Source organism: Equus przewalskii, chromosome 5 (genome assembly GCF_037783145.1).
Source record: "Equus przewalskii isolate Varuska chromosome 5, EquPr2, whole genome shotgun sequence".
Lineage (NCBI taxonomy): Eukaryota > Metazoa > Chordata > Mammalia > Perissodactyla > Equidae > Equus > Equus przewalskii.
In genome coordinates this window covers 41,586,175-41,874,532 of record NC_091835.1, presented here as the reverse complement: position 1 = coordinate 41,874,532, position 288,358 = coordinate 41,586,175, and the positions used below count along the sequence as shown (strand labels likewise).

The 288,358-nt window shown below is 43.3% G+C and overlaps 7 protein-coding genes and 3 long non-coding RNA genes across 24 annotated transcripts; 4 read left to right on the top strand and 6 right to left on the bottom strand.

The window, feature by feature from the left end:
* The first annotated feature begins 23,932 nt into the window (after positions 1-23,932).
* HEBP1 (heme binding protein 1) lies at positions 23,933-48,692 on the top strand. Its single transcript, XM_008522938.2, has 4 exons — positions 23,933-24,168; positions 33,069-33,207; positions 34,533-34,713; positions 48,102-48,692. The coding sequence occupies exons 1-4, from the start codon at positions 23,947-23,949 to the stop codon at positions 48,271-48,273; spliced, it is 714 nt and encodes a 237-aa protein (XP_008521160.2). The 5' UTR covers positions 23,933-23,946; the 3' UTR covers positions 48,274-48,692.
* LOC103552739 (uncharacterized) lies at positions 44,609-45,700 on the bottom strand. The gene is made up of 2 exons (XR_545307.2): positions 45,583-45,700; positions 44,609-45,010 (listed from the first exon to the last, which is right to left on the bottom strand). It is a non-coding gene; the product is annotated as an uncharacterized lncRNA (long non-coding RNA).
* A 16,183-nt stretch (positions 48,693-64,875) lies between the features above and the next one.
* Positions 64,876-73,326, top strand: GPRC5D (G protein-coupled receptor class C group 5 member D). Of its 2 annotated transcripts, XM_008522936.2 has the most exons (4): positions 64,876-65,307; positions 66,054-66,990; positions 71,849-71,916; positions 73,050-73,326. In XM_008522936.2, the coding sequence occupies exons 2-4, from the start codon at positions 66,096-66,098 to the stop codon at positions 73,119-73,121; spliced, it is 1,035 nt and encodes a 344-aa protein (XP_008521158.1). In that variant the 5' UTR covers positions 64,876-65,307; positions 66,054-66,095; the 3' UTR covers positions 73,122-73,326. The 2 variants fall into 2 exon arrangements, with proteins under 2 accessions (XP_008521158.1, XP_008521159.1); XM_008522937.2 differs by lacking the exon at positions 71,849-71,916 and having other exon boundaries at positions 65,170-65,307.
* Positions 73,327-91,773: 18,447 nt separating this feature from the next.
* GPRC5A (G protein-coupled receptor class C group 5 member A) lies at positions 91,774-130,027 on the bottom strand. Of its 7 annotated transcripts, XM_070619135.1 has the most exons (5): positions 109,990-110,223; positions 109,286-109,526; positions 95,414-96,342; positions 93,088-93,146; positions 91,774-92,784 (listed from the first exon to the last, which is right to left on the bottom strand). In XM_070619135.1, the coding sequence occupies exons 3-5, from the start codon at positions 96,333-96,335 to the stop codon at positions 92,701-92,703; spliced, it is 1,065 nt and encodes a 354-aa protein (XP_070475236.1). In that variant the 5' UTR covers positions 96,336-96,342; positions 109,286-109,526; positions 109,990-110,223; the 3' UTR covers positions 91,774-92,700. The 7 variants fall into 7 exon arrangements, with proteins under 7 accessions (XP_070475236.1, XP_008521156.2, XP_008521155.2 ...); XM_008522934.2 differs by lacking the exons at positions 109,286-109,526; positions 109,990-110,223 and adding an exon at positions 129,924-130,027; XM_008522933.2 differs by lacking the exon at positions 109,990-110,223 and having other exon boundaries at positions 109,286-109,770.
* A 24,957-nt stretch (positions 130,028-154,984) lies between these two features.
* On the bottom strand, positions 154,985-232,473 carry DDX47 (DEAD-box helicase 47). Of its 2 annotated transcripts, none has more exons than XM_070619141.1 (13): positions 232,297-232,473; positions 170,079-172,442; positions 169,340-169,433; positions 163,137-163,325; positions 162,815-162,886; positions 162,470-162,588; positions 160,922-160,993; positions 160,677-160,793; positions 159,985-160,131; positions 159,291-159,428; positions 157,631-157,701; positions 156,942-157,071; positions 154,985-155,548 (listed from the first exon to the last, which is right to left on the bottom strand). In XM_070619141.1, the coding sequence occupies exons 2-13, from the start codon at positions 170,163-170,165 to the stop codon at positions 155,417-155,419; spliced, it is 1,368 nt and encodes a 455-aa protein (XP_070475242.1). In that variant the 5' UTR covers positions 170,166-172,442; positions 232,297-232,473; the 3' UTR covers positions 154,985-155,416. The 2 variants fall into 2 exon arrangements, with proteins under 2 accessions (XP_070475242.1, XP_070475243.1); XM_070619142.1 differs by lacking the exon at positions 232,297-232,473 and adding an exon at positions 173,294-173,349.
* APOLD1 (apolipoprotein L domain containing 1) lies at positions 188,044-193,257 on the bottom strand. 2 transcript variants are annotated; one of them, XM_008522930.2, is made up of 3 exons: positions 192,996-193,059; positions 192,509-192,692; positions 188,044-191,673 (listed from the first exon to the last, which is right to left on the bottom strand). In XM_008522930.2, the coding sequence occupies exon 3, from the start codon at positions 191,668-191,670 to the stop codon at positions 190,957-190,959; it is 714 nt and encodes a 237-aa protein (XP_008521152.2). In that variant the 5' UTR covers positions 191,671-191,673; positions 192,509-192,692; positions 192,996-193,059; the 3' UTR covers positions 188,044-190,956. The 2 variants fall into 2 exon arrangements, with proteins under 2 accessions (XP_008521152.2, XP_008521149.2); XM_008522927.2 differs by lacking the exon at positions 192,509-192,692 and having other exon boundaries at positions 192,996-193,257.
* Positions 232,474-236,095: 3,622 nt separating the features above from the next.
* On the bottom strand, positions 236,096-243,134 carry CDKN1B (cyclin dependent kinase inhibitor 1B). Its single transcript, XM_008522926.2, has 3 exons — positions 240,227-243,134; positions 239,572-239,701; positions 236,096-237,431 (listed from the first exon to the last, which is right to left on the bottom strand). The coding sequence occupies exons 1-2, from the start codon at positions 240,699-240,701 to the stop codon at positions 239,580-239,582; spliced, it is 597 nt and encodes a 198-aa protein (XP_008521148.1). The 5' UTR covers positions 240,702-243,134; the 3' UTR covers positions 236,096-237,431; positions 239,572-239,579.
* LOC103552731 (uncharacterized) lies at positions 242,716-244,418 on the top strand. Its single transcript, XR_011539989.1, has 3 exons — positions 242,716-242,840; positions 243,701-243,857; positions 244,014-244,418. It is a non-coding gene; the product is annotated as an uncharacterized lncRNA (long non-coding RNA).
* LOC139083348 (uncharacterized) lies at positions 243,453-257,261 on the bottom strand. Its single transcript, XR_011539988.1, has 2 exons — positions 256,987-257,261; positions 243,453-244,078 (listed from the first exon to the last, which is right to left on the bottom strand). It is a non-coding gene; the product is annotated as an uncharacterized lncRNA (long non-coding RNA).
* On the top strand, positions 257,157-287,559 carry GPR19 (G protein-coupled receptor 19). Of its 6 annotated transcripts, none has more exons than XM_008522925.2 (4): positions 257,157-257,346; positions 258,467-258,518; positions 267,391-267,547; positions 286,228-287,559. In XM_008522925.2, exon 4 carries the CDS (start codon positions 286,244-286,246, stop codon positions 287,495-287,497), a length of 1,254 nt encoding a protein of 417 aa, XP_008521147.1. In that variant the 5' UTR covers positions 257,157-257,346; positions 258,467-258,518; positions 267,391-267,547; positions 286,228-286,243; the 3' UTR covers positions 287,498-287,559. The 6 variants fall into 6 exon arrangements, with proteins under 6 accessions (XP_008521147.1, XP_008521146.1, XP_070475234.1 ...); XM_008522924.2 differs by lacking the exon at positions 257,157-257,346 and adding an exon at positions 257,710-257,860; XM_070619133.1 differs by lacking the exon at positions 257,157-257,346 and adding an exon at positions 257,889-257,984.
* Positions 287,560-288,358: the final 799 nt, after the last annotated feature.

Here is a 288,358-nt window from a genome sequence, read left to right as displayed (position 1 = left end):
AATAGTGACTGCAATAGAGAAAGACATATAAAATATGTTAAAATCCATAAATTTATAATGATACTTTAAAAAAAAGCATTACTGATCACCTTTAGAGGATACAAAAGAACCAAATAATTTTTCCGAAAACCGGAAATGCAAGAGTTAATACCCCAAGGGGCAATCCTTGTACAAGAACAGAAGTCAGTGATAAATATTTCCTTCTTCCCTTTCAAGCAGACAATTTTTATGCACACTCTACATGACTTCCCAGAGAGTCCCTAGCAGGATTAACCTCTAGGTCCCCACAGTGGGATCAACTCAGTGAGGTGCTCTTAGGTTATTTTTCCTTCCTTTCCTCCTTCATTCTTTTCTATTCTGTTCCTTGGAGGATCATTTTCCAAAATAATGACCATCATGCAAGTTCTTGTCTCAGGCTCTGCACTTTTCTTTTCTTTCTTTCTTTCTTTTTTTTTCTTTTTTTTTCTTTTTTTTTTTTTTGCTGAGGAAGATTGTCACTGAGCTAACATCTGTCCCAATCTTCCTCTATTTTATATGTGAGATGCTGCCACAGCATGGCTTAGATAAGAAGTGTGCAAGTCCACACCCAGGACCCAAACCTGTGAACCTGGGCTGCCAAAGCAGAGCATGCAAACTTAACCGCTACACCACAGGGCCAGCCCCTCAGGCTCTGCATTTTTGAAGAACCTAGGCTAAAATAGTTGGTAGTAGAAGTAGTTCTATAAAGAAGACCCTCAGAATGAGATTCTGGAACTGAGTCACTTACCAGTCAGACATTGGTAAGGACTCCATTACTGATGATAAGTAAGAAAGATATAATCACATGCTGCATAATGACATTTCAGTCAATTATAGACTGCATATGCAACAGTGGTCCCATAAGATTTAGTGCCTTATAGCTTAGGTGTGTAGTAGGCTATACTATCTGGGTTTCTGTGAATATACTCTATGATGTTGGCACTAAAGTGAAATCACCTAATAACTCATTTCTCAGAACATATCCTTGCCATTAAGAAATGCATAACTGTAATTATAAAGACTATGGAGTTGGCTGGCTTTTGTTTATGACCTTAGAAGCCTTGAAGAAAAAAATAAAAATAAAAAGATGAACTCGGGTTAACCAGACAACTCAAGACATCCTGTGAAATTGAGAAAGCCTCCATGGCAGTGTTTAAAGAGGTCCTTATTCTTTGTAGTCACAGAGGGAAGACTCTACTGAAAATCAAGTGCAGGATTTAATTATTAGACTAGCAGAGCTCAAAGAATACTGAACGACAGCCTACACAGGTCTCATGTCAAGGTCAAGGACCTGATAGGATGAAAGTAAAAATCAGAGACCTAAGATGGGGATATCTGGGTGCATGGGCCTAACAACCTTGAACCTCAATTTCCTCTTAATCCTCCAGTTTGACAAAAGCAGCTCCCTTCCCCCTTGCTGTAGGAGAACAGCCCCCATTCAATTGGAGACTCCCAAAAGAACTCACCTGAGCCAGGTACTTCACAAAATGGTGCTTGTCTTCCTCAAGATCTGGCTCCACCTTCCCTAATTGTCTTCAAACCAATGACTAGGTACAAGTCACAGCACAACCCAAGTGGCAAATTCTGGAAGCATACTGTATATACACCCACTGAATTTGAATGTCTGGCCAACACGTATTAGCAGGAACTAGGGCATGTATGAGAGTGGAGCTTAAGGATGTTAGACAGGGAGGGAAGAATATAACCCAGGATAAAGGAGCAATTATTGACATGGGAGCACTCTTTCATGACCTGGGGCTTACTGTCCTGACAAAGACACCTAAAGTCCATTCTCAAATACTGTTGGGATGACTCCTTGAAGCTTGGACACAACGTTGGCCTGCCATGAGACAGAAATGCTGGAACTGCCCTGACAGAGCATTGAGGAAGGTATTAGCAGGCTCAGGAAAGCATAAATGTTAGAATGATTGTTTTATGAATCAGAGAAACTGCTGCCTAACTAGGTTCCCCAGGAAGGCCCAGAGGGAACTCCCATCACAACAGCAATAAGGTATAACACTGGTGATAGGGCACCAGCACCTTTGACAAGTTCAGCAGTAACTGTCCTCTGTATATCACAGTCAGTTGCAGGAGATTCTGCCATGGAATTGGGCACTCTATCATCAACCAGGGTGATAGGATTCCAGAATAGCAGAGGCCAGATGGTAGCACCTAATCTTAAGAGTCAAGGTGAACATAATTATTGTGATACAGACCAAGGCTGAAGTGATAGTCAAGGTCCCTTGATCTATCAGGATCTGTGGCAATGGCTAATAGGCCATGGGGTTACCAGGAGCAATATAGAGGCAACAGATTAGAATATTACTTGGTTTATATAACCACACAAAAATTGAAAGCTAGTGAGCAAAAGGCTGATATCAGTCACTACCATGGGTACTTGTAATCCCATTTTCCAGATCTAGGGCAGTTCTCAGACCCAGAGCCTACAGATTGAAGAGGAAGCCTAATCCCCTTGATAAAGGACCCTGCATGCCACTGAAAGTACATACAACAAGCACCTCCCCATTTGTTACTCAAAGGGACCTGCAGCCATTTCCCAGATACATAGGGAAAGGGGAACACTCAAACCTTTTGAGGGCCATTGGATACACAGTCTGGGCTAATACTGATGCCAGGGGACCTGAAATGCCATCATAGTCCCCAAGTAAGAGTGGAAACTTATAAAAGCCAGGAGATAAATGGAGTGCTAACCTAACCTCTCAGTGGGTGCAATGGGTACATGAACCTTCCAGGCATTGTCAGGCCACTTAGTGCATCCTTGGGATAGTTATACTTACAAACTGGAAAAATGCTCAGACCTCCTCCTTGACCTGTTGAATAAAAGACACTCTGGTAGAAACGGCCAAGTAAAAGGCTCTGAAATCACCTGCCTCCCCTTCCAGTTGTGATAGTATATCAGAAGGAATGCCACTTACTGGAAAGAATTACAGAAATTAGCACCACTTTCAAAGAATTAAAGGAGGCAGGGATGATGGTCCCCATCATATCTTTCTTTAATTCACCTCTCTGACTCTAAAAAAAGAAACAAGATTGACTCTGACAGCTCCCGGTTGACTACTATGAACTTGCATAAGCTTAACCAAGTGGTGGTCTGAATCACAGTTGCCATAGCAGATGTGACACCTTCACTGAAACAGAACAAGACAGCCTCCGTCATTGGTATATGGTACTGACCTAGCAAGTGCATTCTGTTCAATCCCTCGCAGTAAAAGGGACCAAAGCTTTTTTTTTTAATGGGGGATGGGCAGCAGTCCTCATTCACTGTTTTGTCCCAGGGATGTACTAACTCTCCCGGTCTCTGGAATCTTTCATCATGGAGCTGCCCTTTCACCTGGCTGAGGACTCAAAGAAGCCAAAGGAAAAGGTCCATCGGGAGCTGAAGAAGCTACAGGCTTCTGCCACGTGCCAACAAGGCAAACCAGCAAATCAGCCCTAACATGTCTGAGTTACAATAGCAACTGATGCTCTACACTTTAGAGCACTAGAAATGACTGCTTCTTCCCTTCCACCTTTCAAATATTGCCCAAATTTCTTTGTGACAAATCCCAACCCAGAACCACACAGGAGGAAAATTCTGAGAAATGTAGCTCTAGCTTAGCCAGCTTCAAACAGCACAAAGCCACCGCATCGACTTTCTTGAATGCAGTGGAAATTATCCTAGACAGCAGTTCTCAAATTTTATTGTGCAAAAGTATCATCAGGCATTCTGATTGCCTATTGCTGCATAATAAACCTCCTCCAAATTAGTTGCATAAGACATCAGTCATTTTGTTATGCTTAGGGCTTCTGTGGGTAAAGAATCTAGACAGAATATAGGGAGGATAACTTGACTCTGCTTCGCAACGTCTAGGTGACGCAGTTGAAAAGATTTCAGCAGTTGGGGATGTCCCAAATGACTGGAGGCTGGAATAAAGCAGAGTCTTCTTCACCAGCGTCTGGTACTTGGGCTGGGATGACTCAAAGGCTGAGCTCAACTGGAATTATCAACGCAGTTTTTTCATTTAGCCTTTCTATGTGGTTTGGGCTTCCTCACAGCATGGCAGCCTCAAGCAGTCAGCTTTCTTACATGATGGCTCAGGGCTCCAAGAGCAAGTGTTCCAGCAAACAAGGCAGAAGCTGCATGGCCTCTCTGACTTACCTCAGGAGTCACGCAATGTTGTTTCCATCACATTCTGTTACAAGTGAGTTTCTCTCAGTGAGAGACTAAAGCCAGTCCAGATTCAAAGGGAAAGGAAATTAGACTTCACCTCTCAGTGGGAAGAATGTCAAAGAATTTGTGGTCATCTTTAAAACTATAACACTGGAGGAGATTGCAAAATGCAGATTCCAACTTTTGAATTAAATACAGAGGTGTAAAAGCAGAATTATGCATTCTCTCTCAGAAAATTACCCAAAAACTGCAAGGAGGAGAAACACAAACACAAGCATAATATTCAATAAAATATTCATAATATTCAATAAGAAATAGTTGAAACCCTAAACCTCAAAGTTGGCAAAGAATGCCAAAAGCAAAGAGAATTAGTCAAGGATTCAGGAAAATTCAGAGAGGGAGAGATCACCCAGGACTGTAGATCTCAGAAAGAATTGGCAGAGGCATTTCACCAAGGCTGAGGACATATGCTGAAGTACAAAATCAAAATAATTTTGTAATTATTTTGTAACTGTGGGGAATGGGATGCACAGGTTGATTCCAAAAAATATAGGAAGTAAGTTTAAAGAAGAATCCCTTAGACTAGGCTACTCCCACCTCCACCACCTCCTCCTCCTCCTCCTCCTCCTCCTCATCATCATCATCATCACCTGTCCATAAGGAGGTAGGAAAAGAGACAATTTACATTGTGAATGATTTTATCTGGTTGGAGATGAGGGAGAAGAGACTAAATGAATTCCCACATATATCCCAGAATTGTTTTTAAAAATTTCCCTAACTTGAAACATGGTCTTGCCCCTTTCCCGCATTGACCTTCCATGAACAGCTGATCCAGTAAAAACTCAATTCATTCGAAAGTGAGTAATCAGAATGGAACCAGCATAGGAGCTACACAGAGACAACGAGGAAAAAAATGGATGAAAAGAACAGAAAAAAGGGAAATCATAAAACACTCTCCAGAAAAATATTTCTATACATCAGATGAAAATTTAGACCAAATATTTTCTCATGAATTACACAAATCTAATGATGCAATTATCACTATAGGAAAAAAATTAAAAGCAGACATACAAAAGCTCAAGACAGCTCAGAAAGAGGTGGAAATAAAGACAAAATTATCACAGAAATGAAGAAGTGGAGGGAAGAGTAGACACTGCTGAAAGAATAGCGAAGGAAATAGGGGACAGGAATTTCCCCCCGACAAAAGATGTTGAAATCCTATTGCCTACTAACTATGAATGTGGCCTTATTTGGAAAACAGGGTCTTTGCAGATAATCAAGTTCAAATGAAGTAATTAGGTGGGCCCTAACCAATATGACTGCATCTTTATAAAAAGGGGCAATTTGGACTCAGAGACAGACACATACGGAGGGAAGATGATGTGAAGACACAGGGAGAGCACCGTCTACCTGCCAAGGAATGTCTGAGGCTACCAGAAGCTGGAAGAGAGGCCGGGGATAGCTCTTTCCCTCCCAACCCTCAGAAGGAACCAACCCTGCCAACACCTTGATCTTGAATGTCTGGCCTCCAGAACTATGAGACAAGAAATTTCTGTTGTTTAAGCCCCCCCAGTTTGTGGTACTTTGAACAACAGCTCTAGCACACAATTCAAGGAGGGAGGTGGAAGAACCACTATGCTAAATTTGTTATTGGTTATTGTAGTGAATTAAATGGCATTATCTCAAGAAATACAGGTGAAATAGAGTGTTATAAATGACATAGTGATAAAAGAAATCACTTTACAAAAATACAAATACTTTACTGTTAACACAAGAAACACATACAACCACAATACATTAAAAGAATCATATACTATGATCAAGCAGGATTTATTCCAGGGACACAGGGATGGTTCAATATCTGCAAATCAATCAATGTGATACACTACATTAACAAAATGAATAATATAAATCCCATGATCGTATCAATAGATGCAGAGAAAGCATTTGACAAGATTAAACATCTATTTATGATAAAAATTCTCAATAAAATGGGTATAAAAGGAAGGTTACCTCAACATAATAAAGTCCATGTATGACAAACCCACAGCCAATATCATATTCAATGGTGAAAAACTGAAAGCTGTTCCTCTAAGAACAGGAGCAAGACAAGGATACCCACTCTCACCACTCTTATTCAACATAGTATTGGAAGTCCTAGCCAGAGCAATTAGACAAGAAAAAAGAAAGAAAACATATCTAAATTGGAAAGGAAGAAGGAAAACTGTCACTATTTGTGGATGACATTATTCTATATATAGAAAACCCTAAAGAATCCACCAAAAAACTATTAAAGAATACAATAAAGTTGCAGGGCACAAAATCGACATACAAAAATCAGTTGTGTTCCTATACAATAACAATGAACAAGCAGAAAGAGAAATCAAGAATACAATTCCATTCACAATCATAACAAAAAGAATACAATACTTAGGAATAAATTTCGCCATGGAGGTAAAAGACCTGTACACTGAAAACTATAAGACATTGTTGAAAGAAATTGAAGAAGACATAGAGAAATGGTAAGATATTCCGTGTTCATGGATTGCAAGAATTAACATAGTTAAAATGTCTATATTATCTAAAGCAATCTACAGATTCAATGCAATCCCAATCAGCATCCTAATGACGTTCTTCATGGAAATAGAATAAAGAATCCTAAAATTTACGTGTAACACCAAAAGACTCTGAATAGCCAAAGCAATCCTGAGAAAAAAGAATGAAGTATCACACTCCCCGATTTCAAAATATACTACAAAGCTATAGTAATCAAAACAGCATGGTACTGGCACAAAAACAGACACACAGATCAATGGAACAGAATTGAACACCCAGGGAAAGAACCACACATCTATGGACAGCTAATCTTCAACAAAGGAGTCAAGAACATACAACGGAGAAAAGAAAGTCTCTTCAAAAAATGGTGTTGGGGAAACTGGACAGCCACATGCAAAATAATGAAAGTAGACCATTATCTTATACTTTACACAAAAATTAACTCAAAGTGAATTAAAGACTTGAAGCTAAGATTTGAAACCATAAAACTCCTAGGAGAAAACATGGCCAGTACATTCTTAGTATCTTTTTGAATATCATGTCTCCTCAGGAAAAGGAAACAAAATAAAAAATATACAGATAGGACTTCATCAGACTAAAAAGCTTCTGCAAGGCAAAAGAAACCATCATAAAACGAAAAGACAATCCACCAACTGGGAGAAGATATTTTCAAATCATATATCTGAGAAGAGGTTAATATCCAAAATATATAAAGAACTCATACAACTCAACAACAAAAAACCCAATCAAAAAATGGGCAGAGGATATGAACAGACATTTTTCCAAAGAAGTTATACAGATGGCCAACAGGCACACGAAAAGATGTTCAACATCACTAATTACTAGGGAAATGCAAATCAAAAACTACAATGAGATATCACCTCACACCCATCAGAATGGCTATTATTAGAAAGGCAAGAAATAACAAGTGTTGGAGAGGATGTGGAGGGAACCCTCATACACTGCTGGTGGGAATGCAAACTGGTCCAGCCACTATGGAAAACAGTATGGAGATTTCTCAAAAAATTAAAAATAGAAATATGATATGATCCAGCTTTTCCACTTCTGGGTGTTTATCCAAATAACATGAAAACACTCATTCAAAACGATGTATGCACTCCTATGTTCAGTGCAGCATTATTCACAATACATAAGACTTTGAAGCAACCTAAGTGCCCATCGACAGAAGAATGGATAAAGAAGATGTTGTGTGCATACACAACGGAGTACTACTGAGCCATAAAAAAAAGAGAATCATGCCATTTGCGACAACATGGATGGACCTTGAGGGTATTATGCTAAGCAAAATAAGTCAGATGGAGAAAGACAAACACCATACAACTTCACTTAGATGTGGAAGATAAACAAAGGAACAAACACATAGATATGTAGAACAGATTGGTGTTTACCAGAGGGGAAGTGGCTGCGGGGAGAGCGAAAGGGGAAAAGGGGCACATGTGTATGCTGATGGATGGCACCTGGACTTCTGGTGGTAAACACGATGCAGTCTACACAGAAGTCAAAATATAATGATGTACACCTGAAATATACATAACGTTATAAACCAATGTGACCTCAATAAAAAAATAAATAAAATATGGAGCTGGCCCCATGGCCTAGCGGTTAAATTTTTGCACTCCACTTTGGCAGCTGGGGTTCCCCGGTTTGGATCCTGGGCACAGACCTACACACCACTCATCAGGCCATGCTATGTTGGCATCCAACATGGAAGAGCTAGAATGACCTACAACTAAGATATGCAACTATGTACTGGGGCTTTGGGGAGGGAAAAAAAAAGAGGAAGACTGGCAACAGATGTTAGCTCAGAGCCAATCTTCCTCACCAAAAAAAAAAAAAATATATATATATATATATATGATATCTCTTTGGCTTACAAAATAAAATGAAATAATCACACACAAAAAACAAAGATCCTATGAATTGTGAAAACAGAAAATATAACTTAAAATTTTATGACAAAGACAAAACCAAACATTATCTTGTAATTAATGTGAAATGACTAAAATCACCCCTTAAAAGAGAAAGTTTTCAGATTGGATCACTCTGCTCTGCATAAGGGCACACCTAAAACAGATTTTCTACTGTCTATTGCTTTGCCCATTTGGAAATGAATCTTGAGTTGCTAGGTAGGAGCTGGGTCAAGAAGAGTATGATACCCGTATGTTACTTTTGAACATGCAACCTCAGCTGTCATAAATAAATTTGGAAGTTTCTCTGGGACTGATCTAACATTTATGAATGCATCTCTGCACGTGAAGAGTATGATTTCAGATACAGAGTGCATTAAAGAATATATAGCCAGAGGTAGGATTCTCTGTCCATAGTTCAAATATGTGTGCCCAAAATTCAGAAAAGTGAAAACTAAAAAGATGGCAAAGGCATATCAGAAAAATCCAACTGAAAAGAAAGCTTGGGCTATGATCTTTATATCAAAGTTGAGTTCAGAGAAAAATAACATTCACAAGACTTTTAAAAGCACTTTATAATGATAAAGGATGTAACTCACAATGAATATATAACAATTATGAGTGTGTATGCACCAAATCACATTGCACGAATAGTCATAAAACAAACCTGTAGGTGCTATAGGAAGAAATAGGCAGAAACACAACAGCAGTGGGATTCTTTAACCTTTTTCCACCCATGAAAAAGAAAGTGGTCATTTTTTCTTCCACCCCTTTACCTGTAAAACTCCCCCAGGGTTGCTGAATTATTACAATTTAAGGAGAGTACCTGCACTACAGTGAAACAGTATACTGTTACTTGAAAGTAGATTAGTCAAAAACGTATTTGTAAATTCTAGGGCAACCACTAAAAAAATTTTTTTAAGACATATAATTGATGGACTAAGAGAGGACATAAAATGAAATAATATAAAATGCTCAATTAAGGCATGCCAAGGAAGGCAGAAAAAGAAGCCTCTGGCAACAAACGGAAAACAGTTAAAAACATAGTTGATGTTTATCCAAATATATCAATAAATATACCAATTGAAAAACAGAGACTGTCAGAGTGGATAGAAAAACAAGACCCAATTATATATTGCCTACAGGACAAGAAATTCAGTTTAATTATAAAGACACAGAGAGATTAAAAGTAAAAGGATAGAGAAAGATATATATATAGATATATACAGAGGGAGAGAGAGAGAGAATGCTAACATTAATCAAAAGAATGCTGGAGGAGCTATATTAACTTCAGGCGGACAGACTTCAGAACAAGGAAAATTTGAGGGACACAATGACAAAGGGTCAATTCTCCCAGAAGACACACCAGTGCTAGAAGTGCCCAAGTCCAAGCAGAATGGAGAAACAGACAAACACACTATTATAGTTAGAGACTAACACCTTCGTAATAGTAATTGATAGAACAAGCAGGCAGAAAATCAATAAAGATATAGTTGACCTGAACAGCACTATCAATCATTTGGTCTCATTAACATTTATACACTACTCCATCCAACAACAGCAGAATACCCATTCTTCTCAAGCCCACACACAACACTCACCAAGAAAGACCACATTCTGGGCTATAAGGCACACTAAAGCAAATTTCAAAGAACAGAAATCATACAAAGGAATTTTCCAGACCATAATTGAATTAAACTAGAAACCAACAACAGCCTGATAGCCGGAAAATCCCCTAAATAGTTGAAAATTGAACAACATACTTCTAAGTTACACATGGGTCAAAGAAGAATTCTCAAGAGAAATTTAAAATATTTTGAACTAAATGAAAATAAAAATACAACTTATCAAAATTTGTGAGCTGCAACACAGTGCTTATAGGGAAATTCAACGCCTACGTTGAAAAAGCAAAAAGATCTAAAATCAATAACCTAAGCTTCCACCTTAGAAAACTAGAGAAAGCAGAGCAATTTAATCCTAAGGCAAAAAGAACAAAAGAAACAAGAAAGATTAGAACAGAGCCGTCCACAAAATAGAAAGACAACCTATAGAATGGGGGAAAATATTTGCAAATCATATATCTGATAAGGGGTTGATATCCAAAATATACAAAGAATTCATACAATTCAATAGCAAAAAAAAAAAAAATCCAATTTAAGAAATGGGCAGAGGATCCAAATTGACATTTTTCTGGAGAAGACATACAAATAGCCAACAGGTACACAGGAAGGTGCTCCACGTCACTACTCACCAGGGAAATGCACATGCAACCACAAGGTGACGTCACCTCGCATCCGCTAGAACGGCTGTTATCAGAAAGACAAGAACAAGTGTTGATGAGGACGTAGAGAAAAGGGAAGGAACTTCGATGCGCTACTTTTGGGAATGCAAATTGGTACAGCCACTCTGGAAAACAGTATGGAGGTTCCTCAAAAAGTTAAAAATAGAACTACCATGTGATCCAGCTATACCACTTCCGAGTATGTATGTGAAGGAAACCAAACACTAACTCAAAAAGATATATGCACCCCAGTGTTCAATGCAGCATTATTTACAATAGCCAACACATAGAAGCAACAGAAGTGTCCACCAATGGATGAATGGATAAAGAAAATGTGGCGTGCACATATATATACAAGGAAATATTATTCAGCCATAAAAAAAAGGAAATCTTGCCAGTTGTGACAACATGGATGGACCGTGAGGGAGTTACACTAAGTGAAATAAATCAGACAGAGAAAGACAAATATTGTATGATCTCACTTACATGTGGAATCTTAAATATACATCTATGCAGAAGACAGATTGGTGGTTGTTAGAAGTGGGAGGTGAGGGGGAGGGAGAAATAAGTGAAAGTGATCAAAAGGTACAAACTTGCAGTTATAAAAATAAGTAATGGGAATATAATGTACAGCATGGTGACTGTAGTTAATAATACAATATTGCACATTTGAAAGTGGCTAAGAGGGGGCCAGCCCTGTGGCCAAGTGGTTAAGGACATGCTTGGGCAGCCCAGGGTTTACTGGTTCGGATCCTGGGTGCAGGCCTACGCACCACTCAGCACGCCACTCTGTGGTGGCATCCCACACAGAAGGACTAGAATGACTTACAACTGGGATACACAAGTACATACTGAGCCTTTGGGGAGAAAAAAAAAGAGGAAGATTGGCAACAGATGTTAGCTCAGGGCCAATCTTCCTCACCAAAAAGCATACCTTTAAAAAAGAAAGAAAGAAAGATAGAAAGTGGCTGAGCGAGTAGATAGATCTTAAAAGTTCTCATCAAAAGAAAAAAATTATAATTATGTGTGGGGACAGATGTTAACTAGACTTGTTGTAGCGATCATTGTGCAATATACATGAATATTGAATCATTATGTTGTAAACATGAAACTAATGTTATATGTCAATTACATCTCAATTTAAAAAAAGGAAATAAAATATCATTTCATGGCCAAAATTGTTCTTTGTCTACTCCCATCTACTTCCCACTCCCACCTCCAGAATGATTTGAAGTAAATTCCAGACATCTTATGATTTCATCAATAAATATTTCAGTATGTATTTCTAAAAGGATTCTTTTAACCCAATGTCATTATCATATCTAAAAAAGTTAACAGTAATTCTTTAATATTATCAAACGTCAGTTCCGATTTCCTTGATCATCTCAGAAACCAGTGCTGCTCGAATGTTATGTGCATGGGAATCATGAGCGGATCTTCTTAAAAGGCAGATTCTGATTCAGCAGATCTCGGGTGGAGCCTGGGTTTCTCTGCTTCCACCAAGCTCCCAGGTGATGCCAATGCTGCTCGTCATCAGATCACACTTTGATTAGCAAAGCCCTATGTTTTTTAAGTTTATGTCTAAACCTTTAACATATTAGCAATTTCAATTTAGAGACTAATGTACCTAAAGACATCAGAGAAATGCACAATACTGTTTTTGATCAATCATTGTCTCCAAAACAAGTTCTGGTGTATACCTGGCACTGTGCTGGGCAGTAGGAATCGGGGAGGTGGGTGGTGTGTAGGACTTCATCTCTGCAGCCAGCGAACAGTTTTCCTAAAGTGTAGAAAAGAAAGGTATATGTCCATATTGAATTTCCGCCCATGTAACTCTTTCTTATCCATACATATTCAGAATACGGTGTATATACTTTTTCCCTTTTATGAGAGGTCAATGTATTAGTTTCCTGTGGCTGCTTTAACAAACTACTACAAACTTGATGGCTTAAAACAACAAGAATTTCTTCTCTCACAGTTTTGGAGCCCAAAAGCCCAAAATCAGTTTCACTAAAAAAAAAAATTAGAACATAAATCAATGAAGTTGAACACAGACAAACAATAGAGGAAATCAACAAAACCGAAGACTGGTTCTTTGGAAAGATAAATAAAATTGATAGCCCTCAGGCCCAGCTCCATAGCCGAGTGGTTAAAGTTCTGTGCACTCTGCTTCAGTGGCCTGGGTTTGCAGGTTCGGATCCTGGGCGCAGACCTACTCCACTCACTAGCCACGCTGTGGAGGTGTCCCACAAACAAACAAAAAAAAGAGAGGAAGATTGGCACAGATGTTAGCTCAGGGCTAATCTTCCTCAAGGCAAAAAAGAGGAGGATTGGCAATGGATGTTAGCTCAAGGACAATCTTCCTCAGCAAAAAGCTAAATAAATAAAAAATTAAAAATAAACTTGATAATCCTCTAGCCAAGCTAAGAAAAAAAGACAATACAAATTCCCAGTATCAGAAATGAAAGAGAGGTCATCACTGCTGATCTCATAGACATTAAAAGGATAAAAAAGGAATACTATGAACAATTCTACACCCACAAATTTGATAATTTAGATGAAATGGACCAATTCCTCGAAAGATACAGATTACCAAAACTCACACAAGGGGAAAGAAATAACCGAATCGCCCTATTTCTATTAAAGAAATTGAATCAATAATTAATAGCCTTCCAAAAAAGAAATCTCAAAACCCAGACGTTTTCACTGGTGAATTTACCAAACTCTGTGGAAGATAATTTAGCAACATTTATCCAAACTTAAAATGTATATATCCTTTGGCTCATGGGAAATGATATATGTAGACGGTTATTCATTGCAGCATTGTTCTCACTACCAAAAGATTGAAAACAATGTAAATGTCCACTGGTTGGCTACTTGTTATGTAAATTACAGCACGTCCATGCATGGGAATCTATACAGCTGCAGAAAAAATGAGGACGTTTGTCATATATCAATATGGAATTATTTCTAAGATATATATACACATAAGAAAAAATGTACAGAAGTCATGAGTACCATATGCTGCCATTTGTGTAATAAGGCAGTGGAGAGAAGAATATATGCATGTATTTGCTTGTCTATGCACAAAAAAAATCTCTGGAAAAATATACCTGAAACTAATATAACAATACATGTCTCTGAGAAAAATAAGTGGGTGGCTGGGAAACTGGCTAGAAAGAAACACCTTACTACATATCTTTCAGTGCATTTTGAATTTTTTTGAAGAAGAAGAAGATTAGCCCTGAGGTAACATCTTCTGCCAATCCTCCTCTTTTTGCTGAGGAAGATGGGCCCTGAGTTAACATCCACGCTCATCTTCCTCTATTTTAGATGTGGGATGCCTGCCACAGCATGGCTTGATAAGCGGTGCATAGGTCCATGCCTGGGATCCGAACCAGCGAATCCTGAGCCCCGAAGCGGGGCGCACAAACTTAACCGCTAAGCCACCAAGCCAGCCCCTGCATTTTGAATTTTTTAAATATATATTTTACTAAAAAAAACTATGAAATTTAACTGTTTCCCTGTTGCCTCCTCCCAGAGATTCTGATTTAGGACCAAGGAACTTTTAACAGGCTCTCCAAGTGATACAGGAGATGCAAGGAGCATACTGTGAGCAACACGGATCCACATCACAGGTCCACACATATTATTAGAATAGAAGTAGTACAAAGAACTGAGGATGAAGAGAGCCAGAGATGACATCCAGGAGTTGACCCCAACCGAATGGGGAAATTATAACATTGTTCCAAATAAGATAAGATGGAAGGAGAATTTTCCAAAATAAAGGACAATACACCCATGTACATGTAACTGGGAACTAGATCCTTTTACCATTCTAACTGCAATTTTAATATAGACTATATCATCAAAAAGAAACAGCTGACATTACAATCAAGTTATGGACATGTCAATAAAGTTCCTCTCTTTGAATTCCTCTTTCTCCAAAACTGCTGATTATGATCAACCTCTGGGTTTCAAATAAGCATTTTACAAAATTTTTCCCTTCTCCCTTCTAAGAAAAATGTATCTGGTGTAGAATGGAATGCTATACACTAACACACACACACACTCACAGAGTCTCTCCAATAACCATGTCCATGTTGCCAACTTTCCTCCTAGAGTCCTGCCCCTCCCACCCTATCCCACCTTCATTCAGTCAACAAATATATATTAAGAGCTTATGTTTCTGGCACTATTCTAGGTATTGGGGACAGAGTCCTGAACAAGGTTCTTCCTGTTACAATGTGTACATTCTAGTGGAAAGAGGTAGGCAAAAAAAGAAAAAGCAGAGAAATAAATTAACTAAATATTTTCAGATAAGGATAAGTGCTCTGGGAGAGGGGGACACTTTGATTGGGTAGTCAAGGAAAGTCTCTCTGAAGAGCTGATCTGAGACCTGAATGATGAGATGGAGCCAAATAAGTGAAAATCTGGAGGAAGAATATTCCAAACAGAGGAACAGCGAGTGCAAAGGCCCTAATTTAGAACGTGACTGCATTTTCAGGAAGGCAAAGAAGACCAGTATGTCTGAGCATAGTAACCAGGAGGAGGACTCTAAAATATTAGGTGAAAGAAGCAGGCTATGTGTGTGTAGACATACATACCACAATTTATCTCTATCCCGTTTGATAGTAGGTTGCATATATTGTGCCCCTCACCCACTTGATATTTCAGTGTGTATTTCCTAAGAACAAGGATATTCTCTTACAAAACCACAATACAGTTCTCAATCTTGGGAACTTTAACATTTGATACAATACACTCATCTAATCTACAGTCCTTATTTATCTAATCTACAGTCCTTATTTTGCTTAAAAAAATTATTCCACTAATGCTCTTTACAGCACTTTTTTCCTAGTACAGCATCAGTCCATAATCACAGACAGCATTCAGTTGTAATGTCTTTTCAGTCTCCTCTAATCTGGATCAATTCCTTGGCCTTTTCTTGTCTTTTAAGATATTGGCATTTTAAAAGAATACAGGCCACTGGTTTTATAGAATTTTCTTCTATTGGGGTTTTTCTGATGTCTGTATGGTTAGATTCAGGTTATAAATGTTTGGCTGGAACGCCACATAGGCGATTTCCTGTTCTCCCAGCATCGATGCAGAGGCACGCCATCCCTTGTTGGTGATGTTGATTGTGGTTCTTTTGATTATCTAGGGGCGATATGTCCAGTTTCTCCACTGTATTGTTACTCTTTGTGAAGAGATACATTGAGAGCATGTAAATATCTTGATCCTCATCAAAGGAACACTTTAAACATAAACACATTAATTTATACTCAAAAACATTGACAGTAATTCCTGAGTCCAATTTTCCAGGTTATTTAGAAATTTTTTTTAGTCTTTAGTTTGTTTAAATCAGGGTCCAAAGAGGATCCATGCAATGTATTTGGTTGGTATGTCTCTTAAGTCTCTTTCAATCTATGACAAGGGATCATAAATTCTTAATAATTCTTACAAACCTGAAATTCCATGATTGAGGTGAAGCACCCAGGCCACATCCTGCAAGGCTGTTATTCTATTTCCAGCACCTGGCACATAGACCTCGTGGATTTTGGTCCAACTGTTGGGTCGTCACTTTCCTCACTCCTAACACATCATCGCATTCGGCTGCAGGTCGTAGCTGGGCTGTGGTCTCACCAGACTCTCCCATCTCAACGCTGGGCAAGGAGAAAAGATGAGCAGGGCTCCCAAACATGAGCACAGCCCAAGTGCCAGCAAAGCCTGGGCCAAGACTGCTCCTGGCATGGAAATATCCCAGCAGCCAAGTGCTCCTTGTTATGACTATTGGGGTGGAGAGGAGGAGCTTAAATCCTGGCTGAAATTTGACTGTAATGTTTCAATACCATTATTGGGAAGGGTAGAAGCTGAAAAAACTCACTTCAAACACTGCCAACGTGCGTGTGTGAGTGTGTGTGTGTGTGTGTGTATTGTAATAGACGCTTGGATGCCCTTTTGGAGCAGGCTATTAGGTTTGGGAAAACTGCTCAAGTGGGCCACTTAGTTTTGTAAATGTGAAGCAGAAACCATAGCGGGAAACAGCAACGTTTGGGAAGCTGTGGTTCCCCAAAACCAAGTGCTCTGAGCATCGGCAAAATGGGTTGTCAGTGTGTGAGCCAAGGTCATCTCCGCAGATCGCCTCCTTTGGAAAAAAATGTCCATTTTCTAAGTATGAATTTAGACCGTGCTGTAGCTAAAAACTATGGTTATTTGGGAAGATGTATTTGTCCTTATTTGAGCAGTTACAACCAAGAGGTGAGTACCTGAGGCAAAGAAGAGTGCAGGAGAGACAAAGTCATCACCTGCACGTCACTCCTGAGGAAGGGCCATAACGATAACCAACTGCTGCTGTCCTACGTGTTGTATTTTCAAGATTCTTCCCTCTTCCAGTTGCTCAGGCCAAACACCTTGGTTTCCTCCTCAACGCCTCACACCCCATTTCACCAGCAAAATCCTATTAGCTGTACTTGAAGTTCATCCAAAACCCAACCACATGTCACCATTTCTAGAGCCCCCACCCTTGTCTGAGCCATCAACCTGTCTCACCTGGATTACCTCTCGGGCCTGTTAACTGGTGTCCCTGCTCTGCCCTTGCCCCACCGTCCATGATCAACAACATAGCAGCAAGAGAAGTCCTTTCAAACCCTCCAGCGGTCCCCACCTTGCTCAGAATAAACCCAAAGTCCTTATGATGAATGACTTACAGGGTCCTACATGATCTGCCTCGCGCCCTATGTGTAAGTCAGGGTTCTCCAAAGAAACAGAACCAATATGAGACAGATTAGAAAGATAGATAGATAGATTTTATATATATATATATTATCTATATAATATATGTAATCTATATCTAAACTATATCATATCTATCATATCTATATCTTATATATTAGATGTAATATCTTTATATTAAATACAATTATATATCTAATTATGTATATATGATTATATACATATATATCATATATATAAAGAGATTTATCATAAGGAATTGGCTCATGTGATTATGAAGGCTGAGAAGTCCCACAATCTGCTGAATGCAGGCTGGAGACCCAGAAGAGCTGGTGGCCTAAGTTCCAGTCTGAGTGGAGAAGACCAATGTTCCAGCTCAAAACTAGACAGAGATCTCGAACTCTCTCTTACCCTGCCTTTTGTTCTATTGAAGTTTCCATCAGATAGGATGAGGCCCGCCCACATGGGAGACGGCAATCCGGTTTCCCAGTCTACTGATTCAAGCATTAATTTTATCCAGAAACACCCTCACAGACACACCCAGGATAATGTTTAACCAAATATCTGCATACCCTGTGGCCCAGTCAAGTTGACACATGAAATTAACCACCATACCATCTCAAGTCACTTTTCTTTTTTAGCTTAAGATTCTCTTGCAGAGCACTTACTGTGTGCCAGGCACTGTTCTAAGGGCTTTACGATTACTCATCCTCATAACAAGCCTATGTGGTAGGTGTTACCATTATCCTCATTTCACAGATGAGAATCTGGAGGCACAGAGAGGACAAATAACTCATCCAAGGTCACCTAACTTGTAGGCAATGGAACTGGGGCTTGAACCCACGCAGCCTGGCTCTAGAGCCCAGGCCTATAGCAACTCTGGCCGCTATCTTCTCCCTTCCTCAGTCACGTCCAGCCACACCGGCCTCCTTGCTGCCTCAATATATCAGCTACTCTCCCATCTCAGGACCTTTGCACATGCTCTTCTCACTAACTTGAAAACCACTCTGCTAGCTATCTCCTCAACTATGCCCTCATTTCCTCAAGTCTCTGTTCAAATGTCACCACCCTATGGCACACATTGACACACCACTTGATCTCTTACATATTTATTTGTGTATGTATTGACTGCTTGTCTCCACACTGAAATGTCAACTCCAAGAAAGCAAGGATTTTTGCCCACTTTGTCTGTTTGCCAAATGAAGTTAAGACTAAACAAACCAGACCTTAAGAAGTGTTGAAAATTAGAGGAGAAGACTTTTCATTGTGTAATTTAGAAGCAAAAATGAAAGGAAGCAATTCCCTGGTGAATAAATATGTGTGGTACTGATCCTACGCTCTGTTCTAAGAGCAGACAGAGGAAAAATCATCACTACTGTGGGCAGGTAGGGGGCCTTCCCTGAAGGTTGGAACTTGTCAATAGTCAAATAATAGTAGGAGCCCTCTCCTGGGTGAGAAATGCTGACTGGGAAGACAGGCTGTGAGCAGATGGGGGGTGAAAGGTAACGAGGAGGGAACTCCCTCCTCTCTGGGTCTCGTTCTCTTGGTCCAGCACTCAGAGACCAGTTATACCAGAAGACATCTCTGCTAACGTGAGGCAGGAACCCCAACTGTTTAGCCAACCTATGTAAAAACCTTAGTGGGATAGATGCCCATTACCTTGACAACAAATTCTAGCCTTCTTAGTATTGTATATAACTGTGTTCTGATGCCTCATTTCCAATGATTATTTGATTTTCCTATGCCTTGCCTATAGGGAAAGAATGGTACCTGTTCTGTCCTGCTACGTGTTCCATCATTCTCATAACCTGTTTCACAGAGAAAATAAAAACCTTCTGGCATGACTCCCACAACTTCCCACCTCCAACCTACAAAAGTATATGCACCTATACCCACGTTTTCCTCGTTCTTTCTATTTATAATGAAGGATATGTCCAACCTCCCATGTTCTGATTCCCATCTGTTTTTAACTTCTCAGAAATATCGCGTGGTCAACCATCTCACTCCTGAGTCTTTAACATCTCCCTTCTTCCTAACTCCTTCCTTTCAAAACTAAAACTTGCTTCAGTCTTTCTCATGTTGAAAAAAAATGTATATCTTGAACTTACCTCTTCATTCAGGTGCTGCATATTTCCCTCCTCCTTTTAACAACCAAACTGTGTTGTCTCCACTTCTTTACTATCTATTCACTCCCCGAGCCACACAGTCCGGCTTTCTGCAGCCCCTAAACTAGAAGGTAACCATTCTTGCCAAGGTCAGTGGCATTCTTGTTGCTACATCCCACAGACACTTCCCAGTCCCTTTCTCATTTGAAATCTCGGCAGTATTTGACATTGTCCATCACTCCTTCTTAGAACATACTCTTCTCTTGGCTTCCTGGCTCAGTGGCCCCATCGATTTCCCTCTCTTTATGTCACCACTTTTCTTCATTCTCCTTAGTGCACTTGTCCCCTGCTGCCTGACCCCTTGAATATTGGCCTTCCTCAGAGTCCTGTCCGAGGCTCTCTTTTCTTGTTCTACATATGTTACCTGGGCAATTTCATCACTTCTAAGGTGCCCATGACTAGCCAAAGATGCTGATAACTTTCATTTCTATTTCTCCAACCTCCATCTCTCCCCTAAGACACCATAGTCCTGAGCCTAATGCTCAGCCTAAGCATTTAAGGCTCAGAAACTCAGTTCACCAGCATTTCCAGAGTGACTTTTTCTCTCAGGGGGGACTAAGTTATAATTGTCACATAGTAAAGACATCGAAGATGTTAGGAGCTGTTTTCATTGCATTGATATTATTGGAGGTATTGTTAGCATATTCACCACGAATATTTAAGAAAAATGCCAATTTTTTAATGTGTGAGTGATTTTGAAAACAGTAAATTAAAGCCTGTTCTGAAATGGGGGAAACCAAAAGCGAAATGGCTCATCGTGCCTGATTACAATGATGTACAACAATGAAGCAAGGCTCCATTACTCAGTCCTATTCGGGGGGAAAGGCTGTGTAACACGGCACACCTTCAGCGCATACTATATTTTTGAGCTTCAACTCAAGGTTCAAATGAAAGTAAAAATCAAAGACAACCAAATGTAAGCCCAAAGTAATTGAACCTTCTTTTCTCATCTTCTCTCCTCTTCAGGCCGGTCTCAACTCTGACTTCTCATGTAACTCGAGAATGTGTGATGGTGGGATGAACATTTCCTGCAGAGACGGAGGAGGCAACTACCTTCCAGATCAGAAAGGAACACTTCCCGTTGACGTCTCCTTCCTCAGACTCTTCCTCTCTCCTCAGCAGCAGAATTCCCTCTCTCTCCTTCAGCACTCTCCTCACCAGCCTCTCTTCCCATAGCTCCTGGTCGTGCTTTCTTCTCTTTGTAAATTTTGAGTAGACAGTTTAACATACACACAACTTTGTCAACAGAGTTCTGCTTTGTCCTGCTTTACACAGAAATGTTACTGCCTCCGTTGCTTCACCCTCAGGCCAGGTAAACTCTGCTTCTGAATGTCCCTCCCATCAAGCTCCATATTTTGAGTGGGCTCTTCTGCTGTAGCATCAACCCCCCTCCCGCCCCCAATCTCTTGAAATAATCTCTCTTCCCGGGTATCGTTTCCAGGGAAACAACCACAAGCAGCGGCAGCAATTGCTCTGATTAACTATGCAGTCCCTAGTGTCCTCTTTCTCACCGTCTTCAGCAATGGTGATTTGGGAATTTGGGGTCCCACTTCCTGCCCTAGGTGTTTAGAGAAGCATGAAGCGCAGCACGGCTCCAGCCCTGCAGAATCTGCCTTTGAACCGAGGTTGATTTCCTAGGCTCTCTATGCCCCAGTTTTCTAATCTGCGACATTGGGGAAATAACAGTACCTTTCTCCCAAGGGTACCATCAAGGTTAAACGAGATAAACAATAGAGCACTTAGGATGCTTACTGGCTCGTCTCCAGCCCTCAATGAGTATAAGTTATTATTACCTCCCTCCTTCCAAATTCTGCTTCATCGTAACATTTTATTCCTAAAACCATTGCATAAACAATACATATGATATCTTTTGTCTACAGTACACACACACACACACTCAACATTATTCAATCATAATACCTAATAAATTGCAAAGGAAAGTGTCTCACAACAAATCAAAGTCTTTAGATAAAGGAAAACCCTCAATAATCTGTGCTTTAAAATGAGGCATCCACGCAGGGCTCTTGAAGCAGCTGGGTTCAGTTCTTGGTAGTAGAACCAACTTGACCTTAGGGGTGCAGCCCAGCCCAACAGTGGATGCAGCGTTTTCAAGTACCTGAGCTCCTTTCACCCTCCCAACAGCACTGGAATGTGATATTATTACCCCAACACTGAAGATGTAGGAACTGTCGCCTGCAGAGGTTAGGAAATTTGCAGAAGAGACACTAGTCACATCATGGGACAGAGCTGGACTAGAATCCAGACCTTCTGACCCAATGTCTTCCAATTCCCAAGTGCTTTTTCTCCTTGACCATGCTGAGTAATAGGTCCATTTCCCAGCTTAGGAATAGGCCACTACCTAGGTTAGTAACTAAAATAGATGATTACAACTGATATCAGGAACAGGTTTGTTAATCATTCGACAGTTATTGAGCAACCTCTGGATGTGGCAAATGAGGGAAAAGCTAAAGAAAAATAGATCTTTGCCTCTTAATAAATTAGTTTGTAATAAAGGAGACGTGGCTGTGAGCAGGAAAAATACTCAGGGACTCTTAAAAAGCAACACACAAGCTCTTCTGAATTGTCAGCTGCACGCTATTTCACATTTTAATGTCTCTGTATGCTTTCAAATCGATTGAATGTCATAGCTTATTGGGTAGCATTTGTTTTCTTTCTTGGTAGCACATAAAATAACACTACCTCATAATCAATGGCATCTTAGAGTCAAGAAAATGTAAAATAATTAAATGGCCATTTATTCTATAGCAATCAACAAATACTGTCAAAAAGTAAATCTTTTTTATACATAGTTAATAAAGTTAATATCTGTTGTAAAACTAGAGGTCATCAGTATCACCATTATTGATTCCTACGGCGTGGCTCAGGTTCAAGGTCCTCTCTCTCAAGATGCAGACACAGCAGGAGGCCCCTCAGCATCGGTTCAGAGCAGCCCGCACAAATCAGACTAACAATTTCACACGACAGTGTAACCAGTGGGTTAAACCTTCATAAAGAATCATACAGGCAGAACTTCTGAATAAGTAAAATGGCACCCGAGTTCAAACAGAAGGACCACACAGTGTTCCTGGAGATACAATGAAAGTTATACGTTAGGAGAAGTTAAATTTCGAGGAGTGAGTTAGAAGGGGAAGATGTCCTGACGGAGGCAACAGTAGCACATGAGCAGAAACATACAGAGGGCACACGTAGATCTGGAAAAGGGGTGACAGGGTACAATAAAGGCATTATGGACATTCACACCACAGCCACGGATTCTAATCCTGGCCAACCTGCACACTGGTTTTTGACCTTGGGAAAGTCAATTAGTTTGAACTTCAGGTTCCTCTTTTGTAAAATGACTATATAAAATATTTATGTTTAGCGGTGCGAGAAGTAGAGATAATATTTGTAAAACACTTGGCAAGAAAAGCAGGCATTCAATAAATGGTAACAAAATTGGTTAGGTTTTCAACAGAAAAAGTGAATGAGCAAAGCCGCGCTTTGGAAAATTAACGTGGCATCTGTGACTGAAACGAAGTGGTAAGTGGAAGACTGGCTAAGACGCGTTTTCAATCGTCCAGATGAGAGGTAGGGGTCGGGGCCGGGGAGCAAACTAGGGTCTCCGTGGGTGGAGAGGCGGCAGTCAGGTGTCTCTACGGGCGGCGGGGGGCTACAAAGACTGTGACCCTGGGCCAGAGCCTTAGGGTGCAGCCCAGACAAGCACTCGAGGAATCTGGAGGCAGCGAAATTCGGCGCCCAGGTCCTGAGATTGGACTCGGCGGCGGACAGAACAGAGCAGGGGCTGGGCGGGCAGGAAATTCACCACCGCTGCCTAAGTCCTATTCGGGGAGAATCTGTTTCCAGGCTCCCCACGAGCAAGTTACACTCAGTAAAGTAGGGGCCGGCGGAGGACGGCCGGAGACCTGTGGGCCCGCAGACCCGCTCCTTCCGCAGAGCCCTGCAGGGCAGCCCGGCGGAGGCGGGGGCGGGGGCGGGGGCGGGGGCGGGGGCGGGGGCGGGGGCGGGGGCGGGGGCGGGGGCGGGGGCGGGGGCGGAGCGCGGCCCTTCCCGCCAGTCCCGCGGCCGCGCGGCATGCCCCGCCCCCGAGAGCTGTTCCGCGGGGCGGAGCCGGAGCCGCCCGCCCGCGTCCCTGGCCCCCGCGTCCCTGCGACCCTGCCACCCCGCGTCCCTGCCACCCCGAGTCCGCCGGTGTGTCCGGAGCGCTGCGCCGGCATCATGTTGGGCGTGATCAAGAACTCGCTGTTCGGGAGCGTAGAGACGTGGCCGTGGCAGGTCCTGAGCAAAGGGGACAAGGTAGGCCCGCCGGGGTTGCGGCGGGTTCTGGGCGGCAGGCGGGCCGGGCCTGGCCTCTGTCGTATGTCCATGCCCAGCGCTGGGCTCGGGAGGGCGGGAAGGGGGCGGGCTGGTGCGGCCGGGCCCAGGGCTGTGCTGGGAGCAGTGGGGACGGAGAGGAGAGGTGGATGGGAAGGGAGAAGCCCAGCTCGGGGCGGCATGGACAGCGCCTGGGGAGCGCATTCCTCCACTTAAACATTCCAAACATTCTGAACGTGTGTCTGCTGAGAGACCCTCGGTTGCAGAAAAGACCGGAAAAGTACTATCCTTAAGAAACTCGCAACTAGTGGAGAGCTGAGTATAAAGGAACAAGATCTGTGCTGCATAGAGGTGAAAGTGCAGGGCAGGGAGCACAGGGGAAGGAGCAGGCCATGCTGCCAGGGGATAAGGATGGGGCCTTCGCAAAGTGCTTTCAGCGTGTCCTCAGGGATGTGTAGGAGTACTCGGAAAAGAGGAGAGCAGGTGCAAAGGCCCAGAGCTGTAAAATGCTTTGTTGGCCAATGGAACTCCGAGAGTTGGGTGCCTAGAATACAGGATGAGTGAGGAGGGCACAGTCGCTCCATTCCCCCAGATTTACAGCAGTGCTAACGCAGGCAAATTGGACTGTGCCCTGAAAACAAGGAGTCTGCCACTAATTATAATCTCCTCGCGGGCAGGTACTTTGTGCACTTTGAGGCTGTATTCTTAGCTCCCAATTCAGTGCCTCATCTCTTAAAGGGCTGTGTTGTCTGGGGGCCAAGTTCCCGGACCTCGTACAGTGTTGCACACACAAAAGCCCTCAGCTAGACTCTAGACCGGACTCTTCAAGCCGGATCTATCTCTTCATCTGTCCGTATCTCGCTTTCCTCAGCTGTGGGGACCGAGGAGTTTAGCCCTGATCGAAGGTGACATGTTCAGCTGCCTCCAAGCAGCCAGGCGGGGACTGGAAATGAGTGAAGCTGGCTGTTTCAGACAGTAAGGCAAGGTGGGGACTGAGGCAAATGGCAGGGAGAGCTCAGGTCCCCGTCTACAAAGGGCAACTCTAGGCAGTTGTCAGGAAGTGATGTAAACCAGGGTTGCCACATTTTTAAGGAAAACCAACAATCCAGAATCTTCATGTGAAATCTCTCAATTTAAAATTAACTCGTTCAACAAATAACTATTTGTTGAGTGCCAACTGTGTGCCAGGCACTCTTACAGGCAATGGGGATGAACAGTGGCCAAAACTGACAGCTATCCCTGTGCTCCTGGAGCTTATGTTTTAGTGGCCAGTGAACAGAGTAAGTCAAACGTATCAGGTGTCAGAGGGTGAGCAGTGCTGGGAAGGGGAGGAAGGAAGAGGGATGTTAGGGATGAGGCTGGGATTCTGAGTGGGGCAACAATGTCAATTTGAACTGTTGGCAACAGACTACAAATGTTTGTAAACACTGCAGGCCAAACAAAGGATCCATCTGTGGCCACATCGTGTCTGTGCGCATGCCAGTCTGTGCACTCGGCCTGGTGACCTCGAGGGTCCCTGTTGGCCCTGACACTTAAGAATCTGCATGTTATTGACTGCTCCAGAGAGCTTTCCTTTCCGCGGTGGAATCAGCTCACTTAGTCTTTTGCGCTTAAGGACCATTTGGGATGCAGGCTGAGAGTCTTAACGACAACTGCGAATGCAGGCTGAGGGTCTGGGCTGGTCTGCTGCCTGGTTGCCCTCAGATCCCTTCCTCGCCCATGCTCTGCTCTCTGTGTCTCAGGGTGGAGTGGGGCCCCCCTGTCACCTGTTCCCCAGGCTCCACTGGTAGCTGGCTCCCAGCGAGGTTTGCCGGTGGGAGGCACTAGTAGGAGATAGGAGGATGGGAGGAAGGGAGCAGCAGGGTGTGTCTCCCTCACCTCTGCCCTGTCAGGTCTCTGGCACCAAGAGCTTCTCTGTGCTCCAGCTCTCGCCACATAGGCCACCATGGTTCTAGCTCCCACCAGGTGACCCAGGGATCTGAGCTGGAGGAACCGATGCGCCTCCCTCCATCTCTCTGAGGGCACTTCCTGACCTCTAGGTTGCCTCACTGTCCCGTTTGGCATCTCAGCCCTTTTATTATCTATGAAATCACTTTCTTGAACCAGTGTGCCTTTGTGCAAAATACTCTGGTAGTTTCTGTTTCCCATTAGACCCTTACTGATACAGTGCCACCTGCCACTGACTTTGCCTCCAGGGCTAAATGCATCTTCCCTCAACATTTGATGGGAATATGGGGCCACATGGGATATTGTTACCAGGCTGAAACAAATCATTTAACCTGAAAGAACCTCAGTTTCTGCAGCTGTAGAATATATAAAAATATCCTTCATATCTACTCCCAGAGTTACTATAAATATTAAATTTTTTAAAAACCTGAAAATGCTTTATCAACGAATGCACCCTAGAAATGTAGTAATATTATGTCAGAACTTAGCTCAGCTCCACTCTTACTAGCTGTGCATCATGGGCGACTTACTTAACCTCTCTGAAGCTAATCATGAGAGAAAATAACAATTCATGTCTTAGAAGATTGTTCTGAAGTTTAAGTGAGATAACCAATTAGGAGTTCAGTAAAATACCCAACACTTGGGTGAGCATGGTAACTATGCCACAGGTAGTTTGGGGTAAGCTACTTAACCTCCCAACTGCTCGGAACCCTGAAATCCCTCAACTGTAAGATGAGAATGACAGTGCCTATGTGACAATTAATTAGATATTTAAAGATACTTATGAACCTTTTTTTTAATATACACATTCAGGGTGTTTTTATCTTGAAGAGCCTCTCCCTGAAGTTCTCTCTGTCCCCTGGAAAGAGTGTGAGTCAGAAGCCGCTGTCCACTTTCCTGGCCAGAGGGCTGGCACTCAGCATGGCCCATGTAGCTCGGGTCAGGGTCACCAGATGTTCAGAACTGATTCCAGGCACCTGGTGGGGAGGCCCAGGCTGCGGTGAGCCTTATCAGGTGCCTTCTGCGTTGTTTGGGGAGGGAGGGGAACACGCAGCTCTCCGTCTCGGATTGGCTGGGTCTTGTGGCTGTTAACAGCAGGACCGATGTTAATAACTGACATCTTTATGGGATTTGTTTCCAGCCTGTGCACGTTGGTTAGGACCCACCGCCTGGGTTTGGATCCCGGCTCCACCACCTGCTCACTGTAATTTGGGCACATTATTCACCTCTTGTGCTCCAGTCTCATCGGAAGTTGAAGATAAAAACACCAGCTTCTTCATGGGGTGGTTGGAGGGATTGAAGAAATGAATCCACCTAAAAATGTTTAAAATAATGCCTCACACGTAGAAAGTGCTCAGGTTGATTGTTATTATTAATATTTTCTTACAATGAGAATGTCGGCTTCCAAAATCAACATGTACACCCACCACGTAAGGTGGCAAGGAAACAAACAGACCTTTTAGAGGACCTTGCAAATCCTGTAGCAAGAGGCATTCTTGCAAGATCTCTGCATGGGACTTGAACTTGAACTTGACCAGGGTTCCCACTGAAAATTGGTGTTTGTGGCCACACGCCCAAATCCTCATCTAGTAACTGGCTGGGAGCAGGAGGCAGAGGACACAGGGCAGGGAGTGCTGTTATTATGGTCTATGTAACAAGGAGACATACTAAAGACATTAAATTAGAAGAATCAAATGTGTTAACAGTATTAACTTAGGTGCTTTATTTTCTGCAGAAATAGAGAGAATTCTATTTAAATTCAGCTCCCTGGAGAATTAGGATAGTTTTATATTATCCGTCTCTCAAACCTAAATTTTCACAGTGATCCAGTGGTTCAAATGAGAGGTTATGGACATGGATGCTGTGAAAAGAGGTGGTACCTGCCGTAGAACCGCCTTAAGACATTGTGACCCAGCTCTTCTCCAGGATAGATATAATTGGACGACCTTCTCATCCCCCAACCCAGCTAGGGCTATTGTCTTCGTCATTAGAGTAAAGCCAGGTTTTACTCTGCAGCCTCCTTTCCCGCAAATACTCATACAGTGCCTGCTACATGCAAGGTAGCTACTAGATGCTAAGAGGTACAGTCGTCAGCGATACAGACAGTCCCTGACCCCATGGGGCTTATGCTTGCAGATGGAGGTTAATCATATTGTTATTCAATTATAATGACAGTAACTGTTGTGTTGCGAAAGTACAAGGGCCTGTAAGAAATATCACGGGGAATCTGTTTTCAAGTAGCATTCTCTCTGAGGAAGCGACTTTTAGGTTGGGACCTGTTGGGTAAGTAGGAGTTCATCAGGCAGAGACGGGAAAGGAATGAATACTCCAGGCAGCGGAAGAGGCAGGTGCAGAGGCCCTGAGGCAGGACCAAGGCATTGAGGGAAATAGCAGGCCAGTGAGGAGGTGCTCTGGGTGTGGCTGGCAAGGTAGGTAGAAGCTAGGTGATCCCTGGACCATCTGGGATAGGTTGAGACTTGGTGAATGAAGGCTTTTAGGCAGGAGATTTATTAACATGATTAGATTTATACAGAATTCCCCGTATATGTTCCCTGGGCGGTGTCAGCTTCATTCACAGCTTTAGTTACCCGTTGCAGTAACTCCCCAATTTACATCCCTGTGCCAGGCTCCTACTGAGCTCAGACCATGTGTCCAACTGCACCGTGGACAGTTTGCTCATCTGCAACAGGAGGCAGATGAACCAATGGATATGTAAGGGCCCTTCCAGCTCTAGAGTTGCCTGCCTTTGGAGTTCATATTTAGAAAGGACCACTCAGGAGGAGGAGGGAGAGTTGAGTTAAGCCTTAGAGGATGCTGGGGCCTTTGGCTCTCTGAGTCAAGCTGGACTCCCTTCTTGGCAGCCTTTCCTTCTTTGCTCTGGACTTTCTACCTGGGGAACAGGCTGAGAGTACAAATCTCCTACACCATTCCCCAGAACTCTCTTCTGCTCTGGGACTCCTCAGATTTAAGACTCGAACATCCTTGTGGAATCTTGTATTTAGATCACAAAAGTCAGTTGAACTCATTTGGGGTAGATGAAACTGACTTGCTGTCAGATCACCATCACGGGACTAATGCTTACAAAATCCAGCTCCCTGTGACAGCCTACGAGTTCTTCAGGGGTCTGGTCCCTGCCAGAATCTCTGGCCTCATCTCTTGCACATCCTGCTTGACAGTCTTTTCTCCAGGTGTAATGAACCATGTGTACTCTTTGCCATCATCATACTGTTCTTCAACTCTTCTCTTTACCCCTGTGGTGCCCGCAACCTGGAATTGCCTTCCCTACACTATCAGAGCATTTGCTACATCTTATAATAACTAGGTAGTTCTTCTTACCACCCAACTAGACTGCCCATATCATATTAATCTCCAAATCTGAAGCACCGGACAGAGGTTTTCAGTTTATTCAGTGAATCAATGCATCCATGACTGAATGTCCAGTCAGATCATCTATAAGCACCTCAAAGTCAGCTTGACCTAACTAAACACGTAAACTCACGCACCCGTGCCCCGCAACTCACCTAAGTAGTCCTTTTCTGTGTTCCCACACTGCCTGGCACTCTCATCCCCTTAAACAAATCAGCAGATTGTGTCCTGTTTCCCTGGCTACTTCTGTGAGACCACACCTCTCGGGATGTCAGAGACCATGCCTTCCGTCTCTGCATCATAGCATCTGGCACAGTGCTCAGCACATGATAGATGCGCCATGGTTGTTGGTTGAATGAATTAAAGAAGGAAAGAAAGAACAAAGAGCGGGCCAGCTGTTTCTCCAGTGAGAGCTTGTCATTGGTTTCTCCACGTGTAAGAGAAGGAGGGTTAAATGACTTCTGATGCTGCTGTTCTGAGTTTGACACGGGCATACAGATATCTGTTAGAAAGAACTAACTCAACAGCTAAAGAGTGAGCTTCAAAACTGCTCACTTCCCTCCCCCCCCCCCCCCCACCCCGTGGCAGCACAGAGTCTTGTGAGAAGCATGAGACTACTAGAGTTGGGATTTGAATTCTGGTCCCAGTCTCACCATTTAGTAGCTGTGTGGTCTTAGGCAACTTGACGTCTCTGGTGCTTCATTTCCTCTTTGGTAAAATTCGTTTCGTTGGGTGAACGTTTACACCACTTTCAGGCTAAAATTCTGTGATTCACAGAGTGGCATTTCTGGAATGTGAAAGATTATAAGTGGCAAGACTCAGTGGGACCTCAAATGAAGGGGGAGTCTAGTCCCTGTGGTGACAGACAGGGCCAGAAAGAGGAAAACATCCCGAGTTTACATAACACAGTTTGCCACTGAAGGCTCTTTGGAAGCGTCAGGCTCACCATGGGGAGGGCCTCACTGCTGTCCTCAGAATGAGTAGGCACAGCGCCCCAAGGTCAAGGCCGATGTGCAAACTCTTGATTCTCAGTCTGGAGCAGTTCCCCCTCCCCCATGTGAAGGGAAGTTTGTGAAGCTGGCACCCAGGCTCTGCTTTCAGATTTCCCTGGCTCCTTTCTCATGACTTTCTTTAATTTGGTGTTATAAAAACAATAGGTATTTTTGCATTATAAATATAAAATTATAATATTAAGTGTACTTTTTTAGCCTATACAGGCCACTCACAGTCCCGCAGGCCTGCCCGCCTCCAGAGATTCATTATGTCCCCTTGGGAGATGAGACTCTTCAGTCTAGGATGTCATAGGAAAGCCTGTTTGACCAGCCGGGGGCAGCCAGGTCCTCCATCATGTGTCTGTTTTTCATAATTATTAGTAGGAGAGGCAGCTCCTTAATCAGTCAGTAAATATCTGTTGAGCACCTGACATATAAAGCTCTGTGGTATAATTCCTGTCCACAAAGACTTTATAGAAGATTTTTCAACCTGCACTAACATTCCATTACCAGATAGTAAAAGCAATATAGAACAAGTTTCTCTGCTTTTAGTGGAATAGAATAAAATTCACTGGAGTAGAGGGCCAGCCCCTGTGGCCTAGTGGTTAAGTTCCACACGTTCCACTTTGGCAGTCCAGGTTCAGTTCCCAGGTGCAGACCTACTCTGCTCATCTACTAGTGGCCATGCTGTGGCAGCAGCTCACATACAAAAAAGAAGATTGGCAGTGGATGTTAGTTCCGGGTGAATCTTCTTCAGCAAAAAAAAAAAATCACTGGAGGAGAATAGAAGTAAACAGGATAGAAAGAAAGCAAGTATCCAAATATGCCACATCCAGAAAGGTAAAGTGTTGTTTTGTGAAACTTTGTTTCGATCGTGTGTATGTTCATGATAGGACATGTTGTAAAAATGTACTTCTTGTTATGGATTGCAATTTTCAGAGTTTGGAAAATGCTGCCTTGCAAAATGTTCAGGAATACAAAATCATGTCATGTGAGGCCTCAAATGGCAACCAGGAGGAGGGTGTGAAGGAGGGTGTGGGAAAGGGTTCTGGCCTTAGGACAGAGACTCAGTGCAGAGCGTCGTGGTGGCAGAGGACCACTGCCAGGGAGGAAGGATGTGTGGGAAGTGACAGTGGAGCTGGGCATCCAGGGGAGTTTTGTTGGTCGTCAGTGCTGTCAAGTAGACTAGATTCTGACTCCTAGCAACCCTGTAGAGCAGCACCTCACCCGGTCTTTTTGTACCACCCTCTCACCTTCCTGTGCTGTGTCAGACAATGCTCCACTGTTATTCATGGGGTTTTCAGTGCCAGTTTTTCCAGAAGTGGGTGGCCAGGTCCTTCTTCCTAGTCTGTCTAGTCTGGAAGCTCCACTGAACCCTGTCCACCATGGGTGACCCTGCTGGTATTTGAAATACCAGTGGCAGAGCTTTCAGCATCACAGCAACATGCAGCCGCCACAGTGGGACAAGCGACAGACGGGTGGTGTGGTTTCCTGACTGGGAGGTGAACCCCGGCTGCGGCGGTGAGAGCACCAAATCTTAACCACTAGACCACCGGGCTTTCAGGGAGTCAGGGGTGTGGTTTAGTGATGTGAGTTGAGAAGAAGAATCGCATCTGGGAGTACAGTGTGAACAGAACCACTCTGATCCTTCTTGACCTGCAGCCCTGCTCCTGGAATGAGGCTAACCTTGGAGCCTTAAAGTTTTGTGGGATTGTTGTTCTATTTCTTTGTTTGCTTCTTTCCAATTTTTTCTTCTTCTCTTTTTCTGGATCTCCTGTTATTCAGATGTTGGCTCTCCTGGCTTGATCCTCTGATTTTCTTTTCCGTTTTCTACTTCTTTGCCTTTTTACTTGACTTTCTGGAAGATTTCCTTCAACTTTACCTTCCAACCTTTCTACCAAATTTTTCATTTCTATAATATTTTTAATTTCCAAGAGCTCTTTGATCTCTGACCATTCTATTTTTATAGCATTCTGCAGATGTTCTGAGTGGTTTGGGACGCAATATCTCCTCCTGTACTCTGAGAATATTGATTATATGAAGTTTTTTCTGGTGTCTCTACAGCTGTAAAAAATATCCCAGAATCTATCTTTTCTTTTTTTTTTAAGACTGGGCATTTTTTTAATTTATTTTTAATAAATAAAATAATAGAGGAAGATTGGCCCTGAGCTAACATCTGTTACCAATCTTCCTCTTTTTTTTTTCCTCCCCAAACCCCCATACATAGTTATATATCCTTGTTGTAGGTCCTTCTAGTTCTTCTATGTGGGAGGCCACGTCAGCATGGCTTGATGGGCAGTATGTAGGTCTGCACCCAGGCTCTGAACCGGTGAACCCTGGGCTGCCAAAGTGGAGCATGGGAACTTAACCACTAGGTGACCGGGCCGGCCCGCCAGAATCTATTTCTCATAGCCCTTTCTGCTGAAGCCTGTCTCTTCCACGCTGTCTGCATACCCAGGCTCATTATGGAAAATTCCTTAACAGTTTGTGTCTCTTGTAACTGGACTATTACTGCTTCTAGAGTCGTCGTGTGTTGCTGCTTTATATCTCTGAAGCGCTCTGTATCCCTGTCTCTAGGAAGAAGTCTCCTACGAGGAAAGGGCCTGTGAAGGCGGGAAATTTGCCACAGTGGAAGTGACAGATAAGCCTGTGGATGAGGCTCTACGAGAAGCAATGCCCAAAGTCGTGAAGTATGTGGGAGGCACCAATGACAAGGGTGAGTCCCCCTGAAGGATGTGGCTCTGGTCTCAGAGGCGAGGCTTGTGTGCTCTCACTTCATCAGAAGAAAACACAGGGGAGGGGTCACAGGACACCTGTCCCTACCTGGTTCAGTGGCTCATGAACTTGCTATGCTGCATGAGCAAGGAAGCTCTGGGGAGACTGCGCTGGCGCCATCCCAGCCTGCCCCTCACTTCATGGTATCCCTGCTCCATGTCACTGAGTTCATGCTTCTCGCTCAGTTGTAGAGACATATGCTCTGGGTTTTTTAACTCTACAGCGCTTAGGGCGTCTTTGGATGGGTTGACTGGGTGAAGTGTGCCCACAGCCAGCCAAGCCGCAGGGTGAGGCCAGCCTCTGACTTGAGACCTCCACACCCAGTTTGGCAATCTCAAGAGCCCCCTGGTAGCTCAGAGTCTGCAGTGTACTGAGGCTCAGTGAGCACCGAGCGTGGCAGGTCCCCGCTCTGTTCTGGCAAACAAGGGGTCTGAGAATTCTTAGGCGGTCCCACTCTTAAAGATGTGGCAGTCTGTGATGGCTGCCTCCCTATTTTTAAAATAATAGGCCTGAAGTTTCAGCATACCGGTTAGCGTGTAAACCATATTTAAATATGAATTTAACTCATAAGCTCTCTAATTTGGCCTGTACTTTGGAATCACTGCAAACCCAAAATGGGTCAGAAAGTAAGGTGAAAAAGAGATGTCATGCTTAATTTTTAGGATATTTCTCAAGCTGATAATTTAGAAAGTTAGCAACTGATATTAACCTTAGTAACATTTACTAGGACCAGAATAATCAGGCTTTGGACAATAAGTCGACCAGTAGGAGGTCAAGAAGAAATCTTTTCCTTCTTAACACTGTCGTAACATTTTTTTAGAAGAAAATATGTATAAAAATTATAAAACTGATTAAAGAAAATCTTGAAAATAACAAAACAGCACCCCAATCCGTCTTTTTTGTTACAGTCATTGTTGTGTTTCGAATGTATTTCTTTAGGACTTTTTAATAGACTTTTTAAATGTAGTCATAGTGTTTGTGCAATTATATATCCTGCTTCTGTTACTTATTTCATAATTATTTCCCACTGTTGGTAAATGGTCTTCTTAGCATAATTATTAATAGTTGCATTATATTGCATCATATGCCTGTAATTTACTTGGACATATTCCTATTTTGGACATTAAATGGCACCCAGTTTTTCACAATTATAAATTCTGCTGCAGTGAATATCCTATTACCTATAGCCTTTTCCGTGTTTCGGATTATTTTCTTAAAATCCTGTCTCTAATACCCATCTCGCTCTGTGGGTTCTTATGTTTTCAGGAATTGGGATGGGGATGACAGTTCCCATTTCCTTTGCCGTGTTCCCCAGTGAAGATGGCTCTCTACAGAAGAAATTGAAAGTCTGGTTCCGGATTCCAAACCAGTTTCAGAGCAGCCCGCCAGTTCCCAGTGACGACAGCGTGAAAATCGAAGAGAGAGAAGGCATCACTGTCTATTCCACGTAAGGAGACGATTCTTCAAGCATCCGGGGGTAGTACTTGATTTGCACACTGCTCCTTGATACCTGCAGGGAGCATTTGCATTATATTGATATTCTTCCAGTTTTATCGAGATATAATTGACATATAACATTGTATTTAAGGTGTAAAACATAATGTTTTGATGTATATGTATATTATGAAATGATGACCACAATAAGTTTAGTTAACATCCATCACCTGACATAGTACAAATTTTTTTTATTTGAGATGAGAACGTTTAAGATCTATTCTTTTAGTAACTTTCAAATCTACACTACAGTACCGTTAATTATAATCACCTTGCTGTACGTTACATCCCCAGAACTAATTTATCTTGTAGCTGGAATTTTGTACCTGTTGACCACCTCCACCCATTTCTCCTCCCTCCCACTCCTCCCACCCTGCTGCCTCTGGCAACCACCAGTCTGTTCTCTGTATCTATGAGTTCAGTGTTTTTTTAATTCCACATATAAGTGGGAAAATACGGTATTTATCTTTCTCTGTCTGACTTATTTCACTTAGCATAATGCCCTCAAGGTCCATCCATGTTGTTGCAAGTGGCAAATTTTCCTTCTTTTTTATGGCCGAGTAATATTCCATTGTGTGTATATATATATATATACCACGTCTTCTTTATCATTCACCTGTCGATAGACACTTAGGCTGTTTCCACATCTTGGCTATGGTAAATAATGTTGCCATGAACATGGGGTGCAGAAATCTCTTCAAGATAGTGATTTCTTTTCTTTGGATATATTCCCAGAAGTGGAATTGCTGGATCATATAATAGTTCTAGTTTCAATTTTTTTTTTTTCCAAAGATTGGCACCTGGGCTAACAACTGTCGCCAATCTTTTTTTTTTTTTTCTGCTTTATCTCCCCAAACCCCCCCGTACACAGTTGTATATCTTAGTTGCATGTCCTTCTAGTTGTGGGATGTGGGATGCCACCTCAACGTGGCCTGATGAGCAGTGCAATGTGCGCACCCAGGATCCAAACCCTGGGCCACCGCAGTGGAGCGTGTGAACTTAACCACTCAGCCATAGAGCTGGCCCGTCTAGTTTCAGTTTTTTGAGGACTTTCCATATTGTTTTCCACAATGGCTGCACCAATTTACATTCCCACCAACAGTGCACAAGAGTTCCCTTTTCCCCACATCCTTACCAACACTCGTTATTTCTTGTCTTTTTGATAATAACCTTTGTAACAGGTATGACATGATATCTCATTGTGGTTTTGATTTGCATTTCCCTGATGATTAGTGATGTTGAGCACTTTTCATGTACCTGTTGGCCAGTTGTACATGCTCTTTGGAAAAGTGTGTATTCAGATCCTCTGCCCAGTTTTTTGTTTTTTGTGTTTTTTTGGTGAGGAAGATTGGCCCTGAGCTAACATCTGTGCCAGTCTTCCTCTGTTTTGTAGGTGGGATGCCACCATAGCATGGCTTGATGAGCAGCGTGTAGGTCCACGCCTGGGATCTAAACCCACGAACCCCAGGCTGCCGAAGCAGAGCTCATAAACTTAACCACTATGCTGCCGGGTTGGCCCTCTGCCCATTTTTTCATTGGATTGTTTGGCTTTTTTGCTGTTGAGTTGTGTGAGTTCTTTGTATATTTTTGGGTATTAACCTCTTCTCAGATGTATGATTTGCAAATATTTTCTCCCATTCAGTACGTTTCCTTTCCATTTTGTTGATAGTTTCCTTTCCTATGCAAAGCTTTTTACTTTGGCATAGTCCCACTTGTTTATTTTTGCTTTTTTTTTTTGAGGAAGATTAGCCCTGAGCTAACATCTGCTACCAGTCCTCCTCTTTTTGCTGAGGAAGACTGGCCCTGAGCTAACATCTGTGCACATCTTCCTCTACTTTATATGTGGGACTCATACCACAGCATGGACAAGCAGTGCATAGGTCCACACTCGGGATCTGAACCCGTGAACCCTAGGCCGCCAAAGCGGAACCTGAGAACTTAACCACTGTGCCGCCGGGCCTGCCCCCTATTTTTGCTTTTGTTGCCTTTGTTTTTGGTGTCAAATCCAAAAAATCATTGCCAAGACCTGTGTCAAGGAGCTTATGCCCTATGTTTTCTTCTAGGGATTTTGTGGTTTCACTTATGTTCAAATCTTTAATCCAGTTTGAGTTGATTTTTGTACATGGTGTAAGATAGTGGTCCAATTTCAATCTTTCGCATGTGGCTGTCCAGTTTTCCCAATACCATTATTGAAGAGACTGTCCTTTCCCCATTGTGTATTCTGGGCTCCTTTGTCGTGAATTAATTGACCCTATATGTTTGGGTTTATCTCTGGACTCTCTACTCTGTTCCACTGATCTGTGTGTCTGTTTTATGCCCATACCATACTGTTTTGATTACGATGGCTTTGTAATACAGTTTGAAATCAGGAAGCATGATGCCTCCAGCTTTGTTCTTCTTCTCAAGACTGCTTTGGCTATTTGGGCTATTTGGTTCCACACAAATTTTAGGGTTGTTTTCTGTTTCTGTGAACAACTTCACTGAAATTTTGGTAAGGATTGCATCGAATCTGTAGATTGCTTGGGTAGTATGGACATTTTCACAATATTGATTCTTCCCATCCATGAGTATGGAATATCCTCCCATTTATTTGTGTCTTCTTCAATGTCTTTCATCATCGTCTTCTGGTTTCCAGTACAAGTCTTTAACTTCCTTGGTTAAATTTATCCCTAGATATTTTATTCTTTTTGATGCAGTTTTAAATAGGATTGTTTCCTTAATTTCTCTTTCTAAATTTGTATCGTTGATGAAGTAAGAAATACTGAGAGCTGACAGTTTCTCACTTTGACGTCTTCAGCCTACAGCACGCAGATATTTGCATTGTATCTGAGTAAATGCCTTTGCCAGTGGCCAGATTGACCTGGACACAGAGAGTTTAACCTCAGCTTGAGCTGAGCACCTGTATTAGCCGCCACAGGGTTCTTGGAGCCTCAGAGAATGTCTAAATCAGGCTGTAGTTTGGGGCCATGAATACGTGGGGAGCATAAAGGCCTAGGGTTACCTCCTTCTTACCCCACGTTCCCCTTGAATGCCAGAAGGGCAGGGAGTGTTTGCTGGAGCTGGATGGCCACCCCCTTAGTTATTCATGGTCTGTGGTCCTTTGAGCAGAGCCCACGTGCATCTTATTATCATTCTAGTCCTGTTTCCAAGGCCTCCTTTGGGGTCCTGTTCGCTTGACTGCAGAGAATAACAGGTGCACAGGGTTGCACGTTTTTATTCTTTGGGCCCCAACCTCCCCTCAGAAACCGGGTCTCTTCTAGATCATCAGTGACTCCCCATTTGTTAAAATCCTACCGGGTGACAGGCACTGAACCATGTGCAGACAGAGACCAGGAGCTTCACTGGTAGTAACCATGGTGGGAGGTCAGTTCTGTTCTAGAACAACCTCATGAAAAAGAAATATACAAATATTGCACAGAGAGCTTCTGTCCACTTCCAGAGGCTTCCAGACTTAGTCATGTGGCTGCCCTGCTCCATCTCTGCACCTGAGGGTGCAGCTTCCTCTGGAGCTAACACTAATGCTGAGAATGTGAGCCTGGCTGACCTGGGCCGGGCAGTCCTGGGCCAGGTGACACAGGGCGCCCCAGAGGACAGAGAGTGTACTGCAGCCAGGCAGCTAGCCTGAATAAGGACTCTGGTCCTTATTCAGATTTTCCAGGCTTCACTGCAGAGGCTGCAGAGAAAGCAAAGTAAAGAGTATCTTTTCCCAGGGCAGGGACTAGGGTGGGGAAGCAAGGCACCTATGGTGCAAAATTTAGGGAGGCACTCACTCTCACAGTTGTCCAAGCGCAGGATGGGCACCGAGTGAGAGCCTCCTCAGATCTTGCACCTGTGTCTCTGCTGTCTCACCCTAGTTCCTGCTCCATCTTTTCCATCCTCTTTCCTGTGTCTTGGGAGGCAGCCTGGCATAATATAAGGAACCAGTCTATTTTGGTTTGCATCCCAGGATGATGCTTGGGAAGTTACTCAGCCTCTTTAAGACTTAGTTTCCCCATCTGTTAAGTGCTGGTAATAACACCTGCATCATAGGGATTATTGATAAAGAGTATCTTTCAGTATTTACTAAGATACTGTTTACAAATTACTTAATGTTTATGACTTGTAGTAGGGTTCAGAAATTACTCTTTCCCTCTGCCCCTTCTTACTTCGTAAGGAGTGAGGTTGACATGATAAATCAGGTCACATAAGGCTTCAAGCAGATGAGATTAGCTTCTGACCATTTGTTTTACCAGACCCAGCAGTTGGTACAATTTCTTTCTTTTGTCTTTAACTTTTTAGTATGGAAATTTCAAACTTAGGAAAACATAGAGATAATATAAGATATTGAAGCCCTATGTGTGCATCACGCACCTTCAAAGATGATTAACTCAAGGCCAGCTTTGTGTCATGTGTACCCTACCCTGGGTTATTTTTAGACGAATTCAAGACATTGTGTTATTTCATTCATAGATATTTCAGTGTGACTACTGAAGACTTTTTAAAAATGCAATCATAATATCTTATTACTCCCAAAATTTTAGCAGCAATTTGTTCATGTTATAATAACATAAAATATCCAGGGTTCTGATTTCTCCTGTTATCTCATAATTTGTTTTTACAGTTTGTTTGAATCTGAATCCAAATAAGATCCATCCATTGCAATTGGTTGGTGCATCTTTCAAGCCTTTATTGACCTGTAGCTTTTCTCACCGCCGCGCCTTCTCATTTTTCCTTGCCATTTATGGGTCATTTGTCCTATTGTTTTCTGAATTTTGCTGATTGCCTTTATGTGCATTTTATCAGGTGCCTCTGCCCCTGTATTGCCTGTAAATTAGTAGTTGGAAGAAGGGAGATGATCGGATTCAAGTTTGAGTTTTGAGCAAGGATATTTCATAGATGGTGTTGCGTACCTCAAGTAGGGGCTCATAACATTTGCTTGCGTCTGTTTTTGTGATGCTGGTGACTGTAGATGCCAGGACCCAGATGCCTTGTTTCATTAGAGGTTGTAAAATAATGTTCTCTATTTTTCCTTCTTCGTTTATTAGCTAGAATACTTCCATAAAGAGAAACTTCCCCTCGTCTACTATTTGGCTTCCCTGAGATAGAGTCAGAGAGAAAAGGCAAGATACCTTCTCTTTATTTATCAGTTTTCAGAATAATGGTCTCATTGCTTAACATCGTCCAAAGGGGAGGTAGTGTTGATCTCTGTTTTTTGAGTATCAATATAAACATAGGAATTTAAACAGAATTGATGTGTTTCAGTTCTTTGCAGTTATTATTCGTATTGATGCTCAAATTGTCCCATCTTTGGCTGATGGGAGACTCCTCAAGTTGGTTTCTTAGTCTTTTGACATGACCCTGGTGGTCTGCGGCTTCCTTGCTTTCTGGTGTGACAAGATGTTTCAAGCACATCTTGCCATTTCTTGCTCTAGAGCTGGAATTAACCTTTTCTCCAAGGAACCCTGGTTCCTTATGGTGAGAAAGGGTATTTCTTTAAACAGTACTATGAAAGCTAGGTCTGTGGAAGTTTCCTTTTAATTCTCTGAAACCTAAACAGATGAAAGTGACAAATATGGTAGCTAGCCTGGCTCAGTGAATTTTTTTTTAACCTAACGTATGGTCCTAAGGTAGCATGTGGTCATTCCTCAACTACCCACTTGGTGTCACTGCACAGTCAGATGTCATTTAAAAGTACCTTACTGTGGAAGGCCGAGTTAATGAGGTGGTAGAAGGCAAAAGTACTATTTCAGATACACAGTGAGTGCCTTAGATACAAAATTAATTCTAAAAGGAAAGCCTTGGGTCCTTAATTCAGACTTCCTTTTTTATGACCTTCTGAAGGGATGTCCACAAAAGGATTATACATTTATTAGCAGTGTATAAGTACTTTTTAAATGAATGGAAGGCTATGAAAAATAACACTGTCAGAATCGTTTTAGTATTCACACGGGGAAATAGAATTTTGCTCGCACTTAAATGAGTGGCCACATCGCACACCACTGTCCTCCCTCTGTGTTCTATAAAGGCCATAGGTCAGAGCTGGGCCTCCTCAGCGCAGGTCAATGCTAGGTTCAGCAGAGACCAGCAGTGGGAGAGGCTGGAAGGTTTTAATGGAACTTTCATGGTTTTAATGAAATGTCTGAGTATAAAGGAAAGAGTTGGAAACGAGGAGTTCATTGTCAGGGTGACCTGTGCTCCCATCCCAGCTCTACCACCTAATAGCCCTAGGACCTGTGGCATGTTACGGAGCCTCTCCATGCCTCAGTTTCCTCATCTGTAAGATGGGGGTGAGAGTACCTAACTCAAAGGATTGTTGTGAGGATGAAATATGCCATCTGTAAATGCCTGCACTATGCTAGACATTAGCTAGACACTCAGTAAATGTTAGCCGACTCTTCTCTTCTTGACTTCACCTCCCTTGGAGAATTAGATAAAATTTTACTAGAATTAACAGCAAAAAAAAATCAAGCTACTGCAGATACACTTGACTTCAAACCTCAACTCTAAGGATGATGAGTTTTATAACTTTGGGCTTTGTGAGCTTCAGTTTTCTCATCTATAAAATAATGCTTATGGGGCCGGTCCGGTGGCACAGTGGTTAAGTTCGCACGTTCTGCTTCAGCGGCCCAGAGTTCGCCACTTCGGATCCCGGGTGTGGACATGGCACTGCTTGGCAAGCCATGCTGTGGCAGGTGTCCCACATATAAAGTAGAGGAAGATGGGCACAGATGTTAGCTCGGGGCCAGTCTTCCTCAGCAAAAAGAAGAGGCTTGGCAGCAGATGTTAGCTCAGGGCTAATCTTCCTCAAAAAAAAACAAAAATAGCACTTATGATGCGTTGTTGTCAGGGGTCAGTGAAGTTATGCGTATGACAGAACTTTGTGAGCTGTGAGGCACCTAGGGTTGCTGATTTTGTTTCTCTCTCTAAATGACCAGGCCCTGACTGAGGCCGCTAGCAGCTTGGGAAGTTCCGCCTAGAGGAAGAGAAGTTTGGAAGAAAGGGTCCAGCTGCTAAGCCACTAGGGTGTTCCCGTATTACCGCTTAGGGAGAGCTACAGACCAGCGTTGGCCCAGTTCCTACATAATTCCAACACCCATCTGTAACCCCAGGAGGTTTGGCCTGCTCAACACCCAGGCTTTCTCGCTTCAATTCCAAGGGGCCTCACCTGACCATTCTATGGAAAACAGCATCACTCCGTCTCTCCTCCTTTGCCCTGCTTTGTTTTCCTTCACATCTCTTATCATCACCTGCCTTATGTACCTCTCTTTTCATTCATTTATTGTCTTCTCCCTCACTGGAGTGTTCTTCACGGCAGGGCCTCTGGCTCTTCTCTAATACGTGCTCAATTAAAAGTTAGTGAATAGGGGCCAGCCTGGTGGCGTAGTGGTCAAGTTCACGTGCTCTGCTTCGGCGGCCTGAGGTTTGCAGGTTCAGATCCCGGTCATGGACCTGGCACTGCTCATCAAGCCACATTGTGGCGGCATCCCACATAAAATGGAGGAAGATTGGCATGGATGTTAGCTCAGCGGCAATCTTCCTCAAGCAAAAAGAGGAAGATTGGCAACAATCATCCTCACAAACAGAAAGAAGAAAGTTGCTGACTCAATAAACGAATGAAAATCTTGGCCATGCCTTCCCTGCACTTCTGTTTTTTTTGCTTTTCTCCCTAAAGACCTTGGTCCCCTCCCATAGCTTCAACTGTCACCCTTTCATTGGTCATTCTCCAACCTGACCTCTGTCCAACTCCCTTGAATGTCTTTTCACTCATCAGACTCTATGTGGATACTAAGGTGAGGCCATTTACACGTTCACTCATTCACTCAAAAACTCACTATTCAGAATTCACTTATTCCTGATATTTCAGGGTTGTGTCGTTCCAGATATAAGAAGTGATATCTGTGGATTGAAATTACAGGGAAGCATATTTCTACTCAAAAATAAAAATGTTCTGGCAGAAAGTATCTACAGTAGAAGGGACAGATGATGAGGTACTGAAGTCCTTGCCCTGGAGGAATTCAAGCACCATCTGGACAGACATGTGACGATTATACAATGTAACGTTTGTACTAAGTGGGAAGTTCGTTTCCATTTGACAGATGTTTATGGAGCACCTCTGATGTTTAAGCCACTTCACCTCTGAGAGCCCTGCCCTGCCAGTGATAAGATTCTGTTTCTAAAACCTAGTTCATCACCATTCCTTTCCCCCAACAACCAGTCTTTTACAAACTGGTACTTGAAGGGGCTTCAGTCACCGCTTCTGGGGGGTGAGCCCACTTCAACATGGCTGATGCTGCCTTCTCTCTCAGGCTCCAGCCTTAGATTTCCAGCTCCCCACAAACCTCCTCAGGTGCCTCCCAAATCAGTGGGTCCGAAGTAGAACTCAGATTTCTGCCCCAAACCTGATCCCCTGTGTTCTGTCTTCCTACAGGTCCCTTCTATCCTCCTACCCATCCTGTTCCAATGTCATCCTGACTCCTTCACCTTCCACATCAGTTATTGGCCAAGCCCTAGTCACCTCCTCGCTGTGCCTTCCCTTCCATCCGCACTGCCACAGTCCTCATCACTTCCTGCCTGAACTATTCCTGTGGGCTCCTGCTTGTTTCTGGTTCTTCCACCTCTGCCCCTTCTAAGTCGTCCTTTGATCACCGCCAGCCCTAAAGCACAGGACCAGTCGATCGCACTGCTGCCCCTTCTGCTCGGCTCTGGTTGTAGGCCTCGGGCTCACACTGGGGTCGGGACCAATGCCCAAGCCAGTCGTAAATGAGAAGGGGTCCTCAAATGTTTAACCAGGCAGTGGAACCAAATAAAAATGCCTTGTCGTGGCATTTACAACATGGCCCTTCACAAAGCAGCCCCATTCCGAGTGTCCGCCTGATCTCAGGGCGTCCCACCCGCACCTCCCAGCGCCCCCCTCACGCACACTCACACGCACATGAACATCCACTTCCGCACCTTCACTCGCACCCACCCAGCTCCTCTCAGACCCCCTCCCCAGTCTCTGCTCGCTGGCAACTGTAAGGACAGGAATTTGTGTTATGTTGTTCGTTGCCAGAAGAGACGCTCAATAAATAATTGCTTAATATCACATCCTCTGTTACGCCTTCCCTTTCCGTTCTAAGCCAGAACCACTCATTCTCTGTTCCCCATCCCCAGAGCGTTCTGTTCACACCTTCTGCTTCCATTCCAGTGCTTCCTTGGCCCTGTACAATCTTTACGTGTTTCCATCCTGACCACTACCGTTAGACCTCGAGAGGGGAGAAAGCCATCTTTATCCTCTGCAGCTCTGCGGTGCCCAGCTGGTGTTTTGTGTTCAGTGATGCTCCCCTCAGTAAGCGTGGTTTCGACTGACTGAATGAAATACCTTACGACGTTAAGCTTCTTTCCTGTTGACGTTAAATTATCAGCTCCTAGTCTTAGACTTCCTTGGCCTAGCACAGAGATTCATGCAGATCCCCCCCAAATTTGGGTTGACTTGTTGATTGTTAAAGTTTTAGGCCCAGCTGGCTGGTCAGGCTCAGAGTCATTCCATTTCTCTTTCTGGCTCGCTGGGTGCCTGCACCAGCTACCCCCTGAAAATAACTCATTATGATTTTTTTGCCTCCTTGGACCAAAGCCTCCATCTGCTCGCCCACCTCAGTGATGCCTGCGGTATCTCCTCCCACCTCCCCTAACTCATCCAGACCCTTTTAATCAGTTCCTTTTGTGTTTCGGGAGTCCTAGGTATGTGCGTCCTTCCATGATTCCTACGGTCACCCAATTCTTTATTCGGAATACTGAGCTCTGACGTTGGGTGAGATGAAATACAGTGCCCTGCAGGAGGGCTCCTTTGAAGATGGACACTTAGAGACTTGTTGACAGGCTTACAAAAATAATGTATAGATTTCATGTTTATTTCCTTTGAGGGGCTCAAAGCACTTTATAGCATTCCTTAACTGGCGCATCTGGAGGGCTGTGGGCACTGTGTGGTTATGCTCCTTGCACAGCTTGGAGGATCAGCAGGGGGAATGAGGCGGCCGGTCCATGAACACAAGCTGAGGTGCCAGGTCTGGGCTTCCTTCATGTGTCAGGGCTGTGTGCCCAGGAGCCTTTCGTTTCCTGGCTTATTTCTGCAGTTCTCGGCTCGGGGTTAGGGTGAGCTGGTTCCATCTGTAGTGAGGAGAACACACGTGTCTGTTGCATAGCACACCCGGCTTTGCTTGTTTTCTAGTAGAATGTTTCCATGATGAAGCAATAGGGAAATCTGTGTCCTCATTTCCAGTATCTCGGTCAGCCTGGGAATAATATACAAAGTTGGGTTTTTCTTTCCGGTAATGAATTCAAGAATCCCCAAATGATGACATTCTCCCTGTCACTCTCCTTCTCCGTGGCCCCTGCCAAGTCCTCTCCCTCTGCCACCACTTGGGGACTAGGATTCCCAAGAGCAACCTACTGACCCTCTGTGTACTCGCCGTCTAGGCCTCGTCTCCCTCCTGCCATGATTATAGCCAGTACCGACTCACTGGTGGCTCCCACATATCTGTCACTAGACCCATCTCTTTCCCAAATCAAGATCTCTGAGTCCAGTTCTTTCCCAAGTCTAAGGAGCTTGTCACAGTGCCCAACACACACGTAGGTACACAATAATTGTTGCACCTTCGCAGAAGCACCTTCCTATCAATGTACCCACAAACCAAATTATTAACCCTCCACACCCCTCCTTGCCAAAGGAACTCTTCAGCCTGGGATCCCTATTCTGTTAGTGGCATCGGTTTCCCTCCAGAGACTTAACTGGAAGCCTTGGAGAACCGTTGATGCCGCCCCCACCCCGACTTCCCCTCCACATCCAGTCCCCTTTCAAATTTACCTTTATTCAGGCCTTTGTCATCTCACACTTGGCTGTTCCTGGGCTCCAGTGACTCCATTTCCCCCGTCCCTCCACTGCCACCAGAGGACTCTCTCCAAAATGCAATGTGATCATGTTGGTCCCTTACCTTAAAACCCCTTTGTAAGTCCACCTTCACATCTAGGATCAGGTTCAGAGTCCTTAGTATGGCATTCAAGGCCCTTCCCAATGTGGCGCCAGTCAACTCCCTTTCCCCGTTTGAATTCCCACCACTGTCCACTTGGTATGTGTCTCAGATCTCGTTGTATGAATGAGTGACTATGGAGGCAGGCCTACCACCCTGAAGACAGTAAATTTAATCGTTTATGCCAGAATTGTTCACTCAGCCAAGGGTCTAATGAGTGTCAGGCACTGTGTTCGGTGCTCAGGATACACAGTGGACAAAAAATGACAAAGATACCTGTCCTCATGGAGCCTGTATTCTACCAGGGGACTCAGACCATACACAGTGAGCACAATCAATAAATATATACTATGTTAGAAGGTGCTGAGTACTGATAAGAATAGAAAGAAAGAGAGAGAAAGAGAGAAAGAAAGAAAGAAAAGAAAAGAAAGAAAGAAAAAGTAGGACAAAGGAAGAAGCAGAGGGCTGGGGTGTGGGGTTACAAGGTTAAATCAGGTTTTGAGAGTAGAACTGAGAAGACGAGCTTGGTCATTGAGCCGGTTCTTTATTGTTGGGCTCTCTTCCTGGGCTCATGGTAATCCCTTAGATTACCACCACATCCCTCACCTCCGGAGCTGGGGAATTGAGTGGCTGTTCTGAGCAAATTGCACAGTAACAATAAACGCTCCTGTTTGTTGTGAGCTCACTGCGTGACAGACACTGGGCTGCGCAGTTTGCACAGTCTTTTCCTCTTCAATCTTCACAACAGCCTTCTGAGATGGATCTCCTCCTCCCAGTTTAACAGATGAAGGACCTGAAGGCTAGAGAAATTAAAGCATTTTCCCAAGACCATGAGCTCGAAAGTGGCAGAGGTAGGATCTCAGCATATAACATTTTGCCTCCAACTGATGAATGAAGATGTGAGGACCACTCCTTTGGACGTCTCCAAAATCCGGTAGCTTACAGAGCCAGCCTCATGCATTTTCACAGAGAATAGTGTAGTGTCACAGCACGAGAAGAGGCTGCAGAAAGCCCTCAGCACCTGCTCCCACGTCCAGCGTCAGATTTGTTTCAGGCGGGGTTCTCAGTCTATAGCCACTCTTCGAAAATAATTCCAGTGTCATGCAGGCTTTTATTGCCAGCACAATTCTTCCTTAATGTTCATTCTCTGTCTCCTTATCCAGTTTCCTCTCATTTGAGCCTCAGTGAAGCTAGAGCTCAATTTTCTTCATCTGCCTTATAATCTTTCTTTGATAAACTTGAAGCACCAAGCCGCCTCTATTCCAAATTGGTCTCAGCTCTGTCGTGTTCTGTAGCTATTTTCTAGACAGCAGAGTAATCAATGCCTGAGAGATGGGCGTTTTCACATCAGTAACCCTGTAATCAATGTGCTGAACGCTTGCTGAGCATGACTCACCACTTTAAAGGAGCAAAGCGTGAGTCAAGAGGACCCACCGAAGATCCTGGATTTGGCCTAATCGTGGCCTGGTGCAGATTCAGACTTTTGAGTCATAGCGCTCATTAGAAATGGGGATGTATTTGACTCTAATAAAGATTTGAATACACCCCCACGTTTGGAGTGGTGTATTTAGGGTAAGCCACAGGAGGAATTTTGGAGCATAGGCAGATGACGTAAGGAGCAAATACTAATCTTGAAAAGACAAGCTGTATTGCTTCTCTGTCCCCACCTCTGTCACCAAGAGAAAAGCCTGATTTAGGAAAAGCCTCTTTACTTACTAGAAAAAGAAGGCTTTCATGATTTGAGCAGAAGAAAGGATTTATCAGAAGTGATTTCTTTATTTGCGGCATGCGTAAAGCTTGCCCAAGGGCCCTCCCAAGACTTCCTCGGGTCCCTGCCTTTGGTGGCTCTGATTTTTAACAAAGCTGCTACTTGTCTGTGCTCTGATGGGCTCACTCCTTAGAACTGCTCTGCTGTGGGAGGAACAGTAGCTGCAGCTCCACCCTGACTGCCCTTTTCCTCCTCCTTCCCCAGCTGGAGACAGAGAGGCAGAGAAGAGGAGCGGCCCGGCCGGCCAGCAGAGGGAGCTAGAGAAAAAGGCGAAGGCATCTCTGGGAAATTTCAGAGAGGGAAGCTCACATTTAGGACGGGACTACTGTTTCAGGCTCTGCGTTAGCGTTTTTCACATCCATTATTGTATTTAATGCTCACAACAACCATGAAGGGAAAAAAGAACATATCCCAATTTTACAAATGAAGATCTGAGAGTGAGAGAGGTCAAATGTGCCCATCTAGGAAGTGGCCGATCCGCAGTCTTGCCACTATAGCATGCTTGTCATAATAAGAGGAGGGAGGGACTTCCCCCTCTCTCAGAGACCGTGTCCTTTCCTAACCATCCCCTTGCTCTTGTATCCTCAGGCAGTTCGGTGGTTACGCCAAGGAAGCCGACTACATAGCCCACGCTGCCCAGCTGCGCACGGCCCTGGAGGGCACAGCCACTTACCGGAGTGACATCTACTTCTGCACTGGGTATGACCCTCCCATGAAGCCCTACGGACGTCGCAATGAGGTCTGGCTGGTGAAGACATGAGTGGGTCAATGAGCCGGCACTTCCTGGATGTGCTTCCGTGTCCACTGCCTCGGGGGCAGCAGGGGGCGCTGCTCCACTATGCGCCCGCCCAACCAGCTTTCCTTCAAAGCCACTTACTGCCAATGTTCTGAAATCAGCTTGCTCCGTGTCCTCAAGCTCTTCTTCTCATGGTGGGAAATAATTCAGCCAAGATAGGCAGCATTTCTCTGATTGCTTTAGAAAATTCTATAGTAGACCAGAAACACCCCGGGAGCATTTTCCCAGCTATCTGGTCACTAATAACTGATTTTTTTAAATTTACTGAATCTGTATTTTTGCTATTGAGGGGAAAATGTGATTTGTGTGTGATCTTTCCTCTGTGATTCTCATAAGAACTTTGTCTAAAAAGAAAACGAAAATAAAGATCTTCGAGTTAAACAGCTGAGACAAATCCTCAGTATAATTATTTCAAGATTCTACAGTCTTATAGATAACGTAGTTCTGAGTACCACTGATGGTGTTTACTGTGGCAAGAATCCTGTATTTAGAGTCCCAGGGTCCTTCAGAATATAAACCCAAAGGTCCCGGGAGGAGGACATGCACCACGTGCTTGAATGTCTCTGAATCAGAGACATTGACCTGACTGTGTTGTAAAGATTCCACGGTCATGCGTGAAGGATCATATTTGCAGCTGTGGTCCACGAAGGGTTCCGGGAGTCACAGAAATAAACTGAGGAGAAAAGTCATCGTACTCTGGGAGGCTGGAAACCTGCCTGGACGATTTATTCAGGGTGATGCGATCAGATTAGAAAACGCTGGGGTCCACTTTCGTCAGCTGAAGAGGATAGAAATGAAAGAAGCAGCGTGCAGTTTGCCTGCAGAAGGAGAGGGGGCCTGAGCTGCGAGGGGGAGGTGGGAAAAGTAGGTGAGCTGGAACAGAGTATGTGGGTGAGCGAGTGAGGATGGAACGGCCTGGTGGGTCACAGGGCATGTGGATCCTCCCAGGGGGCGCCAGAGCCGGGACCTGTCAACACCCTCCCTGGGGCAGCTGGAAAGGTTTTCCAGAGAAACGCACCTCAGCACCATCTGCAGATTACTACACGAGTGGGGAGACCTCCATGGGCGCTCATGAGAGAAGAAACAGAAAAATGAGCTGTAATCCTCCCCATGAAGCACTGTCATTGGACATAAAGTGGGGTTTGATAGAGAGGAACGAGAGCTCTGTCCTCACCTTCCTGGCAGCCGTTCAGAACAGCGGTCTCTTCTGAGGCACAGGCTGTGCCTGTTTCTGAAGATCAGTGGGAAACCACCTCGGCTCCCGAGCCTGGACCACCTGTCAGACACCATCCTGGGTGCCATACGTGCCCCCGGGTGCTCCACATACACGCTCTGTGAGGGAGGTGCTGTCGTGATCCCCACGCACAGATGAGGGGGCTCAGGGTCCTGCAGGCTCACGCACTGAACTCACAAAAGTGCAGCCACAGGGGCCTTAGCTCATGGCCCAGAGTTGGAATTTTATCCTCAGAAAAATGACAAGGAAGTGAATGGCTTTGAGCAGGAACTGATACCATCATGTTTTAGAAGGAAAATTCTGTCCTCAGTGTGGAAAATGGATTGGAAGGGGATGTAACTGGAGGCAGGGAGACCAGTACCAAGACCATAAGTAAAAGATGATCGAGGCCTAAATTAGTATTACGGCGGGGGGATGGGGAGAAGTGGAGAATTTGGAGAGAGAAATAGGATCCACAGGACGAGGTGATCCAGAAGTGACTGAGATAAGGGAGAAGGGGTCAAGTACCGCGCCTGGGGTTTTGGCTTGGGCAGGGGGGTCGGTGGGGCTGCCGCAATCTGAGGTGGGGAGCACAGGGGAGAAGCAGGTTGACTGGGGAACAGGGTCCACAAGAGAATATTTAGGCCTGTGGAGCTTCCAAGTGAGACTGTCCCGTGGACAGTCGGAAGTATAAGCCGGATGCTAAGAGGAGAAACCTAAGCTGGAGACGTACGTGCGGATGTCAGCAATATCTAGATGGGGTGGAGGAATTATGGGCTCTCCCAGGGAACAGCTTTGGAGGAAAGAGAGAAGAGAACCTAGGTAAGAATCCAGAGGAGCCCCACTATTTGGAGAAGAGCAGAGGAAATGAGCCTGACAAAGACCCAAAAGAAATGACCAGTGATATAGGAGGAAAATCAAAAAATCAAAGAAGCGGCGATGCCCAGCGCATGTTAAGTCCTAAATGATCTTGAGTCCGTCCCTGCTGGTATCATCCTAGAACGTGTCGCCACCTTTCTTCCCTGGACTCCTTCAGTGGCCTCCTAACTAGTCTCCACATTTCTGCTCTCACCTCCCTTTCATCCATTTCCATACAACGTCCAGAGCTATCTTTGCTTACAAACTCTCCCTTTGACCTTGGACTAAAATGTAAACTCCATTGCATGACCTGCCAGGCCTTGTGTGGTTGGGCCCCTGACCACTTCTCCGGTTCCTTTCTTTCTAATTTCTCGCTTACTATGTTCCAGCCTTGGTGAAATTTTACTTCCTTGAACACACTAAGCTCTTTTTTGCCCCAGGACCCTTGCACAAGCTGTTATGGCTGCCTGAAACTCTTCAACCTCCTTTTCAAATGGCTGGGTCTTCTCATCCTTACAGGTCCTTAACTTAACCCCCTCCTCCTCAAAAGGGTCTTCAGTGACCCCTCTATGTAAAATAGCCCCCCACCCCATAGTTCTCTGTCATAGCATTGTATTTTTGTTTTCCTTCATAGTGCAATATGCCGTTTGTGGTATTTGGGCTTGCTCATTTCCTTTTGTTCTGTCTCTCACACTTGATTATACATTCAATAAGAGGAAGGCCCATACCTGCTTTCTTCTCCATTATATCCCCACCACCTGGTTCAGGGTCTTACATCATTTAGCAATGAATCAATCTGTAAGTAACAGACAACTGAACCAACAGTAGCTTAAACTAAAAAGTTTTTATTTCTCACATAGCAAGAAATCTAGAGATAAGTTCAATGGCTCACTGTTTACATCTCTGCCCTTGCCTTGCTCTTTCCCTCGTGGCTGCAAGATGGCTGGTGTAGCTCCTGCCATCTCATCCTTTTTCAAGGCAGGAAAAAGAAGAGAGGAGGAAAGTTGTATCAGTTGCATCTGGCCCATTTTGTGAGGAAACAAAAGCATTCCCAGAAGTTCCCACAGCAGATTTCCACTTTTCCATCTAATGGGCCAGAACTGACACATCAAGTCACCCATCCCCGCAACAGAGATCAGGAAAGGGTGTGAGTTTGGCTTTGAAGCCTCTATAGAGGGGAGCAGCACAGGAGAATGATATTCAGAATGGCCCTGGGGTAGCTAAACTACAGGATTTTCTGCATGGGGACCATGAGTAGGTGTGTTTACCTGGAGTCAAGAGTTTGGGAAGGTGAGAAGTGGGAGACACTGGAGGGATGGGTTGAGGCCAGATTGCAGAGGACCCTAAAGGTTTTAATTCTTCATTCTCACCTCTACGCCAATGCAAATGGCTCCAGAGCACTTTGCTGCCTCCCCTCCCGGTGTCTCCTGCTCCCCCCATCTTTCCTCTCCCCCCCTTCGAAAACCCAAAACAGTGGAGCATCGTCAATGCAAAGAAGAGAGGAGGTTTCAGTCCACCCCCCCACAGTGAGGACGTAGGGTTGGCTGGATGATGGTGATACAGTGAATTAAGAAATAAGAGGGACAGGAGCTGAGGGAATGAAATGTTTATCCTCGTTCTAGACTCAATAATGAAAAACAGAACCACAGAGAACAGGGTTTCTAATTGCCAAGCTGTGGACTAGTAAAGCAATCCTTTTTCCTGACTCTCACGAACTCTTGTCTCTATCTTTCCCAAAATAGAAGTTGATGAAAAGATCCTCTGTCCCCAACTCACTCCTCCTCTCCCTCGGGTCTGGAGTAGAGCATGTGGCCAATGTTTTAGAATGTTGTCTAATTAAGTTGGAAAGCAGTAAACAGTAGAATACAGATAGTAACAAACTGTGCTCCAGGTTTAATGCTCGGGATCACAGCCTTGAGGCGGCAGCCCCTCTGGAATTAAGTATGTGAGGATGCTCTGCCCTCCGCCAGAAGCCGTCTTTCTGTGGCATTAATATCCTTGTACGTTTTGTGAGCACCTCCCCAGAGACTTTGTCCTGCATGTACCACAGCACAATACTTATTGTATTGCGTGAGTGCTCAAGGGCTGTTGGGTAATTGTGGCTATAAATAGAGTGGATCACTTGGCTGGGCTCAGGGAGTTGGTCATCCCTTGTTTAATGAAGACCTCCTCCATTTACATTTGGCTTCTCTACTCCTGAGTAATGTTACTTTGATCTTGAGCACAGTAATTACAGCTTCATAGCATACCACATCGATGGGTATTTATTTGGTTGAACGCCGTGGATTTTGCCTTTGAATTCATATTCTTGACTAGCTCTAAGGTTTTTCCTTAGAAATATCTTTGTTTCTATAGCAACCATCATTCCATAGAAATCTGGAGACAGACCCAAGCAATAGCCACAAATAAAGAATCAAGAATCAATCAGTGTCAGGTGGAAATGACTGGAGGTGTGGCAAGAATGGGTGTGGGCTCTGTAGAGCTATCTCAGACTCAAACTTTAGGTAAAACTTGAATGAAGTTTTCCTTGGCAATGAATTAATCAGACCCTTATCAAAAGTCACTTTATGAGCTGGTTCAATAAATGAGCTGGCCTCTTCTCATATCATGCCTCTTCCTTTCTCCTAAGTTCCTTATCCTCCAGTAGCATGAGAATAAATGCTGGGTGCCCTAAGGTGCTCCCCCCTCCATGCCTCACTCACACTGCTCCCACCCCTATAACCCCTATGCCTCCCTATCCGTCCTCTATCCACCCCTCCAGTCCCCGCCAGAGTCTTTGAATTCCTCGCTGACGCCTCCAGTTACAGCTCTCCTTTGTGATTTATTGTCCCATGTCATCCACATAGCATAAGGATATGTGCGCAGTAGATGCTCGGTCTTATTAAGGTAGATTAGTTTGAATTTTAAAAAATGAGCTACTGACAGCTAACACTTGTTGAGAATTCCCCCAGTCCCAGGCACTCTGCAAACTTATTATAGGAATGACTTTATTTATTGGACACAATCACCCTCTGAGGTAGTCACAGGCACTGTCATCTTGACCCCATTTACAGACGGACTGGGGCAGCTCGGGGAGGTTCATTAACACACTCCAGGCTGAACAGATGGCACATGACAGAGCCAGAACTTGAACTCAGGCAGTTTAGCTCCAGAACCAAGTTCTACGAAACACTCAGTTCAATGTCTGGTTTCCTTGCCCGGCAAGAAAGGAAATGAGACAGAAGGTGACTCTACAAGTGGAATACTGGGTGGATGCTCCCTCCTCCCTGTATAATTTATTCCATAGCTCAGCCAAAGTGGCAGTGATATAATCCCTGTGTCCCTAGGGTATATGCCACTGCCTGGAATTTAGATGAATAAACCCGTGCACTTCAAACTCCAAAAACAGCACGGATACCCAGCAGCAAGCTATCTGCGGCCTGTCCTGTCTGCCTTCTCTCCTCTCCCTCTATAGATTAAAGTTCTGCTAAAAGAAGTTCTTATGCCACCAATACAAACATGAGACTCTTACCCCTCCTTCAGTAACATCTGTGACATACTTCTGAATATATAACGCATGTTCGTAACCATGTTGTCTCCACGCTCATTTTCGAGTCCTTCCTTACGGGTGACCAGTTGTGGATTCCCGCAGGGGGTTTGCTGTGTGAGCAGAGTGTGTTTTATGAAAGGGAGGGGAGCTGGGGGAGTTGTGAGAGTCTGTTTAATTCTTAGGGGAAGAGGCTTGGTGGTCACTGGAGAACACTGTCCTTGACTCCTTCCCTCTCTCGGAAGATGAGGCGTCCCACCTTCCATCCCAGGTTAATCCTGTCACCTGTGCTGAGGGCCAGGTCTCTCATCCATTAGGATTTCCAGTCTGTTTTACTCTGTCCTTGAGATTTCAATGTCTCCCTCTTCCCTGGCTCCTTCCTCTCAACATGGAATCCTGCTCGTGCTCTCCAATTAAAACAAAAACCCTCCCTCAATCCTATCTTGCTTTCCAGGTACTGTCTCAGTCCTCTCATTTCCTCCACAAATTGCCTTACAAATTACACACAAAGTGTTCATTTCCTTTCCTCTCATTCACTCCACTCATAGGCATTTGCTTTCTCTGAGTCGATCGTCGTTCACAAAGTCCAGCAGGCATATTTTGGTCTTTATCAGGTTAGCGGGCTCCTCTGCACCATTTGACACCGAGACCTCTCCTTCTCGCTCACCTTCCTCCTTTGGCACCTGTGACCTGTCATTCTCCAGAGGCACCTACCTCAGACTACGCCACTGCTTCCTCCATATGCTTCTCTGTCTCCGCCCAGCTCTTCAATGTTGGTGTTCTCCAGGGGGATATACGCTATCCTTTTATTGCCACATGACATCAATCTGCATACACTGCCAAGATGAGCCCATCCATGACGATGCAGATCGTGCCCGTGGGTTCTGTGACCATCCACGTCCTGGTGACTCTCAAGTGTTCATTTCCATCCCATCTCTCTTCCTGACCTAATTTTTTGTGTATCCCATCTCCTTTCAAAAAGTGACCCTCAGACATGTGGAAGTAAGAAATGGGTCCATCGCTGAGACATACTCTGAACAGTCCCTCTCTTAGTAACACAAAGACATAACAAAAACTTGAAATAATAGTTTGTGAGAACTCAAGAAATTGATCAGATCCACCCTCTTTGGGGGATCTCCTTCTGGTAGGAAGGGAGGTGGAAATATTAATTTATTATTGAAGTTACACATACTGCAGAGTGCATAAATCCCAAGTATTTGTCAGCATATCTCAGCAGTTAGATGTGATCTTCTTGGGTGCTGATATTTAGTATTATTCATTTTTGTACTCTCGGCTCCCAGCAGAATCCCAGCACAATAGTGAAAGCTCAGTGTGTGATTCCGGGATGAATAAATGAATGAAGGTGTTTCCCAGTTCATGCAACTGCTGAAAGAAAGCTAGGAAATGAGGATGGAGATGGGTAGCCGGTCTGCCTGTAGGCCATCCAGTTTGGTACATGTCTATAATGCCAACAGGAACTTGCCACATGAGAAAAAGTACAAAAAGGCAGAAATAAATCTATAAGGTGAAGATGTGTACATCCAACGACCTACTTGATATATTCATGCATGTAATTCACAGAGATCTCAGACTTGACATGTCCAAAACTGAACTCTTGGTTCAGGCTCTTCCATCCCCCAAAACCTTTTCCTCCCTCAATCTTCCTCGTCTCTTGAAACAGCGCCACCATTCACCTACTTGGTCAAGTCAAAACTCTGGAAACCATCCTGAGAAGAGACAAATCTTCCTTATTTGCTGGATGATACTCAGGCCCCCTAAACAGGCAGCTATCATCTGAGATCTAAATGTTCCTCTGGCCAGCAAGGCCAGTCACCCTTGGAAAGCCCCCATTTTGACTTGGTCAGTTGGCCAGGTGTTTCTTTCTCCTCCCAACTTCTCTTACAGAAAATGGAGGGGTCGGTAGGGAAGGGTGGGAACCCTCTCCTGGAGCACAAACCCACAGTGCCTCAGCCATGCCTGGCCCAGAGTGAGAGTTTGGGGGACCGCATGCATTTTGCTGACCCTCTCCCCTAAGTCTTCCCTGTTAACCATGCCTTAGCCTCTGCTGTTTGTGGTATTTGGCTCCACTCCCTGGCTTAACGCTTTCTTGATTCCTTCTCATCATTCATTCATTTCACAAATATCGACCCAGCCCCTACTATGCCAAGTGTGTTCTGGGCAATTAGGTTTATCAGTGAACAAAACAAAGACCTTGCCGTTGTAGAGTAGGAGATACAGATAAGAAACAAAAGGCATCATAAATCATCTATTACACTGTATTTTAGAAGGTAATAAATGCTATGGCAAAATTACAAAGTGGAGCGGGATAAGGAAATGAGCAGTGTTAGGGAGGATGGGGTGGAGGGGGTGGTGTGAAGTTGGCACCAGTGTGGTAGGGGAAGGCCTCCTAGAGGACACAGCCCTGAAGGAGTGAGCGAGTTAGCTGTGTAGACATCTGGGGAAGGACATTCTAGGCAGAGGAAACAGCCAATGCACAGTCCCTAAGACAAGGCGAGCCTGTGTGATTGAGGAGCAAGTCAGAGAGGCAGAAACGGCGTGAGCAAAGGATGAGGCCAGAGAGGGAATGAGAGGGGCCAGACCGTTTAAGTCCTCCTTGGCCACTTTCAAGTCTTCAGCTTTTCTTCTGTATAAAATGGAGAAGCCCATTGAAGGATTTTAAGCAGAAGAGTGACATAATCAAACTCAACTTTTAAAAGGATCCCCCCGGCTGCTGTTCTGATTATATACTCTGAGAGGCACAGGGTTGGGGCTGGGGTTGGGGGACAAGAGTGGAAGCAGGCGGCCAGTTAGGCGTCTGCTGCAGCAATGCAAACAAGAGAAGACAGATGGTGACATTGAAGGGTCAAGTGAGAAGTGATCAGAGTCTGTATGTATTTTCAAGGTAGAACCAGGAGGATTTCCTGTTCGACTGAATATGGAGTGTGAAAGAAAGAGCAAAGTCGAGATGATGCCAAGATTGTTGGTTTGAGCCACTAGAAGGATGGATTAACTATAAACTGAGACGTGGAAGGCTGCTGGGGGAGCAGGCTTGGGGGTATCAGGCGCCCAGTTTGCCTTCACTCTCTGTCTCCCAACTACCACAGGACAGAGATTCCACTTCCAAAGTGTTTCTTGAATCTTACTGGCTCTCTCCATCGCCCCCACCCAACCCTGGGAAACTAATAGCAGCCATCACATCTCACCTGGACTCTTGAGATGGCCTCCTGCTTCCTATCCTGATCCTCTCTAATCCATTCTCAAGTGCTCATGTTCCTTAGTAGGTTAGACAGTCTGCAGCCAGATTGATCTTTTCATAATACAATTGATCTTCCCTGCTTAATGCCCTTTAGTGGTTTCCTATTGCAAGAGACTCCACTCCCTGGATCTCAAGTGCCTGTACCATCTGATGCCTACTTCCTACTGCTCTCTCATCCTTTGCTACTCCTGTCCTTGCTGTAGACACAATGGCCTTCGTTCAGTATCTCACACACACCACACTTGCTGCCGCTGTCGGGCTCCTGCTCATTTTGACCTCTCTGCCTGGAACGCTCTTCCTCCCGCTCTGCATGGATGTGGCTGGCTCTTTCCCATCCTCCAGGTCTCTGCTTAAATGTTGTCTTCTCAGAGAGGCGCTCCTAAGCCACTCTAAAAGAGGCACACCCACTCCTTTATTCTTTATCACGGCATCTTTTATAGTACTTTCCACAATCAGTAAAAATATATATATTTTATTTGCTGTTTTAATGGCTGCTCTCCCACCAAACTGTAAGTTCATGGAGGGCAAGAAACACGTCTGTTCTGTTCATCACCATATCCATAGCATTTGGCACAAGAAATAGTTATAGATGCTCCATAACGATGGATAAGTAAATAAAGGAATTAAATTAAATGTGATGTAATATAAAGCTTAAATGCAATAAGTAAAGTTACTCTCAGAATAACATCCGTCCTCCTTAAAACACAGACCCGGGGACCCTTGTCCTCCTCTCACACCCATTCACCCTCCCACCACATCCAGCTACTTGCCGTTCCTCGCCTTGGCCATTGTGTGGGCTCTCTCTTCTGTCTGGACCACTCTTGCCCCTCATTTCACAAAGCTTAACTCAGCTTAGACACCTCTTCCTCTGAAGGGTCTTCTCTGACCCCCTCTAGTGTACCCACAGATCGCTTACTGAATACCTATTGGTGTTTTCATTACCTGCTTACCTCCACCTACTCCAGTCTGTAAGCAACTTGAATACAGGTAATGGGTCCCAAGTCTTTTTAGCTGTGATATCTCAAGCACAAGTACACTAGTGGCACAAAATAGATGCTCAAAAAAAAGTCGTTAGAAGAATGAACGAGCAAATGAATGAATTAATGCTAATAATGTATTTCTAGAGAGAAATTCTAGAAGTAAACAAATGGACTACTTTGATATGTAGACCTAACATTTGATTTTAACATAATAGATTGCATGTTGATAATTGAGGTACAAAAGTTCTTTAAAATTAGTGGTATTCTTAGGTTAAACAGTCTTATTTGATCTTTGGCATGGTTTATACCATCACTTTGCTTTCAAAACTCTTTAATTCAGCCCAGACCAAATTATCACAAAAATCCTTGATGTTTTTCCTTTATGTAAATATACCCACAGGCAAGAGGAAACATTTATTTAAGTTCAGAGAGATCAAGAAACTTGCCCAAGATCTGAGAGCTGGATCAGAGCTGCTACCCAAACCCGAGTCCGCGTTCAGGCCAGCGCTTACTTGAGGAGACTAGTACTTTTTGAACATTTTTTTACCCCACCCCATGGTCAGAAGTACATTTTACGTTTCAACCTGGCACAAGCACAGGCACACAGGCACACAGACACACACACACACACGAAACAAATGTTTTACGAAATATTACCCATTACTTCCAGTGATAAAGTAAAAGCAAAGCAGAATTAACGTTGCATGTTATTTTATTGATATTTGTATAGAATATAAAAATCCAAAATAAAAAAAAATACAGAAACAAAAATTTAGACATGATTCCTATTTAATGAACAGATCTGCTTACCTGTGTGTGAGTTCATTCAAATGGGCATGAAATGAGGACAAAGCAACATGTGCCTCTGGTACACTGCTGAACGTGGATCTTTCCCTTTGTAAATCCAGTCAAAGTTGAAAACCCTAAAAATTCACCCAAATAGGTCATTGCAGTTGGTAATACAGTAAAACTCTCTCCTTAGCACTGGAAATGTTTCTTTAATCTTGACCCAAAGAACAAACATCATGTCTTGTAATCATTCTTTAGTGTAAGAATTAAATGGAATCATTTATTCTCTTCTTTGTTCACCAAGTTTAACTCAATTATTGGTTCAGAGTTTTGAAAAGCAAATAGATCTTTTATTCAAATGTTTTTCTTTCAAGCTTCAGATTTTCCTCTAAAAAGTAATGATTTTGACCTTGAGAGAAAAGTGAGATGTAACAATAGCTCTAATTTTATTTGGCTCAAACTGATTTTATAATGTTCTCTTCTTTGTTGCAATAATGTCAGGAACATACAACAGCTGGAGTTATTACATTTATAAGGAAAATGTAAAGACTTTGGAATGAAGATCCTTTCAAGGGAATGCCAGTGCCTCTGGAGTTAGCTGATCCTGTAGGGATGTGCACATTTGGCTTTGACTAGGCTATTTTAGAACTCTGTGGAAACAAAGGTTAACTTGTAGAAAACTCATAGCAATGCAAATAATTCTTGCATATGGACATGTACACAAATTCTGTTCAGTGAAAATTCAATTGAACAACTGGAATGGAAGCTCCATTTCCCATATGGCTTTTCCATTCCCACGTCAGGTGCGTTGGCAAGGTTGGCTGGAAGGCTGCACTGAGCTGGTGCTGTCGACCAGAGAACCTAATGTGGCCTCTTGTATATCTTGGGATTCTCAGAGCGCGGCAGCTGTGTCTCAGGAGAAAGCATCTGGAGACCAACTATTCCAAGGGACCAAAGCAGAAGCAGCAAGGCTCATTTTGACTTAGACTTGGAATTCACATATCATCGTTTACACCGTGTTTCATTGGTTACAACAGAGTCACTAAGGCTAGCCAAGATTCAAGTGGAGTGTTTGACATGTTAAAATATACAGGGGCCAGCCCAGTGGTGTGGTGATTAAGTTCCCACGCTCCACTTTGGTGGCCCAGGGTTCTCGGGTTAAGATCCCAGGCACGGACATACACACTGCTTGTCAACTCATGCTGTGGCTGCATCCCACATATAAAATAGAGGAGCATTGGCACAAACGTTAGCTCAGCAACAATATACACCACCCATCAAGCCATGCTGTGGCAGGAGCCTACATATAAAATAGAAGATGGGCACAGATGTTAGCTCAGCAACAATCTACCTCATGCAAAAAGAGGAAGGTGGGCAACAGATGTTAGTTGAGGGCCAATCTTCTTCACCAAAAAAAAAAAACATATATATCTATATGTATATATCATAATTTTCTCCCAAAATTATAGTTAGGAATGCCGAAAAATCAGTGAAATAGGTACTTTTACTATCCAAATATCATGTCCAAAAATATTTGCTAAATGAGATTGTTTTTCAATTCAAGAAATCTAAATCTTATTTCTGAATTTATGTATCGTGCTTAGCTTAGTATTTTACCTTATGGTAACCAGAAATGCCATCATGTTTAGTAAGTGGATATGGTCAACTTCAACCTTGGAACAAAATATTTCTAAATGTTTTGCTCAATGGCACCTCATTTGGTTTCAATAAATCCATGAGGTTCAAGAAAAATTTCTTTAGCTGCCAAAGCGTCATGATAAATAAACCATGGTTTTTAATCATTTTTAACAATTGTCAATAACTCTGCCATATTTTCTGGTCATATTTGTCATTCAAGCTTGTAATTCCTTTACAATTTTTCCAGTTGAAATAATATTGAATCAATAATCAACAACTCAGAGTTGGAGACAACAGTCTCCGACAAAGTTCAGCTCTGTTGAATCTCCAACTCAGAGATTACATTTAATCCAGTCATAAGTGAAATTAAATTTAAACAACACAAAAAATCCTCTATAAACATTGTCTTGTCACTCATATCTGATCTAACTAAAAGTGTTGGCAACTTACAGTATCAGTGCTTTTATCAAGCTGAATCACAAAACCTATCCCAGACTATAATTGTGTGAAAACATTGCTTCTCTATGTTCCGGGACAGTACAGATTTGATGAGCTATTACGGTAGACTAAGAGGCATAATTTTAAATTTGTTAGCTGATTTATCATTTTAAATAATATGTATCATCAAAAAACAATCTGTACCATTCCATACATCCTGAAAAAATAATTTTTAGTGGCTACGTGACCCATTTTCTTTTTTGCCACCTAATATATGACTAAATAGGTACTTGTAAGGCTCTTTCATTAATAGTAGTAGTTGACAACTTAGAAATTATTGATAAATTTATCTATTTTTCCTCAGAAACATCTGAGAGATTCAGTGACAGGATATCATGTTGTTTTCCCAGGTGGGTTTTTAATTTTGAAGATTTTAAGTTTTCACTTGTAAAAATTTTATTATAAATTATACATTGAGTCTGTCATTTTTGTTAAGCTTTGCATATTTTATTACATCACATTTAAATAATTTCATTATAAAGTCCTGCATCTACTTTTTCCTTCCTCTAATGCAGCTCAAATAAAATCAAAATTTCCATTAGTCAACATTTTTCTCAATGTTATTGTATTTACACTTCCACATCCAGCAGCTGACCTAGAACATACCTCTATATTTTTCACATCATCTGCTCTCTTCTAATAATAATAAAGCAACCCAACATAAGAGCAATATATACTAGTTCAATTAAAATGGTCACAAACTGGAAAAAAATGTCAGATAACTTACTTTCCAAAAAATACCCTGAACGTTCATAAATAACACTCAGTTGAGGGTCTTGACAACTTGCCAACCCAGAAAAACACTGCGGTTCTTCACGACTAACTGTACATTATATTACTACACAGTTAAATTGTACGATGTTAGCATTCTGATAGAATGTTGATCAAATTAACCATCACGACCAGCAAATTGAATGAGATGCCCAGGGCCAGCTACACAGTTGGCAGGACCCAGTGCAAAGGAAAATGTGGTACCTGCCTGGACATGGGTAAGTCAATCTCCACTTTCCAAAGGCCTACTGCCCCAATGCATGGTGGACAGGTGACCCCAGGTGGAGTGTGGCAGCAGTCACGTGGCAAGAGGAAAAATGGGGAAGCCAGATGACCCAGGGCACCAAGGAGTGGCATGAAATGGGTGGCCAAGAACCTGTCTCAGGGAGACAGGAAGGCAGTGAGGGGTGGGATGGCACCTGAGCCGAGGCTCCAAGCCCCCACTGCGTACTCCTTTGTCCCATCTGACTTCACTTACAAGACACACATTCAAAGATAAAGTTATTAAGAATTTTGAGATGGTGACCACAAAGCATTAAACTCCAAGCACAGGACCCTTCTGAGTGGGGGACCCTGAACAACTGCACTGGTTGCACCCCATGAAACCAGAGCTGGAGATGCCAGGGAGCAAAAAGAGCAGATGGTCCATTCGTGGCCAGTGCACCCCCTCTTACACGGCCGGGCCTCACACGGCCGGGCAGGACAGCTGCAGGATTGGTTGCAGCTTGAAGAATATCTAATGCACTCTCGTAATCTATCCTTTTTCTTTCCGTCTGGTTATGACCCACGTGTCATGTTTTCGGGCTTGTCTCTTTTAGGCCTGTCCTCCCGAGGTGGGAGGTGTCAGGCAAGGCAGCCTGTATGGATGGCAGCAAGAATGGCCAGGAGTCAGATGGCCTGGCAGTCTCCTCTAACATTCCATCCCCTGGGTACACCCTCTCACCTCTCTGGGCCTCCGCTTCTTTGTTATTAATTCCTCGTGTGATAATGCTGGCTTCCTTATTATTAATTACTAATGAAAGGGTTAGACCAGGTCTCCCCTAACATTCCCTCCAGCTCTGTTTCTGCGAGCAGGAAACAATGCAGAGAAGCGCTTGGCAAAAGGCGTTGGGCCTCTTCTCTGTTTTATCTCCATGTTTATTGGCCTCATTGTAATCAATGCACTTTGATTCATCAAAGCCGTATCTGAGCTGTTTGGTGCGATGTTGCCACATAAAAGCCGAAAGAAATGAGGTGTGAGTAATGTGGATGTGTGTAGGCAAAGAGGGCCCTCGGTCCCTTACGGCCTAGCAGGAGATGGGTTAATTCTATAACCCTAGATTTTAAAATAACAATAATTAGTAGCTGAGACAAGTTCTTTTATCTAAGGTGCTCAAAGGGCTTTGTGGCCATTAACCCATTAATTCACCTGCCCCAAGCCACCAGGAGGTCAGGAGGAATCTCCTCAGAAGATTAGCATTCCAGAAACCAACATTTCACAACAGTGAGGAAGGACCGTGACTAACCAGCTGGAAGGGGGTGGGAGGAGGGAAGGGGTCACCAAAACAGTCCTCTGGGAAGAATTAAGTGGGAAATCCCTTGTTGTTCTCCTGAAGCAATTTCACCACTCGCTAGGCTCTTTGAGCGAATTCTCACGCATGTCACATTTCATCATCTGGAAAGTCCCTCTCCCCTTAGCTTCAACAGCTTCAGACCACAATTATGCCTAAGGCAAGTAGAGAGGAGGACTCCCTTCCGTACAATATCCTTCTCTCAAGGAAAAAAATAGCATTTTAAAGTCGAGGCATCTCTAAAGATAAAATACCACTTTAGAATGAAATTTGTCTGGGGTTTGTTAAGGTCCTGACTTATTGGCAGGTGGTTTCCATTAAAGAGCATCTGTTGGAAAACGATACTGCTAAAAAATACCTCCACAAGGCCTGGGATGCTGTTATTAGAATCCTTCAATTACACAATCCATCCATCACCTAGGAGGTGCTCCCCTCAGGGCCAGGTGCTCTAGGGGCATAAAACGTGGAACCTGACCCATAAGCAGCTATAAATCTAATCAAGGGGATAAGACTAATACAAATAAAATAAGGTAATGTTTACTATTTATTATTATATTTGTTAATAAATTAATGCAAATAAAATAGGCAGAAAATATGGTGTCCACAATTTTGAACAGCACAGACCTTGCGTGTTATAGGGTTCATGGTGGGAGGTGGTCCATGAGGTCCATGAGGGCTAGAGAGATCAGGGAAGGCAGGAAAGCTCATAGAGGAGATGAGATGAGCTAGATCTTGGAGGGAAAGTATTTCGGTAGGAAACAGAATCAATGGAAATAAAGCTAAAGGCAATTCAGGTCAGGGACGCCACCCAAGAGAAGGTGAGCAGATGGGAGCTCGGTTTTTTGTAGGGCAGTGGGAAAACCAACCTGGCTAAACCACAGGGCCAGGGGACCTGAAAGAAATGTGGTTGGATGAGAAAGGTAAGATCACAGAGTAACTCAAAACAGGCTAACGGGTCCTGATTTGGGGTCTTCAGAAGTCCTCTGTCAAAATGTAAATATCCAGGAAAAGAGCCAAGGACTAAATTGGGGGCAAGGGGTGGGGAGGGTGTCATCAGTATAGGCAGCACACTGTACTGTGTGTTTAATTATATGTCACCACAGGAGAAAAGGAATATGTTATACCAACATCAGCTGGTCATTTTTAATTGTGAGTTCTTCTGTCTTGGGCCCTGGGAATGCCCCAGTGGAATAAGACTCAGAACAAGAGCATTCTGATGGGGTGAGGAGAAGAAAGAGAGAAGGAAATTATACCAAAGCCTTCACCATACCAGCAAGAGCTGGTCCAAGTAGAGACAGCCAAGGCCTGAGGACTTCCAAAGGAGAGGAAAAGAGAGTGGTAGAGTAGAGAAAACAAATTTCCCTTAATTCACAATTTTGTCAACCACTGGCCTTTTTAATGCACGTAACCCTTCTTTACGGCCCAGTAAAACTCCTACTCCTTTGTTGAATGGATGCTCTTTTCGATCTTATGATCAAAATCAAGATGTAAGGAAGACTCTGGAGATGGCTTTTTAAGGAGTAGATCAGAAGAGTGAAGCGTCCTCATGTAAGGCCAACAAAGACCTCTCGCAGCTTTCTGAGCCCGTTAGAGTATGGAGAGGAAGCAGTGTTTCCTAAACTCACACCCCCATCAGGATCTCCCCAAAGCCAAGGGGCTCCTGGTTAGCAGTAGAACGAAAAATAATTATTCTCACCAAAGAAATCTCTGTAGAAACGTTGCTGTGAAACTGGAATAGGTGTGTCTTTCTGACCTTCCGGTTCTTTTTATGGGCGCTGCAGGAATCTGAGTAAGGGCCTCCAGTCCTTCCGCCCATTTGGGGAGTGATTAAAGAAGCTGAGGTCGACTCCTTCTTACTCACTGGCAGTTACAACCTCGCAGCCACTCCAGCCTCAGCCTGCAGCGTGGACACAGTGAAGGTAAGTCGGAATGAAGCGCCATTCTCTCAGCTATAAACTGGACCACTCGGCAGCCTGGCTTGGGACTAAGTGAAGGGGAGTGGAGTTAGGGGTATTCAATTACAGGGTACTTTTCTCCAAATGAATATGTAGAATTTTTTCCCAGACAATCTCAGTTAAGACATAGGTTTTGATGCTAAACTGTCTGAAAAGTTATTTGAAGGCAGGGACCATTTTGTATAGTTCTTTGATGAACAAATAGTAAGTACTTGAAACAATAACATGTTGCCTTGGATTGACTTGAATTCAAAGAAGGAACAGTCATTAGGAGTTACTAGGAAAAATCATCTGCCTGTCTCCTTCAAGAAGCGCATCAGTGCCTTGAATGATCAGATGATCCATTAACGTTGACAACCCTTGTTCTGGAGCCTGATATAACTGGAATCCCATCAATCATGCAAACATTGTCGCCCACCCCATTTTATGAGAAAGATTCTGCCTTCGGCTTCAAAAAGCCTTGGTGGAAATCATGATGTGGAAATGGATGAATTGTCTGGAGTTCCCAAGTGAAGACTGTTCTGCTTTTCCCAGCAGGATGGAGCTAAGATAGTTTCGAGGGTTTGATAGTTTTGAGCGATTTCATTCAGTATGTCCTGATGTCTTTATCTGGGAATGAGAGACATTGTAGTGACTGCATAGCACTACCCAACAAGGGGTTCTCATGGGTAGAGGTAAAGTCATAAGTTTGTCTCATCTTTTTTCTGCAGGAGAACAGAAGACCATTCTCACGAGGTCTACTTACAGTTACCATGTATGAGGACTGCATTGAGTCCACTGGGGACTATTATCTCCTCTGTGACACTGAGGGGGCATGGGGCATTGTTCTAGAGTCCCTGGCAGCAATTGGCATAGTGGTTACAATTATGTTACTCTTGGCATTTCTCTTCCTCATGCGAAGGGTTCAAGACTGCAGCCAGTGGAACGTCCTCCCCACGCAGTTCCTCTTCCTGCTGGGTGTGCTGGGGCTCTTTAGCCTTGCTTTTGCCTTCATCATCCAGCTCAACCAGCAAACTGCCCCTGTACGCTACTTTCTCTTTGGGGTTCTCTTTGCTCTCTGTTTCTCATGCCTCTTGGCTCATGCCTCCAACCTGGTGAAGCTGGTCCGGGGTAGAGTCTCCTTCTCTTGGACGACAATTCTGTGCATTGCTATTGGTGTCAGCCTGTTGCAGACGATCATTGCCATTGAGTACGTGACTCTCATGATGACCAGAGGTACGAAGTTTGTGCATTTGACACCCTATCAGCTCAATGTGGACTTTGTTGTACTCCTGGTCTACGTCCTCTTCCTGATGGCCCTCACGTTCTTTGTCTCCAAAGCCACTTTCTGTGGCCCATGTGAGAATTGGAAGCAGCATGGAAGGTTCATCTTCGTCACCGTGCTCATCTCCATCATTATCTGGGTGGTGTGGATCTCCATGCTCATGAGAGGCAACCCACAGCTCCAGCGGCAGCCCCAGTGGGATGACGCTGTCATCTGCATTGCCCTGGTCACCAATGCTTGGGTTTTCCTGCTGCTGTACATCGTACCCGAGCTCTGCATTCTCTACAGATCGTGTAAGCAGGATTGCCCCGTACAAGGCGATGCCTGTCCAGTCCCAGCCTACCAACGCAGCTTCAGAGCCGAGACCCAGGAACTCTCAAGAGGTACTTCCCCGGGCGAATCAGGGAACGGGGAGGCTCTCCCGCGGGAGAAACAGGAGAGAAATGGGGCAACAGGATGAACCAAGAGGACAAAAAGGGAATGGTCAGAATTTAGGTGGGTGACATAATAGTTCAAGCATGGAGATAAAGAGACCCGGAGTCAAGGTTAAAATCAGTTCTTCTGAAATGCAGAGATTTATGGGGAGAGGCCAAGACAGAAATAAATCAAAGGCCCTAAATAAAGAGAGTGTGGCTCTGACTGCTCCTGCTGGGTAAAGAAAGGCCCTCACTATAAAATGAGTTAACCAGCCCCCAATTAGGCGTGGAGAATGCAGTGGCATGACATATGATGCTAAGTCCAGATGTTTCAGTTGTCAAGTGCAAAAGTCGATCCTGGCAACAGTGATTGACATTTTTTAAATTTGTCTCAAGGCTAACTTGTCCAAACATCATCATAAACTGATTCGTAGGACTCATCACCTCACTGAAGTCACAAAGCACAATAACTTCTGGATTCCTACTTTTCAAATCATTCACTGCTTGGAAGCCTTCAAGGTTTACAAAAAGTGACAGGAAGAGCCATTAAATCAGAATTCTGCATAAAGGCTCAGATGTATAGTCATTAGTAGGAGTAAAGAAACTTGCCTATGTGACAGTTTCATAATAATTTCTAGGTCAGATTTTTATCCTTATGTAAGACCAAGCCACCTGATTATACATTGTTAAAGAATAAAATATATTCTTTTATATTATCCATGGCAACAAGGAGGCTTGGACCCCAACAACATGGAGGAAATAGTGGCTAATTTCAGTTATCTGGAAATATGTCACAACCCATTAATTCCTCTCAGAAACATCTGGCCTATTATTCCTAGTTTTACATAAACTTTTCTGTGTTAATAGGCATCTAATTCCTCACAATTTATTTCTAATGTGCAAAGATGATATTATTTTGTATATTGTGTAGTACATAATGTTCACCAGGCTCAGAAAAATTAATAGAAGCATTCCTTTTAAGTGCACACACTTTTTTGAGCTGTAATCTATAGCTAATTACACAGTCAAATTAAATCCTGTTCGGATAGATGCACCCATTAATTCTTTTCGGTTTAGTTGACCGAGAGTCAGAAATTGACACTATACATTCTCCTTATAACAATTTTTCATTGCTTATTCATGATGCGTCATCAGATCACTAAGGTTTGTGGCAGAATTGCAGAGCCAATCTTTCTTGAAACTACTTCTCATAGTTCTCACCAGAAGATAGGACAAAACTTCTTGTGTTTCTTTCATTACAGTTGTATGTTTTCAGGAAACGAAAGTCAGAAGAAGAGAGAAGTTCTTAGAGTTTCATAATAATCCAAAACACACTGTGACTCGTAATGATCGATAGTCTTTGCCCCATAAATATTAGGCAAGTGTTTAAAGCGTTCTAAGGAGTGTCTTAGTGGAAGAGCAAGGGCTTGCAAAGTACAATGCTTCCTGGTACTATCCTTACTTCTGGAGTATGGTTAGAAAATCCATTTCTGAGCAGGAAATAGTCTGCCAGTGATAATCCGTGTCAATGTAGGCTGATATTCTGAAAAACATTGATAGTGTAGTAAAGAACATATAGATTGCTCTCCAAAATTGGGCAGAAGAAGAAGAAACTTAAGCTTAGAGAGCAGAATCAGAATTTAGGTCCCTTGGGATAAGTACAAATATTAAAAATTAGAAGAATAATTAAAACTCAATAAAAACTACAGGATTACACCTAGCTAGAAAAAACATACAAATAGACACAAAATAGATAAAAGCCTGACAAGTACAGTATAATAAAAACTTGAAAAATCCTAAGTGTTATTGTAGGTCATGAGCTGACAGTGGGAAAGCAGTTCCCCACTGTCTTTGTTCTGTCTGCTGGAGAAACAACCCCAGTGCTCTATAAACAGACCTGTGGTCAGCAAAAACAATCAGGCTGTTGTCCTTAGCATCAATCAGGCTCTCACAAGAATACCCATTCCAGTTCTGGAATCCACTCATGAGAAGTGTGGGGAACTTGGAGAGCTCAGTGGAAAACCACAAAGTTGATTAAAGGGCTATAATGCCTGACCTTTGAGGAAAGGTTAAGGCAATGAAACCAAAATGGCAGTTTTTAATGTGCCTTTCTCATGGACTGTTCAAGTTGTCTCTAAATTCTGTACTAAAACATCACATTTTGTTTGAGTCCATGAGGCATGCATTTTTTCATGTGACTCTTCTGATTGATACTGTTTGTAGCTGTGACTCCAGCCACATAATTATTTGATTTACTACTGGGTTGTAGGACCAGAATTATTCAGTTGAAAGAAGAGTAAGACAAGAGGGGATTAGCAGGGAATTTCACAAGTATGAAGACCTCTCCAAGAGGCTGTCGTCCTGTGGCTTTCTGTCTCCAACTAAAGACAATGGGTAGAAATGAACTCAAACCAAAGCATGAAGGATTTAGGTTAAATATGAAAATAAGAGTTGGTAAACACTGAAATAGATCAGCAAAGAAGATTAAGGACTCTATTTCCCTGGAAGTCTTTCTAAAGAAGATTAGACTTTATCTCTCTGAAGTGGCTTATGGACTTAATTCCAAGATATAAAAACATCTGGATGGAGAATGAAAATGCATGCAAGCATGTGACTACAGGACACCAAACAAATAGGTATAAACATTCTTTGCCCTAGGTTATAAATGTGTTCCTAAAAAACTGTGTATTGATTGAACTTTTGAAATCAGTTGCTCTTTTAACTGAGAATTTTAAATGTGACAAAATTTGCAGAGATCTTAAACACAGAATACCAGCCATGAATCTTTGTTTATGAAGGGAAAGCTCCTGTTCTAATTATTTCCTACTTTATCTGTCTTAGATTAATTAGAACATTGTTATCTCAAGTTTGCTAAAAGCAAGACCCATGTATGTTTGAAAGTATTACATTACTGTGGGCATTTTCCCGTCCAGTGTTTGAATGTGTACAGACAAACCTACTATGACTCTTTTTGAAGGTATTAAGACACAAATAATGAGTCTGTGCAATGTGAAAATGGGTCAATGACTATAAAATGATGTGAACCTAGAGAAAAAGGTTCTGCAAACATGCACCCTTCAGGTTGTTCTCCTTATAGCAAATACCAGCTTTTGCTGAACATAGCCCTTTTGGACAATTCTCTACATTTTTTTCTTCAAGGCGCCCACCTTACAAGGAGAAGCCCAATTTACACATCCCAGGTGGTGAAACTTTTGTTTGTTATTTCACAGGAACAAACCGCTCTTTTTTACCCTCAAGAGCTACAGGTCACAGAGAGAGACCTGGCACGAAGTAAGGAGCAGGACAGTGAGTCTGGGCAGGATTCATTTGGTCTGAGGACAGATGAGGCAAGGACAATGACATTCAGAAAGATTCAGGGAGCACGAGCTAATTGGGCAGCTTCGGGCAGCAGGAAGAGGGCAGACTGTGGCCTCACGTGCCCTGGCTTTGAGGCTCAGCTCTGCTTCTAACCAACCTGGAGACCAAACAAGCTCCCCAAGTTCTAGGAGCTCAGGCTCCTTGTCTTTAAGCGATGATTGTAATGTCCTTGCCTCCTCCACACGTAAGCGTAAGGACTTACATACTTAACTCAGACTTCATACCATGAGGTGGTTGTGGGATTTTTAGAGAGACAGAAACATCAGCCTTTTGGTAAATTCGTGAACAATAACTAGAGCTGGAGAATTAGGCTTCTCTAATTTATGATCTGGTTTGATGAGAATGTTGGATGAACCTTGGTTACCAAAGGGCTGAGTATGAAGTCTTGTCATGCCACAAGGAGCAAAGTTAAACCAAGAATTCCATTCATTCTGATGTGAAGAAAAGAAGAGTATTTCATATCTCACAGGATCCAACCCCTCAAAAAAATGCGAGTAAAGGAGGCTGTCAGAGCATCAATTATAACGTCACCATCAGCGCCACCACCAGTAGTAATACATGAAGGATAGCACTAGTGTTTTCTATATATCATGCCTTATTCCAAGAGCCTTCTGTACTGTATATGAATTGATTTAATCTTCAAAACGACCCTATGAAATACATTTACTATTATGATCATCATGATCCCTCTTTTATTCCCATCAGGAAACAAAGACAACGGCAAGTTAAGGAACTTGGCCCTAGGTCACACAGCTAACAAGTGAGAGAGCTGAGCCATCCTGCTCCAGCGTCCACGTACCCAACACTATAAGTGTGAACACTAGTGACGTGGCTGTGTCCCTGACCATCAAACAAGGGCCTGGCCTTAGGGACAAACACAGCTCCTGTCTTCACAGAGCTTACAGTCTTGTAGAGGAAAGAGACGTTAAACAAGTAACCTTGTGTGTGATTATTCAACGACAGTATAAAATTGGGGATCTTTTTTATTATGACCAGTATTTTTTTAATTGAATCAAAGCTTGCACGGTATCAAGCCTAAAGAGACTCTACAGATGATCTAGTTAAGGCTGTTTATTTATTTGTTGAAGACAGTGAGATGCCCAAGGTCACGCATGCCATATGGAGAGAACAAAGACACTGACCCAGCGCTGGCAGTCTTTCTCTAGAAAGTGGTGGTGAATCTTCAGTCTCTTCAGTTACTTAACACAGATGTGCTTCTCCTGAACACACAAGTACTATCCATATACAACCTTCTTCATAAGCTTTAAAAACACTCTTTTTTAAATCATATTTTTTTAGAAAAAAAAAAAAACAGCCTCAATGGAGAATTCCTTTCTAAAGCATCAGGGTCCTCTTTGCAAGCCATTGAGTCTTCTCATAATCCTCATGTGCTGTTTCCAGGTGAATCTCTGACACTAACCCAGCCCTTCCCTCCTTTGGCTTTCAGCCCGAGACAGTGATGGAGCTGAGGAGGATGTAGCATTAACTTCATATGGTACCCCCATTCAGCTGCAGGTAAATGTGCTCGTCTACATTCACCAAGGAGGGACAAAGCAGCACTCCTTCTTAGGACAACTGTCAGGCTTCGTTTCCAGTGCCTCTACTGACCTCAGAGAGGAGAGGCAGGGCAGGGTCATCCCTACAGGCCTGTGGAGCTTAAGCATCCAGATTTAAGCCATACCAGGGCAGCAGAATAGAGGCGAGTCGTGCCTTTTGCCTCTGCTCGAGCCCCTCCCAATCCCTACTGCCGCTGCCATCAGTGATATATTCTGACGCAGGTGAATGTCCCTGGAGAGAAAAGGCAGTTTGAAGGGTTTGTGTGAGGGTAAAGAGGAGGAAGGTCACCACTTCTGCCTTGGGGACAACGGGGGATTGTAAATATGCATGAGTGTTGGATCTGTTTTTAGTATCAGTTGTCTAAATCTATCCCCTGAGCCACACGGGCTGCCTCTCTGAGTCACCATCCAGCTCCAGCAGTCCAAGCTGCCCCGAGAACTGGGCTAGGACTGTCATCATCATCTGGATGCCCAGATGGGTGTACCAATTTTAATCCGTTCAGGCAAACACAGAGGGAGCACTGCTGAATAGAATTGGAGGTAACTTGCATTTGTGCCGTGATGGCTTGAAGACACACCAATCCGGACAGCCAAAAATACCGCATTAGGACACAATTCTCGTATTAGGGGGATCACAAGTAACCAGAATCCGTGAGTGAAAGTCATGCTCAGACTGTTTGTTCAATGAACTGTACCCAGCAACTCTAACCAGGCTAATCCCTCTGGTCTGTTATCTGAGACCTTGCTTTTTCCCGGAATGACACACCGACCAGGACATAGCTGTATCATTTGCTGTAATTAACCCTCTGGAAGGCGTTTACACAATGAGAAAATCTTTATTATCCCCTCCAAGAATTTCTTGGATTACTTTCAATTTCCACGATAAGCTATTCAAGAATCTTGAAAAAAAGATTCTTGTTAATGGCTAAGAGGGAAGAGGGTAAAGAAGTTGTGAGATGAGTAGGCTCAATATTTGTTTTTATTAACAAAGGATTAAATGATGGTGAAAGGATAATATTTCAAACGTAGTTCTTGAGAGTATATCCCCTATGTTGACTCGGAAAGCTAATGATAGTATTTCTTCCTTTCCAGACTGTTAATACCTCACAAGAGTATTTCATCCCACGGGCTAAGCTAAGCCCCCAGCAAGATGCAGGATTATAAAATCCACAGGAAGTATGAGCAGTGAAAACCCAGAAGACCATCCTAAAGTAGCCCCGATGGGCCACTGGGGAGCCCACAGAGGCACACTGCCAGCCAAGCATCGGCTCATCCTTCCTACTCTGCCTCCTACTCCATTCCATCCATCTGGACCCTTTATCAGAAGACTTCCCTTTCAAGCGTAATTACAGTCTTGCTGGCCACCCTACCTTGACTGGTGTCTCTTTCTTCATTCATGTAACTGAATGCTTCCCTTCCCTAGCAATGCTAGAACAATTTGGTGCCTCTTATTAATGTTGCCAAAAGACCTTGGTCTGAAGAAATTAGGGTCGTGCTAAGGTGAAAAACTTTAGAGATTGATGGCAACTTACTACTGAATTAATCCTCTTGTCATTTTTTATAAAGGGCTCCTATATATGATTGACCCAGAATTTGCAATAAAATTTATAACAGAATCATCAGGATCCCCACAGTTGGGCAATTTAAGTAATACGGACATTTCCTGGACTTGCAAGCTGGCAGGCTTTCTCCCAGGGTGTTAGCACCCCCTGACAGTGGGTATGGTGGCAGATGTGGCTAAGCTCAGTGACCTGCTTTGATGAACTAATAATAGCAAAGGAGGACCATCCCAGTTGATGCTCATAAAGGATTTTTAGATGGGGCACATAAAAAGCAGAGTCTGCCTGTCTTGATGTTTCTAATGAACTGATGCCTCTGCATTAATGACCTTGCCTTCATTCTTCATGCAGCCCCACATCCTTCCCAATGGATTCATCTGTCCTTAACACCCATTTGTTATATGTAATAGGTATGATAGGACCAGAGTCAGAGGTGTGCAACCAAAAGCATTCTTAGGATCTAATTCAATCTGCTTATCTCACAGATGAGAAAACAGGACCTTGGGGAAATGGAATGACTTGACCCAAGCCACATGGCAGTTAATGGTGGGCCAGGTCTTCCGACTTGTCGGCCACTCCTCTTTCCGCTCTATGAGGCTTCTCTATGCCTGTATCTCTATATTAACAAGTAAGGTGTGCACCCCCTGAGAACAAAATGTGATATTTCAGACCAGTGAGTGTTGAGCTCCTGCTACATGAAAGCACTTTGAAAAATAGCTAAGGCTCTCTGCATGGAAGGGAGCCTTTTTAAGGATCAATGTACAGCATGGCTTGTTCAATAGCAATGAATATTTCCTGAGCATCGGCAAGCAACCAAGAACTGTTCTCAGACGCAGCCCTGGTCAGACAAGGCAGACACCGTGGCTTTGGTGGAGCTTAGGTTTTTGTGGGTGAGATAACCCAATGGAGAGAATTTGAGGAACACAGCTCCCTTTTACAGATGAGGAAAGGGACTTGCCAAGGATAATATGGCTTGTTAGTGGCACAACCAACTAGAATCTAGGTCCCCAAGCACTCATCTTTTACACCATGTTCCAATGTTTTCAGATATTTTTCTGCTACACTCAAATGATCTGCTCCTTTTTGAAATCTGTGCCCTAAGCAATGTTCTTAGCACAAACCAGTGCCTACGTAAATGACCAAAGAGTTTCACCTTCTGCCCTCATTGGTAATTAAAAATTGAGAGAAAATGTTTAAATATTATGACTCTGACCTATCAATTAGGCGGCATACTTTTTAACAAACCACATAAAGAACCTAATTTGAGAGTGATGAAAATAAGAAGTTTTCATATATTGGGGTATATGGGGAAGCCATTCTGGTTTAAATCTGATTTGGCCTAAAACTTGTTTTTCCCAGAGCAGCCTGACTTATGGTCCACCAAACACGCAGTGTCCATCTGCTTCGAACACTCTCTCAAGGTAAAGAATGCACTCTTTAAAGACAGCGAGGATGTCTCCTTCTCTCTGACATTGATACTAGTACTTCTTTAAAAATAAGCTTTCCTTCTCAGAGAACTAAGGTCAAGTTGACCTGCTGTGTATGTGCAAAACATCTCCTTGTAATTTGGGGAGAAAAAATTGTATTCCTATCATGCTTGATGTATGTTTTCCGTTCCGAAATGGCACATAATCATGCTGTAAGCAGCACTTTCCCAGAGTGCTTTCTGCTCCAGGGAAGAAAGCGCTTCCAGGCTCGCCCTTACAATTAGGCTCAACAAACATCACTCTCTCTTCCTATCTGTAGATTGGTTATTGATTTTTTTGCATCCACAAGAGGGAGCATCAAACCATGCACCCTTACATCTGCCCTGGAAGAAAACCAGCATCACTAATGCTCCTAGTTTTTATTCCAAAAATGACGATGACAACGTAATTTTGTTTTGTTTTGCAGGCAGGAGATATTTCTGTTGAGTCAGCTGACAGATTTTAATAAACCCATTGAAGCAATATACGATGGCTAATATTGTTTCCCAAAATGTTTTTCCTAAAATCAGTAAAGGTAAAGAACCTCTTTGCACCAAATTGTCTCTGAAGTTTATAACACAGTTTCTCCAAATTTTGGACTGTGTATCAGTTAGATCTGGGGGATTGCAAGTGTCTCATTCAGGCTGTTTCAGGAATGGAGTTGTAAGGTTACATATGGCAGCAGGGAGACAAAATTCTCTCCAGGAACCCAGTACGGCCACTCAGTCAGCTTCCTTGAGATGGAATACTGTCAGGCATTGGAAGGAGCTTCTTGTCCCCTGCCCTGGCCCCACAGTCCCCCTCAGCCACTTTGACACTTTCCTCACTGACTCCCTTTTGTGGTATGTTCACATATCCACCTACTACCAGCTGACTGTTTCTCTCCCCATATGTCATAATTCAGATTCCTGAGAGGGCGTCTGGTTGGTCCAGTTGATCATCATTTTTCTCTGATTGGGAGCTCTTTTGCAATGACTTTCCTCTTAGTTTACAATCAGCCCGTGGATCGGCTGTTCTTGGGTCTGGTACCCACCATTGGTCCATTCAGCTGTGCCTGGCTTTGTCAAGTGGTACAATTTGGTCACATATGTCTGCTCCCTCAGTGAGAATCTGTGGGCGGGGAATTATCCTCTGGACAGCAGGGGAAGGCACAGTATGCACCATGCATGACCAACTCAAGAGAGATTAATCCAGAAAAATACAATTTATGAAATTATAGACTATTTTCATGAAAATACAATTTCATTTCTTTCAAGTTTATGCAGTAATTCCCATAAAGCTAAAAATCCCAATAGTTTCCTAAGTAGAGATCCATAAGGAACAGCTTAAAGGAATAGGTAAAAGTATTTATGATTAACACATTGTACTCAATTACTCAATTCAACACATGTTATTTGAAGATCTAAACTACTTATATGTAAACAGTCACGTAATTTGAAAGGTGCTCCTTCTCTTAAGCATTTTAGATAGTCCTCTTCCAATTTTATTTATTTATCCAAAAGAAAGGATGTCAATGAAAACCTTCATTATAAAATACCTTCCTGGTATAACATGGCTGGTTAGCCCCTTTGGAGCATGATGCTAATAATATGCCTGCCCGGATAGAGTTGATGTATCCTTCATCTTGATGATATTGTTCCTGATTCGAAGAGCACCAAAGATTTATTTCCCTCCACGTTAAATTTCTCACGTTAAAGTCACCTCCCCATAAGCGTAAAGGGTCTTCTACTTATCATGTCTTATTTCAACCTGTGACTTGCTCAGGCGAAAGTTTCCTCATTCCTTCTTCTTTTTTCTTTTAAACAAATATTCCCTTTTCCTGGGATTATACCTACTTCATATTCACCAGATTCGTACCTTCTTATCCTTCTTTTCCTCCTTCCACAATTAGTTCCAAATCTACCTTTTCTTAGAAACTTTCTCTGATGACGTGGGGGGACACGGTTGTCACACACCAAGCCCAACGTATGGCAAAATGAGATTCTTTTTCTCTTCAGACTCAGATAGTAAACAAGATAATTCTGTAGCATCTTCCTCAGAATAAGCCTCATCATCTATTTTAAAAGCACACAATTAATGAAAAATAAACTGGGAAATCTAGTTTTGCTTCCTTGATACAAAAGCCTCTGTATTTTGCATTTGCGAGAGGTGCTTCTCAATTGACATTAAATGGGAGAGAGCATGAAGACCTTGACTTCTGAGAAGACGTGCTTGACATCTGAGTGAAAAACGACTTTTTCTCGGAGTTGTTGACAATGGCTCAATGGCTCAGGCCAGTTTTAAGCCGCTGGTCTCCCGTGAGAGATCATGTTGGCTGCTCCTCAAAGATAGATTAGTGAGAATTAGGTTTGCATGTTAATATATATCAGAACTTGTTTATTCAAAAGATGTCAAAGTGGTTACCTTAGGAGGCACAAAGATGTGCCATTGCTTGAAATGTCACTAGAATGCCTTTCCCGGAAATGCCTTAAAGAATGTCTCAAGAAAATCACTGAGATTGGATCTCTATGAAGCTCAAACTGTGCAGACAGAGAGTTGAGTTCAATGACGAATTTCTAATATTGATCTCATCCGGCCCTCAAAGAACTATCAAGTGCACTTTGGAATTGCCATTGGATATCTTTCTGGACTTTTCTAAAGATAGTGGATCCATTAGCCTTTGAACCATATTTACGTCACCAACTAGTTACCTCAAGGAACTCAAGGGTGGGTTTAGATACTTTAAATGTTTTTCCAACTTGTTTTTTCCTTTTGTTATGTTGAGGAGATGCAATCGCCAACCGCCCTGAACCAGACCAAGCCTCACCGCAACAGCTACACGTATGACCTTTGCCTTATTTTTAATGTTACGATCGCTCCTCCTGGAGGAGCTTAGGCTGCATTACTATAACCTGCAGTGTATGTGGAAGCACGTTTTCCAACTGAGCCTGCACAAGCCAGTACCCACCTCTCCCTTTTGAATGTTCATTCCCCATCTGAAATAAATGTCCCTGCTTCCCTTTTTTCGGGGACACTGTGACTCCAGAAATGATTCCTCGTGGTCTCCTATTTGGCGTAAATATACTTTATTTTGTGAGACAACCACCTCTGGTGGAAAGTCTGGTTTAACTGGCCAGGAGGGAATCCACTTCGGTTTTGGTAACATTTAGTTTGTGGTTAAATCAAGTCTGGGTTTGGAAAAGATGCACGGGACCGCCAGTGGGTTGAATCCTCCAGGAAGACTCTTTTTAATGTGAAAATTAAGAGGGTTTTATTGACTTTTATATGTTCTTGGAGAAAACCATTCACGTGTAAAAGTTTGACATTTTATTTGAGATTTATTCACACTTTATTTTATACATAAACTCTTTAATTTGGGAGTCAGATATAATTTTTCATTTCAGTAGGACTTTCACGTGATTACAATCACCAGTTCTTGAGATAACCGTGTCATCATAGGAATCAAGATAAACTAAACTGGTAAGAATTCAGTTGCATCTGTTATTGTCCACTAACTATAGGATGATGGAATGTTTCCTGTAAAGCAGATACAGAGGAAGCTATCCACTAAAAAGTTGTAAAACACAGATAAAGAAAACGTATAAATTACAGCATTGCATGTATATTTCAATTTATGGAACTAACATATTTTTTAACTCACCAGCATGTTCTTTATATGATATAAATGCATTAACGGAGCACACTGTGCTTTTAAAATTCTTTTTAAATGTGAAATTCATTTCTTAATTATTCTGTTTTTAAGAGTTTAAGGATTTGCACATGTTCCTAAAACAGGACCCATTTGCATATACTGAGGGGGCTGAGCTTTTTAAAATATATGCTACAAAGGAAACATTTTGTTGTAGTTCCCACCTGGACTTTATTTGTACGTAGAAGAAACTTGTGTAGACTTCATCTGCAGGTCACTTTTAAATTCCTTAATGTCTAATTCAGTGACATTATTCCCAGGGCAATTTATTTCTGGAAAAACTGAGCCTTTCGATTTTTGTTTTGAATATATAGCTGATTCAGATTAAAAGAATTTTCTGTATCTCTGTTATTTTTAGGGGTTTGTTTTCACAGCAAATGAAAATCTACAGAAAAGAAATGAGGAGATATGTATAGCACAATGAGATCTTAGGATGTAAGGATCTTTGAGATAACTGGTCCTTTAGCTTAATAATAATTCGTTTTTAAACAGCACTTTACATTTTAGCACTTAGAATTTACAAATAGTTTTCACATCCGTCATCTTATTTGATCTATTGTATGGATTAGGCAATTTATTTCAATTGTGGAATATGTCAAATAAAAATGGCAAGTAATAGGATATATTGGAATATATGAGGAAGCCATTTTGGTGTAAACCTAATTCGGCCTGACCTTGTCTTTCCAAAAGGCCCTGACCGAGGCCGTTGAGCATGCACTGTATATCTGCTTTAGAGACTCCCTATGGCAAGAGCAAAAGGCCCTTGAGATAAAGGTGCAACTTCCCTCCCCCTCCCAACATTGGCATCTCCTTAAGGATTAAGCATCTTTCCTCAGGCTAGAAGCTGATTGCTGCGCTCACTTGTGACCGCCCAGCTGGAGACAATAGACTTGCCTCCTGCTACACCCACCAAGATAGCAGACCCACTACCTGCTATGTCCATCAAGTGCTGTGCAGACAGGGCAATCTTGTGACTATTGTGGGAGGGACATTTCAATCATATGTGAAACACCCTGTTTGAGGGTGTATAACCACCCTTATACCCCCACTTCTTTGGAGTGCTCTGTTCCTTTGTGGAAAGACTCTCCCAGGTTATAATCCTCAGATTTAAGCTCAGAATAAACTCACCCAAATGTTCATTTATAGATTGGTTATGGACTATTTTCGTCGACAAATATATGTATATAATCAAGGATACTATGAATCTTTCCTAAAACTGCACATGGGCCACCGTGACAGCTGTTTTTACCATGTCATCTGAACTACATCTGTAAAATAAAACAGACACACACCCATGGGAATCCTTATTTATGGGCAGAGATGTCCCTGAGAGATTTCCGAAAAAGACCGTAGTTTGGAGTTTAGGCCATAGTTGTTATCGCCGTGTCCTGCTGCTGCTAACTCATTTTCCAAACACCAGAGCAACTGGTAGCAGTGGTTATTCAGGAAACAAGGAAAATCAGTCAATTTTAGGGAAAGTGTCAACTCTGGTAGCTCTGAGTGCTCCCTGCCAGATGTTTCCAAACGCTCCTGCTTCCAGGCACCCTTTTGAGGCTGGATGGAACTATGACACTAACTCTGGCCAATAAATTAGAGCAGAAATGATGTGACTTCCAAGGTCAATTCCAGGCAGAAGCAATTAGTTGTTGGTGCAAGATCCTCGAGAGCTTTCTTTCTCCCTATTATGGTGACAAGCAAGGTTTCCAATCGTGGCTGCTCTGTCCCTCTGCATTCCGTGATGAACATGCAGCATGACCAGAAATAAAACTTTGTTATTTTGAGCCACTGTGACTTGGGGTTGTTTGTTACCTCAGCTAACACAGCCAGTCCTGACTGACAAAGCCACTGAACCAGTTGTTTGGTATCCTGAAGTAAAACAAGGAGTTGCTTGTCTGAATATTTGACTTGACCACTTGTTATTCCAGTGTTCTTCAAAGACATCCTTAGATTAAAGAAGACCCACCCTGTCCTTGACTGATGTGTGCCAGACTGATCTGCAGCCATGCGGCTCCACGGTTGCTCACATAATTACACTTCACTGAGATAGCTGCCATCATAAAAGCATGCAGAAGGTGAGGTGGTGACTTTTACACAGAGCCACTCTGTCTGGAGACTGAGGGCAGGAAAGACTTCACGGTGGAGGTCAAAGTTTGAGCTCTGTCTTACATGTTAGGGAGGAACCCGTGGGGCAGAGGACGCACAGAAGGCTCCTCAGAGTGGCCACTAATAGGGAGTCTGTGCAAGTTAGAAAAATGTGCCCCCACTGAGCGGATGACTTAGACAATGTCCTCCCTCCGTCTGCGAGGACGCAGCCTCATGCCAGAGCACAAGGCTTGGCAAGTGCAGCGAGGCTGGATTCTAACCTCACTAACTATCCCAGCCCACTATCTTTGTGTAAAAGCAACAACAACAAAACTATACAACTGACTGAGTGACCCAGACTCGCAGGATAGAAAAAAATGCCCATGTAAAGGTGTAGCTGCAAGGAAGACCAGCACACATTCAGAGACCACAGGGCATGCGTTAGCTGCAGCATCAACGCCCAAAGGAAGAAACGATAGATGAGTCTGGAGAGCTAAGCTGCGTCTGCTCACACGGAGCTTACATCCCTAGAGAGGGAATCTGGGCACCGTCTGGCGTGATGAGCATTGAAAGGAGTGGCCAGATTATCAGGGCTGTGCCGAGCCATGTTGGAGCCTGAGGCAAAAGCCAAAACGTGGGCCCCTATGTACACTTCAAAACATCCTCTTGTGTTTTGAACCAAATGGAAAAATCAATAAAAACTCTCCGGTCAAAAAATCTAGAGCCCTTCATTGCCCAATCTGTTTGCATGCCTTTGTCAACCCTCATCAACCCATGCGAGGAACGAGACAACCACACAAGCCCGGGGACCACAGCCCAATTGGAAACAATGTCCCTGTTGCGAAATAATGCAGGGTTGTAAAACCAACCAACCACAACAGCCTGTTTTGATGAAACTTTGTGTGTCCTTTATCATGGACTTCTTTGCAGTAATTTTGATTTTTCAAAATATGGTATCAAGTATCATTTATCTTGATTACTGAGGTTTCTGAAGCTCCCTTGAGTTTCGCACCCAAGGAAAGGGCCTCGCTCTCCTCACCCTTGCCTCATGCAGAAGGGTGTAACTGGGGGTGGAGAGGGAACCCTGGCTGCACTTTAGAATCACCTGGGAAGTTGTAAAAGGACCCCATAGCCTGACCTCACCACAGACCAATTAAATCAGAATTTCTGGGAGTGGAGCCCAGGCATGGGTATGTTTTAAAATCTTTCTAGATGATTCTGTTTTGCAGCCAGGGTTGCAAACCACTGTCTTAAATAGATAACTAGGATGAGATGTAAGGAATGAGGAAGAGGGAGAAGTCAGAATCCCGGCCTGGGTAACTAACCGGATGATGATTCCGCTTTCTCTGAGAGGTAATCCAGGAGGAGGCTTCAGGAGGAGAAACAGATGTGGGGATAGAGGATGAGCAAATGAGTTGTGAACCAGTTGAGTTTGCAGTAGAGATGCACAGATGAATATAAAGCTGTGGAGTCCCAGTAGAGACAGAGAGACGGAGAGATTCAGGAATGAGCTTAGAGGTGGAGATGGAAGTTGTCGGGGGAGATGTGATTGAGTTATTGAAACCGAAGTGGGTTCCCTCCTGGCGAGTTAAATCAGACTCTCCACCAGAAGTAGTTGTCTCACAAAGTAAAGTATATTTGGGACAAATGGGAGACAACAAGGTATAATTTCCTTGTCACAGTGTTCCTGAACAATGGGAAGCAGAGACATCTATTTCAGATGGGGAATGAATATTCAAAAGGGAGAGGTGGGTATTGGCTTGTGCAGGCTCAGATGGCAAACATGCTTCTACATACACCGCAGGTTACAGTAATGCAGCCTAAGCTCCTCCTAGAGAGACCGTAGCATTAAAAATAAGGCAAAGGTCACAGGTGTAGCTCTCCAGTGAGGCTTGGTCTGGTTGGTGATTGCATCTCCTTAACAAAGCAAAAGGAAAAGGAACTATCTGGAAAAACAGTTAAACTATCCAAACCCACCCTTGAGTTCCTCAAGGTAACTAGCTGGTGACAATTCTTCGGGGCACAGAAGGAGAGGGCCCCAAGAATGCCTAGCAGGGGAGAAGGCAGCTCCATCCTTAAAGGGACTGTCTCCTAATGCCTTCACCTCCATATCCAGTTCCACCTTTAACACTGGGGGCTCTCCACCAAGATCCCTCCAGACAGGGAACCTGAGCACTGTTTGCAGAACCACGCTCTAGCTCCAAATGAGTAAACCAAGAGAACATACTGAGATTCTTCTATGAGCTTGGGGTCAAAGGTTAGGAAGGCAGCTGCCGGGGTTTGCCTGGAAGATTGGTGGACGAAGAAAATGACAAACATGGAGAACTATCCAAAGCCCTTCCCCAAGCCTGCCTCATCAGAAGAATTGGCTGGGATGCTCGTTACGAATATAACTTTTCATACCTGGACCCAAACCAACTGAATCAGAACCTCCACTGGAGGGCCCTGGGACTCTGCATTCCTAACAAGTGCCCATGTGACTCCTAAGACAGGGTGAGTTTGGGAAGCATTGCTCTGTTGACAAGAAAAGCCTTCCTCTTTGCTCTGGTTTATAGCAAAGACCTGCCAGGCTTTTCCAATTTGGCCCCGGAAGGCAGAAAGTGATTGGCTTGATATGGCACAATCAATGGAAAGATGTTATGAGTCAGACCTGTCTCTGGAAACATTCAGCTTCCAAGTTGCATCTTCTTCTCTCCCTTTGTCCAGTGTAATATCCAGCCCACCCTACCCAACGTCTGCTGCACCCACACTGACCCTCGCCCATTCCCACCCCATCACAATGCAGGACACACTTGCCCAGTTTTCTGAAGAGAAGACGTTGCCAGAAGCAGCTTACTGCCTTGAAATTTAGGAAGATAAATCCTTGGTGAGCCTATTTTCTGGCACTCTCATCTGTTTCCAGTCTGGTTTATACAATCTGAAAGGTCCTTTTTCATCCATTTGGGTCAAGTCACTTTAGAAAAGTTATGCACTTGAAAAAAAGATTGCAGTTGATCTTTGGGGAGATCCATCTAAAATCCTTCTCTGATTTTTGCTTTGGGGCATGCTTTTCTCTTTTTTTCATATTTGAAGTTTGTTCCTGTGTAGTTCTCCTGGGAAACAGCACTTTCCCAAGCTTGACAAAGAAAAGCCTCAGGGAAATAAAACTTGGATCTGATAAAATGCACTCGGCTCAAAAAGTAAAGAATTTCTTTCCTCCAAGCCTCACGCTGGGAGGAGCTTTTATCACATTGGATTTAAGACTTCTTGTATGGAAAAAAAAATCTGATGGTTGATGAGCTGAAATTCATCAAAATTATTAAGGGATAAATGGCATTGAAGACCCAGGAACAGACAAGAGGGAATCTGACAGTGGTGTTCTCTGAGAGAGATGCCATAATCCGAATTAGCCTGTGACATACAAAATAGGAATACCTTTTCCCCCAAAGTTTATTCTTTCAGGCAACAAATTCTCCTATGTGTGCAGGTGCCGTGCTGCACCCGGGAAATAGAGGGGCTCCCAAAACAGTTTCCTGTCTGCCTGAAACATACTGACAAATAAAAATGGCAAGCAATAAGATATTGGAGTATATGAGGAAGTCATTTGGTATAAACCTAATTCAGCCTGACTTTGTTTTTCCAAAAGGGCCTGACACGGCCACTGAGCATGCATTGTATATCTGCTTTAAGCATTGTCCCAAAGGCAAGAACAAATGGCCTTAAGATAAAGATGCAACTTCCCCCACATTGGCATTTCCTTAAGGATAAGCATCTCTCCCTAGGCTGGGAACTGATTGCTGTGCTCACCTGTGACCACCCAGCTGGAGACAACAGACCTGCCACCCTGCTGTGTCCACCGAGACAGCAGACCTGTTACCCTTCTATGTCCATCAATCACTGTGCTGACAGAGAAGTCTCATCACTATTGTACAAGGGACGTTTCAATTATCTGTGAAACATGCTCTTTGAGGGTATTTAACCATTCTGTACACCCCACTTCTTTGGTGCCCTTCCTTCCTTGGGAAAGGAAGGCCCCCGGGCTATATGGTCTTCACATTTGGCTCAGAATAAAATCACCCCAATTTTCATTTATCGATTGGTTATGGATTATTTGCATCAACAATCCAGAATAGTGGGGGGAAACAAGCAAAACAACAAATAAACATAATTTCAAATTAAAAGTACTCTGAAGAAAACAGACTGGTACTCTGAAGACCAGCTACTATGAGAGACCAGCGTTAAACTGACTGGCCGTGGGAGGCCTCACTAGGAAAGTGACATTTGAGCTGAGATGCAAATGCTGTGAAGGAGAAGAGCTGGGAGAGGTGGGAAGAGCGGGGGGAAGACTCCAGTGAGAGGCACATCCAGCTGGGGCCCCTTGAGGGAAGGACTCGTGGAAAGACTTGTCTCGGAAGTGGATGATTGAAAACAGTAAGAGCTCTAACTTAAAGGATCAGAACCAAGAAAGGCTAGCAAACCAGATAGGAGAGAGGCAGTGAGTGCCTGGCATGGATTACAAGGATGGCGGAACCTGGATTCCCTCTGCACGGGGGCAGCCAGGCAGGGGTTGAGGTGACCGAAGCCCCAGACTGGCTGTGTCTGGCAATGAGCCACAGCATCCATTTACCCTCACGTGCCTTAAAATATTTGCATCACTTTCTAAGTGTCCCAATAGGTGAAAATGGTTGGGAGGCCCTGCTTAAGGCTTTAGGCCCAAACCAAACAGTCTTGTGAAAACCTACTTGAGATTAACCCCAACTAGGTATAGGTTATAGCCTCAGATGCCCTCACTATATATAGGAAGGTTTGTCAGATGTATGCATTTCCGGCTGAAGGGACACCTTGAGAGAAGCAGGGATCTGGGAAGCAAGAAAGTGAGGTGATGTTGTCTGGTCACCACATACCCTAGGGAGTCATGAGAAAGATGGGGGAAACCAAGGTCACAGGGATGGGTCATGCACCCTAAGTAAGGGACAGTTGGTGGCAGGCATCCCTTCTCAGCTACACAATCAACAACCTTCTGTTTTGCTACTGATTTGAATGGAACTATCTTTTATTTGGCATGGTGATATGTATGCACACATGCAGCCCATAGGACTAGGGATACTGGTTCCATCTCACTTGCTGAAATGACTCTGTCCCTTACAACGGCATCTGACCTATGTACACACGGGTAGATGTGCGTGTGTGGAGGTGAGCATGCGTATGTATACACAGCCACCAGCAGACGCCTCACACATGTACTAGGGATTTCAGAGAGTCACAGGCCCCTGGAAAAGATATTTAGAAAGCATGAAAACTTCTATATTTATCCTTTAGGCAGAATTGATAAAGAACTATTTTTCTTCCTATCCTCTAGTTTTCTCTTAAAATTAAATGCAAAGCACACACACACAAACCCCAATGGCCTGGGGAAAATACACAGTGCCAATTTGGTGCATCACTGCTACCAGGTGTGTCAGGAAAAGGACGGGACAGAGGACCCAGCCCGTACCTTGGAAGGGGGTCGGGGATGGGGAGTGGTCAGTGTAATCTAAAGGACCCCCTTCCGCACATGCCAGGGTCTGTGCCTTTTGGGGGCGGCTTCTCCTCACATCATCTCCCTCTCTCACCATGTGGGGACATTCTGGGAACTTAGAGGAAAAAATACCCACTTTTACTAGGAGGTTCTGTGATGAGGTCAAACCCATCTGCCCAGTTTCACAGACAGCTCATGACACTCTGGGAAATTAACTAAATGTTTTCCTGAATTTCTGATTCTTAAGTCTTAACTTTCATTTCACCTTATAATACTTTGCCAGGTGTCTGATTTGACAACACTTCCTTCTATCTCTCAGCCATCTCTCCCATCCCCTTCCCCCACTCCCACATTCCCTTCCCGCTCAGCCTTGCTCCTCCCCGTCTCTCTCTCTCTGAGCTGGCTCCGTACAGTCAGACGCTCCCTCTGACTCCCCTCCTGGTTCCCAAGTGTTCACAGAGTTCATGGGCTTCTGGCCCAAATGACTAAGCTTGTGCTAAGCAAGTGCAACCCACGAACCTTTTTCATTTCGCTGAGCAACACAAATCATAGGGTTCTTTCTTATGTAATTAATCACCCTCAAAGAACAACAGGGACTCATTTGGGGGTTTTTTGGCTTACAAATGGTAGCTTTTGTGTAAAGAACTAAATTGGGCAATATTTCAGGCACTGACTGCATGTATCTGAGGTGAAGGAGGGCACCCTGGTTTCTGTAAAGTCCAGGAATCTTTGCAAAGGATTCTACAAGATTGCCATGCCCACAATCAAGCGGTGCTCAGTCCAACATATACTCTAGTACTGGGCACCCTCCATTCTAAAGCAAGGCGATGAAGAACAGCTCTGTAAAACTATCAGCCAGGGGCTGGATTATGACATCCAATAACATAAGAACACCAACTATAAGGTGAGAGCACATCCGGACAATGTGGGCATTTTTGTTCTCACGTGAGGACTAAGGAAGCGTTCAGATGCAAGTGTAGGGGAAGAAAACTATACAGTAAAACTGACAACCCTTCCATGTTGTCAGATTCAAACACCAGCAGTGACACCTTGGCAAATAAAAGCCCAGAGCGCTGAGAGTGCTAAGACTCTTTAAGGCTTTCTAGCCCAGCCTTCTCTAATACAGAATTCCCCACATCAGCCTCCAGAGCATCACTGAGCTTGAACACCTCCAGCAAGAGATAACCCACCACTTCGCAGGAAGCTCTTCTGGGATCCGCCTCCCTAAAATTTCTAACCATGGAGCCACCTGTTGTGCTGTCATTATTGAAGACAGTTGGGAGGCCGCATGGGGTTATGCATATAAGATCTGGACACAGCCCACCCAGCTTTGAGCTCCAGTCTCGTCACTTGGGAGCTATGTCACCGTAGGACTTCCATTTCTGCAGGTGTTAAGTAAAAGGGGGATGATAATCATAATAACTCATAAGGATTTTATAAATATTAAGTCATATTATGCAAGGAAAGCCCTTAAAATGGAGCATGGCACAGAGTGAGCTCAAAATAGATGTTAGCTATGAGGATGATAAGGTACCTTACAAAGTCTTCCCCTCTCCAGATGAAATCTCACCATTTCCATCAAACATTTTGTGCATCATGTAGTTCTAAAAATAGCTCCTCTGTTAGAAGCTCCTCCATTACGGCAAGATGCACAGAAATAGATTTAATATTCTGATGTGGTCCAGCGTGCCCCTGATTCCGGGGAACAGCACCCGCCTTGACCTAGACTTCACAACTGTATCAGTGCCGCCTGCTATCGCATTGCCTTTCTGCCTGCGGAGCCACATGACGGTCCTTACAGTCTTACAGACATCTAACACTACCAGCTCTTTTTCATAAAATCTGCTGTCAAACCAAGCCTTTCCAACCTGTATTTATGTAATTTATTTGGGGGACATGAATACATTTACATCTATTAAATTAAATTCTTGGTTTGGGATCTTTATTCCAGTTTATTGGAATATATTTGTGATCTGGTTGTATTATTCAGTCTTTCTTAATTTTGCATCACGTGCAAAATGTGGTAAATATGCTTTATTTGTCTTCAAGTGGTCAATAAAAACATAATCCAAACAATTCCAAAGACAGAGCCCTGTGGGAAACCTCTAAAGATCTCTGTCTAATAAATGAGCTCCTCTGGAATGTTTGACTATGACTCCACCTTACTCTGTTATCATTATCCCCGCCTTTCTCCATCTTGTTCTTATATTGCTAAAATCAATATATGCTTTTTCTATCAATTCAACTACAATTGTCTAGTTTTACAATAATCACAGGATATGGTGCTATCCCCTACCACCACGTCCCAGAGCTCAAGGCACAGCTACATGAGCTTGTCAGAGTTGTTCTGAGTTGATAAAAAGGCAGCGGCGTTGATAGATCGTATTTCGGGAGCGCGGCTGAACTAGAAGCAGCTGGGTCTGGCCAGTTTGGCGTTACGCATGTGGTAACCAAATTCCGTTAAAGTGCCACCCTCTCTTCTTTTCTATTGCACACCATTGGTGGATCCGGTGCTTGAGCCATGGGGCTCAGGTCCTTACAGTCGGCCCCGCTATCAGTGCGTTCTGTATCGGCGATTTCAACCACCCACGCCTTGTGAAATAGTGCACTGAGGAACTCGAGCATCCGCGGATTTGGGTACTCACGAGAGGTCCTGGACCAAATCCCCGGCGGATAACGAGGGACGACTGTACACACACAACAGTTACTTGCAACGTTTTCCCAAGGACTGCCTCTGAAACCTGCCCTGGAAACTGCACAGGAAGTGAGAGATGGCGTAGAGGTGCGACAGTGCTCCCTGAGGGGAGCTATAACCACACAAAGGAAAAGAAGAGGCGCTGGGTGTGGGGTTTTGACTCCATATGGGACTCGGGGAGGTTGAAGGGTTGTCACAATGACTGGGAAAATGAAGAAGTCTGCTTGCCCTGCAATCCCTCGTTTGACAGCCTACCTTCCTGAGAGGCAAATGCTCATTGGTGGGGCTTGCAGGACAGAGAGTGACCTGTGGTTAACCAGAAAATGTGAGACTTCACCCAACCCCTCTCCTGACCGCTTACATGCAGAGGGGGGAGAAGATGACTAAAGGAGAAATCGTGAGGAGAAAAGGCAATTGGGGAGGCAGAGGAAAATGTCAGGCACGCTTCAAATATATGGGGACCATGGTCGTTTTATTTAATTCTTCACTCAAACACCCCCTGGGAAAAAAGTGTCTAAAAGTGACCCACAAGGTTGACAGTAGAAAGAGCACAGAACCGGAAATCTGGTCCCAGTTGTATTAACTCCAGTGGGTCTGAGTTCCCGCCTCTGTAAAATGAGGGCTGGGAGGCACCGTCTCAAGAAGCTCTGGGCAAACCCTGGTGGCAACAGTAGGAAGGGGGCAAGGAAGGAAAGAACACTAGGGCACAGTTCAGTTCTCAGCAATAATGCCGAGTCTAGAAATGAAGGAAGGAAAGCCAGAATGCGGGGGGGTGGGGGGGGGGGTTAATGCTGCATTTCTGGAGCCAGGCTGTTCTCTGGTGGGCGCACTTTTCCTGACAAAAAGCCAGTGTCCTCCCCACATAAATACTCATCGACATGAATAGCAACAGCATATGAGACCAGTATCTGTGAAGACGCCAGACTGTGTGCAGAAGGGCTGGAAATACCTTGGAGAGTTTCACAGAAATAAAACACAGGGCAATGAAACCCTGGCAAAGGCGACGGAAAGCAAATTCTTTAAAGATGGTGGGAGGGAGGACTCAAACAGCTCACACACACAAGCCTTTAAAAAATGGGATGCGATTGCCTCAAGCCCACTGGGGATCCGCAGTTCTGCCTCGTGCCCTTCATGGGAGAACGGCTTTAGATGTCTGCTCTTGAGGAGCTGAGTCCCTGAGGGGTGATGCCTGAGGTTTCACTGCCATCAAGTGGAACCGCGGGGTATGGCAGTGGTGGACAGCTTCTCAGCCTAAAGTGAGAGGCACAGATGAGACCAGGTCTATTTCTCATTTGACAATGAAAGATGAGAGAAAGGCTGCTGAGCAACATTTCCTTATCACCCATTTAGTTCAAAGGAGATGCCATTTTGGTTCCCAGCCATCAATCAATTGGCGTCACTCAAGGACCAGGCTGGGCTAAATTTGCGCATTCTATTTCAGCCCCAGTGGAGACAGAGACTTACAGGATGGGCTTTGAAAGCTTCTTCTCCAATATTACAGTGATTCTCAGATGCCCAAACCGCCACCCTCTGAGATGTCCCTAATTTAACATAAGAGTTTATGTGCAGAGGACTTAAGACCTGAAGACAGGTGAGCACCCAGGGGATGACAGGAGACAGGAGACAGGAGATGACAAGTGCTGTTCAAATGGGGAACATTGTTCTACCACCTGGCAAGAACAAGAACTCAGTGAGATCCAAACTCTGGAGGCCACTTGATTTCTTAGAAGAGAAGCCAGTTTCCAGAGATGGGTGCCATTTCCATGTTCTCTCCTGTTTTTGAAGAGGTCAACTCAAGGACTGCAGTCATGGGCATACTAAGACCTGGCAGACTCTTTTCCCCAATAAGAAAACAGATCCAGAGTATTCTATGGCTTTACCTTTCACTCAGCCGCCTTTGCTTCGTTGATAGACTGGAGACCGGAGAAGGAGAGAAAGGAGGGAAGTGTGTATTTCTTGAGTACCTACACTAGGACAGATAATATACAGGAAATTATATTGTTTTTCCTCTGGCAAACCTCACTGGGTTATGGCCTCTTGCAAAAGACTGGAATAGTCTAGAAGGATCCAAGTCATTATTTGTAATCCCCCCTTTTCAGTACAAAACTACACTCATGTTAGTGCAAAGCCATGAGGGAAACAATCAACCAAACCTTTGTGCAATGTCAGTATCCCCAGTTCAGCGTGTCATTAATCCATCTCCAACCTCACCTCTTCCCACTCTGGGTTTTCCTTTTGATGAAAAGCAGAGCGTCAGGCTCTCAGGAGGTAACTCCCTAACTCAGCTACAAATTTTTAAACATCATTCAGTTTCTGTGTACAGGGAGCTTTTTTTTTCCTTCACCAAAGAGCAATTTCCTATTGCCCTGCCCCACAGAGCTGTTTCTGGGATTAAGTAAATAATAATTGCTAAGTACCATGGCTTTTCCAAGAGATGCTATGAACCAATCCCGTCAAGTAAGGGATCTGGATTTATCCCCTACTATAATTAAACCTTGGGTGAAACGTGAAACTGGCTTTGAGGTCTCCTCCCGGTCTCACCGGGGCTGCCAAACCCCATTCCAAGGCGGCCACTTCCCGCCTTCCTGGAGCGAAACCTCAGGGCCCACGACCCTTCCTGGCCCCCCGCCACCCTTGCCGCTCACCTCAAAAATTGGGGAAAACACACTTGTCTTAGATGTAAGGAGAAGGAGAGACACATGGAGACGGGTCAAGTCCACATCTAGTGAAACTGAACTTTGAACTTCAGCTCCAACTTGATGCCAACAGCGGAGCCAGCCATCTCTCCCTCGTGTCTAATGCCACCACTCATACAACTGCTGCCACATGAAAGGGTTGTCACCACATCTTTATTGCATCTCCAGGTGAGGAACAGCGAATAGCTTATTAGACAAGGAACACTCCCCATTCGTAGACAATGCCCCGTTACAGAAGGCAGGGGTGATCACGGTGCGAATCTATTTACAGAGGCGGAGGAGCGGGGGATGGGAGAAGACACCGGGCCAGGAATTTACAGCGAGGACAGTGCACAAATCCTTCGGGCAGAGAAACTGGACATGTCCACACTGGGGAGGCCCAGAAGGAGAACTCCTGGTAAAGAGGGGAGATGAGGTCTGGGGACTGACAGCAAGTTTGGGAAGGGTGCAGGAAGAGAGGGGTGACCTGTGAATCGGTGCTGGGGACCCATAGAGCCCCTGCGCTAGGCAGCACCACAGAGATGAGTAAATTTAGGGTGACCTTTAGCCTCTCCCACCCAGGCAAGAAGGGAGGGTGCCAGTAAGGTGGCTTCCAGTGTAGATTTGGGCAGGGCAAGGCTGAGAGACAGGCCTTTGCTGTTTTTGCTCAGATTTGCAGTTCTGCTCCAGGCCAAGCAACCTCACAAGACCAGCCTTGAGGGGACAAGGTGGCTCCTGAAGTGGCCTGAGCCAGTACGTGGTCAGATGAGCAGATCTTTAGTCACATGTCAGGTGACAGGGAGTTGTGAGAGCCTAGCCCTGAGTTGCCTCACACTCCCACTGACAAGGAGTATCCTAAGCTTGGGACAAAGGAAAACGCTAGAGTTGTGCTAAGAACTGGAGTCTAATTAGCCGCCATCAACTCCAGAACAGAAGGACAGAGGTTGAGGTTGGCGGGGAGGCAAGCTCTTCCCACCACGGTTCCTACAGTTTCCTTAGAAGACTCAGGTTTAGCCCACGTCCTTTTGAATTCCCCGCTGGTTCTGCTGACTTGCTGTGTTAGTCCCACTCTTCAGAACAGTTAACTGCCATCTTTCCTTCCTTCATAATCACTGTAAGGGCTGTGGGCCCGTGGAATGGAGAAATCCTTTGGGGGAGTCGGATTCTGAAAAGAAAGCAACCGTATTTTATTAAACTCAGTCCAATTCTGGGCCATTTCAACACAGCTCTAACATGGGCAGGAGCCTAATTTTCTTCCCCTTCTGGAGCGTCCCCATAACGTGCTCCCTGGGCCCTGCGCTCCTGTCTTCTGTCCTAACCCCATGAGGCAGATGACAGGAAAGCAAACAGGTCATCCTTCAAGGTGGCCATTGAGGGGCCTTCAGAACCATAACATCATCTATTCCCAAAGGACAAATGTCCCTGGGTGCTAAGGCTGCCGATGAAAAGGGAGAAAGAGATCATTTACCTGGAGCGGAAAATGGGTGGAGTAAGGGGTGTAGAGCTCGTGACCTGGCCCTTCCCGACCTGAAACAGACAAGAGGAGCCATCAGAGCGTTAGGGTCCCCTCCCTCGTGCTCCCACCTGCGCTGAGCCCAGCTGAGGCATTTATCAAAGCATGACGCCTCATCTGTTTAATTGTCTATCTCCCTGGAGGCTGTAAGCTTTGTGTTGGAAGAGACTGTGTCCTTGAGCCCAGGCCCAGGCCCAGAGTAAGGACAATGTTGACTGAATAAACGAAAAGCTAGCAGCACAGGCTCAGTAGGGAAACGCCTTTCTCAATCCTCACCTCATCCGAGGAGCACATTGGAAACCAGTCTTTTCAGGTATAGATCTGCCAGAGATGCACCCAGAGTGAATCTCACTGAGGATTTACCCACTTCCTCCACTGCCTGACAAACGGAAATCAATTTATTATTATTATTTGGGGGGGAAGGGGCAGAATTGATGAGCAATTGTTTTCTATGTATTTTGGGGAAATCAGAGGGACTTCAACTCAGGAACAGAAGAGCAAACACGTGCAATCATCATGAATACAATTTCAAGCAATTCATTTCTCTCCCACCAAATCTACCTGTCCAATTAACTCAGTAAATACCTAAACACCTTCTTGTGTGTGTGTGTGTGTGAGGAAGATCGGCTCTGAGCTAACGTCTGTTGCCAGTCTTCCTCTTTCTGCTATTTTATGTGGGATGCTGCCACAGCACGGCTTGATGAGCAGCGCCCAGGATCCGAATCAGCAAACCCCCAGCCGACAAAGTGGAGCGCATGAACTTAATGGCTGTGCCACCAGGCCAGCTCCCCTAAACACCTTCTATATGAAATATGTTGTGAAGAATATAAGGATGAGCTGGAATGATTCCTGCCCTGAGGCTGCCCCTGGAGAGGAAGGATTATATGACCACTACACAAATAACTAGGGAATGGGACAGACTCTGATAAGAGCATTTTAAAGTCCTACAGATGTGCGGGCAGGTGGAGTGAATACTGAGGGAGTTTAGGGAGCGAGTGACTCAAAAATCGCAACAGTAAGGACAAAGGGCACGTCAAGCCGAGGACAGACACTCCACGAGCCTAGACACGGAGGCAGGAAAAGGCAGTGAATGGGTTTGTTTGGACTGAGGGCACAGCTGCAGGGGGCACCGGGCTATGGCTGTGAAAAGCTTCCCAAGGGCCGGGGGCATAGACCACAGCTGCAGCGAGGAGCCCCAAGAACCTGTGCACCTCAGGCTTCAAGAGCAAGAAAACTCTCAGCTGAGGCTAAGAACCTGGCCTTGGAGCTCCCTCACTCCTGTCCCAACCCCATTCCCGCTCTCCAATTAGACCCAGAGATCAATGGAAATGCTGGAGGTCAACAAATAGATCCCTCTGGGCAAGGGCAGTTTCTGGCCATCAGTTTAGCCTCTTTTTTTTTTTTTTTTTTTTTGAGGAAGATTAGGCCTGAGCTAACTACTGCCAATCCTCCTCTTTTTGCTGAGGAAGACTGCCCCTGAGCTAACATCCATGCCCATCTTCCTCTACTTTATATATGGGACACCTACCACAGCATGGCTTTTGCCAAGCGGTGCCATGTCCACACCCGGGATCCAGGCCGGCAAACCCCAGGCCACCAAGAAGCGGAACGTGCGCACTTAACCGCTGCGCCACCAGGCCGGCCCCTAGCCTCTTCTTCTTATGAGAACAACAACAGAGCACCTAGCTACTCACAGCTCCAGGCAAGAGCAAAATCATTTGATTCTTTTGTGTCAGATCTGATCTCTTCCCTCTCACGGGCTCAGAGACGGGCAATGAATGGTGGCTCTTCAGGCTAAATCAGAATCCTCGGTAACTTTATGCAGACTCCCACTGGTTTATGATAAAGGGGCTGTCTCCTGCTCTGTGCTCTGTGGTCACTACAGGAAATCATGGCTTGGCTTTATGCATTCAAATCTACAAAGGCTCCACATTTCTGGAAGGAATGTCTAGTTGTCTTTTATAAAAAACACAATCTCACCTACTTGTCTCTAAGAATTTTTCTAGCCATTCTTTTCCCATTCCTTTGTTCCATCCTTGATTCAGAGAAACCTACATGGTATTGTACAGAAAGTACTTGATAAAGACTCCAGAGGCTAGCTTCTAGTTCTACTTGTCTCTAACTAGCTGGGTGATTTTAAGCAAGGTCTGAGCCTTGGGGACCTTATCTGTTCTATCAGGGGTATGACCTCAATGATCCCGCATGTTCCTTACAGTTATAATAGCCTAGGATTCTCCCCCACCTTTCTACAAGGCATTCTCCACCCAAGCAGCTTGTGTACCTTGAGCGATTTCCTCTGGAGAATAGGCTGTGTTCTCCACACCATAGCTCTGCTTCATGAGTTTAGGTTTACAAAAAGAATCCTCGAGAGGATAATCCATGGAGTTCTGTTGCCTTGTGAGCACTTGAAACTCAGGCACAACATAAGCCAACAGGAAAATCCAGCCATTGATAACCAAGGCTGCGCTGAGGATGAGATCATCCCACTGGGGGCCAGGGTTAGGAACCAAGAGCAGGGTGATCCATGCCACCCAGCAGGTGATGGAGAGGAGCGTGGTGAAGCAGATGTAGGCTCCATGTCTCTTCCAGCCAGGGAAGGATCCAGAGACAGTGAAGGAGGACATGAAGAAGGTCAGCAACATCAAGAAGAGGACATAGATGAGCAGCATGACAAAGTCTTCATTGCGTCGAGTAGCAGAGAGCTCAGAGAAGATTGCGGTGTTGGTCCTGTTCATGGTGAGGACGACGTATTCAATAGCAATGATGTCCTGCACCAGGTTCAAGCCCACAGCCAGGCCCAGCATCACCAGCAAGGAGAGGGGCTCCCTCCCGTGGACCAGCTTTGTCAAGTTGGAAGCATGAGTCAGGAGGCAGGAGAAGCAGAGGGAAAAGAGGACACCGAAGAGGAAGAAGCGTGTGGGCCCCGTGCCGCTATCAAGTTTGATGATGAAGGCGAAGGTGAGGCCGAAGATGCCCAGCACACCGACAAGGAAGAGAAACTGGATCGGGAGCATTTTTCGCTTGTTGGAGTCCTGCACCTTGTTGACGAGGATCACGAGAGCGAGCATGAAGGCCACCGTGGTCACAACCCCGAGGGCAGCCAATGTTTCTAGGACGATTCCCCAAGCTTCATTCAAATCACAAAGCCTGTAGTACCTGGAGTTCAGGCCCTGGTGGCAACCTCTGGGGGCTGTTGTGGCCATTCTGGTCCTGCATGAAAGCAAAGTTGGGAAGGGGTGTGAATCTCCTAACAAACTCAGGCACAGAGGACCAAAACAGAGCAGAAAAAATGTTGTATGTTCAGGCAGCATTTTGCTCCTGAGCTTACTACATCAGATAAAGCTACTAACTTTTCTCCACCTCTCGCGGCAAAGTCTCAAGGCTGAGGAAGGAACAGAACAAATCTCATACCTCCCTCCCCGCAATTTAACGATATTAATATTTACCCCGAAGCCGGAGGACCCAGTGCTCTGCTGAGGGGAGTCAGAGTCTCATTTCAAAACATATAGCCAGGGTTTCTGATATTTTTGCCTAGTATTTTCTTAGGAACTAGTGAACATGGAAATAGCTAAGCTTAAAGTTAAGACTTCAATCATAATTTCTCAGTCTCAAGCCTTTTCCCATCTTTGGGCCTGTTTCAGACATTATTTGAGAGCATCCTCTTCTCTCAAGGACGAGAGGAGCTAACTGAATTGTAGGTTTCTCTCCAGAAGGTCAAACATTCCCGTCTCGGTCCTTGGAGCCTCTTCTCCAGCAATGCTGTCACAAAGTAGAAGGACTTTTTCCATCCTTAAGTTTGTTAGGATGGCTCTACTAATTCCAAAAAAGTGAGGGAAGGAGTCTTTCCTGTCACAACCAGCTGTTAATGAGCTACCGGAAGGAAGTCCTGGATGAGACAAAAAACAGTGGGGCATCCAACAAAAATATTACTAACAGCTAATGCTCATTTTTACCATGGATCAGAAATTCTTCTAATCACCTTTCATATATATGAATTCGTTTAATTTCATAGCAACCCCACAAGGTAAAAATTATTATCTCTATTTTACAGATGAGGAAACTGAGGCAGGGAGAGGTCAAGTTACTCACCCAACATCATACAGCCAGGAAATGGCCAAGGCAGGATGTGAATGCAGGCTGTAGGATCCATGCACTTAATTACTATAGAGACTCTCTCTCAAGTGACTTCTAATTGGCCTTAAAATGCAATCTGAGATATTCTCATTCTCTCTCTTTTCCTCTCCCCTTCCCCCTTCTCTCGCTCATCAGAAGCCCCATAAACCAGCTCTGTTTATGGTCCTGATTCCGTTCTCTTAGTTCAGTCTCACAAAGGATAGGAGCTCCTGGGTGATAGACATCCACAAAGCAGGTAATCTACTCCCCTGCTCTGCATAATTAGACACTGACAGGATGGATAACAGCACACATCCTATTATCTGCCCCTCACCTCCCAGGTCTGCTTCCTTCTCTGTGCCCACATCCTCCATGTCAACGTTGATTTCCCAAACCCCATGCCATCTAATGCCTAAGGCTGCAGGGCACACGTGGGAAGATCAGTCGAGAAACTGAAAGGAGGAGTTTGTACATTTCCTCAAAATGGATGGTTCTCAAATTCCCAAGTCAATGTCAGGCAAGATGCTGAAATTCAAAATTGCTAAGGTTTTAACAGTTTTTTCTAACTATAATTTTTTACAACAAAGTATAATTATTTTCTGAATTACTTGACTGTTTTTGTTTCTACGACACTGTTCTTTTTGTTTTGTTGTATGCTATGTGTGCATGGAATTTTTTTTTTCACTTTAGTTTTTCTTTTCCTGATAGGATCGCTCACTCAACAGTGAAAAGTTTTGAACCGACTAGAAGAGAACCGTGGTTCAGGGGAGGGAAGGCTCATTGAGGCTGCCTCCCTAGAAAAGCACCAGGGAACGATCTCGGCCCCTTCGAGTGCCAAATAGGGAGAGACCGTGCAGGAGGAAATTGGAAAGAAGGGGACTGGCCGGGAGTGGGAAGCAGCAAAAGGTACAAAACACCCACTCAATCCTGCCTCTTCCCTTATAGCAGAAAAACAGCTCAGAATGTCTTCTCCACATCCCCATAAATGCTTGTAAATGAGATTTCTCTGGCCCTTCCCACGGTGTACCAACAACTATGGGGTGCTGTGATCTCCCAGGAAAAAAGAACGCCCTCCTTTCTCCTTCAGTCCTGTCTCTTCATGATCAAATCACATGGCAGAGGAGCCGGCCCGGTGGCACAGTGGTTAAGTCCATGCACTTCTATTCGGCAGCCCAGGGTCTGCTGGTTCAGATCCTGGGCACAGACCTACACACCACTCATCAAGCCAGGCTGTGGTGACGTCTCATTTGCAAAATAGAGGCAGATTGGCACAGATGTTAGCTCAGGGCCAATCTTCCTCACACACACACACACAACAAAAAAATCACAAGCCAAAGACTGGCACAGTGGAGATAAAACAAACCATCACTCACTGACCATCGAAGGCAAAATGAGCATCCTCCTCAACATAGAATTCAAACACCTGCTGCCCTTAAAGATGCAAAATCATCTTTGCAATTCCATGAGATAGTCATTGTACCAGAATTGTTTTATTCACACAGCAATTAGGGGGAAATTATATACATAAAATATGTGTATGTACATATACATGTATATATATGCAATATAACACATACATATACATATGTAAATGATTATGTATATGTTAGAACATTAATGTGTGGGGTGTCAGAATAAAATAACACTAGATAGGGGCCAACCTGGTGGTGTAGCAGTTAAGGTCGCACACTCTCCCTTGGCAGCCTGAGGTTCGCTGGTTCGGATCCTGGGTGTGGACCTACACACCCCTTATCAGGCCATGCCATGTCAGGCATCCCACATATAAAGTAGAGGAAGATGGGAACAGATGTTAGCTCAGGGCCAATCTTCCTCAGCAAAAAAAGAGGAGGATTGGCAGCAGATGTTAGCTCAGGGCTAATTGTCCTCAAAAAAAAAAGAAAAGAAAAAAGAACACTAGATATAGCTTAAATCTATCTTCCTAGCTTTTTAATGAAATTTGCCTCTCCAAGCTTAACTTCATATGAGATAGTCATTCATTCAGCAAATATTTCCTAAGCACCACCGTGTGCTAACCACTATTCTAGATACTCACTGATAAAAGGGAGAACAGACATGTTTCCTGCCATGGAAGAGACAGACAGGCAGACATAATGTGCCACTACTGCCACAGCCTGCCCCAAGCCTTTCCTCCCCAGGGGTCTGTCCCATGCAGCCTACCCCACGGAAATTGTCCCAGTCATCCCTGCCACATGCAGAGCACAGAGCAAAGAATGGTTTACGTTCCACCTCTACAGGGCAGTGCAGAACAAGAAAGCGGAGGAAAAGAAAGGCAAACAAGCTTCAGAAACAGGCAGCCCCCGAAATACAAGCACTGAAGTTCTGATGCACCTGGCCCACGAATGCCACCCTGCAGGGGTGTGGGGAAGAGGTGGAGACAGCGCTTCCCGTCCAGGCCGGGGATGCAGAAGAGGAGGAGCCCTGTCTAATCAGAGGGCGGCGAGGACAGGGAAGGGACGCAGGCTCTGTGCATTTCACGCTCACTGACCTTCACCTCTTCACTTCACTGCCTCTCAGGTTAATCATAGGGTGGTGGCCAGTGGGAAAGGCATTTCTGTCACCCTCCCAGCCCCTCCCTGCCAACTGGTCCTTCCCACCCCTTAAGGTAGTGCTGTTCAGCTGACAGGTGGTTGTTATCATAATTACCTGATCATTATGAAGGACTCTGAACCTGATGACTCTGAAACTGACAAAAATTGACGATGTTTTTGCCTCAAGGATAGTTCTGGTGCTAGACAAAAGGACAGTAAGGCAGAGACCTCCTGCCCCCAACTTGGACCTCTAGGCCCCTCCCTTCTGGTGCAGCTGGGCAGGATGGGGCTGTGTCCAGGGGCCTCGGGCACCCACAGACCAGAGATTGACAAGAGCAATGGGCAGTGGGTGTGCAGAGAGGAGAAAACCAATTTCCCCCCCCACCTCCTAGCCCCAATCCTGCAAGGGAGATGGAGAAACAGTCCCTGAAGGGCCTTTAAAACACTGTTTTTTAAAAAATGTTTACATTTCTATTAGAGAAATTTTCAAGTACACTCAAAAATAAAGAGAATAGTATAATAGAGGCCCATGTACTCATCACTTGATTTCAAAAATTATCAATATATAGCCAATTTTGCTTCATCCACATCCCCCACCCCACTCGCTGGATTATTTTTAAGCAAATCCCAGACATCATATCATTTTACGGGCAACGTATCTCTAAAAGATAAAACTCTTTTTTAAAGTAACTACACTTAAAAAATTAGCAATAACCCTTTAATATCAAATATCCAGTTAGGGTTCATATTTCCCAATTCTTTCATAAATGTCTTTTTAAAAACTTCTTAGTAAATATTGTTTTTATGTGAGTGACTAATTTTTTGGAGTCATCCTTCTCAATTCACCTCCATTAGTCCTCCACCCTTTCCCCAGTGTGACACGGACTACACCACGGGTCTAAAATGTCCTCAGCACACTGAGTTTAGTCAGAGGAAAGTAAAAGTCACCAGACTCACAAACAAGCAGGTCTGTACTGAGAAGGGGCTGTGTTACCCAGGGACGGGCCCAGATGAGGAAAAGACAGCAGAAAGCTCGGTAGGGAAGAAGTACAGGGTGATGAGAAGCTGACAAGGACTCCTAGAAAGCACGATTTGAGGAGGAAAGAAAGCAGTCAGCATTTGAGAATCTAAACAGCCAGGAGCTAGAAACAGTCACGGAGAAGAAGCTAAGGGCTGGAGCAAGAAGAGAACATGGACTGAGGCTAGTGGTTATGTGGACATCATCTGTAACCAAAGTCAAGAGCAGAGAGACCTAGGGTCCAACCAAGAAAGGACTTGCTCCAACAAAGACCAAACAGGGGTGGAAGGAAATCATTTACTCTTGGACTGCTCTGAAGTGAGGGGAAGGTCTCATAACTCGTTCTTGCCCTGGGTCAGGCCCAGCTGTATGCACTTTACTCCTTAACCATCACAACCACCCTATGACATAGCCCACACGATTATTACCCCCATCCCACAATTGCAGCAACTGAGGCACAAGGTGACTGACTCATCGAAGTCGCACAGCTAGCGAGTGGAAGGGCCGGGATTCGAACCCGAATTCTAACTCCAACATCACAGGTCTTAACACAACACCGTGCAGCCCCTTTGTCTGGCGAAAAGAACTTTAGAGGCAGGAGGCACTGGCCAATTAGAAGGAGGGGGTGACTACATCAGCCCTCAGTGCTGTTTTGGTTTTGAGCGTGGGTTAAATCTGCCGAGGCGCACAGCCTAGCCTTTCGAGTTGCTCCAACTGCCATGTATACCCTCAGATGCCTCCGTGGTAAGGAAAGGACTGTGTGTGCTCTGCTGCAGCAGACAAGGCAGGAGAGATGGGCCTGTAGAAGATGAGAACGTGGGACAGGAGGCATCCCAGGGGTCTCCCCAGACTCTCCTGAGTCTGTCCACTCCTCCCAGCCTTCAGTCAGACCACCATCAGATGGACCTGGACCCCTTCAGAAGCCCAACTTCTCTGTCTCCACGCTTGGCAACTCTGAGCCGCTCTGTTTGCAGCCAGAGGCAAGAGCCATAACCTGTACAGAAGTGTAAGGCTCTGCATCTTTAGCCCCTGCCTGCCTCCCCAGCCTCCCCAGCCTCTCCAGGCTCGGGCCTCACCACACCCTCCTCCTCGTCCCCAGTACGTGGACTTCTTGTTACTTCTCTAAACAAGCCCCACTATCTTACTTCAAACATGCAGTCCCATCGGGGTGGAACATCCTCCCTCCCCTCCCCCATTAGCCACCTCCTTCATTTGACTTAAAGGTCCCTTCTTCCAGAATGCTTTCCTTGATGCCCAAGTCTGGGGAGCGACACATCCCGGGAATTCCCAGAGAGCCTCCGTATTTCTCACCACAGCACTTGTCACACAGCCCTGCAAGGCCTGTTGGTAAGTCTGCATCTCCCTCTAGACTCAAAGGCTCTGTGAAGGTGGAGACTGAGTTGTTAAGTGTTTCTCCCCAGCTTCTAGCCTCGTGCCTGACACAGGGTAAGTACCTAACCAGGGTGGACGAGTGAGCTTATGGATAGAAGTGGAGTCTGGTGGGGGCAGGGAAGCTGCACAGGAGAGGGGTCGGTTGGGCTTCACCTGGTTTCCTCACAAGCCCCCTGTGTGCTGTCCTTAGTTCTAAGCCCCGTTGCTCCCATCCTCCTTCTCACACGGCTGTCTGAAATCGCACTTTGGGTCTGAGGTTAGGAGCTCCGGGCCATGTCTGGAACCCTGCTCCTATCTCAGTGACTCCAGTTGTCTCCCAGGAGAACCTGAATGCTGAGGTTTCCAAGGAAGCAGAGAGGGATGTCCTGGAATCCAGTCATCCGCTCCCACCCAATTCCCCGATGACTAACCCCTACACTTGGAGGAAGTTGGTGAGGTTTCAGTGCGTGTAGCCTCTGGCCTGGGACACGAGGAAAGGACTGAGTCATGAGGGTGAGACCCTCTTCACTTATTGCAGCTGCTAACAGAGCTAACCACCCAGCCATCCAGTGATCCGACGGCACCCACAACGGAGGCCCTGCAATCACCTGACGATGCCTTAAACCCTTCTAGAATGAGTCAGAGCATGACCATGACAAAAGGTTAAAAACAGAAAAAAGAAAGAGGAAGGAAAGGAAGAAGAACAAGAAGAGGGGTAGACGCCGGGGGAGGAGGAGAGGCAGGGAGGGAGAGTCACTTTTTGGGTGCAATTCCAAGCCCTCTCTTAGTCCACCCCCTAGGAGGAAGGGGTTTCAGCTGCCTCCATGTGTGTGGACACCAGCTTCCGGAACCTCCATCCTCTCCTCTGTAAAATGAGGGCAGTGCTGAGCTAGGTGGTTCAGCCCATGTCCAGCTCCACTGTTCATCCCTCTGGGGAGCTCCTTGTAGCCAAGTTCCAAATCTCTTTCTCCCTCCCCTCCATCCTCCTTCCTGCCCCATCTCCTGTCATTGAAAGAATGTGTGGCACAAACTCTTAACCAAACCCCAAATCAGGGCTGGAGGTGAGACTGAAGGGTCTGAGTGCAGGTCAGGGAGAGGGACACCCAGGGAACACCCACCTGCAGGACGAAGCCACAGGGTTCTGGAGCAGTACTGACTCTAGACGCGGCCTTGACCAATATACGGCATTGACCAGTACGCAAGGACAAATGCCAGCACTCGATGGCTCTCCCAGCTTCTCATTTCCAATCTCTGAGACTCCTCTTTTCCCAGAGAGGTGGGAAAGGCGTCTGGAGTTGCTTATGCCTAGACCTAGAAGGTTGCCCAAGCTGGCCGTACGCGGCCCTCCCAGAGTCGGTAAAAGCGAATTCCCCTGGGGCCCTGAACTCTGCCCACAGCTGATCTTATCTCCTCCTTATGAGATTTATCTCACTCCGTCATCTAAAAATGTTGAGGACAAACGTACTTTTAGGACTGCTGTGAATGATAGCAAATCACCTACATGTTTGATGAAGCTGAGCCTTCACACCATCGCAGCCAGGACAATTCATGCTTTTCCAGCCTTTTAATTTTCTCTATATTCTTGAATTGCTACATTCAATCAGTAGTAATAACAATAGTCATAATATAATTATGAATAAAAATAATGATGGCTACTGCCTCATACTGAGTCCTCTTGTGAGCCACGCATGACGCTGAGTGTTACGTTTTTATAGGTATTCTCTCATTTACATGTTTTTATGTCTATTATCTCATTTAATGTTCCTACAACCCATTTTATGGGTGAGAAGACTAAGTCTTACAGAGACGAAGTTCCATGTCCAATGTCACCTAGTTGGGAGGAGTATCCCTTTATGAGTAATCAATCATAATTTAATCTTTCATCTCTAAATCACTGTTGTGATCTCAGAAGCTTTTCTCCCTGACTCCAGCCTCTCTCCCTTCAAACCTTCTCCTAGAAGTCTCCAATGCAAGCAATCCTGCATTTGGTCAATCTTCCTGTCAATCAACAAACATTTAAGTGCTGACTTTGTGTCAGGGACTGTGTTAAATATACAAGTCACACAGACCAAGAGTGTCGCTGCTACCCCTGGGAAGACCAAGAGAGTCACAATGACATACAAATAAGGAGTTAGAGAGCGTGCAGGGAATGCTGAGGGCATGGAAAACAGCGGCCTATTCTACCTAATAGGGTAAAAAAAAAAAAACACTTTAGAGAGGAGACCAGGAAGGTGAGGCATGAAAGACGGTCAGGGAAGAGGGAGAGAATTTTAGGAAGGTAGAAGAGACAGGGCTTGGGGAAGGAAGGAGTCCAGGTTACTGCCCAGTTTTCTGGCTTAGGCAACTGAACAGAGCTTAGAAATACGGGCTTGTGAGTTGAGATGCCCGGTTTAGCTTTGTTGAGTGTAAGATGCATATGGAACATGCAATTGGAGGTCCAGCAATAACAGGCACTAAGTTCTCCTGAGAGCTTATCCTGGGCCACACATGGTTTCATTTAATGCCCACAACAACCCTATCATTACGCCCCCTTTTTACAGCAGAGGAAACTGAGGCCCAGAGAAGTTAAATAACTTGCCCAAGATCACATGGCTCTTAAAAGCCAGGCTCCTAGACACCAAGCAGTGCTGACCCACTCTGCACTTAGACATGCAAGTCTGAGGCTCGGGACAGGTTTGGGCTGTAAGCACAGGTTGGGCCCATAGGAGGTATCTGCAGCCTCGAGAGGAGGATGAGATCACACAGGGAGCACATACGGTGAGTGTACGGTGAGCGAGAGGGCCAAGGACAGACCCATGGGGACACCATCTCTTGGAAGCAGGAGTCAGCAAAAGATGTTAAAAAGAAATTGTCAGAGGTACATAAAAGAAACAAGCCCAGTGGTTTCCCCAGAAGCCAGGGAGCAGTTTCCAAAAAAAGGAGTGGTCCATGGGGTTTAACGCTGCAAGGGGAGCAAAGACTAGAAGGCCTGGGATGGGATCTTTGGATTCAGCAGTTGAAAAGCATATTAGCCTCTTTTTGTCTGTGATAACAGATTCAGCCTCATTTTGAGCTTCAAGGCTTTTCTCTAAGCAGTCCTCCCACCCATCTCCTCCGGCCTCCCTAACTCCTCCTCTAACTCTACGCAAGGCCAGCAAATCTCCCAAGAGTATTTTCCATCTGGAAGGGAACTGGGGTTCATCTAAGGCCTTCTCCAACAAAATCATGCTCTTTGCCTCAGCACATGCATTATTCTCCCAGCCAGAGAGACCCTTCTCCCAGTCACAATCCATTTACCAGATTTCTTCGAAACTTGGCCCAAAACTTACCTCTATCTTGAGGTTTTTAAAAATTATTAGTCCCATCTCATTCTAAATTTGTGGGTCTCTTCATAGTTTTTACTATTAAGTAATTCTTGGCACTCAAGTTTTTCCATACATATGTTATATATTGTACATTAATATCGGTGCTGACTTGCCTACCAGATAACAAGCTTCCTAAGGAAACAGAACACATCTTCTGTTTGTTGGTACCCCCCTCACTATCTGCTCTGCACAGTGGCTGCTGAGCAAATGTTCTGGACTAAGACTGACCGCTGAATATTTATTCAAAGCAAGCTATTTATTAGCAAGTGTGAGTAATGGGGAGGAAGAATTTTTGAAGATTAACATGTGCTGATGCTGATCCTCATAGTTTTATCCAGGCTGAGTTCTAAGACAAGGGTGGAGTCCCACAGAATAAATGGAAAATGTCTACAGGGAAATCTCCAGGATCCCCTATTCTGGGTAGCCATCCGAATTCTGATGACGTAAAACTGACACATCGTGGCAACAGCTTATGAATGATATCTGAATAACATCACTGATTTGAGTTTCTATGCAGTAACTGAGAGAAAATAAGTCATCACACCTCCATAGGCGGATCTAAACAAGTATAGAAACAGTGTTCATGACAATTTACACTTCTGGGTAGTTCCCTGGGGGTACTGCCATCCTCCTCTATTCCAAACAAAGCATGTGACTTTTAGATTAACATAAAATAAATTACAGGAATATAAAATAAAGTACCAGAAATTTTTTTTTTTTAAAAAAAGCTTAAGGGCCAGCCTGGTGGTGTAGTGGTTAAGTTTGCATGTTCCACTTCAGCAGCCCAAGGTTCACAGGTTCGGATCCCAGGTGCAGACCTAGCACTGCTCATTAAGCCATGCTGTGGTGGTGTCACACATAAAATAGAGGAAGATTGGCACAGATGTTAGTTCAGGGCCAATCCTCCTCACAAAAAAAAATAAAAAATACAAAAACAACTTAAGATGTTGAGCAAAACTTCCAAATCTCTTAGGCCCAGAATTTTAAAACATGAAATTTCCAGCAAATAGGTAGATAAAGTGAAGTCCTCTACTGGTATACGATCTCAAAGCTCTCAAAGACACCTTCCTTTAAGTATTTTATTTCAAAATATAAAAGTAACATATTCACGTTTGATCCAATAAGTCTCAAGCTAAACTTACAGTTTCTCCTTAAAAACCTGTGTTTCTAAGCCCTGAGACTGGCACCACTATCCATTCAGGGGCCTAGTAGATCTGACAATACAATAGAGCCTATTTAACGTGGGAGAGGATGCAGAGCGCAGACCACATGGCCAAAAATTAGATGACAATGGCAAGTAACTATTATTACAATAAATATAAATGGTAACTTTTTTATTTTAAAAAAAGACTAAATTAAACTGTACTATAAGAACCTCACCTAAAACAACAGGATTCAGAAAAGTTCAAAGCAAAAGAAAGAAAAAAATTAAAATAAATGCAAAAAAAGCAACAATAATAGATATTGTTTATTTAGCAGGCATTGTGTATCAGGTTCAAAGTTAAATAGATTGTTCAAGGTAAGAAAATTAAGAGTTGAAGTATTAATATCACACAAAGTTTAATCAAGGCAAAAAGGTATGATATGGACCGGAAAGCTTGCTTTGTAGTTAGTACGGATATGCCACATTAAAGATACAACTATCGTAAACTTTTACATGCTAAATAATATAGCAACAAAATACATGAAAGAAAAACTACCAGAAATACAAAGAGAAATCAAAAAGAAATACTATAGTTATAGGAGACTTTAACACTTCTTTTTCAGTCCTCAGTAGGTAAAATAGACAAAATGAATAATAATATAATTTTTATAAATGTTCTTTGGATACTTTGATCAAAACATCTCTATCTTCATATCTTATTAGATCCCCATTATTAATCATATAATTCGATCTTCTCTATCTGTGACCAGCAAACATTTTCTGCAAAGGGCAGATAATAAGGAGTTTAGGCTTTGCAGTCCATATGTTTGTAGCTGAAGGCAGCCATAGATAAATACATAGACAAATGAGCATGGCTGTGTGCCACTAAGACTTTACTTACAAAAAGAGGCTGTGGGATGTCTTTGGCCATGGACCTAGTTTACTGACCCCTGCTCTATATGATTGCTTCTATTGAAGTGGTCGTGGAACAATTAGAAAAACAGCATATTTTAGATAAAAAAAATCTAAAATTCTAAAATAAGAAATGTACAGACTAGATATTCTGATCACAAGGCAATAAAATTAGGGATAAAAGTAGAAACAAACACATCAAACTACTTAGAAAATCTGAGACCCCTCAAGTGAAAATCCTATTCAATTCATTGTTTTTAAGGGTCTTGTTATACTAACACCTCATTTCCTGCCCATTTCCTCAGCTCAATCTGTGGATTTCTAAATAGCAGTGAACCTGAAGACAAACTCCCAGAATGAGAAGAAGAAAATCACACAGTCAAAATTCTTCTTTATGCCCAGTTATCTTCAGTTCACGCTAAGGAGTGGAATACAAAGAAGCAGACCTCAAAGAGGATGCCCAAGGGGCACATGCAGACAGAATCTCAGCCCTGGGATGGGGCTGGGCATCTTCCCAAGAGCCCTTAGGAGGAACTCAAGGCCCAGGCCCCTGCCTCCCCTCAGTTTCATGGTCCTGCAGGGCCGGGACAGAAATCAGGCTTCCTGACTCCAGGTTGAGAGCACGTCCCAGGAATGTTCTGCTCATTCCCATCGGCCCTTGGAGCACACACCTCTCCATACCCTGGGAGGCGCCTTTCAGTCTCCCAGGTCACCCCTCTGCCGACCCTTCCTCCCCTTCATTCCTTCCCTCTCCCAGCAGCAGTCAGCACTCAGAGCTGGAGGGTGGCGCTCTGGCCCGCCGTATCTGAAGTGGTTCAGGTATTCCCCTTGAGGAAAAAGCCCACAGCGGTGGCCGATTCTACCAAACCCCTCAACAGGTGTGGCGTTTACAAACCCTCTGAGGAGAAAGTCAGCAGGGATAGAAGTTAGGAATGAAAAGTCCTTCAAATTCCTTGATGCTGAGCAGGCTTCCCCTGAGCGCCAGCCCTTCCTTGCCCCGCGGATGTTTAAGGGACCGTCCTGGACAGCTCTGGGGCATTCCCGAGTCCGATCTAGTGGTTGCCTGACTGTGGGCTGTTACCGGACATTCAGCTTCCCTCCGCCCGCGGTTGCTGAGCAACTCAAGGGACAGCAGAGCAGGGAATGCTGTACCTGACAGCCCCACACTCACATCAAGAGAAGGGGTGGCTTCTAGGACCTACTTCCCAAAATTCAGAAGGGCACTCTTGTTGTGGGAGGATAAAATAAATGGACACTTTTCAGTACCTGGGTAAAGAAGCAGCTGTCAGCATCTCCCCCCATCCTGTCCCCGCCCAAGCCACCCCTCTCCACCTCCAGTCCCTTCCCTTCCTCTAAGATCTTTCTCCCTCCTTCCCTCCAGAACTGCTCACCTGCCTGGCCAGGATTCCACCTCCTGAGAGTTTGTACCATGTGTCTGAGCAGAAACTATCATCCTGATTATCTTTGGGCTCTCCGTCTCTACCTTAGCCTGGGAAGCTCAGAAAAAAAAAACTTCTGAGTTGGGTTAAACTAGAGGAATTTTTTTTCTTGGAACCCTTTTCTTCTCATAGCTAGCTGTAGTCCATTACCAGGATTCCTCTCCTCTTGGATCCTACTCCTTCCAACGTCATACTCCCCCCCCGCCCCCCGGGATTTAAATCCGGAGGCCGGGCGCGCTCCGGGCTCGGTGCGCCTCACTTACCCTGGTGCCTTCTCTTCAGTCCGTGGATTTGCGCTGCTTCCCGCGCGCGTAAGAGGCAGCACGGAGCCCCTCGGTGCTGGGGACGCCTGCGGGCAGGGATGCCGCCTTCGCCTCGTGGAGCAGTTATAAAGGCGGCTGTCGTCGGAGGGAGGGAGCGAGCGAGGGGGTGGGCAGAGGGACAAGGGGCGGGAGAGGGTCAGGGGGAAAGGACACGCCTATTCCAGTTCCACGGCACTGCATGCTGTTATGAAAATAAAGTCCCCGTGCCAGGGAATGAACCAAAAAGCCGCCTGACGTCAGCGGCACAGTCACCTCTAAAATAGGTGATGGGGGACCCACCTCGGCCCCGCCCAGCGTATCAGACTCCTCCTAGACGCATAAGCGTGTGCTGGTCCCAGGGCAATGAGTATTGGGGCCAGAGGGGACCGCTCCTTATCAGTCCTGGAGGCTGTCACCTCCAGCTAGGAGCCACACCCGCCTTCCTCGCCGGGCAGTCCTGTCCGGCAAGGACAAGGGCTAGCCAGGTTGAAGCTCCTCTGTTAATTCCACAGCGCACGCGCGCGTGTGGGTGTGTGGGTGTGTGGGTGTGTGTGTGTAAATAGGAGGGAGAGCTGACCCCAAGTGGCCCCACCTCCCTGCAGCGGGAAAAGCCAACTTTTCTCCACTTTTCCCCTTAGCTTAGCCTCTCTCTCCATCACTCTCACCTGACCAGTGCTGGATGGGAAGCCAGGCTCAGGAAAGGAGGAGGTGGCCACCCTCTGGGGGCTTCCCAGCCAAACTGAGGTAACAGCCAAGGAGAACTTTCTTGCGGAGTCCAGAGTTAGCTCCCAACTCCGCTTGTCAGAGCCGTGCTCCCAGGAGCATCATTAGTGCTGCCCCAGGGCTGAGAGAGCCTCTCTCTCCACTACCTTAACTAGGGCTCTTAAAGCCTTGACAATGCAGGCTCATGAGAATGGGGACGCCAGATAAAGTTATGAAATAAAGGAATTTGCCTTTGGTGTCTGGTTCCCCCTCCCTCCACTGCCCACTCCTCTTCCATTATCAAGCCAATCCTACTGAAACTTGTCTTTGTTTACTTGTCAAACAATCCTTGAGTGGCTGCCCCCTCGGTGTCAGGGCCGGCCAGGCTCCGCCCCACTGAGCTGGGGGAGGGAGACTCTGTGCTTTTAAGGTGATGATTAGCACACCTGGTAACTACCTGTGTCACCATGCAAATGAATTAATGGGGAGAGGCCTAGCGTTCCCCATCGGGATCCTCACTTCTCTGCACACCCCAAGTTTATGTGCTTGACTTTTTGGAAACAATGCCTCCACCTTTGTTAGGTTTTTGTTTCACTCCCAAGAAACCATAGCCAACGTCTTGAGTCTTGGAACACTTCCCTTGTCTACAGCCCAGGGGTCTGTAAGTCTACCTGCTCCTCTCCCAGGCTCCCAGGGGTGTGTGTGTGTGTGCAGGGGCGAAACTGAGCTATTGGTGGGAACTGCAAATGACAGTGCTTTTTAGTGTGCGCCATCTGCTAAAGTCAGGTCTCCTCTCTGAACATCAGTTTTCTCATCTGGTAAAGAAGGAAGTCGAACTAGACCAGCCTTGTCCATCAGATCTATAATTCAAGCCACAAGTGCAAGCCACATATGTAATGTTAAATTTTCTAGTAGCCGCATTAAAAGAAATAAAAAGAAACAGGGGAATTAATTTTAATAATATATTTTATTTAAGCCAAGAGATCCCGAACATTGTCATTTCAACATGTAATCTTTTTTAAAATATTAAACAAACATTCTTTTGTTTCCAACTGTGTCCTCAAAAATCCAGTGTGTCTTTTATACCTACAGCACTTGTCGGTTTGGACTGGTAGAATGTCAGGGGCTCACAAGTCCCGTGTGGCTAGTGGCTACTGCACAGGACTAGCCATCTCTAACAGCTCCTTCAGCACCAGCATTTTAGGAATCCGAGTTACCACGCCTAAGGTGAAGTTCGTGGTATCAAGAAAAAGATGTCAAGTTGGAGGAGGGAGTCAAAGCAGAGGGAGGGGACTTTGGGGATTTCTTTCCCATCCCCCCAGCCCCTCCCCAAAGAAACTCCAGAAACGTGATGAGAAAGGAGTGGGTGTGTTGTGTTTTTCCTGTTGTTCCTTGTCCCCTGGGTGACATGTGTCTGGCGGGTCCAGGGCTGAGTGTGAGAGAACTTCACGGGGATGCTGTCCTTGGTCACCTGTGCCCCCTCTTCTTCACTTTGTCGCTGACTTCATTCAGATCTCCCACCTTGTCCTCTTGCACTTTCTCTTCTACTCTCCTTTGAACTTCTTTTTCTCCTCCCATCCCTTTATCAGTACACCAGCCCAGCACCAAGCCAGGACTGGAGTGAGGCACCCAGAGCACAAAATTGAAGGAGGCACTTACCCAGCTCTGAGAAGGAGCACCTCCTTAAATGGGGAGCCCTGGGCGCTTCGCTGCCTCTCCTAGTCCCAGCCCTGCCCCAGCATCCCTGTGGGGGCCTGGCTGGCTGGGGCAGGGGGAGGAGAGGCGGGGAGGCTGGAATAGCTGATGTGCTTTAGAGACACCCCTGAGGGGGACAGGCAGGGGGCCAGTAGTTGAAATATTTCGTTTGCTGGGTCTCTTGTCCTGCTAAAATGGTCTGGAGAACAAGATTGAAGGCCTTGGAAATCGATGGAAGAAATAGCATAAAGGGAGTCTGGAGCCAGGTATGACTCCAACTCTAGTTATCCTCCTGTGAGTGCTAGCTGGCTTCAAGTGACAAGTAGCATTGTTGAGGGACACAGAGGGAAGCTCACATGACTGAAAATGAGGAGATGAGAGAGAGAGCCGCACAATAAGAGTGCCTTGTTCCCCCCAGAGAGAGGCTGGTCTGATGCTGGAGAGGACATTCACTCTGCTGCAAGGCCAGCAAGGGGGTCATTTTCCGTGAGCATGGGCCTGGTCAGCCTCAGTCTGGGAGTGCCAGAACCCAGTCCCTGCACCATCTCCCCTCCCGGCCCCCACCGACCAACACCACTATGACCCCCATTCTTGATTGCAGGCAGGAACCAGGAACTGGCCGGTTCTACCAATGTCCTGGGCCTGACCCTTTACCAATACTACCTCAGAACTCAGGGCTGTGGAACCTCAGGCCACGGGCTCCCCATTCTCTCCCTTCACTTCCTCACCAGCAAGATGGAAGGTGCCTCCTCTCCCGATCCCTGACCACAACTGAATCCCACTGAAGAAGCACCTGAGCCAGGAGGCGAACAGCACAGGAGAATTTTACTTCCTCAGGTGGTTACGCTAATGGAACTGCTGGTAACAGTGAACCGCAGCTCCCACCACATTCCTGCCAATAGCGGCTTTTCCATTCAATTGCTAAACTGTACAGGAAGCATTTGAGGGCCAACTATGCACTAGGCACTGTAGGGAACATAATACAAGGATAAGAAAGATGCATTATCCCCTGCAGGGAATTTCCGTATTTACTCAGCCATTCAGCAGCTATGGATGGTCTTCTGTATAGACCTATAACTGTGCTGGGGATTCAAAAGAAAACTGCCTTGAAAGAGCTTAGTCTCGTGGAGAGATGCACAGTAACGGAACAAAGGCAATCCATGTGTTAGATGCTATGCCACAAGAACACACAAGGATCCCAGCTGGGAGCCAAAGGCCACAGTGAACATTCCCCACAGCACTCAGGGCAGCCCTCGCCAAGGGCGGAGGCTTACAGCATGAGTAAGAGTGTTTCAGATGGAGAGGCAAGAGGGGTGAGGAATGGGGAGGGCATTCCAGACAGAGAGGACAGAATTTGCAAAGGCAAGGAGGTGTGTAACAGCCCGACCATGAATTCAGTGTGAACACAAAGTGTGGGCAGTGGGAGATGAAACTGCACAAGTAGACAGTGTGAGTGTGGAGTCCCAGACTCATCTTGGAAGCAGAAGGGCACTGAAGAATGAAGCAGGGGCCCAACATGAGGAGATGTGTTAAATGGACAGCCGCTCTAGTAGCTGTTTGTTTTGTTTTGGGTGTTTTTTTTTTTTTTGCTGAGGAAGATTCTCCATGAGCTAACATCTGTTGCCAATCTTCCTCTTTTTGCTTGAGGAAGAGCTGCCCTGAGCTAACATCTGTGCCTATCTTCCTCTGTTTTATATGTGGGTTGCTACCACAGCATGCCCACCAATGACCTGGAACCAAACCTGGGCCACTGAAGCACAACATGCTGAACTTAACCACTTGGCCATGGAGCTGGCCCCCTTCAGTAGCCTTAAATCCAATGACTGGGGCACTGGCCCTGTGATCTAGTGGTTAAGTTCACGCCTCCACTTCACTGGCCCAGGGTTTCACCAGTTCAGATCCTGGGCACAGACATGGCACACTCATCAGGCCATGCTGAGGTGGCGTCCCACACAGCACAACCAGAGGCACTCATAACTAGAATGTACAACTATGTACTGGGGGACTTTGGGAAGAGGAAGAAGAAAATAAAAAAAAGAAGATTGGCAACACCTGTTAGCTCAGGTGCCAATCTTTAAAAAAAAAATCCAATGACTGGCGTCTTTGTAAGAAGAGAACGTGGAGAGACATACACACACAGAGGAGGCAGGCACACAGAGAAGAGGGCCATGGGAAGACAGAGCAGAGACTGGAGTTTGTTGCCACAAGCCAAGGAACACCAAGGATCAATGGGCACCACCGGAAGCTAGGAGAGAGGCAGGGAGGAATTCTCCTCGAGAGGTTTCAGATGAAGCACCGCCGATACCTTGATCTTGGACTTCTAGCCTCCAGAACTGTGAAAGAAGGAACTTCTGCTGTTTTAAGCCACCCAGTTTTTGGTACTTTGTTAAGGCAGCCACAAGAAACTAATACACCTCTGAAAGGTAGACTATTTCGCATAGGCCAGCGGGTTATGTGAAATGCTGCAAAGAGCCTGCCTAGGCCAGCAGGAGTCTCCAGGGCTTCATCTTGAAGTGGCGTTGGTTTCATCTTCCCACTCCCACCAGGTGGAAGAGAGAGAAGTGGAATTTGCAAAGGGTAAACACGTGTGGCCCCAGAGAGGTGACACTTGAAGCCCCGGAATGCAGTCTGCACGGAACCGGCGCTTGCGGTCAGCACGCTGGCCAACCAGCGACCCTGCCTGTCTCACTCCTCTTGTTATCAGGCTATTAAAACATGCTGCGGTTACAGCCTCCCCACCTTTTCAGGGATTGACTTTAAGATTGTGCTCGTACTCAGGGTTTTAACTCCGAGGGAAGTTATGAGCCGAAGGCACCATGCTGAAACCAGAGAGGCACTGCCAGTAGCCCCAAGGCTGGGTTAGAGAATCCCATTAACTGCCCAGACTGGTTCTGTGACGGGAAACCCAATGCAGCTGAAGTCTCCTCTCCCCACTCGCTCGTGCCCAGCAGATCTGTCCTAACAGCTCTCTCTCTCCCCGTCTCTCTTTCCTTGGGGCTGTGCTCAGCCCAGGGCAGGGAGTCTGGGGCCAGGGGGTGTCCTACTGGAATGAACTTGAACAAATTGAACCTTGGAGTTAGGAAGACCTGGCCTGAATCCTACTAAAAGCTCCAGAGTCCATTTCCTCATCTGAAAGAAGGGAGCTCATAACATTTAATTCACAGTGTTGTCATGAGCATCAAGCAGAATTACATCTAGCACGCGGGGAATATGCAGTAATATTCATCCACTCCCTCATGGATTTCTGGCACCCTGGCACCGAAGGCAGGAGGGCAGCTTCTTGAGTTTGCATATGAAAGACAAGCAAAACGGTGATGCTGGCAAAACTGCCTCTCAGCATCTTACCCTTGTCGGGCCTCTCCTTCACTTCCAGGTACCCAAAGGCCCTTATATTTTCCACGTGTTGCTCAACCAAAAAAACTTCATTTGGACTACAGTGTTAAAGGACCTGAAGGATTGCCTATGGCCCCTCCTGGGAGTGTTTTCAGTTAAAAGAAAGCACTACTAATTCCACTCAGCAATAAAAAGGAAGGAACCACTGATACAACAACATGGATGAATCTCAAAAACATTATGCCGAAGCAAGAGAATAAAAGAGTACGTACTGTATGCTTCCAGTTATGTAAAATTCTATGATGACAGAAAGCAGATGAGGGATCGTCCAGGGCCAGGGGTGGGGAGTGAGGATTTCCTGCAGAGGGGCACAAGGGAACTTGTTTGGGGTGACGGAATTGTTCTGTATCTTCATTGAGGTGGTTATTACGCAGCTGTATACATTTGTCAAAACTCAACAAACTGTACCCTTAAAAATGGGTGTATTCTATCATATGTAAATTATACATCTGTAAAGATGATTTTAAAAGAAAACAAGGGCCTGTTAAAGAGGTTGATGCTTAACACTAAAAACTTAGTCACTAAGAGTAGAATTTGAAGGAAACTGAAGGATGACAGCCAGGCTGTGGAGGGCATTTCAGGAGAACATCCTGGTCTGACAAAATTATTTGGTGTGCTTTCCAGGCATAAGAAACTATTTTAGAAATGTGGTTCAGACACCTGAATATTTAGGACTCTGTGATTACCCACACTCCTATCTGTTTGTTTTTCAAGCCTCGGTTGAGACTAGGATATTTAATCAGGCAACAAATACGTACTGCATATCTCTACATGCCAGGCAGCCTTCCAGAAGCTAAGGATTCCACAGTGAACAAGACAAAGTTTCTGTCCTCATGGAGCTCATATTCCAGTGGCGGGAAGAAAACAATCACCAAGTAAATACGTCACGTTAAGGAGAGTTGGGAGGCAGGGTTGGAGGGAACAGATGCTATTTCCATGGGGGGGCCAGGGAAGCCCTCTGTGAGAGGGTGACAGTTAGGCAGAGACCTGGGGAAGTGAGAGGGAGCCCTGCGGACATCCAGGAAAGGCATCCCAGGCAGAGGGAACAGGAGTGCAGGGCCCCTGCTTGGCGTGTTCGCAGAACAGCAAGGAGGCCTGAGTGACGGACGGAGGAGGAAGGTGCCAGGGAGAGGGTGGAAGGAGCTGAAGTCAGAGAGGAAGCGGGGAAGGAAGCGGGTGCCCATCAGGTGGGCCTTGTGAGTCCCTGTGAGATCTTTGGCTTCCACTCTGGGTGAGATGGGAAGCCATTGTGGGTGAGGAGTGACATTTGAGGCGGCAGAGTCTCAAAGGGGGTGGCCAGTGGGAGGCCACTGCTGGAGAAGAAGGTGGTTGGAGCAGCTGTAGCAGTGGGGGTGGTAAGAAGCGACCGGATTCTGAACACGTTCTGAGACAAAGCCAACAGAGCTTGTTACTGAATTGAACGTGGGGTATGAAAGAAAGAAAAGGAGTCAAGGATGATTCCAAGGGTTGTAGCTTTGGATATAACTGAAAAGAAAATCCTTTTGTTATATGTGTTATCAAGAAATAATTAGGGCCCTTAGTCCTAACTTCTTTAAATTAAATGACCATATTTTCAAAATAACAAGGGAAACAATGTGGACGACCAAACAGTTTTGATGCCACATGTGAAGCACAAGAGGCAGTTTCAAAAACATAGAGACCTCGATATTGAAATTCCTGAGACATTTTAAAGGGTTATGGGATTGGTTGAGGGGTGAATCTTTGAAACTGGAAGGATCCCATAAAATGTCATAACCATCAACTTTTCCCAAAAGAATTTTAGAAATGCTTTCTAGCTGATTCTCAAAAGAATCATGAAATTAGTTAGAAATCATTTTACGGTCAAGTCACTTACACCAACATGGCTGAGTTGGATGGATGCGGTACTTTCACGGTGAAGCAGGAGCTTGGTGACACAACCAGATATTAAGACTCAGAAATTGACATGAAGTTTGTCAGTCCCTAGAGCGGTTTAGAATAAGTCAGTCATCATTTAGTCAAAGGGGAAAAATACCACAAGAGCATAAATAATAACTTTTTCCATCTTGTTTTTATCATCTACGGTACCATCTTCCACAAGTTTAAAGTCATAGGGTTTTTTTTTTCACAGTTGTTCACAAGTGATGACTCATTTAGATTCCCAGTAGAGAACTACAAATTCCTTCCTCTGCCTTCCATCCACAACATTGATCTCCCAGCAAATAAAATAAAACAAAAGGAATGAAAACATTTAAACTCACGTTGATTGAAGCACTCCGGAGTTTGAATTTAGGAAAACATGGAAGACCTTCACTTCGAGAACTGTTTTCAAATAAACTAACTTCCAAAATGCCCAGATCTCCCTATGATCCTAAAATGGTAGGTCTGGCTAAGACTCACAGAAAAGTGACTTATCTGAAATTTACTTGATGAGACAGTAGAACCTAGAAAAATATCCCTACCAAGATAAGAAGGTCAGTAAATGAAGTCAGTTCTCCCCTGAGTGCAGAGGAAATGTTTGGCTTTCCAGTACAGACTGGCCTGAGGTTTTTAAAATATATATATTCTTTAACATAGCCTCTATCATGACTTCCTGAGTTATCAGGAGAAGTAAGAATGAAGACCTGAGGGAAGGAAGAGGTGTGAACCAGCTCCCCTTTTTAGCACAAAAGAACTAAAAAGAACTACCCATGTATTCTTTCAATGAGCTTGTTCAAAACACCCTGTGTGCCAGGTATGTGCAGCGTTTCAGATGAAACTGAATCAATGAATAAGAGGGCTTCATCCAAATCAATAAATCACCCTTTCATCAAAATGTCCTTAGTCTCCTCTCTTGGATTGGAAAATCAGCAAATTGTCACCTTGGGTTGCCTGTCCTTTGATTGCTAAGCTTATTCAACGTGTTCATGGGGTACCCCAAGAAACGTGGCCCAAAGGGTTAGTGATCTACAGTGGGTAGAAGGAGAGGGGCCCCCAATCTACTTTCCAGCCCCCAGGCCATATCTGATTCTGAGTCTGCTTCTGGCCTCATCCCAGAGATGGGCCAATGGAACCAGCAGACACAGGAGATTAATTAGCTGGCTAATTCCAAGGACAACATGGAGCCAAACCAGAGTGAAACTCTTGTGGAAAAGCTCTGGGCTGGCACTCGGGAAACACTCCGAGGCCTCCCCAGCAGGACACACTGCCATGGCAGCTCCTAAACCACCCTAGGCTGCAGCAGGTGGGGAGCAGAACAAGGGTGCTATTGGGCTTGCCACTTGCCTGCCATCATTTCCTTATTTCTCTTGAACCACCCTAAACCACAACTGCTTGAAACATCTTTCCAAGAAACGGCTGGGTGTGACCTTGGGAGAGAACAGTGTAAATAGGCACTGACAAAGGTGAGTATTAGAAAAGAAGATGATTTTAAGGGAAAGTGGGAGAAGACCAAGCTGCCTTCATCTTGCTAAAGATGGAGGCCCCAGATATTTCCAGGTACGACTACTCAGTTTCCCATAACCAAAGCTCTTCCTAGATCCCCTGAGAAAGAACTTCTAAATTGAGAACCATGGAAATGTTATTTTCCCATTGTAAAGAAGTATGTCTCTCTTCCCACAAAATAATAACAATACTGCCTGTGTGTGTGTGCACGTGTGTGCGCGTGTGTGTGTGCTTTGCAATGTTGAGCTGTAAGTCAACAATATCTGCGGTGAGGGGAACACAGCGTAGGGTGTCTGGCTCATGACAGAGCATCAGTAAATAGTAGCTCTAGGTGGGAATAAGCTTGACCAGTGAGTGGACTGAAGTTCAGCGAGTCCAAGGGACTGTCTTAGGTCCCAAATCTAGTTAATTGGGAAGTCAGGACTAGAATTTGGGTCTCCAGACTCCTGTTCCAGGCACCCAGCTGTTCCATCACCCTAATTCCCACTTCATGACTTATTTCAGGATAACAACTTAGATAGCAAACTCTTTTATAGCCTGCTTTGTGTTTTTTAATTCTGCAGTTTTACTCCCACGCACAAAAAATGGAAGAAACTTCCTTGATATTATCAAGGACCACCAATGTTCCCTATTTTCTCTAGTGCAGGGGTCATGGCCCAAAGTCCGTAAACCACACACACACCAGGGATCCAAAGATGGATTTCAAGCTGAGAACTCCTCTCCATTGTCAGAACTGTATGTGCATTTTCCTTGAGAAAATGTCCGTATCTTTTATCACATTCTCGAAGCTGTCCACAGAGGGATAAAAGGTTAGAGCCACTATTAAGCTATATCCCTTCCCATTGTGCTTCCCTGTGGAGAGCAGGTTTCCCCTGGCTCTCAGGTTTAAACAGATGCCTCTACAAGGACGTAAAGAGTCTGTAGTGATATATCAACAACGGCCTGGCTGAGAAATGCAGGATCAGCCCAGGGGAGAAGCATTTCCCTACTTTGGCATTTTATTTAAGGCCTATTTGCTTACTACCAAGGATTTCTTCTCCCATTAAAACACTAAAACACATCATGGACTATTCATAAAAAGGAATAGTTTCCTTTTTTTTTTTTAAAGATTTTATTTTTTTCCTTTTTCCTCCCTAAAGTCCCCTGGTACATAGTTGTGTATTTTTAGCTGTGGGTCCTTCCAGTTGTGGCATGTGGGACGCCACCTCAGCATGGCTTGATGAGAAATGCCATGTCCACATCCAGGATCGGAACCAGTGAAACCCTGGGCCACCGAAGCAGAGCACGCAAACTTAACCACTCGGCCAAGGGGCTGGCCCCAAACGTCTTTCAAACCAGTGTTATAGATTGGATGTTGATGTCCCCCCAAAATTCCTATGCTGAAGCCCTAACTCTCAAGTGTGATGGCATTTGGAGATGGGGCCTCTGAGATGTGATTAGGGTTAGATGGGTCATGAGGATGAGGTCCTCATGACAGGATTAGTGCCCTTTTAAGAAGAGATGCCAGAGAGCTTGCTCTCTCTCTCTGTGCACAAAAAAGAGGCTAAGCACACAGTGAGATGGTGGTCACCTCCGAGCCAAGAGAAGAGGCCTCAGAACGAAACTACCTTGCTGGCACCTTGATCTAGGACTTCCAGCCTCCAAAACTGTGAGAAAATAACTTTCTGTGGTTTAAGCCACCCAGTCTGTGGTATTTTGCTAGGGCAGCCCGAGCTGACTAATACAACCAGTTTAGTTTCTTTTTCATAATAACAGCAACTGGCATCCAGGGTGTTTACAGTTTCTACAGCATTTGTGTTTTCTTTGTCTCATTTTTTATCTTTACAGAAACTCTTCAAAGCAGATGCTATTATCCTCATTTTACAGATGAGGAAACTGAGGCTCAGAGAGGTAAGTGGCCTGCGCATTGTTCAACCTTCAGGAAGTGGTGCAGCGCCCACACGGCTCAGCCCCTAACTCCGGAGTCAGGCCATTCTTCCACCACATCCCTCTGCCCTTGGCCTCTTGGCCCAGCGCATGGTTGCCTCTGCAGGGGCGGTGGAGGCTGCGCTCTCTGCCACGTTTTCCCTGGAGAGCTCTGCCACGGCCTCCCTGCGGCCTCGCCCCGGCTGAGCTCATTTGCAGCTGGTGTTGCCCTGCAGCCTTAAACAGTCTGCTTTTCAGACAGTTAGGTTTGACAGGAGCTGCGGCTCCTCCCTTAATTTCTGTTACCCAAGTGAAAAGAGCTGACAAATTAACTTTGCCAGAGCAGGCTGGCATCTCTTAGCAAATGTCTCCATTCACGGCTTGTTTTCCATGATTCGCATTTGGTGCTATAATTGCATTTCTGCACATTCTAAGATGCATAACAGAACTATCAAATGGCTCTGTCTTTACTTGCTATTAGTCAGGGACTTTATCTCATTTCTTGGGTTCCAGCTCACCTGTAATCTTAAGGGCTTCTAGCAGGCAGGGCCGCCCTAGTCTAGAAGGAGCTGGGAAGCGGACGCTCTCAGTCCTGGCTTCCTGCCCCCTGCCCACTCCTACTAATTCCATATCCTTTCCCATCCCTCCTCTGTCGGCTGAACACCTTCCCACTTCCACTCTGCTCTTTTGTCTTTTTCTGTTTTAAGCTAACAGCTGTCGAGCACCTTCTTATTCCAGGCGCTGCATTACTTGCTTTATATCCATTATCTCAATCACTCCCCCTTCCCAGGAAGAAGCTGATAAACACGTTTGTGGCAAAGAACGTGGGACAGATAAGGTTTAATGGGTTGACCCTGGGGCACTCCAGTGGACAGTGGGCCTATGCCAAAGCATGAGTCTGTCGTAGCAAATGTAAAAGTATTAGTAAGCCAGGTAAGGAAGGAAATACATGCTCTGATTTCATTTTTAGACTGGAGTTGTCTTCCTATAAGACCTTGAAGCATGTCCTCAGGTGTTCGCTCACAGGTTCCTCTTTCACAAGACTGTTTCCGTTGGCAAGCATCATTACTCAGTTCAGTTTGACGCAATGGCACATGGTAAGCACTTACTGTGTGAGGGCCTTGTACTGATCTTGCAACACAAAGGTCTCTACACAAAGGAGGCCCCTGAACTCCTGAAACCACAGAAAGCTCATGAATGGCTCTTCACGTTTTTCAGGGGAGAAGTTTCCTATCTTTCTGAGATTTTCAAGGTTCATCAACTCACTAGAGGTTAAGACTGACTGCTTCATGGATCTAAGTTATGAGATAAGCCCCCAGATGTTGAGACTTTGTAAAAAGAATGGACAGAGAAAATACATAAATAGATACAAAAATCAAGTCCTCTCTCAGTCACCATCTGAGATGGAGGCATGCCATGACCATGCAGATCAGAAGGCCCCTCTACTCACCTTCCCTCGCTCCTCTGCTCATGTAGCATCAATCGGGACTCAAACAAAAGCAGTGGTTGTCCAAGCAACTCTACCTTAGACACTTGACTAAGTTGGAAGGCCCAGGAACAGACCAATCTCTTATTCAGTCTTGTCCATTTGGTGTTCACTTACTGTTACTCTTATAAGTCAACTATTTAGTTTATTTCCTTGGCTAGATATGCATTGAATGAAGGGAATCATCAAGATAAACAATTTTAAGTATACACGCATACACATATACATATATTCATATTGTAACTTACGACAACAGACATCTGGCTTAGCCATCTGGTTCATTCATTCATGCATTCAATCAACATTTCTTATCCTACCTGGAACCAGGCTCTGAAGGTAAGGACATAAGTACAGTAGGTCCTGTCCTTAAGGCCCTCACAACCTACTAGGAGGAACAGACATATAACAATACAGTGAGTTAAATGCAAAGAAGCAGATAAACCAGGAATCAGAAAGAAAAAGGGCAATTTCTGCTGGAGGGATAAAGAAAGAGGAAATATTTCACAGTAGAAATGACTTGTGAACTAAAGAATAAGTTAAGACCACATATAACAAAGAAGACACTTAATACCTGCTGTCCATCTAGAAGATTTCTTTCATTCCTGCATATATTCGCTCAACAAATATAAATCCAACACCTAAGTGTGTTAAACACTAACTTCCCAGCCTTCAACACTGTGATGGCAATAATGCATAGTCAAAGCACCCACAGGGTGTGCCCCCTGCCCCTTTCTGCAGAGTGAGAAAGATAATTTGCATTGCAAACATCCCAGCTGGGGTGGAGGGCACTTTAGGAGCAAGGGTTCATGAGCTCAGGCACTTTATAAGACAAGCTCAAGTCTTATAAATTGAACTCTGGCTAAATGAAAGCCAGCCTTTGACATGAGCTGTGTCAGGAAGGCCCATCTAACCCTCAAATCTCCTGCCAGGACCCTGTCATCTGCCTGAGGGTGGGCCATGAGCATTAATAAGAGTCTTACTTTGAAATGCTAATATGCCACGAGATGCTAGTATATTAATCTGATCATTAGGTTATTATTCATACCTTGTATGTAAATTATAATCCAATTCTCTCCTAATAGTTGCTAGATATCTTCCCCTTTTGGAGCCCACTTTGCCTGCGGCTGAAAAGCCAGCAGCATCTGGGAATTGATACCTCTCCATTGCCCTGACCCAAAGCCTAGCTGACCACAGACCGCAGCGGGTCCTGGAGGTGGCATGTGAAAGCTCCAACCCCTTGTCTCAGGTCGGGTCAAGTCTCCTTACTCCCACTCCCCACTTCCAGGCAGAGCCGGTGGAGGCTGCCCTCTGTGGGACTTCACCTGAGATCACACCTTATTTCTTACTTGGCTTCTTCCTTTGCCCTATCCAGCTGTTTCACTGACCTCCCCCTGGGAGCACTGACTTAGGGAGCCTGACTTACAGGTACAAACAGAGGAGGTGCTGCACCAGGAAGCTGGAGAGGGAACATGGAAAGGCCTGGAAAATGAATTCCCACTGTTTGGCAGTGATGAATTGGGAAGGCCCTTTGAGGAGGGAACACAGAGGCCTGAGACACGGTTGTGAAGAGTGATTGGCAAAGCATGCTACAGGCTCCAAAGCTGTTATTACTGTGACTCTCCCCCCTTCCCATTTCAGGCCTTTAGACAGCCAATAAGCATGTCTGCCATCCACTGCGCGCTGTGATGAGGGCCATGCACACTTTTCTCATTTAATCCTCACAACTACCCCATGAGGAGGGCATTATCTGTATCCCTGCTTTACAGAGAGGAAGCTGAGGCTTAATAAAGTTGAATAACTGGCCCAAGACCACAAACCTGGGGTGGGGGAAGAGCCAGGACCAACCCCATGTCTCTCTGGCAGAGACTGGGCTTTTCATCATCACTGTAGGTTGAAGCTGATGATCATTCTCTCCGAGGGTTTCTGCAGATTGAAACTAGATCTCTGTGCCAGAGAGGAAAGGCAGAGGGAGGCCCAGCTCAACAGGTCTGAAGGCGCCCTGTCCTCCCCAACCTCCTCCCACAGTGCTTTCAAATGAAACCAGGGAGGGAGATTTCTCCCCACGCGAGCTGTGTACAGAGGAGTAAAGGCTCCAGTGAGGTCCTACTCTGAAAGGGGCAGGCCACTCTGGTCTTTGCAGGGAGGCAGTGCTGACTTGAACTGAAAGTAAGCTCTGTCATTGGCTCTATATTCTTTTAACATTGATTTAACAACCATTTACTGAACTCAACTAGACAGGTTCTGTGCTAGGCCCTGGGGTTACCAAGATTGAAATAAAAACAAAAGTATAGCCTGTGCACTTACAAAAGGTAATAGTCTAATCTGTAGAGGAGACAGGTAGGCAAACAGGTGCTACAGCTGGAAGTGCTGAAAAGGAGAAGCAGCTAGGAGCAAGACAGTCTGGGTTTTAGTTCCACGTGGGTTTGGCGCATGATGCTGTGGAGTTATTGCTAAGCTGTAAGCTTCAGTTTCCTCAGCAAGGAAATGTAGATAAAGGACCTACCTGTTAGAGTTGTTGGAAAGATTAAACAACAAATGTATGTGATACATCTAACTGGGGACTGTTCCTGATTAGCTCCTGAATAAACGCCAACCTTCACCACCTTGGGCAGGCAACTTAACCCTTTCCTCCTCAGCTCCCCCATCTGTAAATTAGGGCTAACACAGCTTCCAGATTGCTAGATCTGTCAATCAACAGACGTTGCCTGAAAACTCTGAGAAGTGTTGAGGGGAAAAAGGAAAGAAGACCTTCAACCCTCAGAGGGCTTCCAGTGAAGCTGGGAGATGCTAAGAGTAGCATCCTGTTGGGAGAACAATACACACAGCATGTGAGGAAGTGCTGAGTTATATGGTGCCTACTCTTCCTCTGTGGGTCTTCCAAGAGGAGCAGGGGTGTGGGGGTGACCCCCAAGGGCTGGAATAGCAAGGAAAGTCTCCCAGAGACATGGACCTGAGCTGTGCCATGAAGCATATGTAGGACTCCACCAATCAAGGCCTCATCTGGAATCAGGAACAAGCATAGAGTGTTCATGGACAAGAGAAGAGATTAGAGTGGATCCTATTAGGGGTCATTTAGAATGTAATCTTAGACCTTCAAGGTCCCCGAATTCAGTGGATGAGAACCTTTCCAGGCTCATTCTTTGCCCATGGTCCCAGCAGCCCCCCTTGCTGCCTCAGATGTCTCTTCTCAGGAGACCACTCCTCCAAGTAGCAGCCACTGGAGTCACCTGGTCCCAGCTGTTCCTAGACCTGCTAAGAACCGTGGGCTCCATGACCAACCTGTATCCACAGAGAATGTTTGAGAAACACAGCCTGAAAGGCCAAGGATGTCCCAAAAGGGTAGCCAGTCAGATGTTACTAGTGTTTTAAAGGCCAAATAAACCAGAAAAGGCAAATAAACACTCCCAGTCTGACCCAAAGGAGAACAAATGAGACAGTTATGAGAAGATCGGGTGTGATCCTTCCGGTAGATCTGGAAAAAAACTCTCCTTCAAAGAAAATCGCTCACCTTGCTCAGTTTCCCTTGGGTGCAGTGATTCTCGGGGGGCACATCTATTTGCTATTAGCAATTGCCGGCATAAGCAATGGAAATGGGAACTGTACCTCCCAGCTAAACCATCCCTGTCCAGTTACTTGTAGCTACTTATCTGTTTCCTTCAAATAGCACATATTAAACTCGTGCCTAAATAAACAAGTAAAAAAGGTTAATTTCCTGGCAGGAAATTTCTATGTAATTAGTCAGCAGCTCCAGTTCCTGCTCTGTCACTAACCAGCACTGTGACCTTTAGCAGGTCCACCTCTCTCCATCCCCATTACCACAACCTTAGGCCAGCCCACTACATCCCTCTCCTGGACCACAACTGCTTCTAACCATCCCTGTCTCTAGTTTTTCTCCTCCCCAAAGTGTTCCCCACTCTGGAGAACTTTACTGTAGATATCTTCCTAAAATCCCGAAGTTGGCCAACTCTCCCCTCCTTAAACTCTGCAACATCTCTTCATTTACTCTAGGTTAAAATTCAAACACCTTTGTGTAACTTACAAAGTCATGCTTTGGTCCCTGTTTACCATTCCAGACTCATATCTCACCCTTCCCCATCTGGGTCCTATGTTCCAGCCATATTTAACTACCCATGTTTCCCCATTATAATACTAACAATAACCAACACTTTTCCATGTACCAGATATTGTTCTAAAGAACTCTTCATGCATTAATTAATTTAATCTTTACAACACTGCTAAATAATAAATATGATTATATCCATTTCACAGATGAGGAAACCAAGAAGCAGAAATGTTAAATAATCATCCAGCGTCACGGGAAAGTAAATGGTATAGAAGCTGAATGCACCATGCTTATCATCCCCTCACCCCCTCGTCATATCTCCAAGTCTTCGTACAAGGGGTTCCCTCTGCCTAGAAGACCATTCCTTCCCTCCTCCTTTCTCTTCCCCACCTTTTCTTCACTTGGCTAACTCTTACTCTTCGTCTGAGAGTTCCCATCTATATATCTCTTCCTCTGAGTTTTCCCTCCCCAGACTGCCCTCTCCCCTCCACAGCAGTTAGTCTCCAAAGACGGCCCGCAACGAATGATGCCTCTCGATACTCATGCCTCAGCATAATTGCCTCACATATTGAATCTGAGCTGGCCTGTGACTCACAACAGAATATGGTAGATGTGATGTTGAGTAACTTCTAGGCCTAGGTCATAAAAAGCCTGGCAGCTTCCACCCAAATCTCTTGGAACACTCCCTCTGGGGCAAATCAGACACTATGTAAGAAGGACCTCATGCTGTGAGGAAGCCAAAGTCCACATGGAAAACTACGTGGAGACAGAGAGATGCCCAGCCAATCCTCAGCTGTTCCAGCCATCCAAGGCCATGAACCAGATATGTGTGTGATACAGAAACCGTGTTGGATGTCCAGCTTGGTTGAGCCTTCAGATAACACCAGCCTCAGTCACCACCTGACTGCAACTGGAAGAGGGACCCCAAAAGGGAACCAGTAGCTAACCCAATCAACCCACTAAACTGTGATTTGTTATTTCAAGCCACTAATCTTTAGGGTGGTTTGGTTAAGCAGTAATAGATTATCAGAACAATGGGGAGACAGTGGTGAACAATAGATTGTGTGTACCCTCAAGGAAGTCTTAGTCTAATGGCAAAGATGGTCAAGCAAACAGGCAAGTACAACATGGAGTGATGAATTTGGGAGGGGGTGGGGGAGGAGATCAACAAAAGAAAGCGCTATGGTATGCTTGATAAAAGCATGGGCTTTTGAGTCAGATGGCACTATTTGAACCCTGGCCCTGTACTTGCTTTTTGAGTGACTTAAGGAAAACTTCTCAAACTCTCTGAGCATCACCCTCATCATCTATAAAACGCAGATAATAAAGCTTAGAAGAAAATTTTAAGGATTAAATTAATCATTGTTTATAATGTTTATCAGACAGCCTACTATATGGTAACATTCTAACGTATATATCACATGTGACTAAATATAGTTATTGCAGGAAAAGAATACTGCCCAAGAACAAATTGAGCTTGTCAAAGCTCACATCAAACCAACACAGCAGAAAATTTCCTCTAGACATGTGAACTTATCTCCATGTTGTATATTTTATGACTAAATCATTACTTGAAATCCTATATCTTTGGGAGAAAATGAAGAGGGGGATTATTTCTTATACTTTGGTGTAAACAGGAGACTGGACTGGCCACTCTGAAGGCAGGAAATGAACCTTGTTCATCTTCGTATCCCCATGCTGATAATATCACCTGGTACATGGTAGCTGCTTACTAAGTACGAGTTGAATAAATGAATGAATAAAAAGGAGAACTCACAATAGCTGAGTACATACAAAATGCCAGAACTAGGCTGAGCACGTTACCTGAATATCTCATTAACTTCTCATAACCGTCCTATGATACAGGCAATATCACTACTTCTGAGCGACACCACTCTCCAGCATTCAACACCTTGTTTAATATTACCTGTACCACAGACTCAGGAACGATCTTTTTCAGAAAGGAAAAGTGTGCCTTGCCTCAACCGGCTAGAGAGAAGGCTTTCACTGTCACACAGAGTTTATCTTCCGATCATTACACAAATATATGAATAACCTTTGAAATGTAAGATAAGCTGGTGAAGGCACTATAGCCGAGATAACTGTCTAGTAACTGGAGCAGAATGAGGGCCAGGCCATAACTGAATATTTGAAACTCATGGGTGACAGGAATCCCAATCCAGGAGATCAAACTAGATGTCTGGAGACAAATAAACCTCTCTAGTAAAAGAGAAGGCTCTGCTTTTTAGCTTCCTGTCAAAGAGGGAATGAACCTATATCAGTCTGGGTCCATTCAGGAGGCAGAAACCACACAGTAATTTAAACAAGGAAAGTTGAATGTAAAGAATTATGAAGCTATGACAGGAGAGTAACTAGAAGATGTGAAGAGAACTCTAAAGGGTACTTTAGGGCTGGGGGAGAACACTCAAGGAAAGACAAACCTGGAGGACAGGCCCCCTCCCGAAGGCTGGGCTTCAGATCTCATTGAAGAAGATGTGCCTGCAGCCTACTGGATGGTAGAGAAGTCCACTGGGCTGCCCAGGCCAGAGCTGGTCCACAACCACTGGGCAGGCAGGAAACAACTATCAGGTGGGCAGGTGTGCAGAGGGAGTTGGGGCATTGCTGCAGGCCTGGAGAATGCAGAACCACATAGGGAGGGCTATAGGATGGTCCCTGGGCCTGCGTGGTCTCCAAGAGACTACACATTTGGGGCACACAGCTGGGGCAGAGCACCATTGTGCCTACAGATGTGCACCACTGACCACCCATGCAGCAAGAGCAATAAAGGAAAAACACAACACACCAGAAGTAGGAAACGAAGCCTACAATTTCCTCTGCAATTCCCTCCTTTGCCCTCTATTGACACAACTCAACACCATTCTCTCCATATAAGAGAAATACTTAGAGTCCAGTCCATCATCACAGAGTGAGTACTGAAGGGTGAATTTGGAGCTGAGAGGCCATAAAGCAATAACTGACACTACCTACGTATGAAAAGAAAACAAATTAATACTGTAAATGGAAAAAGAGTAAGCAGGTACTCTTTCCCTCCTACTAGAAAAAAACACAATGAGGATTATTCTTGGTAAGGCCTTTGTACCAGGGCTCTGTCTCTGACAGTGGCACAAAGAAGTGGGCACGGATTTAGGTGCCCAAATTTACTCTGCCTGACAGCAACCTTACAGTTTGAAGGCAGGGCCAGCACCATGGCATAGTGGTTATGCTCGGCATGCTCCGCCTCAGCGTGCTCTGCTTTGGCAGCCCAGGTTCAGTTCCTGGGTGCAGACCTACACCACTCATCAGTGGCCATGCTTTGGCAGCGACCCACCATACAAAATAGAGAAAGATTGGCACCAATGTTAGCTCAGGGCTAATCTTCCTCAAGCAAAACAAAAAAATAGAGAGAGAGAGAGAGAGTTTGAAGACAGATCCCAGAATGTTCTAGTTATTCTCAGTGATTTCATATGTCTTTGTCACTACTGTTCTACCTCCATGCTTTATCAAGCTAGATACAATTACAGCCTAAACCACCTCCTACCTCCTTGAATATTTATTATTTAATCTAAGTATATACATGTCTATACATAGTGATCCTTCTGACAAGAGATATAGACTCCAGTGTCAAGAGTGTCTGCCATTTCTAGAGTTCCACTTTGCCACTGCACTGAACTTTTGCTTGCCCTAGTCTACAGAAACTTGGTGAACAGAGTCGGGGTTTCCTTATTTGTATCCTAAATTACGTTTTTGAGCTTTGAGGGCTGATTTGCCTCCAGAGAGGATTGGTTTCGCTTCCCAGGGCTGCCATAACAAAGTACCACACACCTGGATGGCTTAAAACAACTGAAACTTATTCTCTCACAGTTCTGGAGGCTGGAAGGCCTAAATCAAGGTGTCAACAGGGCCACGCTCTCTCTGAAGCCTCTAAGGGAGGGTCTTTCCTTGTTTCTTCCTACCTTCTGGTGGTTGCCAGCAGTCCTTGGTGTTCATTTTCTCATAGCGGCAGCACTCCAATCTCTGCCTCCATCACCACATGGCCTTCTCCTCTGTCTCTGTGCCCAAATTACCAGTCATTGGGTTAAGGCCCACCCTAATCCACTATGACCTCATCAACTTGACTAAATCTGCAAAGACCCTATTTCCCAATAAGGTCAAAATCACAGGTACCAAGGGTTAGAACTTGAAAATATCTTTTTGGGGGACATAGTTCTACCCAATAGAGAGCACCACTTATCCTTCTGCTGCCTCTACACATAAATATGCCATGTGTAGAAACTACTTCACCACATAGCCAGCAACTATCAGGGACTGGCTGAGAAGCGGGTAAACTGGATAACTAGGACGTTCCGGATCCTAAAACCAGCCTCTATATCTTGATTGAGGAGTTGTCTATACATTTCAGAAGAGGCAGAGGGAGATGGGTGCGATCCTGACCAAAGGCATATCTTAATGAGTGGTTTTCTATATGTGGAGATGCTTTTAGAGATGCCTATAATCCAAAAGTATGGGAGAGGCTAATCGAACCCAACGGGCACTGACACCATTTTTATGGGTCTATGGATTGCCACTTTGGGGTTCCGTTTGCTCGTTTTCAGCTCATTTACATTGAAAGATCACTTACAAGCTGCCCTACTAGTTCCTCTATCTCGAATGCTTCACCTCACCTCTCCAACTCTTTTCTGTCTTTAGGGCCCTCCATGTCCTAGATCCTCTGTGGAGTCCTCCTTACGTCTCAGTTCATTCCACAAATATTCATTGAGTGCCTCTTATGTGCTAGGCATGTTGCTTGGTGCTGAAAAAACACTAATAGGTAAAAACAGATTCAGTCTCACTTCTCATTGTGCTTATAATCTAGTGAAAGAAATAGATACCAATCAAATAGTCAGACAAGTATAATATTGTGACAAATGTTATAAAGTAGAAATACAGCAGGCAATGATTGCTTCTAAGAGGAGGATTTGACCTAATCAGTGATGTCAGGCAAGTCTTCCCTGAAGAGTATGCTTGAGGATCTGAAGGATAAGTGGAAGTTGCATAGGTGAAGAGGGCAGAAGGTAGAGAAAACAGCATGTGCAAAGGCCCTGGTGGCAGGCAGGTGCTTAGGGACTGAAAAAAGGCCAGTAGGGAAGGGAGGACAAGTGAAAGAGCTGCCGGAGAGGTTAGTGGGTGGAGCTATGCAGAGCCTTGTAGGCCATGCTAAGTGGCTTTGTCTTTATCTTTTCTCCAAAGAGCAACGAGAAGACAGTGAAAAGCAGATGGGTTGGTAGGCAGCTTAGTTGTTGGTTTGTCTTTTTGAGGGTTAACAGGGGTTGTTTCACCTAGTGGGGAACTCTGGAAAAAGACCAGAATTAGTGACAACCATCTGCTTGGACTGACATTGTCTGCCTCTTCTGAACTCATTTACTCAGTACTGTTGATGTCCCCGCTTCCTTGGTTTACCAGCTGTGTAATCTTGAGCAAGCTACTTGTTTGAGCTTTAGCTTCCTCTTCTGAAAAGGAAGATGCCAAAAGTAATTACCTTAGAGAACTTCTGCCCAAATTAAATTAAATTAAATTAAATCATGCACATAAAGCACTTAAAAAAGCATCTGCTACATAGCACGGGCTCAGAAATATTAGCAAATGTTATTTTATTATCACATCTTAAGCATTATATTATTGATTTATTCTTTAATTACTCATGCCATATAATCAGCACTGCACTTTAATTTTCTTGAATCATCCATTAATTGTGCACTTCTTAATTTTAACCCTCCAATTAAAACTGAAAGCTCCTGAAGGGCAAAAACTGTTGGCTCTCTCATCATCTAACACGCTGCTGTTCTAAATATTTGTTGATTGAACAGTTCTTCACAGTTTGATCTGCATCTACTCCCACTTATTCTGAATGATGGAAGCAGCATACGAAAGTGGAAGAATGATGTGTGCTGGTGAGAAGAGGTAGGAGCAGGGAATTTGATTCTGATTACCAACATCAATCTTCAAGGTTGAGTTGGCCAGAGGGCCAATGCCAGGGTGTGCTTAGAAACTTCTCAGCGCCCAGAAACAGAAATCATCACCATCATCATCATCATCACCATCATCAGAGTTAACATCTACTGAGTGTCTATTATTAGTACATGAATTACCTTTTACTCCTCACAATAACTCTGTGAGGGTGGTATTACCATCATTAGCCCCATTTTACATAAGGAAAGGTACAGCAGTGCAGAGAGCTTAAACACCCCACTGTGACACGGCCCACATGTAGCACAGTCATGTCATTGAAGTCATGTAGACAACTTGTGGCCTCTGCCACTGCCCTTGGGTCTGAGCAGGATGTCCCTTAGCCTTCCTTATTCCTTCGTAGTCTCCCCTATGTCGGGCCTGCACCACAGGCAGCAGTGTGCTGCCCAGGGCAAGCAAGGCTGTGTGCTGCTCCACTTAGCCGGAGGTTTAAGGCAAACGACCTGAATTCTCCATTTGCTGTTTCCTAATTTGAGAAATGAGGGATGAAAAGAAGGGACCCTCATCAGAAAGCTACACCTCCATAGTGTAGAAATGGCTGCAGCTGTTCTCCACAGTGACCTCCTCTCAACCATACGGATGAGGTCAGACAGGCTCTCTGCCACACATTTCCTGGGTTTTCCTGGCCTCCGTATTTCCACTGCGCTCCCTGTGGGTGGTGATTCAGTTTAATGCTGTGCTTTGTACAGCACTTTATGCATTTTGGCATCTGATAAAAGATAAATTAGAAAACCTCAATGTGGCATCACTCCATTTATTTTGGCTTCTAACTTGCAGAAGAGATCTTCATTTTATGCCTTAGTATTTTTCCAAAGTCAGGGGATGAAAAGGAAAGTGAGCCAAGCCTCTCCAGGTTGAACTGACAGAGAGCTGGAGGAAGAGAGAAATGAGTATTGTTAGCATCGACTCAGGTAACTCCTCCAAAGGAAAGTGAGAGGGTCACGCACCATTTAACAGGGTGGCAATCCAGGTTCAGATTCAACGCCAGGCAAACCTGTCTCTGACTTACAAGGTGTGGCAAAAGAAGATGCTGCTTACAGGACGACCTGAGTTGAAAATAACAGTATGAATTCATAATTTTTTCCTCTAAATAAAAAATGTAATAAAAGGCAAAACAATAGGGACAGAAAGCAAATGGGCATTAGAAAACATTTTGGGGTGACAGAATTATTCTAAAACTGGATTATGGTGATAGTTGCATAAATGTGTTAAAACTCATCAAACTGTAAAATTAAAATGGGTGGATTTTTTGCTACATAAATGATACCTCCATAAGTTGTTAAACATTATTTTAATTTTTAAAAAAACCCTCTGAATGGTCCCCAGACCAGAAAGGGTAAGGGTGAGGTAGATGGACTGGGTGGCTGGAGGGTAGGTTCTAGAATAGAGCCAAAGTTGGCATAGGATCCTGAATCTGCTAATCAACAAAAATTAAATGTCCCAAACTATTAGGAAATGGGTGCCATAACTAAACAATAACCCATTTGTGAGACATTGGCTTCTCTAGTTTTTCACCTCTCTGATATAAGCAATTATCATTGCATCAATTACATTATAGTAATTTGCTTACTTACCTTTTACTCCCACTAGGTTGTAATCCCCATAATGGCAGACACTGTGATTAACCATCTGTTCATATACTCCACGGTGCGAGGCTGAGGATATTCATTCCATAAGTTATATTTACATGTTATTTATTTTTATTTGTTTTTGATAGGTAAGGATATTCACATTGATCAAAACTCAAGAGTTACTTAAGAGTATATATAATGAAGAATTTCCCTTCCCCAGCACCCCCCAAATACCTGTTTTCCCTCCCTGGAGATACCAATGTTACCTATTTCTTATGTATTCTTTGAGAGATATTTGTTGAATATGTATATTAACATATGTATTACATATATAAAAGAAGAGGAGATATATTATATATATATATATATATATATAAACAATGGCAGCATACTATACACTCTGTTCTGTACCCTGGTCAGATTTTAGGTAGTGATTAAAGTAAACAAGCCTATAAGGAATGATGGGATGAACCCTATGGTCCCTTAGGAGAAATGGTTGATGAGTTCTAATTTATCTCCTTGCCGGGATAGGTCTCTGGGGAGGTTGAAGATGGTGAGGCAGGCAAAATTATGCCTTGGGGTTGGGAGGGATAACCTTACCAGAAATATGGAACTGTGTGATTTCCCTTAAATCTTGGTGTTATGGATAGAGGAGGGGTAGCATGGACAAGGCTAAACCAGCATTGCAACTAACCCCAACTAATCCAGTATTTAGCAGCCAAGAGATTATAATCTCAATGATTAGCACAGTGTCTGGCACACAGTAGGCACTAGAATTAATTAATTCATTATTGCATGAAGAACTGTCCTCAACTCATCTCAACTGGAACTCATGTAATGATATAATTATTCCCTTTGATCTCTAATATTATAATATTGTTTTATATATATATACACACACTTATATACATACAAATTTATATATATACATATATAAATGTGGGGGTGACCCAGCATTGGCATGGCGTTAGTTTTGAAGCTCATGTGGTGTGAGGAGGGTATCCCCATAGAAGAGCCCAGATATTGGGTATTAAAGCTCAAGCAGGATTAGAAGAAAGTCCCTGCATGATGGCAGCCCAAAGTTGGAGCCTGAAAGGTGAGGAAAGCACCCACAGGGAAGGGGGGGGGGGGTGAAGGGAGAGAGGGTCCATCGTGAAGAGTTGGAGCCCAAGGACATGAAGAGGGTATCCCCACAGAGGGGTGACACAGTGTGAGGCATCTGAGCCAGAGCAAGGTGAGAAGGGCCTATGTGTGAGGGTGGACTAAGATGGGATGTTGGGGCCCAAGCAGGTGAGAAGGATATCTATGCTATCGGACAGCATGGCACAAGGTGTCAGGGTCTAAGCAGTGTGGTAAATATGTCTCCATAGAGAGGTAGCCTGGAGTGGAGTATTGGAGCCTGAGCAAGGTAAGGAGGGCATCCACACCTGAGAGAAGCCTTGGGTGAGAAATCAGAGACCGAGTAGGGTAAATAAGATGTCCAAGCAGGGGGAGCAAACTGGCGTGGTGTGTGAGAACCCAAGTGCAGTGAGGAGGTTATCTACACAGGCGTGGGGTTAGTAGCAGCTATGGGAGACTGGTTATATGCAGGAGGAGTGATCAGATAAGGAATTAATATGAAGACAATAAAAGCCATCACTGTTGGAGAAGGGAGTTAGAAAAGCAGATAGGGAGAAAATTAGAATAAATCCTGCGCTATTAGATTGGAATTGGAAATATTGGTACGAACTCATGTTTTACAAATAGATAAATATAGCGATAAACATAAATGAGTGTCTGTATGTATTATGTATATTTATATGTACACAAATACATACATTTATTCCCTAACTGTCCACTGAGAGGACCGAGGAGCAGTAACATCCCAATAGCAATGACCACACGTAGAGCCCAGATGTTGGTTTCTAAATGCCATTATATGCTAAAAGGAACCAGAATCCCTGAAGAAACAGATAATCCCAAATTGGGGAGGGAAAGTACAAGATCTGCCCGGAACATCTTATGGTGCCAGAAATAAAAAAGTGCTCAAAGAACGATGGGAATATATCAAGAGGACACAGAAGGCAGCTTAAAGAGGGGTCCCTCTCCAGCCAAATGTGGGATAATTTGAGCATCAAAATAAAAAATAAATAAAACAGGAAGCCATGAATCCATACTAATATGAAGGAACAAATTGAAAGTTTGATGAAGAAGAAGGTACTTATATGCTCTCAAACTACCTCTCCACAAAACAGTTATTCATTACAAAGGGAAAAAACAGTAACTTTATAGTGAAGAAGCCTCACAAACACCCCTTTAATCAAATCATCAAAGTGAACATCATCAGTAATGAGACAAATCAAAATCAAAAGCCACCTAATAGACTTTTACAAGAAGAACACAGCATCACTTCTCTGATATTCAGTCAAAAATCTGTAACCCAAATCTAATCATGACACGTCAGAGAAACCCAAATTGAGTAATATTCTACAAAATACCTGGCCTGCAGTTTTGAGTGGGGTCTGAGGATTAGATGGTAGTAATGTGTTGATGTTAATTTCCTGGTTTTGTGGTTGCATTTAGATTATTATATAGGCAAATGTACTTGTTTGTAGGAAATACAAACTAAAGTATTCAGGGATGATAAAGCATTGTATTGACAACTCTCTCTCAAGTGGTTTAGGAGAAAAAAGTTCCTTGCTAGACTTCCCACTTTTCCATAAATTTGGGTTTGTTCCAAAATAAAAATTATTTTAAAAAACATGAGTGGGATCATGTTGAAAGAACACAACAGGGACTTCTCCTTCCAATTAGGTTGCAGAGAGTCACAAGAGACTCATTCATACCCTAACAATGAAAATAAGGTGGTTAATCTACAAATTGTAGTTTTTAAAAAAATCCATCAGAGATATGAGGACACAAAGAAACCCAAATAAACTAAATTTCAGAGTGTTATAAGGCCTTCCCAGGAAATAAGAGACCCGTGGAAACTTTCATTTCTGACAGAGTGGTGAAAGGATGAAGAATCTGTAAGAGATGGGGTAAGAAGAGCAGCTGAACTCTCAATGAACCTGTAATGGCTGTGTGTGGGCACGGAACACCAGCTACAGAGCAAGTCTGCACCCACTCATCCATGTTTTCCAATGGCCTTCACCAAATGCACAGGAGTAGCAACCCAAATGCTACAGACAGGGCAAGAGAGCCGAGAGAGACCCCTCTGGTCTTCAGGTCTTCTCCAAGTGCAAAGCTGCAGGCATGAGAAGAGAGCTGAGAGGAATCACTCTGAGGTGCTCTGGGCCTTCAGTGAGTGTACTACAGTGGTGCTTCAAGGACTAGGAGCAGGGTAGCAAAATAGAGAGAAATTTCCTAAGGTCCAGAAAGCCAGTGACATGACTGGAAAGAAAGAGAACTTCCCAGAAACAATATCTAGCAGCTGAGCTGGAAAGCAGAGAGGGATTTCCATGGTTTGTGAACCTGGGGACTGAATATAAAGCAGAAAGAGATCTCAGTGGTCTTGCTCATGTCAGATCCTCAGTTCTGCTGAAGGGAAGGTCCTGATCCTGCTCTCAAAACATTTGAAGCCCATGGAGATCTAAATCAAGCTAATGAAGAATGGCTAAAATCAAAAAGCCTGACAATACCAAATGTTGACAAGGTTGGGAGCAACTGGAACTTTCATACATGCTGGCACGTCCCAAGCATGGAAGGGGGACTTAGGACATTTTAAGAAACACACTCCAAAGCATGGGGATTCCTGAGAAGAAGGTCCCAGGGAAGGGCCTTGCTTGCCTAGTTCTAAACTCAGGGCTGTCCAGGAATTATAATGCGGGGACCATATCCCCTGCTGCATCCTCCTGAGGAACTCCCTCAATATAGAAGTGGGGTTGGGATGTTAGGCAGTCAACGAAGCAGCAAATGTCAACTCCATACCATAACTACTATCTACATGTTCTTATCAGCATGAGAGGACCACTCCAACTTCTTAATGTTTCTAACCAACACAAAGCACTCAACATTTAAGTTAGTCTGTGCAGTCTTATTTTGGGTAAATCTAAGATCTCTATCAGGTGCTGGAAATAGTGAAAATAGCTCACACACTTTCTGTGAACTCAGGGAACTAGGGAAAAGTCTCTGGTTTGAAACCAGAACTTGGAGACCCCACTCAGTTCTAACAATTTATGATACTAAAAACATAAAACTGGGCTTATGTTTTCTGGTTTCCAGTTTCACAGCTTGGAAATCAGCAGTACATCCTAACAACAAGTGAAAGAGCTGAACACACTCAAAAAATCAACAGCTCTTCTAGGATTTGTAATAGAGGTGATGTCACAGTGCAAACTGCTGCCCCCAATACTGGAGAGACTGACAGGCGAATACAGGTAGTCACAGCTTCCCAGAGCAGAGATTCAGGTGGAAACCACTGCAGGAACCAGTCTCAGGGCAGGAAGGCTGAACTGTAATTGATGATTTGCTGGAGGCAAACACTGAGGGAATTTGTTGCCAGTAGACCTGTCTTGCAGAATATGTTAAAAGAAGTTTTTTAGAGAGAAGGAAAATAATATAGGTCAGAAATTCAGAGATCTACATAAAGAAAGTAAGACCACTGAAGAAGGAATAAGTGAAAGTAGAATAAAAATCTTTGTTTTTCTTATTCTTAACTGATCTGGCAGATAATACTTTGCTTAAAATAACAATAGCAAAAATGTATTCAATTATGCATGCTTATGTACACATCTTATGTGCATACATATGCCCATGTATGCTTATATATAAAGTGAAATGAATGACAACAGTGATACAAGGGGTGAGAGCAAGGAATTAGGATTACTTGTTATTATGAGGTACTCACAATACTCCTGAAGTGACATACTGGTATTTGAAAGTGGACTTGTGGGGCTGGCCCCATGGCTGATGGGTTAAGTTTGCGCACTCCGCTTTGGTGGCCAGGGTTTCGTCAGATCAGATCCTGGGCACAGACATGGCACTGCTCATCGGGCCATGCTGAGGGAGTGTCCCACATAGCACAACCAGAAGGACCTATAGCTAGAGTATACAACTATGTAGTGGGGGGGGCGAGGGGGGGCTTTAGATGGGGAGAGGAGGAGGAGGAGGAGGAGGGGGAGGAGAAGAAGAAAAACAGAAGATTGGCAACAGATGTTAGCTCAGGTGCCAACCTTTAAAAAAAAAGAAAGTGGACTTGGGTTAGTTGTAAATGTATATTGCAAACACTAGGGCAACTACCAAAAAAAATAGGGAAGGAAGGAAGGAAGATAACCAATATGCTAAGAAAGGTGAGAAAATGGAATCGTAAAATGCTCAGTTAAAACCAAAAAAATGCATTAAAAGAGTGGAAGACAAAAATGGGAACAAAGAATAATGGCAACAAATAGGAAATGATGAATATCTTAGATATTAATCCAACTATATCAATAATCACTTTAATGTCAATGGTCTAAATGCACCAATTAAAAGACAGAGATTGCCAGAGTCATGAAACAAGATACAACTTTATGTTGTCTACAAGATACTCACTTTAAATATAAAGATACATATAGATTAAGAGCAAATAGATGGAGAAAAATATATTATGTTAACACTAACCAAAAGAAAGGAGGAGTAGCTATATTAATTTCAGACAGAGCAGACTTCAAAGCAAGGAGAGTTATCAGGGATAAAGAGGAGCACTACATAATGATAAAGGGATCAATCCTTGAAGAAGATAAAACAGTCTTTAACATGAATGTGCCTAACAACAGAGCATTAGGGAGTATGTATATAACTTTCAATTTTATGAACTTTGAGTTTCTTAACGCATTAATAAAAGGAGAACTTTGCTTATCTCCCCTGCCCCCTAAAAACTGGGAAAAAGAAGAGACACATAGATCAATGGGACAGAACAGAGCATTTAGAAATAGACCTCCATAAATAAAGTCAACTGATCTTTAACAGAGGAGCAAAGGCAATGTCAGGAAAATTGGAAGACAAGCTACAGATTGGGAGCAAATATTTTCAAAAGACACATCTGATAAATGACTGTTATTCAAAATATACAAAGAACTCTTAAAATTCAACAATAGGAGAATAAATAACTCAATTAAAAAATGAGCCAAAGACCTTAACAGACACCTAATTAAAGAAGATATACAGATGGCAAATAATCATATGAAAAGACACTCCATATATGTCATCAGGGAAATGCAAATTAAAATAATGAGATATACTGCACACTATTTGAATGGCCAAAATCCAGAACACTGACAACAATAAACGCTGGTAAGCATGTAGAGCAACAGGAACTTACATTCATTGCTGGCGGGAATGCAAAATGATACAGTCACTTTGAAAGACATTTTGGCAGTTTCTTACAAAACCAAATATATTCTTACCAAACAATCCAGCAATCATGCTCCTTGGTGTGTACACAAAAGAGATGAAAACTTATGTCCACACAAAAAGCTGCAGATAGGAGAGGATTCTGGGAAGATGGTAGAGTAGTAAGCACCCAGAATGTGTCTTCCCACCTAGAAAACAGCTGACTGGCAGAATCTGTCTGAGGTAACTATTTGAAACTCTGAGTCTTCGGAAGGCTTGCAACTTCCAGGGGAAGACTTGGATGACAGTCAAACATTAAAGATTAGGACCCTCAAAAACAAACTACATATTAGGGGAAAGTTAGAAATTAATTGTGCATACCCAGAGAAAGGATCAGAAAAGACCTGAGAAGACCTTAAACTTACACCTCAGGCTGATCCTCAGCACAAAGACAGCCTGCAACGATCAAAAAAATAAAAACAATAACAAAAACAGGAAGCCCTGAGGAAGGGGAAGGATCTGATTTCCAGAGTTACCATATTATTAGATTCAAATGTCCAGTGTTCAACAAAAAGAAATCAGAAGAAATACAAAGAAACAGGAAAGTATGGCCCATTCAAAGGAAAAAAGTAAGTCAACAGAAACAGTCCCTGAAAAGTCCTGATGGCAGATCTACTAGATAAAGACTTTAAAGTAACTGTCTTAAGATGTTCAGAGAATTAAAATATGTGAAGAAAATGATGTGTGAACAAAATGGAAATATCAATAAGGACACAGAAAACCTAAAAAGAAACCAAAAAGAAATTCTGGAGTTGAAAAGTATAATAACAAAATGGAAAATTCACTAGAGGGATTCAAAGGCAGATTGAGCAGGCAGAAGAGAGAATCAGCAAACCTGAAGATAAGACAATGGAAATTATCAAGTCTTAAAAGCAAAAAGATAAAAGACTGAAGAAAAGTGAACAGCGCCTAAGGGACCTGTAGGACACCATCAAGTGAACCAATATACACATCATGGGAATCCCAGAAGGTGAAGAGAAAGTAAAAGGGGCAGAGAATATCTGAAGAAGTAATGGCTGAAAACTTCCCAAATTTGGTGAAAGACATGAATATAAACATCCATGAAGCTCAATAAACTCCACACTTAAATACAATATAATCAAACTTTCAAAAGACAAAGAAAGACTCTTGAAAGCAGCAAAAGAGAAGTGAATCATCAAATATACAGGATCCTCAATAAAGTTATCAGCAGATGTGTCAACAGAAACTTTGAAGGCCAAAAGACAGTGGGCTGATATTTTCAAAGTGCTAAAAGAAAACAACTGTCAACCACAAATCCTATATATGGCAAAACTGTCCTTCAAAAGGGAGGGAGAAATTAAGATATTCCGAGATAAACAAAAGTAGAGGGACTTTGTGGCCACTAGACTCGTCCTGAAAGAAATGCTCATGGGAGTCCTGCAAGGTGAAATAAAAGGACACTAGAGGGGCCAGCCCCCTGGCTGAGTGGTTAAGTTTGTGCACTCCACTTCAGCAGCCCAGGGTTTCACCAGTTCGGATCCTGGGCGTGGATGTGGAACCACTCATCAGGCCATGCTGTGGCGGCGTCCCACATAAGCACAACCAGAAGGACCTACAACTAGAATATCCAACTATGTACTGGGGGGCTTTGGGGAGAAGAAGAAGGAAAAAAAAGAGATTGGCAACAGATATTAGGTCAGTTGCCAATGTTAAAAAAAAATAAAAGGACACTAGACAGTAACTTGAAGCTCTATGGAGAAGTAAAGATCTCAGTAACTGAACTTTTTGTTTTCTGCATGATTTGAGACTAATACAACGAAAGGAAAAAATTAGTAGTATAAAAGCTAGTATTACTATAACTTTGGTTTGTAACTCCAAACCTTGTTTTCTACATAATTTGAGACTAATGCATTTAAAAAAATTATTAGTTTATGTTTGGGGGCAGACAATGTGTAAAGATGTAATTCTATGACATCAACAACCAAACAAATGTGAAGTCAGAGCAGTAAAGCAGCAGAGCTTTTGTGTATTACTGAAGTTAAGCTGGTATAAATTCAAATTAGAGTGTTATAATTTCAGGATGTTAAAGGTAATCCTTATAGTAATCACAAAGAAAATAGCTATAGAACATATACAAAAGAAAATGAGAGAGGAATTTAAACATTTTATCACAAAAAAAAATCAACTAAACACAAAGGAAGATAGTAATGCAGAAAATGAAGGACAAAAAAATCCTTATGGCATATAGAAAACAAATAGTACAGTGATACAATGACAGAAGTAAGTCCCTTCTTATCAGAAATTACTTTAAATGTAAATGGATTAAACTCTCCAATCAAAAGACAGAGATTGGCAGTACGGATAAAAGCACACGATTCAACTATACGCTGCCTACAAGAGATCACTTGAAATCCAAGGACACAAACAGGCTGAAAGAGCAAGGATGGAAAAAGATATTCCATGCAAATAGTAACCAAAAGAGAGCAGTGGCAACTATACTAACATCAGACAAAATAGACTTTAAATCAAATAAGGTTAGAAGAGACAAAGAAGAACATTATATATTAATAAAAGATTCAATACAGCAAGAAGATGTAACAATTTACACATCTAATGACAGACCATCAAAATATATGAAGCAAAAACTGCCAGAATTGAAGGGAGAAATAGACAGTTCTACAATAATAGTTGGAGACTTCAATAGTCCACTCACAATAATGCACAGAATAACCACATGGAAAATAAGTAAGGAAATAGAGGACTCAACACAATAAACCAACTAGATCTAACAGATATACACAGAACACGCTACCCAACAACAACATTCTTCTCAAGTGCACATGGGACATTTTCCAGAATAGACCATCTGTTAGGCCATAAATTAAGTCTCAACAGATTTTAAAAGACAGATCATACAAGTGTCTTCTCTGACCACAACAGGATGAAGCTAGAAACCAATAAGATAAGGAAAACTGGAAAATTCACAAAATTGTAGAAATTAAATAACACACTTTTAAACACCCAATGGATCAAAGAAGAAATCACAACAGAAATTAGAAAATACTTAGAGATGAATGAAAACAAAAACAGAATTTAGCAAAATTTATGCAACACAGTGAAAGCAGTGCTATGGAAGAAACTTACAGCTATAAACCCTTACATTAAAAAACAAGAAATATCTCAAATCAACAGCTTAACTTTACAACATTAAGGAAATAGAAAAAGAACAGGCACTGGCCCCGTGGCCGATGGGTTGAGTTGCCATGCTCTGCTTTGGTGGCCCAGGGTTTCACCAGTTCAAATCCTCATCAGGCTGTGCTGGAGCACCGGTTCGAACTGCTCATCAGGCTGTGCTGGGGCAGTGTCCCACATGCCACAGCTGGAAGGACCCGCAGCTAAAAATATACAACTATGTACTGAGGGGCTTTGGGGAGAAAAAGGAAAAATGAAATCTTTAAAAAAAAAAAAAAGAAAGGAAAAGAACTAAACTCAAAGCTTGCAGAAGGAAGAAAATAATGAAGATTAGAATAGAGACAAATGAAAACCAGAAATCAATAGAGAAAATCAATGAAGCCAAAAGTTGGTTCTCAAAAAGATCAAGAAAATTGACAAACCTTTAACTAGATGGACTAAGAAGAAAAGAGAGAAGACTCAAATTACTAAAATCAGAAATGAAAGTGGGGACATTACTACTGATTCTACAAAAACACAAAGGATTATAAGAGGGTATTATGAACAACTGTACATCAACAATTGGAAAACCTAGATAAAATGGACAAATTCCTAGAAACACAAAACCTATCAAGATTAAATGATGAAGAAATAGAAAATCTGAATAGACCTATAACTAGTAAGGAGACTGAATCAGTAACCCAAAAATCTCCCAACAAAGAAAAGCATCAGACCTGATGGTTTCACTGGTGAATTCTACCAAACATTTAAGGTAGAACTAATACCAATCTTTCTAAAACTTTTCCAAAAAGTTGAAGAGGAGGGAACCCTTCCTAACTCTTTTTATAAGCCCAGCATTATGCTGATACCAAAGGCAGACAAAGGCACTACAAGAAAGGAAAACTACAGACCAATACCCCTTATGAACACTGATGCAAAAATTGTCAACAAAATATTGGCAAACGGAATTCAGCAGCATGTTAAAGGGATTATACACCATAACCAAGTGGGATTTATTCCTGGAATACAAGAATGGTTCAACATACTAAAATCAATCAGTGTAATATGCTACATCAACAGGATAAAGATAAAAGCCACATGATCATCTCAATTGAGGCAAAAAAAGCATTTCACAAAATTCAACGCCCTTTCATGATAATAAAACACTCAATAAACTAGGAAAAGAAGGAAACTACCTCAACATAATGAAAGCCATATGTGAAAAACCCACAGCAAACATCACACTCAATGGTAAAAGACTGAAAGCTTTTCCTCTAGGATCAAGAACAAGGCAAGGATGCCCACTTTCACCACTGATATTCAACATACTACTGGAAGTTCTAGCCAGAGCACTTAGGCAAGAAAAAGAAATAAAAGGCATCCAAATTGGAAAGGAAGAAATAAAATGATCTCTGTTTGCAGATTACATGATCTTATATGTACAAAGCCCTAAAGATTCCACACACACAAAAACTATTAGAACTAATAAGTGAATTCAGCAAAGCAGCAGGATATCAAGTCAACAAACACACAAAAAAGTTGCATTTCTATATATTAACAATGAACAAACCAAAAAGGAAATTACAAAAGTAATTCCATGTATAATAGCATTGAAAAGAATAAAATACTTAGGAATTAATTTAACCAAGGAAGTAAAAGACTTGCACAATGAAAACTACAAAACATTGCTGAAGAAACAAAAGACATAAATAAATGGAAAAACATCACATGGTCATGAATTGGAAGACAGTATTTTTAAAATGTCAATACTATCCAAAGTGATCTACAGATTCAATGCAATCCCTATCAAAACCCCAATGATGCTTTTTGCAGAAATAGAAAAACCCATCCTAAAATTCATATGGAATCTCAAGGGACCCTGAATAGTGAAAATAAACTTGAAAAGAACATAACTGGAGGACTAACACTTCCTGATTTCAAATCTTACTAAAAAGCTACAGTAATCAAAACAGTGTGGTACTGGCATAAAGACAGACATACAGACCAATGAAATAGAATAGACAGCCCAGAAATAAATCTTCACATATATTGTCAAATGATTTTTGACAAGGGTATCAAGACCATCCAATGGGTAAAGAACAGTCTTTATAACAAATGCTGCTCAGAAAACTGGATATCCACATGCAAAAGAATAACGTTGGATCCTTACCTAATTCCATATACAAAAATTAACTCAAAATGGATCAAGGACCTAAACATAAGAAGTAAAATAACAAAACTCTTAGAGGAAAACAGAGGACAAAAACTTTAAACAGATATTGTAACGATTTCTTAGATAAGACACCAAAGGCACAGATAACAAAAGAAGAAAAAAGATAAAATAGACTTCATGAAAATTAAAAATTTTGTGCATCAAAAGATACTGTCAACAGAGTAAAAAGGCAACCCATAGAATGAGATAAAATGTTTGCATATCACATATTTGATAAGGGATTAAAATTCAGAATATATAGAGAACTCCTAAAACTCAACAACAAAAAATCAGATTCAAAAATGGGCAAAAGACTTAAATAGACATTTCCCCAAAGAAGATACATAAATAGCACATTAAAAGATGCTCAGCATCACTAACCATTAGGGAAATGCAAATTAAAACTACAGTGAGATACCACCTTACATCCATAAGGATGGCTACTATCAAAAAACAAAACAAGTGTTGGCAAGTATGTAGAGAAATTGGAACTCTTTTTTTTTTTTTTTTTTAAAGATTTTTATTTTTTTCCTTTTTCTCCCCAAAGCCCCCCAGTACATAGTTGTCTATTCTTCGTTGTGGGTCCTTCTGGTTGTGGCATGTGGGACGCTGCCTCAGCGTGGTCTGACGAGCAGTGCCATGTCCGCACCCAGGATTTGAACCAACGAAACACTGGGCCGCCTGCAGCGGAGCGCGCGAACTTAACCACTCGGCCACGGGGCCAGCCCCAAGAAATTGGAACTCTTGTGCAGTATTGGTAGGAATGTAAAATGGTACGGCCACTGTGGGAAACAGTTTGGTGCTTCCTCAAAAAAGTTTTAAAAATAGAATTACCAAATAACCCAGCAATTCCACTTCTGGGTATATACCCAAAAGTTGAAAGCAGGATCTCAAAGAGATATTTGTACACCCATGTTCATAGCAGCATTAGCCACAATAGCTAAAATATGAAAGCAACTCAAGAGTCCATCAACAGACAAATGGATAAGCCAAATGTGGTACATACATACAATGAAATATTATGCAGCCCTTAAAAGGAAGGAAATTATGTAGTATGCTATAACACGAGTGAACTTTGAGCACAATATGCTAAGTGAAATAAGCCAGTCACACACACACACACAAAATACTGTATGATTCCTCCTATATTACATACTGAGTCAAAATCATAAAGACAAAGTATAATGGTGGTTGCCAGGGGCTTGGGGGGAGGGGTAATGTGGAGTTATTGTTTAATGGGTACAGAGTTTCAGTTCTACAAGATGAAAAGAGATACGGGGATGGAGGGTGGTGAAGGTTGCACAGTAATGTGAATGTATTTAATAGCACTAAACTGTATTCTTAAAAATGGTTAAGATGGTAAATTTTCCGTTATGTGTATTTTATCACAATAAAAAAAAGTGGGGGGGGGAATCTGCATGCAAATCTTTATAGCAGCTTCATTCATAATTGCCAAAACTTGGAAGAAACCAAGACAAGACATCCTTCAGTAGGTCAATGGATTAATAAACTATGGTACATCCAGACAATGCAATATTATTCAGCACTAAAAAGAAATGAACTTCAAGCCATGGGGGAAACTTAAATGCATATTACTAAGTGAAAGAAGCCAATCTAAAAAGGCTACACACTGTGTGATTCCAACTATATGACATTCTGGAAAAGGCAAAACCATGGAGACAGTAAAAACATCAGTGGTTGCCAGGGTTTCATGGCACAGGGAAGAACAAACAGGCAGAGCACAAAGGATTTATAGGGCAATGAATGCTCTCTATGATACTATAAGAATGGATACTCGTCATTATACATTTGTCCAAACTCATAGAAAGAACAATACCAAGAGTGAACCCTAAGGTAAACTATGGACTTTTGGTGACTATGACGTGTCAACATAGGTTCATAAACTGTAACAAATGTACCACTGTAATGGGGGATGTTGACAATGGGGGAGGCTATGCATGTGTTGGGGCAAGGGTATACGGGAAATCTCTGTACCTTCCCCTCAATTTTGCTATGAACCTAAAACTGCTCTGAAAAAATTAAATCTTTTAAAAAAACCCATAAGTCTACATCAGTTTGGGTTTTTTTCCCCTTTCTCTCCCCAAAGCTCCCTGGTACATAGTTGTATATTTTTTAGTTATGGGTCCTTCTAGTTGTGGCATGTGGCACGCCGCCTCAGCGTGGCTTGATGAGCAGTGCCATGTCCCCGCTCAGGATCCGAACCAGCAAAACCCTGGGCCTCTGAAGTGGAGTGCACAAACTTAACCACTCAGCCACAGGGCCGGCCCCATCAGTTTTGTTTGAAAATGAATTTCAGGATGAAACTTAAAACAATTCTTTTAAAAGACTGTTGTCAGAATAATTCCCTAGGACTATAGTCTCAAATTTTCCTGATAGTGCACCCCTATTTAACATAACATTTTTAACATACTCCTATATTTGTATATATTTGTTATAAATTGTTATTACAATAATACTTTATGTATTATAAAACACTAATCATACATTATCAAGTATATACAAAAATAGGAACTAGGAAAGGATGAGTTAAAAATAAATATAAATAAAAATTCTAGTATCTTCTACCCAGACCCCAACAAACTGTCATGCACTCCCCTGGATGCATGTGCCCCACCATGGAAACCACTTCTCCAGGCCACAGGAAAATGAGCCGTGGCCACAGGCCACTGGCTAGTGGATGACTCATGGAGTCTGGAGAGTAGAGGAGAAGGGGCAGGAAATGACTCTACTGCTGGTGAGTACCATAAAGCTCTGAAGTTTACGTACAGGCTATAAATCTTTACATGACACACTTCTCTCCTTCCTTTCCTCTCCCTGCACCCCACCCGGGCGATCAACATAGAGGTGCTGTTCTTTCATTCCCTCGTAAACTTCTCAGCCTGAATCTTGTCTTTGCAGGGCTTTTCACCTGCTTCCAGGCTGCCCCTGGTGATCACACATAAATTGGAGTTCACCTGAACAAAGACGCTGAAGAGGTGAGGTATGAACTATGACTCACGCACACTCCTCCTGAGATAGCACCTAGAACCTGGCTAGGGACAATACTGGCATTTATTAGGAAAATTAGTTAGGCTAACCAGGGTTATCAAAAACACATTTTTGTCCCCCAGCATCTTCCATCACTCTTCTCAAAAAGGAGACTTCAGTCTTAAGATGTTAGTCCTGAAAGCAAGTATTTTCTTTCCTTAGACAGATATTATGAACAAAATTCCAGTAGAACTCCTTTGAAGGGGAGTCTGCTTTAGTATCTTTCTTTTTGTTTTTTAGGAAGATTAGCCCTGAGCTAACTGCTGCCAATCCTCCTCTTTTTGCTAAAGAAGACTGGCCCTGAGCTAACATCCATGCCCATCTTCCTCTGCTTTATATGTGGGACGCCTACCACAGCATGGCTTGCCAAGCGGTGCCATGTACACACCCGGGATCCGAACCGGCAAAGCCCAGGCCGCCGAAGTGGAACGTGCGCACCCAACCACTGCGCCACCAGGCCAGCCCCTTACTGTCTTTCTTGAAACATCTGTAACCACGTGAGCACATTATAAAATATACACAAACCTATAAACATACATATACTTTCTTTACTATCCTCAAAAGAAAAAGAAACAATCTGACTAATCACCAAGGTCCTTTCAACCCTAAAATTCTGATTACATGTGCGATTTCTCATGAATATTACGGCAGAGTCCAAATGTCAAATTTATTCATTTTCTAGAGACTTAGTGAAAATAGAGAACTACATTGGAAAGGGACATCTTTACCACTTTCCTCTCACCCCCAGCCCTTTGATTTCCACCAAAATCAATGAAATGGAAACAGAAGCCACAGACTATGATGTGACCACACCTCTACTTCCTTTGGTTAGCATAAGCTCAGCCTGCAAAGTTCCTTGGATGAATTTAGGAAATCATGGAAGATGCAGAATAAGCAATGACCAGGTTGTGGTTTTTAAATATCACAACAAAATTTTCTACGGGAGTCAAGAAATGATTCACTACCTCCAATAAAGGCAATAATATATGCTAAGCACCTAGCAAGCGCCTAGCACACAGCAGGCTCTCCACAGCCTCACTGTAAAGAATCACAAGCAAACCATCACAAACAGAAATACATCAAATAAGAAACCCCCTCCTGGTCCCCACTCTCGTGACCCACCCAGAAACACAACAAGGATGTTGGTTTGAAGTTGGCACCGTATTTAATATCTTGGGTTAGAGCGTTTCTAAGAGGCCAGGTATTGGGCAGGAGACTCTTCCCCCAAAGGAATGTTCAGAGAGAAGAGCCAGCCCAGAAGCAGTGAGAGTGCAGTGAGCCTGGTATTTCTGACCACCATGCCTGACTGCTGCTACTACTCCTCCGGAACCAGGGGCATCGCTTGGAGCTGCAGGATGCATCTTTAGGACAGAATGAACAAACGAGTGGTTCACCAGCTAACCAACACCAACCTTATCTGACAGAGGAGTAAGGGCTAAGGACAAAGCTTACTAGATGGAGTAAGCCAGAGGGATAGAATGGAAGGGAATTAAGGGCTCAGAGAATTTACAGTCATAAACACAAACAACATGTATGAGCGTAGCCATGGGGTGGAAATAACAGTATTCCGGGGTGCATTTGGAGAGGGCATAAACAGAGGGTAAACGACTTAATCAAAATCCCAGGAGGGAAGACAGACTTCTGAAAAGAACACAGCTGCCTGTAAGGTGAAAAAGAGGGAGTGCAGACTGGGACTGTGAAGTAGACATAACAGTGGAATGCGCCTTTTTCTTCTTACTACGTCTGAACTTCAGTTTATTTCGGTTCTCCCAGTTCCCACTTTCCCAGTCAACCTAGACTTTCATGATGGTGACACCCTTCAAATATCTGTAGGTAGTTCCCATACCCACCCTGACCTCCACCCCTTAGTGACTGTGGGCCAAATATTACACAAAGAGCCCTTTTCATCAGGCACCGTGTCTCAGTCACTGCTCACTATTAATCATTCTGCTCAGAATGAAAACTCCTTCCCGTTCAGGGGTATCTTTTGTTCCTTCCGCCATCTACTGGTGGAAATGAAAATGTCATATTCTTTCACCTAGCTATTTCCAATTTGCAGTATGTTGGAGTCTGAAAGCTCATTTGTCTAATACTTATTTGTTACGTGCAACATATTTTTCCAAAGGAAAAACTACATATTATAAATGGTGATTCAATCATTCATTCAAAAAGCACGCACTTATTATACGCACACACAGCGTATCCAGTATAGAGGCTTGAAATCAAATTTGGCTTCAAATTTTGACTTAGCCCCTTCCCAGCTGTATAACCCAGGCAAGCTACTTAGGCACTCTTCATCTGTAATAATAACGATGATGATAATGGCTAACCTGTATTCATCATTATGATGAGCCAGAGTATAGTTCATTCAAACCTCACAACCCTGTAAGGTAGGTACTATTACTATCTGTATGTCTTCAGATAAGGAGATTGAAACACGAAAAAGTTTAATAACTTGCCCAAGGTCTCACAGCTAGTAAGGAGCAGAGTTCACAGTCTAGCTCCATAGCTCATAAGGGGACAATAACATCCACCTTTCAGGATTATTCAAGGAACCTGAGACAATACATGTAAAGCTGCCAACACACAGTACATTTCAGAAAATGACAGATATTGAACATTCACTGTGTGTTGGGCCTGCAAGATATTAAAGTCACATCCATGAATAAGCATGGTTCCTGCCCTCTGGGCAAGCACAATCACAATAAAATGCTAAGACGGAGTTCAGTAAAGATAGCATCTGACTTTTTTCTCAGTATTGTCTTCCTAGTACCTGGCACAGTGGCTAGGATACAGCAGACGCCGGAAGGAAGGGAGGGAGGGGACAGAATTTTTTTTAAAAATAGGTTCAATTCTTTGCGAGGCAGACAGGATAGATGCTCTTATTTCCACATTAACAAATGAAAGAAATCGAGGTTCAGTAACTCTCACAAGGCCACATAGCAACAGCAAACAGGTCTCTTGACTAACATTTTCCCCACACTCCGTTGCATTCACCCATCCCTCTGGTTTCTTCCAGCCCCTCGATGGCATACACAGGTTAAAGAAGGGCCATAGTTTTTGGAAGGTATCAGGTAGATGGATGACTATGGAGTCGATAAAAACTTCAAGAATGTGAACAGACATCAGGGCCACATCCTAGAGATTACATGGTCTCTACAGGAGCCCATTTTCTTCCCGTCTCTCTGCCACTTGGCACAAATCAGCTCTGTACTCTAGCTGAGACTGTTCAGTGCTATTTCCCAGAGTTCAAGTTTCTGCATTTATTTTTAGCTGGAGTTTTAGTGCATACCTGGGACAGGTGAGGCATGAAAAGGAATGTGGGTGTGGGTAACCCTTCAATCTCTAGTGCCAGGGTCTGCGTCTCTTGTCATTCCAATTAAAGAGGGGTGACTCACGCCCTTATGTACTATCTGCCCTGAGGCTAGGTTTCACCTGAAGAACTATGTGGACTAAAACTTCTTGCATATTCTCTAATTTTTTATTCAAGTCTTTGGAACATACTTTCTTGATGTTATTTTGTTACCTGCTTTTGATAACTTGGATGGCTTCATTCTCTGTAACCAATACCACAGCCTGTGGTTCTTTCTGGTGCCATTTCCCAGGTCTTTGAGGGACCTGGGGTGATAAGAATCTCTGATTTAGGTTTTCAGATATATCTGCAGGCAGGAAGCTACTTGGAAAACACTCTGGCTGTAAGCCAGATGTCTTTATAGAGTCAGAAAAGTTTCAGAATATTTCTGAGGGCCTGAGAAAGAATAAGCATGATGTAACTGAGTCTAGACCCCTCCGGGCAACTATTAGAATCCCCTCGGAGTGCCTCTAAACTCCAGGGGACCTGGAATTCTGGGCCTGCTTTAACTCTGGAATAGCCTACCCAACTGAAACCTTTACCTGGGATCCCGGGACCCCATCCTAGGACAGGGGTATTTTCCTCATCTCACTTTAGCCTGTACAGAAGTAAAACCAGGCTAGCTAGTCATGAAGCCATACAACGACTACTATATAAAGTGGCTTTATGATTCAGATGAGAAGTAGGGGGGACATTTTCTCTGGGCCAGCCTTCTATGACTATTGCAAGACACTCCCTTTATTAAGTCATAAAAGTTAGGTGTCTTTGTTTGCAATTGGGGGAGGAGGAGAGGTTGGTTGTTTATTTTGAAATTCTTAGTTTCTTAAAAGCAGAACTAAGGAATTATACCAAGAAGGGAATAGGAGACAAAAGGCCAGAGACCTCCTTCCCTACTCCTAACAGCAGAGCCTTTGGTACCTTGACTGCAAAGACAATTGACATTTCACTTAAGAGAATGTCATTTTAAACTTCTATACTTCTATCCATCCTACCACTTCTACAGACCTATCTCCTGTCTCTTCTCCACTTTCTTTGTAATCAACTCTTTCTACCACTTCTGTTTCACAATGCAATCTTAAACCCCAAAGAAAACTGCAGTCCAAAAAGTTTATACTGGGTTGAATAGCGTCTCCCCAACATTTACGTCTACCCGGAAGCCCAGAACAACCTTATTTGGAAATAGGGTCTTTGCAGATATAATTAAGATGAGGCCATGCTGCATTACATCCAAAGACTGGTGTCCGTGGAAGGCCACGTGAAGACACAGACACATGGGCAAGAAGTCTGTGTGAAGATGGAGGCAGAGACTGGAGTTACACTGCTACGAACCAAGGAACAGCAAGGCCTGCCGGCAACCACGAGAAGCCAGGAGGAGGGACGGAGGGATTCTCTGGAGGCTTTAGATGAAAATGACCCTGCCAACACCTCAATCTTGGACTTCTAGCCTTCAGAACAGTAAGCCAATAAATATCTCTTGTTTTAAGCTACCCAGTTTGTGGTACTTTAAGGCAGCCTTAGGAAACTAATACACACCTCAATGAGGGTTTCAGCAGCAAGACTTTACAACTTTGCCTTAGAGGAAAAGAAAGCATGAAGAACAGTTTCGATTAATGGTACAAACCCACAGCTGTGTCCTCATTTACTAATGGATCACATTCATTTATTTCTGCGTCTCTTGCCATTCAAACAACATCTTTACTTGTTCTGTCTAGAACTCTAGCTTACAGTCTGGACCTACTAATATGCCTGAAAACACATCATCCACATTTCCTCCCTTAGTGTTCCATCTTCCTGTCCTAGCAAAGCACAGTTAAGTATGTACTTTAGAGACAACAGCTAAGCTTGAGAGCAGTAGTTTTGAACCTTTTTGGTCTCCCCAGAAATATGCATATACCTTAAGGGTCCATAGACCCTGGGTTATAGACTCCTGCCTATTTAAAAAGTTCAGACTCTTTCAGGGTAATTCTAACCTCTCCTACATCCCTACCAACCATACCCCAATTCAATTTCAGCTTCTCAAGTCCTCCAGAGTTGAAACAGCACCCATCCATTTTGCTTTCACCCACTGGCTCAGAAAAAGCGAGCTTAGGATGCTATCATCCTAAGCCACCCTGGTGAGTCCCATGAGGAAAATACAATATTAATGGAGAATTAGCTCCCAGTGGTAGGCACATAACAAGCAGTCACAAGTATGGCTGCACTCAACTATTTGCTTCTCCTTTTCTTCTACCTTTTTTTCTCCTTTCCTTTTTTCTTATTGCTTCCTGACTCCTCTAACTTGGCCTTAACTCAAATGCACCATGAGCAGTAATAAAGTTTGGAGCAAACAAAACAGGAAAATAAGGCATGTGTTAGATTTCAATTAATTCTAAATGCCTTATCCCTGACACCCCTCTTAGGATACATGTGTGGCAGAAAGTACCCCACTACCTATATTTACAAAGATCTTGCAATCAACAATCCACACCTGACTACCACAGAGAATTTTCCTGACATCCACTTTTCACTTCTCACCAGACACTTTGACTCTAAGAAACACAATCTTTGAAACACACACTTTCCATTAAGATGCATATGGAAAGTTTCTCTTCTACCAAAACTCATTCTCAACCTTAAACCACTGGAATCTCTTTAGCCTGGTTCTGCCACTCCAGACACACTCTATTCTAATAAAATTGTTATATCCAACAAGAATGACTAGGCATCTTCCACGTGTAAAAGCCCTCACAGCCCAAGACTATTCATGAATGCGAAACTCAAAGCTGTTTCTGATATCCACCCACTCTCCCCTGCCCCACCCAGTCCCCACAGTGCCAATGTCTACTTCCTCCCCAGGGCTGATGACCCAGCTTTACATCTCTGGAATTAAATCACCCAACAGATGAGGACAAAACAAAGTAAATAGTGGGCAATGAGCACCAATGACAAGTGGATGAAATTGGGTCTCTTGGAATTACCCTCTATTTCTGATGCTTCCTGATTTTACTCTGGTCACCTACGGACAAGAATCTGCATAAGAAACCAGTCTTCCTAACCAACTGCTTAATCCAAGCCAGGGAAGTGAACTTATTTCGGAATCTAAGAGACTTTGCAGTCTGACTTATGCACTTTACTCCATCCTCAAGAAAAACAGAACCTCCTTTTAAGCAGATCTCCCTTTCAAAGCCATCTATCATCTTGTTCCTCTGTTGATTTTTTAAAATCATAAATAATGTTTACCTTAAATTAAGGACAACCAATGAATTTGCCATGTAACTGCCACTGTTAGTTTCTTACCTATTAGCAAGATCTTACTTAAATCTACAAAATCCTTTAAGCTATAAAGGTCATCAAGGAGTTTGAATCTTTTAAAAATAATATTTGAATTTATTATTTCATATTAGGTCTAATGAAGCACAAGTTGAGATTGCTTAAGTGTCACCGTTTTAAAGATGTAGCAGCTTCTTCCCAATTACAGGTCAAGTGCTTCATCAACCTAGTCCTTGACTTGCAGCTGAAAAAAGCAAATGGTCGGTGCGAAGTGATGGAAGAGCACATCCCACCCATGTCATGAGCAACAACCAAAGCTGGAGAACAGCAACAGTCTTGACATCAGCACTATAACAAATATTCTGCAGTAATGATACTCTACCACATAAAAAAGGGGAATGAGTGCTAAATTAGCTGAGCGGATTCTGATAGATTTCGGTCTGAGGAACTCTGTTGGACGAGGTTCATTCTCTTCTTCAATCCCCTTTCACAGAACAGAAAGCAGAAATCAAGTCTTTATAAAAGAGATTAACGGCCTTTCCGTTTCTTCATCTTTCCTCCAGCCACCTTGTTCCTGACACCAAGAGCACCCTCTGTGTCATCATTGTCCCCAACATCCTCCCGTGTGCGTTTCTTCTTTTCTCCATGCTCCCTTAGCTCCTGCAAGAAAACAGAAAGTATGAGATTGAAAATGAATTACTGTCACTAAGGGTAACACATCCTAGTCTCCTCCCCTTAAAATCAAACACTAACCCCCTAACACCTGACATTAGCAAAAGAATAAGACCAAAATCCCAATATAAGAAAACGTTAACCTTATTAGTAACCAAAGGCATGAAAATTAAAACAATAAGCTATTATTTTCACATGGCAGACTAGCAAAGATTTAAGAGAATGGTAATATCTAGTATTGGTCAAGGGGTGGAGACATTCACATATGCACATATACTGGCACCGTTAGTATAAACTGATAGAGCTTTTCTACAGGGAAAATTTGGCATTCTTTATGAATTCAGATTTTAACTGTGTATACTCCTCAGCCTAACAATTAATTGTACTTTTAGGAATTTATTCTAAGGAAACAAGACAAGTATGCAAAGCTGTACATACTAGGATGTTCAACACAGTACCAGTTAAAATACAAAAAATAGGTAAAAGCATAAACACATCAGTGTAAACCATATTATATATTCATTACAGAATTCCTTGTAGTCATTAAGAAGTGATCACATGGATCAATATTTGTTGAACTAGAAAAACGTTAATGATATACAATTAGATCAAGTCTAACTATGGCTAAAGAAAGAAAAATAGCAAAATGTTATCAATGGTTCTCTGTCGGGGGTGGCTTCTATGTTTCATTTACTATTTTAACCCTTTCTACATTCCCAGAATTTTTTTCCCCAACACATGTTACACTTTTATAAACAAAAATACCAAACAAAGAATTCCATGTGGGCAGAAAAACAAAAACAAGCGCACACCTCAGCTACTCAGAAAGTGGCCCGTGGGCAGTTTCTTTGTCCCTCAGACCAGAACTCCAGGGAGCAGACAGCACTTGCAAGGAGTCTCCTTTGGGATCTTTTTATCTCCACTACTAGTGCTACTGCTACTCTTAATAACCATGCAGTTTACATCAGCTTATTTGGTGCTCACAAAACCCTGTAAGATATTCAAGATTAAGCACTATTTCCAATTTACAGGCGAGGAAGTGACTGAGAGGTAGACACACGGTCCACGCTCACGGTTCACAGCTGGGTCTTCTCATCTCAAGTCCAAAGGCTTTCCTGCCACATGTGAAACATGAACAGTGGCTGAGAATGTGGTCACTGTGGTCAGACTGAGTCCAAACCCTGATTCAACCATTTAGTTGCATGATCTGAAGCAAATTACCCACCATCTCTATGCTTTAGTATGCGCCTCTTAAATCTGGAATAAAATAATTCCCAGTTCCTGCAGTTTATTATGAGGATTAATACAATGAAGTGCCTAGCAAATGTTAACACAGTTAATATCATCTGCATAGCAGCTGGTGAGAAAATAAGTAGCATACCATCCGGGCAAATCTTTGGGCTTCAGTCACACGTTCTGTCAGCATCATAACCTCGTCATCCTGTGTTGGAAAGACAGGCAGTTTCTTCCCAATTAAGTGTTCTATGCGCTGGAAGAGTTCCACATCATATCTGAGGAAGGAAAATTGGCATGGTTTTGGTTGGCTGACAGTGCAAATGTCTGTCCATTGCAAAACCATATATGATATGACAGGACGCAATAGGAGCCACAGTTTTAAACAATATCGAATCTACTATTCCTTTTCACAATACTGATTGAATGCAATTTCTGTGCACAGCCCATTAGATAATCACCCAACATATTCTTTACTCCTAAAAAAGCCTTGGGTATTTGTTCCTTTAAAAACAATACCAGAAACAGTTATTCTAATACTTTGAGTGGAAAGGTCACTGCTCTCTGGCTCTAGCAGCTGAAAGAAATAGCAGGGGTTTTTTTGTGTGCTTCTATACGCCAAATACCATACTAGATCTTTTACATACACGTATCTCCAATCTTTATTAAAACCCTGCTAGATGGGCATTATTATTTTCATTTTACAAATGATGAAAATGGGATGAGGGAGGTTAAGTGACTATTACAGTGGATGGTAAAGTCAGATTCCAAGTCAGTCTGCTCCCGAGTTCTGCTCTTTTCGCTACATTGCTCTGCCCCTGAAGTCGATTTACTTACTGTGTGACAAAAGTAATAGCCTTTCCAGAGCGTCCAGCTCGAGCTGTTCGACCTACTCGATGGATGTAATCCTGAAAAAAAGAGTAAATAAATTTGAGTTATATGGCACAAATAAAAAACTACGTACGTGAAGGCGTACTGCAGTGAAAGAAAACAGATTCACGCTGGAACAGCGAAAATAGACTAGGCAATTTATTGAGATAAAGCTACAGCTTTTTTATCCCTCTGTTAGCACAAAATTTACCCAATTTTTTTGTTCATTTCTTTTAATAACAAAACAAATCTAAAAGCATATCTACATGTTTAGAGACAACACAGTGTAAAAAAAAAACAGCACTGGATCTAGAGGCAGACCTGGGTCACAGCTCTGGTTTTACCACCTACCAGCTACACACCTGTCTGCAAGTCACACAACCTCTCTGAACCTTGGTTGCTAGCTATAAAACAGGGATAGAAATGCATGCCCAAACTCACAGGGTTATGGTGAAAACCAAATGAGACAGCACCTTTTCTACAGAAGTTAAATACAAAGCCAAGAGATACCAGTCGTTCTCAACCAGGGGCAATTTTGTCCGCCCCAGGGAGACATTTGGAAATGTCTGGAAACATATCTGGTTGTCACAAGGTCACCTGTGGGTAGAGGCCGGAAATGCTGCTAAGCATCCTACAATGCAAAGGACAACCCCCACAACAAAGAATTTGCTGGCCCAAAATGTTAATAGTGCCAAGGCTGAGAAACCCTGAGATATACTAAGAACCAAAAGCTGTTACTTCTAAAGAACTGAGACTGACAAAGATCAGCATATGTATACCTGTCCTTGGCTACTTTCATTTACATTTATTAATTCATATCCACAGGCATGTGCAAGATAATGAGGATGAAGAAATCAAGAGCTTTCCCAGTTTTTGATACTGAAGTAATCAAAGAATAAAAAAAATGATGTTAAAAGGAAAAACTTCCACTAAAATCAAAATGGAGGAAGATTGGGACAGATGTTAGCTCAGGGACAATCTTCCTCAAGCAAAAAGAGGAAGATTGGCACAAATGTTAGCTCAGGGCCAATCTTCCTTACCAAAAAAAAGAAAGAAAGAAAGAAACTTTGGACACAGAGGAATATTATTTAGCCATAAAGCCAAAAGAACTAAATCTTGCCATTTATGACAACATGGATGGACCTTGAGGGCATTATATTAAGTGAAATAAGTTAAACAGAGAAAGACAAATACCATATGATCCTACTTATATGTGGAACCAAAAAAACACTCAGCTCATAGATACAGAGAACAGACAGGGATGGGGCGGGGTGGGGTAAAACAGGTGAAGGGGATCAAAAGGTACAAATTTCCAGTAATAAAATACATGGAGATGTAATGCATAGCATGGTGACTATAGTTAATACTGTATTGCATATTTGAGAGTTGCTAATAGAACAGATCTTAAAAGTTCTCATCACAAGAAAAAAAACTTTCTAACTATGTATGGTGACAGACGTTAACTTGACTTATTGTGGTAATCATTTCACAAGTATATACAAATACCGAATCATTACACTGTACACCTGAAACTAATATAATGTTATATGTCAATTATATATCTCAATAAAAGAAGAAAAAAAAATATTCTTTGGGACTAGAAAGTCAGGTCAGCAGTAGGACTTACCTTGGAATGAGTAGGAATGTCAAAATTAACAACTACATCCACGTGAGGTATGTCCAAACCTCGGCTTGCAACATCAGTTGCCAGAAGAATGGAACGAGCCTTTGCCTTAAACTTATTGAGGGATCCTAGGCGCTTGCTCTATGATGAGGAAAAAAAGAGATGAAAAGAATTTTAATCATGGGAAACTAATGAATCATAGAATCCCAGACACACACACTAGACAAACTAAATATAAGAACCAAGAGACAGAAATTTTTAAAAGGATGGTTTCCCCTAAGTTCAGACTGGGCTCTACAGGTCAAAAGGAAACAGGGAAGCAACAAGAAAATATTTAAAACTAAGGCTAGAAAATACTAAGATGAAATGAGCATTGTTTAATATGATAAAAAGATAATTGAGAAATAATTTATTAAAAGTCCTTAGAGACCAGAGACCCACTATTACCCTAGGGCTGAATGAATCAACTCGACAGCTTCCACACCAGACAACTACCTAGGGAATATTCTCATTTGAGCCTCTTGCCACCCCCAAAGGAGGAAATAAGGATCCAGGGCAACACTGTAAAGCCCATAAAATTGGAACAATTATGAGAAAATGCATTAATGTCATGTTGTTAATTGCACACATCTACTACTATAAGGTTTATCTTTCTCATGACACCAGTTCACCACTAATGATACTGAAAAAGCCTTACCTGACTCATCTGTCCATGGAGGGGGATGGCAGTGAATCCAAGATTTCGGAGTAGCAAAGCGGTTCTCTGAGTATTGTTACAGGTGCTGCAGAATATCATAAAGGAGTTTCCAGCCAATTCATTTAGAATATAAACCAGGTAGGTATCCTAAGTCAGAAACCCAAAACAACATATGTAACTGAACCAGGAAGGAAAGGTTGGAGTCCTGGACGTGTAAATTAGGTAAAAGACTAAGCCTATGGCTGCTTCTCACTCACTCAGGCCCGCAGCTGCCAGCTTTGCACTCCTTAATCAGTACTGTCATCTCTGTGAACCAAGAATTTCACACACAGCCTGAAGCCAAGCACAGGGAGATCTGTACTCAGCAACAGGGAAAAGTCCTTACATTAAAGCGCAAAACAAGGATCCCTGCCTACAAAAAAGCCACATAATAAGCAGACAAAGGAAAAACTACCTCAAGGATGGGGTTGGGAAGGAATAACATCATGACTTCATGATTGTGGTTTAGTGTACTGTGAATTCCCAGAATGTTTGACTTTATCAGTGATAAATATAAGCACAGCGTGCACTCTAAAACAAACAGGACTCCAACCTGTAGCACAGCTCTTAGCTAATCAAAAGTTGACACATTTTCAGATGTTTTGGTGAGAAAGAAGAGGGAGAGGCAGGAATGATCAAAGTAAACACTTTACCTTGAACTTAGAGGGAATAAAAAGATAATATTGCTGTAATTTCTCAACCGTTTGGTATTTAGAGGAAACGGCACATTTCACAGGATTCTTTAGTGCTGCTCGCTGAAGTTTTTGCACCTGAAGAAAGAAAACCTGGAATAGTACACTGATTCTTAAAGGCTCTATTTTTATTATTGCTATTGTTATTACTGACTTTATATATCAATTCTTATAAAGAAGAAAACAGAAGTCCTAGAAAATTTCACCTTCTTGGTCATGGTAGCAGAGAAGAGAAATGTTTTCCGATCTCGGGGAATCACTTTGAGGATCTTGTCAACCTAAGGCACAAAGAGGGAAAGGGTACCATATAACATTTAGCCTGGACACCTGCAAATGCTCCTTGTGAAGGAGACAGAAAATAACAAACCAAATGCACTGATGTGGATCAGGGCTGCCCCAGGGAGAGAAGCCCAAGGCGTCCTGGCCTACACGCCAATGTCTATGACCCGATTCATACCTAAAGTTATACAACCAGACAATAACTAGACCCCACCTGCACTGATACCATTTTAATGACGTTTCACATCATCTTTCCTTTGTCTAGTAAAAATGAGTCACGTACCCATGGCTTATAAGTTTAGCCCCAACCCTCAACACACTGCCGCTCTTCACCGCCCATGGGTCCTGTCCCCACGCCTGCAGCTCTTCACCGCCCATGGGTCCTGTCCCCACGCCTGCCACTCTTCACCGCCCAGGGGTCCTGTCCCCACGCCTGCCGCTCTTCACCGCCCAGGGGTCCTGTCCCCACGCCTGCCGCTCTTCACCGCCCATGGGTCCTGTCCCCATGCCTGCAGGCTCTTCACCGCCCATGGGTCCTGTCCCCACGCCTGCCGCTCTTCACCGCCCATGGGTCCTGTCCCCACGCCTGCCGCTCTTCACCGCCCATGGGTCCTGTCCCCACGCCTGCAGCTCTTCAGTGCCCATGGGTCCTGTCCCCACGCCTGCCGCTCTTCACCGCCCATGGGTCCTGTCTCCACGCCTGCCGCTCTTCACCGCCCATGGGTCCTGTCCCCACGCCTGCAGCTCTTCAGCGCCCATGGGTCCTGTCCCCACGCCTGCAGCTCTTCACCGCCCATGGGTCCTGTCTCCACGCCTGCCGCTCTTCACCGCCCATGGGTCCTGTCCCCACGCCTGCAGCTCTTCACCGCCCATGGGTCCTGTCTCCACGCTATTCTCTGAATAAAGGAGCACTACTACCAGACCTTGACAGTCCAAGAAATCTTTCCTCTGACTCCTCGGCTCACCGAGCCCACATCATGCATCGCTGTGGGGCTTCGGGGACTCAAAAATTCAATTCGATTTAGCTAAAATTTATTGAATATTTATTATTTGATACCATACCAGATGCTATCAAAAAAATGATGCTACTCAGAGAAAAAAACAGTTTAAATTAGTAGAGCACAGTTAATCTAAGAAAAAGTCAAGAATAAGTATTAATCAACTAAATAAGCTATGACGAATGGGTCATCAATGAAAATACAGATATTTCAAGGTGTATGGAAGAGGTCTAAATCAAAGGGAACAGAAAAGAAAATCTGGTTTTGATATTTGTCATCTCTGAAATCAGAGTCAGACTATATTTTACAGAGGATGCTGAGGCACTGACAACGTGAAGAGCACCAAAAAGGCAGCAGAGATGCTTAAATTAACTGATAATGATACAGTGCTCCATATAAAGCAGCTGTGCAATGAACCAAATTTTGAAACAGGACACTTGAGATGCTCTAAGAGGAGGAAAGAAATCGAGAGCTCACCTCTGTCTCAAAATCCATATTCAATATTCGGTCTGCTTCATCCATGACCAAGTATTTGAGAGCTCTTAAGTTGAAACCTTTTGTATTTTCCAAGTGGTCAATCAGTCGACCAGGAGTCGCTACCAAGAAAGGTTGAGGAGAAGGCAATGTTCAACACCAGGGACAGCAAGAAGGAAAGTCACCAACTCTCCGCCCCTCAAGCCAGAATTTCAGAAATTAAAAAATTAACAGGGTTACAAAAATCCGTTCTTCCAAGTCTTTCCACACAAATAAGTTACACCCAACATCAGCAGACACTCTCCAATTCATCATCGTCAGTGTCTTTTAGCTTTGTCAGTTACTCACCTATTACTATATGTGGTTTCTTTGCCAGGGCCAGAGATTGGGACATTGAATCAATTCCACCTACAATCACGGCTACAGACATAAAAAGAATATAGAAAGGAGATCCTTAATTTTTTCCATAGTTCACTGAACATCTTTTAAAGCCAATGCTAGATTTCTACTTAAATTTTTCTTCCCTTACAATTACAATTTCCCCAAAGCTAAAATACCAAATCAGCTCTTTAGGTCAGTGAACTTACTCACTATTTCCTTCCGTTCTCCTTTCACAGGCATTCTCAACCTGTGAAGAAACTCTAAGATTCCTCTCCTCTCAGACACTTACCACTCTGCACTCCAATAGAAGACCCCAGGGCTTCAAATTGCTCCGAGATCTGAAAGGCCAACTCCCGAGTCGGGGTGAGAACTAAGGCGAACAATCGCTGGGGCGTCTCCAGCAGTGCATTCAGAATGGGCAAAGCGAAGGCCCCTGTTTTCCCAGAGCCGGTTTCTGCCAGCCCGATGATATCACGACCTAGAAGAGAAAGAAAACATCTCACAGCACAGAAATGCTCTCTGATTATTTCCACATTTTCTGCAATGACACAATGTTGGGCACAAAGTAGATAATGAATAAATCTTTGATGAATTGGGGGGAGAGGAAGGTTGAGAAGACAGAAGACAAGGTCTCTGTCCTAGACAAGCTCAAAATCCAGGGGTGAGATACACAAATACATTATAATGTGAGAAGGGCTTTAACACAGGCCCCTACAAAATACAGTGAGAACACAAAGGAAGGAGGAACTCACTGCCCAGAGGAGTCAGGAAGGGTTAACAGGTGAGGGGTAAATTCAATCTGGAAGTAAGAAAGAAAGAAAGGAAGGATATTCCTGTATGAAGAAAGAGGATGAGGCAGGAAAGAACACAGCATAAGCAGGGAGAGTGAGAAGTACAGTGTGGCAGGAACGGACGCCTTAAGGAGCAAAGGGAGAAGGAGGAGACTAGAAAGGAGACTCGTAAACCGTGCTAAGGATTTTGATGTCTTCCTATAAGAGACAGGAACTGAAGGATTTTAAGAAGGGAAGATCATGACCAATGTCACTCTTTAGGAAGATAAACGCTGGGCCTGATGGCACAAAGAAGAGCCGAAGAGCTTAGCAGTACTGCCCTTTACACTGCTCCTCCTGAGGGGAGAACGCCCTAAGTAATTCCTTAACAATAGGCCCTATGGTTTGTTATCACCAACCAAGCCATAACTAACAAGATGTGGAAATTAACGCCCAAGCCAAGACCACCGTCTCCAGGCTGGCTGCAGCCCACAAGGCAGCTGTGCACCAGAACAGCAGCCAGTGGGAATGCTTCCTGTTGAGGAAGGACCCCACAGTTGATGTTCACATTGTTCCTTGATTGTATAACCGCTGAGGTTTCCTCACCTAGAGACTAAGCCTACAACAAACCCCTTTTCCCGCAGGTAACCTGAACATGACTCTCTTCCTCACAATCTAAAATGACCTAAACGACCAGAAGAAGGAACATGTAAGAAAATGAGAGCTCAATCAGGATACCAGAGGAGTTATGATGGTGGCCCGAACTAAGGCAAGGCAGTGAGGATAGGAACGAGGGAGGTTTAGAAAGTAAAGAAAGAAAATGTGGTTGACACACAGGTTTCCACCCTGGGAAACTCAAAGGCCATAAATTGAGATAGGGGCTACAGAAAAATTAGTTCTGGTCAGGAAAATAATGACTCTGGTTTGGACACGGGGAACCTCAAGGTTCCCACAGTAAGCTCAGAGAAATATCTAAATGCCAGTTGGACACACTTGTTTGGAGTATAGCAGAAAAGTGTGGGCTACAAATACAGACAGGAGAGGCATGAGCATCCCACTAGTGGTGCTGCCCAGGGGCAGACACGCAGAGTAATCTAGTAAGGTTTTCCATCTACATGCCTAGGGCCCACACCTAGAAATTCTGCTTCAGCAGGTCTAGGCTGGGGCCCAGAAATCTCCATTGTTTCAAAAGTTCCACAGGTGAATCAGATGAGCACTGGCTGAGACTCATTCATGCAGATAGTGTTAAAACTTCAGGATTGGATGAGAAATCTTAGTAGTGTTTCAGAGTGAGAAAAAACAGGATGAAGATAGAATTAACACTGCAAGGGAAAGGGAAAGGAGCCAGAAGAAACTGAGAAAGGACAGCTGGAAAATCAGGAGAAGACAATACTGACTTGAAATTAAGAAGGAAGAGAGCTTCAAGAAAGCAGAACAGTCGATATCAAGTAGAATAGACTTTTCTTTCTCTCTCTCTCTGTTTTTTTTTTTTTGGTGAGGAAGATTGGCCCTGAGCGTTCTAACATTTGTTGCGAATCTTCCTCTTTTTGCTTGAGGAAGATTGTCACTGAGTTAACATCTATGCCAAACTTCCTCTATTTTGTATGTGGGACACCACCACAGCATGGTTGATGAGTGGTGCATAGGTCCACGCCCAGGATCCGAACCCGTGAACCCTGGGCCACCAAAGTAGAGCACGCAAACTTAACCACTACGCCACCAGGCTGGCCCTAGAATGAGCTTTTCAATATCAATCACTTAGATGTTAATCACTTAAACTAGGATCTGCCATGCCAGATCAAACAACATTATATTCTACTGAATTTTACCCTTTAACCTTCTACCTACTAATTTCAGTGTCTTCCATACAAAAGTATATACATAGACGTGAATTATAAGTCAGACCACACAATGGACTAATTTTGTAAAACATTACAGAAACAAATGACAATCTGGAGATAAAATTTCTCAGTGATCTACTAACTTTAATGTCCCCCTTGTTGGGTTATAGGGTAGATGACAAGGAATTCCAACAGCATCCACCTGCTTCTGGGCCAAGGACTTCCAAAGCTTTATTCCTCAACTCTCTGGGGATTCTGCCCTCCCTGCCTGTGTACCACGACATGACTTCAAGAACAGAAAAAAACCACTGGGACCTGTCCTCTTTTTTTGTCATAGGAAATCTTAAAGTTTTGGAAGAAAGGAGTATATAGGAAAGATTTAGGGATGTAAAGGAGCTTAAGTCACTCAATCCAGGTGGCTGTGACCAACACCCAGTGCCAGCAACGGAGGGTTGCATTGCTTTCAGTTTTTTTATGATCCCCTCAGAGCAAAACTCAGTTTGTGAAACTGATGGATTTTTCTCTATCATCTCCTTTCTTCCTCTCACAACCCCTGAGCCTTTTCAGTGGTAGTAACTGTAGAATACACTAGAACACATAAAACTCCACGAGAGCAGAATAAATTCACATTCACCTGCCACGCTGCCAGCACCTAACATAAGTGCTTTGTTATATGGCAGCCATTCAAAAAACTGTGAAATTCCTAGAGGATTCTGAGTGATCTCTGAAACAGAAATAAACTCAATACATGAAACAGAGAAGGAAAGCATCCTTAAAAACCATCAAAAGATTCTGATCTCTCCACAGTAACACTCTGTGATATAGGGCCGAGAAAACAGGCTTTTCAGCTGGAAGATTTTATACTCAAATTCTAGCTCCAGCAATAATTAGTTATGTGACTCTAGCCATGGTTCTTAACTCTCTGAGCCTCAATCTCACCAAGAAAATCATCATTCCTACCTTTCAGGATGGTTATAAGGTTTAAGAATAATGGATGTACCCAGGGCTCAGGAATTTTTTACAAACTGACACCATCATTAGTACTCGAACTAAAATCTAAGTTAATTTAATAGAAGGGGAAAGAAAAATTTTGTTAGAATATTTAAATCATTTGCTTAGGACCAGAAGCTTTAGATCCAATGAAGCCTTTGTCAATTGCTCATTAGAGTGAGACAAGCTCAAGAAGAAGAACAAAGACATTTCCCATGGTGATTAAGTCAATCACGTCACTCAGTGGCTTTGTTCATCGACTGCTCTTTTCTCTGCATTAAATGCAAACCTTTGACCGAAAACATTATGAATAGTTTTAGAATTATGACTGCCACCTCATTTTGATTCCTTCTTGCCACCTGTGCGGAAGGTAAGCAAGAAAAAGCCAGAAGGCACCCACCCTTCTTTGCACTCTTTGGAAGCACCTCTGGTACTGCGGACTGCTGAGACTTCCTCCGCACTAAGAGCCTTAGACGGTCCTCATCCCGGGAGCTTCTCTAAACAAGCTGATGGCGTTTACCATCCCCTCCTTCAAACACTCTCCCCTACCTCACTTGTGTGAAACTGTATCTCACGATTTTCAATCCCCTCCTGAGCCTCCATTTCTCCTCTCTCATTCCTGACCTCATCTGGCAACCTCGCCCCATTTCACAGTTTCAGCTAAACTCCTTTGGATTTCAAGTCTCTATCCGGTTCTGGCCTCTGAATCCAGCTCTAACCCCTATATTCCAACTGAACAGTAGTCAACTCTCTCTCTTTGATACCGGAAATCAATTACTTCCAACTGAACTCATCGTTCCTGAAATTATTTTTCCTCCTGTGTTCCCTTCTTACATCAGTGGTACACGAATAATATGTCCTAAACACATAGACTAGAAACTGCAATAATCTTAGCTCTCCCCACCCCTTGCCTTCCACTGAACAAACTGGTTGTAAAGTTACGATTCTTTTTCTATCATTCTCTCTTTTTCATTCTCACTACCGCTACCCTACCCATTACTTATTGCCAAAATTATTGCAATGACCTCCTAATTGGTCTCCAGCCTCCAGTCTCTTGTCTCTAAACTATCTTACACAGCTATGAGATTAATCTTCCAAGGAGACAACCCTCAGGATTTCATTCTCCTGCTAAAAAATAATCCCCAAAGGCACGCCACTGCCTGTGGAAAAAGACCAAATTCCTTTGCCTGGCATTCAAGTCCTGCATAATCTGGCCCCAATAACCTTACTAATCTTTTGTACCACTCTCTGTTGAGTACTTCCAGGTCTCCACACATGCCCACTTTTCCCAGCCTCCTTGGCTTTTTTCATGCTGTTCCTCATGCCCAGAAAGTCCTTGCCTCCTGTCAGATCTGAACGTTGAAATCCTATTCAGCCTTAAAGGTTCAGCTCAAATGTATTTCCAATCTCCCCAGCCAAGAAATAAAATTAAGCAATCTGTTCTACTCCCTCAGAGCACTCTGTAATTTTCTTACGTCCCTGTTCGCCTTGTAATAAATTTATAATTATCTCCTTACTAGACTCTAAACTTTGGGCAAGGACAGAATCTTAACTCCCAGTGCTTTACACCTATATCAAATACTCAGGAACTATTTATTGAAGGAGCAAATGGCATTTCACAGAATAAGTCCAATTCCTTTTCCACGTGACAGCTCTTCATTCATTAAAGCCAATTATTACATCCTACCCCCTAACTCTATCCTTCTCCAGAACAACTGCACTCAGTTCCTTTCAATATTTGTGACTACTCTTGACACTATAGCACACTCACTGCCTCTCAGTTGGTCCCTGAAAACTGTGGCCCCTAGACCTAAGCACAGTATTCTAGGAATGTTCTAACCAGTGCAAAGCACTATTCTCTCTCTAGAGCTAGTTCAGGAGTTCCTAACCTGGGACTTGTGGGAGAGGACTTCATGGCACAGGATAAATTTTATGTATAGATATGTTTATACATTTTTTTCTAGGGAGAAAATCTTGGGATTCTCTCTCTCTTTTTTTGGGGGGGGGGGGGAGGTGAGGAAGATTGGCCCTGAGCTAACATCTGTTGCCCGTCTTCCTCTTTTTGCTTGAGGAAAATTGTCACTGAGCTAACATTTGTGCCAATCTTCCTCTACTTTGTATGTGGGACACTGCCTCAGCATGGTTTGATGAGTGGTATGTAGGTCTATGCCGAGATCCGAACCTGCAAACCCCAGGCCGCTGAAGCAGAGCACGCGAACTTAACCACTACACCACCAGCCAGCCGTGGGGAGAAAATCTTTTTATTTTTACTTGATTCTCAAAGGGCACTCTCCTCTTAGAGTAATGTAGCTAAGATTACATCCACTTTCTCTGAGGATCTTAACGAATTTCAGTTAACTAACACTTCTGGGTCTCTTTTACCACCCACCCTAATCCGGTAAAGTTGGGCTTTGGGACTCTAAGAGCAGGACTTTACCTCTGCTCCTATTAAAGTTCACCCTGCTGGTTTCAGACCCACTAGTCATCAGCCAACACTATACCCACTCTTCTGCACATCTGATGAACACGTCTCACAGTGAGAGGTCTCAACTCCTCTGGGCACTGACACATGTTCCAGGCACTCTTCCATAAATCTGCACTTACTGATTCATAATTTCTAACAAGTTTCTTGTTAGCACACTTTAATCAAGCGCTTCCTTAAAGTCAGCATCTGCTGCAGACAACGAATCCCCTTAGAGAGAAAGGAAGCTCAGTAAAAGAGGAGAAATACTTTTTCAAAAGCCAAAAAGCCACAAACTTTGTTTCCTTAGTGACCATATTTTTATTTCACTTGAAGGATGCAAGCAACAGCTCTCAAAAGAGGGAAGTATTTAAGTGAATGTAACTTCATAGTCAATCTGTAGCAGGTCACGTACTGAATTTCAACCTACCTTGTAAGGCCAAAGGAATAGCTTCGATCTGGATCTTGGTGGGCTTTGTCCATCCCAACTGGTCACAAGCTTCACACAACACATCTGTCACACCCTTAGAATTCAGAGAAACACCCTTTAGCAAACAACCACAGACACTCGCCTCCCTCCTAATTAAGTGACTGTCAGAGCCACCTGGCTGGCGACACGTGCATCCCTTACACTTTGATTCAGTCTATCCTGTCTACTCTTTACCCACGAGGACCATGAGGCTCGAGACCTAAGGAACACTTTACTCACCAGGGACAAAGGCAAGTTCTTTACACGTATTTCATTTAATCCTCACAATTCTCTGAGGCACTTATTATTGTCCCAATTTACAGATGTGGAAAGTGAGGCACAGAGAGAGAACGTGCCTCGAGGGAGCGCCTGGGTCAGAACCCAGACCTGGTTCATCGGAAGACAACGCCCAAGATATTAAAAAAAGCCGATTCGCCACATGCCCAACCTCCCAGACAGATACAAACGTTGCCACACCACGCTGGAGAAAAGGGCAAATGGGGCTCTCAGGGACCAGCGCCCCTCGACGACCCAAACTCAGAGGCCGAGGGAGCACGTCTGGACCGAGCTTCAGAAATGCCGGGGAAGTCGAAGCCAGGCCCCGCTGCTCTGCACACCACCGGCCGGGATCTAAGGTCACCAGACGCTGCCTGCGCCTGGCGCTGGGAGTACAACGACAAGCCAGCGTCATCACTCTCACCAAGTCTTTAAATGTTTTAGTTTCCTCCTCCTCCACCGCCGGCTGAGGCACTTCAGTCGGGGAATCGTGTTCCTCGGACGCCGCCATGTCGCCAGCGGGCTCCGGAAGTGGGTCGGCGGCGCGCGGGATGCTGGGAAATGTAGTTTTAGTTCTCCCTGGCAGCGTGTTCTGGCGCCCCACTGCGGGCTTGCCGGGGTTTGCACCAGCCGGCCGGGCAGGTGGGGCTTCATGGAAGCCAGAGAGGAAAATTAGGGATGGATGTTAAACGTACGGACTTGTGGAATTGAGCTGAGTGCGGAAGAAACTGAGATGCAGGACCTCCCATCTCCCCTTAGGTCCCTTTTAAAAAGCTTCCCCCACTTCTCACATGTGTTATGTTCCTTGCTCTTCTGACCATAGAGATTTGAACATGGTGATATCACAGTACTATTTATTTATTATAATTATTATTTCATTCATTTATTCAATAATATTTGTTGAGAGCCTACCATATGCTAGAGCTATGCTGGATGCCTAGTGAAGAGGACAGCGTCCCCTGCCCCCGTGGAGAAGACAGATAATAAATAAGTGATCACAGATAATTGCAAATTGTGAAAAGTGCTATGATGTCATGAATGGAAATAAAAATGTTGGAGAGTAAGCTGCGCTGAGTGGCTTGTGGGGATAACAGAGAGAGTGAGGAAGGCCTCTCGGAGGCAGTGATATTTGAGCTGAGACCTCACTGACAAACAGAAGAAAGTCACTTCAAGAGCCCAGATGACAATTATTTCAGACGGAGGGAACAGCAAGTACAAAGGCCCTGAAGGAGTGTAGCCAGTGAAGCTGTTCTGGAAAGCAGTCTGCCACTACTGAGGCAAATGAAGTCTGTCTCATGCCCTTTACCCAGCAAGCACACACCTGTGGCCCAGCACGCAGGTTCTCAGATGGTGCCAGGGAGTTCCCTGCAGCGTTATTCTGGAGATGGGGAGTTGGACACAATCCAGTGCCCATCGCTGAGACAGTGCATAATTAAAATGTGTACATAGTGTGAACAAATATGCCATAACAATATGGCTAGGTCTCAAAAACCTAGTGCTTAGTGAGAAAAATATAAACTATGTCATGTACATTTAGAATATATGCCCACAAATATCACTTTCTGCTGGGACACATACAAACAGAAAGACACACTTTAGCTATTTTAGAATGGTTGCCTCTGGAGGGAGAAGAATTGGGATAAAATGGGAAATTGGGGAACTGGGGATAAAAGATAATACATATACAAAGCAAGGGAGGGCACTTGTGATGATAATGTGCCTTGACCTGAGAATTGTCAATTCAGCTCAACGTGCCTGAGGACCCTCCCACCACCACTCCAAAAAAGGCCCTGATTTAGGAATCACAGTGGTGTCCGCAACAACAAAAAAGGGCAGAGTGAGGCCAGAGAAGCAGGCTCAGGTCAGCCCTGCAGCGCCCGATACTAGAAGGTGATGGGGTTTGGATGGTATCCTACTATTTTAAAAAGCCGCTGGAGGATTTTGAGCAGGTAAGTAACTTGATCTACATATTTAAACTATCACTCTAATTCTATATGGAAATAGACTGTAGAGAAGAAAGAATGGAAAAGAGAGACCATCTACGAGGCATACCCCCAGCCCTAAGCACACAGCCGGACACAAAAATGGATGCCCAATAATCCTGCCTGGACGAATTACAATTCAGCAAAGCATTGGCATTGGGTGCAGTGGCAGACCAGGAAGGACTGCACTGGTTGTTTCTTTCGGGAGTGAGGTTGATTCCATCTTTGAGGTGACACCCCAGCAGGATAGGCTGGGGCCTTTGGTCTTTTTACATCAGTTTACTCCAAGTTAAAAGGAAAGGAGAGAAGACACGTGCTGTATAAAATAGCAGATCACTCTGAAATTGGTGACCTCCACCAGGCAGTCACAGGTACATGCTTGTGCCAGCGCAGTCCAAAGCCCTCTGGTCTCTGTTTGGTTCTCCCTCATGGCTGTCCTCTCCATTTTCCCAGGTCTGGGAATGAGGCCACTTTAGATGATGTCCAAAGTGATAATATGCTTTGACATAAGGGGAAGTTGACTAATCCCAAAGAAAAGGTACCCAGATACCACTGGCTCTCCCTCGTCCTGACTGTGCTTTGTGACCTGCTGGGGAATTTGTGCTCCTTGTTTGACAAATGAGAGACTTGAGTCCCGGAGAGTCAAGAGGCATGTCACACAACAAGGTAACAACGGACAAAACTAGAACCCGAGCCTCTTGAAGCCCAGATCCACGCTTTTACTGAAGAGAACGTCATGTTACGCGATCCCCAGCAGCTCTCGCCTGCACCGTCACGCTCAGAATTCCTCTGCCGCACAGATTTTTCTGTAAAAACAAAGAGAGACGCAGCTAAAGTATTTATTTTGCTTCCTTCGGACTCATTCTCTGATTTCAGGTTGGAGAGTGGAATGGGAAATGAAAAGTGCTGAGAGAAGGTGAAAGACAGGACTGAGAGGGCTGGAAAGGAGACCCAGATGGCAACAACTGGAAGGACTATACAATTGTGTATAATATAGGGTCTAAAGTTACCCAAGTTTTGTTCAAATGTGTTACAGGAAAGAAAAAAATTACACATAAGATTCTTGGGGGTCTGGCGCTGCTCTAAAGGGACACTGATTTAAACTGCTTAACTGCTCTTATGACGTAAAACTGTCCATTTAGCCAAGAAAAATCTTCTCTGTTTTTTCTTGGATAATTCAGACGTCAACTATTTTTAAAACTTCCTCTGGTGCCAGTGCCTCCCAGGCACCGAGGGACGTCAGGAGGATGTGGCAAGCAATGACAGCAGCAGCACCAGCAGCGTAGTTCCATTCCTTGGTCCAGGACACACGGATGAGGGTGGGCCTCAACCAGGACCCACCTCGGTGACAGGATTCCTGTCAGACCAACAGGGTGACCACAGGTGGGTTCCAAAGAGAGAAGCCTGCGTTAGCTGAGAGAGTTGTCTGCTTTTGACTCTTCCTACCAGGTTTGGAGTCCTTTGGATATTTGTATTCTGGTCATGGAAATAATAGAGGCCCATTCTAGTAACTGAGCCGTGTCATATCCTGTACTTTCAGAACAATGAGGAAGGTTCAAGAGGAAATCCAAATAAATACTCAAAATGCTGAGGGGGAAAAGTGAGCCTGAAACAATGAACTGGCTCCAGAAGGAGAGGGCGAAGTGACCGACCCCACCTTACTCTGACAGGCTTTCACAGGTCCTGAGTACTTTCGCCTTCATGGGCCCCTCCTGCCACAAAAAAATATTAAAAATTATAGTTTATGATTGCATTAGTCTAAAGGTAAATACATTAGTATTATATATTAAAGTATTTTCTTTAACTTAAAAGTTCATTTCTTTTCTTGTGATTTTAAAAGAAATTAAAACCTTTTTTGTGAGCTTTCTCAGAGTATGGTGGGCTCTAGGCACCATGGCAACTGTGCCTGTTGGATAAGGGAAGGGCCTGAGGACCATGGTGAAGCCTTCAACAGGTGGGTGACACTGGACTGTGGTGGGGTATGAGCCTGTTAGGATAGTGGTGGCCCCTGGACCAAAAGTAAAATGAGCCCCCAAACTTAGGGTCAAGAGTTTGACGCAGGCTCGGCAAGCCAAAGAGTTGAAAGAAAGATTTCTTGGACTCTCAAGTTCTGGTAGTAGTGCTCCTTTATTCAGAGAATAGCATGGGGACAGGAACCGTGGGCAGTGAAGAGCTGCAACGTGTCAAGGGTTGGGGCTAAATTTGTAAGTCATGGGTACGTGACTTATTCTTACCAGACAAAGGAAAGATGATGTCAAAAGTCATTAAAATGGTGTCAGTGCAGGTGGGGTCTGGTTATCGTGTGGTCGTATAACTTTAGGTATGAATTAGGTCATACAGACCGGCACGTAGGCCAGGACGCCTTGGGCTTCCCTCCCTGGGGCAGCCCTGATCCGCATCAAGTTCTGTGGGGGACTCAAACAGGAATTGGGTACTAATCAATTCCTGCTCAAAATCCTCCCCAAAGTTGCATATCCTGTAGTCTATTTTGGAGAAAACTCACTATAACAAAGCGCTCGATATTCACTGAGAAGGAACCAGTGCAAGATTCAGTCAACTGGAAAATTATCTTTAACTTATGTTCAAGTGAAGATAGGGCATAAATGATGTAAGAATGAGGGCAGAGAGAGGAGAGGACAGTCTACATGGACTCTAGATAAGAGAGAGTTGACAAACAAAGTACTTAGTTATCTAACCAATTTGTGTCTAGGGAAAAAAGATAACTGGTCCTGGTTATTTGTTGATTTCTTTTCTTTTGCTTTTTGCTTTTAGTTTGAAAGTTTTTTAAAATACAGAAAATCTGTATTTATTTCCTTTTTTATTCAACAGGTGTTCTCAAACACTATGGCAGACTGCAAGCCAGATATTAGGATCCAGCAGTAAGCTTGAAACCTGTGCTCCAGTCGGGGAGAGAGGCTATTTTAAAGATAATAATAGGGGCCAGCCCGGTGGCACAGTGGTTAAGTTCATATGTTCCACTTTGGCGGCCCGGGGTTCCCCTGGTTCAGATCCCGGGTGCGGACTTATGCACCGCTTGGCAAGCCATGCTGTGCTAGGCGTCCCACATATAAAGTAGAGGAAGATGGGCACAGACATTAGCTCAGAGCCAGGCTTCCTCAGCAAAAAGAGGAGGATTGGTGGCAGATGTTAGCTCAGGGTTAACCTTCCTCAAAAAAAATAATAATAAAAAATAGTAATAATAATAAACCCTGACAATCAAGTGGGACAGACAGACAGAAAAAGTCATCACAAGTGAGATGAATGGTACCAAGGAGAAAAACAAGATGCTAGAGTAACATGTAATGGGATTGCTACTGAAACCAAAGTGGGCTGGTTCCCTCCTGGAGAGTTAAATGACTCTCCACCAGAAGTAAGTTGTCTCATAAAGTAACATGTATTTGCAGCAAATAGGAGACCATGAGAGATCATTTCTAGAGTCATAGCGTCCCGAACAAGAACAAAGGGAAGCAGGGACCTTTTATTTCGGATGGGGAATGAATATTCAAAAGGGAGAGGTGAGTATTCTCTTGCACGGGCTCAGTTGGAAAACATCCTTCCACATACACTGCAGGTTACAGTAATAAAGCCTAAACTGCTCCTGGAGAGATCTTAGCATTAAAAATAAGGCAAAGATCAAAGGCATAGCTCTTGTAGTGAGGCTTGGTCTGGTCCAGCGTGGTTGGTGATTGCGTCTCCTTAACATGACAAAAGGAAAAAACCAATTTGAAACAACAGTTAAATGTTTCCAAACACACCCTTGAGTTCCTTGGGGCAATTAGCCCTTGACAGGATGACCTAATTTTTCTCTGTTAATCATGAGGGGCACTTTCCCTGTGGAAGTGACTTTTAAACTGAGAGAGGAATAGCACTTTTTCTAGCTCCATAGGGAGTAGTGAGCAGTTTGCAGACAGAAAAAAACCTTCTAATTTAGGCCTTACAGTAGAAAAAAGTCAGACGAAGTTTATAGAGATTATAAAATGGTGGTTTATGATGAAGCTGGAGGTATGGGGAGGGACCTGAATATTTAGGACCTCATAGGCCTTGTAAAGGATCTGGGGATTTGGGACTTTGTTCTCAAGTCAATGGAAGCCTTTGAAGAGATTTTGTCAGGGATGCACTTGAAAAGATCTTTCAGTTGGCTGCAGTGGAGAACAGACTGGGTCAGGGAGAGGGAGGCAGGAAGATCACTTAGCAGTTGTTCAGGCAAAAGAGGATGGTATTTTGGACCAGATAGGGGCAGTGGGGCTGGAGAGAACTGGACAGAGGTCAAGGATTCGTAGAGGTTAGATAAATCCTCATGATTGGGATGTGTCAGTGGTTGCTAGGTTTCTGTCTTGAGCAACTAGAAATGTGGCAAAACCTTTACATAGAAAACACTGGAGGAGAGGCAGATATGTGGGAGGATAAGGGGAGCAAGGTCATGTTCAGAAGGTGATGGTTATTATAGAAACTAGGACTTGAACCAAGGCAGACTGACTCCAGAACTCACTCTCTAACCAACACACTGTAGTGCCACAATGTTATCCCTAGTATGGCGAAGGGAGATGGAAATATAAGTAATATGCCTTAAAATTTTCAATTAGCTTAAGCCAAGTTACTTTACTCCTGTGTAGTTACACACCCCAAAGGGTGTCTCTTCTATGGATAATTAGTTTTGAGTCTCAACTTGGCCTTATCTTCCAATGAACATTAAAACATTGGGATCTGGATTTCTTCCCCATACTTGCTTCTCTCTCCACCTTCTTCATCTCACCTCTTCCTTTCCTCCAGCCTCCCCATCAGCAAGTCCTACAGTCTCTGCTGCCAAAATTTATTTTGAGTGCCTCTACTTCTCCTCCCTTTCTATCACTACCACCATAGTCCAAAATGAATTTTATTACAGTCTAATTTCCCACCAGACCATCAGCACCATGAGAGCAGTGATTGCATCTGTGTTATGCCCCACTGCAATTCCCGGTGCCCAGCACAGAATAGACATGCAGCCAATAGTTGTCCAGTGAATAAATGACTGGTATGTAGATTAGTCTCCTGTGACTGTGCTTGGCATGAATAAATCCCCAGAGCCTATTAATTTGCTAATTACATGGAACACAGGGAGTTTCTCAATTTGGGGGAAAAAAAAAACTAGAGAAATTGACCTTGGAGAGTGGGAATTTAACAAGGCTGCATGCAGCCGCTCCTGTGGTGGGCACCACTCACCCCATAGGCAATGGCTAGGAGCAGCTCACAGTGGCAGTAAGGCCAGCTTCTCTACCAAACCTGCCATTTGTCCCTTGAACTTTAGCCAGAACTTCTTGGTCCACTTCCAGCCTTGGGTCTTTAGGATAAGAGGTTTTTTTTATGTCCAGTACCTGAAAAAAATCTGATGTCTCAGACTGAGAATTACAGTACATAAAATATGGAAGGAATGGGTTTAACCTGAAGTCAACAATAAGCAGGAAATTCAAATGTTATGTTATAATACATAGAAAACCACAAAGGCTAGAGTTTCAAGGTCACTTCATACTAGGGGGTGGGTAATAAAGGAAAGGCCGCATTGACTCATTTCCTGGTTTCCTAGTTGTTTCATATTCCTTTCATACAAGTGTGGGTTTTTTTTAATGCATATACAATTTTTTACAAAACAAATTACTAGAAATGGAGGTGTTCATGAAATTCCTTGGCAGTTCAAATATCATTGCCACAATGAAATAATAAGTATAATACACAGCAGCTTCCAGCCACACTTTCAAATACAAGCATGTGAATTTAAGTATAAGGCATTTGATGTCTAAATGTTTGAAATAAACAAATTCAATAAAACATTAACTGCTCTCCTGGACATTTCTCACGCTTGGTGATAGCCCAATGTCTTTGGAACAGTTTTCCGATGATTGACAAAATTACCCCTGTGCAAGTCCTTCTCCTTAAGGAAAAACTAGAAACGGACTCTCTCGTCCTCCTTTGCCCTAAGGGTGCAGACAGGTGACTTGGTCTTTACCCAACAGACACAAGCACACCAGAGCTTAGCTCAGAAGAGAGCAACACAAGGAAATGGACACTGACGTTAGCACAGGTGTCCAGTTTAAGGGGGCAGCAGTGGCAAACGTGCTCGTGTCCAGACCCTGTGTGGGACACACAGTATGAGGTATCCTAGACTAATGACAGCAGCGGTGGAGTTTCCGCTGGAGTGATCTCACAACTTGGTTTGCCTGTTGTTCCTGGCCGCATTGCCCCCAAGCCTTCCTTTCACCTTGGAGATTCTGTGAGCTTCCCAATATGCTTTAACAAATTTCTTTTCTGCTTAACTAGATAGAAGAGCTTCTGCTCTTTGAATCTGAGAACTCTAACTAGCAGAGATGCTAAGGAAAAGAGATTAGGCTCCCCAAATATACCAAATTAAAACACACTCACCAAACTGCCCCTCTGTAAGTGGCCCTTCATGCTGCCTGGGAAGCCTGGGGCATTTCCTTAGTCCATTCTCTCCCACCCTCCTAAACATCCTCTCAACCATCCAATGCCCCCTGCCCATTGTCAGTCTCAGCTGATGACCTCGCTTCCTATTTCAGCGGAAAATGAAGAGAACTTACACAAGTTCCCACGCCAATTTTGTCACCTTCCCCGTCCTGCCCCTTGTTCTGAGGATGTCCTTTCAATGCTCCTACCAAATGAAGGCCAACTCCTCCGCTTGTGCACTTGGGCTCAATCCCACCCTCTTGCTTTCTCAAGGACACTCCTCCAAAGTCTCTATTTTCTCTCTTGCCCCCTCAATTTTTCCCTCTAATGGATCATTCTCACAGCATATCCATATGCTATTATTTCTCTTCATCTTAAAAATTGTTTCTCATGACCCTTCATCCCCCTCCATCTGCTACCCACTTCTCTGTTCCCCTTGACAGCAAAACTCTTCAAAAGAGTTGTCTAAACAAGCAGCCTCCAATTCCTGTCTCTCGAACCCACTTCAGTAAGGCTTTGCCTCTGTTTTCCTGCTCGTCAGGTCATGAGGGACCTCCACACTGCTAAACCCAATGGCCAATTCTCACTTGTCATTTTACTTGACCCTGCAGCAGCATTTGGCTTCCTTCTCCTTGAAAAATCCTTTTCACTTGGCTTCCAAGACACCACAGACTCCTGGTTTTTCTCCTGCCCTGCTGGCCACTCCTCAGTCTTCTTAGTTAGCTCCTCCTCATTCCCACCCGCTCCTCACTCTGAGTGTTAGAGGACCCAACGCTGAGTCCTTGGGCCTATTCTATATATTCTCTATTTCCACTCATTCTCTTAGTGCTCATAGCCAGTCTCATGGCTTTAAATACCACCTAATTTCTTTTGATCCTCAAATTTATCGCTCCCCTCTAACTCCTTCCTTGAGCTCCAGACTCATATAAGCAACCATCTACTTGTCCTTTCCTCTTGGATATATCAGGGATCTCAAACTTAGCATCTCTAAAACTGAGCTCCTGATTCCATTCCTCCCCATCTTGCGTCTCCCACAGTCTTCTCCATATGAGCAAATAGCAACATCATCCTTCTACATGACTCAGGCCAAAACTCCTCTCTTTCTCTCACCTCCCACATCCAATCTGTCAACAAATCCTGTTGGTCTCCCTTCGTACTATATCTGGAATGTGACTACTTTTCTCCACTCCTAGCTACCAACACCTCTCACCTGGAGCGTCAATAACCTGTTAACTAGTTTTCTGCCTCCACTCTTACCTTTCAACATAGCAGCAAAGGGATTCTTTTAAAACATAAGTCTGATCAGATCATCCCTCTGCTCAAAACCTTTTGTTGACTTCCCATCTCACTCAGAGTAAGAGTCAAAGTCCTTACAGCAGTCTATAAGGCCCCTCATGTTCCAGCCCCAACACCTCTCTGAACTCATCTCCCACCACGCTCGCCATCACCCACTCCACTCCAGCCATGCTGAGCTTCTCCCTGTTCCTTAAACATGTCGGGCATGCTTCTGCCTTAGAGTCTTTGTCCCGTCTGTTCCCTCTGCTTGGCATGATCTTGCCTCAGATCCCCTCATGGATCTCTCCACACCAACTTCAGGTCTTCACTCAAATGTCACCTTGTCACTGAGGACTTGCAACCTCTTCCCGCCACCCCCCCCCCCCATCACTCTCTCCCTTGTCCTTGCTCTGTTTTTCTCCATGGCACTTGTCACCATATGGTAAGCAAAATAATGGCCCCAAAGATGTACACAACGTAGTCCCCAGAATCTGTGAACATGTTCTATTACTTGGCAAAGGGGAATTAGGTTGCAGATGGAATTAAGGTTGCTAATCAGCTGACCTTAAAATGGGGAGATGACCTTGGGTTTTCCGGGTGGGCCCAGTGTAATCACAAGGTCCTGAAAAGTGGAAGAGAAGGCGAAGAGGAGGTCAGAGTGATGCAACGGGAGAAGGACTCGACTCATCATTGCAGGCTTGGAAGAGGGAGAAGGAGGGTCAAGAGCCAAGGAACGCAGCAGCCTCTAGAAGGTGGCACAGGCAAGAAATAGAGTCTCCCCTAGAGCCTCCAGGAAGGATCACAGCCCTGCCAACTACTTTGTTGTAGCCCCGTGAGACCCATGTCAGACTTCTGACTGTAAGAAAAGAAATTTGTGTTGTTTTAAGCCACTAGGTTTGCAGTAATTTGTTACAGCAGCAATAGGAAACAAATACACACCATCTCACAAAGTAGATGCTTACTTATTTACTTACACCTGCATCCCCTATCATCACTAGAATACAAACTCCATGATGACCAAGATACTGGACTCTTTCATTCAGTACTCTGTGCTCAGTGTCTAGAAAAACACCTAGCATATAGTAGGCACTCAATAAACATTTTGTAGAATGACTAAATATCTGTGTGTCAGTAGGTGTGTCATGTGTATGGGAGGGGATGAAGAGAGGCGAGATAAAGCAGTAGGTGTGATGTAGAAAGGTCATGTGCTTGTATGTAAAAGAAGTAACAAACTAAATTGAGCTCCTGGAGATGGGTTATTACCCTAGGCCAGCACTGCTCCTCCCTGGTAAGGACAGAAGCAGCAGGGGTGTGGGGACAAGGTCCAACTTCACTGAGGTACACATGGGAAAAATCTCTCTTAATAGCTCCTGCTCGCCAAAGGTGATGGTGTCCTCCAGTCCTTTTCTGAGAGGTAAATGTGGGTTACCAACTTCACGAGAAAGCTTCCAGAACTGCTCATGCTGGACACATGGGAAATGGTACCCCAGATCACTCTGAAGTCTTCCCCTCTTTAGATAACACCCCTCACAAAGGAGATCACTCTGGGGAGGAAAGCTTTCAGAAGTCAGGAAGTTCATTGTCAGCATCATAGATTTATGATTCAGCTACAAAACCCGATGGCTTTAGCAAGGGACTTAGTGCTGACCTAGGGCGGGGCTGGAGGTTTTATGCCAACCTCACATGTTCAAGAGGCTGTGGGGGTGAGATACCAGCTTCAACAGAGAACTGCCTTTCCTCTCTGCTCCTGTTTCGCGCCATCAAAGGTCCTGCAAACAGTTTGCTTTGGTGGGTGTGATGGTCTGATTCTCCTCTCCAGGGCAGTCAAAACCACTAGGCCTGATAGATAAAGAAAATGTGGTAAACATGTACAATAGAATACTATTCAGCCATAAAAAAGAAGGAAATCTTGCCATTTGTGACAACATAGATGGACCTTGAAGGCATTATCCTAAATGAACTAACTCAGAGAAAAACAAATGCTGTATGATCTATCTTATATGTAGAATCTAAAAAAAACAAACTTATAGAAAAAGAAATCAGATTTGTGGTTACCAGAGGCAGAGGGATGGGGAGTGGGGGAATTGGATGGAGGTGGTCAAAAGGTACAAACTTCCAGTTATAAGATCAATAAGTCCTACGGGCCGGCCCTGGGTTGCCGAAACGGAGTGCGCGATCTTAACCACTCAGCCGTGGGGCTTCGCCAGTTCGGATCCTGGGTACAGACCCAGAGCCTCTCATCAAGCCATCCTGAGGCCACGTCCCACATAGCAGAACTAGAAGGGCCTACAACTAGAATATACAACTACATACTGGGGAGCTTTGGGGAGAAGAAGGGAAAAAAAAGATTGGCAACAGATGTTAGCTCAGGGCCAATCTTTAAAAAACGTTTTTTTAAAAAAAGATAAATAAGTCATGAGGATATAATGTGCAACATGATGACTATAGTTGACACTGCTGTATGGGATATTTGAAAGCTGCTAAGAGAGTAGATCCGAAAAGTTTTCATCACAGGAAAAAATCATTTTTTTCTCTTTTTTTTGGTATTTATACGACATGAATGCTATAAAGTTATTGTGCTAATCATTTCGCAATATATACACATCAAGTCATTAAGCTGTACACCTTAAACTTATATAATGCTGTATGTCAACTACATCTCAATAAAACCAAAAAAAAAAAAAAAACCACTAGTGCTGCAGCTTCATGGAGAATATCCACCGAGTGGTGGCCTGATCCAGCCTATTCCCGCTGCTCTCCCTCTGCTTTCCACCTTCCTCTGCTGCCCCAGGCTCCCCCTCCATGACCCTTGGACCTTTTCTTCCTGACTCAGCCCTTTCTCTACAGTTCCTAAAGTACATCATCGTTTTTTCATTAAAACCACAGACTTAAGTTCATCTTAGCCCTTCACAATATCACTCATCACAACACACTATTAAAATATAACAAACACCACGGGAACTCAGCAGCTCTCTGGGGTGTGTACTCAAATTCAGAGTCAGGTTTCAGGTAAGGTTACATTCCATTCGGTTGGAATAAGAGGAAAACTGTGATTTATGTAAATGAGTCAAGGATTGGAGCATAGCACCAATTTGAGCAGAAAGAACCCAGAATCAGGAAAACCAGTTTGAAAGTTGTTGCAGGTGTTAGGAGGTAAAAGCCTGGCTGTGTTGTGGCAGCAGTGGAATGGGTCAAACTGGGTGGGAGCAGCATTTAACAGGAAGGAATGCCTTGGCAAGGGTATATCAGAGAAAGAAGGATGGGGAAAACTTGGAGATGATGATGAGATTTCAAGGTAGGCAACTGGGATACTGATGTTGCCTTTGCTAGAGGTAGAAGGGTTGTGAAAGGGGTACAGTTTTGCAGAGAAGAAGGAGGCTATGTTTAGCTTTAGATGCGCTGAGAAGCATATCCATGAAGATAAAGAGTGCTTGTTCATTTGTTCATTGATTTAGCAAATGCTTATGGAGCATTTCCTGTGGTGGAAGCTGGAGAGACATTGTGGGTAGGCGTCATGATATCTGAGATATTGTTTCTGTCCTTAAAAACCTTGGGGCAGGCACAAATATCTCTAATAAAAGATAGCATGTGATAAGTCTGAATAAGAGACACAAATAAATTGCTCTTAGTTGTTCAGATAAGTCAAGACCACATCTGGCTAAAGTCAAAGTGTAGCACTCCAATGAGGAGAATAGGGTAGCAGGAAACAGCCAGGACTTTCTTTTCCTGCAACCAACAAATTCAAGTTGACCCAAGAGAATCCTTTAATGCTGGCTTCATCCATACCACCATCCAATCCAGGACTGGTGAAACACTGGGAACGGATGTGAAGGACTCAGTGAAGCACTGATCGAGGTGAGTGGGAACAGACTGGGTCTGAGGCTCAGGGAACACTACTTGAAGTTTAGGGATGGAAGGGAAAGAAAAACGATCAAGGGAGCTAAACAGAGAGACAAGTAAGAAAGGCTGATGTCACAGAATTCAAGAGAGAAGAGTGTTTTAAGAATCAGGTAGTCAACAATGTCAAATGCTACAGAGAAGTTAGAAAGAATGAAAGTCCAACAATTAACAGTATTTATTATACAAAAGCTCAGGGAACAATGTTAAAAAACAAATCATCCACAGACAAAGCATTATTATTTTGAATAGTTTTTGATACCTAAAGTCTTATTCCTACTCACACCTCCATAGCTACCATACTAAAATTGACTACACACACGGAACAAAAAGAAAACTGACAAGCAAGTTCAGTGATGGTTTCTATGGAATGACCCCAAGAAGTTTCATTTTCACAGCTTTTTATACAAGATCCGGAAAGGCCTGTTGAACCAGTAATTCCTTTATTCATGTCCGTGTGGTCTCTGTCGATACCTTCTGTGTCAGCACATCAGCAGTTAGCAAAAAGTTCTTATTAATCATGTCCTTCCATTCTCGATGTTTTGTTCACAAGAATCTTACTGTGTCTGGGGCCTCTGGGGCAACATTACAAAATATCTGTTCACAAGTTTTTATGATCCAAGCTGAAGTTTGATCATTTTCAAATCGCACCCACATTATTTTTTGCAAATAGTAACATTTGCAAAACTACATTTTAATTTCTTATTGATTAACCTAGTGGCATAAGATTACCCTGCCCATGGACAACTAATTTTCAACAGGGGAGCCAAGAACATACAATGGAGAAAGGAAAGTCTTTTCAATAAATGGTGTTGGGAAAACTGGACAGCCACATGCAAAAGAATGAAAGTAGACCATTATCTTACACCACACACAAACATCAACTCAAAATGGATTAAAGATTTGAATGTAGGATCTGAAACCATTAAACTTCTAGAAGAAAACATAAGCAGTATGCTCTTCAACATCGGTCTTAGCATTTTTTCAAATACTCTATCTGACTGGGCAAGGGAAACAATAGAAATAAACAAAATAAAATAAACAAATGGGACTACATCAAACTAAAAAGCTTCTGCACAGCAAAGGAAATCATCAACAAAACGAAAAGACAACCTAACAATTGGGAGAAGATATTTGCAAACCATATATCTGATAAAGGGTTAATATCAAAAATATACAAAGAACTCATACATCTCAACAACAAAAAAACTAACAACCCAATTAAAAAATGGGCAAAAGATCTGAACAGAGATTTCTCCAAAGAAGATATACAGATGGCCAACAGGCACATGAAAAGGTATTCAACATCTTTTAACTATGAGGGTAATGCAAATCAAAACTACAATGAGTTATCACCTCACTCCCATCAGAATGGCTATAATTTACAAGACAGGAAACAATTATTGTTGGAGAGGATGTAGAGAGAAGGGAACCCTTGTACATTGTTGGTGGGAGTGCAAACTGGTGCAGCCACTATGGAAAACAGTATGGATCTTCCTCAGAAAATTAAGAATAGATCTACCATATGATCCAGCTATTCCGCTGCTGGGTATTTATCCAAAGAACTTGAAAACTCAAAGGCATAAAGATACACGCACCCCTATGTTCATCGCAGCATTATTCACAACAGCCAAGACTTGGAAGCAACCTAGGTGCCCATCAAGGGACGAATGGATAGAGATGTGGTATATACACACAATGGAATACTACTCAGCCATAAGAAATGATGAAATCCGGCCATTTGTGACAACACAGATGGACCTTGAGGGTATTACGCTAAGTGAAATAAGTCAGAGGGAGAAAGTCAAATACTGTATGATCTCACTCATAAGTAGAAGATAAAACCGACAAACAAATACATAGCGACATGTAGCTAGATTGGACTAGTGGTTACTAGAGAGGAAAAGGGAAGGGAGGAGGTGAAAGGGGTGATTAGGTACATTTGTGTGGTGATGGATGGTAATTAGTCTTCTGGTGGTGAACATGATGTAATCTACACAGAATTCAAAATATATTATAATGTACACTTGAAACGTATATGATGTTATAAACCAATGTTACCACAATTAAAAAAAAAAAGATTTACCAGATTGTCAGTGCCATCAGATCTGGAACCCTGTCTGCATTGCTTACAATTGACAGCAGGTGGTTCAAGGGTGAGTACTCAATAAATGTTTTCTGGATGAATGAATGAATCCATCAGCTTATTGTTATTGATGTTGTCACTATTGTGAACTATTATTTTATGTCAGGAATGTATATTCAGAAGAGTTAAGAACATAACTCTGGCGTCAGGCTGGTAGATTAAAATCCTGGGGCACCTCTTGCTAGCTGTACAACCTCTCACTTCCTCACTTTCTTTATCTAAAAATATAGGGTAATTATAGTGTCCACCTCATAAGATTTCTGAAAGGTAAATATGATAATACACGTCAAACTATACATAGGACAATACCTAGTAAGTTTTCAATAAATGTTAGCAATGATTATTATTATCTTTATATATCCACATTTATTTTCTATATTTATTATCTAAATGTCATTTTACTTAAATCCTGAGAAAAGTATTGTTCTTCAATGAAATTTTGACATTGTAGTTTTCATAGCAAGGTTAGTTTCAATAAATATCTGCATGTCAACCAGGGAGCCTGGAAAAAAGAAGTTTTTAGCCTAAAAGAAAGATTTGAGGACTGGCCCAGTGGTGCAGCAGTTAAGTTCGCATGTTCCGCTTCAGTGGCCCTGGGTTTGCCAGTTCAGATCCTGGGTGCAGAACTATGCACCAATTGTCAAGCCATGCTGTGGCGGGCGTCCCACATATAAAGTAGAGGAGGATGGGCACAGATGTTAGCTCAGGGCCAGTCTTCCTCAGCAAAAAAGAGGAGGATTGGTGGCAGATGTTAGCTCAGGGCTAATCCTCCTCAAAAAAGAAAGAAAGAAAGATTTGAGACATCACTGCCCCTCCCTCCTCAACTCCATCTACACAAAAAGCTTCTCTCAAGTACAACTATTTTGGTAAATTTGACAGCTGTAGCCACACAAATGCTGAAACGAGCCAGGCTATGGCTGCTCCTGTGTGTTTGGGGGGCAGAGGCCTTGGCTGTGACTTGTTACTAAACTTCTGGGGCAAATCAGGCCACAGGCCTGCCTGCACTCCCACCCCTGGGGTCACACTGGAAATATAAAATGAGATTAAACCTCACCCCTCAGATGTAGCTTTGTGTAGACAAGCTTTACCTGTGCAGGCAAGACCACATTGAGGGCCTTCTCTCTACCACCGCGTGCTAACACCAATGAGGGTCAGTGGTGCTGAGGGTCTCCAATGTTCCTCCCTGGCACCTGGAGGGGTCTTACTTCATCAGCATGATTTCTCCTCTCCTAACAACTCCCTGGTTGCTAAGGAAGTATTTCCAGATCTTAGGGCTCACTCTCTGTCCTATTCCAGACCACAGCGGGGTTTACTGTCTCTCTTATAAGTTTGCCAGGAGCAAAAAGTAACATCCCAACCTCCTGTCAACTCACCAAGGAGAGATTTATTGCAATTAACTAAAAGAACACTTGTTATGACAGGAATACCATATGCTTCAGCAAAGATAGGATCCCAGCTTGTGGCTGACCTTTGCAAACAGTCAACGTCCTGCCAACACAGCCTTTTTTTGGTTGCACGGTCATTAATAGTGCAGCATCTGGGCCCAGAGATGTTTCCAAGGTGGAAACTCAGAGGCTGGCACTCGGATAGCGCGGTCACCTGCAGGGCTGTAGTTTTCAGCAGACTGCAGCAACCCCTACAGACTCTTTGTTTGGATTGCTGAACCCTCTACTCAATGTTCACCTTCCTTTTCTTCCTTACAAACAGAATCGTAGGTATATTGGGAGCAGCAAATTCTTCGTTAAAAGTACTATGTTTCCCAGCCTGCCTTGCATTGTCAAGATCAGTGACTTGCAAGGTGAAGTCCCCTGGAGATTTCTGGGAAAGTCTTGCCTTCCTAATATAGATGGTGCCCCTTGACCTCCCCTCCTCCCTCTCTCTAATGTTTAGGTTTTGTGAAGGCTAATTTGGCTGATTCTAGGCTTCCTTTCAATTACTTCCCAGGTTGGAATTATGTTCAAAGGTTTTGAAACTGCTGGAAGTCTGATTTCTAGATAATAAGAGAATTCCTGTATATGAGTTGATTACTTTTTAAAAATGGATGTAGACAATTTGATGCTGAATATTCTAAGTGAAAATGATTAAACATCTGCCCTTTTTCAAAGTTATTAATTCATACCTGGGCAAACATGAGATTAGGTAATTAATTACAGAAAGATCAAAAAGCTTGAGGAATGGGCAATTTATTTTAATAAAAGGAAAGAACTGATCTTGCTACAGTGGGAAAAAAATGTGGAATTCAAAAATTACTGCATTTAACTGTATCCCCATTTATCTCTGCACAATGGCTTTATCTCAATGTCTCGATTCCCTCTACTATGTTTTCCCGGCAAGGTATTGAATGAGAAATCTATCAAGTTGACTGATTGTCTGACATATCTGATCTAGAGTGGCTTTTACACCACTCTTCTCTCCCTTTTTTCTCCCAGTAAATACTTTTGATTTTGACATTTACCATATTAGAAATGACAGATGCCCGAGGGCAAAAGCATCAAAGCTAGTAGGATCAGAATGTTTGCTAAGGATCTTTTTTTCATAGAGTAGCATGTAGTTTTATTGAATCCTTGAAATGCAAAACCAAACGAATTCCTCTATCGTGAAAGAAAACAATCCAAATGACTGTAAACCCCAGAAACTAACAGGAGCACTTGAACTTTCAGTACAAACATATTTATTTTTCAAACTCGGACATTTTTCTGAAGTACTCTTGTAAACTAAATACCTCTCTCCCTTCTCCCCTTTACAACATACCATTTCAGTCTGTTTGTTTATAGAATGAAGGCCTTAAGGAAAAGCCTTATTCACATTCCCACAAAAGAAAGAAAGAAATATTTGTCTTTAGGATCCATTTAACTGCACTTGACTAAATCCTGGTAGAGGCTCCAATCTTTATAAGAGACACATAACAGGATGATCTTTCATCCTCAACAGATTCCTACTAATATAGCTAAACAGTTTATTACATTATTCAAATACATTTATTGAGCTCCTATTATGTGCAAAGTATTGTTCCAAAGTAGACACCGTTCCTTAGATGTAAAGTGGGCCACTGAAATGATAACTTCAGAAGTTTAGGACTTTGAAATACTCAAAATACCCTAAGGATAGGAAATGTTTATTCTGCCGGCTCCAAAAGTGTCCAGTTTATTTCTAGGGAACAGCTCAGGCATTGGAAGAAAATAATTCAAACTTAAGCCTTAATAAAAGATGAGTTAGGGAGTGGTTGTACCTTTACAACATAACACAAACAACAATGTGAAGTACATTCTGGTGATCTAAAATGCTAGCATCTGTGCAAGGTAGTCTAGGAAATGACACCAGTTTAAAAAGAAACCAGTACCAATTTCAGAATAAACCAGGATACAGATTGATTGCAATTTACAGGAAATATAAAAATATAGAAACACCAACTCCTCCCCATAGCACCGAAACTGTACTCCCTCAGACACACTGCCATCATTGTGAAGCAGGCGGGTAGACTGGGTCAATTTAAAACCTATTACATAATTAACCAGTACAGCCAAGTTTGTGTGTGTGTGGTCCCAAAGACTTTTCAACATATTTTTCAACATTACAATTGTAGGGATGGAAATTGAAGAAATTATAAGTATTTTTTTAGAGACAGCTTACAGATTTCTCACAGATCCCAAAATGCAAAGATGGCACATCACCACTGGAACACAAGTTATTTTGTCTATCATCCATAAGACAGAACTTCACAGGACATCAGGCTTCCGAGGTCTAAGTGTTTCCTTCACATGCCTCTAACTGGGTGTTTTCTCCTGAACTAAATAGGTCCTTTTCTCAGGTCAAGTGTTATCTGCTGGCAAAGTACCTTCAGGATAAATACACTTGCATCACTTCTACATTCCCCAGTCAAGCCTCCATTTATAGGCTTAAACTCCGCTCCAGGGCTCTCTATTCAAAACTTCCCACCTTTACCTAATGTGGGAAGGAGAGAGACATTCCAGGAGAGCTTTGCAATCTCCAGCCCACAGCCCGCCTCTGAAAGTCAAACTCAACCTCAGTTCCTGAAAAGAGCCTCAGTAGTCTCCCATTCAGAAACTTGCTAGTCCTATTATTTCCTAAATGTGGTGATTAAATAAAATTAAATGCAAATAATAAACATTAATTAAATAACAAACAAAATAAATTAAAAATTACATGGTCTGGCAGTTTTCAGAGAAAGTAACACAGGTCAATTTCAGGTTAAGTTCGCATTCCTTTCTGTACCAGTTTCTACAATGAGTGGGCAACACTGCCCTCTACAGGGTTGATTCCATTACATCCCTTAGTTTACATGGTGGGAAATGCCCAGGATGCACGGACTGGAGCGCACACACATTCTTTCTCTTACTTCTGGGACGCAGTCTGTCCTTAACCTTCTGTGAATGACTCTGAAGACCAGGGAGCCCCTAGAGAGGCCATGAGACTTCATGAAAGCTCATCAAGGGGATAGAAACTAACACCTGTTGCAGTGGTTTTCAAACCTTGGTAGGCATCAGAACCACCGGAAAGGCTTGTTTAAACACAGATTGCTGGGCCCCACCTCCAGAGTTTCTGATTCCAAAGAGTCAGGGGTTGAGTCCAAGAATTTGCTTTTCTAACAATTCCCAGGTGATGCTAATGTTGCCAGTCCAGGGGCCACTCTGTGAGCCAGACACTGTTCTAGGTGCTTTATCTCAGTGAATACCTCAAGGTCCCACAGTAGTGACCGCGGCTGTAATAAACCCAGGACTGTCTAACTCAAAAGCCATTGCTCTCTTCCCCGCTCTGTGATGTTAGTAAATGAAGCTGTTCTTCACTTCATCTTCCTTGGCCTCATCTTGCTGCAAGGCGGTGGGGTTTATATGACCAGTTAGCTGTTTCCCCTCTCAGAGGCCCTGGAGGTCTGGATATGAAGCCACCCAGGAAGGTCTGCTCCATCCCCAGGCTGGATCTGCAGGCAAGCTGAGAGGTGAGGGGACTGGCATGTCATCTGGAGGGGCCTCTCTTGGGTCTTGAACCCTCCTCCAAGTTCAGAGGGGGTCTGTTCGCTCTGGATTCTGGAATTCTTTTACTCAGAAACTCTGGAAGAGAGGTTTTACAGCTAGTGTCTCCTCTCACAGGCATTTTGAGGAACTCAAAGCCTAGTGGGGCTTGGAGAGGCCCAGAGGGTGGCCGTGTCTGCACCCTCTCCAGCCTCCACTCGGACCCCCGGCACAGGCACAGGGACCCCCCCCCCCCCAACCCCCAACAACAACTTCAAAACAGGAATTCCCAGCTGTATGAAGACTGAATGGTTTTGACGAAGGAAAAATCGTTTTCAGGCCACATATCCCACTAGGAACAGACAAGTAAAAAGTCCCTGGCAGTCAACCCCAGGGAGGACGTCACAGTGATGGGGAATGAAGGGCTGGGAGGACCCCCGCTTCAGCAACAGTTTTTCTCATCCTTTGCACTCAGCTCCTAACCCAACTTGGTGTTTTCCTGAGGGAGCTACAAATTTGGAGCATCCCATGGGGATGTTTTTGACCTCGGTCATAAGGGGGAAAGGATGTTCTCAGAAAAACAACCGTGCGGGCTGGTCAGCAGAGATCGAGGTCGTGGCCACGGCTGCTCTTCGTGCAGAGCTGGACGCTGGACTCCAGCTGCTCACTGAGTTCGTCCAGAGCCCCGGTGCAGGACTCCAGGCTCTCTGCCAGTTTCTGAATCTTGGCCCTCAGCACGGCCTGGCTAACTTTGGTGGCCCCCTCGGCCCGCCTGGGGATGAGGAAGCCACGTGAGCCGAAGAAGACGATGAAGTAGACAGAGTTGTACAGGGCGACGGAGGCGTTCCTCCCGCACTGGAGCAGCTGGCGGTCCCCGCGGCCCTGCCAGCGGCAGAAGAACTCGAGGCAGCTCAGGATCTCGCGCATCTGGTCCTGGCAGGTGGCCGCGATCTCCTGCACCCTCCGCAGCTCCCGGGAGTTGCAGAAGATCAGGGAGAGGTCGGACGTGATGGTGACGGCCCCTCCGGCGGTGGCCATCCCCAGCCCCACGGCCGAGGCCAGAAGCGAGACCCCCAGGGTGACCGGGCTCAGCGAGAGCCCCACGATGGCGGTGACGGCCCCCGCGGCGCTCAGGGAGCTGCCCGCCACGTTGGCCGCCAGGGAGCGCCGGCGGAGGCGCTCGAGGCGTCGGGCCACCTCGCGCAGGCGCAGCACCTGGCCGTGCAGCCGGCCGCGGCGGTCCAGCAGCAGCCCCTGGAAGCGGCGCAGCGCGTCGGCGCCCTGCAGCTCCCAAGCCGCCGGCCTCTCCATGCCCTGCGGGGACACAGACGCGCAGTTAGCCCAGAGACTCCGTGCCTGCAGGCTGCTCCGGCTCGGGGTTCCCATGTGCAAAAGTTAAACACAACAGCTACTGCCATGCATGGGGAAACGGGTCATTTTCCAGTGAGTCATGTGTCAAGTTCTCAAAAACCAGTTCTATAATCTGGGACAAGTCACACAAGTTCTCAGGACCTTAAATCCGCATATGCAAATAGGAATAATACTATCGTCCACTTCTCTCCCAGGGAACGCTAAGGATGGCCTTTATGAACTATTAAATAAGATGTAAGCTCAGTGAGCAGGGAATGATGGTATTAGAAGTCTGTTGCAAGACTGAGGTTTCTGCTCTATTGAAAGATAACAAGCAGTCTCTTTACAAGTAAGCGGTGCTTTACGAGTGATGGGTTGTACCACTTTACAAAGCCCTTTCATTACTTGAAGACGTGGATCCTAAGAGTTTTGCAATACAGTTTTTTTCTCTCTTAGGAGTGAAAAAAGCAAGTCAGCAAAAAATCAAAAATCAAAACTCAGATATTGTTTATCAAATGTAAGAAACGAATCTTTCTAAGTTAGATGCTTGCCTGAAGCAACTCTCTGTCTGTTATTATTCCAGGGTCTTATCTTAGAATCAAGCCTAAGATGTGGTTTGCGCACTTTATTCTAACTAGAGCTCATCAGGTCTTCAGAAATCCCACTCTTTGATGAGTGCTTAATTAAAACTAAATTACATTAAATTAATACCAGAATGTCTCTTTATTATGGAATTTTCATTAAAAAAAAAATAAGTAACAGTTGAATAAAGTTGTCACCAAAATTTTTAACGACTCACTGAGAGCTTCTTGTACCAAGTTGAACTGAAGCCAGTTGAAGATGACTAACAAAGAGAGAGAACTGCACATCCTGGGGTGAAAGCACATCCTTCCTAGTTTCCCACCTTCATATCCACTGGACTCCTCATTATTAGGAACTTCTTAAAAGTGGCAAATAAGCCACAGAAATAGAGCATTTCAATACTGCAAGACATCAGGGCAGAAATCATTATTCTCATCTGAAAGATGAGGAAACAGAAACACAGACATGTTCTAGAATCAGCTGATTCTTCAGAGCCCAGCCTAGAGTCCTGGTCTCCTGACTCCTTAATTTTACCTGCATGCCTCCATAATTCCACCCATCAGGGGTACATTTCCGGGTAAAGATACCTCTTAGCAAAAGGAGAAAAAGGCACTCGAAATATATAATGGACCAAGGATATAACCCTAGTATTACAAGCCCACTGGCCATTTTTCAGACAGTGTCCCTCCAGGCTCCCCACTTACCATTCACTTCTGGCTATCTCCAGGAAAGAAAAGACTGGGGCTGTTTCTGGATGAGCATGTTTTATAGTTCCAGAGAACCAATGACTGCCCTGGGAAAGCCTTGTCTTATTCTGAGAATTTGCCATTTCCTGTCCTGGCCCCTGCTGCCTTCATCCCGAAGGATGTGACATGGTGGAAAATGACCTGCCAGCCGCACAGCACATCCCGTATTTAGGAAATGAACATTGTGTGTTCGTTTTCCCCCAAACGCAGGAAAAGAACCACAAGTTCTTCCCCAACTTGAAACAAGTGCTGTCATTCTCCCAGGGGGCATGCCCTGCCTTTCCTCTCCTGAGAATAGCTAATGACGTTATCCAGGAGGACAACGAACCCACCCCAAGCTGACCAATTATAGTGTTTCTTGAGAGGCCACCACTACAAAATTATTTTTTAAAAAGAAAAAAGAGGGAGGGAACCCTCTTATGTCTGATATAGCGACTCATAGTGCACTTTGGTATTTTAAAAAGCTTTGTGAATCTGTGAGTGGTTGAAACATGCGCTCCATTCAGTGCGCAGCCTTAAGGCAAGGCCACACCCACAGGAAGTGCTGTGTGCAGTTTGGGGCATCTCCAGCTGTGGAGAAGATATTGGAGGTCTCCAAAAGGGCACACTGCAGGCCACATGCGTCAGAAAAATCAGCGGGGTCAGGCTGCACAAGGAGCTAATTATACACTTCCAACAGCAGCCAGGATTTGCCTTCCGGGTTTTCATTTGAAGTAGTTGTGGCCCATGCAATAGGTAAATGGAGGGATTCCAGCCCCAGGTTAGTGAAGCATGGGCTGAAGGGCAATTATCTGAATAATTCAGGAGAGAAAAACACGTGGAGCACCTCAGATGCTTTCTGGGGCATTCACATAGGCGGTTGGAGCTCAGCCTGGAAGCCTCCTACCAGAGGGCACCAAATACATCATCTGTTTTCTAACACTCTCATCTTCGGATAAGGGAGGCCAAACTGGTTTTTCATTTAAATGATTATTGTCTCAACTGTCTGGTTTATCTGGAAAGTATTAACAGCCATATCTTTCTGGAACACAATTAAATTCCCCACCTTTATAACACATCGTGTTTATCAACACAATGCCATGTGCTACTACTCACAGCCATGGTCCTTTCGAACCTGATTTTTCTGAATTTGGTCCATGTCCAAGTATTCTGGTTATAGTTCCTCAAAGGATAAATATAATCTTAGTCAAGATGCCTTCAGCATCTACCTGCGCTTTTGAGGTAAGAAGGGGGAAAATATCTTCCTCTGTCCCCAAAGACAGTCATTCCAAAGGAGATGTGTGCCAGAGTGAATCGGGGAGTGGGGGTGGGCAAGGAGGAACCATACACTGATTCCTCAGTTCCCAAAAGCTCCTCCAACTTCCCTGGACATTTCTTGTGTGTCTTGGGTTTAGATGAACACAATTAAATCTTTGTTTCATGGATGATGAATTTTGCTGGGATCCAGGGAGGGTCATCATCTTCAGAGCATCAGTAATCACAGCCCAGAACTAGGTTGAAGAAATAGAAGCTACTGGAGAATGGACAGCATGTGTACTGACCTCAGTCCATATCCTGGAATTTGCTTTTCTCTGTGTTGTAAACTCATTTTCTTCATATGTGTGTCTTTATGGAGCAAAAGGAATCCAGTCATTTGATAGTTCGGGCTAGTTGACATTTTACTGCCTGTAAAAACCTGGTACTTTGCATTACTTACAAGAATGGACACTTAAACACAACACTTTTGTCTCAGCATTTATTTACTTTCATATATTTAAGCACAATAAGAAACTTGAAGAAAAATTGAAGATATTTTGATGAAAACGTTTATGTGGGCAGTTCCCCCCCCAAAATCTGTGGACTCCATCCTCTAATTTCTATTCTAAATTGTTTTGGGAGCACTTGTAACATCACCCCAGAGAGACTACATTGAAACGGTGGCTGACTCTCAGATTAATCTTCAGATCTGTTAAACCCACGATGGAGTTAAACCATACCATTAGTAGTACTAGTTAATGGATTCTGAGTCCTGGAACCATAAGGAAATACAGTGTAGGAAAGAAGGGAGAAAGAGAGTTTTTTAAGCATAGGAATCTCCAGACTCCAACCCTGGAGGATCTAAATCAGGAATTGTGGAGTGGAGTCTGGGAAAATGTAGGTGCTTCTGCCCTGCAGCCAGGGTCGTGAACCACTGCTCTAGAAGCTGCGGATTTTCTGACCACTGGTTACATGGCAGCAGAAACAGTAGGGCTAGCAGACAGCAGCTTGTTAGTTAGGTGTTTATACAGATCAGTTATTAAGAATCCATTAGTTTTGGGCCCCTGGTTAAAACGAACACATTTTAAAGATAAGTGGCAATTATGCTCAGGGCCTCCCAGAGATCTAAAGAGGCCTGGGCCACCTCCATTTTTTGAGGGTCTCAGTGAATTCAGAAAATGAAGAAATTCTAACACAAGATACAAAAAATTGTGGTTTATTTCTTTTAATTGCAATGTAATATATTTTGCAATGTCAATATTTGGCTATTCACAGGATAATCGCATGATTTATAAGATATTAATTCACAGTGCAGTACAGTGGTAATGTGACTCAAGTTGAGAGTTATGATGATGACTTTTTCCTTTTCATCTTTATCAGTATTTCTCAGTGACTATACATAAAACCCGTTTTGGAGACAATATCAAAAGTACAAAATTGAGACAATTTGTGAATGTGAGGTTTAGGTCAAAGATCTTTCAGACTTTCCTTTGTAATGGGCCCTAAAATGTACAATTACCCAAATAAACAAAAGTTAAGTCAAAATGACAATATCCACCTGAGGATTTCTGCCCATGTTTTTTGTATATTTCCTGAGAATGTAAGTGCTCTAACACATAGTTAAGCTCTCAAAATTGCTTGGTGAATTAAACTAAAGAAAAGCATTTTGTCCTCTTAAAGAAATGTTGTTATTTTCATAATAATTAGATGCGAGTTGAACATTAAATTATCTCTTGGATTACACAACTGAGTAGGTAACAGAGGCCTTATTCTGCAGATGACTTTCAGGATATCTATGTTGCATGACATCTCGCCTATTATTGTCATAAGCTCATGGAACTGCATAGGAAAAAAAGACCCAGTGAACACTGAACCCCGGCCATTTTCATTTCTCCAAAGTGGCCTCTGATCTCTGTTAATGTACACACACATCTTTAACCACTGGTGTTTAAACACTGGTTTGTGTTCTTTTTTCCACTTAACGTTCCTGCAGATACACACTTCTCTATGTTGACACAGTCCTCACCTCCGTCATTTTTAATATCAATATAATAATCCCATTGTTTGCTTAGTCATTTCCCTATTAGACACTTGGATTGCTTCCAGTTCTTTTCACTATTATAACTAGAGTTGCCGGGAACATCTGTGTACATTTCACCCCTTTGGATTATTTCTTTGGAGAGCATTCACAAATGGGAAAAGACCTAGTGAAGGAGAATGAACATTTTCATAGTTTTTGTTACATGTCGCTATATTGCTTTCCAGCAGAACCACCTTATAATGCTGTTAGCTTTTTAGGAATCCCAGCTGAAGTCTCTGAGACAATTCAGTTTTCTTATATTAATGGTTAATTTGTTTGGTTTATTTCAGCTCCACGAACGTGTCTTGAATATCTGCTGTGTGCCAGACATCATGCTAGATGCGGAGGATGAAAAGCTAAATAATATACCTTCCCTGTCCTCCAGGAAATGGCAATCTATTGGAGAGAAAGACACAAAACAAATCATTTCAATTCAGTGTGGAAAGTGCCAGAGATGTATGCACTAAGGAAGCACAGAGAAAGTACATGCCTAGGAAGTTAGGGAAGACTTTCTGGAAGCACTGATGAGGAGCCGAACCTTGAGAGTTGACCAGAAGATATTTGGACAAATTTAGGAGGGAGGCGAGGGCAGGCTAAAGGAACAGAATGAACAAAGGCTTGGGAAGAGCAGTCAGGATGCTTCAGGCAGTCCGTATTGCTGAGTATAAAGTGGGATTGGGCTGAAAGAGGATGTAGGAGGCAAGTCATTATGGTTCTCAAATGCCATGTCGGGGAAGGGAGCCACTGAAGGCTTTTAATCTGTGGGCTTACAGGGTTAGATCAGACATTACTGACAATTGTGTGAAGGATAGTTTTCAGAGGTACACAGCTAAAAACCAGGAGATGAGCTAGAAGGCTATTGAAGTTATCTAGGATTTGGACAATGTTGGTAGAATGGAATGAAGAGGATAAAGTAAAATACATATTTTGGAAGCAAATTTGCAAATCATACTTAAAGCTTCTGTTCAGACATGGTACCCATCATATCCACTTACCTTTTATTGGTCAATCAAGTCACGTGGGCAAGCTAACATCAGACAGAGAAGTATACTCCTCCCATAGAGGGGGGCAAGAGGAAGAAATGCAAACCATCAGACTATCTACCAGAGGGCTTTCCTTGTAGAGGAGATACTCTAAGATGAACTGAGACACCACCAACCATCTCATATACTCTCTTCCTCCTCAGTTATTTCATTGGACTTGCAGTCTCCATGTGGATAGAAAAAGAATCTCACTCTGGCTGGTATAAGCAAACTACTGCTATGAGTCTGGGGGAAAATGGTAGAGAGTAGGAAAGGACCAAGGAGTTCTGGAGAACCAAGAAGGTGGAAGGAGAAGCTGTTCTGTAGTTGGCATAGCCTGATTGGATGCCACTGATGACCACTGCTCTTTCTTGTCCTTGCATCAGCTTAAGAATCAAAGTTCTCTCCCTGATTTCAAAATATACTACAAAGCCATAGTAACTAAAACAGCATGGTACTGGCACAAAAATAGACACACAGATCAATGGAACAGAATCGAGAGCCCAGAAATAAACCCACACATATATGGACAGCTAATTTTCGACAAGGGAGCCAAGAGCATACAATGGAGAAAGGAGAGTCTCCAATAAATGGTGTTGGGAAAAGCAGACAGCCATATGCAAAAGAATGAAACTGGACCACCATCTTACACCATGCAGAAAAATCAACTCAAAACGGATTAAAGACTTGAGTGTAAGACCTGAAACCATGAAACTTCTAGAAGAAAATGCAGGCAGCACGCTCTTTGAAATTGGTCTTAGCAGCATATTTTCAAAGTTCTAGGAGCAACCGCTGGGTTGGCTGAGCTGAGGTCAAGTGCCCATCCCCTGGCTGTACTGCCCAGGGAGAGGAATGGCCAATCGCCTTCAGCTTCCAAATGGAAGATGGTAACAGAAATTTACCCTCCCGCCAAGACTGCATAAAGTCAGGGAGAAGAAATTTCACACTCGGAAATTATTGTGGGGGTGGTGTATTAGGGAAAGGGAAATTGATGATTAGGGGAAACAAAAGAAAAAGAAAACATTCACAACAAACTTTTTAATCTAATCTGACCCACCTGGAGTTTATTATAGTGCATGGTGGGCGTTAAGCTAATCCTTCTCCAGACTGATCACTTTTATAAGATAGTAATATGCTTTTCTACAGATGTTTTCCTGTCATTGTCTTATATGGATTTTTTACCATTGTTTATATCTACTTCTAGAAATGCTATTCTTTTTCACTGATCACTTTATCTGTTTTTAATTCAACATAACAATTTTGAAAATCATTCCTTCATAATAGGATTTTTATTTTTAGAGAGAATCTATCAGCATTGCCCTTTTCTGGAAAAAAAATGTAATTTTCCTTGCTTATTGTTCTGGACAAATCTGACACTAGGAGCTCTTCAGTTGTCCCAGGCTCCCTAATGTGATCAACTGAAGCCGGTTTAATTTTGTCCCACTTCCTCCTTTTGCAGGTGTGCACACCTGCACAGAACACCTGGGATGATGTGGGTGAAACATACATTACATCATTAATATAGAAGTGTTTGCCCGTGGGCCCTATTGCAGCATAATTGCTTTACCACATGCCTTTTCCTCTGGTGCCAGAGAGACTGCAGCTGAGTTCACACCCTCCAGTAGCCATAAAGATTCTCTTATCTCCCAGGACGGTGGGGGAAACAATTACCTTTGTCTGTCCCTTTCCCAGGCTTAGTCATTAGCTCCCACGTCCTCAGACATATACAACAATCATTGCCACCCGGATTGTAACACCTGCCACTTTGTAAGTACAGAAGCATAATAAATGTTAAGTTGTCCCTCAACTTTTAGACAACTTGAATAGTTTCATTTTTAGCATGTCTCTTGTACCCAAGAGAATGTTGGATATTGGTTTTCTTTTTCAACTTTGCTGAAAGCCTATTTGTTGCAGAAGAATTCAGTCATTTCACGTTAAACACTATAAGTAAAGCAAGGATGTATCTTCCAACACTCTGAAAGTTGATTGTTCCTGCTCTAGTTATTTGCTTTTTTTAAATAAATGGTTTCTATAGTGAGTTTTCGACTCTGTTTGTTTTGCATTAGGTGAGAAAATAGCTTTTTATAATCCACTTTTTTCCCTAAAGATTTAGCACTTTAAACAGTATTTCTACCTTTACTATCTATGCTAAGGAAAAGTTTAAACTACCTTTGAAAAAAATTCTGTAAGGTAGACCTCTGCATGTAGAGTGAAAATACAGAGCTTCAGGCCTGAGTCTGCTGTTCCAGTGTGACTTTGGGCAAATCACTTAACCTCTCTGATCCTCAATTGCCTTTTCAGAGTTTCTTGATTAAATTAGAAAATGAATATGGAATCCTATTGAGACCTATAAAATGTGGTACAATAACTGGGCCAGCCCATGGCGTGGTAGTTAAGTCCAGCACACTCTGCCTCAGCAGTCCAGGTTTGCAGGTTCGGAGCCCAGGTGCAGACCCATGCCACCTATCATGCCATGTTGTGGCAGGGGACCCACATACAAAATAGAGGAAGATTGGCACAGATGTTGGGCTAATCTTCCTTAAGCAAAAAAAACAGGAAGATTGGCAACAGATGTTAGCTCAGAGTGAATCTCCTTCACCAAAAAAAAAAAAAAAATCTGGTACAAATGTTAGTTACTAGTAGCTTTTTTCAAGCCAGTGACTATTTGTGATTTCTGATTATCTGTAACCTTTTAAGTAGTTCAATATCTATACTTTAGTATTCTAATACTATATTATTTGATTTACCAACTGACTATATGTTATATCAGTATTTTACCTTTGCCTTTCTATGGCTCCTTCAGGAATATCTTTTTTATTTTTCATCTATGGAGAAATTCAAAAGTGATTTTTTTTTTTTTCCTGAGAAAGACGCACCCTGAGCTAACACCTGTTGCCAATCTCCCTCTCTTTTTTTTTTTCCCTTCCCAAAGCCCCAGTACATAGTTGTAGATTCTAGTTGGAGGTCCTTCTAGTTCTTCTACGTGAGCCACCGCCACTGCATGGCTACTGACAGACGAGTGGTGTGGTTCTGCACCTGGGAACTAAACCCGGGCTGCCAGAGCAGAGCATGCTGAACTTTAACCATGAGGCCATCAGGGCTGGCTCCAAAAGTGATTTTTAACTTATCATATGAATTTATAATTTCTCTGCCCTTTTTGTAACTGTAGAAGGTAGCTTGGGAACATATGCCTTACGCTTGGTCTAATACTATCTCTTTACCTCCTTCCAGAGGATTCCAGGATCTGTGTGGGTACCACATTCCATGATCCTCCTCCACTGACTACAGCCAATTGGACCAGAGGTGGACATCTGAACCAAACTTGGCCAATCAGATTCTTTCTCCTGAGATTTTGGAATTTGGACCTCGAGAGAGTTGAGTTAGTCTTCTCTGTGGCTGGAACTGAACTACGGAACCGAGGATCTGTGGGGCAGCTACCTTTTGCCATTATGGGCCCAAAGAGCAGAGAAAATTTGTTTGCTGAGAAAAATAAAGAGACAAGGACCTGAGAGGTGAATAGAAAGAGAATCTTAATTTTTATTTCTCGCCATCCTTCTGTTCCACAAGCCATCTGCACATCCTTGTTTTTTTAACTCCCCTTTTATTCCTTGAGTGATCTTGACTTGATTTCTGATCTTTGCAACAGAGAACCTTCACCAACACTGCAGCATATAAGATCTACTCTTTGACTTTAACGTTAAAAGAACTGACATAGATTTTTGGAGGTTTTTCTCACGCAGTGCCCATAAGTGAATTAACTGTTTAATAACCATTTAGGGGTTTCTCCTGCCTTTGTCTTCACCTTAGGTGAACAATGCTTTCTTTTCATGAAAAATATAGTCTATGTTTCTAACCACAAAAGAAATACTTCTTGCAACAAATTTATATAATAAAAAATGTAGAAAGTTAGAAATGAAAGTTTTCCCTCTCCGTCTGTTTTCACCCTCTAGAAGTAATACTAAGGCTTATAGTTTGCTGTGTGTTCTTACATAATATTTATGATTACACAAATATGTAGCCATGGTTTTCTTTTACAAAAATAGCATATTGTTGCATATATTGCTATGCAACTTTTTTCCCACTTAAAAGATACAGTATAAACATTGTGTTAGTCATTCTCTATCCCTATAAATCACTTTTGCCCTTTCTTTCTGGCCTGCTCTGTGCCCCAGCAGGCTGATCCCTACGGACCGCCTCACTCAGCTTCTGATGGGATTCAGCCAATGGGAGGCACCAGCAAGGGACCAGAGCATCAGAGGAAAGAAGTCAGTGTATTCCTTCTCTGCTTTCCCCGCTCCAGCTCTGTCTTTTGCAGTAGCTGTATCCCTCTTTGGCTATGGTTCCTCTGGGTGGCCTGCCTCTATGGTTCCAAATTTCACTGGGCATCTGTCATATATGTCCTCTCCCTTGTACCTTAAGCCCCAGGAATGGTAATGGTTTCCCACAATTGCTAGTCTGTAGGTACTTCTCCATCCCTTCTTTGTTGGCTTAACCCTGCCCAACCTCTGTAAGTAACCCTTCCCTTAAAATCTCTCCATCTGAACCATCTGGGGTGAGTTCTGTTCCCTGCCAGGACCTTCTCTTATACAGATATTTGTCCAAGGTGAAACATGTAGCTGTCACTCATTGTATGGACAGGTCATAATTTATGTACCCATTCCTTTATTGATGGACATTTATCATATTTTCAACTGAATCCTTTATCACAAACAATGGTACAGTGAACAAACGTGTGTGGGTACGTGCATCTGTGTATAGACTCTTGGTGAGTATTTCTGTAGAAGAGATTCCTAAAATTGGAACTGCTGGAACAAAAGGCATATATATTTTTAATTTGATAAATATTTTTTCTCCCTCGTGGGCAGGGAGTCAACAATTTCCTCTCGCTGGAACATACTTACATCTAATAAGCAGCAAACAAGCTATAGCTCCGATAAATGAAAAAGTAAGACTCTAGTAAAACATGCATGTTTAGACCATTAATCCAAAAGAAATCATGCATATTTCTAAACCTAAAAATAAAGTAAGTCTTTATAAAGGAGTTTCTGAGTCCTACAGCTATTCAATGTAATCCTTCAATCAGCTTTATTTCAAGGAAAGAGAACAATTTCTGACTGTTTGAACTAATCTGTCCAGAAAAAGTTCCAGTAGTCCCTAAGTGTATTAGATTAAGCACATGATTAAGAATAAAACCCAAAGAACATTCTGATGGTAAGTTTCAGAGTACAGTCACATACTATTCAACTTCTATTTGGGGCCCAGATACCCAAGATGCTTGCTATCACCTTCTAGGTTTAAATTTACAAGCTTTAATATCTCAAAAGCAGAGAGAGGTTCAAGGAAGCAAAACAGAGGTGATCATTGAGCATTGTATGTAATAAGTTAAAAATAATTTAAATTTCCATCAGTAGGGGAATAATTAGTTAAACTTTGGTATATCCATACTAGGGAACACTATGTTGCATTTTAAAATGTCCTTCCTTGATTATGAGTGAAGCGGAGAACCTTTCATATGTTTATAGAAGGCTTCCCCCTCCTCCCCCCCATCCCCTGCCTTTCTATATCCTCCTATGTGGATTATCTGCTCATATCCTTTGCCCATATTTCTATTTGGATGCCTTTTTTTCTTATCCACATATTGAAGGTTTACTATGCTATGGATACTAATTCTTGTTATGTATATAGCAAATATTTACTTTCAGTCCTTTGTTCGTCTTTTAATTTTACTCGTGGTGTTTTGTGGTCTTGACGTCATGTAATCAAATTACCAATCTCTCAATATGGCTTTTTGCCTTTCTGTGTCTTCTAATAATAAAAATAGACTCTTCTAGGTTTTTAATACCACTTCAATTATTATTCATGAATGGTAAGAAGCAGAAATTTAATACCTCCTTCCAAAGGGAAGGCCAATTACCCCAACATCTTTCCCAGAAGCCCCAGTCAATGTCTTCTTGTCTTTCATGGACTCTAGGCATGCCCATCTCTAAACTTGTCACTGTGGACAGGGTGACTGGATATGCTGATTGGCTTAAGTCAATCAAGGCAGCTGCTGGAGCTGAAGACAGGGTCAGTCCCTCTCAACCCACTTAATAAGGCTGAATGAATGAGGAATTTATCCAAAATAAATTTGGGGAAACTGTTCCTAATACAAAGTACAATAAAAGCTGGCAGCAAAAATAGATGTCCACTGCATAACCTTATGACTTGCTAAGTCCCCATATTTCTATCAATTTATTTGTCTATGTCTACATCAGTATCACATTGTTTAAATTACCAAAGTCTGTGAGATGCTTCATGGCAGCTCATCATACCAGCTAGCAAGGAAGCTATCAACGACAACTAGACTTGTGTCAAAGGGACACAGGAGGCAATGTTGGCCAAGATGGGACAATTCGACCTTCACTAAGGATAATAATTGCAACGGATTGAAACCGACCAGAAGAACTTAAAACCATGAGTTCACAATAGTTTTTAAAAAAACCCAACTAACTGGTCATCTTTGAAGGATGGAAGGAAACTAATTCAATATCTTGAAAACTGATAAATAAAGGGACAAAACAAGCATTTACCCTGCCATTCCTATATGTCCTGTACCACTGGTACAAGGAAATGCCATAAGAGTCAGGGAATGGTTGCACAACTCTGCGAATATACTAAAAACCATTGAATTATATCGTTTAAATAGGTGAGTTGTACGGTATGTGAACTATAGCTCAATAAAGCAGTTCAAAAAAGTCAAGAGAGTGGTTACTTTTTGGAGAAAAAAGGGAGTTGAGACGGGCATGGGACACATATAAGATTTTCTAGGGTGACTGATAAGGTTCTATTTCTTGACTTGGGTGGTGGTTACAGAGATGTTCTCTTTATAATAATTTGTTTTGTGCAGTTTTCTAAACTGTGTTTCACTTTTCAGTAAAAATTTAAGTTAAATATGGGGCCTTCCCAGTGGTGTAGTGGTTAAGTTTGCATGCTCTGTATCAGCAGGCCAGGGGTCACAGGTTCGGATCCCGACCGCAGACCTACACACTGCTCATCAAGCCACACTGTGGAGGCATCCCACATACAAAATAGAGGAGGACTGGGACAGATGTTAGCTCAGGGACAATCTTCCTCAAGCCAAAAAAAAAGAGGAAGATTGTCAACAGATGTTAGCTCAGGGATAATCTTTCTCACCAAAAAAAAAAAAGAAAAGGAAAAATAAATCATTAATGTTTAAAGCATGGAGGAGAAGAGGGAGTGCAGGGTTAGTTCTTCAATGTGCTCTCTAAGCCCCGGGCCTGCTCTGTTGACAGGCTGTCCTAGATGGACAGGTTTGGCTTTGACTGAACATTATGGAGTGTTCTAGGGGGTCTATTGTGGTTCAGTGGGCCAATAGCCACCAGCAGTTGGTCTGTGGTGGGCTGTATACGCCTCAGAACTGAGCTCCAGGCTTTTCCTGGAGAAGTTTACCAAACTGGCCTTGTTGCCTGGAAACAGAAACCCAGGTTCCAATCTCTTCAAATTTCCTCGGAGATGATGGTGTGGGCAAAAATTATTGGATATTTTTATAGTTCTCTTGTTTTGGAGAAGTTTTTTCTTAGTTAAAAAGCAACTAGAAATCTGCAGGCTGGAAAGTCAGGCAGGAATAGACACTGCAATCTTGAGGCAGATTTGTTTCTTTGGAAAAGCTTAGTCTCTGCTTTTAAGGCCTTCAACTCTTTGGATGAGGCCCACCCACATTATAGAGAGTAATCTGTTTTACCCAAAGATTATTGATTTAAATATAAATCACTTCTAAAAAATATCTTCATAGCAACATCTAGACTGGTGTTTGACCAAACAACTGGGACCATAGCCTAGCCAAATGGACTCATAAAACTAACCATCACATGCCTCATTCTCAAATTCAGTCTTGTGCAAGGGGACTGCTTCCTCCTCCCGCTTCTCCAGAAGCATGTATGGACAAAGTCAGAATCCTTTCCACCAAAGAATTTTTCCCTCGCTTAACACACCTTTCAGCAGCAATGAGAGACACCCATCCACCAAAATGTCTGCCTCCTTTCGTTCTCCCACACACTATTTCACTCCACCATCCCTACATCCTGACCAGCGGGTTCCCTTCAAGGTTGACTCAGCTTTCAGTCTCAAACCTGCTACTGAACTACAGACTTTTTTTAAAATCTCTTTTCAAAATTAATTTTGAATTGTTGCTCATTTTTAGTTGATGAAATTGCTATTACTTACATGATTATATTTTGACTCCAAGGAAAGATGTACAGAATTCTGTTTCTTATGATAGAGTTTTGTAAACAAAATTGATTTAATCTTTTCTAAAAGTTGTTGCTTTACTGTTCTTTTCCCAGTTCCCAGAACAGTGCCTGGCCTGTAATAGGAACTCAGTAAACATTTGTTGAGTGAATCTGTTAATGTAGTAACTTAGTAACAATTTAATCTAGACTATTCTTGCATTCTAAGATAAATTCTAATTAGTCATGATGCATTCTTCTTTCAGAATTCGTCTAAATTAAACTTACTTATTGAGTGAATGATCGATTCTTCTCTGTTCCTATACGGGATCCGGCCTGTGTTTTTCTTTTCTGGGCCGTCCTTGTCCTCACTGGTATCAGAGTTAAGCAAGGCTTATAAAATGAGTCACACAGCTTTCCATTTGATGCTGTGCTCTGGAAAGGGTTGGCTAGGATGGGAATTACTTGTTCCTTGACGACTTGGGAGAACTCATTGTAAAACATTTGGGTCATGCACCTTTTGGGTGGGTATTCCTTTGACAACCATGTCAGTTTCTTTTGTGGTTACTGGTATATTCAAGTTTTCTACTTCTTGTGTATCCAATTTTTGAAATTTATGCCATCTTCAATAATTGTCCATTTCATTAAATACACTGGTATAAATTATATATGGTATCCTCTAATAATGGTTTAAAATTTCCTCTGTATCTGTAGTATGTCTCTTTTTTATCCCAACATTAATTTTATCTTCTTTTTTTTTTAATTTTTTGGTGAAGAAGTTTGGCCCTGAGCTAACATCTGTTGCCAATCTTCCTCTTTTTTTTTCACTTGAGGAAGATTGTCACTGAGCTAACATCTGTCCCAGTCCTCCTCTATTTTATGTGGGATGCCACCAAAGCATGGCTTGACGAGTAGTGCTAGATCTGGGCCCATCTGTGAACCCCAGGCCACCGGGGTGGAGCACACAAACTTAACCACTATGCCACCAGGCTGGCCCCTTATCTTCTTTTTCTTGACTTAATTTTCTAAAAGTTTATCTAATCACTTATTCTTTTCAAAAAACCTATTCTTCATTTTCTATTTTCAATAATTTTAGAGTTGTCAGAGTTAGCAAATAAAAATACAGGATGTAACTTTGTCCCTTAGTTTTCCATTCTATCTTTATTATTTCCTTTACCTTCTTTGGGTTTATTTTGTTGTAATTTTTCTAGCTTCTTGGGTCAAAAGCCTAGGCACTTATTTTCAGTCTTTCTTGCTTTCCAAAAAGTGCATTCAAAGCTACAGATTTTCTCCTTTGGTCTCATTACATGGGTTTTAATATGTACCGTTCCTTTTTGTTCAATTCTAAGTAGTTTGTAACTTCTATTTTTACTTTCTCTTTAATCCAAGAGTGAAATGTCTCTTTTTATTTTTAATTGTTAAGTATATAGATTTGAGGCTGATTCTTTTTATTTTTAGCTTCTAATTTTATTACATTGTAGTCATTGCATGTGGCCTGAAATTTGTTGAGCTTTTCTTTATGGTCAAGTACCTGCTTCCCAAACTTTTTGGAGCGTGGTACATATAGAAAACGATATTTGTGCATCTCATTGGGGGTAAACTAAAAGGAATTTAGAGCTCGAGACAAGGATGCTAGTGGGAGTCAGGCCCCAGTCTCTGGGCCTCTGGCCCATCCGTGGTCACATTCAGTCACCCATGGTACACAGGTGAGGAAACTCTAGCCTTCTATAGGCTCAACTTACATGAATGTTTTAGGTATATTTGAAAGGAGTGCTAGTTGTCTACTTGTTGGAAATATATATATATATAAAAAATATATACACACACACACACGTATATATGAATGTATGTTTGATTAAGATTTTAATCGTCTGATTCAAATCCGCTATAGTTACTTCTTTTGATCTGTTGTTTCCCTAGTGATCACATCCTCCTCCTTTTCCTCTAGGGGTAAACACTATCCTGCATTTGGTGCTTATCATTCCATGCATTTTGTTACGCTTTAACTACTACATAAGTATCCTGAATCAATATATAGTATTCTTTTGCCAGTTTTAAACTTTATATAAATAATATCTTAGTGAACATATTTTTCAGCAATTTGCTTTTTGCATTCAACGCTACATCTGTAGAAGTCATCCGCGTTCTGAATGTGCAGCTCAAGTTCACTCATAATCTAATCATAGATTCTTTCATAGTCGTCTTTTTAATTAATAGAACCCAATTTAGCCACTAATTTTCCTATTGATGTATACTTCTAATGTATGTTTGTAATTTTTCCACTTTTACAATGCTGCTCTGAACATTTTTGTCCAAGTCTTGTTGACTTTCTATGACAAGAATTTCTCTGGAGTGAATGCCTGAGTGGAATCCTAAGCTTTACATTACATGCATTCATAACTCTTCTAGACATTACCAAATTGTTCTCCAAAGTGGACTTACCAATTTATATTACCTCCCATGGTGCATAAGAGGTCCTATGGCTCCATGCTCTCACTAACAATTGATAGCATCACATTTATATTTATTTTTGACACACTGGCTAAAACATTTAATCACATTATTGTTTTTATTTGCATTTGTATGATTCCTAGTAAGGTTGATCATCTTATTATTTGTATTTTGGTTTTCCTTTACTGTGAATTTTTCATTTATATTTTTGTCTTTGTTTTCTAATGGGTTATTGTATTTTATCGATTTGTAGGAATTCTTTATGTGACCTGGATACTAATCCTTGTGGGTAATATATGTTACAAATATCTTCTTTCAGATTATAACTTCTCAATTTCTAGGATGTCTTTTAATAAGCAGACATTTTTTCATTTTAATATAGTTGAAATTATCAACTTTTTCCTTTATGGTTTCAGTTTTTGGCTCCCTTTTGCCCTAAAAGGCAAGACCATAAAAATATTCTCCAGTTTTCTTCTAAAAATTGCTTTCCACTTTGGCTCCTTATCTGGAATTCATTTTTAGTATATGTGGTGAGCTAGGGATCCAGTCACGTATAATAGTTGTCCCAGCATCACTGATGTAAGAGTCCCTCCTTTCCCCATAGGTCTGAAGTGTCAATTTTATATAAAACAAGTCTTCATAGATGCGTGGGTCTGTCTCTCAGCTTCTGCTCTGTTCCTAATTGTCTAATTGTCCATTCATGCACCAATATCACAGTATTTTAATAAGAATATTAACAAGAACATATTAAAGGTGGATATATATTAAATATATGTATACAATATATTTATATAAAGATATATAAGAATATATTAAAGGTAGATGTGTGGTAGGAAAAGTCCCCCCATCTTTTTCCTCTGTTTGATTGGGTCTAATAGGATCCTAAATTAAAAGCCATTGTCTCTTAAAACTATGAAGGTATCATTGCACTGATATATTTTAATACAGCATTGCTGATGAGAAGTCTGATGTCAATTTGATTCTTCTTCCTTTGTAGGCACTCCATTTGTTCTCTCTGGAAGATTTTCAGGCTTTTCTCTTTATCTCTTCTATTCACAAATTTCATACTATTCGTAGGGACTTGATAGGTCTTTTCAACCCAAAGAAGCAAGCCTTCCTTGAACAATTTATATAAATGCTCTGCTTCTCTTTCCTACTCTATATTCTTTCTTTCTAGAAGTCTTATTAGATGAAAATCAGAATTCTGGATCTATCTTCCACATCTCATGATTTTTCTTTCTTTCTTTTCTTTTCTTTTTTTTTTTTTTGAGGAAGATTAGCCCTGAGCTACCATCTGCTGCCAATCCTCCTCTTTGACTGGCCCTGAGCGAACATCCATGCCCATCTTCCTCTACTTTATATGTGGGGTGCCTGCCACATCATGGCTTGACAAGTGGTGCCATATCCACACTCAGGATCCGAACTGGCGAACCCTGGGCCCCCAAAGTGGACCGTGCGAACTCAACCACTGTGCCACCAGGCCAGCCCCTCTTGATTTTTCCTCCACACATTCCATCTCTTGTCTATTTGGTCTTTGTTCTGAGAGAATTTTATAGCTCCCTCTTCCAGTTCATTAATTTGTTCTTCACCAAATTACTTTAGCCCTTCTATTAAATTATTTCAACAATCAATTGAATTCTACAATCTCTAGTTTATTCTCATTGATATGTGTATTAAGCTTTCAGATTTCTTTGATAATACAAGTCATACTTATTGTGAAGCCCTAATCTTCTTGTTCTATTAATTCTATTCTCTCAGATGGAAGTTTTATCATCTGTTGTGTCTTATCTCTCTTTTCATGTTGGAATTCTTTAAAGTTTGGCCATTCTTGATTTTTCACTCATCTCTATAGTGGATATTTCCTGTTAGATCTGTGTGGCATCAGTTTTCTCAGCCTGTTTTGAGGAAGGATGGAATGTACCACTCGTTATACTGTGGTGGCTACTGTTCTGATAGGGGTGCTCCCCACTCCTCCCAGGTATTTCCAGGCACTGGGATGGGGCACTGCCTTATCTTTCTTTCTGTTGCCCTCCCACTCATTTTTCTTCACTGGAGATAGACACCACTATCACTGTTGTCTGGCTGAAGGGGTAGAGAAGAAGTGGTGAGCAGGAATCAAACCATCTAGACATTCCTGCTATGGTACCTGAATTAGTCAATTCATTGGTTACCATTGAACTTCCTCCTGCTGCTAGCATCCACCCCTTTGGGGCAAGGAACCCTCCTGATGTCTCAGCTACATTTTGCAGCAATAAGCCACAGTTTTAGTTTTAGCTATGGTCCATCTCCTTCACCTGGTCCTGTGTCACACAGGCATTTGTCACAATTTCTGGGAATTTTCCAGTTTACCATGCAGTGGTGATTTCCTTCATTTATCTTTTCCATTACTTATAGAAATTTGGAGGGGCCAGCCCCATGTCCGAGTGGTTAGTTCACACGCTCCACTTCAGCAGCCCAGGGTTTTGCCGGTTCGGATCCTGGGCACGAACACGGCACCGCTCATCAGGCCATGCTGAGATGGCGTCCCACATGCCACAACTAGAAGGACCTACAACTGAAATATACAACTATGTACTGGGGGGCTTCAGGGAGAAGAGGAGGAAAAAGAAAAAAAGACTGGCAATAGATGTTAGCTCAGGTGCCAATCTTTATAAACAAAAAAGAAAAAGAAATTTGGAGCTGGAAGAGGAGAGAATATCATTTTTGGCTCAATCCATTATCTTCAAATTCACCCTTTCGCCATGCTTGAGTTATGTACGAAGAGAGAAAAAAGACAAAGAAGTGGTCGTGGGGGCCAAAATATCACCTTATTCTGATAAAAAGCCACTGGAGAATGTAGCTTAGCATGATAGCCAAATGAGCTTACTGATCCTGAACCACAGAATTACATAAACTGAGCCAGCCAGGCCCAGCAGCACTGACTCTGGTGAGCAGGTCTGATCATGTGATCCTGTCCTGCAAGAAGGAGAACTTGCGCTTTTTCGGGCTGACCGGCTCCCAAAGAGGAAGGAGAATGAACCCAAGCCACTCAGGCTCAGTTTAGTATTCCAGAATTTACCAATCAGATTAAATCACCCTCTCTAAGAACACAGGAGATATACTACGTCACATTCCTTTACAAGGAAGGTACATTCATTTCCTGTTGCCACTGTAACAAATTACCACAAATACAATTGCTTAAAACAACACAAATCTATTCTCTAACAGTTCTGGAGGTCAGAAGTCCAAACTCCATCTCACTAAGCTCAAGTCAAGGTGTTGGCAGGGCTGGTCGCTTCTGGAGGCTCTGAGGGAGAACGTGTTTCCTGCTTTTCTCGGCTTCTAGCGGCCACCTGGATTTCTTGACTTGTGGCTCCTTCTTCCACAGCCAAAGCTCATCACTCCGGGTCTGCTCCTGTCATCACAGCACCTTCTCTGCCTGTGACTTCTCCTGAGTCCCTCTTTTAAGGACCCTTGTGATCACATCAGGCCAAACAGATAACCCAGCGTAACTTCCTCACCTCAGGATCCTTAATTTAATCCCATCTGCAAAGTCCTTTTTGCAATATAAGGCAACATATTCACGGGTTCTGGGGTTTAGAACATGGATATGTTTGGGGAACCATTATTCAGCCTATGACAGAAGGTAACATCAAGAGTTGGTTAAGTGGGGCTGGCCCGGTGGTGCAGTGGTTAAGTGTGCACGTTCCGCTTCAGCGGCCCGGGGTTCGCCAGTTCAGATCCCAGGTGTGGACATGGCACCGCTTGGCAAGCCATGCTGTGGATAGGCATCCCACGTATAAAGTACAGGAAGATGGGCACAGATGTTAGCTCAGGGCCAGTCTTCCTCAGCAAAAAGAGGAGGATTGACAGTGGATGTTAGCTCAGGGCTAATCTTCCTCCAAAAAAAAAAAAAAAAGAGTTGGTTAAGAATTATTCCTCACTAATATTCTCTTGATTCTTGTTCTCTTAAACTATTGGTTAAGCCACTAAGCCTATGTCAACCAGCAGTGTGTGTGACATCCTCAGGAGAGGATCTCGGCAGGTAGCAGAACAGTCCTGCCACAGCTTCACGAGGCTACCCTTCCCTTACGTCAACCATCCCAGGAACACTGGTGGACAGGAGGGATCTTGCTCACAAAAGGTTCCAAAATAGTTTCCTATGATGCATTAATTAAATAGTTCAATGCCATTCTGTAACCAAGGCTGAAATTTCATTCATTTTCTATCATTCATTTTTATTAAGCCTATCCACATTGTTGACATAGTGTATCAACAATGAGATTAAACGACAAAAGTACACTATTCCAATAATAATATACACAACAAAACTTCCATAACAAAATGACAATAATATTGAGAAAAAAAAACAAATTTTAACAGGAATCTCTTCCCTTTATTAAACGTCTAGGGAGAAATTAATGTCTAAGAAGTGAAATCAAAATCATGAGACAAAGTTCAAAGAAAGTAAAATTCAAAATAAAATTATCTTGTTTTTGTGGGTTAAAATTCAAAGAAATTAAAGTCCAAAATCCATCTCCCCCAACTTCTTACCCTGCTCTGTCTCAGCTGGCGGGGATTTCAATGGCTGGGGAGAGTCAGGATCTTTTAGCAACTGCAGCTGAAGCTTATCTCACCGGAATAGGGGCAGCTCCTATGGGGCCTTCAAATTAGAAAACAACAATAATTCTGGCAAGTCTGTGATGTACCTTTTTTTTCTAAAAAGTCTATAGATTTAGTAGAACATGCAAAATGATCATAGCACTAGCTCTACACCCACCATATTCAGAAAACAAGCCAATTCCTAGCAGGCACCTCAAGCAAAATATACACTCAGAATCAGTACTTTGGGTTGCCAATGGTACTTTGGGCTGCCAATGGTACTTTGGGTTGCCAGTGGTATTTTGGGTTGCCAGAGACTGTTACAGAGAATGCAGCCTCACCAAGACGCCAGCTGATTGATACCAAGAGCCCAGAATCGGGGGCCTGTGATTTAAAACCCAGTAAGGAGAAATCACCTAGCTACAGGTTCGCTTCCGCACTATGGCACCTTGCATTTACCATATCCGAGAAGCTGTACCTCTGGGTACTGTCTCCTCTCTCAGGCAAAGCATTTGAGGGGGTGTTGCTTTCTTGCAAAGTTTAGAAACATGCAATGGCAACACCCTCAGTCATAAGAGCTTATCTGAGAAGCTGTTCTTCCCCACCCACGTATTCAAAACCTTTTAATCCCCATGTCCCTTTGAACTGTGGATTCTGTCTAGTAACAGAGCTCCCACAATAACTAGGAAGCATTTTTATTCCTGTGCTGCAGTGGCTTTTTCCACTGCCTCTTTCTGTGGAATTCCTTAGACCTAAAAATACCATCACCTGGGAAGGATTTCGCCATCATATCAAAATAACCAGTTTCTAGCAGCCTTGAGGATAAGCAGAAGGAGTGATTCTTGAGCCACATGAATTCAAACTTAGTCCATCTACCCTGCCCTCTTTTGCCCTTGAAGATAGTTCAAAACAACATGAAAGAGGAATTAAAATTAGGGCTGTTTGTTTACATTACCTACCTAGCACTAGCACATTGAAAACCAAACTCTCATTAATGCTCTGTGGTCCAGAGAGAACCCAGCTGCCCCACGGTTTAAAAACAGCAAATGTTTTTCCACTCCTTTAATATCTAAAAGGACAGTATATGAAAAGACTGTTTCTTTCTCCCTGTAATTGAATCCTTGCCTCAGCTGTAACTGCTTATTAAGGCCTCTTCAGCCTGCTGGCCTCTGCTAAGGCCCTCTCATGGCCCCTGTGCCCTTGCCAAGGCCCTCTTACAGCCTCTGAGTGGCTTTTCCAAGGTCTTTTTTCCCAGGCCACAGCTGTTAAGAGCCAACTGCACCACCATAAAAACCTACCTGGCCCAATATAAGCCTATGCAAACTGCCAAGATCGGAATGTCCTGCACACAAGCTAAGGAACAAGACCCCAAGGTCAAGGCCAATCCTTCGCCACTCCAGAGCCTCAATCACTCCACACATACTGCTCTGCTTCTCCCTAATTGTGCTCCTTGTTTCTCACATGCCAGTTTTCTGGCCAATGCATCCAATGTTGGAAGCTTGAAGGAGTACCCAAGAAAATAGCACACCTCCCCCTTTTCTGAGTTCAAAACAAACTAAGAAATAAGATAAAGGAATGGGAGAGGAAGGCCAAATTATCACTTAGTTCCTGATAAAGCGGCGCAGCAGGATGCAGTTTAATATAAGGTCAGAAGAGATTCCCAAAACAAAGCTGCAGAATAGCGTCCAGCAGTTCTGGTCCAAAGGAGACTTGCCTCGCTGGGGGTGGCAGTTAGCCTGCCCTACAGCAGACCTCGTGCTGGCTGGATTCCCAGGAGGAAAGAGGACAGGAACGAGCTGAGCATGCCCACTTTATTTTCTCCAAATTTGCCAATTAAACCATGCCCTCTTTCAGTTCAGAGCAGAGTTTCAAAAGGGCAGAGAAAAGCCAGATACCACAGTAATGCAACTCACTTCACCTAGAAGGACAGTTTTTGTTCGAAACTTTTTTTTTAACTAGTAAAATATATGTATGTATTGCTTGGGTAATTAAATAACTTGATTTTTTAAAAATCAAGATGGCAGAAGCTGGGGCTGGCCCAGTGGCCGAGTGGTTAGGTTTACGTGCTCCGCTTCAGATCCTGGGCGAAGACATGGCACCACTCATCAGGCCACGCTGAGGTGGCATCCCACATGCCACAACTAGAAGGACCTACAACTAAAATATACAACTATGTACTGGGGGCGGGGGCGGGGAGGAGGTGGTTGGGGAGAAAAAGCAGGAAAAAAAAAGAAGATTGGCAACAGTTGTTAGCTCAGGTGCCAACCTTTAAAAAAAAAAAGATGGCAGAAGCTGCCAGCTGGTAGGACAGTGGTGCTACAGTTACAGCCTGGAAGTCTAAAGATAAGATTTCTTGGGCATTTTCAATTAGCATTAGGGAGTGTTTTCCCAATCTCAAGTCGTTTTTCATATGTCTTTATGAAAACACTTAAGTTCATACATTTGTAGCTATGCACTTAAAAACACGATTCACAATTTGGAGCAAGATTTAAATAAAAGCTTTTCTCAGTCACAGAGACCAAGGTTTTCAGCCTTCTCAGGTTCCCTCCATTCCCCTTCTGGTCTCTCTTTTCATCAATGCCCCACCCATGAGAGTCACTCCCGCTTCCAGACTTGAAGGAAATGGCCACACCACGAGGTGTGAAATCAATTTCCTGAGTGGTCACCAAGTGGCCAGATAACACTACCTGGGAGTTCAGGGCACTGAGCTCCATGTAGGGTGAACCTTGGCCAAGGGTTATGGAGACACGAGGGAGCAGGCAGATAAAGGCCCTCTTCTTTCTCTTTGTTGGACCACTCTGAGGTGTATCTTCTTCCTGCAACTTTTCTGGAGGATTCCTGAGTCCTGAGCAAACACGCCTGCTGAAAGACCTGTTATTGGAAAGACTGCTCTACATCTTTCCTTCCCTTTTTCCTCACTCTCACCACCTGAAACTATCTGGGCTGGTTCGGGGTCATCCTGCCCTTGCCTTAAGGCCAACCTCGGCACAATGCATCCAATCTCCCACAAATCCAACGTTTACTGAATGTTTTTTAGGGAGGCAAAGAGAATATTACGTTACACATTATATAAGAAAGGTTCCTTTCAAATATCCTTTGAGTTTCTCTTTCCTCAAAAGTTCTACAGCTCAGAGCTCACCCTTCTACTTCTCGTCAATCTCCTCATAGAATTTTCTTCCAAGCACAGCCCTCATTCTGTGGTGGGTAGAGCAATTTGGTCTTCTCTCAGCATTTTAATTCTCTTCACTGCCAATCACCCCACTTAATTCCACAAAGGCCCTCTAGTGAGCTGAGTACACAAAGCACTCATTCTTCCTTGTAGACAAGAAGGGAGGTATTGCCAGGACATCATTTTAATACATTTTCCTCTGTCACATAGGCATAAAACAAAATTTCAAGCAGGCAAGACGTGGAAAGAAGAGAAAGCTATGTTAGGGTGAAGTGCGTATGGGGTGTAGGTAGGCAGAAATTTGATGTGATATCTGGAGGAGGAAAAGCCAAGCAGGAACACGGATCATGACACAAAACCGAGTTCAGAATGAGGCCAAATCACCTGTGTAAGAGCGGATCAGGATCTGGGAAAGAATTTTCAGGAACACTGGGCACGGGCAACAAGAGTGTAGTTTAATATTCAATAAATACCCCTAAGCTTACTGCCAGGATCAGAAGTGATCCCAGTGGCAACGAGATTGACTCTGAAAATGGATGAATAGATCATCTGCCTAGAGTCGAGGCTTGAAGAACCAGGAAACCAAGCACTTCCCTGTTCTTACTATTTCCCCTCACACTGAAGAATAATACATTCTCCTTATGTATTAGTTTTCTATTGCTGCTGAACAATTTACCAAGAACTTAGTGGCTTAAAGCAACACAAACTTAATAGCTTGCAGTACTGTGGGCTACAAGTGTGACGTGGGTCTCACTGAGCTGAAATCAAGGTGTCAGCAGAGCCGCACTTCTTTCTGGACACTCTAGGGGAGAAGGCTTTTTCCAGCTTCTAGAGGCTGTCGCATTCTGTGGCTCATGGCTCCTTCCTCCATCTTCAAAGCCAGCAAGGGCAGGTTGAGTCCTCTCATCACATCACTCTGATCTCTTCTGCCCTCCTCTTCCTCTTCCCAGGACCTTTGCGATTACATTGGGTCCACCTGGATAATCCCAAATAATCTTCCTATTTGAAGGTCAGGAAATTAGCAAACTTAATTCCATCTGCAACCTTTGCTCCCCTTTGCCATGTAACATGATATACTCACAGATTCTGGGGAATAGGGTGTGTCCATCTTTGGGGAGCCATTAGTCTGTCTACCACATGGCAATGAGTACCATGGAGACAAACAAAGCAGGGATGGGGGAGAGGGAGTGACCATTCTTCCATGGTCATGGCTCCCTCTGAGCACAGCTGGAAAGAGTCTGTTTTGCTTTTAAGAATTTGTCTGCTTAGACTGGGCCCACCTGGGTAATCGAAGCTATCATTCCTATCTCAAGGTTCTTAACATTAATTACATATATAAAGATCCTTTTGCCACTTAAGGTAACATATTCATAGGTTCCAGGGATTAGGATGTAGACATCTTTGGGGAGCCATTATTCTGCATACCACATCTTATCTGTGATGGAATTTTCTAGGCATCCAGGGTGGTCATTGACTCTCAAATTTCCAACTGGTGCTTGCAGAGAATTCAGCTGGGAGATATAATTATTTCAATTAGACAGAAAGCACAAGATTTCTATTAGCTCCCTAGATCGGAAAAAATACATCCATCTTTACTCTTGACTTGGAAGTGAAGCAGCAGTATGATGCTGCCACCACCATCAATACACAGATGAGTTACAACAGCCCATTAATCCCCTGGGGCTGCGTCTTTGTAATCAACACATATCCTCTCTCCAAGACCCTGGCAACCCCTGATCTGGTCTCCATCCCTTTACTTTTGCCTTTCTGAGAATGCCATACAAATGGGATCATGTGGTCCGTGGTCTTTCAGGTCTGGCTTGTTTCACTTAGCAAAATACATTTGAGATTCACCCATACTGTTGTATCAATAGTCCTTCCCTTTTTGCTGCTGAGTAGTGTTCCATGGTATGGATGTACCATGGTTTGTTTATCCATTCAATTGTTGATGGACATTTGGGTTTCCAGTTTTTGGTGATTATGAACAAAGCTGCACCAAACATTCACGTGCAGTTTTTTTGTGTGAACTTAAGTCTTCACTTCTCTTGGGTAAATACCTAGGATTACTGGGTCATAGAGTAAGTATATGTTTATTTTTATAAGAAACTGCCAAACTGTTCTCTAAAGTGGCTATACCATTTTGCATCCTACCAGCAATGTATGAGAGTTCCAGTTGCTCGACATGTTTGTCAGCATTTAGTATTGTCAGTTTTTTGTTTTGTTTTAGTTTGGTTTGGTTTGGTATGGGTTGGGTTTTTAGCCATTCTAATAGGTTTGTGGTATTATCTTATTGTGGCTTTAATTAGCAATTCCCTAATTACTAATGACATTGAGCATATTTTCATGTGTTTATTTGCCACCCATATATCTCCTTTCATGAAGTATCCCATTTTTAATTTAAAAATTTTGATTTTAAAATTTAATTTAAAAATTTTAATTTAAAAATTTTGCCCATTCTTAATTGGATTGTCTGTTTTCTGATGGGTAAGTTTTGAAAGTTCATACATATTCTGCACATAAGTCCTTTGTCAGATGTGATTTGAAAATGTTTCTCCTCGTCTATGGTTTGTCTTTTCCTTCTGTTCACAGTGTCTTTCACACAGCAAAAGTTTTTAATTTTGATGAAGTCCAATTTATAAACTTTTTCTCTCATGGATCATGCTTTCAGGGTCATACCTAAGAAATCTTTCCCTCAACCAAGGCCACAAAGATTTTCTCTAATGTTTCTTTCTGGAAGCTTTATAGTTTTACAATTTACCCTTAGGTCTATGATCCATTTTCAGGTGATTTTTGCACAAGGTGAAAGGTATAGGTTGAGATTCTTTTTGTTTTTTCTTTCTTTCATTCTTGTTTCTTTTTCTTTTTTTATTATACACCCCCTTGTGTCATGCTTGTTCAAATATGCATGTTAAAATTGTTATATCTTCTAGTATCTCCTTCTTTATTATCCTTATTTTATCTAACTTTAATATTGTTCAACAGCTTTCTTTTGATTTATTTACTTGGCACATTTTTTTTGGCTCCCTTTCTTTTCTTTTTTAATTTTTCTTTTGATCAAAGTAATACATTTTCCTACTTTGGAGTCTCAGTATTAAAGAGCTTAGAACTGGAATCAGCATTCCTTTGCTCTTTCCATCCCATATTATTCCAACTCCTCCAAGGAGCAGCCAATAAGATGGAATTCGACATGTAAGAAATGTATTAGAGGAAATGTCTGCAGAGGAAGTGAGGAGGAGCCAAGAGAGGTTGGGAAAGCCACCAGACCAGCCTGCAGGTCTGACCCTTCGTGAAAGAGAGAGGGAAGGAAGGAAGGCTGAGTGAAAACGTCCTGGACAGCAGTGTAGTTCTACAGAAAGTTCAGCAAGGCTGCTGAGGAGTCCTGAAACCAAAATCACCTGCAATCTGTCACTGAGTTTGTGTTAAGGCCACGCTTCCCAAGGCTGCTCCCAGCCAACGACTGAGTGTAACAGTGTTCCTGAGGTAAGACGATACCCAGGAGCCTTGAGACTCCTCTGGCAGGTCTTCCCACATGACTCACTCCATCTTCGCTTTCCCTGTCTTAGACCTCTTACTTCTTGCACTTTCCTTCTGTGCATCATTTCAGACCCATAGTCAGATGGTCCAGGAGCTGCTTTCATCTATGGAGAGGGCTCCGTTCTAGACAGTCAATAGGAAACAGCTTGAAGCACAGGAGACAAGAGACGAGGGGAAGCCACTTAGTCTTGACCCTCATCTAGGCCAAAGGAGTTGTGAGACTCTTGAAATCCAGCATTGTTTACCAGAACAGGAAGTTCCAATGACATAAGGGAATTCTGCCTGGAGGACAATCTCGGCATACTTCCCATTTAGTGGCAGGAGGCAACTGGTAGTGGATTCCAAGGTTCAGAGTTTCACTCCTGTCTGTCTCCAGACAGAGAAGTGACTCATAAGAGCTCTACTGATCCTTCAAAGTTCCACACCACAAAGTAGAGCGAAAGTAATTTTGGTCTACAAAAGTAGATTTTCGCAGATGGTTACCAGAGCCATAAAGAAATCTCAGGAGCACATCCACAGAATGTCGAATTCTGTGAACCATGCGTCCAGGCACTGGTTACACCAGACTATATCATCATAATTCCCCAAGCAGAGTAACACCAGTCTATACATCCTATTTCCCAATCATGTTCCTCTATGCCCGCGTACCTTCGGAGATCCTGTCCATGATCCACATGGACGCTCTCCTTCTACTTTTCTGTTTGTTGCTTTTTGACCAGGCAAATTCCTATTTATCCTCCAATACTTAAAATCACATTTCCTCAGCAAAGCCTTCCCAGAGTTTTCTTTTCCCATGTGTACTTTCACAGAAGTTTGTTCAAACGTATTTTATTGTTCATAACTCATTGTACTGTGATTTCACACACACACACACACACACACACACACACACATCTCTGAGTTCCTTGAGGGCTTGAGAGCAGGAATAATGGGGTTTTTTACATATAGTAGAAGCTCATACTTTTTTTTTTTTCAGATTTTTAAAATTTTTTTCCTTTTTCTCCCCAAAGCCCCCCAGTACATAGTTGTGTATTCTTTGTTGTGGGTCCTTTTAGTTGTGGCATGTGGGACGCTGCCTCAGCGTGGTTTGATGAGCAGTGCCATGTCCGCGCCCAGGATTCGAACCAACGAAACACTGGGCCGCCTGCAGCGGAGCGCGCGAACTTAACCACTCGGCCACGGGGCCAGCCCTTCAATACATTTTTATTGGAAGGAAGGGAGGAAGGAAAAAAGAATCTGACTGATACAGAACACCTTGCCAAATAGATATTTGCCTGAACTTTGTGCACACATGTGTCCTCAAAGCTACATTAGGTAATTCTCCCTCACACCAGGTATGAGAGCCATGGTTCAGACAGTTATTTTTGCTATCTTAACGACTTGGCCAGATGAACACAGAATAGATTATTCCAAGCACTAATGCAGTTACGTTACACCAACATGGCCTAGTTCTCATTTGATTAATGAAGATATATTGTGGTTAGGAATGAGGCACCGGCCCTAGGAAGCAGGTCTAACACACCAGTGCTCAAGAAAACATACCTATTATTCCAAGTATGGGCCACATGACATTAGGTTATTAAGTAATGTTACAACATGCCCTTGGCTTTGAATTGTTCTCAGTGTTCCCAAAGTAAAGAATAGTGTGTAGTCCAATGTGCACTTCACACATAACGGAATAACTAAGGAAAACAAATGCAGTGCTCCAGTTGCTAAAACTGAATGGAAGAATGTATTTATATGAATATATTATGCAAATTGAGAGAGGGCAAAGAGTGATGGGAATGGACACTGAGAAATATCAGTGAACAGGTAGGGAAAGGATAAATTTTGAAAAGTTGCACAGGTATGTATAAATCAGCTTCCTCCAATTAGGTATAATATGGCCTTGCACTCCTATTAATAATAGCTGACATTCTGTAGCACTTCCACGAGCCACCATTTTCACACATTATCATAATACATTTATTAGGCACTTTCAGATACATTATATCAGTTGATCATGACAACAACCTTGTGAGGAAGTTGTCTCCCTCATAAGCTTAGAGAGTTTAGGCTAGGCATCCTACAGAAAAATAATGACCCGATCTACAAGGGTGTCATGGCCTAGCTGATGGAGACGTTGGAGATGCCCCCCTGAGGACGATCCCCTTAGATTTCAACTAATCAGATCCACCTTCCTCCCACCTTCCCTCAGCTATGGGTATCTTCCCATCTGAAAAGCAACTGGCCTCTCCAGAGCCTGAACCCAGGGGCCTCAATGACAGGCTGAAATGCAGGGTTTTCTTGCACTTTACAAAATCACCTCCCAAACAGGAGCTGAAAAACAGATAAATGAGGACTCTTCCCTAGGAGCTCTTTAACGGCACCAAAGCGATGACCTTTCTAAATGAGACTCGTCACTAAAGAAACAAATTAGTAAACATCCCTTGGCTCTTACCTACCTACACCTCTCTCAAAGGAAGCTGGGTTCCTCCCCCACCCCCAGGCAAATGACGTAGGAAGTAGGAAACCAACACACACACAAGTTTAGCAAATATAAAAGTTTGGAGCAAGACCTTCTCACCCACCTTGCCAGAAGGTGGCCTTTGACAAACACCTCAATCTATACGGAGCTAAAAGGCAAAAGGAGGTTAAGAGGGAGGCTTATTTTAAAACTCCTTCCTTGGGTCTTCTGAGCTTCTCTTACCATAAAATGGCCTTCATCCCTTAAGAAGTGGTTTCCTAACCTTAAACTGTCCGGTGGTATTTGTATCCTGCCACAAAGAGTGTCTGCTAACCATAACTAAGTAGCATCCATTGTTTGTCTACTCCCCAAAGCAACTTCAGAAAGTGATACAGTTCTTTTCATGCTCCCCGAGGACAGACCGGGATGCAGAGAAGTACAGAGATTTCCTGCAGTCATTCCAAAGTTTAGCTTTGTTTTTAATGAAACTGTTATTAAAGATTTGGGGGTATCATTTTTCCATAAATGGCAAGATATTGCTAGCCAAAAATATTTAATCACTATATGGTCTTCCAATCTGGCAGAAAGTGAAAGAGAATGACTTGGGATCAAGTGTCAAACTGAGCCAGTTGGCCTTGTTCTCATCGAGATTATTTACAAGAATAACAGGACAGCCTCTAAAGCCAGGCTGAGAGTCAGCAAGACCTCAATTTGAGCCCTTGTTCAGCTGCTTTATATGACCTGGAGCAAGGGTTCCAAGGCTCAGTTTCCTCATCAATGCAGCTACTTCTCAGAATTTGCATCAGGATTAAAAGAAATCACGTAGATAAGTGGCTCTGCACACACTGAGGGCTCCATAAATGTTGGCTATTGTAATTATTTATTTAACTGCAGAAAGAGAACATCTGCTTATCAGACTACTGGGGTTTCTTCCTGTGTGCAGACGGTAGCAAAACGCAACCCAGGCACTTCAGGGAGGAATAAATCAAAAGCTAGTATTTGGAATCATTTTTTTTATATTTCTTCCCACTATAAACCGGGAACAATTATACGTAACTATTAAAATTGAGTTGGTAGATAAAGTATGGAATTTTGCAACAGATACTCCAGGTTACAACCTAATATTCAGTGGCTTGCATTCTAGTGTATTTTTTCCAACTGAGGGGAAAGAATGGGGAGTCAAAACAAATGAGCAATAATTTTCAAGTTCTACTGGGCACAACCACCCTTCCATGTGTGGCAGGAGAAAGGCTGAAGGCCACTGCCTTAAGTGACCTTGAAATTTGTAGTTCCACCAAGGTTTCTAATGACCTGCTCGAGCCAGGATTGGCAGGAACTTTAGAAGAGCCAGCCCATATTTAAGAAGACAGATTGTGATACTAAGTTAACATTTCTGGCTCAGAGGAAAGCTATGCTACATTATAGCTGTATTATCATATTTTTATAACCCATGTAAACAATAATTAAATGACTTCTAATCTAAAAGGTGTGAAATTACCTGCCCAACCGAAACCAGCAAACAGCCATTGATGATTAAGTATCTAGGTACTAAAGTTTTTTCCTTTTTGCTATTACTGATTATAGCTTTTAGCTGTTTAACGCACCCATGGTTAACTGTGCTGCTTAGGCAATATGCTATCTGACTCCCACTAGGCTCCTATAGATAACGTCTCCCTGGAGCCTGGGTCACCATGGTAATGGGTGTGTGAGCTGTTTTTCAGGAATTAGAACTCCTTGTCCACTTCAGGCCAGTTGAGACCACCAACTCATCAACCAGGCCCACGCAGATGTCCAATAGGTGACCTTTTGACGTCAAGAGGCTAAAAACTCCACCCTCAGATCATGCTAACGCCACCATTTTGTGGACATGGGTCCTATGAAGAGGCGTGGAGTTTGACTACGCTTGCACAGATCATCAATTCCCTCACCTCCAATCACCTCTAATCACCTCTCTCCACATTTCAGACCACCTTGCCCCCTACCCCATAAATATCCCTGAGTCCCTATTTTTGGGGAAGCGAATGTGAGGCTCACGCTCTCGCTTCCTCACGTGGCTTGTGAGTAAACCCTCTCTCTGCTGCAATCTCCTCATCTCTGTGTTTGGCTTTCTGGGCAGCAGGCAAAAACGAACCTGGTTCGGTAATGCAACCTCAAGATGAAAAGTTCTCTATGAAGAGACAGCTATTACTCAGCGTGAGTCCATGTAGCTTAGAGTAAGTTAATAGAAGAGATTTTCCCCCTTTTTGAAACGTTTAGCCTATGAAATTATCTTTACCCTGCAAGTTACTCCAAGATATATTTTTAAAATATTATTTACAGTTGCTATCCAGTAAAGGATACATTTCAAATGTATCTTGATTAGATAATCACAAGTAACAAAAGCTCCTTTTCTTGAAAATGTCTGCAGGAGTTCAGAAAACATAATAACTTCACTTTACTGTAACACTGATACTCTTTTCCTGTTCCAGCTTTTGCCTGCTTCTTTTTAAGACACAAAGAGTACCCATCTTCTCAATCTCCTAGCTTTCAGGCCACTTGACAATAGCAGAATGCAAATGACTCAGTAACTACATATTTAAATAGCCACTGTGTAATAGGAGTTTAGCAGAGGTGTCCTAGGAAAAAAAAAAAACAAAATCAATGACCCCCTGTGCAAGATGTGTATTGTCCTCATTCAGTCTTCCCCCAGTATCTGTCCCCACCTGCCAAGCCAACTTTATCTCTTTGTACGCCCCGGAACAGCCCCCTTCTCGAATCTGTCTCTTGCATAGCTACCAATCAGAATCAGTCACTTGCTCAGAAATCTCAAGGACTTCTATATCAGTTAAGATTTGCATTTGGCAGCTAGTAACAGAGCCCAGAAATAATAGGGGCTTCAATAAGAAAAAAGGTGATTTTTCTTTTCTTTAAAGGAATTCTGGAGATAAGCAATGCAGAGCTGGTGTGGCATCGCCTATAGTTCCTGTATCTTTCCGCTCCACAATGCACCTTCTATCCCCAGGAACAAAGGACACTGCCTCCTCAGGCTGCATCCATCTTACCCACCTTCTAGAGAGCCAGAAGGGGACAGACAGGCAGATGTCTAACTTCTTTTCAAATGCCTTCAGAGACCAACACAGTCCAGAATACTCCATGAGCACTCTTTAAATAACTGCCAGATCCATGAATGAATGATTTCTGCAGCAGTGCTGAAGAAGGACAATTTATCACTTACAAAACGGTAGTAAATTTTAACAGTATACCCAGGGCACCATATCAGAAACTACAGGCTATCATTTGAAACTCCTAAAAGGATACCCTCCTTCAAAATATCCATATAAGGCCTGCCACAGTGCCTGAAACTCCCAGAGTTAGAGATTTATTCTGTTGAGTTAAGAGACTGTATTTCCAATAAAAGGCACTGTAGTATGCTGAAGGAGAGGGGAGAGTTCAAATATGTCTTAGGCAACTTATGACATATACAAAGATTAAGGCATACACAAAACATACTCTACACTATCAAACAGCATAGAAATGTCAAGACCAATAGACATTTCATAGAAGTATAAAAGTCTATAAACATCTTTTGGTAAATTTGTGAGTCAAGTGATTTGTTAATGCCCTGACAAGGCCCGAACAGAATAAACACGTTTCGGAGAGGGAGGAAAAGCTGCCCGGGGCTGCTCAGAGGAGCTGCCTGGTGGCTGTACTAACGGGTTGCCTATGTGCAGCACAAAGGAGTAGAGGCCTTAGAAAAGGGGGTGACAACCCGAGAAGAGGAGCAGAAAGTACAAGCAAAAACCATCTCTTGCCAAGCACAGACCAAGGACACTGTGGGTGTCACACAGGAAGTGCCGCATCAAGAATCTGGGAACTTGGGGTTCCAGTCCTGCCTCGGTCACCCTCTTGGTGGGTAACTGACAACTCTCTGGGTTTTCTTAAAGGAGAGGTTAACGATTTAAGGTCCCTTAACAGCATTAAAATAATCCTCACTTGATACTAACAGCTCGTGCTTTAGCCAATCCTGAAAAAGTCGTTGAAAGTATGAGAAGGAATATTTATGGGGTAAGAGTGGTTAGACACAGGAAGACAGGAAATGGGAGCCACTGTGTGGAAACAGGGTACCCAAGCAAAGAGGCCTCTCTGCGGCTCTGCTCCAGAGGGCGGAGGTGTTATTTAGAAGCAAGTTTAGGACTTACTCTAGCGAACCTGGGAAAACCTCTTCTTATGTGGAGGATTGCAGCCTATTCCAGAGTAAAAATATAATAATAAAATAAAGAACACACATACAGCCATTATTTTTCTGCAAGCCTTGTTCTAAGTTCTTCACATATATTAAATTTTTTCCAGAGAAGGGTGTTCTTAAGATTGTGAAAAGAGAGGCAAAGCGAGAAACAGAATTAAGGGACATATAGTGCTTGGCCCAGGGCATGGCACTTAGTGGGCACTCATCATCGTTGTTGTTGACAAACACAGGGCCTCAAGGAGACATTCCCCTTTTTCCTCCTACAGAACCAACCTCTACATTCTCCAGCATCCAGTCTCCCTTTCGCCAAGTCTCACTCCACTCCCGGGTGCCCATGTTCCCACGGCCGAACAAATCCACCAGAAGACATCAGTAGGATCCACAGCTCTTTCCAGGTATATCACCCCAAGCCCGGCCCCGGTCCTGCACATTCAGTTGAGGAGACGCGGGAGATAAGCGCTAACTTCCCTCCAGCTCACTTTCCATCAGCAGTACTCGATTTTGCGTGAAGATTTGTTTCATTTCATTCTACTGGCAGTGGGGAGGGGAGGAGGTGGAGGGCAGAAGAGAGACGGGAAACAAGAGAAGACGCAGGAGTTATTTCAGGTCTGGCTTTTGGCTGGGGCTGATATTCAGAGCTATTATTTTCCAGAAATATGAAAGACAACGCTTTTCCTAAAGACTGAGACAGAAACAACTGTGGCTGGGGCTGGGAATTCCAGGTCCCTTCGATTGGCTCCAAAAGAACCCGAGTTGACAGCTGAGGACACTCACAAAGAGGGAGCAGTCAATTTGTTAACACCTGTGACAGCTCAGGGGACAGCTTCTAGTGGGTCACAGACCAACTCCAGGTCATTCTGCCAGTTCAGCCAGCAGAGGGCTCTCTTTCACTAATCTTCAATTCAAAAAAAAAAACCCAAACAACAAAAATCCCTATGGGTTGTCCCTTTTTATTATCTCTCTTTTAAAATCTCTTTCTAAAACCAAATAAAAAATGAATCATTTGGCCAAAGTATTTCTGAACATTGAATCCTGTTGCTCAGTAAAAATGAAAGACTAAAATGCTGAGCTATTGGGTGAAAATGATTCAGTATTCACCCCTGAGCTGTTGACCTGCTTAGAAGATTCACACCAACCGTACTGGCAAAGGACAAAACATGAGCCAGCCTCTAAAACAACACAAGCAATCGGCTCATCATGACAATGAAAAGAGAATGCAAGCTGAACCAGTCCACGGGGAGCAGAAGCGGGGCGACCCGATTGCTCAGCTCACTGACTCAGCAGACGGACCCCAGGCCGCCGGACTTGCTCGGGTCCTCCTTGAAAACCTGAACTATATCAGTTGTGACCAGTATCCACTTTGATGGTCCAAGGACCCCACATTCCCCTCACTCACTGAAGCCAGAGTTTTAAGCAGCAAAGAAACAGAAAAGTGCAAAGCTGAACTTTCCTGCCCACATCCTGTGGGAGTGATCCCAACAGGAGACTAAGTGGTTGGACTAGAATTAGATCAGATGAAGAAATAAGCAAGTTTAATTGATGCTGCTCGAGTCACTCCCTTCGATTATCCAATGGCTTCCCACTGCTCTTGAAGACCCAAATTCCTAACATGGCTTAAAAAGCCCATCGCCATCGGGACTTTCCCACCACCCAGTCACGGCACTCATTGCTGCTGTCCTTGTTCACTACATCCCAACCATAAGCACCTTTTACTTCCTCGAAGTCCATCCCTGACTTGGGGCCTTGGACGCTGCTCTGCTGGGATCACTCTTCTTCCCCTCCTCCTCTCGACTCTGGGTCTCAGTTGAAGCCCATTTCCTTAAGCGGGACTTCCTAGCCTCCACCACGAGGTGAGACCCCCTGTTTCAAACTCATAGCATCCTACAGGGCAGCCACTACAACACAGGGGACTTTCAGCAAACTGCAGAAGGCCCCGCATCGGGGGATGGACTTTTAAAGGCTTGTTTCTTTTCGGTGAACACAGGCTGGCCTGGGGAAAGAGTCTGGATTTCAGCCCCTGCTTGCTCCCTCAGCTGGACACCTTCGTACAGGGCCCAAACTGCTGGAGTATAAAGCAGAAGCTCTGAGGTCCCTTTACAGCACTTCTCCTTCAGAACACTCACCTAAATGCCACTTAATAATTACAGTTGTGATCCTTGTCTGTCTCCTCCAACAGCCTGAGGCTTCCTGGGGGCAGTGCCCCGTTTGTCATGTTGAAGACACAGAGCCTGGCCCTTAAGAGGGACACCACAAGTGAGCATGCAACAGTGAAGCACTGTTTGGCACCACTAAGCAACCATTAAGTTATATATTCAAATGCTTTTCTCTAGTAGGATAATAAATGTTCACTGTTTAGCCTACACTATTGTGCTATCATCTTCTTTGACTCCTGCGACTATGTGGTCCGTGGCCAAAAATCAGGAATCTAGCTTCCCTGGAAAATAACCTGACCCAAGGTATGGACTGCGTGATCTTGACTAGGAAACAGGAATCACAGAATTGCAAGCCAGGAGGAACCTATAAATCATCTCGTTTAACTGCCCCACTTCACAGGAAATCAGGGATTAGAATAATTTCATCTGTAAAATGAAGACTGGATGCAGTGACCTGCCGTACCTGGATTCTGAGATTCTAAGATTTGTCCCAGGTCACTCTCATGAAGAATGACAGCTCAAGACTGGCTGCTAACTTGAAATTTAAAACGATCTCCCCAGCACCATGTCCTAAGTAACTGAACTACGGCAGGGAGTTGATCTGTGGAATTCCTGGCAGAATCCCGGGGTGTGCCAAATGCCAAAAATGAAGGAATGTGAGGTTGGGGATGATGTTACTAGCAGGATCCCATGTGGCAAAAAGATGGAATAGGCTCAATTTTCCACGGTTTGTTAAGATATCCCTGAGTTAATGGGAATGATATTTATACCTCGTTTATGTGCCCTGGAAGCAAAACCATATACCCAAATGCACACACATACTCCTCATAATTCATAAATGGATTTAATGCTATCCGAAACTAAATAGACGGAAAATGGAGGGGAAATGAATTATAGAAATGCCTTGTTCTCTGATAATGTCTAAGAGACTATGTGAGACACGAAGAGAAACTGATTCTGCATTCAAGAATTTTAAGGATAATTATTTTTCAAATTTGAAACATCTTTATGGTTTTTGTTATTAAAATCCATTATAAAAAATGCAACCATCACCACAATGTACACCTTAAATATCTTACAATTTTATATGTCAATTACACTTCAATAAGGCAAAAAGAAAAAAAAATGCAACCAATATACAAATGTAAAAAGTGAAAGTCTCTTCATAACCCCACTCTGAGAAATCAGAACTATTAATGTGAGGGGTAACCTTCCAGGCCGGTTCTATTCATGTATATGTGAATTTAAAGAATGTTCTACAAAATGGGATCATACCATAAACATTGCCCCATGCCTGCTTTAAATATTATGGACAGCTTTTCCTAAAATACATATAAAGCTACCTGGGTGCTTTAATGGCTGCAATCTGTGTCATTCTTGGATTCGAGACAAATTTGGCTCAATCAAATAACCAATCTTATTATCCTATATCTAAGGCGTTGTGTGGTTGTTTACTTTTTTGTTTCTTTTTAAAATCTAATATATAACTTTACAATGATTATTCTGGTAAATATATCTTTAGTCATACATCTGATTCTTTCCCCAAAGCAAATTTACAGAAGAGGATTTGTTAAATCAAAGAGTAAACCCACAGTCTATAAAATACAAAATACGTGTGTGTATATGTGTGTGTGTGTGTGTGTGTGTATGTGTGGAGAGAGAGATTTAACATTTTCCCCCAAGGTTAGCTATAACCTAACACCATTTAGTCCACAATATAGTCCCTCTCCACTGATCTGACATTTAATGTCTATCATATAATAAATTCTGCCTGAAGCTTTTAAAAGAGAATAGAGAGAACTTGAAGGAAAAGCCAGAATAAGGTGATAATTTTGGAGAGACTCAGATTATAGGCTGATATGCAGGCATGAAAAGCAGGAATGGACGAGATGCATCAAGAAAGGTCATAGTACTTTCTTTAAGAGGCTGGTTTAGGGGATTTCTGTGGGCAAAGTAAGGTGATGCCTCTCAGGCAAACATTAGTAGCCTGGATGAGAGGGACCTGACACTGAATTTGAAAGGCGGTCATGGTTTCCACACACGCAAACTCCTTGCTTCTCTGGTCACCAACGAAGCTGGAAAAGAAACTGCTCAGCCTTGGATGGAAAGGAGGGAAGCAAAGGTTAAACTATCAAGAAAGGAGAACGGCCGTCTTCGTATCTGAATGATGCTAACTGTGTCTCTATTCACCTAAACTTATGTATTCTGTATAGCTTATACCCCAATAGTGTCAAACTACAATTGAGCATGTTTTCATATTTTAAGAGCCTTCTGTATTTCCTTTTTCTGAAAACTGTGTTCGTATCCTTGCTTGTTTTTCTATTGGTTTGTCTGCTTTTTCTCACTGATTTGTGGAAATTCTTTATTTATTAGGGAAATTAGCCCTTCCGTATATGGGTTATAAACATTTTTCCTAATTTGCCATTGCTTACATGTGGGGGTGCGTGTTATTGATTTAGTACCACAAACAACTGATACCATGTCCTTTCTGAAATAATTAGAGATGGCCCTAAATTCAACAAATGCCTTATTTTTAAAGATTTTTTTTAAAAATGTAAAATATACAATCAAATTTACCAGTCATTTTTTGCAATGTATTAATTCTCTTTATAAATAAAAACATATTTCCCTAACCTGGGTTCAAACTTAACACTAAGTGTTAAAGATTAAACGGTAGGTGTTAGGTGTTGGCAGCATTCTTTTCAAAGGTCCCAGAGGCTGAGTTTGGGCCTGGATTTAAGTTGGGAAATTTGGATGGCAGCTGGAAGTTACCACTCACTCCCCAGTATTATTAGTCACCACTCTCAAAGGTGGGCTTCCAGTGACCACAGGTGCTGATCTAGAACAGAAAAGTCCAATAGAAATATATTTGTAAATTATATTTGTTACACGTTTGTAAATTAAAATTGTCTAGAAACCATCTTTACGAAAGTAAAAAGAAACAGATGAAATTAAATTTAACAATATATTTTATTTAACCCAATATATCAAAACTATAATCATTTCAACATGTAATCAATATAAAAATTATTAATGAGATTTTAGCATTCTTTTTCATACTAATTCTCGGAAACCTGGCATGTACTTCCCACTTACAGCACATCTCAATTTGGACCAGCCACATCACGTGCTCAACAGCCACATATGTCTTCTGGCTACCATATTGGACAGTACAACTGGAGAAAATGGTAAGGAGCAAGGAAAATTGCCTAATTTAGTAGAAATCCTGAAACTCCAAGGTTGGAAATATAGTATCTCAAGGGTCTGGAACAGACTTTAAAACTCACTAGTCCTAATATTCACTTGATACTTGAATCTTTTGTATAAGGTCCCTATCAAGGGGCCACCCAGACTACTGCTTGACCTACACTGCCAAGGACAACGAGCTCACTGCTTCCTGAGGCTATAGCCAGTCCATTTGGGGGCAGTCTTAACTCAAAAAGTCTCCAGGTTGGTTTATGGTGGTCTGAGCAACTTAGTTAGGTTGGGCTAATCTTAAGGGGTTAGTTGGGTTAGGAAGTATTGGGGAGTTAAGAACTAAAAAACAGACTGGGAGGTTGGGATAGAAACAGACGGAAGGCTGGGATGGACATCTGGGTAAAATGGTCAGGTCAGCGAAATGAGAGAAACAGACCAAAAACACTAGGTATCTACGCTAACTTCACTAATCTGGAGATAAAGTCATTTGGAGAATAATTTGAATCATAAACTTTTAAATTTTTCACAGTAGAGTAAAACCTAATTAATTGGGTTATAATTAATGAAGGATATCATTTGTATCAGACCTGTATGACAAATAACATCATCCTAAATCTTAAAGCACTTTATCAAAAGAATTTATTTTCAGACCCAGAAATCAAAGGCACTTTCAAAGTCTTATTCCCTATCTCGATTTTGTTTTAACATTTTCCTTACTCAAAAACACTGTGGAAATCAGAGACAGAAAACGTTTTTTAAAATTCAGTTTAAAAAAAACCACCAACTGCCTGAATTATGATGAATTCTGACTGGAAGGCGCTTGAAATAATACATTTTTGCTATATTTGCATTTCTTCTGTTTCTTTTTTTTTTTTTCTTGGTAGTGAGAAGGTGTTCTTTTCCGGGCCACCTTCACCCTCCCGCCTTCCCCAAGTCTACCTTTCCAGGCTGGGGAAGGTGCATCTTCGCCAGGGCTCCTGCCAGCGCCTCCCTAGTACCTCTGGCCAGCCGCCGGTGCATCGGCGCGCCCTGGACATCCATTAACGTTTATACTACATCTCGGCCCCCGCCGAAGCTTCTCCTGTTTGTTTACCGCGGCCCCACGCTCCCCCACCCGCCTGCACACTGTCAAAGGCACTTAAGGGGAAAATTTTGGAACAGAAGCCCCGCCCACCCACCTCCCTCCCGCCTCTACAAAACCAGCTAAATCACCCCACCACCGGCCACCGAAGTAGGTTTGGCCACACGATCGGGGGTACTGTATTTTTTACAAGAAAACAAGCATCCAAAAAAGAAAAAAATTCAAACTGCTCGCGCAAGCCAATGGGGAAGAAGCGGGAGGTGGGCGGAGGAAGTGCGCGGCGGGCGGGGCGGGCGCGGGGGCTGGTACCGCAGGGGATTCGTAAAAACGCGGCGGGCGCAAGGTTTGGGGCTTTTTTTTTTTTCCTCCAAAACTAGCTAAAGCGCGAGACTCCGCCTGTAGCTGCAGCCTCTCGGATCCACCTTAAATCTTCAGTGGACTCGGCGCAGGGGTCAGTGGGCGCAGCCAATGCCAATCAAGTTTACAACCACCAGCACGGGAGGGAAAAAAGAGAGGAAAAAAAATAATCTTCAAGTTCTCTAGTCCGCACACACAGTCACACGGACGCACGCACGCACACACACAAGCACACAAAAGGAAGGAGGGGGTGGGGGGACGGGCGCACGAGAGAGGGGGAAAATGTTTGCAAAATGCTCGTTGGAGGCTCAGTGCCCGTGGCCCGAGCGCTCGGGGAAGGCGCGCGGGAAGCACGGCCCGGCCCGAGCGCCATGATGGTGGCCGCGGTTCGGAGCCCATTTTCTGGAGGGGGAGCTGCAATGATGCAATCCCCCGGCCCCGGCCCGGCTGCGCGCCCTGCTCCTGCCTTTCCTTAACGTTCCTTTGGAGGCGCGTCGACGTTTCGCGCCCAGCACGCACCGATTTCTTTTTGTATTTTTCACTTTGTGATTCCTGCCTCCTGTGTGTGTCCCCACGCGAGACAGGCCGGGTCCGCGGACGGCCGCACGGGGACTGGAATTTACGTGTAAATACTACACTTTCGATTCTGCGGAGTCTGAGGCTCACCCCACCCCGCCCCATCCTACCCCCACGCGAGCCGAGATCCAGGAGGTTCCCCACCACCGCCACCGCTGCGGGGGCTTTCTGGCCTGACCCCGGGCCTTCTCCCCCGACCCCGGCTTCGCTTGCAGGATTTTTACCTTATTTTTGGGCGGGAGAGAAGGGATAGCGGGTGTAGGGTGTGGCTCAGGTGAAAGAGATGGCAAATTACAAAAAGAAATTCACACTCAGAAAAACAGATCGGAGATCCTAGACAAGATTTTGAAACACCTTTGGCAATCTACAAAAGCTTATGAAAAGCAAATGTCTAAGCTAACGATGATGAAGATGAAATGGCGAAGGCAGCGTTCCCAGGCCGCCGGGAAAGGTCGCTCGGCGCGGCCGGGGCGGTGGGCGCACTGTGGCCTGAAAGGCCGCCCGCTCCGCTCTCCTCCTGTTGATATCCACGGTCCCCCGAGTCCCCCAATCATGACCCTGGACTCACATATCCCTAGTTCTTTCCTGCCCCTGTCCCCCGCGCTGGGCAACTGGGAATGAGATGGGGCGGGGGGGCTTTGCAAAGCGGGTGTAAGGGAAGAAGCGACCCCCGCAAGCGGCCGTGGCGCTCGGCCCCTGCTGCGCGCGGCTGCGGCCGTCCTCGGCCGCCGGCGAGCCGGGAAGCCTTTCGAAATGCGCGGGGCTGCGGATCATTGGAGCCCGGGGTGGGGGTGGGAGCGGGCTGCTGCCCTGGAGGGTCCACGAATTCCGAAAGGTTCGCCCCTTCTCTCAGATCCCCTCGCCGCTCTGGAACTGGCAGGGTACTGATGTGAAGGGTCTCCTGGTGGAGAGGAATGGGGGCTTTTGCTTCTTTCTTAGCCCAGAGGAGAGATGATGAGGGAGGCAACTTTCTGAGAAACGGCCCAGCCCCGCCGCGCCGGCCGAGGCGCAGCCGCCTCCACGGCCTGCGGGCGCCCCGGGCGCGGGAACTGCGCGCAGCGACCCGGCCCGTGCGGGAGCAGCGAGCTGCAGGCGAGGAGCGAGACTTGATGGCCTTTTCGTCCTGAGGCGCCAGCCAGCCCGACCCCGTAACTGCCGCCGCGGGCGCCGGGCTGCGGGGCAGTTTGGGGAGACGACGGCGCGGTGGCCCGGGTAGCGGGGCAGGGGGCGGCTGGCGCCGGCGGCCGCATCCCCTCGGAGGGACGCCCGCGGCGGACCCGCTGTCTGGGCGGGGAGAGGACGCTCGGAATCGTGGGGACGCACTTAGAGACTTGACACAGACGTGTGAAGGACCAGCACGGGGATTTGGGGGCTGCGTTCCTGTGAACGTGCCCGGCGCGGCGAGCATCTCCTTCCTGGCCCAGCACTCCTAAAACGCAATGTCTAAAAATTCACATTAAAGATGCTTCTTTTGGAAAGGAAAATGGGGAACATGCAGCACTTAAGAGGATTTTTTTGCCCCTTGGTTAGAGACACTTTTTAGAGTACCCTTGTTGGTTCAGAGAAACTTTAATTTTATTTCATTATTTCCTGACTCTCCACTCCTTCCTCCCTATTTTGAGTGGTTTTTCTTGCTCTCTCAGTCTCTTCCTGAAAAACACTCTGTGCTCGTGTTTTGAATAGAATCACAAAAACACCTTTAGTCTTTAATTAAAATAATACCTACTTGGAAAATGTGGCCCAACCACCAAAGCACCTACTTTTCCCTCCCCAGCTGCCGAGGAGTCGACCCTGCTTAAAAAAAAAAAAAAAAGTAACTTCGGGTCAAAATAAGCTGCAACGATCTTTTTAGAGCCCCTTTTGGGGTGCAATAATGTAAATACAAGCATTTGAGGAAAACAATTTAACCCAAATTCAAATTTTTGCGATTTGACCATTCGCAGATTCCTAGAAAAAATAATTTACTTTTACACCCTAACCACATTTTTGAAGAGAAGGTGAAATTACAGGAATTGTAGTAAGTTTGACTTTAAAATGCATTAAAAAATTTTTTTTCTTAAGTAAAAAAAATGTGTCTCTGCTATGTGGACTATGGGAACCCAAATCCCTCAGATTTGGTACTTAAATTAACCAGTTTTTGGTTGTGTAGATTATAACCAGGAAATTCAGAAATTGAGGAATGTGTGTGTGATGATCAGTTTAACTTGAAGAATACCTGTTCTATCTAAATTAGTGTGGAATGCACCCCAATTTCTAAGGGACCTATATATCTGAATATTTTGGACAAGGGGTGTAGTTTAGACGGTCTGAACAATTGCTCTAATTCCTCAGATTTTGCATGTGTAAATACAGAATTTACAGAAGTCCCTATGTTAGTTTCATTTTCAATCCTGCAAATGGTGTGATCAGTCTCGACTTATGTAAGAATTTTTAGTTCTGACACATTCATATCCTAGATGACATAAATATTTGAACTAATGTAGATAATCTTATTTATTTGAAAATGTGGCTTTTCCAATTTACACTTTTGTAGCTTTGTCCAACCATATAGAACTAAGTGGAAAATAGTGACTACTACATTCGGGCCCAAATAAACATCATCTGAGACGTAGGCCTGACTTATGTAGGTATTTGCCAGTTCATATACGTATTGTGTAAATATGACTAGAATGCCAGGTCGAATAGCTCAAGCCTAGTAAACACATTACAGTGCAACTCAATGAATAGCTATGGAAGTTTTCTTTATTGATTGCTTTATGTGTAACAATAATTGGCATCTTTTTCACACATTACAAAAAATTATACTTGGCTCAGTATGCAACCTTTTAAGCATAGCCATATTACTTAACAAGAAGGGAAAAAAACCTATTCTACCCAATACAGCATTTACAAATGCACAAAACATGCCACTTTGGCTTGTATATTGTCTAGATTAAAAAAAAAAATCTCTTTTTAACATAAATAAGTTAGTATAATTTTTCAGTGTCTTTACAGAGTTATGTACACAGGCACATTTCAAATGGTTTTGTTTCATACACATACACAGGCAATGTAAAAATACTGTTTAAAGATGTTGTCTCCATTTCACACAACCCACGAGTGTGCTTTTCTACTGTACACTTTCCTTTAAAAACACCACTTTCCTTTGGGCAAATTAACAAACAGAATGAGAAGTTTGAAATTTAAAATTATTTCATTATTTTTTATGCAAAGTTACTTACAGACCTTTAAAAAATATCCAAGGATTTAGAATTATTTTGACTGTGTTTACTAAGCCCAAAGTAAAAAGAAAATTAAGAAATTTTCTCAATGAATCTGATAAAAATTAGATGGTCGATTTTGAGCATTCAGAATTCCCCCCATACACCCCAAATTTTTGTCCAGAATTACCTAGAGTGACCTAACCGCTGAATAATTAACTGGTCAATTCTAATTTTCACGGGGACTTGGGGAGCACTGAGGGTAGTTTGCTGTTGTTTAAAGAAAAAAAAAAACCATTTGCTGCTACATAACGGAATCATGAGAGCTCCCAAATGAAAATAAGCTTCGTGTAAAAATAAATAGCAATTATTTGTAGCCAGTGTTCCAATTTTGATGATTTTTTAAATGAAGTATCAGTTCTCACTGAAAGGGACATTACATCTTTAAAGAAAACTCAAACCCTTCCCCCAAACTGCTCCTCTTCATGCAAGTCAAATATTTTTCTCCTTGCTCTAAATCGGAGCCAGCTCTCCATTCCCCCCATGCCAATTCCTCAGCCCCACCCCACCCCCCCTCCCCAAAGTTTATGTGCTACATAAAAGGTAAAAACTATATACACAGGTAGTACAATGAAGCAAATAAGGAAAAACCTAATTGCACAATGCTACATCCAATGCTTTTAGAGGCAGATCATTTAAGAGTGCCTAAAATTTTAGTGTTATTGTGTTGTTGCTTTTCAGTGCTTATACAAGATGTCCATTCGGAGTCAGCGATATGTATTTAAATTTTTCAATTTATATCTTCCTTGCTTCATCAAGCAGTGATGTATCTGATTAAACAAGGAAACATACTCTGAATTCTGCAAAAGAAACAAGAAGGAAGAATTAGGTGAAAAGTACCAGAGTAACATTACCATTAAAGTACAGAAATTATTTTGTCACTGTCTCAGTTGGGAAATACCTGAGCAATGGAAAAGAAAGTAAGGACTAAAGTAGATGACTACAGTCATCTCCATCCAACATTCACTTCACTGGAGTTTCACTCTCCTCTGTGTTGTGTACTTTTGTCTAGAGCAGTGGTTCTCAACAGTGGGCAATTTTGTCCCCCAGGGGACATTCGGCAATGTTTGGAGACATTTTTGGGTGTCATACTAGGCGTAAGGGGTGCTACTGGCATCTAAAGGGAGAGGCCAGGGATGCTGGCAAACATTCTACAATGTACAGGACAGCCTCCCACAACAAAAAATTATTCGGCTCCAAATGTCAATAGTGCAGAGGCTGAGAAACCCTGGTCTGGAGAATCCGGGTCAAAGATACTAAGAAAGAACAGATACAGGAGGAAAATTCAGGAACTGTAACACTTAAAAGTAGCAAAATTTTCAAACTTCTCTAAATTTGAAAAATAATTGGAATTGTAACTTATAAAGGCTCTCCAAAGAAAATTCTATTTTTTTTCCAAAATATTCTAGTTTCGTAGTCATATGCAGAATATACACATGAATAGTTTTGAATAGGTCCTTTCTACTATTTCAAGTATTCTCTGAACTGGCAATATTTACTAACAAATGCCTCTCTGTATGTCAAAATGGGGCCAGATCAAAATCCGGTAGGTCTGATTCACGGTGGCTCAGGTGATAAACGGCCACAAGCCATAACAAAACAAGAGCTGCAGGTATTAAGGTTGCTTCAGGAAAATTTTTCATCCAATTTTCCCACTTCATGCACAGCTGTAATCTAGAGGTTCTATAGTGCCATTTTGTATAAGCTCTGAAAAATATCAGACGTATGTGAAGAAGTCATAGATGTGGCATTAGGATTTAAAAGCACAAAAAAACAAATTTAAAAACAAAACCAACAACTCTCTATGTTCTTTCATTTATTTTTAAATTTTTACAAATGAGGACTTAAACAGTTATTATCAACATCTATTAAAATCTCTTTATATGCTAGGCTATGAGTGTGTTTTGGAAAAAAAAAAAGGTCACAGTCCTTGTCTATAAGTTTATAAGCTATTAATATATGTGGTTTGATCATTATGGATAGCCAATCTATGTAAAGTTGGGGGCTAAATTATTCAAATTAGCTATTCGTGTTGATCAAATTTTAGTAGATGGAAAAATCTCCACTTCCCTTGGGCGGGGTGGACCTACCCTGCCAGCCCTGATATCTACTATCCATTTCCCCTACAAATATCCAAATCATCCTGTTACAGTGCGATTAGCATACACATGCTGACGTGTTCCTGGATTGCTTAGTCTGGCAGAGTTAATTTAACTTCTGCTTTGCAACTTCAGTGTTATCAGAAATTCTGTAGGAACTTTAGTATTTTTGAGCTTTCCATTTTGGTTTTTTTAACATACGCAGCTTCCTCCTCTGTCCCCAAAACTTATCAGAAAACAGGGAAAGTGACAGTTTATGAAAATGATAGATAATAGATTGCGACATACCTCTCTAGTCACATTTCTAACCATTTGATTAACCAAATAGGAGCCATCTGGACCCAACCTGTCCCTCAAAATTTATATTTTATCATGTATTTGCCATTTTTCCCGTGTATGGCTCAAAATCTGTGACTGACTCAACCTGAACTCTAGGAAGTGAATTCTCATGAAGTGGGACTGAGGCATACCCAGCTCTTGCTCAGATGGGGAAAGAAGCCATTGTCCCCAAGAAGTTTTAGTGGAACTTAAGGGAACTGACCTTCCTACCCACGGGTCCTTGTTTACAAGGACTTGCCTGGGACACTTGTTCTAGTAATTCTGTGTTTCAAGGGAAAATGATCTCAGGACGTAGAAACTGTGAAAAATTCCAGCGTCCCCACAACGATTCTCGGCCTTCCGCATCCCTACTTTTTTGACCTCACAAAATATAAACAAAACAGAAACCCACAAGCTCTGATCTGCCAGCAACCACTAAGATCAGGTATCTTGGGTTGGAAACCCCATGACTTCCTGCAGCCCGATTCGGGCGTCGGTTATTTGCTCCCAGTAGTTTACCCACCGAGCAGTTTACGTTTGACGTCTTCGGAGGCCCGGCTTCTTGGGCGTCTGCTCCACTGAGCCCGCGTTCGGGGAACCGTCTGAAACATTTTCTTCTGTTCTGTTGGCTCTTTTGTTTTGAGGAGAGGAATCTAAGGGCAAGAGGGAATTTTAAAAAGAACACACACAAACAATCTTTATTAGAAAAAAACAATGGCTGACAGAAGTTGGCACAATAGTCAAGGGATGAAAAACCCACCACCTCCACCCACATCCCTGGATCCGTCATCCCCAGTGGCCTTTGGGGGCACAAAATGAAGTTGTTTTCACGTAACAGAAAGTGCATTCTACGCCCCAAAGCTCGCTCTTCACAGCGAAGGGAGAGGCCGCCCTACGTTGTCCCATACCTAGCCCTGGCCAGCCGGCGGGGGGACTGCGGTGGTTTCACTTAGAGAAATTATCAGATAAGACAATCTCAGGCTTCTGACTTAATCGTAAACAGACCAGCAGTCAGCTACATAGCATTTAAGACCTAACATTAGGAAAGTTCGTTGCCCAAAAGCGACATCAAAACGCGCTGAAAAGAAAGTTGAGGTGAAGACCCTCGAGCAGGCCAAGCGGCGCCCCGGACAGACAGACAGACAGACAGACGTCGTACGCGTCTGAAGGGTCCTTACCGTCTGCTGCAGGTCGCTTCCTGATCCCAGTGCACGGCTCCGCTAAGCCCGTGGGGCTGTCCGACGTATCAGTCTTTGGGTCTACCAAATGCGTGTCCTCTGAGTTTGCCTGAGACCCAATTAAAGGCACCGCCTGGCGGTTCGCGCTGGCATCCTGGCTCTCCTGCGCCGGCACCTTGCAGGCGCCTTTGGGTGGCCGCGGGGGTCTGTAGTAGAACTCGGGCAAGCTGCCCTTTTCCACCTCCTGCCACTCGTATTTGCCCTCCAGGGGCTTGTGATTCTGGAAATCAAAATTCCACTTGCGCTGGCTGGCCTCTTCCATGTCTCGGCAGTGCTTCTCCAAGTCCCGGGTTAACTCTTCGTGATTCACCGGACCGAAGAGGTTTCTGCAGGCGGACGGCTTGGGGTACTCCGCCTGTCTGGCGTCCATCCGCTCCAGGCTCGGGCTCCCGTTGGACACTCGCACGTTTGACATCTTCCTCCCGGGTTTGGACGACCGCGTCGCTCGCGCTCTCGGGAAACAAAACCGAACAAAACAAGACGCCCCGACCCAGCCCGAACCCCTCTTATAAGCCCTGCGACTGCGCTCGGAGCCAAGAGAAACAAACAGCCCGGGCGAGCGCCGAGCGTCAGGAGCGCGCCGGGCTGGGGGAGGGGGCGAGGGGAAGCCCCGGCCAGGCAGCCGCGAGTCGCCGCCGCTCAAGTGTCCCGGCGAGCGGGAGGGCGGGGAGGGGAGGGGAGCGGAGCGGAGCGGAGGGGGCGGCAGAGCCAGTCCAAGTCCGGGCCGGTGCAAGCCCGCGGGTCCCGCGCCCCGAGCGGCTCTCCAAACCTTGCCGGCGTCCGAGTCGTGGAGCGGCGAGGAAGTGGGGAGAAGGGAGGGGGAGAGAAACACCCCGAAAAGACGAGCCCCCTTTTTTTAGTGGCCCAATATGGCGGTTGAAGGGAGGCTGACGAAGAAGAAAATGATTGACACCGCAAGTCTATTTAAACAGAGGAGGAGATCCATTGGTCGCGGCGCCGGGAGCCGCGCCCCGACGAGGCTGGCGAGCGCGGCCTTAAGGTGGCCCCGGCGCGGTTCGGCCGCTCCCCGCCTCCCCGCGCGCCGCCGAGAGCGCCGGCCGGAGATTGGCTGGTCGCGTGATTGCTGGAGGTGCAGCGCTGCCAACAAACCTGCTCTGGCTGCCCTCGGAGAAATGAAAAATAAGACAAACAAACTAGCCAAACGGCCGGGAAGCTGGGGAGGGGCCTGGGCGGCGCGGCCGGCGGGGCCTTGGGTTCTAGTCCCGGCGCTGCGCTGCCCGGCGCGCGGCCGCCCCGAAGCCCCGACCTCCCGCTCCTGGTCCGGGAAACGAAGGGGCTGGACCCGCTGATCCCGAAGGTGGCTGGCAGCTCGGTTTGCGCCTCGGTTTTCCCCGCGCTCGCCGAGCAGGGAGTGCGGGCAGACGGTGGGAGACCTGCCCCCAGCTGGGCTCTCAGCCGTGGCCCCAACCTGTGGCACCGCGGGGGAGCCCGAGAACATTCGCTGAGGGGCTGGGGGCCCCCCGCCTGGGTGCCTTGGCTGGGGATGAGCAGTGTTGGGCTCACCCTTGACCTAGAAGTCTCCGCTGTTCTAGGGGAGGCAGGGGGCTTCGGGAATAAGCCAAGGCGAACGTCTTTCTATAAATTAGCCTGGAGTAGGCGCAGCATTTATAATGTATTCTGAACCCAAGCTCTCCCTCAATAAAAATGAGACAGGATTTCAAGATCAAAACTTGGTCTCCTAAGTCCCCAATAAACTTTGTAAATGTGTCACACACATTTAGTTTTCAAAAGCGAGGTTACACCCCTGGCCCAGCTTCTTGCTTCCCAAGCACAGTTAAGGCCATTGCCATGGGCTGCGAGTGGGAACTCGTCTCCTCTTTTGTATTTTTCAATTCTTTCCCGGGTTGTAGCAGTTTCCTCTACCTGAGTCCTGCCGCCAAAGACAACAGCTCCTTCCTTCCTCTACCCTTCTCTCCCCCCATCATCGCTGCTTTAAACCCACCCAGAACGACGTTCAGAGGCAAGCGAATGCTTTTAGAGGGCTGCAAGTCGTCGAAGGGTGAAAACAATCTGAAACTCCAGATTATGAAGTGATTTATAAAACCACCACAACCAGGTCCTCACGTCTGATATTATTATTTGGGCATTTCTCTGCTCCCCTTTGCATCTTGAAATTTAGCTATCACTGTAATCTTGAGCACGGGGTGGTGGAAGTGAAAACAGGATGGTCAGGGCTCAAAGGGTCTTTAACTGCCTCCTCACCCCCACCCCCCAATACATATAATCTTGGTTTGGGCCAAAGTTAATACATTTTACTGGGAACCGATCTCCTGCGGTTCTAATAGTACACAGCAGCGATGTTTTCTTGTGCATCTGTGTTACAGATGACTTCGATTTTTAACTTGTTTTCCTCATCACATGTTGTTTGTCTACTTTGGGTGCCTGCCTCACCTCATACACTCCAGAAGGTAAGAGCTGGGAGGGGCCCTGGGAACCCTGTAGTTCAACCCTCTCTTTGGACCACTGAGGAAACTGAGACACATCTCCAGTTGGTAGCAGAGCCAGGACTAGAGGCAGGTCTCCTAACTCTCAGGTGGGTTCATCTTCTGTTCCTTTCTTTGCTGATGGCCCCAGTGGGTTCAGGTTTTTGCCTGGATTCACTTGTGCTGTTGTCTGCAGGTCCTCTCTTATAAGTGATTCAAAATGGCTCCTTCTCCTGCCCTAAGCTGCCTGCACATGTCTCCTTCATGTGGCCTGTGGTCACTGATGTTTAAATGCAGCTGTCACTGGCCTTTGGTATCACTATGCGGTAGTTCAACTAAAATGAAGATTCCAGAAGGAAGGGGTGACAGCTAGACAGCAGTGAGGGAGGCAGTGCCCAAAACTCGTTTCAAAGTCAGGACTTCCTACCTGACTGACAGAAAATATTTTACCTGGGATCAAAGTAAGAGGTCTCATCTTCTTTATTTTTCTACATTTAATGCCCTACTTAATTTACTGGATTGGAGAAGACAGGGAGAGGGTGAGGAAAATGAGGGTAGGCCTCAATACCATAATTAATACACTATTCCTGAAATTAGATCACTGTTGAAATTTGTACACAATTGCTAGACTACACAGGAATTCCATATTATATATAAGCATAAATTCACAGGCACAAATACACAAACTACCACGTGTATGTAAATGGAGCTATTCTAGAGTATTACACCTTGCCACAAAAGTTTGACTTTATTCATGGGATCAATATCTTACATAAAAGTAGGAAATTAATACTTTTATCCCCTACACGCCCAGAATCTTTCCACAGCTGATATGTAGGAGCACCATTTTGTTGCTTTGTATCTCGAAAAGTGAACGAGTCACAGTCACGCCACCTTAAGACGTCTGGCTGCCAGCTGAAAGGCTGTGCTTACATCGACCTTGCTATGATCTAAAGTGTTTTGTTTACAGTCAAGGCACCGGAGATCTGTACGGCAAATAATGAGATGGCAGGCGTCTGCTGTAGTGGCAACGAAGCGTGAAAAAAATACTATGGAGTCCCCGAGGGAAGAGGGAACGTGGAGATCAGAGCGCCATCCTCCTGCGGAAAGTAGGCGGCTGCAAAACAGTAAGCCAGGGAGAAAAATTTCAGATAAACAGTGTGAAGGCGGAGCTTGGGTAGAAGACAGAAAGTTCCACTCGCGCGGATCTAAAATGGGCTCTGCTTCTCCAAGACCCAGACTCTAGTCCTGGGTGATGTTTTCCTTGTCATTTTCACTCCTAGTAGTTTCCTGCTGAGAGTTGAGAAGTGCCACATAAGAAGCCCGAGGTTTCTGTGTCCTTCACAAGCTGAGGAGAGGAGCAAAGAGCAAAATAACTTAAAACACCTGTGTGGTAGACAAGTGTCCCAACGGAGTGGCTAGGCAAACCTGCCCCCCAGATGCAATGGCGGAGCGGGGAGTTATGCAGCCCCTAATGTTTCTGCACAGGTACAGACCTCCTTGCCCAGTTGCCCCTCCCACCACAAGCACACAATTTGAATCTTTCCTTGAGGATGTTTATAATGAGGCAGCTTTCTGTCAATTTCACACTTCTCCTAAACCGACATATTTCTAGAGTTTGGAAATTTTACACTCATCTGTTTTTGACATCTTTCATTCAATTTAATAAATATTTATTGAGCACCCTCTATTAATTTGCTTACTCTTTCTTTCAACAAATATTTATTGAGTGTCTTCGATATGCCAGGCATTATTCCAGGCTCTGGGGATTCAGAAGTAAACATTTCAACTAGGAAGAAACTTACATTCCAGTGGGGGGAGGGGAGACAGAAACTAAACACTGTAATACATGAGTAAAAGATATACTATGTAAGGAGGTGATACATGCTATGGAGAAACAACAAGATGGGGAGAGGGAAAGAGAGTGTTTCCAGGTCCCAATGTCAACAGAGTGGTCAGGGAAAGCCCCGCTGAGAAAGCAGCCTTGGAGGGAAGCCCTGAGGACTTGAGAAAGCAAGCCATATGGATATCTGGGGAAAGAGTGTCCCAATGAAGGGAACAGCAAATTCAAAAGCTCTGAAGTGAGATCTTTTCTGATGGATTCAAGGAACAGCAAGGAGCAAGGGGAGAGTGGGAGCAGGAACATGAGATCATACAAGATGAGGTAGGCCTATGTAGGGTTTTTATCACTGACTGAGTGATATGGGAAGTCACTGGGACACTAGGAGGTGTTGCCCAGTGGAAGTTGTGATCTTACCACGTGTAAGTTATTCCTCAAGGCATTATTCTCTGTGGGGAGTGACAGGATGACTAAGTCACAGTCCCTGCCTTCAGGGGTATACACCCTAGATGGAGAGACAACCACGTGCACAAAAAACCACAGAGGTAGAAAGCAATGCATGGAAGAGCATGGTACAATGATAGAGTACAAAGGAAGGAGAAAGAGGAAGCCTTCAAGGAGGTGATACCTGAGTCAGATCTTGAAGAATGAGAAAAATGTCAAGAAGGTTATAAAGATGTATAGGTAGGGGTGATAACTGGGGGATGGGATCAGACAGGGGCAGGCCATGGATGGCTTGCTAAAAAAAAGATCTGTTTTATTCAGTAAGCAATGGGAACTGATGGGAATTTGGTAAAGAGAAGAACATGATCACTGTCCAAACTTGTCTCCTGAACAAGAGCAAGCCTGGGCCCTGAGAGACAGTGTCTAGAGACACAGCTAAATGGAAAGCTGGGTTAGACAGTCCCATTATGGTGTTAATCCAAAGGGAGCTGGTTGTTGGGCAGAGCACAGGTGTGAGTCAAGAGGGTGAAGCACAGGCCATGAGACCAGTTGGAGAGGGTTTGGAACAGAGAGTAGGAGACAGTCTGGCGTGATCTCCTGAGCTGCAGAGGCATAGCTGCAAATGCTTTGTCTGTGGTGCTTACAGCTTTGACGGTGAGTGGAGAGGTGACTGCTGAGGGGCCCAAGCTGTCTTCGACAATCAGATCTTTGTGTTCGGAAGTGGCATCTGACAACAGAGTAAAGGATGGACGTGACGAGCCTAGAGAGGCTGACATGGAGGTAATTGTGGAGGCTGACTGCAGTTGCTCAAGCAGGAGATACAACAGCCTTAAGCAGTGCTGCGGAGGAGGGAATGGAAAGCAAAGAATGACTGTGGGATTGCTTAGGCAGTCAGCACAGATAAGAGAATTGAGAAAGATGGAGAAATGAAGGATGACTTAAGGACTCAAGCTGGGGTATTTGAGAGAATAATGCCATTAACTGGGAGAGGTCACACAGAGGGAGAATGTAACAGAGGCTGCTAGCTGTCCACCAAAATCCATTCTTGCCTTCTTCCTTAGTAGGAGAATTATGACTGGGCATACAGCTGCCCAGCTACACTGCATTTCCCAGCCTCCTTTGCCGTTATATGTGGCCTGTGGTTAGATATTTTCCAACAGAATGTAAACAAAAGTGATACGCATCTTCCAGGCCTAATGCATAAAACCTGTCACATGACCCCCCTACTGCTGCCTCTCCCTTTTCCCCTTCCCATGGGCTGCACAGGTAAATACTACTGCAACCTTGGAAGACACATGTTGAAGATGATAGAGCCACCATCAACCTGCGTCCTGACCTGACCTGAGAGAAAAAGTAAATTTCTATTTTGTTGAACCATTACATTGGGGATCCATTTGTTATACCATTTTACAGTCAATCCTAACTAATACAGAGGGAAAAGTTTGGGAGAGAGGGACTAGAGAATATGGAGAATTTGGTTTGATATAGTCAGTCTACACATTGAAATTAATTGGATCACCAAGAAAAGTAAGAACGAGAAGTTATGTTCCTTAAGAGGGCAACAGAGACAATATTGGAGACGTGACCCTGACACAGAATGTGAAGGATGGCATGGTTAGTGGGGCTCTCTGAGACCCGTCCATATTCACAAATGCACATTAATCATATGGCCAGCTCAATACTGAGTAGATTAAAGATGACAAAGATATGAGAATAAGGATGCATGTGACGGTCTCAATACTTTTAGGTCACACTTGAGGTGTATAACACTCGTTTCTTCCCTGTCCCACTCTCCCTTCTCAGAGAGGCTGCTCCCTTAGCCTCTTCTGCTGAGGGACAGCAGATTATACGGTGCTGTTCCCATTCCCTTCCTGAAGGTGGCCAGATAAGGGGAGAGGAGCTGTCTGACCTAAACTTGGCCAACCAAACTCTCTCTCCTGAAGATTTGGAACCAGGTCTCAGAAACTTCAACTAATAAATTATAAATTAGAGGTTAATAAGGTAATGTAGATTTGGCATTGAAAGAACTGTTTTAAGAAAGCTATCTTCAGTCCACAAGTGATGGAGATGTAGATAAAGACTGTCTGTAAAGTTCAGAAGAAAGAAAAGGACATGCAAAGAGGGGCAGAGAAGAGAGACTATGGATTTTAGAAAGATAGCCCTGAGTAACCAAAGACTCCCCTGTTTCTGGATCCTGCAGCTCATGAGGTCCCACACCCCGGACTTAAGTTCTGTGGGACAGCCCTGTGTTTATAGAACAATTTCCCCCATTTTGTTCCAAGCTAGTTTGTTATGGGTTTCTGTTAGTTGACCCAAGACATCCCTGATGAACACAGTACATTACATATTCGAAAGCATCTTCTCTGGTGTCGTCTCACTTGACCCTCATAAGACCACAGTTGTGAGACAAATGCTATTATCCTCTCTTGCAGATAAGGCCCTGAGATAGAGAAGGCTGAGTGTTGCAAAGCCACAAAAGAGAGTAGTGAAGGCACTAGGATTAGCGTGCCTGAAATTCTGAAGCTGAGTCCAGAATCCATTGCGACGACTCATGTAGAAGATGCAGTAATTTGGTGGGTTTGTAAATTTTATCATGGAGGCTTCATTAGCTTAACTTACCCACAATGCACTATTTATAAAAAGAAGTTCTGGGAAAAATGAGATTCAAATTCCTAGAGAGGAAAATAGCATCTTTGAAAGAAACTGGATTCAAGAAGTGTTTAAAACTGATCTGGTGGGGCCAGATTTTAAAGAAAAAAATGCATCAGACATTTTTACTTAGAGAAAAATCTTCACTTTCAAATAAAATGTAGTAAGGAAATGCAAGTTTACTAGTATTGCTGGTTTCATAAAAATGGGAAACAAATAGCAAAACCCAGATCCACGACCACACCATGTACATCATTTAATTTCCATGATTGAAACATAAGTAGAAAACTTCTGTGACTAGAATATGGAATTTGGAACAATAATTCACCATTTTCTTTCTTTTCCTTTTTTTCGAGGATTGGCACCTGAGCTAACAACTTGCTGCCAATCTTTTTTTTTGTTTCTGCTTTTTCTCCCCAAACCCCCCCAGTACACAGTTGTATATTTCAGTTGTGGGTCCTTCTAGTTGTGGTATGTGGGACACTGCCTCAGCATGGCCTTGCGAGTGGTGCCATGTCCACACCCAGAATCCGAACCAAGGGAACCCTGGCCTGCAGAAGCAGAGCGTGCGAACTTAACCACTCGGACACAGGGTTGGCCCCTTCTTTTTTTTTTTTTCCTTCTTCTCCCCAAAGTCCCCCAGTACATAGTTGTACATTCTAGTTGGGATTGCCTCTGGTTGTGCTATGTGGGATGCCACCTCAGCGTGGCCTGATGAGTGCTGCCCTGTCTGCGCCCAGGATCTGAACTGGCGAAACCCTGGGCCCCCAAAGTGGAGCACGTGAACTTAACCACTCGCCATGGGGCTGGCCCCAGTTCACCATTTTCAACTACATTCTATTCTTTATACTGAGAAGACATGAAGGAGAAAAATTCCCTTGATTATGATCTTATTCTTTAGTTTATGCAAACTTTCACCTAAAAAAAATTGAAAGGAGCTCATTTTCTGCTCCTGACCACTCTCTGAATAATTGTTCACATGAATATATTTGTTCATTTCTTCATTCATTAAATTCTTAATGAGCCCTTACCAGATGCCAAACTCTCTGGGGACACAGCAGAAAACAAAGATAGCCAAAGTCCTGGTTTCATGGAATGGAGCTCACACTCAAATGTGGAAGGCAAACAATACACAAATAAATAAGCAGAGTATGTCATGTTCTTATAAATGCTAAAAAGAAAAATAACCTAGTTAAGGGTACAGAGGGTAAAAAGGCATACACTATGATAACAGCGAAGGACTCTTTGATAAAGTGACATTTGAATAGAGACCTGACTGAAATGAGGACATGAGCTATGTAATTTTCTATGTTCCAGGCAGAGGAAATAGCAAATGCAAGGGCCCTGAGGTAGGAATGTGCCTGGGACGGCTGAAGAACAATCAGGGAACTAATAAGCCAGAAATAAAGTAAGTAGGGGCTGGGAGGTAGGAGATGAAAGCAGAGAGAAAATAGGGGCCCAGATCAATGTATAGGTACGAGCCATGGTAAAGACTTTGGATTTTATTCCCATCAAGGTGAGCTACCCTTGAGCAGGGAGGTTTGATCTGACTTTGGCTAACTTTGCTCCCTTTGCTGAGTGGGAAGTAGTTCAAAGAGAGAAGTAGGGAGACCAGTTAGCAGACCATTGTAGTAATCCAAAAGGAGGTCATACTGGGTCAGACCAGGGGGTAGCAATGTACATGGAAAGAGGATAGTTGACAGATGTGTTTTTAAAGATATAGCCAACAGAATTTGCTGAATGATTGGAAATAGAGTATATGAGAGAGGGAGGACTCCATAATGACTACAAGGCTTTTTGGCCCAACCAGCTAAAGAAAGGATGGGCCATTTACCGAAATGCAGTTGACTGAGAGACGAACAAATTTTTCTTTGACTGTGTTAAGTTTAAAATATCCTTGGGCATCCAAATCAGATGTTGAGTAAGCGGTTGTATATATGAGTCTGGAATTCAGGGGAGAGAAGTTTGTGCTGGAGATACAAATTTGGGCATTTTTAGCATTTGGATGATATTAAAGCCATGGGGCTAGATAAGACCACCAAGGCAGTGAGTTTAAGACAGAGAAGAGAAGAGGCCTGAACAGTAAGCCTTAGACTATTACAACTTTCCGAAATCAGGAAGATGGGAAGGCGCTAGGCAAAGGAGACCGGAGAGTTGCCGCTGATGGAGTGGAGGAGAGCCAAGAGAGAGGTGACCCAGAGCCCAAGGAAAAGAAAGTGTTTCAAGGAGAAGAGAGAGATCAAACGGTTCAAAGGCTGCTGATAAATTAAGTAAGATGAGGACTGAAAACTGACCATTGGATCTGGCCTTGGAGGTCACTGGTGATCTTGATAACAGTAGTCTTGGTAAGTGGAGGCTATGAAAGCCTGAGTGGAGTGAACTAAACAGAAAGTCATGTATATGCATGCTGTATACCCACCTGAATAAAATATGCACACATCTACCTAGTCTAAGCAAAGGGTAGCTAGGTTCTAATAATAGGAAACCAGCCTGGAAGCAGGCCAGGGGTGAGGTCTGGGCATTGGCAGATGGGGGAGTAGGCACATTAAGAAGGTGCCCCATTGACTAACTTCTCACTTGTTTCATTGCATGGTTTCACAATGCTTCCTTCAATATCTTTTCTTAACTTTCCTAAAAATTGTCACGTGGACAAATTACCTTAAACCTCTTTGAAAGGAATCACTTTTAGAGACTATGCTAAGAGAATTAGCACAGAATTAGCTTTGCTTGTGAGTCTCATATTTCAACTGGCTAATGTTGTGCTTAGAAAATCGTTATAGAACAGCATCTTCTGTTCCCACAATAATAGACTTTTATTTACCAAATAAACACTGTAAAACTTTACTATAAATTTTTAGCATATTAAAAGGGGAGTGAGTTGCATTTCTATTTATTCTTGACAAAAAAGCATTTCCTGGCACTGTCATAATGGTATTCTTCTCCAAACCTCAATAATCTTCTTGGGCTCTGCCTGTATCAGTGGGCCAATTATATCTCCAGTGTCAAATGCAATTTGCAATTTGTTGCTTTTTTCCTTAACTCAAGATTAGATCTTCTGGCTAAGAATGTTTCAGAGTAGTTTTCCATCTCTTCCTTTACTGAAGAAACAGAAACATCCAGAATAGTTAGGCCCTCGGTGGCCACAGGAGGACAGAAGAGGGTAAGTAATAAGATAGAATTCCGCCACAGAGCATTCACGAAGCGGGAATGTAATTGACCTGCTGCGCTGTTTAAATAGCACAGGAGGGCAGCACAAGGCCAGAACTGTCAGCCCTAAGCCTGCAAATGCTCCAAACCACAACCATATTTATAATCTACTTTTTTGAGTGCATACACAAGAGTTTTAATCCCCACCAAATGTAATTGAACTCTAAAATTGCATAGATTCTTACCTAGTAAACATTTTCAGATCATTTTCATGCATTACTCACATAATAATCTGAATTTAATATTTATTTTATCATAGCAGAGTGTTTTAATAATTGTGCAGTCAAGGTAAGTATTATAACCTTTAACAAGTGAGGAAGTAGAAATAAAGATAAAAGGTGACTTGTCAATGGTCCCGCACAATTAGGTGCAAAGTCAAGATAACAACCTAAACTTGATCCTTTTCCACTAAACTTAGCTCTTTCAGAAAGACACCTCCCAAACACACACAAACCCATATACTGCCTCCATGACATATTCACTTTGACTTCAGATATAAACCTACAGTCTTTACCCTTTCCTGTATCCTCCAATGAGGCCAATTTCAATCCTCTAAACAAAATAAATGCAAAGTAGGCAGCACCCAATTGATATTATTGGCAAATACACATGGTTCCAGTGAAGCTCAAAGAGATAGCCCCTATTACATTCTACTAGGGGTTCTAGATATGGCAGTCATGGGACCCATCAAGTCTACAGCCCCTTCCAAAAGCAAGTGTCCAACCCCAGGCCATGGCATGGGCTCCTGACCAAGAGCTGTGGTTTATGATGGGGCCTGGTAAAGAAGAGCTCTGCCCAAAAGAAGGAAGATGGTTATGAGCTAATCCAATCTTACACTCTCACTCAAGAATTAAAAGTGGAAAGTACAGTAAGAACCAGAAGGTCATAGAGAAAAGAGAACAGACAGATGCAGAGAGAAGACACATAGGGACTGGCATAGTCACTACGTGCTAGAATGAGAGACCATCATGAACTTCCATGGCAAACGTGTCTAGAACTCCCAACATTCCAAATGAACTTTTGATTCCTGTTTACACGTGACCCTTTCAAGGCCCCACAGTTTGGCTTTCCATGTTTTAAGGACTTGTGAGTATGGCTAAGATTCCTGTCACACATGTGAACAAACATGCACACACATTCCACACATTACTCAAGGTAGCAAGCACATGAGACTGACCTTTCACCCAAAAGACCGTGCCCAACCACCACACACTGACACTCTCCATAACCAACACAGTACACGTTTAATCCCAACCAAGCTCACATGGAACATGACCATTGAGCAAAGCTGTGCTTCCTTCACTCATTATGTATCTATTGATTCCCTACAACGTGTCAGGCATTATGTAGGTTCTGGAGTTATAGAGACAAACAAGCAACACAGACAAACAATACAAGGTCTCTGTATTTGAGGGCCTCCCAGCTTGGTGGGAAAGGCGTAGGATCATCATACAAGAATGGAAACAAATTACAGAAAATTTAGGGAAACTGTGTACTGATTGCCTAAATGGTAGATTCTCTTTTGCTTGTAAATCATTCTAATAGAGCTGTTCTCTCCAAGCCCAGTTTATCAGTCAACATGAGATTCGTGTCAGTATACTGTACACCCAAGGGAAAAGATGAGAACAGAATCAAATCATCATCCTTGAATGCCTGGATCAGCGGGATGTAGAATGGTGTAGCTAAATGGACAGGGTTAACAATTACGAAGTTCATCATGACCATTACTTAACATGAATGCTGGCCTCTCAGGATTTTAAATGTGGTTATGATGTTTTAGACTTAAAAGTTAGACATGCCTTACTGATTTCTTGTTTTGAGCGATTATTAAAATGGAGAAGTAAAGAAAACGTAAGCAATGTAAAATGGAGGAGGAGAGGAAAAAGGCACCGAGGAAAGGGAGAAGGAGAGAGATCCAGAAAAGTAGAGTCTTTTAAAACATGTCATCATTATATGGATCTAGATTTATCATGGGTCTATATTTACTGTGGATTTAGTCATAATCACTTAAAATAATTTTTTAAAAATATACCAGTACATACTCTAACATGTTTAGTTTGATTTTCTAATACTATTCTATACACAGAGTTCTGTTGTACTTTTTTTTAAGTACTAGAGATGTGAGTCGAATACCAACTCATACTTTAAGTTCTAGAAATATTCTATTATTTAAATCATTTTAGGATAGATACAGCACAATAAAATTTGACAAATACTTAAGTGTGCCTAACTTGTATGAACCATAAGCCAGTCACTGGAGGAATTTTGAAAAGTGAATAAAATACAATCACTGTCTTCAATGGAGGGAGCTTTCTTCTATATATAAAAATCAAACAAAGAGATGATAATATTAACATGAGGCTAAATATGTGTGCTTTAAAAAGATGGTACAAGCAAATGATCGTTCTAGAGGGGAGATCAGGGCCAAGTGGTTAAGTTTCCGCACTCCGCTCCGAGGGCCCAGCGTTTCGCCAGTTAGGATGCTGGGCACGGACATGGCACCGCTCATCAGGCCATGCTGAGGCGGCGTCCCACATGCCACAACTAGAAGGACCCACAACTAAAAATACACAACTATGTACCAGGGAGCTTTGGGGAGAAAAAGGAAAAATAAAATCTTTAAAAAAAAAGAAAGAAAAGGGTCTTAAGAACTCAATGGATTTTAACTTGGAAAGGTGGGTAATTGAGTTAATCAAATGGGACAATTTACTAAATGTTAACTTGGTAACTAGAAGAGTCATCTTATTCCTCTGTAATGTTCACTGACACTGTCTAAGATAGCCCAAAATCATATACCAATGCTTTAAAAATATAGGATTGGAATTCTCTCTCCCTTTTGCCTATTGGCAGTCCTGTTTCCCACAATAAAAGCTTTACACGACCGATGTAGTCATTATTAACTCATATGCAATTGGTAAATGGGAAAATAATGTCAATATAATTCAATATAATTCATTGCTTCATTCATTATTTCTCCTAGCACACTTACATTTTGAAGTGATCAGGGCCAAGCCTTCTCCCAATTAAACAGAAAACCTTAACAATATAAAGACTAAGAAAAAAGCAGACAATTCTTCAGGAATGCCTTCCTTCAGAGAAAATAAAGGCTTATTTGGTAGCTTCAAGAACCTGTAAGCTTTTCGCAACATTAAGTTATGCGGTGAAGCTGCACAGTGTAAATGAAGGCGTGAAACCATTTTCTCGTGTGGGGGAGGGGAACTGATTGACCAAGAAGGCTAAATCCTGGATCATATTTTTAATTTTTATGAAACTGCTTTTAATTGGAAGCAAATACCCTCAAGGACCTATATGTGCAAGGAGGCGGCACAGGGTTAAAAGATCTACGGCAACACTGTCCAACAGAAATATGAGACACATGTGCAATTTTAAGTTTCCCAGTAGCCACATTCTTAAAAGTAAAGTAAAAAGAGGGGCCGGTCCCATGGCTGAGTGGTTGGGTTTGTGCGCTCCGCTTCAGCGGCCCAGGGTTTCGCCTATTCGGATCCTGGGCGCGGACATGGCACGACTGCTCATCAGGCCATGTTGAGGCGGCATCCCACATGCCACAACTAGAAGGACCCACAACTAAATATACAACTATGTACTGGGGCGATTTGGGGAGAAAAAGCAAAAAAAAAAAAAGTAAAAAGAAACAGGTGAAATACCTCAACATAGAATCAATATAAAAACTACTACTGAGATACGTCACATTCTTTTTTTCATACTAAGTCTTTGAAATCTGGTGGTGGATATTTTAGATTTACAGGACATCTCAATTTGAATTCGCACATTACAATGTTCCAGAGCCACATATGGCTAGTGGCTACCATATTGGACAGCATAACTCTAAAGGACGACTGTCATGCTGAGTACAAATATCAGTGGAGATTTCTTTGTGGTAGTATTTTTTTTAGCATAGTAACTTTTATGGTCCTCAAGTAACAAAGTTGCATAGGTTTTGAGTGGTCTGCTCCTAAGCCTGTATCTCCCATAAATCCTGTTATTTTTAGTACACTATGTTAAAGAACATGCTTGTTTTCCCTCTACATACTTTATTAGCCTTCCTCTCAGCTAGAGTGCTGAGGACGGCAGGACAGAAAGACATCTTTCCTTACTAGAGATGTAAATACAAGGAAGAAACCACTCAAGCACATAGGAAGGCGGAGCAGACTTCCCTAGCAGACAGAAGAGGGTTTCATCAGAGAAAGATGTCCTCAATGGGCATTGCTTTATATTCACAACCAAAGTTCACCCTTTTTTCCCTCATTTTCCCCCCCACCCCATTGCAAATGATTTCCTTCCACCTGACCGGAACATTCTTTCTTTAGGGATGACAAGAGTGCTGGAATTACTCCCAACACTTAAAAGAGCGCCCAGCTAGAAGCAGCACAAAATTTCCTTGAAGTTCCTTATTTATCATTAAGGATGCACAAACATTGCAATTTAGCTATAATATATGTGTTTAATACTTTTTAAAAATGTTTAAAGTTATCTATTGTGAAAAAAAGTTCTATCCCTCTGTAAGATTATATTGTGTTGATTCAACCAATTTTGGGTAATTGGCAATGCCTATTGGATTCATTGTTCAACAATTTCTTACTCATCTTGGGGTCATAATAATACAAGAACCCAGATTCATATAAATACATGGATACAAACGGCAGCAGTTTTTTCTATGACATCATTGCTTTATGATCTCAGGGAAATTACAGGAGAGTGTGCCCAGAACGATGCTAAAAAAATGGTATGGATAACTTTTTTAGCTACAGATTGTGGAGATTTTGGTAAGTATATTTCCTGAGCGATAGGGCTGATTGAATGGGTAACAAATCCACTAGTGAGTTTCTTTTATTCCTCAAAGGAACTTTTTTTCAGTGAGCAACAATGAAGTTTTATTTGACCACTTACCAGTCTTACACTAACATTTTCATCACATGTAAATGAAGCAGGGGTCTCAAAGGATTCATAGTTCTTTATCAACTCTTCATCTAATTCCCACACTTTATTTTCATCAGAGCCATATCATCGTGTGCAATAAAAGTATTCAGTTTGTTTTACAGTTGCTGATTGTCTTGACAAAGTAAGCCGTCTTTATGAGTCAGCCTTACATCATTAAGGTAAACAAGGACTCAATTCACCTTATCTGCATTTCTTTTCCTTCATGAAGAAAATGTCAATTCAACCCTGGCTTAGAAAACTGGTTATCATCTTACCTCGACCAAAGGAGTGTACCTCTAGATGAAGGAGCTGGATTTTAAAGTCACTCTGGCTTTGGTACAAATTTGCCTTAAAAGGTAAGTATCCAAAGCGCTAGATTTACTAAATTGTACTATCATATGGAACATAATAAGAAAAATTCAGAGGCTAGTTTTTTTAAGGTGAAGACTCTGTGAACCATGCTGGAAGGGTCCAGAACCTTCAAAATTTGGCCCCATCAGCACACATGTCCATTCATTTTCTCTACTTAATTTCATGCTACCTAAAAATCTCACCTTCCTTTGTAGAAACTGTCTTGTTATAAATTAATGTCTTCAAGTTCATCATTTAAAAACTAACAAGAGTCCAGTAAAACTGCCAAATTACTAACTTGTATGTTTTTATCCAACTCTAAGACAAAGATCCTGGTGTAGCTGAATCTACCTTATTTAAGGTTGCTTTTAAGCACATTAAAATGTATCTTTAGAAATTCTTCCGTAAAGATACTTTAAAAAAAAAAAAATCAGCTTGCCGTTTTTTTTTTTAGACCGATCCAGTCATATCCAGTCATATGAAACAACACAAAGTTTCAACAGATCTTGTTTTTCAAGCAGCCTTCTAAGCCATCTGAAACTGACTTTGAAGGGAACTTAAAACCATCTTTTTTAATTTGCTTGTTGGCTTGTGCTTTTTCTGGCTATTGATTCTAGAATCATCTCTCTTTTTAGTTTCAAATTTGCATGGGTACCCTTTTAACTTTGCTTCAAAAGTCAGTCTTAACGATGCCGGTATTGCTCGAGGTTTGCTCGAGCAAGATGGCCTCAGGGCTGGGCTATTTGTGTCTTTTCCATCACAGAATCCATATTTTAAACAGATCCCTAAATACTACCTACATTTTGGGGTTTACTGATGCTGCTTACCACGTCTCAGCTATGGTTAGAGGGTGCTATCATCATCGTTACGTTCATTATAAAGATCTTCCACGACAGGTCTGACAAGGCCACGATTTCTGAGTGTTCAGTTTGCATTACCGATCGTATCTTCACTGGTTTCAGATCTGCACTTAAACTGTCCTGTTCTTCACCTCCAGTGCGTGCTCCTGCCTGAAAACCCGCTTTTCGTGATAAATTGCACATCCAGACAGCGAGCGGCCGCCCGGGGAGTAAACAAGCCCCCGCGCAGGCGCAACGGCGGCGGCCGGGGAAGCTGGCTGGTTGGTTGGTAGCCAATGGGATTTCTCGTAGAGTGAAAAGTGGAAAAACAACACAGTGTGTCCTAAGGTGATAAACTGGTTGGCTTTTTCTATTTTTACGTATTTCTGGCTTTTCTTTCTGAAGGACTTGTGCGCACTTCAGGGCCTCGCCGAGGTCCTTCGGGGAATTCCTCGGCCCCAGGAAGGGCGGCCCCCGCATCGGCTGGTTCTGCCGGCCCCGTTTGCTCTCGCCGGGGAGTCTGGATCTTTTTTATTTGACTACAGCACGCATCCATCGGGGCTGCGGGGCAGGGAGGGGAAGAAAAAAAAAAAAAGGTCTCACAACGCCACAAAACACACTTCTACCCTCCGGGCTTCCGCAAACACCGCGAGATCTGCCTCCGAAAGCGGAACCCCCCGAGTGTACTTGTGCGCATGCGTGTGACTAATCATTTTTCGCGCGAAAAAATTTTGAAACTTCTGCCCCGTGATAGTCAACCAAATTTGGCCCTCGAGAAAGGTCCGATGATTCGCGTGGATCCGATGGAGTCAAGCACACGACACTAGTGTCCGAGATTTTGCAGTTACACCTCCACATGCCTGTAGGTCGTCCCTTCTTTCCGTCATTATGTATTGGCCATGAACTCAGAGAGGAGGACGTCTCAGCGATTCAAGCAGTACAGGAGTGGGCGTGGGAGAGCCGATCAAGGTTTTAAAATGAGGGTGGTGAGTTTCATGTGTCTGGAAAGATAACTCTGAGAGCGACTTAAAGGAATAAATCTGAGGGGCCAAGTAATTTTCTTTCTTTTCTGTTCTTTTTTTTTAAATGGAGACCAAGAGAGGATGTGAGTGTGAACTAACGTAATGCAGTGGGAAGAAGATGGGAAAATGTGAGAGGTAAATGAAGGCAGTAACTATAGCACGCCAGAGACGTGAGACCGGAAGAACTGTTGGCAGGAGAAAGTCTTCCTTAGAATAGTGTGAACCCATGCATGTTTGTAAACAGAAAGGCAGAAATGCCACTCACTTAGTCTATGATGTGTAAGGTGAAAATTGGGAAGTCCCCAAGTGAGTGGAACAAGGAGGGTTCTAAAGCCATAGTCCTGAGCGAGGGCTGAGGTTGGGGTTGGGGGAACAGTTAAAGTAACAGGAGTCAGGAAATTTGGGAACTGTCCTGAGAGAACTAATCTGACCTCTTTCTCTCTCAGGACACATAGGACACTTGCATGAGCATTGGATTTGTCCTGCAACATCTTAAAGGTACCACCCAACACCTGAAGTGTTCTCTCTCAATGAGTCTCCTGGTCCCAACCACCTCCCACCCACCCTGTGCCTCAGCCAGAAAGAAATGTGGATTTCATGGAGTAAGATGATGGAGTTTACCTCGAAGTCACTTAGGTGTACCCTTGGCGCATTACAATAGTACATACTTCTAGACTCTAGCCTCCCAGTTCCCTGGGTATTAAAGTCCCTCTGGATACTGGCAGCAATCTTATGCAGCTTAGCCAGTATATTTTGATTCTTTGTGTACCATCTGGAGTACAAGGCAGAGGAATGCTGGTACGATACATGATTTTACTAGACCAGAAAGGAATGGCTTGTAGGTAAGCAATGTAGCTTCATTTGTAAGAAAAAGTAAGTATAGAAAGCTATAGGAGTCAAGCTAGCAGTGGTGGGGAAGAATCTAGGTTTGAATAGATAGAATGGAAATACTTCATTAAAGACCCAGACATGGTAGTCTCCTATCAAGAAGTTTTTCCTGGAGTGTGTCACTTCGTTTTTGCAGCCTAAACTACAGTGTAGCCTTGTAGCTGGGCTACATGTGTGGAGTTCATGGGAAAATGTTGCAGGAAAAATCCGTGGATGCAATAGAATGGAATTTCTGGGTTGAAGTCTGGGTGTCTTGTTTTATTTATTTATTTGTTTGTTTATTTACTTATTTTAAAGACTCCGTTTTAACTTTTTTTTCCTCCCCAAAGCCCCCTGGTACACAGCTGTGTGTGGGTTTTTTTTTTTTAGTTGTGGGTCCTTCCAGTCGTGGCACGCAAGATGCCACCCCAGCATGGCCGGATGAGCGGTTCTATGTCCGTGCCCAGGATTCCAACTGGGGAAACCCTGGGCCGCCGAAGAGGAGCTCTGGAACTCAACCACTCGGCCGCGGGGCAGCCCCCTGGGTGTCTTGTTTTAGAGCATGGGATCATCCAGCTGTAAGAGGCATGACATCTCAGTATGATGTCACAGAAATCAGACCTGGGGTTTGACTCTTGGGTCTGTCAGTCACTCTGTGTGACCTCTCTGAACCTGAGTTTCCCTGTTTGCAAAATATGGATTGTAAAGATGAAACGAGGTACTGTTGAAAAGACTGCATGAGTTACCAGCATCGAACTTGATATCTAGTATATAATCAACAAATGAGAGTTTCTTCCTGGAGCCTCCCACCACATTTATGCATGCCGTCTACCCATCGACTGTGGATGCTGTCTGTAGCATAGGTCCATCTGTTTCAGAGAGCTTTAAGACAGTTTCTCGGCCGGCCGGTGGCTGAATGGTTAAGCTCGTGCACTCCTCTTCGGTGGCCCAGGGTTTCCCTGGTTCGGATCCTGGGCCAGGACATGGCACTGCTCATCAGGCCACACTGACATGGCGTCCCGCGTGCCACAACCAGAACGACCCACAACTAAAAATATACAACTCTTCACTGGGGGGATTTGGGGAGAAAGAGCAGGAAAAAAAGATAAAATTGGCAATGGTTGTTAGCGCAGGTGCCAATCTTTAAAAAAAAAAAGTTTCTGTACCTTGTCTGCACATTGGAATCACCTGGAAAGCTTTAAAAACTCCTAATGCCCAGGCTTCACCCCAGACCAATTAAATCAGAATCTCTGGGCGTGGAGCCCAGACATCAATATTTTTTAAAGCTCTTCATTTTATTACTAGGGTTGAGAACCACTGCTTTAAGAGTTCCCTCTAGAAGAAGGAGAAAAGAAATCAGACCTGTGGCTTAAGACCTGATCTGGATAGCTATATATTTGAAAATTTTCTAAAGGAATAAAGGCTAGAGCTTGGGGAGGGCATGGTGACTTATATTCAGGAGAGAGGCCTCTGTGATAAGAATGTGGTAAGCACCTTGACTTGGGAAAGGTCAGTGATGAGGTCGTTAATCTAGGTCCCAGGAATGTACAGCATTTGCTGTAGGAAAGGAGAAATTTGAGCCTCCTAAGCTGGTCCTTTGATGTAGCATGGGCAACATAGATGATGATGTCTTTGTTGCTATACCATATGGTGAATCTTGTGGTGGGGCAAACTTTTACAACCTGCTCTGCTCCATTGGTTGGGGAGGGGCATCAAGGAATCATTGAAGTGTATGCACCTGGATGCTCTTCTCCAAAGGGAGGATGCATGTGGGATGACACGTGCAGCAGGCCGTTGACAATGAAGCCTCTTCTCATAGCCTACCAGGGCTGATTACACAAGTGGCTTGGTTGGTACTAACAGATGAGAAAGGTGAGGTTCAAGCCTGTTTTTGTAGCCTTTCAGTGAATAGGGAATCACTTGAAATATGAGGGATGGCATATCTGGGTCAGGAATTTAAGCTTCTAAGAGACAAGGTACTTTCTAGTAGGAGTACTCTGGTTTCTAGGGATAAAAGTAATTTGGAAGTTGAAACCACCATACTACTTTAGACATTGGATGCCAAGACCCAAATGTAGCAGTAATGAATGGCCAGAAGTATCTACTGCCACAGAGGGCAAGCTGTCTTTAATTGGGTCCTTTTTCTTGAGAAGCACATTAGTTTGTCTAGTCCCTAGCCAGAGCGTTGGTGGAATGGCTAAACGTTGTTGGCTGGGGAAAGAGACAAGGGATTCAGAGACTCTGCAGGGGTCAATAGCTAGAGCTTACGAAGTGGGCGAATAGCAGATTGTACAGAAGAGAGCAGTGGAATGGGGTCAAGGAGAGGAGACTCCGGGTGAGGAGGGAAGCTGGTTGAAAGTTAGAAAAACCCCGAGTGGTGACACTTTAAATTATTATAAAAGTATGTTAAAATGGGAGTGCTGCCTGAGATCCTGTGACGAGACACTAGAGACAGCCCACTCTGTAGGACTTTTGCAAAGTGTGGGAGGGTGAGAACTGATTAGACTGCTCTTACACTGTCACCCATGTGAGGGCATAAAAAAGTCCAGCTGAGGACTGGGAGAGGGGTTTTGGCATGCCGTTAGACAAACAAGTCAGGGAGAGAGAGAAGTGTCCACATCCTTCCCTAAATGAAGGCTTCCCTGTCTACAGCAGGCACAAACTGGGAGAAGGGAGAAGAGCCTTGCCTTTCAGACAGGTGGCAAATTTTGACTATCATACAGGACTGGATATTTTAATTACTAATTTCTCTTAACTAAGAGAGACCAGAAAACGGAATGGGACTGCCCAAGTTTTCACTCAGAGTTGGGAGAGGAACCACCCCCGACAGAGTGTTTTCACGGGGACAGTGGAAAATAAAAATTAAGTTGCCTTAAGTGAGTCCTGAAAGTCCTGCTTGTTCAATGTGCTGGAACACTGTTTTGTTGCGCACTTACTTTGTTTTTTGGATCCTAGAGATATAAAGATGAATTGGATGACTTTCCTCCCTGCAAGAGTCTATGAACACAATAAAATATGATATATAGAGAAATATATATTAATGATAATATTAGAAGTAGTAAGTGTGAAAATTAAAGTGCTATAGTGAAAAAGAAAATGTGAGTAATTGATTTGGAGGGGTTGGGCGTAAGAAGGACATAGAACTGGAGAGAAGATGAAACCCAGCAGGGTTTGGGAGAGGAATGGGTATTCCCAAGGAGGCAGAGGAAGCTGCGTCAAGTGTAAGCAGTGGAGGCATGAATCAGCATGTTGGGTATGTGGGAGAACCGCAAGCAGTGTGAAGGGCGTGCGTATGCAGGTGAGCGATTTAAAGGGAGGCGAAATGGAGGCCAGAGGTATTGTGGAGGTTAGAGCAGAGCTGTTGGCAGTCTCACCAGTGGAGAGTTAAGGGAATTTTTTAAAAACACATGCACACACACTAAGGTGCCAGTCATTTCCTCCATCAATCATTTCTTTCCTCTCCTCACCTTTCTCTTTTATAAAATTTGCCAGTTTGTTAGAGAGCGCTGAGAGGGCAGTACGGGAACGCTTCTCCATCCCACTGCCCCCAGTGGGTTGCATCTGGCTCTGTGTCTGACTCAAGCTGAGTCAAACAGACTCTGCCTTCTAAGAATTTAAGTGAGAGCATTGAGAGACTGGGTCATATTTTTTTCCCCAGCTTTATTGAAGTATGATTGACAAATAAAAATCATATATATTTAAGGTGTACAGTGTGATGTTTTGATATATGTAAACATTGTGAAATGATTACCACAATCAAGCTAATTAACATATCCATATCACATAGTTACCATTTTTTGCGTGTGTGGTGAGAACACTTTAAATCTACTCTCTTGGCAAATTCAAGTATACAACACATTATTATTAACTATAGTAGTCTTGCTGTATATTAGAGTTCCAGAACTTATTCATCTTATAACTGAAAGTTTGTACCCTTTGACCAGTATCTCCCCATTTCCCCCAACCCTCAGCCTCTGGTAACCACCCTTCTACTTGCTGTTGCTGTGAATTTGACTTTTTTAGATTCCACATAGAAGTGAGATCATGCAGTATGTGTCTTTCTGTGTCTGGCTTGTTTCACTTAGTATAATGTCCTCTAGGTTCATCCATGTTGTCACAAATAGCAGGATTTCCTTCTTTTTTGAGGCTGAATAATATTCCATTGTGTGTGGGTGTATATATCACATTTTCTTTATCCATTGGTCTGTCAACTAAGATTGTTTCCATATCTTGGCTACTGTGAATGATGCTGCAGTGAACATGGGAATGCGGATATCTCTTCGAGATAGTGATTTTATTCCCTTTAGACATATATGCAGAAGTTTGCTGGATCATATGGTAGTTCTATTTTTAATTGAGACTAGATCATTTAGATAAGAGTGTTGAACTTGTAAGGTCAAAGCCAAGGCCATTATTTGGGGGCAACCATTTGGGAGCCAGTAATGCAAAGTACAGCAGAACAAGCTGATCTGTAAGAGAAGCAGGTGAATGCAGCTAATGAAGAGAGAGAGAGAATCATAGACAATAGGCCATGGAGCCTCAGAGAGAAAGAGATGGAGTCAGTGGCTGTCATGGCTCTGACGGCTTTCTGGTCCCTTATTTCAGTTCCATCTTAGGTCCAGCTGCCACTTCCTGTTCTTGAGTTCCCTGCAGTGCTTCTGAGTCTAATCTATCCACCTCCACCCTAGTGGCTTGCTTTCTTTTTTTCCTTAGAACACACTGTAGTTGTGTGGCACACTGTAACTGTGCCTAATTGTGTTCTCGTCTTCTTCATGTTCTTGGCCTAATAAACCACATGCTTTCCACATTGGGAACACACACATATCTAGCCAAGGACACTTATTTAACTCACACAGCTCAGATGTAAAGGCAGAAATAAAGGAATTTCAAGAATGGCTTTCAAAACAATAGCCTGGATTTCAAGCCTATTGACTTGTTGCTTGAATTGACTTGAATTTCAGAAGCTGAATATTAATTCCTTCTTTCTTTCCATTCCTTTTGTAACTTCTAAATGGTGCCACACTCCCTATCCCCAAGGCAAACTGATTCCCCAGGCAGAGGAGGAAAAAAATCACATAAATCATTTTCAAAATATTACCCTAGCTACACAAGTATTGTGTGGGAATTTATGCGTTTGGGTGGAAGACAATTGTCTCTTTATTTTCTTCCAAATGGTCAGAAATAGTTTGGCTATTACAAATTTAATATTATTATTATTATTTTTTAAAATTTTATTTTTCCTTTTTCTCCCCAAAGCCCCCTGGTACATAGTTGTGTATTTTTAGTTGTAGGTCCTTCCAGTTGTGGCACGTGGGATGCCTCCTCAGCATGGCTTGATGAGCGGTGCCATGTCTGCACCCAGGATCCGAACTGGCAAAACCCTGGGCCACCAAAGTGGAGCATGCGAACTTAACCACTCGGACAGGAGCTGGCCCCAAATTTAGTATTTTTTAACACAATTAGTATAGTACATGTTTTATATCCATCCTTAATAATATTCTGGATTATGATTTCTTGTAAAATTATTTTTTGTTTTGTTTCTTTTTTTTGGTGAAGAAGATTGTCCCTGAGCTAACATCTGTTGTCAGTCTTCCTCCTTTTGCTTGAGGAAGATTGTCCCTGTGCTAACATCTCTGCTAGTCTTCCTCTAGTTATATGTGGGACACTGCCACAGCATGGCCTGATGAGCAGTGTGTAGGTCCACACCTGGGATATGAACCTGCAGATCCTGGGCCACCAAAGCGGAGTGCATGAACTTAACCACTATGCCACCAGGCAGGCCCTGTAAAATTATTTTTATCATTGTATCATTAAGCTATGATGTACACATGCAATCATCCCAAAAGGAATGAATAATTTGGTCTCTCTTTTTTTTTTTTGTCTTAAATAATTTAAAGCAATCTTTTTGATTTCTCCTGTCAAAGACCCATAGTACTGAATCATGTCACATTAAATTGACAAGTAAGGGGCCGGCTCCATGGCCGAGTGGTTAAGTTCGCACGCTCCGCTGTGGTGGCCCAGCGTTTGGATCCTGGGCGCGGACATGGCACCGCTCATCAGGCCACGTTGAGGTGGCATCCCACATCCCACAACTAGAAGGACCTGCAGCTAAGATATACAACTATGTACGGGGGGCTTTGAGGAGATAAAGCAGGAAAAAAAAAAAAAAAGATTGGCAACAGTTGTTAGCTCAGGTGCCAATCTTAAAAAAATAAATTGGCAAGTCATTTTAGTCTAGTCCATTATTCATGATGTGGAAGAGTATAGTGTAATGTGCCTGCTCTGGAGTCAGAGTCAATAGTTCCAAATCCTACCTCCCACACTAACTAGCTATGCGGTTTGGGCACATTCCTTATCCTCTCTAAGCACCACTTCCCTCGTTTGTACAACAGGGATGTTAATAATGGTACCCGTCTCATGGTTTGATGGGAGCATTCAGTGGCATCATGTACCAAATACCTGGCACATGTTAAATGTTAGCTGTTTTGTTGTTGTTGTTATTGACTAAGAGAAGAGAGATGATAGCTAAGTCATCAGCCTGCTAGCTCTAAGAAATTCTTCAAATACATATCCAGCTTTCCTCATAAATGAATTTTCTGGGAGTGGCAAGCATTAGAATTAACAAAGTTGAATATCTCTGTGCGTCTTACAGAAAAACTAGAATTAACCTGACTCTCCTCCTAAGAGAAGAGAAGTAAATATGTCTTAAGCTGTCGACGTTGAACCAGGAAGGAGCTTCAATTTCTGAAATTATACTACAGCTCTGCTATGCTCCTCTTTTCTTACAGAGTTTGTATTCCTGTACATTGAAAGTCAGCATTTCTCCCCCCAAAAATAAATATCACAATTGCCTTGGTTAGGATTCTGAGTTAGAAACTATCAGTTATATGCCAGCCTAAGAGACAAATGTAAGCTCACTTAAATTCCTGATTCAGGGTAGTCCAAATGCTATCCAAGGGATTGAGCTTATTAATCAAATTTATTTTTATTTAAAATAATTTAGCAACTCATTCAAAAATATTTATCTTTTCTGCTGTAAAACTGTAAAGCATTTGCAAATTGTTTCTAGTGTCAACAATCAGGTGCGGTTCTAAAGTATCTCTCAGTTAAGGCTGTTAGGCCTTCGATGAATGGCTCATAAAAGTGAGAAGCCCCAACCTGAAGAGAAATACATTTCCTATTCTTCCCACTGTGTGATGGCACTCCACGGTCATTCTGTGAAGTTGGCATTTTCATTCAGTTGCACCTATTAGATTTTTAAGGAGAGAAGCAGTGGAGGATGAAGGGAGTTACCATCGCAGTGTCCATACTGATTCCTAGAATCGTTTGAAGATTTAGGATCAGGACAATTCAGTAAGGAAAGGGCCCATTAGGTAAATTTCGCCCTGAAAATGCTAATTGAAAGTCCTCCTCGGCAATTCAGTCCTTTTCCCTCTTCCTTTCTTTAGTCGGCAGGGTCCCATGGTGACTGGTTCTGAAAGAAATCATCCCCTTCAGCAGCTACCTAGCACCATGGCAACCGGGACGTCAGCAAAGCAGGAGAGATCCCATACAAAACAGCTCCTACCAGGCTCCCTGCCTGTCTCTCTCATTCAGCCCTGACTGAGGCCTAGGGATGGGGCTAAAGACATCTAGACACACACACTCAAGAAATCCTGTATGTTTCTTTGGGTTTGCCTATGAGCATAGATATATGGACATACAGTAAACTACATTATGAGAATTTCCCCTTCTCCCAAAACGTGGAGCATATTTAAAGAGTGGGGATGGGTGGTGGAATAGGGACAAGGAGGTAGGCACAGGATGATCTTTGGGTTTAATGATATGTAAAACGTATATTTGTATTTAAAGGTAACAGTAAATTGAGGGTTGGGGAAGTTGGAGCCCTAAGTATATGGCCTGGTTTATATTTAGACACAGGACTTCGGGGAAATATTTTAAAAATATTTTTATTTACCTGAAAGTGAAATAGACAAATGGCTTTAATGAGCGCTGAGGGGCTGTAATGCTGTCCGTGGTGCTGAACATTCGATTGTCTCAGATGTGCCAAGGGGGCTCCAGAGGGAAGTTAGGAACACCTTGCCATGTTAGGGTACTGAAAATAAGAAAAAAAGAGAGGGACTGGGGAGAAAGCATCATTTCCCTTCCTACTGGGCAATTCTGAATGCTCAGGTTAAAACGTTCAGATGAAAAATAAAACAAAAAAAAAAGCGGAGAAGGATGGAAGTTTGGGTGGTTGAATCTTTTCCTTTTCGTATGGAGATTTTTGGTCAGAGCCAATCAGGTTGGAGATTTCTGCTGCTTTGCTCCTGAAAGGAAAAGTGGGGGAAGGGAGAGAGAGAAGATGGCCACATTCTCCCTTTGAGCCACATGATCCATTTCCCATGTGACACATTCCAGAGCCTTGGAAAGGAGAAGGGAGGGGCACCAAGAGAGTGGGGCTGGGGGCGGAAAGATGGTTTAACAGTCAACCCTGCACAGCGTCATCTTGTCTTCCTACCAGGAAGCAGGCTATGAGCCAAGGGGAAGGCAGAGGACAGATATGAATGTGCTCCCGAGCTTCTCTGGTGGTTTATGGCATTCTCCAAACTCCTATGCAAGGGCTATTCCTGACCAAGAAGACCTAAGGAGACCATCTCTGAAATCAGGTCCGGATGAAGGTAGGTACTAAAGATCCCGCGGTATCGTGGCTGAAATTTGGCTCAGAGGAGATAATATCTTCTTTTTTCCAGGCAATTTGGAGATCTTATCCTGTCTTAGATCAAGGTTAGGGGCTTTAGATTTGTTGCAGGTCCAGAAAAAATGCCTAGGTAGTTCTGTAAAATGAATAATTCACCAGCATAAGTGCCTGTTGATGAAAAATTAGATGGAAATTATATATAGTGGTAATTAATGATAATTGATGAAAAGGATTGTTTTTTCTTTATTCTGGAAAAAGAAAAAGATAATGTTACTGAAACCAACTAGGTTTTATTATCACTGCAATAAAATTTTGTTTCATCCTTTTTCAGCTGCTTATTCTGTGCCCATGTTCCCAGAGGTTATTGACAGTGGTTTAGGGAGCCTGAGTGGGCACACATGCTGTTTCTTTGTGCTGTGTGATTGTCTTCCTTCTGCTATTCCTAATACTTGGGGTGCTTGTGATTGTTTCCAGCTCTGGTTTAGGACAGTAGACTGCCACCAAATTCCAAATATTATAGAATAACTCCTAAGAAGGCCCGCAGGAAGTTCTCAAAAGGATCTTCCAAAGTTACAGGCTAAAATAGTCTGCCGTGCACTCAAATCTTGGTATCTTTGGCCCTTTCTACCCAGCACAAAGATGGGAGCTACCAAACTTAAGTTTTCTTTGGTCTTTATCTAACAAATAGTTATAAAGCTCTTGCTATGTGCAAGGCATCATTCTAAATCCAAACAGTCAGTCATTTAATCTTTCAAATAACCCTTGGAAGGAGGTATTATTACCACCCACATCGTAGAGATGAAGAAACTAAAGCACAGAGAAGTGAGGAAACTTTCCCAAGATCACACAGCTAGCAAAGAGTAGAAAGAGGATTTGGACCCAAGAAGCTTGACTCCAGAGCCCATAGTCTTAACCACTGAGCTACACTGCTTCCCTGTTGGTGTTATTTCAAATGATGTCAACAGTTGATTTGGCTACAAATTTTGTTCAGCTGATGTTACTGGAAGATTGAATCAGCTTGCCTGGCTAAAACAGATCCCCAGTGAAATCTTTATTTAATCTTGAATTATCCCAATAATCCCAATTATTGAATTATCCCAGTAATTACCCCAATAATCCCAATGGCCACATTCTGTACCCCCAGATAACCCAGTAAGTAATTACTTGTTCTTCTCCTCTCTTTGTGCTGTATAGATATCTGGTAGTAAAACACCGTGTTACTATGGTGACCAGATGATGTCTAAAGGAAAAAAAATCCAGAATTACATCATGGTTGATTTTTTTTTTTTAATCGAACCTAGAAACATTCTCTCATCCTCAAAACCTGGTAACAAGACCGGCCTAAGCATATTGTCTTTCAAAGCACTTACCTGGTTTTCAAAGTAAAGTAAATAGATTAAAAACTTCTAAAATTATGCACACAAACCATAACTCAAAGCAACCAGATTTATTCTTTTAAAATAATATCATCATACTTTAAAATAAGGAAATAGACCTCTTTGCAAATTATTTTAGGTTTTTAAAGGGAAAAAGAGGAAGTTTGCTTTTTTTAGCTTCTGGAAATTTCTGAGATATAAGGATTTCCTCCCTTTGGTCTGTGTAGTTTCCCTTCTGGCCCTTGACAATAAAAGATGACTGATCTCATTCTTATATGCTGTGGGAAAATTAAGAGAAGTTACTAGGTCTAAAGTACAAAGAGGAAGAAAAAGGATAGGGCTCTAAAACTTGTGAAATTCTTCATTAATGAGGTGTTTCCCTTGAGGGTTTCATTGAAAAATAATTTGAGGAGTAATTGTGTTTCCTACAATGTTAAACTTTAGTCCTTTAGAATAAGCCTTTGATCCCTGAGTAACACTTTTACTCTCTTATAGTCATCTGAAGTGAGCTTCTTGAGAGAAGGAACTATACCCTTCCATCTTTGGAATTCCACATCTTACTTAGCACCAGGCCTGCTTTGTGGTAAACTCTCAGTATACATTTGCAAATGCAAAATGGGAAGACTCAAGACTCTGACAGCATTCTGATGGAGCCAGTTTGGGGGCCCGTGCCTGTTTTGCTGTGTGTTCAGAGGAAGGATAGTGAGGAGGTAAATATGTAGGCAGAGAGAACTTGGCAACAGTTAAAACTGTGCCTGAAATTTATATATGCTAGTTAGATGACACTGGAGCAGCAGCGAGCTAGAGTTCAAGAAGTATCCATAAAGTCTTTCCTGGGGATTACCAATCCCCCTGATGTTTTATTTATATTCAGAATGAAGTTCTCCTGATGTTTTTATTTATATCTAGATGGAGGCACCCCTAACAGTCTCATTTTCCTCTGACTGACACAGCTCCCAAAACTGCAGCAGCTCATGTTGGGTGGAGAGTGAATGTCTTGAAAAGGTCAATTCCCGCCCCACACAGGCCTCTCCTACTCAGTCGTGGCTCCCAGTGCCCAGAACACTGCACCAAGGGCTCACAGGGCTACAGAACTCCTCCCTAGGGAACCCTGGGATCTTCAGTGTCAGCATGAGTCGGAGCCAGACTGCCTTTCCCAAACCACGGCAGTTAGGACCTGAGGGAAAAAGATTGTCTCATGGAATCTTGAAAGCCTGCTTAGGATTTGAATTCAAGTTAACAGGCCGGCTAGGCTTAAAATAATCACCTTTCCTGATAATATACACAAACGTAACCTATTCTATTATTTTTTCCATCTCATTAAAGTATTGAGGAGAGGAACAGTAGGGTTTATGGATAAGGTGTGGGTCCTTGAATCTTCTCCATTCATCCTCCCTACCTCCAGTGTTAACTGCTGAGTGAGCTGTGCCAAAGAAACAGCCCTGCTGGAAGCAGAACAGCGGGCAGGTGCTGTGTGCCCTCCACACTCCTGCAGGACTTCTCGGACAGGCAGGGCTAGTGCACACAGAGGCTTAGACCTGGAAGCCTCACTGGGCTGCCTACTCCTCCCTCTCAAATCTGAAACGGGCCAACCTACTCTATCAGCTGAGCAGGAGAAGATAGAACAGAAAGAGAAGGTGGAGAGGCCTCCCCTTGCAGAGAGGCCTTGCCACATATGCTTTCAACCTGGAGGCTGGGTATGAGAGAGGACAGAAGAAGAGCGACAAAGAGCACGGTGGGAGGATGGGACAGAGTGATGCCTGGGTCCTGCCTTTCAGACACAGTAACTTGCCCGCTGCTAGTAAACCCTGCCAGATGAGCCAGGCCCTGCCAGTCCAGTGATGAAACCCTTTCCTATGGTGTATACGTAGGGAGGGGGAAGGAATAGAGAGAGGGATGAGACTGTGGTAAAGCTTCTCCTCCATGAGCCGAGGCAAAAAATGGGATGAAATGGGAGGTGGGCTCTCCAAGAGGAGAGGAGTTAGCATCATGAATATGTTTCCCTGTTTGTAGAGTCACTTCCCTTGGCTAACCTTTTTTTTTTTTTTTTTTTTTTTGAGGAAGATTAGCCCTGAGCTAACATCTGCTGCCCATCCTCCTCTTTTTGCTGAGGAAGACTGGCCCTGAGCTAACATCTGTGCCCATCTTCCTCTACTTTACATATGGGACACCTGCCACAGTGTGGCTTGACAAGCGGTGTGTAGGTGCGCACCCGGGATCCAAACTGGCGAACCCCAAGCCATCAAAGCAGAATGTGCGAACTTAACCACTGCGCCACCAGGCCGGCCCCTTGGTTAAACTTTTAAAGCAGCCATGTCCTGGAGCCCTTCATCCAGCAGACTTCCCTAGGCACTGGATATCTGTCATGTTTAATCATGAAAGAAACTCTATACTACGCATTATTAGCTTCAATCTCTGATCAGAAAAGTGAAGCTCAGAGAGATTAACTAACCTGCCCAAAGTCACACACAGCAAGTAGAGGCAGGATCTGAAACCAGGTCTTTCTAATTCTGTGCTCTTTCCACTCTATCACAAGTGAAGTTCTTTCCTCTACATTCTTTGAAATATGTATATATTTTGGATATTAGATGAATACAAATACAGGTCTAGAAAATTTGGAAAAGAGAAATATAAAAGTATAATGAAAATAAAAATCAGTCACGATCTTGTCACCTAGAAACAACCCCTGTTAACATTCTGATGTGTTTCTTGTCAGTCTTTTCAAGGCATATAATGAAAATGATGGCGAACATTTGTGAAGCCCTCGCTCTGTTGTAGACGTTGTTCTCAGCTCCTTTCTTGTGTCATTTATTTTATTCTCACAACAAATCAATAAGGCAGATGCTGCTATTATCCTAATTTTGCTGGTAAAGACACTCAATAAGCACAAAGACGTAGAGTAACTTGCCAGAGTCTACACAGGTAATAAGTGATTTGAAACCCAGGCAGGTTGGCATTAGAGCAGGGTTCTCAGCCTCAGCATGGCTGGGATTTTGGACCAGATACTTCTCTGTTGCGGGGAGCTTCCTCTTTGTTGTCGAATGTTTTAGCAGCATCCCTGGCCTCTACCTACCAGATGTCAGTAACACCCTCCTCCCCCAGTTTGACAGCGAAGAAAGTCTCCAGACATTGCCAATGTCCCCTGGGAGGCAAAATTACCTTTGAACCACTGCTCTAGGAGCCCATGCTCTCAAGCACTACGCTGTACAGCCTCTTCCTATTTAAAATGTACATCGGGTTATTTTCTTCTGCATTTAAAGAAGGAAATACACCTTCAAATTTGAGTGCAGGCTCTGAAAGCTTTCTGGAATGTAAATGACTTTATAAATCGTAGGTAGGAGATTAGCTACTTCTAGAAAAATGCTCAGTAGTAGACTTTTATAATAGGTAGGGGAGAATAACCGCATTTCTCTCTCTTATGACATTTTTCCTGGTCCTCTGAGTCAGGCCCCCTTAGCCTTCAAGCATTCGGGTCTCAGGTGTGCACTTCTGACAGAGCAGGGCAGTGCTTATCAACCAAAGTGTCAAAATGTGTCCCAAACAGTTGCAAATAATTGCTTGCTAGTAAATAAAGTACCAAAGTTTGCCAGTGACTTATTTTTAAAAATAAGTTAGAATAAATTTAAGGATATCTATATCATTATTTTCTTTTCAACATGACTTCCTAGGTTGAAGATTAAGTGTTGGAGTTACAGGTCAAGCTCCTAGAGTCGCACATAATTCTGGGTATTCATGTGGGTTTGTCATATGTATGAGCACATTCGTCATGTCTGTCTCTGAAGAAGCAAGGTTGAAAATTGCTAGGTGATTTGGGTCAACCATTGCGGATATGCAGAGAGGATTAAAATAAGAAGCACTGAGAATTGATAGCAATAGTGTTTTAACTTATAAAATGTCCCAAAATATATGGCACTAAAATATATGTTAGCCATATGAAACATATGCAAATATATATGTTCAACCATATTTTCAGTGACATCTGTTTACCTATAATTGCATAATTTGTCCATGAAAAATACACATTAATGGGGGCCAGCCCCATGGTGCAGTGGTTAAGTCCAGCGCACTCTGCTTCAGCAGCCTGGGTTGGCAGGTTCGGATCCTGGGTGCGGACTTACACCACCTGTCAAGCCATGTTGTGGTGGTGACCTACGTACAGCGTGGAGGAGGAATTGGCATAGATGTTAGCTCAGGGCTGATCTTTCTCAAGCAAAAAAAGAGGAAGATTGGCAACAGATGTTAGCTCAGAGCAAATCTTTCTCACCAAAAAAACCGCATTAATGCAAATTCAAATCTAACTTTTGCTCTATGAACTTGAAGGTGGCTTTCTGGGAAAACCCTCAGTGAGGACAGTGGTGCAGATCAAAATTTACCCAAAGTGTTGATGTGAATTTGATGCGAGACGTAATGTAAATGCTTCTGAAAAACAGAGTTCTTAGTAACTCCCTGTTCAGTGCTTATACGCAGTGCTTGACAAATCCTTCACCTTCTGTTCAAATAGCTGTAAGTCACGTCTACTGTACAGTGCTTTGCTTTGAGTATAATGAGTCTGGTCTCTGCCTCCCCACCTCTTTCCTATTTAAATTGTACTACTAGAGATCTTGATGCTGAAATCAGAGCATGGAAATGAAACTGAACATTTACCTCCAAAACAACTCTTGGCCTCCACTCTGACTCAATGAGCACACAGCAGGTACTCAAAAAATGTTTGTTGTAGGGAATTAAATCGAGTCTGGTGAGGTACAAATTGCTCGGCCAAATTGTTTTCTTCAGAATTTGGAAGACCCCATCCTGGGAAGAGAGGTGTGGAAAATTGGTAGAGGACAGTTGGGCTGTAGGAAGTGTTTCTCCCCTCCGAGAGGTTTGATAGTAGGCAGAATGGAAAGCAAACGCAGGTGGCAGGTCTTCTTTGACCAGAGCACTTCTTGCAAGGGATCTTCAGTAAGAGATTGTTGGCACATCCGGGATTGTTATTGAGGGCTTGGCTGGCTCCTAGGTAGAATACCTCTCTGATTTGGAGACCCACACTGCTGCCCTTGGATGTCAAAGGCTCGCAGTGCTGGGCCCAGCAGCCCTAAATACGCTCTCAGGACGCACGCTCTGCGAGGTGAAAGTGGTGCCTGTAAGTTCAATGAATGTGTGCCTCTCGTCCCAGGTGATAAGCTCTACCTGTCAGTTTTAGTTCGTAGAGCTAAAATGACCTTAGAAATCATCTAGACCAACTCATTCATATTGCAGACGTGGAAATGGAGACTCAAGGAGATTGATTTACTTGAAGTCCTTACACTGCTATTACAATGAAACTTGGGTCTCGTGACTCGCTGTTTAATGTCTATAATCAGAATTAGAACCCAGGTTTCTTAGCCCCCAGTCCAAGGTTTAAGGCGAAGTAGAAAGCACTACACTCTAAGCTTTTTGGGTGTCTAGTATCCTAGAGGCTGGTGGGGTGGTGGAAAGTGATAGAACGACTGGTATACATTTTAGTCTTTGCACTCAATTCTATAAGAAATGCTATACGGAATTAGTTTCTATTGCTGTTGTAACAAGGTGACACAAATTCAGTGCCTTAAGATAACAGCCATTGGTTATGTCACAGCGTTTCAGGCCGGAAGTCTGGGTGGGCCTGGCTGGCTTCTCCGCTCAGAGTCTCGCGAGGCTGGAATCGAGATGTTGGCGGAACTGTGTTCCTTTTTAGCGGCCGCAGGGATGGTTCCCCTTCAAATCCAGTGCCTTGTGGTTGGAGGACTAAGGTCACATTTCCTTGATGGCTGTCAGCTGGGGGCCACCCGTAACCCCTAGAAGCATCTCCCTGGTTCTTGCATGTGGACCCCTGTGCTTTAGAGCCAGCAACAGTGTGTCAGTTTCTTCTCGTGCTTGGGACCTCTCTCTGACTTCTGCTGCTGCATCTCTCTGCTACCAGCCAGAGAAAGTTCTCTGCTTTAAGGATTCATTAGACTGGGCCCACCTGGATAATCCAGAAAAATCATCCCAGTTGAAGGTCCACAGCCTTAATTATATGTGCAGAGTCTCTTCTGCTGTATAAGGTAATATACTCACAGGTTCCAGATATTAGGACGTGAATATCCTTGGAGGGCCGTTCTGCCTACTACACACCTTATTTCCTTTAAGTAACGGCAAGGCTCCATCCTACCAGGCTAACGGGAAAGTCAGTGACAGACATTACTGGGGCTCTCTTCGTCTTCCTAGGTCCTGGGGTTCTAACTTACAATAAAATGTCTAGCGTGGTCCTTCTAGCCTTGGATGCCTCTGATTATAGCAGGGCTGTAACTGTGGTCTGAGCTGGTGTGAGTCCTTGACCTGCTGCTTCAGGACCACCCCTGGGGTGGTGGACTGTTTTCCCAGCGAGGGCACTCTGCCTTGGATCCGCCTCCCCAGCTGCGCTCCTCCACTCCTGCCTGTCCCTTACCTGGAGCACAGTGAGGAAGTGAGGCAAGGGTCCCAGGCCTACAATTTTTTTTAAAAAAAAGAAACAAAAATAGCTTTTTTGAGGTATTATTTACATACCGTAAAATTCACTCATTTTAAATATACAATTCAGTGATTTTTGTTAAGTTTACAGAGTTGTACAACCGTCACCATAATCTAATTTCAGAACATTTTCACCCTCTTAAAAAGATCTCCTGTGCCCATCCAGACCTCCCTTTTGCATGGCTCCAGGGGGCACAGCCATGTTCCTGGTTCAGAGGTTCTCATTTCTCCCTCCTCCGCTCTACAGAAGTCCTCTCAGAAACCTTAGCTTCCAGGAAGCAAGAGCCAAGGAAACGAGTTTGTCTCAGGCTCAATGCTACAACTCTCGTCTAAGACAAGGCAGCACTTAGGGTCGGGGTTCATTCTCAGAGGGGGATAGGGAAGAACATCCCAGCAGGGAGCACGGCCCTCATCACTATCTCGGTGACCTGCCTTGCCTCTGTGGGATGTGGTGGAGTCCTCCACTCGCACCCCATGGGCAGCCACTGGCTCCATGGAGCAGTGCCCCGCAGGGGCGTGAGTCCCCCGCTTCCTTCCTCCTCTAAGCAGAAGTAAAGGTATTCTTTCCTCCCAACTTAAATGACCCAAGGGGAATATGGTGCGGAGTAGGATGGGAGAATAAGGCAACCAATCCATGGCACAAGAGTGGAAGAGGCTCTTTGTCCCTCTAGGCCCCACCTACCCCTTTTTGTCTCTTCCTTGCCCCCCTGTGCTAGGTCCTTTTGACTGCAATGATTTCTGAGTCACCTCAAGGAGAACAGCCTATCACAAGAACAGTCCTAAGACTCCACCTCAAGGAACCTGAAACATTGTTCACAACCTGGAAGGTGCCTGGGGATCCAAGGCAGCTTGGTGACCAGATTCCCTGGCCTGTCGTCTGTCTGGAGCAGGAGCCTAGAGAGTCTATCGTAGATGACCCCATTCTTCTCTGTCTCTGCTCCTCCTGCCTCCATTGCTTCCCTGTGCACCAGCCCTCCTACCGTGCTGTCTTAGAACAGCCTGCTCGTTTCTTTCATAGAACTTACTGTCTTTGTTTGAGCTTACTTATTACTTTCCTCGCCAGCCCACCACAGCTAATTAGACGATGGTCTTCTTGAAGGTGGGGACACAGTGTTGTTTGCCGTTGTATATCAGTTCTTAGCACAGTACATACTGGTACATAGTATGATCTTAATATACGTTTATGGAATAATGAGCAAATTAATGAAAACGAGCAAAGAACCTGAATAGACATTTCTCCAAACATATATTCAACTGCCAACTGGATATCTCTTCTTGGATATCTAATAAGAATTTAACTCATGCAGAATAGAATTATTGATTTCCAGCTCCCCAAACTTTTTCTCCTTCCATCCCAGACCCGCAAACCTCGGAGTCATTCCCATCCTCTGACCCCATCACACATCAGCAAATCTGTTGGCTCCATCTCCAAAACATTCTCAATGTCCATCTAGTTTCTCCACCTACACTGCTACCACCTGGGTCTTGGCCACCATCATCACGTACCTAGATGACTCTGATCACCTCTTAACGGGCCTCCCCACCCGCCTTCTACTGTTAGTCACCTACACGGCAACTAAAGTTGTATTTTTAAAACATAAATCAGGTCATACTCATTTCATTCCTTTGCTTAAAACCTGCAGTGGATTTCATTGCAATAAGAAAAGCATCCGAGGCCAGCCCAGTGGCACAGTGGTTAAGTTCTCACATTCTGCTTCGGCAGCCCAGGCAAGGGAGGAGTTGGGAAAGGCCATTGTGTAACCAGCCAACCATCTGCCATTCCATTTCCCATCAATTCTTGGTCCCTCATTCTGCTTTATTTTTCTCCATAGCACTAACCGTTTCTTTATTATTTACATGTTTCTTTGTTTGGCTGTTTATTATTTGTTTCTCCCACTAGAGGGAAGTTCCATAAAAGCAGGGACCTTGTCTGTCTAGTTAACTTGTGTATCCCCAGCAATTAGCACAATCCTGGCTCATACTAAGTGATAAAAAATATTGGGTAAATGTATGATTGAAGACTATTTTGCATATATCATCTTAAGAAAATAGTCACTTTTTGGTTTGTTCTGGTTTTTGGGGTTTTTTTTGAGGAAGATTAGCCCTGAGCTAACATCAGTCACCAAACCTCTTCTTTTTGCTGAAGAAGACTGGCCCTGAGCTAACATCTTCCTCTATTTTATATGTGGGACACTGCCACAGCATGGCTTGATAAGCAATGTATAGGTCCGTGCCCAGGATCCGAACTGGTCAAACCCCAGGCCACAAAAGCAGAGTGCACAAACTTAACCACTACGCCACTGGGCCAGCCCCCCAAAATAGTCATTTCTTGGGGTGAGGTTTCTTGGTGTTTATTTCTCTTTTTCTTTCCCATTTTATCTGACTTTGCAGGTCTTGTGTGAACAGCAGAGAGACAGGGAAGTTCAGCATTATTAATCCTGGCTCTGCATCCCTTCTGCATAGAACTCTACTCAGGGCAGTTGGGGTGAGAAATAATGGGGAGTGTCCTTTGTACAGACCCCGAGAGGTGCCAATATTGTGGCACCTGACATTTTCTCCTAGAACATGGTGTGCAAAGAATTTTGGGAGGACTACAGCTTGCGGTCAACATCAGCCTTCCTGTGGGGTAAAGCTCAGGCTCCTTTCTGTTCTGTTCCTTTGAGTAGGGTTTTTCCACTGCTAGCCATCCCTGCACAAAACTATCAAGTAGGGGGAGGTTGTCTTCCTCACCTTCGCCCTTTCACCCTTCACCCAGCCCTTCCCATAATGGCACCCCATCTTCATTCTCTCAGATACTCAGATTTGTTTTTGGCATCTCTTCTGTTTTCATTTTCACTAAGATCATCCATCTCAGAGATGGAGGGGATCTCACATCACTACTCTACTGATAATATGTAAAAATGTTTACGCTTTAAGAAGCATTTACATTTTAACAAGGACCTTGACTTTAAAAGAATGATACTCTAACGGTGAGAGAAGTTGGGGGGATAGAAGACTTCCTGGTTTCCAGAAATCACGCCAAGGATGCTGACTCTGTTTATGTCTGATATTTTAGAATTCGTGTGAAGGGCAAAGATAGGCAAAGGTGATAGAAGAGTAATAGTTCCTTAAATCTAGGTATGTGGAATTCCTCACCCAGAAGTATTCCTTGGTATCTATGGGCTATTTTGTGAAGTTAGAAGAGGCTATTTTGAAGATGCCTCTCTGTTCAAAACATCACCCTCCCCTTAAAAAAATAACCAATATCCAAACAAAAAGAAAGTATGACCCATCTGGTCTCAGGAAACTGCTTGATCCCAGTTGGGAAACAGATAGAAGGGCACAGAGCTGGAAATATTCTGGAGGAATATTTATATGTATGATATAATAGGAGGAAAGGGGAAGGGATATTAGAGAAAATTCCAGACTTGGAAGCCCGTGATACTAGGAGTCTCAGATGGTGCAGAAGAAACTGTTTTCACTGAAAGTGTGAGGTTCTTTTGCAATTATTCAAAATTATCTAATGGAAATAATTTAAGCAGAATGGATTCTATATCCTTTTGAGAAGGACATGTTCAATCCAGTTATATTACCTGTTTTGGTTTAGGGTATAGAAAAAAGTGTTATTTAGCTGATATGTCACTAAAAAAATCATCCCTAACTTGGAGAAAGGTTGTGTTTATTTATTTGGACCTCAGTGATTTTCGCCTTAAGAAGGATGACGTGAATGATGATTTGGTACCCAGGCCCCTTCACAAAAGCCATTCACCCTTAACAAAGCTAAATTAAGTGACTAATGTTAGTATTATCGCTAGAGTATGTGATGTGTGATGTGGTTACGAAAATTTGCTTGTTATGTGGCTTATGAGACTTTCATGGACCGACAGTAGTGAGAGGGCTAAGTTTTTAAGAGCTTGCTATTGCCGACACTGAGCTGGATGTTTTACAGAACTACACAAAGATAGCATGCATCGAGGCTTTTCCTCATACTAGGCGGACTGGCTTGTATTAACTTATTTAGCCTCTGTACATATATTATCTCATCTAGTCCTCATAATAACTAAGTGAAAGAAGGACTAATTTTCTTTATTTTAGATAAGAAAACAAGCTCAAGAGGCTTAGGTGACATATCCAGGTCACACAACTAGTTAGTGAGTAACAGATGTGGGACTCATACTTTAACAGTCTGACTTCAAAGCCTGCATACATAGCCGCTTTGCAATATTCCTATATTGTGAGATGAAAAATAGATGTTTCTCAGTAGAAGATTATGTTCTGGGTGTAGGTTTGTCAGATTTAGCTAAAAATACAGGACACCAGTTCAATATTGTATGGGATATTGCATGGGACACATTTATGCTAAAAATTACTTATTTATCTGAAATTCACATTTAACTGGGAGTCCTATATTTCCACCTGGCGACCCCATCTGGGTGACACATTATGAGAACATGTCTCACTGTCTCTGGTTTTCCTGTTCCCCCACCGCAGTCAGCTGGTGGCTGCCTGGGCCTTATGTATTTCTATAAAGCTCTTAGCTCGGTGTCCACACCTGAGCCATAGCTCGGGCCCAGAAAGCCAAGTAGCCAGTGAGGAAGCTTCTGAAGAGCTGATGGGGGCTTCTTAGCCATTTGTAAATTCATGGATGTGTATAAGTTCAGGACTTCCGGATAGGTTGCCCTGTAAACCCCACCCTACTAGAAGCGGTGGGCTGGTAAATGTTTAACAGCTGGCTCTGCAGGGAAAAAACCTGGTCTGTGGTGTTGTCAGTTTCCATGGTGTGGATATTCCTGTCATGGCTGATTCATGATACCAACCTGATGTCACTGAACCTGGCGTTGGGAAGAAATCAGCACAGCTGGCTCTGGGAAGCCCGTGCAAGTCAGCCCCAGCCCATCTCTGTTGTGGGCATTTCTTATTTTCATTTAGAGGCAAATCAAGGCTACATAACAATGAAAGGTTTAAGAGAAATATCTACCACCATGGTATGTTCTAAATCACAATTAAAATCTAAAAGAGACAATTTCCTACTTGGGGTAATACCATTGATCAAACTTTTTCCTTACTTCAATTCAAACTGAAGTCTGGAGTTCTGCTTTCATTCTGCGTTTAAAAGGCAACAGTTGATCATCCATCATAATGAATTTCCAATACTCTCCTATTCTTTACTCTGGAGAAAGGCTACATTTCCAGACCAACATGTCTATGCACTTTTGATGCTAAGCTTCGGTGCAGTATATGGTGGGAGTGATATTTTTTTTTCCCCAAATGTTCACTATGTGACATATTTCTGAGCTAGCATATTGAACAGATGTATCTGTGGGTAGGCAAGAGGCTGTGGGAGAATAACTTTATATTCCTGTATTTGATTGAGGAGTCAAGAAAGACCTGGCCATGTACAGCCAGTTTGACTCTCTGAATTCAGATCCAGCCCTTTATGGCCTCCCTGGGCATGAACCCCAGTGGTGGTTAAGATCATGAGCTTTGACTGGAGTGAGGCAGTCCTGGGGTGACCTCTGTCCAACTGCATGACCTTGGGGAAGAACTTCAGTTTTTTCATTTGTAAAACAGGGCTAATAATATTACCTACTCCAAAGGGCTACACAAATGTAGTACCTGACATGTAGTAAACACAAAATCAGTACCAACTCTGGGAAGGACTAATGTTATGACTACTGTCATCGTTGTAAGTAATCTTCCTGCTCGTTAGTAAACAGCCTTATGTATCTGTTTAGGTGCAGCAGATACTTCCCATTCTACAGAAAATGTTCCTGGCTTTTTTCCCCAACCAAATTATGTAAAACTTCAACGTTATAAAAATTCTAGTTTGACATTAAATTTTTGAACAAATCTCAGAAATGAAAATGGTCTTGCTACATTGTGAGAATGTCTATGAATCTTTATAATTTCAGGAGGGGGAGAAATCCTTCGTTAGGATTTTTTGAGTCTAGAAGAAACCTAACCAGCAGTTGATATGCTTAGCCAGGAATAGCCCCTGGCAGAACTGTAAAGTAAACAAAGTGTGTCATCTGTGCCCCTCTGTTCCTCTTCTTAGTTTCTAATCATTCATACTCTCACCCATCCATCAAAGTTTGATTTTCAAAAAGTTAAAATCATGACTCTCATACAACTATAGAATGAACATATGTCAAAGATTTATTAACTTATTACCAAAAGAGCCAATGAAATAATTAGGCTGGATCCAAGAGCATTTGAAGAAATGGGTGTAGGGTTTGGTTTTGGTTTTGGTTTTTCAAAAAGAATGGCACCATAAAATTACTAGGTAGACACAAAACTGGTTAATGTCCTACAGGGCAATAAGTCCGCAACCTTTAGGGTTATTTTTTCTGCTAGACAGAAATCTGCATGTTAACGTGTAACTTCACAGCGTCTGGGCTCTAGACGTATAGTAAAGATCAAAATCAAGCACAAATACATTCTCCCAGAGAACGAAATAATCCTTTGAACAGGCAGCCTGTTCAAACATTAGACATTAGAAAGATTTGCTATACTCCCCTTTGCCTTATTTTCAAATACTGGATCATTTTTATTAACACATCTATCCATTTATTTATTCAAAAAACCTTTATTAAAATCTATATGCCCTAGGGATGTAGAGACAAGGACAGTCCCTTTCCTCAAGGAACTTATAACCTAATGGGGGAGACAAACATTGAAAATAAAAATTACAATACAAAGTGATAAGGCGTGTTTCCTCTCCCAGGCTCCCAGGGTCCCATCATTACAGAGGTCTACCCAGTCCCCAGTTCTAGACCGTGTCAACCCATCCAATGTTGTCCCAATGTATTTATTAAAACACGTCTCTTAAGGCCAGGTAGATGAACGATTCCTCTCTTAGATAATATATTGATAGAGATATATTTTAATAAGGGCCTTCAATACTCAGCCCGATGGAGTGTCCCACGATAGTCTCAGAACCGGTCGGAAAGAGGTAGGTTGAGCAGGAAGGAGGTGAAGATGTCTTTTCCTGTCGCTGCTAAAATTGCTGCATATGCACGACCCAGACATAATTACTAATTAAGCAGGAGCACTAAATTACTAATTTCAGAAACACTTCTTTGAAGATGTCTTTATTTCCAAATTAATGGAGCAGGGGGGACCTTTCGGAAATTTTACTTTGGGACTCTAGAATTTAGTTATAATATGGCAGACTATTCTTTCTGGGGAGGGGGTGCAGGAGCCCGTCCGCGAATACCACACTACCGTCACTCTCCCTTAAATGAGAGTTCTATTTCTTGTAGCAGTTGACCTGGGTGACTTCCATTTCACCCTCTCTCATCAGGAGTCCTGTTTGTCTCTGTCTCCATGGTCACCAAGGCTTCACTCCCTGAGAATACATAGTGGTTTTCTAGCTCAGGGTTTAATTCTCCTAGCAGAGCCCCCTAGAGTAGGAGTCGTGCATTTCAGTTCTCTGTCCCTGTGGATTCAATTCAGTAAATATTTAATAAGCAATTATTAATGTAAAGAACTTCAGTGGAAGCTGCAGAGCATGGAAGAAGGATAACACCAGCCCCCCAGGAGCCCATTGTTTAGTTGGCGAAGACAGAAACGTGGAAGTCATTCTAAAGGAGTGATTCTTAGTCTTGGCTGTGCATTAGGAGATCCTGGGAAACTTTGAAACCCAGGGCCCAAGCTGCGCTCCAGACCAATTAAATTAGACTCCCTGGGAGTAGGACCCAGGCATCAGTATTTTTTTAAAGTGCCCTGGGAAGAGTCCAATGTGTTGCTAAGCTAGAGAACCATTACTCTAAAGCAAAAGAAACTTGGAAGGTGCTGCAGTAAAGGACTAACAGAGTGCTGTATGAACAAGGAGACCGCAACCCATCTGGATATGCTAATATTTGTATCCACTGTCTGACCACAGTTCAGCCCATCAATGCGGAAAACAGAGCCTCTCGTAACCAGGGGAAAAATTTAGGTCAGTTTGATCATAAGGCATTTAGAAACTATATGCTCTGGGGCGTATGGTCTGCAGGAAACTCTGTTTCTGAGGGGAAAAGTTCCCCAAAAAGGATCCACCCGGAAAGATGACCCCCAAATTCATTCCACACACTCTCTCTCTCCCTTGGAGTGTTTTTTTATTCCCTTGTCTCCCGAAGAAGACCTATTCATCCTCCAAGCCCCCAGTTCAGACCTCACCTCCTTTGTGAAGCCTTTCCTTTTCTTCCTCCTATCTCTCAAGCAAAATTGGGTCCCTATTTTTCTCTGCCACTTAGCTCCTTGTCTGTTTTTAGCAGTTTATTATAATAACTCTAGAATTTTGTTATAATATGGCAGACAGCTTATTCATACATTCACCCTCACATGGGCCTCACTTACCTTTCTTTTCCTAGTCCCTAGCACAGGGCCTTGGTTTACGGAATGAATGAACAGCTGCAGCAATTTTAGGTAGAGTCAGAAAAGTCATGCCATCATCAGGGGAGACCTAGACTCAGGAACTCCTCAGGCTCCCTTGTCCCGTTTCTGAGCATCGGGGTCCTCTGCCTCCCAGGGTGGGGCTGGAGAAGTCGGCAGACACACTCACTGGTGGAAGTAAAGTAGCTGGAGGAAGTGATGGAAGGAGGCCTCCCGGTGCTCCCTCGTGGAGGTGAGCCTGAGTTTCATCCACAGTTTTGCTGTGAGAGGAGGAGAGAAACAGAAGGAAGTTCACAGGTTTTAAAGTGTCTTTACTGGGGGCTGGCCTGGTGGCACAGCGGTTAAGTTCGCATGTTCTGCTTCGGCGGCCCGGGGTTCGCCAGTTTGGATCCCCGGTGTGGACATGGCACCACTTGGCACGCCATGCTGTGGTAGGCGTCCCACATATAAAGGAGAGGAAGATGGGCAAGGATGTTAGCTCAGGGCCAGTCTTCCTCAGCAAAAAGAGGAGGATTGGCAGCAGATGTTAGCTCAGGGCTAATCTTCCTCAAAAATAAAAAAAAGAATAAATAAAAAAAATAAAGTGTCTTTATTGACCACAGAAAAGTGTTTGTGCCACCAACTTCTGTTTTATTTAGGCCACAGACATCCCCCAAAAGTTTAGAACAGCTCTTTCTGTCTGGGAAAATTGCTCGTCTGTTTTATTTTTAAACTTTAAATCTTAAAAAAAAATTTTTTTGGCATTTTGTAGTTTTACACATATGAAGGTGAAAAGATTATTTCAATTTTTTAAGTACGAGGGTCACGCATTCCAGATTTTCTAGGACAGTGCTAATTTTAGATCTTAGATTCTTTTTCAGACTCTGTATCCTGATTTTTTTATATGGAAAGTATGGTTGCTGTTCCTACAATTGACTATCAACCAGCCAGTCATGCTCAAAGGTCCTTTAGTAGTCAAAATGTCTGATTATCTTGCATTCCTCTTTGAGAAATTAAGTAGGGCTGCCTCACAAACAAAAAAGCCTGAAGGTGACACGGAACCGGCATTTGGTACATCACCCTGAGCTCCAAACTTTTATTGAATGTGGTTTCTTGGTGAGGACAGTATATATTAACACTCCCCTCCCTAACACAAATCAATGCAAAAATCCTTCAAGGAAAAATGAGTCATTAAGAACTATTCTTTAATCCCACCTCCAAAACGTCAGCAAAGTTTTTTTCATGAGGTATAGTCGCAGGAGGCCACCCAGAGGGACACTCGGCCTTGCAAGAGCCTGTTGCTGGAACGCCCTCCCTGTGTGCCAGAGGCCAGATGGAATTGCTCTGGTTATTATGGATTCAACTGCTATGTTTTCTTTCTGTTTCATAGACTCAGACCAAATTAAACCTTACTCATTGACTGCGACCAAAGTCACCTCAATTTTAATTGAATGGCCCACAATGATACAATCTTTTTACCTATTAAGGAGTGTAACTTTTTTTTTTTATCACTTTCAGTACAAAAAATAAATGCTAAACTTTGTACTATTCTTTCATCTCTAAGGATCATAAGCATTTAAAAAGTTGCTGAGTAACAGTTATAGCAGGTTGTTTTTAATCATCCGAATGCCATAAGGTTTCTAGTAACCGGGTTACATTCTTTAGAGAACGTCTTGTATGTTCTCCAGTCAATATGTCATTTTATGAAACAGTAACAGCAGAATAGCATCAGAATGTCATTGATGGCTGGCAAGTTATTAACACATGAACCACATCATCTTTTGGAAAAAGCAAGCTATTTTCAGATGTCGTTAAATTAGGAGCTAGTCTGGCTCATGTAGAAGTGTTATGGTCGCTCCGTGTGCGTCTGTAATGCTTCTGTAATGGAAATTCTGCAGTAAGTAAGGACAGCGTCCTTCCCAGTACCCAGCCAGTCTGTACTCACAGGTTCCCGTTAGCTTTTTCTGTAGCTGACATCTGTGTGTTTCCATCTGCCCGTTTTCCTCTCTTGCAGCCTCATTACTTTCGTGTTATGACATTCAGGAACTTCTCAGATACTTGCCCAAAATTCCAACAGCTCTTTAGTTGAGGGTTGCACCCTTACCATGAGCCAGATTTGAGCTCCCTATCCCTCTGTGATGCCCAGTGAGTGAAGGGAACAAAGGTATGTTTAGGAGTGGTGCTTGGTATGAGTTCACCCACATTTGACTAAGAGTCAAGAGACGGGGAGGCCAGAGAGAGCCTGAGCTGGAATCTAGCTAAAACAGCTCCTAAAATGAAAGAGAAATGGGTGAGAGGTTTTTTTTTTTTGGATAGATAGCAGACATATTTTCCTGACAATGCACAAATCCTACTCATTGACAAATGACAACCAATTTAAGTGTCAAGTAAGATTGTTAGTCTTAGGAGTCAATCTGTGTAACACCATTTTAACAGGAGGCCTTCTTCTTTTCTTATCCAGAACTAAGAGAAAAAAAATGAATATGGTTTTTGCTCACAGAATGGATGACAGCAAGCCGCCCCTGGTTGTTCCTACACTTCTGGTGCCCCTCCAAAACCACAGCTGCACTGAAACAGCTACACCTCTGCCAAGCCGTGACCTGACGGAATTCTCTGAGGAGCACAGCTGGATGAGCAACAGAACAGACGTGCAATATGGGCCGAAACCCGGGGAAGTGGCCACCGCCAGCATTTTCTTTGGGGCCCTGTGGTTGTTTTCTATCTTTGGCAATTCCCTGGTGTGCTTGGTCATCCACAGGAGCAGGAGGACTCAGTCCACCACGAACTACTTTGTGGTCTCCATGGCGTGTGCCGACCTTCTCATCAGCGTGGCCAGCACGCCTTTCGTCCTCCTTCAGTTCGCCACTGGCAGGTGGACGCTCGGCAGTGCGATGTGCAAGGTTGTGCGGTATTTTCAGTATCTCACCCCCGGCGTCCAGATCTATGTTCTTCTCTCCATCTGCATAGACCGCTTCTACACTATTGTCTATCCTCTGAGCTTCAAGGTGTCCAGAGAAAAAGCCAAGAAAATGATTGCAGCATCATGGGTCTTTGACGCAGCCTTTGTGACCCCCGTGTTCTTTTTCTATGGCTCCAACTGGGACAACCACTGTAACTATTTCCTCCCTTCCTCCTGGGAAGGAACTGCCTATACTGTCATCCATTTCTCGGTGAGCTTTGTGATTCCATCTGTCCTCATAATCTTATTTTACCAGAAGGTCATAAAGTATATTTGGAGAATAGGCACTGACGGCCGAACAGTGAGGAGGACAATGAACATTGTCCCAAGGACAAAAGTGAAAACTATCAAGATGTTCCTCATTTTGAATCTATTGTTTCTGCTCTCCTGGCTGCCTTTTCATGTCGCTCAGCTGTGGCACCCCCATGAACGAGACTACAAGAAAAGTTCCATTGTGTTCACAGCCATCACATGGATATCCTTTAGTTCCTCAGCCGCTAAACCTACTCTGTATTCAATTTATAATGCCAATTTTCGAAGAGGAATGAAAGAGACTTTTTGCATGTCCTCGATGAAATGTTACCGAAGCAATGCTTATACTATCACAACCAGTTCAAGGATGGCCAAAAAAAACTATGTTGGCATTTCAGAAATCCCTCCCACGGCCAAAACTGTAACCAAAGACTCAATCTATGACTCATTTGACAGAGAAGCCAAGGAAAAAAAACTTGCTTGGCCCATTAATTCAAATCCACCAAATACTTTTGTCTAATGTCTCAGAATTCTTTCAATTATTGTGATGCGCCAGAGATTAAAAAACTTTAACTATAAAAACAGCGCTATCTATATATTTTTTCAATCAACTTTTGGAGGGAAGTGTTTTATTTTGTCACATGGATTCACTTATTGGTTAGAGTTTTTGTGGGTTTTACTTTAGGTGCTTTTTGTTTTAGGGGAAGCGTCCACCTTGAGCTTCAGTCAACAGTCCTTTTACTATATTAGTTACTTGCATAAAAAAGAGAATGCTTTCCTGCATTTTATTTACCATTCAGTCCAAAAAGCACAAACGATACACATAGTCTTTGATTAATGACTCAACCTAGTTTCATTTTGTTTCCTTTTCCTCCTCCCTACTGATATTTTATAATAACTATGGGCTTCTGTTCCAAATGAAATCCCTGTGTCACACGTTTCAGAGACATGTATTTCTCCTCCTAAGCAACATTTAGGAAGTGTTAACATTGTACATGTTTTTACATTACCTTGTTCCAAGTAACCACTGTCCTGTGGAAAGTACTCCATATATTGGAATATACTGGAACTTGCTGGGCAGTCTTCTGTGACTGAGTTTTAATCAGGATTCTTAGCGAAAGAAAAGCTTATAGAGTTGCCTAATTTCTCTCTCTCTCTCTCTCTCTTTGTCTCTCTCTCTCTCATTTTCATTCTCCCTTAACCTAAGCAGCTGATGATGCCTTGAAAAATTTGAAGTCAGTGTGATGTTTTTCTTACATCTGTGTTCCATCCAGGCTGTGCGTAGGATGTTTACTTCTCTTCTTTGAGTTAAACTCAAGCAAATGAGCAAGGTCTCTTGCTAGGCAAGGCCAGAAAATGCCAAAAGGAGAGATGGCAGATG

Coding starts and splice junctions, on each gene's coding strand:
- GPR19 (XM_008522925.2), top strand. CDS start 286,244: ATGAATATGGTTTTTGCTCACAGAATGGATGACAGCAAGCCGCCCCTG.
- GPRC5A (XM_008522932.2), bottom strand. CDS start 109,036: ATGATAGTTTCTGCTCAGACACATGGTACAAACTCTCAGGAGGTGGAA. Junction 93,147..95,413: donor TCCAGAGGAAATCGCTCAAG/GTACACAAGCTG, acceptor TGTCTGTTTCAG/GTCGGGAAGGGCCAGGTCAC. Junction 92,785..93,087: donor CCACCCATTTTCCGCTCCAG/GTAAATGATCTC, acceptor CTTTCTTTTCAG/AATCCGACTCCCCCAAAGGA.
- CDKN1B (XM_008522926.2), bottom strand. CDS start 240,701: ATGTCAAACGTGCGAGTGTCCAACGGGAGCCCGAGCCTGGAGCGGATG. Junction 239,702..240,226: donor GAAGCGACCTGCAGCAGACG/GTAAGGACCCTT, acceptor TCTTGCCCTTAG/ATTCCTCTCCTCAAAACAAA.
- HEBP1 (XM_008522938.2), top strand. CDS start 23,947: ATGCCCCGCCCCCGAGAGCTGTTCCGCGGGGCGGAGCCGGAGCCGCCC. Junction 33,208..34,532: donor GGGAGGCACCAATGACAAGG/GTGAGTCCCCCT, acceptor TTATGTTTTCAG/GAATTGGGATGGGGATGACA. Junction 34,714..48,101: donor GGCATCACTGTCTATTCCAC/GTAAGGAGACGA, acceptor TTGTATCCTCAG/GCAGTTCGGTGGTTACGCCA.
- GPRC5D (XM_008522936.2), top strand. CDS start 66,096: ATGTATGAGGACTGCATTGAGTCCACTGGGGACTATTATCTCCTCTGT. Junction 66,991..71,848: donor GACCCAGGAACTCTCAAGAG/GTACTTCCCCGG, acceptor TTTGGCTTTCAG/CCCGAGACAGTGATGGAGCT. Junction 71,917..73,049: donor GTACCCCCATTCAGCTGCAG/GTAAATGTGCTC, acceptor CTTCCTTTCCAG/ACTGTTAATACCTCACAAGA.
- DDX47 (XM_070619141.1), bottom strand. CDS start 170,165: ATGGCGGCGTCCGAGGAACACGATTCCCCGACTGAAGTGCCTCAGCCG. Junction 162,887..163,136: donor TTCTATTGGAGTGCAGAGTG/GTAAGTGTCTGA, acceptor TTATGTCTGTAG/CCGTGATTGTAGGTGGAATT. Junction 160,794..160,921: donor CTGCTACCATGACCAAGAAG/GTGAAATTTTCT, acceptor TTCTTTCTTCAG/GTGCAAAAACTTCAGCGAGC.